Source organism: Plecotus auritus (genome assembly GCF_963455305.1).
Source record: "Plecotus auritus genome assembly, chromosome: 4".
In the NCBI taxonomy this organism is placed as follows: Eukaryota; Metazoa; Chordata; class Mammalia; order Chiroptera; family Vespertilionidae; genus Plecotus; species Plecotus auritus.
In genome coordinates, this window is record NC_137775.1 from 105,628,210 (window position 1) to 105,915,161 (window position 286,952).

Sequence of the window (286,952 nt, forward strand, 5' to 3'; positions counted from 1 at the left end):
CCTGGTTCAGGGCCCCACACAGGACTGGGCTGGGAAGGGCCTTTTGTTTAAAAGGAGCAAGGGCTCTGCTGTCCCTTGGTGCCGGCAGTTTAAGATCTGGAAGAGAGACCATCCCAGAGAAGGGCTCAGGACGGGGCGGGGGAGGAGGGGCGGCAGTTGAAAATAGGACAGGCTTGGTGGACGAGCCCTGACGTCATCGCTGACCCGCTGAGGCTGCGCAGGTGGTACTGGAGTCCATCCTGCGGGCAGCACAGAGTAGGGCACCCCAGGCTGCACTCCTCTCTGTAGATGCAGGAGAGTTCGCGAAGGCTTTCCGCGGGCACTCAACGCGTCTCCAGGAACACCTTGAGCAGCAGGTCACACTGCCAACAGGAGCTCCTGGGCCATGCAGTGGAGGCGACAAGCAGCGCTGACCATTGGCTCTGTGCACAGCGCACGCGAGAGTCGGGGGTGCCAAGGCGCCAGGGTGCTGAGCGCCAGAGGGAACAGGGAACACAGAAGACAAGCTCTAAGATTGCTTCCAGAACCCAGGAGGTACGAGGGGAAAAGGGAGGGGGGGGGCGGGTTCCAAGCATGTTCCCTTGACCACCTGCTGACACCCCCTCCCCCCGTCACAGCTGTGACTGGGCAAAGGACCCAAAGCTGACTTCCCCTCCGACACCCCAGGCTTTTCGTGGGGAGGAGGAAGCAGAGCTTGTCTTGAAGTCCTGCATCCAGCCTTTTACAAACCACCAGCAGGAGAGCGCAGGCAGGTGGCGAGTTCTTCACAGGCACAAGTTTTAAATGGCCTCCTGGGGTGTGGACACATCCCCTTTATCCAAGCAGATGTGGTCCCCAGACCTATTCATCCGGTCAGGCAGAGGGCCAGCAGGGCCTCAGAGAGTCCAGGGCCGCACAGGACAGCAGCTACTTCCCCCACCAGAGATGCGCTCCTCCTTGAGCTCAGCCAGGGGTGGCGTGCTAGGAGAGGGTACTGCGGGAAGCCCTCCCGCTGCCTCACACGGCACAGGGCTGAGTGCAGGTGTGGTCAGAGGAGTGAGGGGAGCTGGTGGGGCCCTGAGGGAGGACGGGGCCACACCAGCACCCAGCCCTGAGGACACAGATGCCCCTGCAGGGGAAGGGGGGGGGGCTCCTGAAGAATGGGCATGCACCCAAAAGAGACCGTCACCTTCAATGACAAATGTGAGCCCGCCCATCCCAGCAGCAGTGGGGCTTCTCAGCAAGGTGGGGACAGGCAGGCTCTGGAGAGCGTGTGCTGTGACTGACCCCAGGGTGCTGCCTGTGAACCGGCCGCAGTGCTGGGTGTGCCCTCCACGAGGCCAAGGTGACCTCCCATTCGTTCTCAGGCCCTGCCACACTCCCAATGTCCCGGCTCGCTCAGCACTACCCTGCCACTGTCCCTCCTGCCCAGGGTTCCCTCCAAGGATGCTTGCAGGCCAGCCCTGGTCTCCGTAAGTGGTCCCTCCAGGCACTCACTCCCCCAGCTCCTCCGCCCCCACCCTGTATCTCGTTATTTCACACGTTTCTCCCGGCGCTGCCCTGTCTGCTGGGCCACGAACTCCACAGGAAGGGTCCTGACCTCCTGAGGTCAGGGCAGGCTGTCAATAACCCTGACCTCTCAGCCCCCTGAGGCGGAGGATGGGGGTCACATGGACAGACGGACAACCAGCTCAGAGGCGCTGCTTGTCTAGGGAGGAACGGTGTGTAAAAGAAATGTTTGTCCAGTTGAGCCCCAAGCCTCATACCTGGAGTCCAGACCTTGGCCCTGAATGCTATTCCCACCAGACAGACAGGTAGATGACACTTAGATGGACAGACAGACAGACAGATGATAGACAGAGATGGATGGCATTCAGGGGGAAGTGCTAAGCAATGAGGGGAGTGCCAACAGCCCGACTGGATAAAGGCGAAGGGTCTCCTTGCGCTCATCTTGTTCTAGCTGATGTGTAAGTTTGAAATTGTTTCCAAATAACTTAAAACCACAACAAAATTATGGTGATTGTCATTTGCTGGATAACAAATGACCTAGTGACAAAGCTACACGGACCCTCTGGTGTGTGCCTGTGCCAGAGCCCGGAGGCAGGTCCCCCCACCCCACCCCCCGGCCCACCCCACCTCTGCGCCCAGGTCTGGGGGAGAGAGGCCTTCCCGGCTCCACAGGGACAGGACAGAAGACCTGCCATCATGTTCAATCCCCCTCCCCCCAAAAAAAACACACAACCAATTTTCTTAATTTTCAGTTGCCCCAACTGAAAACCCCACGGGCTCCGAAAGCAGCCCACCCATCCTAACTGGGTTTCTCGCGGCTTTCTGGGGCGTCTTTGGGCAATTTAATGAGCAGTGTGCAATAGGCACATACCCTTCGCGGTTCCGGCCCGGCTGGCTCCCCGTCCCAAGGTGGGGGTGGGGGGTTGTCACTCCCAGCCCCTCTCTCCCGACCTCTCCACTCAGACTTGGCGGCAATGCGCGCCCTTGGCCACCGTTGCGCATTCCTCACCTGCTCCCGGCTGCTGACCAGGGAGGGAGGGGGGAGCTTGGGAGAGGGAGCGCGGGGTGGAGGCGGGGGCCGTGGGGCGGGGCGCGGAGGGGCGGGGACCAGGCGCTCAGGCCGCGGGCGGCAGCAGCGGGGCGCTGCGCTCGCCTGGTGTGCGGTTCAGGGATCCCCGAGCTTCGTGCCCCATGTCGACGCCGCGGAACCGAGATGAGGGCGCCGGCGCTGCTGCCGCCCACGCTGCTGACCTGCTGCGGCTGGCTGCTCGCCCCGGTGAGTGCGCTGGCGCGCCCGGCCACCGACCGAGACCCACCCCACTCACCCCTTCGCCGCGCTCTCCCGAGTCCGGGCAGCAGGACCCCCGGCGCCGCGAGGAAAGGGCCAGGGGCCGGGCCGGAAGCGGCGTTCGCCTCCTCCCTGCCGCCCTCCTGGACTAGCGGGACCGGGACCCAGTGGGGCCACGCGGGGGACGGGGCTGCGCCACCCCGCGGGCTCGCGTTTCAGAGGGGACGGGGAGTTTGTCTCTAACGATGTCTCCTGCCCCGGTACCTGCTGCTGGTTTTGCTGTTTTAGTCTCAGCGAGACGCCATGGGCCCAGGAAACTTTCCTGTTGTAAATATTCTACTTTGGTTTTGTTTATTATTATATAAGAGCAGGAAATGGTACAGTGAACTGAAATTTGTTAAATCTGTGCATTACATTACTTCTCAAGAATTCTTCCTTTTCTTTGAAGACCTTTTTAAAAAGGCTGTGAGCTGCACTGCCCGGTGGTCTCCAGTGATTCGCGCACCTTCTTAGCGCTGCGAGGCCAAGGGCCGCAGGGGAAGCTGGAATTGCCAAACATTTCGGGTTTTAGGGGTGTGAACCTACACCCCGCTGTGCTATAAGGGCATCCACCCCACCCCCCACCCCCCCCCACCCCCCGCCAATACTCACAGTGTTGGCTGGAGCTGGGCCAACAGTAAAAGCAGAATTTTGTTCAGACATGGGCAGGGTGCCCAGCCCCAGCCAACACTGTGAGTTTGGGGAGGGGGGGGGACGAATAAAAGAGAGGCTGGGCCTCTGCACAGAGGACCCTTGACCAGGTCAGCGCTTTGGAAAAGGCCGTTGCTGGGTGGGGAGCACAGCCCAGGCACAGAGTGCTGTAGAACTGTGCGCCCGAAACCTGTATAATTTTGTTAACCAGTGGCACCCCAATAAATTTAATAAAAAGGGAGAGCTAGTTGGTTAAAAGTACCCAGAATTATGGCTAATGTTGCTTTAACTTCTAAGATGCCCCAGAATAAATTATCACTGTGCGTATTCCAAGAATGTCAAGCATTATGTCTTTTAATGCCTCACTGTTCGCATAGGAAAAGCGCGGCCTACAGGTGGCCAGGCCTTTGTCCGGCTGGTGGCTGCCCAGTGGTGATCCTGGGGAAACAAGCTCCGGGACCTTTTTAAAAGATGAGGATGGACGTGCTGAAAGCATCAGCATTCAGTTTCCTGTCCACTTCTCTTAGGAAACATCATTTCTGGCAAGAAGCTTAACTGACTCCTTTCGATGGTATTATCAGCAGTAGGGTAATGGAACAAGTGGCTAGAACGTGCCCAAGCGCATGACTTTCTTTAGTAAAAGCAGAAATTTGTTCAGTCGTGGGCGGGGTGCCCAGCCCCAGCCTATACTGTGAGTACTGGGGGGTTGGGGGGGAGAGATGATAAAAGGGAGCTGCTGGGTCTCTGCACAAACAGAGCGGGATGCGTCTCAGGACAGAGGCCTGTGGCTGTGTCTCTTTCGCCGTGAACAGCTCCCTGAAGGTCTTGTTTAGCGGCAGGGACGTGACTGTCCCACATTCCCTCTTCCCACCTCCCCGCTCATCTTTTTTGAAAAGCTCCTTCACCCCAAATCCTGAGGTGGGTTTCCTAACATGGCCTGCAGCCTCAGAGGATAAGGCTATCCCAATGGGCTCTTGCTTGGGTGGGAGGCGGCCCTTATTCAAGGCCACTGGCTTCTGGGCAGCACTCCTCCAGGTGGTCTCACCAGTGAACACGGATTCACTGTCATTAAATCAGGGCTATAACATGGAAGACTCGAATATTGAAAGGTTATTGGGTTAAAGAGCTCTATTGCCGCCAAATTGTACACTAACAACATTCCATGTACTCTGTAAGTTTGCTTTCCTGTTCAGAAGACATGCTGTTGGGTTTTATATCTCTTTTATGATTCCTTCACAAAGGAAACCGTGTAGCTTTTTAAGATAATCCTGCCAGAAACATGAAGGTGATCGCTTTCAAATGAGTGTTAGTTTGGAAGCAGTTTAAAACTCTTCAATTTGGGGGTTTTGTTGAACATTTGCTTGAGTGTCTGCTTAAGGTAAAATTTTTACTCATTTCTGTTTTTTCAAACCTTGACCAGGTGAACAGCGTTCACCCCGAATGCCAAGTTCACCTGGAAATGCAGGAGGAGGAAGCAAAATGTGCAGACCTTCTCATGGCTCAGCCAGGGACGCACAAAGGTAAGGCGGGCTTGGCGAGTGAGGTGCCGCAATGGGCATCCTGCAGGCAAACAGCTCACCCCCACTCTGCAAACAGGTATTTCAGGTCACCTGTATCTTAAAAAAGAAAAAAGGTCTGTTTTCACGCTTTTTAATAAACTTCTGGTAAAACTCTTATGGAGGGGAAGGTCCTTCACATAAACTTTTAAAAAGAAAACTTAAGTCTTTCACAGAAACTGTTTCCATGGTTTGAGACAATAGCAACTGTTACTAAAATAATTTCATGGATGTTGCCATGCTTTGCAAAAGCAACTCTGTTTTCCAGGAGTGTTTATCTGATTTCTTGTATTTTAAATTCTTAATGACATCACAGATAATTTTGGTCCAGTTAAGAACAATGGAAACTTATCAGAACTCAAGCAGGAAAATGAGATGTTTGTTCTCCTGAAGACAGGCCTAGTGTCAGTGCCTTCCGGTCAGAGCAAAGCTGCTGGGGCGCAGGCCCTGAGCCGGCTCATGCACACTGTGTAGCCTCAGGAGGTCTGGCGTGGCACACAGGTTATAAACAGTAGCAAGCCCTTCCTCCTTCAGCTTTCCTTCTCTCTGGTCTGTGTCATTAGCTTATCCTCTTCAAGGAAAAAATTAAAGTCAAAGTAAGGCGATGTGTTAAAACAGCCGGTGCGCTTGAGAGGAGCACAGGCCGTTGCAGCGAGGGCTCCATGCAGACCCAGCTCTGTGCAGACCCGGGCTCCGTGCAGACCCAGCTCCGTGCAGACCCGGGCTCCGTGCAGACCCGGGGTCCGCGCAGATGGCGCTGCCCAGTAGAAACAAAAGAGGAGCCGCTTGGGCAGCTTTGGACTTTCTAGGAGCCACATTAAAACAAGTAAAAAGAAACACGTGAGATTAGTTTAACAAACATTTTATGTGTCCAAATATATCTGAATTGTTATCATTTAAACTGCTAATGAATAGAAAATATTCAGGAGAATTTTTACATTTTCTTTTGTGTCACGTTTGGACCTGCCGCGTGCCTTGGCGCTGGCCTCGCTGCTGGGCTCCTCTGGCCTAAGGAGCAGTGTCCGCATCACGTGGTGCCGGTGGCCACACCTCCTCAGGGTCTTGTTAACTGTGTCCAGAGAAAGGCTGATGGAGTGGCTCAGCTCACAGCAGACAGGGACTTCTGTCCTGGGCAAGGCCACAGACTGACCGTCAGTCCTACAAGATCTAAGAGACCTGGGTCCTGCCAACTGGGGCCTCGTGACAAAGCAATCATCATGGCCACTGGGTGCGCTCCCTCAGGGGAATCCAGGAGATGTAGGAAGAGGAGAGATGGAGAGGAGACAGAGTAGGGCAGTTAGAATCATCTAGTTCGTGGCCAGGGACCCCACCTTCTCTCCACACACCCCAGTGCCGGTGGCAGTAGAGGGTCCCGCGGAACCCTCCTTCCAGTAGGTGAGCCAGGCCCTTTGTGAAGCCTCGGGGTTGGGGGCGCCCCCTGACAGCAGATGAGCTGTGGACAGAGGGCTGGGAACCGCCCACACGTGGCACGGATTGCCCAGTGCAGCCGTGAGAGAAAGCACTTCGCAGGCTCTGCCTTCTCCTTGGGCAGGTGCTTCACTCGGTGCAGCCGCTCCCGGCACACTTCCCAGGCCCGTTCAGCTGGACACAATACTCCGGGGCCAGGTGGGAGGGGGTGTCGCCTTCATCACAGCCCCGCGGGAGTCAGGTTCATGGTTGGTAAATTCTCTGCACACAGCCGAGCCCTCAGAGCCCTCAGAGGGCTCCTGGGAGAGCCTCAGTGTTCCTTCCCTGCTTCTCTTATCTCCGCCTTCAGCAGGCACATCTGGTCAGCAGCAGTGCGTGTCCCCGTGGGCGGCAGAGCGATGCCCGGACAGTCCCCGAGGACCCCTCTCAGAGGGTCAGGGTGACAGACTGCGGGTGAAAGTCTGTGCCAGTGACACCGGGCGGATGCTGCGAGGGAGACACGGGTGGTTCAGGGCGAGGAGTCCCTGCCGCCCGCGATGGGATATTCTGACCCACCATCACTATGTCATGCAAGAGACCCTTGAGTTCCGGCTGCCTTGGTTTCTGGTTGGCACGTGTGGATGGGTGTGGCATGCCGCTAGGCTGTTACTCTGTGGGGAGGCACAGCTGTGAGCCCGGGGCTGTGGCCAGCAGCTCAGGAGTATGGGCTGTGGGCACAGGGCCAGGCGAGGGCTGCTGGCCCAGGAGAGGAGGTGCAGTGGCGATGTGTGGGTGGGCAGGGGAGCCAACAGGGGGGATGTGGTACAGAAGGGACAGGTGCTCCTCAGCCCGCGCTCATTACTCTGAGGAAATACAGGCACCAAACTGCCCAGCTTCCACTTTCAGAAAACATTAGAAATGCAAACTTTACATAAAGTATTCCAGGCTCTTAAACGTGTGCAAGCAGCCCTTAACCAGCTCTGCGGGCGGGCGGCAGGCAGGCTGTGTGGCCACCTCCCTGGTGCAGTGGGCCAGCCTGCAGTGGGCTCCACGCCTTCCCTGTCTGCACTGCTCCTCCCGCCTTGGGCACGGGCCAGAGGCAAAACGGCCAGTCCTTGGACATTTTCCTAAGCGAAGGCTCTGGGCGTTAAGGCCGGTGCCAGGGACTGAGTAGTGCTGACCAGAATGGAGGCCCTGGAGACCAGAAAGGCAGCCGGAGCGGCTTGTGTCACGCCCGTCATAACACTGCTGGACAGATGTCCTGGACCGATCCCTGCAAGTCGCCAAGTCCTGACAAATCTACGGGAGATGATCCGGGAACACAGGGAGGGCACGCCCTGCCCCGCCCCGCCACCTCGGAGTCCCAGCCTCTGGGCCCACCAGGCCTCTGCAAAGGGTCCCCAGCGCCGCCCACCAGAGTTCCTGTGGCACAACTGAGCCCCAAGTCGCATGGCCATTGGAGGGATGGTTTTGGGACTCTTCACGGTGTTATCAGGAAGCGGTGACGTAGGAAAGTGACACAGTGAACGTCCTGGGTGAAAGGCACACGCGTTCGGGAAGCAGCTCGCACCTGCTCAGTTTCCTGAACAGGCGGTTGCACCCCACGCCCCCGAGGCGCATCCTGCGGCTGCCGTGGTGGGAGAGGCATGGGCGAGGGCCCTGCAGGGGTGGGCTGCTGTCCGCAGGCCTAGCCGGGTCCCCACCACAGGCGTTGCGTCTGCTCTGCACAGCTCCTCAGTACATTTTGACATTAGGGGTTCCTTGCATTCAGGGTGTTTTTCAAACAGACAGGTTCAAACTGGGTTCCTCCATTTCTATGAAACCCTTGGCTCAGGGAGCAGCTTCAACGTCAGTTTCAGTCCCGAACGTGCTCCCCACTTATGCAATCCGCCCGAGCATTACCCCACAATAAAGGCTTGCGCCTGCAGTCTCGAGTCCTGAGGTGGTCACGCCGGCTGCTCTTTGTAGCGCCCAGGGAAATGGGCCCTGACCTCTCCTGGGAATTGACTGCCTGGGGGTCCAGGAATGTTCATATGTTGAGGGGTCTAAGCAGAGAGTCAAGCAAGCTAGTGTGTGCACTGCCCTGCGCAGGCCCAGAGCGGAGCCGGGTCTGAGGCGGGAACCACAGGAGGACACGGGATGGATCTATAGCAAGCATGTCAAACTCGAAGGCTAACATGGGCCAAATAAACAAGGCTTAAGTTTATGTGGGCCGCATAAAAACAGAAGCTTCAATTTTCACAGAAACATAGGTTTATTTCGATAGAGACATGCTGAATACAAAGGGCTGAAATAAATGAGTAATGGTTAACATAAAATAATAGAATATTTTAATAAAAATTAATATTTTTTCTTGAACATTAACTTACCAGACACTAAATAACTGCACAAATTAATAAGCGTAATGCAAATAAACCTATTTTTCTTGTTCTCCAAAAGCAAACTATTTCCTGTTGTGCAAACTAAACAAGTCATTACAAGACTAATAATGTGGCAATCTATCAGCTGCTAAAGTATTCCCTGCCAGTATTAGTGGAGAGAAATGGTGCGCCTGTGTGTAAGGCGTGTAAGGGAAATGAATGCAACACAATTATAGTAATCAGTCATTAGCTAACATTGTAGGTTGTTTTTTTTTTTAATATAGTTTATTGATTTTTACAGAGGGGAAGGGAGAGGGATAGAGAGTTAGAAACATCAATGAGAGAGAAACATCCATCAGCCACCTCCTGCACACCCTCTACTGGGGATGTGCCCGCAGCCAAGGTATATGCCCTTGACCAGAATCGAACCTGGGACCCTTCAGTCTGCAGGCTGATGCTCTATCCACTGAGCCAAACGGGTTAGGGCTGTAGTTTGTTATTAATAACTAACAAATTTGTGCACAGTGAAAGGAAATTAATTAGAAGAAATATTTTAATATCGCTATTCGCCCTTTCTCTATAATAGAAGTGTCAATCAAATTCACTATCGGCAATGGCAGATGGAAACACACGCATGCGATTGATGCCAGCGAGAGCTTTATATGTATCGCGCATGCACGAGTCAACTTAGCCTTTTATAGATATAGAATAAGCTTGCTTAATTCCTGCTTTCTAATGTAGCTAAACTTTCTCCAGCCCAGTGAAGCACCCCAACTTCTCTTTCAGATAATTGTCAGCAACACAGCAGTAAATATTAACATGAAGCAGATTACTATTGTAGATCACGCAGGGAGAACAAAGGGTAAAATATTTAACTGCAGCAGTGTTTGACTCTATTCTGCGCAGTGAGAAAGCCTGAAGTCATTTTCAAGGTCCACCATTTCTTTCTTCTTTTCAGTTGGGTCAAGTTTCTAAGCTTTCTAAATTTCCATTTTCTGGCTAATGAAAAGAAAATAGGATTCTACTGAGTCTCCTGTCTATCTACTCCAAGACTTCTGTGAGGATCAAATGAGATGAGGCACAGGGAAAATGCTTCACAGACATTTGGTTAAAGTGTGAAATGTTTGCACCTGGATATAAAGCAAGTCATGTTCCTGGATTGAAGAAACTCCAAGGAGGCTAGTCACTAGGGAGAAGAAGCCGGGCGTTGCTATGTGACGTCACTACCCAGTGCCCACAGCCACCGTTTCCGGACTGTGGGCTGCATTTTGTGCCATGGGGTCTGGGCAGCATTGGCTGCGATTTGGTGGGCTCTTGCTCTGGGGTGGTGGTGGGGCCTGTGTCCCACTTGGGGGAAGCCGAGTATTGTTTTGTGGGCGCTAGATCCACGGTGCCACTTCTCTGTGTGTGTCACAGCAGCTCCTGCATGGAGCATCTGCCCCCTAGTGGTCATTGCATGTCATCGCAACCAGATGGTCAGACACTTAGCATATTGGCCTTTTATATATTATTACTAGAGGCCCGGTGCATGAAATTCGTGCACGGGGGAAGGGGGGTGTCCCTCAGCCCAGACTGCACCCTCTCCAATCTGGGATCCCTCTCACAATCCAGGACTGCTGGCTCCCAACTGCTCACCTGCCTGCCTTCCTGATTGCCCCTAACCGCTTCTGCCTGCCAGCCTGATCACCCCCTAACCACTCCCCTGCCAGCCTGATTAATGCCTAACTACTCCCTTGCCAGCCTGTTTGCTCCTAACTGCCCTCCCCTGCAGGCCTGGTCACCCCTAACTGCCCTCCCCTGCAGGCCTGGTCCCCCCCCCAACTGCTCTCCCCTGCAGGCCTGGGTCCCCCCAAACTGCCCTCCCCTGCAGGCCTGGGTCCCTCCCAACTGCCTTTCCCTGCAGGCCTGGTCACCCCCAACTTCCCTCCTCTGCTGGCTTGGTCACCCCTAACTGCCCTCCCCTGCAGGCTTGATCGCCCCCAACTGCCCTCCCTTACAAGCCTGGTCCCTCCCAACTGCCTTCCCTTGCTGGCCATCTTGTGGTGGCCATCTTGTGTCCACATGGGGGTAGGATCTTTGACCACATGGGGGCAGCCACCTTATGTGTTGGAGTGATGGTCAGTTTGCATATTACTCTTTTATTAGATAGGATAGAGGCCTGGTGCACGTTGGGGGCCAGCTGGTTTGCCCTGAAGGGTGTCCCGGATCAGGGTGGGGGTTCTCTTGGGGCGTGGGGTGGCCTGGGCGAGGGGCCTGTGGTGGTTTGCAGGCCGGCCACGCCCCCTGGCGACCCAAGCGGAGGCCCTGGTATCTGGGATTTATTTATCTTCTACAATTGAAACTTTGTAGCCTGGAGCGGAGCCAAGCCTTCTGCTTGCTCGGAGGCCGCAGCCATTTCTGTTGGGATATATGTATCTTCTATAATTGAAACTTTGTAGCCTTAAGCGGAGGCCTGGGCCGGCCAGGGTGTGTGGAAAGCTTGGCTTCCTTCATCACCGGGGGCAACCCTAGCCTCCTGCTCTTTCCAGCTCCGTGGCTGCCGCCATTTCTGTTTGGTTTTATCTACTATCATTGAAACTTTGTAGCCTTGAGTGGAGGCCTAGGCTGGCAAGGGTAGGCAGAAAGCTTGGCTTCCTCCATCGCCGGGGGAACCCAAGCCTCCCTCCTGCTCTCTGTGGCCGTAGCCATCTTGGTTGGGTTTATTTGCATATTCGCTCCTGATTGGCTGGTGGGCGTGGCTTGTGGGCGTGGCTTGTGGGTATAGCGGAGTGGTGGTTAATTTGCATATTACTCTTTTATTAGATAGGACTAGAGGCCTGGTGCATGAAATTCGTGCAAGAATAGGCCTTCCTTCCCCTGGCTGCCGGCACCGGCTTCCCTCCAGCACCCAGGACCTGGGCTGCTTCGCTCCGGCCGCTGCCGCCACCCACCAGGGGCGTGCTCCGAGCCACAGCACGTGGCTGCTTGTAGCACGCCCCCACCCCTGCTATGTGTCCACTGGGGCTGGAGGCGGCACGCAGTCCCCTCCCGCCCATCTGCGCACATAGCTCCTCCTGAGCACTCATGATGCAGCCTCCTCCTGAGCCGGTTGTGATGCCTGGCTAATTTACATATTACCTGTTTTTATATATTTAGACTAGAGGCCCAGTGCATGAAATTCATGCAAGAGGAGGCCTTCCTTCCCCTGACTGCCAGCACCAGCTTCCCTCTGGCACCTGGGGCCCGGGCTTCCCTCTCAGCCCTGGCTTCATTCGGAAGGTTGTCCGGTCTAATTAGCATGTTATGCTTTTATTATTATAGATAGATTATGTATAACGAGATATTGTAAAAATTAAGTTATGAAATTTTTATTAAAACATTTCTTCCTCACTGTTATATTGGCTTTGCCGCAAAAATATTCATTGTGGGCCACATGAGGCCTGTGGGCCACGAGTTTGACATGCTTGGACCATAGGGCCCAAGGCCCTGAGGGAGATGGCTGCGCAGGACACAGGGAGAGGTCAGAGGGCAGGGCACCCTGTCTGTGGTCTTTGGACGCCCGGTGCCCACTAACCTGGAGCATCTGCTGTGAGGGGTGCGTGCTGCCCCGCTTCCCAGCCCTGGGCCGGAGGACAGGCCTGTGTTTACTGCTCTGGGTGCCACCCTGAAGAGACAGGGCAGCAGACAGCACCTCCTCCGGGCCGCCTGCATCCGCCAGCGGCAGAGTCTGCTTAGCAGGGAGTCAGGTCCCAGCAAATGGCCAGGTTCATGGGGAAGGATGAAGCCGCTTTTAAAAAGGAATTTGTGCCCTAATCGGTTTGGCTCAGTGGATAGAGCATTGGCCTGCGGACTCAAGGGTCCCAGGTTCAATTCCGGTCAAGGGCATGTACCTTGGTTGTGGGCACATCCCCAGTAGAGAGTGTGCAGGAGGCAGCTGATAGATGTTTCTCTCTCATCGATGTTTCTAACTCTCTATCCCTCTCCCTTCCTCTCTGTAAAAAATCAATAATATATATATATATATATATATATATATATATATTTTTTTTTTTTTTTTTTTTAAAGGAACTTGCCTCCCATTGGCGAGTCACTCCACTTGGTTCTGAGGCCTTAGGTTGGTGATAGGCTGGGTTCTGGGACAGGAAGCAGGCCAGAGGTGCTGACCCAACCTGGAGGTCATTCATCTTTCTAAAGAATGTCAGGTTGGAGTTCCCACCATCGGAGGACCTTGGGCATCTCCTTGTTTGGCCCCTGGTGAGCAGAGAGGAGACCACTCTGATTCCATCCACGGAGGGACTCAGACCCCAGCCGTCCAGACCCGCCCGGTGGTGGAAAGCGTGTGGGAACATCTGCTCAGCTTTGCTGCCAGTTTTTATCTGGTTCAGGTTAAAAGGACTGAGGCGACTGAGACCAGGAGGCAGAGGAGCCAGCAGGAGGCCTTCCTGGACCGCTGCACGTGGTCCCGCAGCCCAGCCTCACTCGCCTCCCAGAGCCGCCTCCTTCTTTCTGGGCCCCTCGAGCGATGGGGACTCTTGGGCCACCGCTCTGCGATTTGGAAGTGACTCCTTAGGGAGGACGTCCTCACATCGCTCCCACCACACGCATCGCGATGGCCCCGGAAGCTGTTTCTCCCTCGGGTGGAAGTGGTCCCCGGAATGCTGACTGTAAAGCTCTCTTTTCCCTTTGCAGTCGGCAGGGCGCCTGGTGCTGCTGTCACTGTTCGATTCTAGTTCACGCTTTTCTGTTGGCAAGTCGTGCCTGGGTTTACTTCATGATCACCATCACACACCGTCAGCCAGCATTCATGGCGAGGGGGCTTCCCTCACCGCTGGACAAGGACAGGACGGAGCCCACGCTCTGGGGCTCCGGTTAAGTCCTGAGTAACTAGACTTCCAAGGAACTCCCAACACTGCCTGTTTGTGTCACGCACTATGGGTCTTGGTGGCTCAGAAACGGGGGTAATTGTGCTGAATCCACACCATGGAATATCAGGAAGCCTTTAAACATGAAGGTGCACAGCATGAAAAAATGTGTGACACATTGCGAAGCAGGAGCGAGGAAGAGGTTGGTACATACAATGCCCCGTTTTTGTAAAAACTTCGATGTGTACATGGCAAATAACATGTCATAGGACGTCATTACGATCCAAAGGCAGGTCCCCCCAGAACTGGGACCAGGCGCCCTGCACTGGGGCGAGCCACGCGTCACTTCCCCAGTGGCCTCCCCAATGGGGAGAGGGTTTCTGTGGGGAGAGGGTTTGCAATGCTGCCTGTGCTTTATCACAACTCAGCACTGGGCTCCTCTTGGGACTGTACCCCTGGCTTTGGTCAGGGGCCGGGCCGTGGTCACCTGGACAGAAGTATTGGGGTTGCGGGTGTTTACTAGTAAGTGCCCGCAGGTGACCGGCCCGGCACAAGGCCCTGCTCAGGAGGGAGCTCCTTGTCAGTCCTGCTGTTTCAGGCGGGGGTCCGGGAGGGGCGCTGTAGTGACGAGGCTCGTGGCACCTCTGCCCCCCCCCCCCCCCGCCCCCAAAACTCTGCTTATGGCTCAGCTTTGAGTGGAGGGGTACTGGGGACATTTGCTCTTAAAAGTGGCCTGACATCTTGGTGACAGAAACGGGCCCAGGGGACCCTGAGTCCCCAAACCTGAGACACAGAGGTGCCCATTTGATCACATCAGCAGGAAACACTTACTGATCCTATGACACTCAGAAGGCTGTGCAGCTGGCTCGCTCGGGATTTCCTACCACAGATCCAGGGGTTTGCACAGCTGAGGAGCACACAGCTACAGCTATTCTCAGTAATTCGTTGATACATGTTTATTTCACAGAAAAATAATTTGCAAGATAAGTATCTAATGAACAGGCTGTCTGTTTGCAAAGCATTTACACAGACCCACCCTGCTGACCTGCCGCCTCTCTGGGGCAACTGTGTCTCTGCCCCTCATCCCGCCCTGCAGCCTGCAGCGGAGCCTGGGACAACCTCACGTGCTGGCGCCCCGCAGACATCGGCGAGACAGTCACGGTGCCCTGCCCCACGATGTTCAAGGTGTTCAGCAGCCTTCACAGCAAACCAGGTACTTCGTCCGTATGTTTCTGAGGGGTGCCTGGGGGTTGGCTTCTCCTTCGAGGCAGCCAGAGCGGGCGTCCTCCCTTCACTGTGCGAGTCGGGGAGCCACTGCGCCTGCGGCCCCAGGGTTTAGGCGCAGAAGGATGAGAGCTTCCGGCTGGGTCCCCCTCAGAGCAGCCTTAGGGAGAGGCTGACAGGCAGGACCCCGTGTGCGCCAGATCCGCAGACCAGAGCACAAGAGCAGGCATGGGGCAGGCAGGGGCCCGCAGTACACATGGCCCTGACCTCCGGGAGGGAGGGAGGCGCCAGGTGTGAGGCTGGGACGGCTGCGGCCTCTGCCCTGAAAGGGCTCTGAGACTCCAGCACCTACTTCCAAGTTTCCAGAACCTGTGAAGGTGCCTCCCAGGCTCCCTCGCTGCAGGGCCTCTGGGCTGCTCCCCGAAGGGGGTTTGGTTTGGCCTCGTCTTAAATGGCCCAGATTTTAATCACATGAAGAAATCTGTCTGGAAACATAGACAAGAGGAGAGCCCTGGAGTGGGGAGGCTGTGGGACCCTGCTCTGGTCCTGGGCAGGTGTTCAGGGTAGACTCGGAGAACAGACCGGCTGACGCCTGTACGTGGGGGGAGGGGGGTTGCAGGAAAGAACGATGTTGCGTTCAGACGCCGGCACTCTACCTTCCAGGGAACATCAGCAAGAACTGCACGAGCGACGGGTGGTCGCAGACCTTCCCGGACTTCATGGACGCGTGCGGCTACCGTGACCCCGAAGACAGGAGCCAGGTGAGGCCTGAGGCCCCACGGTCTCTGAGGGACCCCTCCACACCCAGCAGCGCTGCCTCTCCTGGGCCACGGTGGGGGCAGGAAAGGCAGTTCTCTCCACTGGCAGCCGTGCTGGGAGGCTCCTGCCTGAAACAAGCCCCAAGAGCATCCTCTCTGCCTCTGGGGCTTCTCCATCCTGGCTGACCTTCCTGATGTGGGCGGTGGAGCCGCCGTTGGCTGAGCCCTGAGCAGCACGGAGACAGACCCACCCGCAGCATCTCTGTAGCCTGAGAGGCAGAGCCTGTCTGTCCGCTTGGCGGCTGTCCGCTTGGCGGCTGCATCCTGGCACGTCCCCTCTGCAGGCACCATGGGGCTGCACAGGTCCAGGGGCCAGGAGAGGGGAGCCCAGGTCACAGGTCAGGGAGGCCAGGAGGGGAAGCACAGTAGCCTTCCTGCGGTCACCTGTGGCCTCCGCTCTTCCTGCCCCTCTGCCGACCTCCTACCTCCAGCACCGGCGTGCACGGTGGCTTCCTTCGGCAATACCGGCCCCTCCAGAGTGAGCGGCCCTTACACATCTCGGTCTCCCCCAGATCCCATGGTGGGGGCGCCCCAGCAAGACTGTCTGTAAAACAACGGGGTTCCTGAGGCCCTGCCTGGTGAATCCAGAGCGTCCAGCTGACACATTCGCATCCAGTTTGAAGAGCTGTTTTCTTCTTAAACGTTTCGTAGATTCTGCACATTTCATAAGCGCACGTCCCTAACAGATTAGAAAATCACAATAGTTTCACGTCTGAAATTGGAGAAAACGACGGCACAAAACCAAAACGTTGGATTTTCCTTCCTGATGCAGCTTCTACGAATACTTTGAATATGTGGCTGTTTAGGGAATTATTTCAAATGTGAAATCTATGAGGTGCATTCGCCCCAGGGCCTGGCCGGTCCAGGGCAGGGCGGGCCTGCCCAGTGCCCCCCGGGTCTCAGTCCCCCTCTCCTCACCCCTCACTTCTTCCCAGACCCAGGATTTTAATTAGGGTTCCTGCTCACACAGCCAAGCTCTGCCCTGGGTGTTCCGTGTGCAGTCTTTGTTGGTTTCTAAATCAGTTAAGTTCAAGGTAAACAAAACAGCTTCCCCGAAAGCCCCCAGGGACAGCAGTTCACGCACGCGGGCACCCATGCGGGCATGCCAGGCGGTGCTCCCGGAGGCTCTCAGTATATATGAGCTGCCACAGCTCTTGACTGAAGAACACTTCTGCTAAATTTAGCCGAGAGCTGTCTGGCATTTCAGCCGACCCATGCATCAGGCGGACACATTTCTTCCATATTATGCCATAATCCTAAAAATACGTCTGCTCCCTCCCCTCGCTTCCAGGCACTGCAGTGACTCCCGCTCACCGCGATTGTCCCCTCCACAAGGTCCCCTCCCTGACTTGGAGCACCCCACCCCTCACCCTGTGCTCTGTGTCCCCACATGGCCCTTCGGGACGCACCCACCATGCCCAGCCGCCTGCCTGCGGAAGACAGGACAGGGCTGACTGGGGTGTCCTCGGACCTCACGTGGTTTCTCGGCTGCCGAGCTAACTCAGCCTTGGCTCACGGGCAGTGTCTCTGCTTCGCTTCACGTTGAAGGCAGAGGAATGGCCGGCCGCGGTGTGGAGGGCCACGTGAGCATTGTCCTCACGCATGGCTCAGCAGCGACAGTGGCCCGGAAGCAGGGACGTGGGGCCGACAGGACAAGGCTGGGCAGGCGACTCGGATGGATGGAGGCGGCATCCGCGGAGGACAGGCTGCACAGAGCCAATGTTCACACTGCCCGTGGCCCGCAGCCGCACAGCCTGGCCCCACAGGAAACAGCCACTCAGGTCCAGGCAGACCTGACCACCACGCGAGAGGCACGGGTCAGAAGGTTCACGAGACGCCATCGCTGGCCACTCTAATCTGCTTTCAACAGAGCCGGAACAAAGACGCCCTAGACTCACCACGGAGGAAGGGGTCTTCCAACAGCTGGAGAGACTCGCTGCCCCCAGGATGCGGAGTAGGTGTCCCGTGGAAGGTGCTGGCCCAGGAAGGAGATGGAGGCCCGAAGCAGAGCTCAGCCAAGCCAGGCAGGACTGCGCACGAAGCGCGTGCTGAGAGGGCGTGGGGACAGCCCAGGGGCTCAGCCGTTGTGAAGGGGAACCGCTCAGGAAGGAGCCGGGCTGGGGCACAGCCACGAGCACCCCGCTTGAACCCAGAGCCTGCCTGGAGGTGCCAGGCTCCCCTCCTTGGCTAGAGGAGATGGAGCCGAGGCTGAGCCCAGAGCCCAGCTCTGGGGGAGCCCCACACTTTTCGGGGCGGCGTCCAGGGGAGCTGAAGGCTGGGCTCAGGCCTCTGGCAGTTTGTGCTGCTGGGACAGTGGCCGCCCTGCTGGGCCTTCGAGGTGCGGACCAGACCGAGGCAATCCTGAAGCTTCAGGGGAGAAGGGCTGTGACAGTCCCTCCAGGGCCGCAGACGGCCGGTCGCTGGGCGAAGCACAGTGAGTCGCTCTTGCTGGAGAGTGCTGGCCGCTGCTGCATCTCGGGGGAGGGCGCTCCAGGCAGGACATAGGTTCATGGGGGGCCCCTGATGGGGACTGGGCAGGGCTCAGTGTGGGGTCAGGCAGAGCCTCCGTGGGGGCCGGCAGTGTGAGGGGACAGGGAGCCCATCGAAGGCGCCCCTGCGGCCTGGAGGGCTGAGGAAGGAAGCAGCCCTTTGCCCTCCCCCCTGGGTGTGGTCCTGGGGACATGCATCAAATCAAAGTCTCAATCGTGTGGCTCTGAGAGCGTCCGCCTGGCACTGCGCAGGCAGGGCAGTCAGGCCCACACCCTTTCTGCAAGAAGACGGACGCGTCACGTCCACAACCTCCCCTGAGCCACACGGGTGTCCGTGCAGCCTGAGCTTAAAGTGAGGCCTGGCTTTAGGAAACAGAACACATTAAAAATACAAAATTAAGCATCAAAGCAAATGTTTGCTCAGGATGGCAAATTAAGTCACAGGCTATGGGGCGTCGAACCCAAGACCCCCGGTCGAGAGTCCGCAGCCACTCGCACTCTCCCCAGCGCGTGTCGCTGGCAGAATCCCAGGCCTGGCGCCTCCTGCTCCTGGCTTTTTTCTGACCTGGCGGCTAATTTGGGCCAGAATTTGTGCTGCAGGTTTGAGAAGAGGAAGCGCCTCGATCTGTGGGTGGAGAAGAAAACAATGGGCTGAGCGTACGAGGGCCCGGCTGGGCGCTCAGGTGTCACCTGCTTGGGGACGACGGGGCCTCAGTAGTTCAGAGGCCGTGTCCTGGGAACAGTTCATGTCTGCAGAGAGCAGGCGGCAGCCACGCCACCCGACCACAGGTGCCGCGTGGAAGAGCCAGAACACGGAAGGGGTGGCGCTGTCCCCAGGCCGGCCCGCCTTGTCCGGGAAGGCGCCATGGAGCCCTGCGAGCAAGCGAGGCCCGGCTCATGGTCCTCGGCTTCCTGGGGTCCGAGGCTTTTCTCTTCGCCAAGGGAGCCCCGGACTCCGGGTCTCGGTCAGGCACCGGGAGAAGGCGCACCGCTACTGCCTGTTTCACCGCAAAGGCCTGAGACTCTGCCGGACTCGCTCTCTCTGAGGCCCTGGAGCTGGTTCCTTCCCGTGGGTCACGGCTCGCACCGGCCTCCCTGCTTCACCAGCGTTTGCAGAACTGGGGGCGCAGGTTTGAAAACGTGGGGCCGCAGGAGGGCAAAGCAAGCTCCACGAAGATGCAGCACACAGAGCGCCGCGTGCCTGAGCCCAGGCGGCCTGTGCCAATGGAGGGCGCCTCCCCGGGCCGCTGCCAGGGCAGTTGGGTTGTTGGCGGGAGCCTACGTCCGCATTTTGTTTTCTACGCTTTTGAAAGGATTGAAAGATTTTATTTCCCTGAACTCGTATCACAGGTGAAGTGCTGGAAAGCAACTGCTAGTCACAACCCCTCAGTCAGAAAATAAAAGGGAAAATGGACAAAAATCTAAATTAGAATTTAAGGACATTTTCCAAACCCTCACCTGTCATCTGCTTTTCTCCTGAGACAAAGCTGGGAAGCGCTGCAGCCAGGATGTCAGAGACTGACAACTCCCCCACCTGTCACCTGGGAGGGAAGGCACCTCGGAAGGCTCCCACAGCCCCTCTTCTCTGCGGGGACGAATCCCGGGAACAGAAAGGGAGAGGAGAGCATACATATGTTCACACTCACCCACACGCTCGCACACACGCTCACCCACACAGTCACACTCACATACACTCACCCACACAGTTACACACACCCACAGTCATACACACACTCACCCACACACCCACACTCACAAACTCACACACACAATCACATGCACATTCACCCACATACACTCACCCACACAGTCACACTCACAAACGCATACACACAATCACATGCACATTCACCCACATACACTCACACACAGTCACACACTCACCCACACTCACACACACACTCACCCACATACTCACCCAGTCACTCACACACACTCACACATACACTCACCCACAGTCACACTCACATACACACACAGTCACACACACACTCATCCACACAGTCACACTCACAAAATCACACACACACATACACACAATCACATGCACATTCACCCACATACACTCATACACACAGTCACACACTCACCACACACTCTCACACACACACACACACACTCACCCAGTCACTCACACACACTCACACATACACTCACCCACAGTCACACTCACACACACACGGTCACACACACACACACAGTCACACCCACACTCACCCACACAGTCACACACACAGTTACACACTCACACACACAGTCATACAAACACACACACACACAGTCACACACACACACACTCACACACAGTTACACACACACACACAGTCATACTCACAAACTCACACATACACACAATCACATGCACATTCACCCACATACACTCACACGCTCACACACACAATCGCACTCACATTCACCACCACACACACTCACCTTCACATGCTCACACACCACAGTCACACTCACATGCGCACACAGTCACATGCTCACACACACACCCACATGCTCACACTCACACACATGCTAACACAAACTCACACTCACACAAACACTCACATGCTCACACAATCACACGCTCACACACTCTCACACATACACTATGGAACACAGAAGTAGGGACATTTTCTTCCTCCCTGGTTTCTAATTGGAGATTTGAAATGGGTCACTGCTGTCAGGTAGGTGGGCTTGGGGAAGAATATGGGGTTCAGCCATGTCCCTCACCCCCGCTTTTTACTACTGGATTTTCCTCTTTCTTTGGTATGAATCATGGCATTTTCAGAACCCTGTGGTCATCCAAGCACTTACACATTCCTGAGATTAAAATGTCCACTTGGAGCTGAGCATGTTCTTGAAAGAAACATTGAAAGCACAGCAGGTGTTACTCTGGAGTCCAGACCCTGTGGGGACAGGGGTCGGCCGCTGGTCCCAGCCTGGGGTCTCCTGGATGCCCTGCACACCCCTACTGTTCCTTCCGACAGACCTGCTTTACAGAACCATCCAAAGTCACCCACAGTGAACGTAAGGGAAAGGTGGTGTTTGAAGAGGAAATGTAACCTTGAGGTTGGGATGGAGGTGGACCTGTGAAGGGCCTGCCTTGGGTTCCAGGCCGTCAGCAGCTGAGAGCAGTTCCTGAGCAAACAGCATCCTTGGCCTGGGAACTGACCTCGGCCCCGTGCTGGCCGCTGCTCACAGATGGCTTGTCTGTCTTTGTAGATCACATTCTATGTTCTGGTGAAGGCCACTTACACCCTGGGCTACAGTGTCTCTCTGGCTTCCCTTACAACAGGAAGCGTCATTCTTTGCCTCTTCAGGTAAGTAGCACAAATGAGCAATTCTGCAAGGAATATGAGATGGGGGGGTTGTCCGTTTATGACACCTGAGCCCGTCTGAGGAGGAGAGAAAATCACGACTTTGAGCAATCTCTGCGCTGAGTCTATGCAGTGCCCTCGAGGGTGCCGGTGTGAAATGTGATGCCAGCATTTACATTTTTGTTTAACTATTCTGCACTCCTTCTATAAGGACATAATCCTGACCATGGGTAAGAATTCAGTTCAAGCATTATTTACCAAATACAGCTATTATGCAAATGCTGTAAAAACACAGAAGCAACACTTGCCATTGGGCTATTAGTGCTCCACTGACAGACACTCTAATGTGTTTAAGAATAAAAAGGTGGGATCCAGATTGCCTGGGTTCAAATCCTGGGTTTATCTCTTAGCAGCTGTGTGACCTTGGACACATTACTCAACCTGTCTGTGCATCTGTAAAGTGTGGATTCCAGTGGAACCCACATGGCATGTGGCAGGCTCTCTACATTTGGCCTGTTTTCCATATAGTGAGGTGAGTCCCCGCTGCCCTCTAAACCTCTGCAGCCTCTTTAGCAGCGAATGGATATGTTGTTTGTCAAGGTGGAGGGTAGAGACTTTGGTCCTACAACAGATGCTTCTGTCTAGAAAATGCTACTAAGTGTATTTAGGATTAAACCCATGTCAGGCATCACTGGCACGAAGTAAAAGGAATGATATTGAGCTTATTTTAACAGGGTTTCGATCGCCACATATCTGATGACTTTTTGCTGAGATATAGTTCACATATTGAGATGAAATACATGATATAACAGGTGGAATGTCTGTAGAACCTAACACACTTTAGCAGATCTATGCTTGCCAGTTAAATAAACAAGTGACGAATAGAGCTGAGACCTCCAGCAAATGGAATTAAATGGTCCTTGCCATTTTTCAGGCCTCTCACCTATATCAGGGGGCTGGTAGTTCTCAGAAAAAACATGTACTTCGAAAAATGTGAACAACATCGATTATATTCTAGTTACATTTTTTTTTTTAAAAGAAAGGCTGGTACCACATGAACCTTTGTGTACTATCTTCCATGTTTTACTACATATATGTATACATTTTAAAAATCTTTATTGTTGAAAGTATTACTTCCTTCCCCCTTTTTCCCCCCATTGACCTCTTCCAGCCTGCTCCTCCCACGCCCTCAGCACCCCATTGTCTGTGTCCACGGGTTATGCATACATGCATACAAGCTCATTGGTTAATCTCTTCCCACCCACCCTGCCCCGCCTTCCCTCTGAGGTTCAGCAGTCTGTTCATGCTTCTATGTCTCTGCGTCCATTTTTGTTCATCAGGTTATTTTGTTCATTAGATTCCACATATGAGTGAGATCATGTGATACCTGTCTTTCTCTGACTTAGCATAATGCTCTCCAGGTCCCTCCATGCTGTCGCAAATGGTAAGAGTTCGTTCTTTTTTACAGCCGAGTATTACTCCATGGTGTAGATGTACCACAGCTTTTTATCCACTCATCTGCTGATGGGCACGTGGGCTGCTTCCAGACCTTAGGGATTGTAAATTGTGCTGCTATGAACATAGGGTGCATATTTTCAAATTTTTTAGCATAAAAACGAAAGGGAACATTTAGGAAGGGAAGCTGACTCAGGGTAACAAACTAGAAAGAAATATTTCCCCTTATTTCTTTTTTTTTTTTTTTAAATATTTTACTGATTTTTTTACAGAGAGGAAGGGAGAGGGATAGAGAGTTAGAAACATCGATGAGAGAGAAACATTGATCAGGTGCCTCCTGTAAACCCCCCAATGGGGATGTGCCCACAACCAAGGTACATGCCCTTGACCAGAATCAAACCTGGGACCCTTCAGTGCGCAGGCTGACGCTCTAGCCACTCAGCCAAACCGGTAGGGATCCCCTTATTTTCCAAGAGCTGAACAACCCCATGTTTTTGTCGTCTGTGGTTGCATTCAGATTGGCCCTGTGCGACGTGTTCACTAGCCAGACTCGCAGTGTTTGGGAATTATCGGAAACATGGACGTGATTCTTTAAGAGGCTGTAAGTGATTTTATGATACGAAACACAGCCCTCTGTACACGGACATCGTCAGTCCCCTGCTGGTGAGACCTCTTGGTTACATGGACATGGAGCCGCAGCGTCCTCCGCTGCTGACAGGGCCACGATGGCTAGAAACGGCTCCCAGGGCAGGCAGGCCTCGGCTCTCCTTGGTCTGGGCACAGAAACGCTGTTCCCTCTCTGTCTCCCTCTGTCGGATGGATCGGAGCCGCTTCCCTGGACAGCTGTGAGAGAGGGGATTCCAAAGTGCCAGAGAGAGAATTCTTTACTTTCTATCTTAGCCCCGCACATTAACCTACGATCTCCTTGTTTTATGCAGAGAGAAAGGGGGCCACTTCCCAGGTGCCTTGTGGGCGTGGGTGCAAGCACAGGCCGGCCCTCGCTGGGGTCATGGCAGCTGCCGCCCGAGCATGGCCTGTGGTCCAGGTATTTGACGTGACAGCTCTGATCCTCACAGGCATCATGAGTAACAGCAGTGATTGCCAATACGTCAGGCCGCGCCCTTTACAGGTGTTTGCAATTTAGCCCTCACAGCATCTCCACAGCCAAGTGCTCCCCGTGCCCAGTGGCACCAGTTAGAGGAGGAGGCCGTGTGCCAGTGCGGAGCCCTGAGCGCAGAGCCGTCCACCTGCTGTGGTGGGCGTGGTCTCCGAATCCACTACCAGCACGACGACGGAGGACCCGCGCAGCTGGCGTATCTGGAAGCCACACTTTGCTTTTGTGTGTGTGTTGTTTTTAATATGTTTTTATTGATGTCAGAGAGGAAGGGAGAGGGACAGAGAGAGAAGCATCAATGATGAGAGAGAATCCCTGATCGGCTGCCTCCTATACGCCCCCCACTGGGGACTGAGCCTGAAACCTGGCATGTGCCCTGCCTGGGAATCAAACTGTTACTTCCTGGTTCTTAGGTAGACGCTCAAACACTGCGCCACGCAGGCGTCCATCCATAGATCCATATTCAGAGGTGACATGCTTAGATGAGTGATGAGTGACAAAGGACAGAGCTCAGCAAATGGGATGTGTGTGCACGCTCGGTGGCCGCGATGAACCCACACCCACTCGGTGGGAAGAAACAGGTGAGAGCGTGGGAAGGCAAAGGAGGAAAGGAGAAGAGGAAGAAGAGGCAGTTTGGAGAGACAAGTGCTCCCCCCCTTCCCCCCACCCGCCGTCCCCAGAAGCCACGGAAACAGAGCAGCATCGCTGTGGGGACTTAGTTTGGGGAGCCGGGCCCCACAGCAGTCTTCCCCCCGTGGGGGGCAGCCTCCAGGTTGCTCTGGAGACACCCAGAAAACTCACTTTGTACTTAACATCTTCACTGACTAAGGCTCCACGGAGTTTTAAACATCCGGGGAGTGCGGGGCCTCCGGCAGGTCTGCTGTCTGCGAGTGCGCGCCCAGGATGAGCGGACACTGCTCGCCAGGAGCGTCCTGGGCCAGGCCAGCGCCCGGAGCAGCTCCGTCGGTGCCTGTGATGCTTTTGTCGCTCTGCGAACATGTCTTGGAGTCATGCAAAGGGCACTCCTCTGTCTACGTGTTCTCTCACTCGCATTTTACAGGAAACCCATCCATGTTGTTGCGTGTGGCTGCCCTGCTCTCTCAGTGCGAGTGAGATGACACCATTTGTCTCTTTAGCTGCGCGTGGCTATGTGGCGACTTTTGGGTGGAGCTGTAATAGGAGCTATGAGTGTTCTCATGTATTATCTCTTGCACATATGTGCACACTTCTTAAGATATGTGTTGTGTTTATCTGTGTACACACTTATAGCAATGCTTCACGTGTATGCTGCATGTACTGGTCATAGACTATGCATAGGTTCAGTCTTTCTAGATCCTGCCCACTCATTTCCCAAAGTGGTGGCCTCAGCCATGCCTACCAGCTGAGGGGAGACTTCTGTCCACTCTGCATCCTGTCGCCATCTCTCGCCATCAGTTTTAAAACTGTAGCCGTCCAGGTGGGTGTGTAATCATAACATAAAATCATGTTTTAATTTGCATTTCCCTGGTGGGTAATGAGAGCATATGTTTGGAAATCTTTTTTATGAGCACTGTTTGAGTGTTTGCTCATTTTCTATTCATTGTGTCTCTTTCTATAAATGTACTTTCAGGAGTCCTGTAGCAGGGTCTTGTCAGAGGCAGGTGTTAGAAATTTCATCTCCAGTTCTGTGGTTCGGCTTTACACTCTCTTACCGGGTCTTTTGAGGAAGAAAAGTTGTTGATTTTAATGACGTCATTCTTTGTTGGCTTTTAGGTCAGTGCCTCCTGAGTCCTGTTTAAGAAATCGTGGCATATTCTTTTGTTATCAAAGAGATATTTTGTTATTTTCACTTTTCATGGTTAGGTTACTGTCCATCTGCCATTTAGTTTAGTGTGTGGCACGAGGTGGGGTTGGTCCTGCTTGTCTTTCCAGAGGCCTGTCAGGGTGTCCAGGCATCCGGTGCACACGGCCTGACGCCGGGCTGTGACTGCATTGCAGGACCAGCAGGACCCGACGCTCTGCTGTTCCGTTTGTCTCTTTGCCTGTCACTGCCATTTTGACGTTGTTTTGTTTTCTGCACCTTTATCCTAAATCTTGATTTCTGCTGGTGTGAGCCTGTCAGCTTTCTTTTTCATTAGTAGGTGGCCATTTGCACTTATGTGTGAATTTTTAAAAATCAGCTTGTCAGTAGCCATTTTAAAAACCCTCTGCAGGGTTCATTTTGATGGTATTGAATTTATAGATCAGTTTGGACAAACTAGTTAGTATCTTTATAATTTTGAGTCATTCAATTCGTGATAATAATAGATCCTCCTATTTGTTTAGTTTTCTTTCATTTCTTTCAATAATGTTTTGTGATTTGGGGTAAAGTCTGCCTCTCTTCTGATAGTCATTTCTAGGTATTTGTTTATGCTGTTTTATATATTTTGTTAGATCCCATTCCATTCCATTTCTTTTTTTTTTTTTTAATCCTCACCCGAGGATATTTTCAGAGACAGGGAAAGACGGAGAGAAATACTGATTGGTTGCCTCATGCATGAGCCCTGACCAGGGCCCGGGCCGGGGAGGAGCCTGCAACTGAGTTACACGCCCTTGACCAGATCGCACCCAAGACCCTCTGTCAGCAGGCTGCTCTGTCCACTGAGCACACCGGCCAGGGCTGATCCCACTCCTGACTGTTTCAGGGGAGGAGTTGATTTCTGCATGCTAGTCCTGCTCAGCAGCCTTGCTGGACTCACTCAGGCGCAAATTCACAAAATCAGTGTTTGAGTGTCTGTCCCTCTGTCCCCACAGGCGGCTGCACTGCACCCGGAACTACATCCACCTCAACCTGTTCCTCTCATTCATCCTGAGGGCCATCTCGGTGCTGGTCAAGGACGGCGTGCTGTACTCCGGCTCCAGCACCCTACACTGCCCCGACCAGCTGGCCTCCTGGGTAAGGCCGTCCGGGGGCCTCAGAGGGAAGGTGGCCCTCACACCTCTTGGGACCATTCATTTGCTGGTTTCTCTTTACTTGTTTGTCTCTTGTGAAGAGAGGACAGTGGAAAAGAACAGAGAGAGAGACGGGAGGCCAAGAATGGAACGAGGTATAGGAGGCAAAAGTCAGGCCAGGAACTAGGGCCACACGTGCCCGCAGCTCAGGGTCCAGGCTGCTGTCGCTGGGACTGCATGACACCTGCCACATAGTTGTGTCACCTTCCAGCGAGCTCTGCGCACTGGGCCGGGATGCAAGGACCTCTCTGTGAAATGCACCTGCTGTCCGCGCCTCTGCTGGGTGTCCTGCTTCCTTACATGAACGGGGCGGGGGGGGGGGGGGTGGAGAGGGGAGGGGCGTGTTCTGGGGCAGCTGCACCCGCCTGAGGGTGTTTCTCTGAACAGGACATGCTCTCCTGCTCTGACATTCCAGGTGGGCTGCAAGCTGAGCCTGGTGTTCTTCCAATACTGCATCATGGCCAACTTCTACTGGCTGCTGGTGGAGGGGCTGTACCTGCACACCCTCCTGGTGGCCAGCTTCTCCCCCGGCCGCCACTTCCAGGCCTATCTCCTGATCGGGTGGGGTAAGGCCACCCCCGCCCACCAGCTGCTTGCCTGCGTGCCCAGCGCCCCCTCAGCTGCCCACGAGCCCACAGGTCCCTGCTCCTGTCCCCTCGGGAGACACTGTGCTGCCCCAGGAGGTGCCCTTCAGGCCACTTGAGGAAGAGCTTTGCCAGGACAGTGAGGTCCCTGCAGCCAACACTTCTCCAGGGAACCAGGGCCAGGTTAGGCTGGCCACACCCCATTGCTGAGCGAACCCGATATGGGAGCCAGACAGAGGGCCCCGAGGAGAGGCAGGAGTCCCGGCGGCACACCTATTAGCAAGCCTGCCCCAGCCGGGCTAAGGAAGGGGTCACGCCGGGGGACACCCACAGAGCGGGGCATGCCCCGCCAGCCGGTGGGCACGTCTCCATCCGCAGCTCCGTCACCACACTCGCCAGGCACAGTCACATGGGTCAGGCCGTGCAGGGTCAGCTTTCAGACATGTACTGCGTTACCGCCAGTGCGTAGCAAGGAACACGCATAAACCTGTACGGGCTCATAAGGAGTTTCTGCCTCGTTTCCTTCAGAAAGCCCTGGTCCTGGGCGGCCGGGCTAACGAGGGGCTGTAGGTAACAGGCGTGTCTCTGCAGGCATCCCCGCCGGATGCACAGCAGCGTGGGCCGTGGCCAGGCTCTGCTTGGAAGACACTGGGTGAGTGTGGGCCCCACTTTGCCACGCGCCACAGTCTGCTATTCCTCACTGACCCCGCCTTCGACCCTCACTCATGGGGTCTCGTGGGACTTGACCTGCCCCTCGGGCTCCTGCGTGACCCTTGGTGTCACCTCCCTGTAGGCAGACTGTCACGTGGAGAAGAATAAACAGACAAAATCCCTGAGGTCACGCCGAGTCTCTAACACACAGTTGTGCCTCCGCACGGGCCTGTGGGCAGCAGGAGGGACAGGCAGACCGGGTGGCGTCTGCAGGGAGGGCCGCTGTCCTGCAGGCTCCAGAAGGGCGTCCCCCGCAGCACGTGTCCTCGCTGCTCCCTGGACAGACTCAGTGGTGAGGTCATTTTCCTTCTCTCCTTCCTGCAGTTGCTGGGATACCAACGAGCACAGTGGCCCCTGGTGGGTGATCCGAACCCCGATTCTAATCTCAATTCTCGTAAGTCACCTCGCATGAGGCAGCAGCCGCCCTCAGTGGCCACACGAGCAGGGCCAGCCAGTCCTGCGCTGCATGGAAGCAGCCATCCCCTCGGCCTTCCAGAGCCGCTCACAGGAGGGGCGTCACCTGTCCTGGACTCAACGCCCCTCAGCATGAGGCCTCAGAGAGGGGGCGAGCAGAGAGCCTCTTGTGTCCTCCCATAGGAGGCCTCTGGGGGTCACAGCCTGACCAAAGACATGTCAGGGAGGAGCTGGATTCGTTTGTGCTGTTTGTGTCTCCACATTAATTTACGTGCTTGGCCACAGCTGGGGTCGGAATACATGATGCAGACAACAGATTGTGTCCAGCTGGACGTGGGGCAGCTCCGGGTGGGCAGGGCTCCGGCCGCAGCCCCGCCTCCGGGGCGGGAAATGGAGAACAAACGTTTGTCTCTTTTTGTGCAGGTCAATTTTATCCTTTTTGTGAGTATCTTACGGATTTTACTGCAGAAGTTGACATCCCCAGATGCCAGAGGCAGCGAGCAGCCACAATATAAGTGAGTTGTTTACATGGGCCCAGCTGCCCTCAGGGCCTCAGAGCCTGGACACAGAGAGGGAGGAGCCAAACCAGTGTGTGGGGGCAGAAGAATGGGCTCCAGGCACTGCAGTCCTGGGTCTGGCAGCCGGCGGTGGTTGGCTGGACGGGGTGTGTGTGCAGCGGCTTGCCAGGGCAGCGGCTCAGCATGGAGGCCTCAGAGCCACACTGAGGTGTTTTGCCCACTGGCCTGTTTGCCATCTGACTTTTCTCCGTGGTCACACTTCATGTGTGTTTTCTGTCCATCTGGAGGCCCAGTGCATGAATTCGTGCACGGGTGGGGTCTGGCCAGCCCACCCAGATTGGGTGGAACTGATCAGGGCCAGGCCGGCTGTGGGGAGGGGCCGCAGGTGATTGGCTGGTGGTCCCCGGCCCCAATGGGGCGGGGGGGGGGGGTGCCAATCGGGAGCCAGCAGCCGGGGGAGGGGCCATGGGTGGTTGGCTGGCCCTGCCCCTGACCAGAGTGGGGGGCCGATCAGGAGGCCAAGCTGGCTTCGGGGAGGGGCTGTGGGGGGGTTGGCCAGCCACCCCGCCCGCGATTGGGATAGGAGAGGCGAATCAGGAGCAGGCCGGCTGGTGGGAGGGACCTCGGGAGGTTGGCTGGGAGGTTCGCTGGCCACAGTGGGCATCATAGCAACCGGTCTGGTGGTTACAGCATTCTGGTCGCTGGCATATCTAGACTCTTCCTTCCCCCTCAGACCACAATCTGTGCAGGCCTCACACTTAACAAAGAAGATGATGCTGTTAATCCTGATGAGACGTGTGAGGGAGCCTGACGTGCTCACTGGTGTAGTGTGGGCCCAGCCGCCAGCCGAGCTCAGGCCGGGGTGGGAGTGCAGCTGAGAGCTGGGCCCTGCAGCACCGCTGCCCGAGACGGCCCTCGCTGGTCTCCTTCCAACCCCGGGGTCCGGAGCCTGAAGGGGGTGCACACCGCTGGAGGCTGGGAAGTGGGACAATGGTCACGAAGTGTTGGAGAGTCCTCCAGGGCCGGGCGCATTGTGACCATGTGAATAGACACGTGGGTGTGCCGGGTGGACAGATCGAGGCACTCCTTCTCTGTGGCCCACCTGGCGCTGGGCTTTCCCATTGGACAGTGAGGGGTCAAGCGGCGTCGCCAGGGTCACACCCGGCCCAACTCAGTTCGTCTGTCTGCAGGAGGCTGACCAAGTCCACCCTGCTGCTCATCCCGCTGTTCGGCATCCACTACATGGTGTTCGCTGTGCTGCCCACGGGCACCTCCTTCAGATTCCAGCTCCTGTTTGAGCTGTGCGCGGGATCCTTCCAGGTGCGTGCGGGCGGGACCGTCCCATCTGTCCTGCCCGCCGCCGGGGCGGAGGCACTGACCACCTTTCTCCCCGCAGGGTCTGGTGGTGGCAGTTCTCTACTGCTTCCTCAACAGCGACGTGAGTCCTGAGCTCCTCAGAGGCCAGTCCACACACGCGGGTTGTGAGGGGTTCCCTAAAGTCCCCCAAACCTGGGCACTGCCGGCGACAGTGCCAGGCGCGTGGCCCCCCAGCCCAAGCAGCCAAGGCCGAGTCCTCCCTCCGCACCACCTGCGCCCTTCCTGCTTGGCCGTGGCCTCTCCACACCGAGCCTCGAGCATCAACGGTGCCTTGAGCCCAGAGCGGCAGGGGGTGGACGCACCAAGGGCACCTGCTCCCTAAGCACCTGCCCTCTGCTCTGTCCCGGAATGTCAATCATTTCCGATGCTCCTTAGTGACACCTGAGCTGCGGGCACCTTCCCAGACTGTCCCATGGCCCCCCTCCTCCTGTCAGGACCCACGCTTCCCCATCTTTCTGCCAGGTCCCACGTCTTGAGTCCCCACCCAGCTGCAGCAAGTGGGGTGACAGTTTCAGCCAGGCCACCCCCAACTCCTGCTCTTGAACCCCCCCTCTCAGCTTACTGCTGCTGTGGCCCCTCTGGGCTCACCAGTTCTTCAGAGAGCAGAGCAGGCAGCCGCCGAGCCTTGGGTGCAGGCACCGCTCACACAGCCCCAGGCGCTGGCCCCTGGCCAGCCCAGCCCTGCCTCCAGCTTTCTCCTGCTGGTGTGGAGGGCCCAGCACAGCGCCTCCCGGAGCCCAGCCATGGTCACTGCTCTCTCCATCCTCACACCTGCACCCCTCCCCTCCGCACCAGCCTGTCCTCTTTCTCCCAACTCCCCTGACACAGGCTCGCTGGGGCTCCGCCCACACTCCCATGGGCTTTTGCTGAGGTCTAGATTGCGTGTCTGGGCTCCGGTGGGTCCACCACTGTAAATGGACTGATGGTGCCTGAAACCAGCTCCCAGCCGCAGCTCCCACAGTCAGGACTTCCCTCGGCCCCTGGTCGGCATCCCCTTCCGTGTCCGCCCTCTTCCTGAGCCTGTCCCGTGTGTCCATCTGAGGGACGCAGAGGGATGGCACCAGGAGGGGCAGAGGGAGAAGTGTGTTCTGCGGAGGGCACCTCCTGCCTGGGTGCACTCCGAGCACCTCCTGACCAGCTCCTCTTGCTTTGCCCTGAACCCCAGGTGCAGAACGAGCTAAGAAGGAAGTGGCAGAGCCTGTGCCCCCACCAGCCCTCGGTATGGGGCGACCGGCTCCACAGCCTGTCCATCTCCAGGAACGGCTCGGAGAGCACCCTGCCTTCCCACCGTGGCTCCCACTCCCCGTCCTTCCTGCAGACTGAGACCTCGGTCATCTAGTGCCGGCCAACCCACCTGTGAGCCGGAGCCACATGGGCCCGGGTGCCAGGGAAATCAGCACCGGCTCAGCGCCTGGCCCAGGTGGAACTGGCCACCTCCTAACTCGACGGGGACCTAGATCTAATCGTGGTTAAGCTTCCGCATTTACTAGTAGCTGCTTTGTTCATCACGCTTGGCTGTGTGGATGGACCCATTTCCAAAGAGAACAGGGGCACCAAGTGACCCCTGAGCAATAGGCGCTGGCCCCACCGCTGTGGAAGGCTCCCAGCCTGGATGTCTGTCCTCAGTGGGAGCCGGGCCCCCACAGGCCCATCCCTGCCCCGCCCGGTCCCCGGGGCTGCGCTGGGCTGCAGGCTCCGGTGGACCCCCTCTCCTGCTTCGAGGCCACAGCCGCAGGGAGCAGCATGCCCTCTCAGGGGGTCCTGCTTTGTGAGGGCCCTCAGCCACTTAAAGGGACACCATGGCGTTATTTCAGGCCCCTCACCCAGCGGCCCCTGGCCATCGGGCAACACCAGACACACGGAAGAAGCCTAGTCTCCTAATGAAAATAGCCTTAATGCCCTCTCTGTTTAAGCGGAGAATTGTTTTACTACAAGAACAGTGTTCTGAGCGCCTCTGTGCAATGCTGGCGGATGCGGCCATGGCTGCCGGCCCGCCCACCTGGTGAACTTGGAGGCGCGTCTGCGGAGCGGCGGCCACAGGGCGGAGGGCAGAGGACTGTGCGGCCATACCCAGCCCAAGCGCCTGGCCTGCTGCGCGTGTTTTCACCCCATTTACCACACGGCCCCCTTAGCGTGGAGGCCGTGGAGTCTCCTTCCCGTGCATCACAGACCTGGGAGCATGCGGCAACTGGGATGGTGGCAGGAGCGGCCGGGGAGGCCAGCGGGGATGCAGGCCAGCTCCTGGGCTGCACCCAGACATCCCTGAGCTGGGCCCCTCTCAGCCGTCCAGTGTCATAGATGGTATTTACCTGGAGCTGGGCTGCGCCCGGGTCACGGGTGGACACAGTGTTTCCCTCAGCGTCATCATGGCCCTAAGAGCCGCACTAGGCCTCTTGCCTGGGAGGTGGGGGGGCGCTTTACTGGTAGTTGACAGGACCACCTGACCAGCGGATGTATCATTTTAAAATGTAGATGTGTGTGTGATGCTCAATAAATGTGATGTCATATCTGTCCATGTGTCAGAAGCCACTCGGAGCTCTGGGGCCTCACACTGAGGAGGGACTACCCCCCACATCTGAGGCAGCACTTGGACGAGGAGGGAGAGGTCGGGTGGGCACGTGCCCCTGCGTGGCCGTTGGAAACAGCCACCGCTGCCCCGTGCTGGTGCACCTGACAGGGCATCCTGCTGAGCGGCTGCTCAGCACTGGCCCGCAGGCTCCCGGTCATCCTAGGGCGGGTCTGTATGTAGTCACCCCTCCACAGAAGCTGAGCCTGCTGAGTGGATGCAGTGAACATGTGTGTGTGCACGTCTGGGTGTGCACATCCGTGTGTGGGCATGTCTGTGTGTGCACATCCGTGTGTACACATCCATGTGTGTGCATGTCTGGGTGTGCACATCCATGTGTGTGCATGTCTGGGTGTGCACATCCATGTGTGGGCATGTCTGTGTGCACATCCGTGTGTGTGCATGTCTTGGATAACCCTAACCTCATTTCTGCCAGAAGCAGAAAAAAATCTATTTCTGATAAACTCCATGCCCAACCATGCGAGCGGACGGACCAGCCGCTGTGATTTTCCTAAGAGCAAAGGAGGTGGGAATAAGGAGAGAAGGCGGGGTCCAGCCTCGCTCTAGCCTCTCAGGATCATCACTGTGTGAGCAGGAAGCACCTGGTGGCGGGCAGAGGGGGGCAGCCTGGTGCCCCTGCTCATCGGGTGGCAGGTGGTTGTGGCTTTGTCTCCATGTTACAGAACATACCGCGGAGTCTCATGCCTCAGTTATTCTCAAGAAAGTGAGACGCTGTGTCCGCCCTGCCGCTGCCTCCCTCTGCAGGTAAGTGCTTGAGTGACCGCGATGTTCCCAGGGCGGCCCTCAATGTCCATGCAAACCTCTCCCTCCGTCCCACTCTTTATCCTTTTTCTTCATGAAAATTAGGTCGCATTGTATAGCAGTTTCGGCAACGAGCTTTCTCAGTTAAGACAAATGGTGTGGGCCTTGCGGGCACACCGGCTGCGCTACTTGTAACAGCTGTGCAATATTCCTCAGGGACTCACCTTGCCGCCCCGCCCGGAGGCACACATCTGAGTTGTTTTACCAGTGCTTTGTATTGGCCCACGTGTTCCCACAGAGCAAACCCCAGAAGTGGACCCAGCATTGGGCATAAGGTTGGGCTCTGGGCGGGTGCACCGCCCCAGGCTGAGTGGCTCCTCGCTCTGACACTGCGCCCTGTCCCTGCACGGCTGCCACCTGCAACCCTGAGGGACAGCTTCCCCACGAGACCTTCTCTCCAGCTCTGGTCTAAACTGAGCCCCACCTGGATGCGATTTCACAGATTGACTTCTCTTCCTGGGAAATGGGGAAACGGCTCAGAGAGGCTGTGACGTGCGTCCTCACCGGCCCCGGGAGGCACGCTTCACTGTGGACAGTACAAAGGATTGAGGGCGCCTTTTATATGGAAGTGTCCTTTGAAAGATGGAAAGAAAAGGACTCTCGCTTCCTTTATCTTCTCGACATGTTCAGCAAGGACAATGGAGGGGAAGGGCACCTTGTGCATGGAAACAGCCGCCGCTCACACAGCAGGCCCAGCAGGAACACCGAGCCATTGTTGGGATCTTTTCTGAGCTAAAGTCCAACACCTGGAACCAGAGAAACAACAAGAAAATAAACGATGGCGACGCGATCAGAATCGTGGAGACCGACCAGGCCAATCTCTCCTTTTGAGATTAGAGTTTCTCACATCTTGTGCTGATTGAATCTAAGAAATAGAACAAAAACTCAGGCTTTCGTGGTTTAAATCATTACAATTATGTATCTAAAATATGCAAGGTTGGTGATTTTCAAATAACATAATTACAATCCTCTCAGATATACTAGTAAAAAACACAACACACAGGAGTCCCCTTACAGTGGCTCACAATTCTGCAGGGGTTTTGTTGTTGTGGTTAATCCTCATCCAAGGATATTTTTTTCTATTGACTTTTTTTGAAGTATATTTTTATTGATTTCGGAGTGGAAGGGAGAGGGAGAGAGAGAGAAACATCAATGATGAGAGAGAATCACTGATCAGCTGCCTCCTGCACGCCCCCCACTGGAGATAGAGCCTGAAACCTCTACATGTGCCCTGACCAGGAATCAAACCGTCACTTCCTGGTTCATAGGTCAATGCTCAACCACTGAGCTACACTGGCTGGGCTTCCATTGATTTTTAGGAAGTGTAGAGGGAGGGAGAGAGGAAGAGAGAGAGAAAGTGAAACAGCGATGTGAGAGACACATTGCCACACACCACAACCCAGACCGGATCAGCCTGCAGCTGAGGTGCATGCCCTTGACCAGAAATGAAACCTGTGAGCCTTGAGTGTGCGGCCGACACGCTAACCACTGGGCCCAGCCAGGACAGCTGCGGGTTTTCCCCGGGAACCAACCTGCAGCGGAAACCCTGGATCCACCTGTTCCCAGCTCTGCAGAGGCCACGACGTGTCTGGCACCGTCTCTGCACGTGTGTCCAACGCACACAGGAGGCGTGGCTGGCGCTCGCTGTGTGTCTCCTCGCCTACCCGAGTGTCCGTCTAACCTGGGGCTGCACATGGCCTTGCAGGAGACAGGCCTGGTTCAGCCAGGAAAGAAGGGCTTCAAGGAGGAGGTCGGGACTGAGGGCCACAGGTCCTAGCGGCTGGGGTCCTGGGGTTGTATTCGCCGCAGCCGCCAGGCGGCCCCAGCACTGGGAGTCGAGGAGCCGGCAGGCCTGGCGCACACCCAGGGCCTGCAGCCAGCAGGGCGTTGGCACAGAGCCGTCCCTCCTGGGGAGCAGCCCGCAGCCGCAGGACAGGCGCGGCGGCCGGCATTGCTCACAGATGGAGACCGCGGGCTCGCTGGCCACAGGCCAGGCCACAGCTGTGGGCCTGAGAGGCTGCGCGCTGGAGCGAGGAGGGCCACACCCACTGGCCCACAGGCTTTGGGCTTATTTCTTGAAAATACATTTGAAAGCATTTAATTCCATGAGAGAAAAAAACTAATTTAAAATGAAGAGGCTCCTATTCGTCCAGCAGGTGGCCTGGGCTCCTCGCAGAGGTGTGGTTGCCATAGCAACCAGCCTGGCGCCGTGTTCTCCCTCAGGGAATCTCTGCTCTTGTTCTGACCGGGTCTGTTCATGGCTGATTCTGTTGTCGGCGCCACTGGCGTCAAAGGAAGCACCTTCCCAGCCTCAACGCCACCCCAGTGGTCCCTCACGACCAGCCATCGGAGGGTGAGGTGGGCTGCTCCACAGGGTCCAAGATGCTGGACTGGAGACCCTGGGCGGACCTGGCTGGGGTCAGCGGCCCAGGCCAGACATCTCTTCACTCAGGCCCATCACCATAGACCCCAACTCCAGGCCCCGCCAGCCATCTGGGGGCTGGACTGCGTGTGAGGAGGGACTGAGTGCTTCCTGAAGCCAGGCGTCTCCCCACTAGCCTACACGAGGCTCCACCCCTTCCAGGTGCTAATGGTGCCTGGCATCGCCAGCAGGGTCTTGAGGCTCCTTGGAGTGGGGAAGGAAAATGATAAAAATTCATCCTTAAAACCAAAAAAGAAAAAAGAATGAGCATCTGCTAGCACTTCACATTGTAGATAAATATAAATCTCAGAGGGTTTAAAAAGTTAAAATACACTAAAATCAAAACCAAAGATATTAGGAGGGTTGGCCTGAGGACAAAAGGTGAATCTTTCTATCCTGAATTGAGAAAGGTCTTCCCAACTCAGAGAAAACGCTCCACTGCACCACACAAACGCTCCAGCGCCCGCATCGCGACAAAGGCCACGGACGGAATCAAATGGCGGGAAAATACTTGCAGGAACTAAGAAGAGGAGTTCGTGTTCCTGAGGTCCCGTCAATGAGGAAACACTCGGCTCCTCGGAAAGGAGCAACTTAACAGAAAGCCACGCCGTCAACATGCAAACAGAAGGCCTGCGGCAGTGTGGGATTGGCGCCCTCACAGCCAGGGTGGGCACAGTTGATTCTGCTCCTGATGCCCACAGCACTTTGTGAAACCCAGTAAGTGACCCGGGTTCTGGTTCGTGTCCCAGGCAGAGAGTGGCATGACAGGATGAAGCTGGTCCAGAATTTCAAGAGAGCAGCTCAGCGAGCACAGCCACGACCAGAAGTGCTGGGCCTGGGGGAGCCGCGCTCGGAAACGGTCCTGCGCGGCCCTCGGGGGAGCAGCTGCTCTGTCCCAGGAGGCAGCGCGGCCTGAGCCCTGACTCTCAACTCCACCCAGCACGCCCACTTCCTGCGGTGCAGCTTGACCGAAGACTTAGTGAATTTTTTATGATAAAAGATAATATTTAGGAGATTAAGATTTTAAAAGCACTCACATTGTATCTAGAATCCTTTGTTCATACAAAATGCATTACCAATACCAAAAACAAATACACAAAAAGTTAAAGGGATTCTCCCTGGGGAGGGGATATTCCTTCCCATGATGCTTGCTCTCTTTCAACTAAGATGTCAGTGCCCCAACCCATGTGCTCAGCAGTTGAACCAGGAGGTCACAGTTTAATTGCGGTCAGGGCACATGCCCAGGTCCCCAGTAGGGGGCGTGTAGGAGGCAGCTGATCAGCAATTTTCTCATCATCGATGTTCCTATCTCTCTCCCTTTACCTTCCTCTCTGAAATCAATAAAGATATATTTTAAAGAGTAAAAATTAGAATGTAAGTGCCTTCCATGGAAGAGGCAAGGTCCTTGGGCTCTGGGAGCAGAAAAGTGGACAAAACCAAGGCCTGCCTCTGGGAGAGCATGGTGACGGAAACGCAGGGCCCGGCCGGTGCCCACACTCCCTGTGCTGTCAGAGGTGAGGAGGATGAAGGCCCCAGCCTGATCTTATAATCAGAGAGAACATTCCGGAAATGAAAATTCACGTGAGCTGCAGGGTGTTGCTGCAAATCTCAGCTCCTCAAGACCACAGCACCCTGCCTGGTGTGACTGTGCCTGGGGGGGCTGTACCCAGGGGGTGGGGGGGGACTGTGCCCAGGGTGGCTGTGACAGCGAGAGGAACAGCGAGCACTCAGCGCATATTCACCGAGACGTGCACAGGGGCCGTGGCCCTCCTTATAGTTTAAGTGAAAAGGATAGCATATCATTTTGATCAACAGGATTCGCCTCTCATGAAGTGATCCCACCCGAAGCTAATCCCAGGCACTGGCTTCATTCACGCTCCGCAGCTGAGCCTGTGGGATCTGCCCCTCCATGCACCCCATGCAGAATGGAGGCTGCGCTCTGGCCTGAAGGGAGCGGTGAGGGTCGAGGGAGGGGAAGAAAGGGCCAGCTCTTGGTAACTTTAGTAATAAGTAAAGTATGTGGTTGCCTTAGTTCTTTCCTCACATTCCATGCATGTGATGCTTCATGCCATGGCTTTAGGTAGAGAACTTCTGTTCCGAAGGAGCATGGATGAGCAGTAATTTTGGCAATAGTGACCTATGTATTTTCTCACAGTTGAATCTCCTTCATATCATTCAGGTTGCCAGCCACTGGATTTTGTGACAATTCCGATAAAAATTTTGTGGGAAGTATACCTGGCCGTAGTCATTAAACTTTAAGTCATTCCTCTAAATTATATCTTGACTTTTTTAAAATTAAAATACTTCTAAAAGCATTAAAACAAATTACATTTAAAGGCCAAGAATCAAGCTATCATCAAATTTCTCTGCTAAACTATATCCAGATTTATACCCAGCCAAATTCTTTTTCCTGTGTAAAGGCAGAGACTATATACATATTCAGAAAATATAAACTCAGATGCCCCTGAGACTCCAGTTTATTTTTTAAATGAAGATACATGCCAACAGCTTGACAAATGCAAGAAATGTAAATTTCAAGAAAGTAATGGCATTGGAAAACCCTGCCAGCACCAGCTCAGCTCAAATAGAGAAAACCTGAATAATTAAATTGTGCTGTTACATTAAATATAAATGTGAAAAAGGTCTCAATGTTGAATTACATTAGATTCTACAAAATAACAACCATGACCATTTAAACAGCAGCTATTACACAAGTGCTGGGCAGGGAGCAGGGACGGGAGTACGTGAGAAACGCGCCTCCAGCAGCGGGCATGGAGCACTTCACTGTCGACCCTGTCACGGGGGAAGCACAGACGTAAGGACGCCTTAAACACTAAAAAGTCACCCCTGCCAGGTGTTGATTGCAGTAAATGTCGCATGTAAACACAGGAAAACAACAGGCAGGAAAAGACAGTCCACACCCGCAGAGCCGCCTGCAGCCTGGGTTAAAGGGTGAAGGAACACTTAGAGCAGCAACTTTAAATCACTAACAGGTCAATTTCTCTGTTGAGGAATAAATTTCAGATTGCATCTAAAAACAAAATCCAACTATGTCCAATTTTTTAAAGTCACACCTAAAATAAATAGCATGAAAACACTTCTATGTTGATACATCGGCAGAGTGCAGGCACATGCAACTCCGAGAGGTACTTCAAGGGTGGACTCGGGAATGAGGAGGGTGGACACGGAGCAGAGTGGGGGGGTTCTCTCTTACAACAATGTACTAGCGCCCCTGCACACGCACTGTGTATTTCTGAGAGGACTCAGGGGGAGCTGCTGGCCCCACAGTTTCACCTGCTGACCTTCTGCAGCCCCTGCAGCCACTCAGCACCCGGTGGCAGCTGGGCCCGAGACCCTGTCGGGACCAGCACTCGGAGTGGCCACTGCTCTGCTGGGCAGGTCACAGGTCTCCATGGGCCTCCCACCACTGAGGACGGGGCCAGAGGACAGAGGACGAGCCGCTGGCTGGACCCACTCCTTGAGCACACCCACCCGGCAGCAGTGCTGCTGGCTTCTGAGCAGGGCCGCCTGAAGGAACGCCAGGAAGGGTGTCTCGGGAAGGAGGGCAACCTCGGCTGCTGTGGGGGGGTCTGGCTTCAGCGGGTATTTGGTGGGGGTCAGGCGGGTGACCACAGCTGGCGAGACCTCCCGAGGCCCTGGTCTCCCGAGCCCACTCTTATCTGAGAGGTGTGTTTACTTTAACGGTTAGCTGAGCAAACTATTGTTCAGATAAATGGATTTTCAGGTATTTGAAGCAAACAGTGCAGTTACTTGCAATTTCATCTTTCCAGGGAAGTGTTCCCTGGGAAAATGGAGTCCCGCTGCGGCCGCGCTCTGCCCAGGGTTCTGTCTCATATGGGCCTGAAGCCAGTCTCTGACCTCATTCGCCCTAAGCGCAGCCCCCGGTGACCTGGCGCAAGAAGCACAGCAGGAAGCATGTGGAGGAGGGGCCCAAGGAAACGCCCTCTGTGTCTGAGGTCACTGCCATCAGCTGGACAGACCCCTGCCCAGGCCTGTCGGGTGCGGGCCCAGGTGGCACCAGCAGGCGAGTGGCCCTCAGGACCACCGTAGCTGGGGTGCACTGCCACCCAGGCTCCCTTCCTGGTCTGTCTTCCTGCTCCGTCCAACCCATTGCTTCTGTGGCTGCGACTCACTGTCCACAGTGGTCTCTGCGTGTCTCCTGGTCAGAGAGAGGCCAGGTGGGTGTGTGGTCAGGAACCACGGCTGGGCTGGTTTACAACAGAGCAGAGCCCAGCTGACTCCTAAAGTGGGGCCCGTGTACTGTGGGGCCTGACTGCGCAGTCACACAGAGGATGCGTCTTGTGCTGGGTTCTCGTAGAGAGAGCACGGGGCTGTGGCCCTTTAAAGAAATGCCCAAACCCGAAGCAGAGAGGCATGGGACAGCCTCAGCCTCACACACCTCGATGTGGGGGTGGGGTGAGAAGAGATAAACGAAAGAACTATCTATACATATAAAAGCCTAAGTGGCCCTAACCAGTTTGGCTCAGTGGATAGAGCGTCGGCCTGCGGACTCAAGGGTCCCAGGTTCTATTCCGGTCAGGTGCATGTACCTTGGTTGCGGGCACATCCCCAGTGGGGGATGTGCAGGGGGCAGCTGATTGATGTTTCTCTCTCATTGATGTTTCTAATTCTCTGTCCCTCTCCTTTCCTCTCTGTAAAAAATCAATAAAATATATTTAAAAAAAAAAAAAAAGCCTAAGCGACCCAACGACTGGCTGACCGAATGACTGGTCGCTATGATGCACACTGACCACCAGAGGGCAGATGCTCAACACAGGAGCTGCCTGGCCTGGCCTGTGAGGATCAGGCTTAAACCTGCAGTCAGATATCCCCCAAGGGGTCCCGGATTGCGAGAGGGTACAGGCCAGGTTGAGGGATACTGGCCACCTGCCCCTCCCCCCGCATGAATCCGTGCACCAGGCCTCTAGTCTATATATATAAGCAGGGGTCCTCAAACTTTTTATTTTTTTTTAAATACATTTTATTGATATTTTACAGAGAGGAAGGGAGAGGGATAGAGAGCTAGAAACATCGATGAGAGAGAAACATCGATCAGCTGCCTCCTGCACATCTCCCACTGGGGATGTGCCTGCAACCAAGGTACGTGCCCTTGACCGGAATCGAACCCGGGACCCTTCAGTCTGCAGGCCGACGCTCTATCCACTGAGCCAAACTGGTTTCGGCCCCTCAAACTTTTTAAACGGGGCCAGTTCACTGTCCCTCAGACGGTTGGAGGGCCGGACTATAGTTTTAAAAAAAATATATGAACAAATTCCTATGTGCACTGCAGGCCCGGGACGAGTCGGCTGCTAAGCACGACAGGCAGCGGCACCCGGCGGGCCGGATAAATGTCCTCGGGGGGCCGCATGTGGCCCGCGGGCCGTAGTTTGAGGACCCCTGTATAAAAGCCTAAGTGACCAAATGGCCAGTCACTATGATGTGCACTGACCACCAGGGGGCAGACGCTCAATGCAGGAGCTGCCCCCTGGTGGTCAGTGCACTCCCACAGCAGGAGAGCCACTCAGCTGACCGACAGGTGCCAGACACAGGGCTCATTGCTGGCGAGCACCCCTGGGGCGGCTCGAGCATCTCCCGATTGGGACTGACTGGGTGCGAGCCTGCGGCAGGCGCAGAGGGGCCAGGATGAGCAGGAGCTGTGCAGCACCAAGCCCGGGCTCGGGCTCCTCCCCGGCCACCTGCAGGCCATGCCGAAGGACCCCACAGGTGCACGAATCTGTGCCTCAGGCCTCTAGTATACTTATAAGCATAGTCCATGGACATGGGCTGGGTGAAGACCTGGAGGTGGGTAGGGGCTGGGAGGAGGAGGGGCGGGGAGAAGCGGGAGTATCTGTAATACTAGCAACAATAAAACGTAACATTTAAAAAAATAGAAAAAATAAAGAAATGCCGAATCTTCCAGGGGAAACAGTGAGCTGTGCAGAGAAATAGGGCATGGCCCCAAACACATTTGCTTTCTCTGACTTCCAGAGCCCACAGGGACTCACAGAATGTGTAGACAAAGCAGCTGCCCGAGTGGCCGGTGCGCAAGTCCAGCTGGGCCCTCCCTCTTGGAAGCCTGGCAAACCACAGGCCCCGTCCGGGTGGCGAGCAGCCGATGGAGCACATGCAGCCGCCCTGCACAGCGATGCCCGAGGAGCCGCAGGCTGGCGCCAACGGAAGCTGGCACCCAGCGTCCCACAGGAATAAGCATCAGTGCAGCGGGTCACACTCGCTGAGGTGCCACACACAGGAAACACATGAATGCCGCCCTCCTCCAATCACCCCACAGCCTGGATGGAAGGTGCTGTCATTAACCCCATTTCACAGATGAAGAAACCAAGGCTCAGAGAGGGCAGGCAGCTTGCCTGGGAGCGCCCAGCATACGCTTCAGCGGGGAGCTGGACCACAGGGTCTCCCGAGGCAGAGAGGGTGCATCTCGCTGAGATGCAGGTACTGGGTCAAAGGCTTTGCTTTGAGGTCGGGACAACCGTTGCAGGGAACAAAGGCTTTGGTAAGACGGCCCATTTCACAACGGTGACATGTTAAATATGGATGTCGCTCTTCACCATATTTCTGGGCTGCCGGGGACACCCCATCCAGTCCCAGTGAGTGACTCAGCCCAGCACACACTCCTGGCGAGAGCGAGAGTGACCACCTGCCTGTCTCACCCCTGGAACCCACGCCTGTCTCGCCCCTAGCACCCGCGCCCCTGGCACCCGCACCCAGGGTTGCGACTTCTAACAAATGGCCCCCAGCTCCTCAGGCTTTGGGGCACTCAACCTGAAGGGGGCAGGAGTCTTCTCATCAGAGAAGCACATGAACTTTTTTTTTTTTTTTAAATAAATCTTTATTCAGATTACAATTATTTCTCCTTTTTCCCCCCATAGCTCCCCTCCACCCATTTCCCACCCCACCTTCTGCCCTTACCTCCCCCCCACTGTCCTCATCCATAGGTGTATGATTTTTGTCCATTCTCTTCATGAACCCCCCATACCCCTTTCCCCCTGAGAATTATCAGTCCACTCCCTTTCTATGCCCCTGATTCTATTATATTCACCAGATTATTCTGTTCCTCAGGTTTTTAATTCACTTGATTTTTAGGTTCGCTTGTTGATAGATATGTATTTGTTGTTCATAATTTTTCTCTTTACTTTTTTCTTCTTCCTCTTCTTTAAGAATACCTTTCAGCATTTCATATAATACTGGTTTGGTGGTGATGAACTCCTTCAGCTTTTTCTTATCTGTGAAGCTCTTTATCTGCCCTTCAATTCTGAATGATAGCTTTGCTGGGTAGAGTAATCTTGGTTGTAGGTTCTTGCTATTCATCACATTGAAAATTTCTTGCCACTCCCGTCTGGCCTGCATAGTTTCTGTTGAGAAGTCAGCTGACAGTCGTATGGGTGCTCCCTTGTAGGTAATTAACTGTTTTTCTCTTGCTGCTTTTAAGATTCTCTCTTTGTCTTTTGCTCTTGGCATTTTAATTATAATGTGTCTTGGTGTGGTCCTCTTTGGATTCCTTTTGTTTGGGGTTCTGTGCGCTTCCTGGACTTGTAAGTCTATTTCTTTCACCAGGTGGGGGAAGTTTTCTGTCATTATTTCTTCAAATAGGTTTTCAGTATCTTGCTCTCTGTCTTCTTCTGGCACCCCCATAATTCGGATGTTGGTACGCTTGAAGTTGTCCCAGAGTCTTCTTACATTATCTTCAACTTTTTGGATTTTTTTTTTTTCTTTTTGCTTTTTCGGTTGAGTGTTTTTTGCTTCTTTGTATTTCAATTCTTTGACTTGATTCTTGTGTTCCTCTATTCTGTTTCTGGGTCTCTGTATAATATTTTTTATTTCAGTCAGTGTATGTTTAATTTCTAGTTGGTCCTTTTTCATATCTTCGAGGGTCTCGTTATATTTATCAGCCTTTTCTAGGATATTCTTAAAAAGTCTTATAATCGTGGTTTTGAATTCTATATCCAGTCGTTTGTTTTCCTCCATTTCTTTCGTTTGTGATCTGATTCTTTGACCCCGCATTTTCATTGATTCCCTGAGTTGGTAAGGTAGATATTTGTGCTAGGTTTCCATTATGGCCCAGTGGGTCTGCTTCCCCAGTTAACCTGAGGTGGACACTCTTGGTGCACCCCTTTGTGGACTGTGTGTACAGCCTTGTTGTAATTAAGTCTTTATTGTTGTTGGTATCACTGGGAAGAATTGACCTCCGGGCCAGTTGGCTGTAAGGATCAGCTGTGACTATGCTGGGAGAAGTTCGGTGCTGGAGACAGCCTTATAGGATTAGACTTGCCAAATTGCAATAGCCTCTGTGCTCAGCTTGGATGGGGTGGAGTCTCAGTCTTGGCTTCCTGTCAGCCTTGCCCTTGCGCGCATGTGCGCTTTCAGTCCTCCACCTTCCCCAGCTCGAGTCTCCGCCTGAGAGTCCAGACTCCCCCCACAAGAGCGTGGGTCCCCAGGGGCTCGCCTGGAACTGGGGTTCACTGCAGTCAGAACTGGGGCTCAGTGCCGTCAGGAGCCTCTGACTCCCTTCCACTAGGGAAAGCCTGTGGCAACCTCCGCAGCCTTTGTGCGCACTGGCCCGTGTGCGCCTTCAGACTTCTGCCTTTCCCAGCTCGAGTCTCCGCCCGAGAGTCCAGACTTCCCCCGTAAAAGCGTGGGTCCCCAGGGGTTCGCCCGGAACTGGGGTTCAGTGCAGTCAGAACTGGGGTTCAGTGCGGTCGGAGGCTTCCTTCCCCCTTCCGCCAGAGAAAGTCAGCCAGGCTCTCAGCCGCCCTTCCTCTCTGCGCGCACAAAGCCCCTTTGCCGTACCTCCAATTCTCTGTGAGCTTTTCTCTTTCCTTCTAGTTGTAGAATTTTCACTCAGCCAGCTTTCCTGTGGTTCTGGATGGTGTCCGTTCTGTCTTTTAGTTGTAGTTTTGAAATTGTTGTGCGAGGCAGTAGTTCAGGTGTTTACCTATGCCGCCATCTTGGTTTCTCTCAGCACATGAACTTTTCTCCAGGATTTGTGGGGCCACCAGGAGGCTCTGATCTGGTGCCCTTCCTCAGCTCCTGCCAGAGAGCTGGTGTCGGGGGGACTGCCCGCTCGCTCAGGCAGCCCTCTGCAGGGGCCTCACCAGCATGACCGCGGGGGACCAATGATGTCCCTAATTTTCTAAGAAGCCATCTGTAATTAAATCAAAAGGCAATTCTCTACTCAGCAGAAGTGAATTCTGGGCCAGCAACTTGGAACTAAAGATGTGTCAGCGGCTGCGGGGGCCTGAGAGAGGAATGAGCAGCTTGGAGCGATAGCTGTACGTGCAGACATTTTGTCCGGGCTGCTTTTCTCTGCTCATCCTACAGGGTGCTGTGGCCCTTCCCGGCTTAAAAGTGGCTCCTCCGCCTGGCCAGTGTGGCTCAGCAGTTGAGAATCAACCTATGAACCAGGAGGTCATGGTTCAATTCCCGGTCAGGGCACATGCCTGGGTTATGGGCTCGATTCCCAGTAGGGGGCATGCAGGAGGCAGCCGATCGATGATTCTCTCTCAACACTGATGTTTCTATCTCTTGTCCCTCTCCCTTCCTCTCTGAAATCAATAAGAATATATTTTTAAAAAGGGGGGGGGGGGCTCTCTCAGAGATCACGGGAAGGCTCAGCTAAGCTATGACTCCTCCCCCTGCCTGGAGGTCACACATGACTTCTGGGGACTCACCCCCAAGAGCAGGGCTGAGTCAAGTCACGGAGGAGCAGGCTCAGAGAACCAACCCCCCTGTCAAAACGCCCAGGAAACGTGCAAACGTGCAAGTCGCTCTGCCGCCAGTTAGTGATGAAATCACGTCCTGTCTGTGCGACCACAGGCAGCAGAGAAGAAGGGAGGTTCAAACTCCTCTCTCGTCTCCACAAGCATGTTCAAGTTTGACACACTGCCTTCCTGGACACCGGGCTGGCCCACCCACAGGAAACTCTGACAAAAATCTCACACTTTGCAGACTCCCAAGTGGGACAGAAAAAAGCCGGACCGTTTTCATGAAGGTGGCTCATAAGTGCATAACAGTGAGGGTGAGTTTGTAAGCACAGCGAGCTTTGCAACAAGGAAACAACGGGAAAATACATTTCTTGGAGGCCATGGGCCCCTCGTTTGGGTGGGAAGCTTGGCCACCAGAGCTAGCTCTGTGGCCCTGCTGTGATGACCTCATGTGAGGCCTGGCTGGCTTATCAGTCCCTCCGAGGGGACACTCCAAACGGAAGGTCTGCATCTGACACCCAGCTTTGCAGGCTCCGCCCCTCCCGCCCGCAACAAGGTCATCTTCCTCGGAGCCACAGCCCCCAGGCAGAGGGAGGGTGTGACGTCACCACCCACATACCTTCTTTGGGTGAAGAAATTTGAAATGGAGAGTTTACAAGAAAGTTTCTTCATGAAGGAAACTGTGAGGTCTTGAGCCAGCTTTGCCTGTCCGTCAGAGACACTCCATGAGAGAACTTCGGGGGCTGGTTTCCGTGGCCATGAAGGGCTGTGGGCCCGGTGGTTCCTGCGCAGATGGGTCTGTCCCTCTTACTGGCTCTTCCTGCGCCTGCCTGACCCACTGACGTTTTAGTCGGAACGTGTGGGGGCAGCGGCTTCGGCAGCCCGTGACATCACTCACACGTTCCGGCTCCTATTCAGGTCTAGCACTCACCCCGGCTTTAAAGCAAGCAAAGTGGCGTTTCTGGTGGTGCAGTGATAGCTTCGGCAGGAGCTGCCCACACCTGGGCTGTTGCAGAGGCAGGAAGCATAAAGAGCTGAAATGATTTCTCCCCAACCCGTGGGGTGACAGGGGGTGGGGAGGGAGGGGTGTTCTTCAAAGCACTTCCCACACTCGGTGTCCTGCATCCTGCCCGTCAGGTGGATGAAAATGGCGCCTTGTTCTTTTGGCAAAATTCTAACAAATATTTCTTTTCCTGAGCTATCCTGCCAACGTGTCCCAATTATGCCCCCAGTTAATTGATTAAACTTAGTGGGGCAAACGCAGGTGACCAGGAGTCAGCAATAACGGCCTATCCCCTGGTACTTCAATGTCTATGAGCCGAACCGGAATACATGACATACAAGACAGAATTAGTATGCAATCACACGGGGTTTATTTACCTATTCCTAGTGGGTCCTAGGCTCCAGCAAAGGCCACCCGGTGATGCACACTGAAGGACAGACGACGAAAACAGAGACAGGCAGGCGGCCGCAGTTGGTTCAGGCTCACACAGCAGAGCAGTCAGGGGCTCGTCTCACAGAGCGACGTAGAGTCCTCCTCTATCAGGCAGGAGACGTGGACTGAAGGTCTGGTGCTTGTATAGCCGGTAGTTGTAGAGGTGTTCTCTCTTTTCTGCGTCCAGCACGGAAAAGGAACAGGTCTGGTTCCTGAGTGGAGGAGCTGGGGGTTAAGAAATAAAAGAAAGAGACCAGATAGAAAGATAGAAACAAAGCTGGGAGCCAGGTGGGACGCCATCCTCTCTGATGGAGAGGCAGGGACCCCGGAGCCCACGCAGCGCATTTATTTTATACCCCCAAATACCAGGAAGTATCACCAAAACTTAGGATCAAAGGAGCTTATTTGCATTCTTGAGTAGGCCCTAGTATTCCTGGTGCTTGCCTGGATTTACATATCAAAGCCCGCTCCCCAGCACCTGGACGAAGGTAAAAAGTCAGTACTGATAACGCCCCCCACCTTCTTGGGGAGGGCGTAACCAACGCGGCTCTGCCAGTCGCCTCGGGCTCAGCTGACAACAATTTAAAGAAATGCCCATGTGCCTTCCCAGGCAGCCCTCTACAGGTAGTAACAACTTGTGTTTTGTCAGTGTGGGCCTGATGGTGTGCCTTATGCTGGGAGCAGGGCGTTTACACTTTAAGGGCTCAGGGCATTCACATCAAGATAGTGGGGTGTTCACCAATTGGGAAGTTATGGAGTATTGGGGTCTCACACAGCAAACATTTCACACAATAATCATTTCACACATTAGAGGGGTTTCCTTATAATCATAACATTATTATAACACAACGTTTTTGCTGATTTTAGGGTAGCTTGTTCTTCTTCTCTTATAGTCCTGAGAATAGTCTCAATATAGAAGGAAAATATACTTTCCATCTTACATGTTGCAAATATTTTTCATCTTACCCTTTGTCTTTTGATTTTATTTGTGGCATTTTTGTTGCACTAAGCTGTCTATTTTCATCAGGGTTTCTGTCATTCTTGGATGTGATGTTACCACATACAGGAAAATGTGTTCTTCCACTAATTACTTCTCTCTTTATGTTGAGGCTGGTGGTCAATATTGAATGCGCTTTGATATGCGTAGGGATGTAGGTCCAACTTTAAACTCAGGCCCTGAAGCTCCTCAAAAGCGCCCAGGAGACGCCCGGCCCCTCGTAGCCACTCCGGCTGTGTTTTGGAATCAAAGGCTCAGAGGCAGCGAAATGTAGGCTTCCTCTTCTGGGTCCCAGAGTCAGGGATAATACATTCAAATGTGGAAGGGATGTGCACCGACTGTGTCCCCCAAAATTCATGTGCTGAAACTGATCCCCAAGGTGATGGTGTTTGGAGGTGGGGCCTTTGGGAGATAATGAGGTCATGAGGGTGGGCCCCCACAAATGAGATCAGTGCCCTATGAAAGGGGCCCTGGGGGCCAACTGGCTCTTCCCACCCTATGGCCCTGGATCTCAGACGCCCAGCCTCCAGCACTGAGAGTGACACATGTCTACTAGTATGTTTTCTAGTATGTTTTGAGTCGTCTGTATTGGTTACAGCCACCGAGCAGACAGAGACGGTGGCTAGATGTTTAGCTGTGGTGGTTTCCACCCCAGCTCAGGCGTGCCCCAACATGCCCACGAGCACCTGCCATGGCTCAGACATGCCCCGACATGCTGACAGGCACCTGCCATGGCACATGGCCCCCATGCAGAAATGAAGACAGGCTTTTACCTGGGAAGGATCACAAGCTCCTGGAAGGCAGACAGAACCACATGGTGACCCAGCAACGCTGCACACGCACCGGGACCCAGAGGTTTCCTGGAGACGGTCAGAGGGGAGGGTGCCTCTGGCCTGGCCAGCCACCCACCACCTGCCAGCTTGCTCAGAGGCGCCGGGTCACGGAGCCTTTTCTTTTCGCATCTACACTGTGAGCCGGGGTCAGCTAATGACAGCAGGCAGCTCCGCTGCTCCATGACGCACCTGGGGAGTCTTCTTCCTGGCATCAGCAGAGAGTGGCATTTCGGGGTTAAGTTTTCACTAGAACTAAAGTGAAAATGTGGGGCGACAAGTGCCTTGCTTTGGTCAAGCAGCACGGAAGGCTCTCAGTGTGAAGAGGCCCCACCAGTGTTACAGAAAACCAGAGAAGAACCAAGCAATGCTTAGAGAGATGGAGTTACATTTATTATTATTATTATTATTATTATTATTATTATTATTATTACACACGGGCCCAGAGGAAAATGTCTCTCAAATTCTGGGCCCCGTCACACAGGAAGTTTCCTGTATTTATACCTTTTTACCCTCTTTGTCTCCAAAATATGGGGTTTTCCGGTCCCCTTTGCAAGTTCTTAAAGAGCCCCCATGTGCTGGGGCTTTGAGACTTCAACCAAAGGCTTGGCCTGGTGCCAGCACTGATAACTTCCTCTGGGGAAGGTTTAATGTCCTCTCTGAAATGGGAGTAGTCTTATTTTCCTTATTATTTAAGCAAGCAAGCATTTACAGAAGCCAAATAGCAGGGTTAAAATTTCAAACAGCAGTTTTTATATAAGATGGATGCTTCATTCCCACTGGTTTTATGTACATGAGTCAAATCATTGACTCTTGGTCATTGTCAGGGAGGGAGTTATATTTACCCCTGAGGACTATAATCTTAATTTTCTTCCTAATAAAGTTAGTGGGCCTACTTATAAGGGCCCGGAATGAGGGCCAGGAGTGATCTTTAGAGAGTCCAAAGAATCCTGGACTCTCTATTTTTCCTGGGCTGTCTCAAGCTGGGTGTGATGAAGCCACATTAGGATTCCGTCGACCTTGACTGCCGTGGAGGTGGTCCTTTCCAGGTAGGAGTCAGTCCTTAGGTGGCAAATTTCTTTACCCAAACAGAGTCACCAGGGTGGAAGGGATGAACCGGATCAGAAGTTGGTACAGGCAGAGCGTCTCAGACGTGCTTCTGGATTGCTTCCTGGGTAGACTGTAAAGCCTGTAAGAACTTGACTAAAGACTGGTTATGGATTTCAGCTTTTCTAGATTGGGTGGGTCAAGGTCTGGAAGAGTCACTAGAATCTGTAGAGGCCCCACTGATTTTAGGGCAGCCTCCCGGGCCACTTCATCTGTGGCCCGGTTCCCTCTTGCTTCTGTGGAGTTCCCTTACCTTGTAAACAGCACTATGTATGTGAGCCGTTGTAAATGCGTACCTTCTATCAGTCAGTATAAATTGTTACTGATTTTTCTTTTGTCCACCGGAGAGCCTGAAACTGGGTGACTCGAGTGTTTGACATTCAGCGCTCCAGTGTGTTCTGGAGTAAAGCTTCGACCTCATGTGGGGCAGTTAGGATTAGTTACTGCCCTAGGGTTAACTTATTTGCTTTTTCAATAAGCATAGCTGTGGCTGCTTCCGCCTGGAGGCAAGTATGTCATCCAAATGCAAAGGGGTCAAGTCTTTTGGACAAATAGGCTACTGGCCTTTTCTAAGGGCTGAGACTTTGGGTGAGTACCTCTTTGGCTATGCCCCTTGTCTCACATACATAGAGGTAGAAATACCTAGTTACATCTGGTAGCGCTAGTTGGCCCATCGTCCTTGCTCTGCTCATGTCTGTCTAACTGCCTACTATATATTACCTCAAGGATCCTGGCTCTGAATTCTTTCAGGGAAAATGGACGTCAGTGGGGTCCTCTAACTACTTCCATGCTGAAGGGGAACGGAGTTTTCTTTCAGAGCCAAGAGATCCTTGCTGTCTGTCAGAGGGATGATGAGGCCTGGGTACAGAAGGAGGTGGGCTTGTGACCTGGCGGAGACAAACTGTAACAAATGGTCCAGTGGAAGAGAAAAAAAAACATTTCAGTTTTAATAACCTCTATTGAAATAGAATTTTTCTCCTCAAAATTACCTCTTTGTTTATCAAAAGAGCCAGGTCAAGACCAATTTATCTATTGTATTCAATTTGGCCTGATTGTTTGCATAAACACAACAAGAATGGTAACTGACTACCTTTGCTGGAATTTCATGATTGAATCTTAGTGTGCCCTGTAGGGCCAGGAAGCCAAGCCATCCAGCTGCTGTCAGGCCTGCCTGCAGTATCTGCTGAGTTAGGTGAATCCCTCACCTGCAGCAACTCTACCTGGGCCAACGCACTAGGCTTCAAGGCCCATCTCAGCAGCCCTCCTTACTTGTTGTGGCCTAGAGTGAATGGGGGTTCAGCAGGGATGCAGAGGCACCCTTATTGCTTCCCTTCTATTCTGACCAACTGCCAGCAATGGTAGGGCATGGGCCTGAAGCTTCAGCGCCAGCCATTTTCAGGGCTCCCAAGCAGGATACCAGGCTTTTTCTGTGGCACTCTTATTGGCTTCAAGTCTTCAGAGTCCAGACAGGGCTCTTTAAAACATGATACTCCAGTCAAAGTTTTCGGTTTATAAAACCACTATTAAAAACTGTCTTATTGAATTTATGCAAAAAAATGTATTGCCATGATTTATTAAGCAGTGCCAAATTTCAGAGGAATTATATAAGAAGAAAAATATACTGACCTGCTCTAAGATCTTCTGATTTTCCTTATAAGTCCTTTTCATGGATTCTTTAGAGTAATATAACTGTCTTCAAATGACAAGGAGAAATTCAAAATGTGTCTATATTCAAATAGACAGTCACAGCTGTTCCTGTAGTAGGTTCCCCCCACTTGTCCTTTAAATTACATATCGTCTCTGGGAGGGGTGACACGCCCTCTCAGAATGGACTAAGGGAGCTTTATCCCTTCACAGGGTCTCACATGTCACAGGATCTCACAGGGTAATTCCTGTAACAGAGGGCTAGTATTCACCACTTCAAAAGACATAGGGTAATGGATTGGATAAGAAAACATGACCCATATATCTGCTGTCTATAAGAAACCCACCTCAGAAAAAAAGACACACACAGACTGAGGGTGAAGGGATGGAAAAAGGTTTTTCAGGCGAATGGAACTGAAAAAAAAGCTGGGGTAGCAATATTTATATCCGACAAATTAGATCTCAAAGTGAAGGACATAAAAAGAGATAAGGAAGGCCACTTCATAATACTAAAGGGAGCAATCCAACAAGAAAAAATAACTCTGGTAAACATACACGCACCCAATACAGGAGCACCCAAATACATAAAAAAACTCCTGGAGGATATCAAGGGAGAGATTGACAGCAATACAATCATAGTAGGAGATTTTAATACCCCACTATCAGCATTGGACAAATCCTCTAAACAAAAAATCAGCAAAGAAACATCAATCCTAAATGACTGACTAGAACAGATGGAATTAATTGACATCTTTAGAACATTTCACCCCAAAGCCACAGAATATACATTCTTCTCAAGTGCACATGGGTCATTTTCTAAGATAGACCATATATTATGTCATAGGCAAAGTCTCTTCAAATTTAAGAAGATAGAAATCATATCAAGCATCTCCTCAGATCACAGTGGCATAAAACTGGAAAACAACTACAATAAAAACAATCCAAAAAAATCAAACACATGGAGACTAAATAGCATGCTATTAAACAATGACTGGGTTACCAGAGAGATCAAAGAAGAAATAAAAAACATCCTGGCAACAAATGACAATGAAACCCAACAATCCAAAATCTATGGGACACAGCAAAAGCAGCCTTGAGAGGGAAGTTCATAGCTCTACAAGCCTACTGCAAAAAACAAGAAACAATGGTAATAAATTACCTATCCCTACAACTCAAAGAGTTAGAAAGAGAGCAACAAGAAAAGCCCAGTGTTAGGTTAAGAAAGAAAATAATAAAGATCAGAGTGGAGATAAACAACATAGAGACCAAAAAAAAAAAAAAAAATACGAAAGATCAACAAAACCAAGAGCTGGTTCTTTGAAAGGATAAACAAGATTGATGAACCTCTAGCCAAGCTCACCAAGAAGCAAAGAGAGAGAACCCAAATAAACAAAATCAGAAATGAAAGAGGAGAAATAACAACAAACACCATCAAAATACAAAGGATTGTTAAAAAAATACTATGAACAACTCTATTCCAACAAACTGGACAACCTGGAGGAAATGGACATATTCCTAGAAAAATACAACCTCCCAAAACTCAATCAGGAAGAATCCAAACACCTAAATAGGCCAATAACTATGGAAGGAATTGAAGCAGTCATCAAAAAGCTTCCAGCAAACAAAAGCCCGGGGCCAGATGGCTTCACAGGGGAGTTTTACCAAACATTCAAAGAAAAACTAAAACCTATCCTCCTCAGACTATTCCAAAAAATTCAAGAGGAAAGAACACTTCCAAGCTCCTTCTATGAAGCCGGTATCACCCTAATACCAAAACCAGATAAAGACAACACAATGAAAGAGAATTACAGGCCAATATCCCTCATTAACATAGATGCCAAAATCCTCAACAAAATTCTAGCACATCGGATCCAGCAGTACATCAGAAAGATCATACACCATGACCAAGTAGGATTTATCCCAGAGATGCAAGGATGGTGCAATATCCGCAAATCAATAAACGTGATACATCACATAAACAAATTGAGAGATAAAAACCACATAGTTATATCAATTGACGCAGGAAAAGCACTTGACAAAATCCAACACCCTTTCTTGATAAAAACTCTCAGCAAGGTGGGAATAGAAGGATCATACCTCAACATAATAAAAGCCATATATGACAAACCCACAGCCAACATCATACTCAATGGGCAAAAACTAAAACCATTTCCCCTAAGAACAGGAACAAGACAGGGATGCCCACTCTCAGCACTCCAGTTCGACATAGTACTGGAAGTATTAGCCATTGTGATTAGACAAGAAGAAGAAATAAAAGGCATCCAAATTGGAAAAGAAGAAGTAAAGCTGTCCTTATTTGCAGATGACATGATATTGTACATAAAAAACCCTAAAGACTCCATCAAAAAACTATTAGACTTAATAAATGATTTGGCAATGTAGCAGGATACAAAATTAACGCCAAGAAATCTATGGTATTTCTATACACCAATAGTGAACTTACAGAAAGAGAGACTAAAAAAGCAATTCCATTTACCATCACACCAAAAAAAAATTAAGATACCTAGGAATAAACTTAACTAAGGAGGTAAAAGACCTATACTTGGAAAACTACAGGACACTGAAAAAAGAGATAGAGGAAGTCATAAACAGATGGAAGAACATACCATGTTCATGGATTGGTAGAATCAATCAACATCATCAAAATGTCCATACTACCCAAAGCAATCTATAGATTCAATGCACTCCCCATTAAAATACCAATGGCATATTTCACAGACCTAGAAAGAACTCTCCAAAAATTCATCTGGAATAAAAAAAGACCCCGAATAGCCACAGCAATCCTGAGAAAGAAGAACAAAGTAGGTGGAATCTCAATACCAGATTTCAAGCTGTATTACAAAGCCACTGTTCTCTAAAGAGCCTGGTACTGGCACAAGAGCAGACATATAGACCAATGGAATAGAATAGAGAACCCAGATATCGACCCAAACCACTATGCTCAATTAATATTTGACAAAGGAGGCATGAACATACAATGGAGTCAAGACAATCTCTTCAATAAATGGTGTTGGGAAAATTGGACAGATACATGCAAAAAAAATGAAACTAGACCACCAACTTATACCATACATAAAAATAAACTCAAAATGGATTAAGGACTTAAACATAAGAGGGGAAACCATAAAAATACTAGAGGAATCCATAGGCAGAGAAATCTCAGACATATGCCGAAGCAATTTCTTCACCGATACTGCTCCTAGGGCAATGGAAACTAAAGAGAAAATAAGCAAATGGGACTACATCAAAATAAAAAGCTTTTGTACAGCAAAAGAAACCATCAACAAAACAACAAGAAAGCCCACTGTATGGGAGAACATATTTGCAAATGTTATCACTGATAAAGGTTTAATCTCCAACATCTACAGGGAACTTATACAACTTAATAAAAGGAAGATAAATTATCCAATAAAAAAAAGGGCAACGGACCTAAATAGAATCTTTTAGAAAGAAGACAGAAGGAAGGCCAAGAGACATATGAAAACATGCTCAAAGTCACTAATTATCCGAGAGATGCAAATCAAAATGACAATGCGGTACCATCTCACACCTGTCAGAACAACAATCATCAACAAACGACAAATGCTGGCCAGGATGCGGAGAAAAAGGAACTCTCATGCACTGCTGGTGGGAATGCAGACTGGTGCAGCCACTGTGGAGAACAGTATGGAGTTTCCTCAAAAAAATTAATAATGGAACTCCCATTTGACCCAGTAATCCCACTTCTAGGAATATATCTCAGGAAACTAGAAACACCAATCAGAAAGGATATATGCACCCCTATGTTCATAGCAGCACAATTCACCATAGCTAAGATTTGGAGTCAGCGTAAATGCCCATCAGCAGATGAGTGGATTAGAAAACTATAGTACATCTACAGAATGGAATACTACGCTGCTATAAAAAAGAAGGAATTCTTACCATTTGCAGCAGCATGGATGGACCTGGAGAGCATTATGTTAAGTGAAATAAGCCAGGCAATGAAAGAAAAATACCACATGATCTCACTCATTTATGGAAAATAAAGAACATTATAACCTGATGAACAAAAAGATAGATACAGAGGCAGTAAAGCACTGAATAGACTGTCAAGTTATAGCAGGATGGCTGGGGAGTGTTGGGGAGTGGGGAAAAGAGATCAACCGATGGACTTGTACGCATGCATATAAGCACAACCAATGGACACAAGACACTGGGGGGGTGGGATGAGAGTATGTGACAGGGGGTAGGGGAGGCTGGGGAGAGGTCAATGGGGAAAAAAGAGATATATGTACTACTACATGTAATACTTTAAACAATAAAAAAGGAAAAAAATAAAGGAAAATAATAATAATAATAATAATAAAAATAAAAATTTGTCCAAAAAAAAAAATCTTGAAGCTGCTAGAGACTTTTGCATTTCGTCACAGTGGGTCCGCCCTATCTTTAAACAAATTAAACAATAGAAAGAGATAACAAATACTCTCATGTGTACAGCCAGAAGGCACAAAGTAGCTTTTGCTTCACACAGACGAGTTTATGAACAGATAATTATGCCAAGACAGACAAACATCTGTACTCACACTCTCTCAGTAGACTAGCCCAGACTGGAGCTGACCAGATAAGACTGGAGCTCCCCAAATGGGCATGGGGGCACTCCCGGCACCCATGCCCCAGAACAGAATTCTCAACCAACATCTTGCTGAGAACCTACCGGAGGAGTTAAGACTGTGTCCAGTTCCCCTTCTCGGTAGCAAATTGGCTAGCCCCACACAAACAAACAGCAGAGTGAACTCAGAATTCCTTAATCGAATCTGAATTCACTAATCTCCGGAGTCCCACATTTATATACCAGACAGTCTGAGTTTTTTACTTCTATCAGATATTTACCCAGAGTTTAAACACTCCACCTGATTCCTGATTAACTTGCCTAAGGAAGTCCTTGACTTCCGGGGAGGTGATCAAGCTCCCCCTTCCACTCACTTGGATGGGCCTGACTGAGGCCCCTACCTTACTGATTCTGTCGACAGGTCCAGAAGTGTCCGTCCACTCTCTCCAGATGCCGGCCGGGTCCTGGGCTGAGGTCCGGGAGTGCTCGGAGTCCCCCGGTTCAATTCTGCTAAATCAGCAGAGCGGCGCCTTCCGGAGGCCTATCCGGCTCCCCCAGGTCCCAAATCTGGCCCACTCGCCAGAGGCCAAAAGGCAAAGCCTGGTTATTTCTTGGTCAGGGAACCATTAATGTTACAGAAAACCGGAGAAGAACCAAGCAACGCTTAGAGAGATGGAGTTACATTTATTATTATTATTGTTGTTGTTATTATTACGCGTAGGCCCAGAAGAAAATGTCTCTCAAATTCTGGGCCCGGTCACACAGGAAGTTTCATGTATTTATACCTTTTTACCCTCTTTGTCTCCCAAATATGGGGTGTTTCCAGCCCCCTTTGCAAGTTCTTAAAGAGCCCCTATGTGCTGGGGCTTTGAGACATCAACCAAAGGCCTGGCCTGGTGCCAGCACTGATAACTTTGTCTGGGGAAGGTTTCATGGCCTCTCTGAAATGGGAGTAGTCTTATTTTCCTTATTATTTAAGCAAGCAAGCATTTACAGAAGCCAAATAGCAGGGTTAAAATTTCAAACAGCAATTTTTATATAAAATGGATGCTTCACCAGGAGCGTCACCACAGCCTCCAGGGGCCGGAGGGCAGACCAGGGAATGTCAGGCAGCCTCTGGCCAGCCGCTCCCCTGGGTGGCTTCCTGAGTCAGGGAGGGGCTGGGTGAGGGGAGAGCGGGAGGGTGAGGAGTGACCCCCAACTTGAGGTTCTGCTTGAACTTGGAGCCCAGTTCTCACCCTCCAGTTCTTGCCAGTCATGGAGAGACTGAGTCAGACTCACGCCAGCTCTGTGCTACTAAGGGGCCGTTGGCCCCAGAGGCGAGGTCTCCTCCAAGCACACGCAGACCCTCAGGACGCTCCCACCCGGTCTTGGCCTCGCCACCACTCCCCAAGGCCATGGCGGATGCAGGTGCAGTTCTTCTGGAGAAAGTCCAGCCAGCTTGTACGATGCACAGCCAGATGCCACGCTGACCTGACCGGGGAGCAGCGCGCCAGCAGACGGCGAGGTCGCACGCGGCTCTAAGCGGAGCGTCTTGGAGGGAAAGCAGAGCGCACAGTGGGCCCCCAAATGCTGCAAGAGCCTTCCAATGGCATGTTTACTGTGAATCCCTCACTAAACTTAACATTAGTTTTTAATTAGAGGAGTACATTGAGGTGTCGGCTGCCTGGGCAGGCATGGGGACATGTTTTCTGAGTAATTAAAATCCAGGCTTCGTTTCCAAGGGCTTGAATCTGAGTGCCGCCTAATGGACAGGATGGGCCAGGACTGTCCTGAGAAGGGGCCAGCTTCAGGGACCAGGAACTTCCTGTGTCCGGCCAGAGCTGAGTTCTGCCCTGGCCTCGGGCCCATGCGGGCTGGCCCTGCAGTTTCTGAACGAGCCCAGCACTGTCGGGCTGACTGCTCAAACCTCTGCTGCTACATTCGCATAGTGATGAAACTGAGTGAAAATGCCACAGAGGAGGGGATGTGTCAGGGGGAGGCCAGGCACGGGAGGTGTGGACTGGAAATGCTGTCGTGCTGAGCAGTGAGCCGGGCCTTCCTGGGGGGAGGGGCAGGTAGCTGATGGACAGTGTGTTTCAGCATCTGAACCCTGGGAAGACCCCCATAGGGGCCGGGGCCTCTGGGCTGAAGTGGGTGCGGGGCAGGTGTGTGGCCTGGGCTGGCCTGGGGGATACTGAGTGAGGACACTGAGTGATGTCCCTCTGGGGACATCGGCCTCTGAGGATGCCCTCCCTCCCTTCCATCCTCTTGGTCCTGCCTGGAGGGCAGTGGGATGGTTTGGCAGTGAGATCCTGCCACCCAGGTGCATGATGGGGGCATTCTGTCCATGCCGTATCCACTGTTTGTTTTTGCCACGTCAAACATTGGGTCCTTAAGGACATGCCCCGCTGAGTTTTCTCCCAGCATCCAGGCCCTGTGGGCACCAGGACGTGTTGACAGAGAGACAGACAGACAGACAGACAAAGGACCTCTGTCCCTGAAGAGCTCGTGTCCAGTCAGTGTCCGCCTCTTCCCTCTCGGAGGGATGCTCTCCTTCGTCTGGGCCCTGGGATTCTTCCTGGGTTTTCTTTAACATAAACAAAGAAGCCACCACTCTTTGCTGTGGGGCTTTGAGGCCAGTCAGCCTGCAGCCCACGAACAGCAGTTGTGGAGGGCCAGTGTTCTGCAGCCCCATGCTGAGGGGCCTGTCCAGCAGGGTCCCACAGCCCGCCCCATGTCTCCTGGGAAGACCAACAAGTTAACCCAACCTCTAACGTCCTTCCCCAGAGGAGTGTGCGCACAACGCTCTGCAGGGCCTCTGCCACCACCCATGAATGGGTGGGGGTGCCATATGGGTGTCAGCAAATGGGCTCCCCAGCCTCAGCTCTGCCCCGCTCCCAGAATCCTTCCTGGAAGGAAGTCTTGAGCCAGGTGGCCACCTGGAGCACCTAGTGAGGGTCACCCACAGCACCTAGTGTGTGTCACTCGGAGCATCTAGTGAGGGTCCCCCACAGCACTTAGTGTGCGTCACCCGGAGCGCCTAGTGTGCATCACCTGGAGCACCTAGAGAGGGTCACCCACAACACCTAGTGTGCGTCACCCGGAGCATCTAGTGTGCGTCACCCACAGCACCTAGTGTGCGTCACCCGGAGCATCTAGTGTGCGTCACCTGGAGCATCTAGTGTGCATCACCCGGAGCACCTAGTGAGGGTCACCCACAGTACCTAGTGTACGTCACCCGGAGCACCTAGTGAGGGTCACCCACAGTACCTAGTGTGCATCACCCGGAGCAACTAGTGTGCGTCACCCGGAGCATCTAGTCTGCGTCACCTGGAGCACCTAGTGTGCGTCACCTGGACAGATGGCTCTCCCTTCAGGTCTAGACTGGCTGGGGGAGCCAGAGGTGCTTAGACACACCAGGAAGGCACTGAGTTGTGCAAACACTGAGCAGCTCCTTCCCTCAAGGCCCGAAACACCCCCCACTCCTGCTCTGCACCCCAGGCCCACTGCTCAGCACTGATGGGGCCAGGCCTGACCCCTTTGCCAGGCCAAACCTGGGCTGCAAGCTCAGGGGTGCCGTTCGCAAGTGCTCCCTCTCGGGGCTCACCGAGTTCACTACGTCGCCCTTCCCCAGGCTCCTGCTTTCTCTTACAACTGGGATGATAGCTCCAGAAGGAAGCTCTTGGCAAAACACTCACCATGGTTTTCATGTGAATCTGCGTCAACCTCTGCAGTGTCTCCTGGGAAACTCAGTAAGAAGGTCAGATACTTAGACCAATTATCAGTGTTCTGTTGTTTGGTCGGAGACCACAGGGCTGGTCCCGGGGACTGAGGCGCCCACAGAGGAGGTGCCCACGGAGGAGGCCCCACAGAGGAGGCCTCCACAGAGGAGGTGCCCACGAGGGGGCCCCACAGAGGAGGCCCCCACAGAGGAGGTGCCCATGAGGAGGCCCCACAGAGGAGGCCCCCACAGAGGAGGCCCCACAGAGGAGGTGCCCACGGAGGAGGCCCCACAGAGAAGGTGCCCATGGAGGAGGCCCCACAGAGGAGGCCCCACAGAGGAGGTGCCCACGAAGAGGCCACACAGAGGAGGCCCCCACGGAGGAGGTGCCCACGGAGGAGGTCCCACAGAGGAGGTGCCCACGGAGGAGGCCCCACAGAGGAGGTGCCCACGGAGGAGGTCCCACAGAGAAGGTGCCCACGGAGGAGGCCCCACAGAGGAGGTGCCCACGGAGGAGGTCCCACAGAGAAGGTGCCCACAGAGGAGGTCCCACAGAGGAGGTGCCCACAGAGGAGGCCCCCAAAGAGGAGGTGCCCATGGAGGAGGCCCCACAGATGAGGTGCCCACGGAGGAGGCCCCCAAAGAGGAGGTGCCCACGGAGGAGGCCCCACAGAGGAGGTGCCCATGGAGGAGGCCCCACAGATGAGGTGCCCACGGAGGAGGCCCCCAAAGAGGAGGTGCCCACGGAGGAGGCCCCACAGATGAGGTGCCCACGGAGGAGGCCCCCAAAGAGGAGGTGCCCACAGAGGAGGTGCCCACAGAGGAGGCCCCACAGAGGAGGCCCCACAGAGGAGGTGCCCACGGAGGAGGCCCCCAAAGAGGAGGTGCCCACGGAGGAGGCCCCACAGAGGAGGTGCCCACGGAGGAGGCCCCACAGAGGAGGTGCCCACGAGGAGGCCCCACAAAGGAGATGCCCACGGAGGAGGCCACACAGAGGAGGTGCCCATGAGGAGGCCTCCATGGGGCAGGCCCCCCATGAGGAGGTGCCCACGAGGAGACACTGGGGCCCGAGTCCTCAGGGGAACCTAGCTGTGGAGGAAGGAGGGCGGCAGAGGCGGGTGTGAGGCTGGATCGCCGAGGGCGGCTGCAGGGAACCTGCCATCAGTCCCCGTCTACACATGAACTTTCAGTCTTCAAAAGCCCATGAGCCTCAATGGGGGCCCTGGAGATGGTGACCTGAGCAGGACACATGCAGCCCAGGAAGGAGCAGGGTGCAGGAGCCTCAGCTGCAGAGGGAGAGCGGGCTCCCGGTGCCCCTGTTCCCTCGGAGCCCATGGGAAACTGTCCCTGCGGACTCTGGCAGCAGGAGGAAAAGTCCTCAGGGTGTGGGCCACTCGGAGGCGGCCGGGACCGGGCGGATTTGGAGTCCCCGGCAGATTTGGGGCAGCGTGCTGGCTGGGCCTCCAGCTTTCCTTGCCAGCCACTGTCCTATGTAGTAGCTGCCATGTTGACGAATTGCCTCTGTCCCTTGCTGGGGTCCCTGGCTGCCAGGACTGCCATCCAGGGACACATGCTGCTGCTCACGCTGTCGTCCTGCCACACGGGCCCAACCTGCAGGCTGACTCGTCCACCCAGGCCCCTCCGAGCTCCCATGTTTGCGCCGGAACATGCCTGGCCTAGAAACCTAGCCAGAGACTTCACTCACGTTTTGTTACCTCTGTGATAAAAAGCAAATAAATGTTCTGTCATTTTAGAAGATGAATTCAAGTTGATGAGCCTAGCAACATGGGCAAGCCATGCAATGGGGAGTCCCCCTGACCCGTGATGGGCCGGCTTAGTGCCCGGTGCGCTAAAGAATTAGGGGCACACAAATAAGTTCGGTACTATATAGGGAACCCCACGGCCCTGCAACAAAACCCAGCAACACAGTTCGGATGGATTATCCATGCTCCGTGTTTTCTAGGGGCTCCTGAGAGGACGCTCCGCAGAATCGCAGACCAAATCGCTGTGTGACTGGAAGGGAACGCACAGCCACCAAGCAGACACAGATGTGCCTCTGCGCTGGGCCCATGCCCCCGGGCTGGTGTCCTCATCCATGTGGCATGTGGCATTTTGTTTCCTGTTTCCTGTTTCATTTACTTTCTGAAGGAAGACGGCCTGTCACCAACCCCACGGAGGAGCACATGTCTACCGGGGTGAGGAGACCAGGGCTCACACCTGAAGGGCCTGAGGGTGAGGCAGGGCAGGGGTAATGGGCTAAATACAGAACCCGCACTCACGACTTCAAGTCTACATCCCAGCACATGGCTGTATGCCCCAAACGCACTTGCAATTTTAGTACAAAGTCTCCTCCTCAGCAGGATTTGGGAGCCTTGCTGGCCCCTGGACCCCACATAGCTCCCTCACTGGCCACGCCTCTGGCTGCACCCCTACCTGGCACCTCCCAGAAGGATGACTGCAACCACCTGCACCCTCGAGGGCTCCAGCCTTTTCTCAGAACCGAGCACACACTGGAGTTGCCAGAGGTGCCGCTCAGAGCAATCCCCGATGGCTGCCACTGTGGTCGGGGCAGGGCTTGGTGGCGTGCTGCAGCTAGCACCTCTGAGCAAGGTTAGGGCCCGGAGCCCAAGCATTTACCTCCCAGGAAAAATGAACCAAACAAAAGAACAGGGTGTGGAGCCACGTGGACAATACCCAAGACTTCATGGGCACAAACACAGGAGGTGCAAAGAGAGAGGGACGAATGTAATTCTAATTTACAGCAGAATCAAAAGTGAAACACCTACAACTCATGTCCACCTTTAAACAGCCCAGACCAGTCTGCGCAGGTTACAGCGAGAAAGAGCAGGGCTGACCCGCGGGCTCAAGGCACCTGCATGCACCTCTCCTGTCTGGAAGCGACTGTCCGTGAGCGTTATGGAGATGCGGGGTGGGAGCCGAGTCCAGCGCTGCTTAACAGAGACTGACTGAGCGTCCCCTGTGGGCCAGGCTCTGCAGCAGGTGCTCGGGCTCAGGGACCCACAGGCAGGGAGAGGCCTGCACCCTGATTAAGTTGCGTCTGCATGTTAGTTCATGCATGACTAAGGTGAGGCAGGGCAGGGGTAATGGAAACACATTACCTCATGGTGGACTATTTAAAATCCGGCAGTAGCCCAGCCGGCATGGCTCAGCGGCTGAGCGTGGACCTATGAACCAAGAGGTCATTATTCGATTCCCGGTCAGGGCACATGCCTGGGTTGCAGGCTCAATCCCCAGTGTGGGGTGTGCAAGAGGCAGCCGACCAATGATACTCTCTCATCTTGATGTTTCTATCTCTCTATCCCTCTCCCTTCCTCTCTGAAATCAATAAATATAAATAAATAAATAAAATATGGTAGTGAATGGATAATATTTTAAGGCTGTTCTAAAAATAAGCAGAAATAGTCTCAGAAAAGAGTGTACTGTGCATGACTGTATTTCCTTTGAAGTTCAGGACACACTACAAATGTTTCCACTCAAAAATGGTAATTTATTTACTGGGAATATAGCTGTGACATCCTGTAAAATGAATTATGTACAGAATACATGTGTTCTACTACACTCTACACACACACATGGGTGACAGGCCCCTCTGGACTGGTCCTTCACAGCCAGGTTCCCATCTGCTGTCCCTCAACGATGCCAGCTGCTCAACCCCTAAAGTGCTTTCTGCAGAAGCAGCCGCAGTCTCCTCTGCTCGTCCGCCATGGGGGTCGCCCACTTTCTCTTCAAGAACTGGACGTCCATGTGGCCAGAGGCTCTGGCCAGCACCAGGGCCAGGAAGCCGCCGCTGGTCCTCTCTGGCTCGCCCACGACCGCCATGGCCACCAGCCTGGAAGAGAGGCTGCGTGACTGCGAGGTTCATGGTCTGACACCCAGGGGAGTGAACGAGAGTCTAACCCAGCTGTGGGCAAACTACAGCCCGCGGGCCGGATCCGGCCCGTTCGGCTGTTCTATCCGGCCCGCGGAGCCAAAAGAGCGGAGGGTTCTCTTGCTCTCCCCTCCGCTCCTTTACTTTGAATTTATATTAGTTCACACAAACACTCCATCCATGCTTTTGTTCCGGCCCTCCAGTCCAGTTTAAGAACCCATTGTGGCCCTCGAGTCAAAAAGTTTGCCCACCCCTGGTCTAACCCCTGCCGTGAGTCAGAATGAAAGATCAGAACAGAAGCCAACACTGGGAAGTCTCTAGAATCCATTTTGAAAACTCCTGAACGAGAGGCCTGCTGCACCGTCACTGCTAAGGACGAAGGAATTGCTCACGGACAGGCAAACCCACAGCCCTGGGCCTGCAGGCAGCCCTGCCTGAGAAGGACCTGCCCGGAGAGAAGCCTGAAGCCCCCAGTAGCCCCATGTGCCCACGTCCTTCGCCGTCCCCATCTGTCCAGGTCTCAGAGACAGTCTGGTACTACTGCTGGGACCCAGGTCGGTAGCCACCGCATCACTGAGGGGCGGCACAGGGAGAATTCAGCCCTCCTGAGCCCACAAAGGAACAAATCTTGAAAAATTACAAATCTTGAGAATTTCCACCCCACTGAGCATGTTAAGACTGCTGCTTAGTTATTGCCACAAACTGGAAACTCTAGGAACGAAGCAGAAAGGGGCGGCAAGGGGACCAGGAGGAACTCGAGGGCAGCACAGCAGCCCCGCTGAACTCTGCAGACAGCGTTAGAACTGGTGCAGAAGCACCTTGGCATTCCCAGGCCGCTCGTTACTGCTTGTTAATCCTCACCCAAGGTCATGTTTCCAGTGATTTTTTTCTAGGGAGAGTGGGAGGGAGGGGGAAAAGAGTGAAAGGGAAAGAGAGAAACATTGATGTGAGAAAGACATCGATGGGTTGCCTCCTGCATGTGCCCCTGGGGGTGAGCCTGAAACCCAAGTACCTGCTCTTGACCAGGAATCGAATCCGAGACCCTCTGGTGCTCAGGCCACTGCTCCAACCACTGAAAACACTGGCCAGGGTTGTCAGGGCCAATTTAATATGCTTTGAAAAAACATTAAGATAAAATGTACTTCGGATCTGTGCGCCGAACAGAATCCAGGCGAAGAGGGCAGAAAACAAAGCAGCGTTGGGGTTGAGACCGGCCGCCCAGGCTGCAGTGCGCAGAGTTTATAATCACTTTAACTGAACTCTAACAGGGGCAAGTTCTTCCTTCCATCTACACTCCTGCCTTTAAAACTCTAGAGAAAAATAATTGGGCACTTTCTGTGAATATTATAACTTCTTTAACTTAAACACTGCTTGCTGCTAACCACCAAGGCAGGCGGTATCTGGGAGAATGTTCTAGATCACGTCTGCCTTTTCTCCACTCTCTTGGTCTGAGCTGTTCCCTGCTGAGCAGCTTCAGCCCAGATGACGGACTGACCACCATCCATGCAGGAGGTGGGGGGTTAGGGTTCGGGTCAGGCACAGTTGGCCCCAGCAATGGTGGGCCCGCCCGTCCCAAGACCCCATCTCCCAAGTCTCTGCCAGACGCACCCTCCTCAGCCAGACCTTCCTTCCTGCCCATTCAAAGTCCTGATTCCCTCTGGCGCACACCCGTGCCTCCTCGTTCTTCCCCATCCCACTGTGGAACCTGATTTATTTCTCACCCATCTGGCCCCACAAGGACGTGAGCCCACTCACTGGTCCACTGCATACCTGGTGCCAGGAGTGCAGTAGGTGCTCAATAAGTATTTGTTTTATTAAATAACTGACAAGCCTTTTGGAATAAACTACATGCATATTATGTGCTTAGAAGTGAATCACAGTCTGTATTTTGATTATGTGTTTTTTAAATAATTAGAATAAAGTATACCTAGTATTTTCCAGTTCTTATCACTGTGTCCCTAACACCCAGCAAACGATTCTGTTTCAATCACTCTCCAACTGGGTGTCCCGCCCTCCCCATGCTACTCAAGCCATCACAGTCAGGCAATTACCAACAAAAAATACAAAATCTCAGGGAAAAGGACAGAGGAGCAGACAAAGTGGGTCAGGAGAGAAGCCTTCACAGAAAAGGCTTTAGAAATAGCTCTAGTTTCCATGAATAAAACAAGACAGGGATTGCTGGAGGTCGACCATGACCATCTCCATGTCACTGGGTCCACTCAGAGGCCACACTGTGCCCCGCTCTGGGGCAGAGGAATGCATCCACGTGACAGGGTGTCAATGACTGACTCCCAGGTCATGGACTGGAGACACTAGATGGAGGGCTGCAAATGGTACATACGGAACCATGCGACCAGCGAGCTCACCAGCTTCTTCTTTTCTTTACTGAAGGACAATGATGAGGAAATAGTGCCGTGTGAATTCTTTAATCCATAGACTACTCTGGATTAAATTGAAATCAACATACCTTAAAGCGGTTTGTAAAATATTGCTTAAATTGATACTATAGAACATTCCTTAAACAACACAACCACATTCTAACGTCACAACCAGGGGCGCTCTGCAGGGACGACTAGTGGTCAGCACGGTCCCTCAGACCTACCTGTCTGGAGAGATGGGCTGCTTGGCTACGGGACCCAGGTCGCTTTTCAGGAGGTCCCAGATGTAGATACAGGAAGTGTCGTCCTGGACGAAAAACACCGCCGGCCGGGTCGGGGACCACTGCAGGCTGGTGATGGCGCGGCCCTCGATGCCGAGGCCCCACTGCATCACCGGCCACTCTGACGCCAGCTGGTGGAGCCTGATGCTCCCGTCGCAGCAGCCGGCCTGCGGGCGGGAGACCAGATCAGGGCTCTGCTTTCCTTTTAACCACGCTCCCGGCGGGAACGTTTTCAGAGCATCAGCATTTTTCAGTTTGTACAGCAAAAATGTCTTTTTGTTTTTGAATCATAAAATTCTAACATTAAATCTGTCCTAACAAACTACAAAGATAAGAATTCACCTGGGAGGTTCTGGGACATTTTGTACTCCTTCCCCTTCCCTAAGTGGCTAATAGGCAATGAACTCAGTGAATGCACAAGCAGGTGTTTATTTTTAGCAAAGTTGGATCTCGGTAATTGAAACATAGAGCATTAAGATTGGCTCCATGAAAATCAATAAGGCATCTTTAAAAAGATATACATACATTTGCACCAATGATATAGTGATATATCCCCTTGGGTTGAAATTTCCATAAAATAAAACATAGCTAGTTTAGTAAAAGACCAAATTTTTAGCTAAAAAGAGAAGCTTTTACTCTATATATTGAGTCCGTCCAAACCAAGGCAGAGGTACAGCCAGCATCCCACGAGGCTCAGTGCACTCAAGGGCTGACTCGTGGACATGCATCAGGGCGCCAGGGGCCAGGCTTCCCTGCTGGGGCCTGCGCGGGCGTGGCCTGGGGTCGGAGTGTCCTGTACAGCGAGCACTTCTCACTGCCCGGATCTTGGTTTCCACGTGTTTTTTCCTAACAGGAGCCAGGACTCCCTGGAGAAAGGGCTGACTCCAGGGGTTTACTTCACCAGAAAGCAAAAAAGTGCTCACAGAATGATGTCAGAGAGCAAAGAATCAGTTCCAAGGACCCCCCAGGGATGCTCTGAGCAGAACAGAGGCAGCAAATGGCTGTAAGCCACTGAGGAGAGTAAGGAGCCATGTCCCCACACTTACATAACACATACATGCCAACAAACATGCCTACATACACGACTAACATACATATTTACATTTACTCCTACATAGTAGAAAAGACAGACAGCAAACTAGTAAACATGGAATTAACAACAGGATGCAAAGCCACCATCTGAAATCACCCTGACAACAGATGCCAGCAAGGATCATGAATGGATGCAGGTAAGAATGTGAGGACACAGATGCAGAAGTGAGGGTACAGGTGAAGATGGATGCAGGAGAGGACCTGAGGGTGCAGGTGAGGAGGGTGCAGGTGTGGAGGGGCGCAGGTGAGGAGAGATGAGGTGGGTATGGGTGCAGGTGAGGATGGGTGCAGGTAAGGATGGGTGCAGGTGAGGACCTGAGGCTGCAGGATAGAATGGGTGCAGATGAGAAGGGTTGCAGGTGAGGAGGGATGAGGTGAGGATGGAGGCAGGTGAGGGGGGATGAGGTGGGGATGGGGGCAAGTGAGGACCTGAGGGTGCAGGTGGGGAGGGTGCAGGTGAGGAGGGTGCAGGTGGGGAGGGTACAGGTGGGGAGAGTGCAGGTGGGGAGGGTGCAGGTGAAGACCTGAGGGCGCAGGTGGGAGGGCGCAGGTGGGGAGGGTGCAGGTGAGGAGGGTGCAGGTGAGGAGGGTGCAGGTGGGGAGGGTGCAGGTGAAGACCTGAGGGTGCAGGTGAGGAGGGTGCAGGTGGGGAGGGTGCAGGTGGGGAGGGTGCAGGTGAGGACCTGAGGGCGCAGGTGGGGAGGGCGCAGGTGGGGAGGGTGCAGGTGAGGAGGGTGCAGGTGAGGAGGGTGCAGGTGGGGAGGGTGCAGGTGGGGAGGGTGCAGGTGGAGAGGGCACAGGTGGGGAGGGTGCAGGTGAGGAGGTTGCAGGTGGGGAGGGTGCAGGTGAGGACCTGAGGGCGCAGGTGGGGAGGGCGCAGGTTGGGAGGGTGCAGTGGGGAGGGCGCAGGTGAGGACCTGAGGGTGCAGGTGGGGAGGTGCAGGTGAGGACCTGAGGGTGCAGGTGGGGAGGGCGCAGGTGAGGGGGGATGAGGTGGAGATGGGTGCAGGTAAGGACCTGAGGGTGCAGGTGGGGAAGATAAAGGTGGGGTGGGCGCAGGTGGGGAGGGTGCAGGTAGGGAGGGCGCAGGTGGGGAGGGTGCAGGTGGGGAGGGTGCAGGTAGGGAGGGCACAGGTGGGGAGGGTGCAGGTGAGGGGGTATGAGGTGGGGATGGGTGCAGGTGAGGACTTGAGAGTGCAGGTAGGGAGGGCACAGGTGGAGAGGGTGCAGGTGAGGGGGTATGAGGTGGGGATGGGTGCAGGTGAGGACTTGAGGGTGCAGGTAGGGAGGGCACAGGTGGGGAGGGCACAGGTGGGGAGGGCGCAGGTGGGGAGGGTATGGTGGGGAGGGTGCAGGTGGGGAAGGCGCAGGTGGGGAGGGTGCAGGTGGGGAGGGTGCAGGTGGGGAGGTGATGAATGGTAGGAGCCTGGCAGAGCATCCCTTGTCCCCCCGGGGAATGTTCATTATCAGAAAGGGAAGACAGCGCCTCCTCAGTGCTGTTTCCACCTCACCCAGGCACATCAATGGGCGAAGATGCAAAACCTGAATCTAACTGTGAGGAAACATCACACACTCCAACTAAGGGCACCGTGTGCCTTTCAAAGACGTGAAGGCTGTTAGAGACTGAGGAGACGCACTAGCTGGTGAGATGCATGCCCAGGAGGTTGCTGCAGCCACACCCACAGGGCAGGTGGGCGCACAACACTGGCTTCCTGAGGAGGCGGTTCTGTGGCCACAAGAGCAACCCTCACTCAGCCCCTGAGGGTGGGAGTCCTGTCTGTGCCTCTGGGATGATTGCAGGACTAAGTGCACCTGCAGGAGAGGGCGGAGTGGGGAGGCAAGGGTGTGCCTGTGGGGCACCCAAGTGACAGGCAGACAGGGACCCCCTGCTGCTCCTGGAAGTTCTCTGTAACACAGAGACTAGGTCAGAATACAAAGTTTCAAGAAGGTCTACAGCAGCCATGTGATGACCTGCACAGCTGGGAGGGACTTTCAGGAAACCTCGTGGGGACACGTGCGGACACCCTGCCAGCCTGCGGGGACTGAGGCACAGTAAATGGTCGACGCTAAAAGCCGATCCGTCCCTGCAAGGGCTTTGCTGCCCAAATGGAACTGGCGCCTTAAACACAGATTCTCACCAAGAACGCCGGCTCTCCGAAGGGCGAGAAGTCAACCACGGTCACCTTCACCGGCCGCAAGCCACGCTGCTGGGGTTTGAAGGATTTGGGAAATACCCTCAGATCCTGCCTGGAGCCATGGCCTACAAAACCCTGGTAATAAAAACACAACAGTGACCAAAGCGAAGGGGTAAAGTAAGTACAAGGCAGGGGAAAGCTAGTCTTCTCGAACAACTTAAGCAACATTGTAAAAGCAAACAGTGAATCCATCTTTAGTGACGATATTTATCAAGCAACTCCAGGAAAGAAGAAGAGTTCCAGAATGAAGTTTAGAATATTCCTCACCATGTTGGTGCCGACAATAAAGTGATTAGGATCTGAAGGCAAAAATTTAACATTCAGTGTTTGCGCGGCTCCCCAGCATCCGTCGCCTTTGTGGGAAAGGCTGGAAGAGACAGCAGAGGTGAGCGAACGGCTGGAAATGGAGGACGATGCCGGCGCAGCACACGCGTCCCTGTCACACATGTCCTGTGACTGCTCCCGTTTCTGTTTCTGTGCTCTGGAGCATTTCCTCAGATACATCTCACATGCCATGCTACTTAACATTCACGTCCTTTCAATCTCACAGGTAAACCTCACTTCTAGAACTCTCTCAGATGGCGCCATTATCTCTGCATGCACACCCGCGGGCTATGCACAGGGTCTGTACTCTCTCCTTCCGCTGCACTGATCAGGCCTGTGATGCTGACGGCTCAGCTGCAGACCCGAGCATGGGGTTTCCAGTCTTCTCCTCCTCCATCTCCTGGACTGGGGCGGGCTTTCTGGGTTTCTCTCTCATGAAGGGACCAGGACCCCAGTGCTGTGCGGGGTCCAGCCCCACCTTCAAGCCTCAGGCAAGCCGGCAGCACACAGCCCGGGCATGGGTGGAGCCACAGCAGCAGTGGGGCCCAGCCTCCTACACACACACACACACACGCACATACACACATGCACATGCACACGCACACGGGCTGTCCCTGGTTCCAACCTCCACCCTGGACCTGGCACTGGCAGCCGTTCCTCTCATTTAAAGACTTGTGTGCACAGTTGTAACAGCAGAAACCGCTCTGCCAGAGCCAGAAGCAGCAATCTGGCCACTGCCCCTCTCACCCACACTCAGGACTGCAACTGTCACCTGTCACTCCCAGAGCAGAGCTGAGCCCTCCTGGATGCCCAGATCCTGCCTCCACTACACTCCTCATCTGTGTGGGACCTGGACCCCGAGCCAGGCACTGGCGAGGGCAGGGCCTCCCTCTCACCTCCTAGAACAATGGTTCTCAACCTTTCTAATGCCGCGACCCTTTAATACAGTTCCTCATGTGTGGTGACCCCCAACCATAAAAGTATTTTCGTTGCTACTTCATAACTGTAATTTTGCTACTGTTATGAATTGTAATGTTTTCCGATGGTCTTAGGTGACCCTGCTAGCGGTTCTCAACCTGTCGCGACCCACAGGTTGAGAACCGCTGCTGTAGAGCCTAAGACCATCAGAAAACACAGATATTTACATTACGATTCATAACAGTAGCAAAATTACAGTTAAGAAGTAGCAACGAAAATAATTTTATGGTTGGGGGTCACCACAACATGAGGAACTGTATTAAAGGGTCGCGGCATTAAAAAGGCTGAGAACCACTGTCCTAGAACCTTCACTGAAGGCACCCTCATCCCCACGGCGGCCGGCCGGCCCCAACCCTGACCTTCACACCGACCCCTGCCACAGCCCCGGCGTCTCCGCTCCAGTCCCCGCCTCTGCTCCACTTTCCTTCTAAGTCCCGAACAGCTCCCATTGCCATCAGGAATGGAGGACCGTGGGAACCCTCACACAGCACACACTGGCTCATCCTTCTCTGGCAGCAAGCCTCCTGGCCCCGCCCTGACTTTCTCGTGGCTTCATACCCCAGCCTCCATGTCCTGCTCCTGCTGGCCAGACGCTCCTGGTCCACCTCCCATCTCAGGGTCACCTCTCCGAGAAGTCACCATTCACCCCCCCCACCCCCCTGTCGCTCTGAGCTCCCACACGCATGTGCATGTCCCCATAGAGCGAGTCATGCATGTGCCATACCCACAGTGGACAAGGAGACATGCCGCCACCCAGGGTCACTCCCTCCTCAGACTCATGAGTTCAGGGACGAACAGGAGAGAGGGCACAGGACCTGGTAAGGACACTCTGGAACTCCCGGCCGGGGGCTGTCTGCATCTGTGCGACAGCTACCTGCTCCTCGCGGCCAGGTCTGTGCCTCTCCCCTTTGCAGGCTCAGGTCCTGGGGGACCCCCATGAATACCCCTCCCACTGAGCGCTATTCCTGTGACACAGGGAGCCCACCTCAGTAACCATGGGAACTATGTGTCTGCGTCCTTACAGGAGCCCGGGGTCCCTCCAGCCCAGGGGCCACCCGTGGGCACAAAAGACTGGGGTCTGCAACCAGCCCAGGCATCGCCTGGGGTTGGCTCCGAACGAGTTAGATGACTTCCTTAAACATAACGGAGTCCCTGTGTGCGTGCACAGGCACTGCAGGCGAGCTAGTCGCGAAGCTGCCCCTTCTGAACGCCCAGGTGTTCTGTCTGATGGCGAGGATCGGGCTGGCATCAGCATCTTTCATGGGAAACCTCATGCTGATAGGTGGCCCCTGACTGCAGCCAAGGGCAAGAGAAGATTTCTTCCAGAAATATATTAACATGGAACATAAATACTGCAAACGATATCTGTATGCTTAATAAGAACTTCTGGGTCATAATAAGTCATATGAGTAAAAACAGAAATCTAAACTTCTCAGTTAAACTTCCATGTCAATGTTTCCAGTCCTACTTAACTTCATGGTTGTATTAACACTGAATGAAAAATAGTCAAATAGCACCAATTTATAAGATGGACAACATTTTAACCAAAGAAAAGCAGTTGGCTCTCCGTTTGTGATGTGCCTTTACACTAACTCATGAATGACCAGGCATTCAGCCATCATCTATGTTGCCTCCCCGTGTGGGACACGGGCCTGTGCTGCGGGGCTGCCTCCCGGGGGCACTTACCTGTCGCTCAGCCGAGTCACAGAGCTGTGCACCAGCTTTATCCTCCCTCCAGGGATTAGCCCTAAAAGCAGGGAGACGAGGAACAGATGTGCCTCTGAGGACAAGCAACCCGGTCTCTGGAATCATGCTTCACTGCTGCACACCTGCGTCAGGGGACAGACCAGAAGGCAGGAAGCCCCCGGGTGCAGGTGCGGCTCCTGCAAGGCCCTCGGCGCTCAGCCAAGAAATCAGGGTCTACAGTCAGAGCCTTGGGAAAGGACTGGTGAGCACGGTCTGGAAGCCCTTGCCTTTCAGACCTGATCAGACAGAATCAGGCAGCACACTGAGCAGAAGACAAATGAATAAAAACCAGCACTCAGCGTCCCCCCGCGCTCCTCACAGCAGCACAGTGAGTGATGGGCCCTGCAGGGTGCTGCAGAGGCCTGGCGCACCCCCTCTGCGCCTCTGCCTCCTCCCAACCACTCGCACACCACGCCTTCCCTCAGCGTCATCATGGCCACAACCTGCCCCTCAGCCACGCAGTGGCTTTGCTTCCTGTCTATTCCCAATACCATCCTCCCATTTGTAATTACTGCAGCTTGAAACCCAAATTCTGGGCAAGGCACTGTCCTCAATGCGTCCATAAATAAACTCTACCCGCAGATGCAGCAAAGAGACTGCCAACGCTGCCGTCACAGGTGGGAGGCAGCGTCCCACTTTCCCAGGTGTCGCCTTCCCTGGGAAGCCAGCCAGGCCTGAGCGTGCCCTCGGCAGCACCTTCTCCCCTGAGCTACGTGAGCCCTCAGCCCGCACTCCCTGTCCACTCACCTGTTTCCTGGCACCTGGGACGGGACCAGGCTGCTCAGAGAACGCTCATCAGTGAAGGACTGGTTGCCACCACAGTGGGCACTCTCTGACCGGCCCCTAATCTAATGCATGGGACAGAGCTTGGAACCACCCAGCACTGGTCCCTGACGCACAACACAGGGAGCGGAGGGACACCGACCAGACATAAAGGGAACTCACTAGGCCTCGCTGCGAGCACTCAGCCGCACGTCCTTTCCTCACTGCAGCTGAGGTGCCCATTCAATGGCCGATAAGGTTATAAGATACATGACCTTAATGTTCATTTTACAGGTAGCCAACTACTTATTTTCAAAGTAGTTAATGCTATCTTTAATCTATTCGTTTCAGCAAACATTGATGGAAACTCATTTTTCATTTAATAGTTACCTAAGTCACTTATCGAGCCTGCAAGATCTGCCTTTGGTAATTCAACAACCACCTAAAAACAGAATATTGAGATGAGCATGAGCACATTTTACCATGAGAGAGCCATCTAGCACAGCACAGGTCTAACGGAGACACCAGCTGTAGCGGGTGCTAAAAGTGTAGCTGCTCCAGACAGAGCAGCCTCGCTTCAGAATAATCCCTGTGAAGCTCCAGCCCCTCCCGCCCTCGGCCCCTCCCTGACGTTGGGCCAGCACCTCAGAGCATCTGCACATCCTTTACCCTCGTCCCTGACAACCACACACTCTGCTCCCAAAACCTGGGAATGCAGGGGCGCAGTGCCCATGTGCTCCACTCACCCACACGTTGAGAACCCCACTCTCGTCCAAGGAAGCGATGTGGAATGACAAACCCGACATTTCTAACAGAGAGAGAGAGAGAGAAATGGCTCAGCGAGGAGCGTAGGCATCACCTGAGTTCAGGGTTCTTGGGCGGTGAAGGATCACGTACCTTCCTGGGCAGAAAAGGGCGAGAGGACAAAACTCTGTTTCTTGTGGCCAGATGCCGAGACAGGCTCGATGGCCCGCAGAGGGCTGCAGTGGTTCACAGGGGTGAGGACACCATCTGGGGAAGTGCAGGCGCCCAGGGAGCAGTAAGTTAGACATAGTGCCATCGGGTGGGGGAACACAGGTGCTTCTGGGACACATGCTCCCCATGGGGACCACGGCTGAGGTTCCACTGCCTTCCGCATGACCACGGAGCAGAGACCACAGCCCCCAGCCACCTGTGAGAGGAACGGGACGTCCCGTCTGCGGGTGGAGGGCCCCGGGACGCCCTTCCGGGGGGAAGGGGTCTCAAGGATGGATGGAGACCAGAGAGACAGCTCAGCTCCCAGGGCAGCCACCCGATGGGAGGGCTGGAGAGACGCAGCGCAGGGCCGCCTGGAGCCACTGCTTCGGGAGGGAGGGGCCACAGAGGCGGCCATGGAAGGGAGTCCGGGCAGACTCGCCCCAACCCCGTCAGACCCTGACACCTGTGCTAAGCCCCGGCCTACACAATGTCAAGGGGAAACAACCAAAGTCCACAAGGGCTCCTGTAAAAATGTAGGCAAAGCATTTCCACTGATGAAAATTCTCCCCTGGAAACAGGCAGGAAACAGAACCCCACACTCTATCCTGCCTCTCAACCCTGAAAAACATGTAAAGCAAACACACACAGACACGCCTGGAATCAGAAACTCATAATTTTTTTTAAAAAACCAGCAAGAAATGAAGCGAGAGTTGGGGCTGAGCTCAGGAAAGATGACGCATAAACGACAGGTCTGGAGCCGATGGGCAGGACGCAGGTGGTGCCAGGACACGGCTCGGGCTTCTACTGAGGTCCATGGGCCCCTCACTCCCCGAGCCCACTGAAGCCTCGTAGGTTTAGGGACAGGATGTGGTGGTGAACTCAGAGGTTAGTCAGTAACATGGGCAGCACATTGGAAAGGTATCTATTCCAACAGCATCAAACCCACGAGGAGCCTACAGACCAGGGGTGGGGATCCTTTTTCAGCCAAGGGCCATTTGGGTTTTATAACGTCATCTGTGGGCCATACAAAATTGTCAACTTAAAAATTAGCTGCTATATTGGGTCAAACATTTAATGCCTTGGCAGGGCTGGCCCAATGATTTTGCGGGCCTTATACGGCCCACAAGCCAAAGGTTCCCCACCCCTGCTACAGACTCACACATTCTCAATTTTAGAGATATCACCCCCAAAGGAGCAAAAATTGGTTGTTGGGAGACCAAAAAACAATACTTGCTCTTTTTATGTATAAAACACAGACACACATACAGTAAGATAAGCAAGCCATGCATGTGTGGTGCTGAAATTCCCTAGAGGGCTGGTCAGGAAAAGGAGTGTGAGAGAATGAGAAGATAAGCCCTGGCAGGAGGAAATACTTGTAAAGACACATCTGATGAAGGGCTGGTGCCCAGAATGTACAAAGAACCCTTACAACTCCGCAGTGAGAAAGCAATGAATCCGTTGTAAAATGTGTAACAGACCTGAATAGACGCGGCTCAGACAGAAAGCAAGAGAGCACCTGAGGCGCTCCACACCCCGTTTTCATCCGAGAGCCACCGTGAGAATGACAGTGGGAGGCTGAAACACTGATGGCTGCGCCGCCCAGTGCCGACACCCAGGGTGCCTGTGGGGAGGCAACGTGGTGTGAGTGTGTGGACCCAAGTTAGCCGACCAAGCGCCTGGTGTTTCCAGCAGAGGGAGCGGAACTGGGAACTCACAAGAGCACAAGGGAGCCACTGATACCTGCACAAGGGGAGACGCCAGACGCGAGGGTGCGTGCTCCTATGGCCCTCGGGCCTTACATCTGGACAAGTCAGACACAGAGACAGAGAACTGACCAGCGATGGTGGGAAAGGGAAGACGCAACACCCAATGTGGATGGGGGTGCGTCAGGGTGGGGGCAAGTGAGAGTGAAGACAATGGGGTGAGGTCCTGTGAGTGGACAGTCCTCGTCTCTGAGCAGCCAGGTGGAGGGTGAGGCGGCAGTGAACACAACGCCTGGGGAGCACTGGAATGAGCCCAGACACGAGCCTCTGCCAAGTGGTGGGGGGGCTGCTGGGTGACTGGTTGGTTTTGATTGTAGTTGTGTTTGTTTTCCTGTGGCTATGGTTGGTTGTTCGTGGTTGTGGGTGTTTGGCTATGGTTGCTTGTGGCTGTGTTGTTTGGTTATAGTTGATTGTGGCTGTAGCTGGTTAGCTGTGGTTGCTTGGCTGTGGTTTTTTGGTTGTGGTTGCATGGTTGTGGCTGTTTGTTTGTGGCCGTGTTGGTGGCTGTGTTGGTTGGTTGTGGCTGGTTGGTTGTGGCTGTGTTGGCTGGTTGTGGTTGTGTGGTTGTGGCTGTGTTGGCTGGTTTTGGTTGTGTGGTTGTGGCTGTGTTGGTTGGTTGTGGCTGTGGTTGGTTGTGGTTGTTTGGTTGTGGCTGTGTTGGTTGGTGGTGGTTGTGTGATTGTGTTGGTTGGTTGTGGCTCTGTTGGTTGGTGTTGGTTGGTAGTGGTGGCTGTGCTGATTGGCTGTGGTTGCTTTTCAGGGGTGGGCAAAATTTTTGACTCGAGGGCCACAATGGGTTCTTAAAATGGACCGGAGGGCCGGAACAAAAGCATGGATGGAGTGTTTGTGTGAACTAATATAAATTCAAAGTAAAGGAGCGGAGGGGAGAGCAAGAGAACCCTCCGCTCTTTCGGCTCCGCGGGCCGAATAGAACAGCTGAACGGGCCAGATCCGGCCCACGGGCCGTAGTTTGCCCACGGCTGCTTTATGTGGTCATGGTTATTATTGCAGTTATAGCTGCCTGGCATGAAGATTCTTGGGGTCCAACCAAGGATGCTGCAGGTCCTGTTGTTCCAGTTCCTCTTGTCCCCCCTGGTGGAGGTAACTAAGCCAGGAGCAGACATACCAACACGCCTTAAGCTAATTTAAAACTAGAAACATCATCTCACTAAAGATTTGGAATCCACACATTAACAAGAAAGACGTTATAATCTGCTGGCCAAGGGCTAACCATGCCTGAAGGCATTTTTGTTTCCCTTTTTGTCAAAGGCCTCTTTTGCTCATAGGTCAGACCACATCCTCTGGGGTAACCTGAACAATAAATGCCAAGACATTCAGACATTCCTGGAGTCCGTCATGCTCGTCTAGAGACGCCTAAAGGCAGGTGGGCCTCACTGACCAGTGGAAAACGTTGCTGTCCTGAATGTCCAAAAGCAGTCACTCAGTTTCACATAACGATGCATCCGAGAGTCTTCTCTCAGGTCCCACACGATGACCGAGCCATGCACGGTTCCAGCAAACAGCAGGAAGGCCTTGAAGGGGCTCAGGCAGCAACAGGTGACCTGGGAGGACAGAGAGCTCTGCTGCCACAGCGCCTGGGGCCTCCCCGAGAAGCCGTGTGACACAAAGCAGGACTGGGGCATGTCTGTGTCGGCTTTCTCAGTGTGCGCCAGGCCCCACTCAGCCCCATCAGCAAAGCCAACTTCTGTCTCTCCATTTATAGCCTGCATCACCAAAAGTTATCTTTAAGCCACAACACTGACACCAGTAAAAGTTATTGTTCTCTACAGTTTTGGTGGAATCAATGATTCTGAGGTCAAGGAGCATGTAAACAGGGTGAACTGCGTGGCCACCAGACCACGGCCTGTGAACCAGGGGCCAGGAAATGCATGAGACTACAGACTGGAATCTCAAGCAATTAAGAAACCTCTACCATGTCCAGGACCCAGACAGCACAAGCAACAAGTCCACTTTGAACCAGAGCCATGCCCAGGGACCGTGTGTCCACTCAGCCTGGAGCCCTGATACCCAATTCCCATGGACTAACAGGTGTGCTAACCAGGCTTCACACTGTGGGTTTCCTCTGAACTTACAATTTTTAGAGTCAAAACAGACCCGCCCATGTCCTGTCACAGCTGCACAGACAGCTGAAGGAGGCCGGGAGGAAAGAGAAAGGGCCTTACAAGCCCCACTCTCCTGTTCCCTGTGCCCAGCACTGCGCCCACCTGCCTGCCCTGTTCCCCAGTTATACCTGCGACTCACACACCAGGACCTTCTGCGGCCCCGAGGGCTGCCAGATGTCCCACACGCAGAGCAGGTGCCTTCGGTCCAGCGGGGGCGCGCAGGCCTGGCCAGGAAGCCCATGAACGGACACCACCACCTGCCTCCGTGCTGGAGAGGCATGCAAGCTGGACACTTTCCGATCTGGGGACAGAATAAGGAAAGTGCTGCAGCATTTGAGTGGTCTGCCAGAACCAGGTTAAACTAACACACTTACAAATATGTGAATGCATTTCAGCTTAGTGAAGAAACAGACATGGTCCTTTCGAATCTCCACATGCCTAAAATGTGGGTTGGCCAATGGCCACAGCTCTACAAGAAAACTGTCTAAGTTGTCGTGTGGTTTTGCTAAAAAGTGATCCTTCAAACTTGGTACAACACAGCCTGGAGCCAGGCCACCTCAGTGGGCCCTGGAGTCCCCTGAGGTGTCACACCACCACGCTGCTCCACTGGAGGCCCTGCCCCCTTTGTTTTTCTCCCAAGAGCTTGCCCCATTCAATCTACTGCGCACGTCACTCATTTAGCAAGTTCCTAGTCTGACCCACAAGGGTTTCTGTCCACCGCTGACTCTCACCAGGACCCGGGACACTGGTCACACGATGCACATGGGCCAATGCAGGAATGGGGAGCAGCCTGCTGGCGCCACTCTGCTGTGCGGGCGAGCATTCCTGGACGGCGGAAGCATCACTCCGTCTGAGGCCTCGGCTCACAGGTGTGACCAGCAAGCCTCAGACACCTGTCATCCAACCTCACTTCCTCTGTCACCTCAGAATTCATTTTACCAAAATGCAAACCAACAAGGACACCCTCCGTCCTCAGGAAGGTCTCCTACGCCCTCCAGAGGCCAGTCCTGTGAGGACACGCACGCTTGTGTCCCCCACGAGGGACTCTGTGCCTGTGGCCCTTGGACAAGCACCTCCAGGCCTTGGGGTGCGTCACTGGGCCACTCCGGGAGAAGAGGTGGTGTGGTGCGTGCACACCTGTGTTTTGAATTCCACAGATACAGTGATTTACTATTTCCTGACAGGATAACTCTTATCTTTTAAAAATAAAAACACCCCCCAAAAACACAAGCTTTTTTAAGCTAAAATGCCATTTTTGTTCATGTGAAACGCCCACACAGCGAACGACAGAAGAACCCTCACTGCACGCCACTGCGCCCTCCTGCGCGGCCACCTGCAGCCACCGTTTCACAGCAGAGCAGCCTCAGGCACTGACTGGACTGCACAAATGCAGTTTTTAAAACTGATCTGAATGATTACAAACGGCGTTTCAGGCTTTGAGACCACGGGCTACCTGTGGGTCTATGGAGCGGCGCAGGCTGAGCTGCTGAGACCCGCGCCAGGTCGCTCGGCCTCTCAGCGCGCGCTGCTCTGCTGGCTCTGGACTGAGTAGGGGTGGGCCCTGGGCGCGGCGTGTTTCCTATGCAAACACGCACACAACACTCCGCGGCCCCATTGTCTCAGGAGCGTGCCTGTCCCACCCGCACGCACTCGGGGCGGCGGAGCTACAGGCTGAGCTCCACACAGCTGCACCTCACATCACACGGGCGGCGCGACATCAGTGTCACGCGTGCTTCCACTTAGGCACCAGCAGGAGGCTCTTACGCTGGAGGAAGGGCAGGCTGGTGTTCAGCTGCCAGGCGCTGTCGCTGAGGGGCAGGGTGCTGTCCTGGGCCCCGGGGTCCCGGCTGGGGGTAGCTGCCACGCGGTCCTCTTCCAGCAAAACTGCAACCACCTTCCAAAGACAGTGAGTGCCCTGATCAACACGCTGCCCACGCCTCTCACCCACGCCTTACAGGAGCTGCTCCCCACCAGGCACCACGGAAGCGACAAGGTGCAAGGACACGGTCATGTGGGCACAGCAGGGGAACGACCCCTCAGGAAGCTGGGATTTCAGGGCACATGCCATTGTTTATGGCAGAGATTCTGCTAAAGTAACAGGACGAGGACACGTTAAGTGCAGGCCCCCTAAGGCCTAGGCATTCTCCCTGCACTACGAGGACCCAGGAGGCGCAGTGAGCCAGTCACTGCGATCCCCAACGTCCTCACCGCCTGCCCCAGCCTCCTGCCACTCCGCCCTGCGCTGCCAGCTCCCCTCAGTCTCCCAAGACGCACACCAAGGAGAGCCATCCGCTCAGTGTGTGGAAGCAGGACTAGCTGGAGGGAGAACAGCGGGCAGACCAGACTGAGCCCCATGCAAGCTGCTTTACACAAATGGAGGTGCGGTGGGACCGTGAACACAGACTCCCTCCTTGAGGACACTCGAAAGAGTAGGAATGTGGGTCCTTTTCTTTAGAGACGCACAGAGGCTCATGGGGGCGTGTGAGCGGGGAGGGTCTGTGGGGGCTCAGAGGAGACAGTGGCCGCGACCTGCAACTGCGGAGGCGCCACGAGTTCTCCATGTGCTCCCTGTCTCTGCATGCCGCTTCAAGTTCCCATGCTCAGTTTAAAAGTCCCAAGTTTCTTGGTTTCAAATACTCGAGAGGTATGTCTGCCTTGCCAACTTCATCTGTGTTTTTCAGTCTGTGTTTATCTTAGCTGGTGGTGACCCGCGTGACGGCCACGTCTCAGGCACCTACCTGGCAGGCCGCCCGGAGGAAGCTGGACAGTCTCAGCGTGTCCACCTTGGGCACAGCCGCTGCATCCGAGGGCTCTCTGCTCTCACTCCCTAAAGAGTCACAGAAGACCACCGGGTGGGCTCTAAGCAGCCACGCAGCCATGTCAGAGGGCAGAGGTCACATGAACGTTAGGAAGCTGGAAGCGGAGCTCAGAAAGTTCACGTTCACTCTGGATCTACTGTAAACTGCACCTGATGGAGGGAGGCTCAGGCGATGAGCACACAGGTGCTAGGTCATAGCACCGCTCACCTGAAACTCATAACCTCATGGACTGCAGTCCCCAATACACGTAATTTAGAAAACCAATGGCATCTTGTTTTACATAAAGTCTGTGAACGGAACCCTACTTAAAGACAATAAGGAAAACACAGGTGGACAAAAGTAGATTGACAGTTGTAATACAAATAATCCAATCATCAATAAGCAATAATATAAGAAACTGTTTTGCGTACTCACAACTGTAAACCTGCCTTTGCCCACCCCTGTAGCTAACGGCATCAATTATAATGTGAGTGTCACACGTCCATGCCTGATTTCCTAGGGTGAGGCTTCCTCAGAATAAGCTGCAACAGGGAAGGTGACACTGAGTACATGGATCACGGAAGAAAGCATGAAGGTGGAACACTCCTCTGGGACCTGCCATCTATATTGATGCAACATATCTGGCAACCACACTATTGTATAAAATCTCTATTGCCCAGCCGATTGAGCATTGACCTGTGAATCAAGAGGTCACGGTTCAATTCCCATTTGCGTCACATGCCCGGGTTGCGGGTTCGATCCCCAATAGGGGTGTGCAGGAGGCAGCTGAGTGATAATCGATGATGTTTCCCTCTCATCAATGTTTCTCTCTCTCTACCCCTCTCCTTTTCTCTCTCTCTAAAAATCAATGAAAAAGAATTTGTTTTAAAAATTAAAAACAAATCTCTATTAAGGAGAACAGATTATCCCAAGTTAAAAGCAAAGCACGCTCAGAAGCCCATCACGAAGCTGCATGTTTGGAGGTGGACTCTGCCCTGCTGACCGGCCCCAGCTGGTGCTCAGGCTGCTGGTTTGCCCCACAAATAGGGCGTGGCACGCAGTCAGGTATGAACAACCACCCCCAAGAGAAAGACAGAAGGAGAAAGAACAAGAAATGCAATGAGCATAGCACAGAGGCAACTCGAAGAGCCCGGCTCTCAGGGGAGCCGCTGAGAGCTGCTTACCGCCCGACACGGCCGCGCCTTCCCCAGGGTGCTGGGTCCATGCCTCCCTGGTCTCCATCTCCTCTGTCTGGACATCTCGCTCCACATTCCCTTCATTGCACTGGACGTACGCCTTAAAAACAAAGGGCTGCCGTTAGCACTCCACCTCAGAGCAATGTCTCATTGCTGAAAAGAAAAATCTTGGTTATCAATGGCAGTCTTCTTGCTTTTGTCAAGAACAAGGATCATGGCATAAATAACCATCAAGCAAAGACAGTTTGGGTCTTAAATGTTTGCTGTGTTTAATAGGCTTGATTTTCTAAAGTGTTTTTTAAAAGTCACATCAAACAATTCAGCTTTGGTATAAAAAATTACTGAGGAGCCCACCAACATCTATTTTTTAAGAACATACTGACTTTGCAAACCAAAGGCAATCTTTTATTTCAAAAAGGAATGTGCAGCCCCAGCAGTTTGGCTCAGTGGATGGAGCGTCAGCCCACGGACTGAAGGGTCCCGGGTTTGAATCCAGTCAAGGGCACATACCTTGGTTGCAGGCTCAATCCCAGGCCCTGGTCGGGACACGTGCAGGAGGTAACCAATTGATGTGTCTCTCTCACATCAATGTTTCTCTCTCCCCCTCTCCTTCCACTCTCTGTAAATATCAGTGGGAAATATCCTGGATCAGGATTAGCAACAGCAAAACTGGTGTGCGCTTCAGTAAAGAGTTTCGTTGCTAGCAGCTCTGAGATGAGAAAAGGGGAGAGAAGTTGGACCATCGACTCAAGGTTGGAGCAGGACTCATCCAGCAGCTTCTGGAGGGCCATCCCATGACCTCCTCCTATTGAGAGACTGTCACCAACTGAATGGACCCAGCGCATGTACCCAATGGCACTAACGGGACATAAGAAAAATGCAAGAAGCAATCCCTGCCTTCAACTTTTGGAAGTTGCACTATCACAGAATTAGTGACTACAAGCACAACAGGGGAGTCCAAAGCAGTATGGCATGGAGGGTGGCAACTTTGAAATAAGAGAGTTCAGTGTAAGTCATGAGGGAAGGCTTCACATCAGGCCTCAAACCAGGCCATGAACATTGAGGAACACATGTGTGACAGGAGGGCTGGGCTAGGTGACAGAGAAAACACAGGCAGGTGAGGGGGCCTGGCACAGTGAGAGCGGCACACAGCCAAGTGACAGAGTCAGGGCGTACAGGGGGAGGTGCAATGGAACAGAAAGGATGGGACGAAGGTGAATCACTTCAGGGGGAGCTTGGGAATCACTGGGTGCACAGCACTTGGAGACCCTGCACTGTGACAGTCACACCCTCACTGGGACCCGAGCAAGGGATCCAGGGGACATTCTGCTCCCCACGCAGCTACACTGAGAGCGTGGGAGCCGCCATTGCGTGTGGGCCTCTGTGGACCCCTGCACACCATTCAGGTTCACAGGCACCAGGTGGTGAGGGAGGGGCCCTTCTCCCTCCCTCCTCCTCCTTCGCACATTCCCAGCCCTCAAGGTCCAGAGCATAGCACCAAGCTGCCTCGTGCTTTCCTGGCGTTTTGTCGCGCAGTCTAGTACCTGCTGTACTAACCTGCTTGGTGTTTTTTCTCCCAAAGTTTCTGATGTACATGTCATATTCATTTACTGGTGGCAGATCCAAGAAAGAGAATGTGAATGAAAAGTCCAGGTCAATGAGCCGAAGCAACTTTGTGCTGCGTGTCCTGGAAAATAAATTGAAAACAGACAAGTTAAACTGAGCAATGCACAGGGGTGTGCGGGGAGCCTTTGATGAGATGGAGCTGCTGTCCAGGACTCACATGTCAGTGTCTGTCTGAGGTATTTAGCAGTCACACGCGGACCAACGTGAGAGCATCATGAACATGCTTCCAATTGTTCTAAGTCAGCGCTCCCGAGTCAACACAGAACCAAGTCAGGCTACGTCCCTAGAACTGTCACGGAAAGCAATTCTCTGCACTTCACGACTTCATGGGCCTAGACCAGCATTGCCTTTCTGTGATGTCGCTGCGCTGTGGCCTGAAAGGGCGTGTCATGTTCGTGCCGCCCACTGTCCTTGAAGTGCAGACCTGTGTCCCATGGGACTGGACCGTGCAGCCGCCGCCGACAAGCCAGCCACCCTGCTGCCCACAAGGCGCCCAAACCCTGCCCTTGGTGTTCCTTGGCTCACAGACTCCTATCCGACTGCCGGGCTGGTCTCCTTTCCTTCCAGACACTAATGCCGGCAAAAGGCTCTCTGTCACCCCATCACAGGAGCTCTGTTCTCCTCCCAGCTGTTGCTCTACCCACAGGTATCCTTCCCACTCACTCGGGGTCATTACCCAAACCACCACCTTCCCATCACCTTACTCTAGCCACCATCCCATCCTCCCAACTTACAGCTCCAGTCTGCCATCCGCACACATCTCCCACCACATGGCACCCCCAACAGACGGACCCACAGCTCACTCGTGTAAGCCCTCGTGGACATGAGTGGTCCACAGCGCCATCTTTTACCCTCTCAGTGTGTGTGGTAACGGCCTTTTCATTCTTGCTGTTGAGTCTTCGTGTCCGGCTTTCTCTTTTCCCTCAAGTCAGACTTCTTAGGGCTTATAAATTCTATGAATGTTTTTAAATAATTCCTTTTGGCTTTGTTGAACTTGACAGCTTTCAATTTTATGGGTTTCTGACGTTATCTTCTATTATTTTGTTCCTTCTCATTTCTTACTGTTCTTTGCCCTATTGAGATAGGTATGCGGACATGGGTTGGCAGCCTTTTCCGTTTCCAATGTGTCTTCAGAATAGCTTTAACTGCATCCCACAGCTTTTCAGTGCTGGTTTCCATTATCGCTGAGGAAAATAGTTTCTAATTCCCATTTGACTTCTTCTTTGACCCACAGCTTTTTAGAAGTATACTACTTGATTTTCAAACCTTTGAGTATTTTCTAATTGCCTTTTTATTATTGATTTCTAGCTTAATTCCACTGTGGTCAGAACACATCTTCTGTATTTTTTCAATCCCATGTCCAGAACATACGATCTTTTTGAGAACTGTTCTCTGTATTCTTCAAAAACCATAGACACTGCACTTGCAGGTCTATTTTTAGATGTGTGTTAGATGTAGTTTAACCATGCGCTCAAACCTTAGTACCACCACTAAATTTCTATCAGCTGCCAAGAGACGTGCACTGCCAATGCCCACCTGTGTCTGAGGTACCTGTGTCCTCTAGTGCTGCCCAGTGTGCTCTGTCCACTCTGTTCGCCAGCACTGGGTACATTCAGGCTGCCTGGCGGGCTCATTTGCTGAGCTGACCCTTTCATTGTTACGAAGTGACTTTCTTGTGCTCTTTCCTGCTTTCAAGTTTCCCTTTAAGTCAGTGACATCAGCAGTGTTTAGTTAGTATTTGCTTGGTATATTTCCTCTATCCTTTCTCGACCTTTCTATGTCCTGATATGTAAGGTTTGTCTCTTGAAAGTCACATATTTGGCAGGTCCCATTCAACATCTTTGCATCACACCCTTGAGACGCCACAGGGACCTGACTCTTCTCAATCTTGACGAGGCTGTGGGGAACTGGTTTCCTTACACTTCATTTCACTCAAGTCGCAGAGCTATTGATGATGATGTGAAGTGAGGCCGTACTGTGCTGAGTTGTTTTTCCCCAGTTCATTACATGTAAGGCAGGAACTTGTGGTTCTGGTTTAATCTCCCATCTTTCTGTTGTTGTCTCTGTTCCATGACCTCTGTTCCTTTGTTGCTCCTTCCCTGACTACTTTTTAAAAAATATATGTGTGTGTGTATATATATATATATATATATTTTTTTTTTAAATAGTGTTTTATTAATTTCAGAGAGGAAGGGCGAGGGAGAGAGACAGAAACATGAATGATAAGAATCATTGATCAGCTGCCGCCTGCACACCCCCTACTGGGGATTGAGCCGGTAACCCAGGCATGTGCCCTGACTGGGAACTGAACCATGACCTCCTAGTTCATGGTCAACATTCAACCACTGAACCACACCAGCTGGGTTCCTGACTACTATTTGATTAGCCACATATATTTGTTTTTATAATTCCATTAACTCTTCTACTTGCTTGTTAGTTATATATTTTTTTCATTGTCTCTTAATGGTTACCCTAGACATTTCAACAAGCATTCCTGACCTATTAAAGTCTACCTTAAGACAGAGAAACCAAGATGGCGGCATAGGTAAGCACCTAAACTGCTGCTTTGCACAACAATTTCAAAACTACAACTAAAAGACAGAACGGACACCATCAAGAACCACAGGAAAGCTGGCTGAGTGGAAATTCTACAACTAGAAGGAAAGAGAAAAGCTCAGAGAATTGGAGATACTGTAAAGGGTCTTTGTGAGCGCAGAGAGGAAGGGCAGCTGAGAGCCTGGCTGAATTTCTCTGGCGGGAGGGGGAAGGAAGCCCCCGACCGCACTGAACCCCAGTTCTGACTGCACTGAACCCCAGTTCCGGGCGAAACCCCGTGGACCCAGGCTCATACAGGGGGAGTCTGAACTGTCAGGTAGAGAGAAAGGCACTCAGAGACTCGGAGACCCGGGGGAGCCCCGGCGGGCAGGGGTCTGGAGGCGCACGCACCAGTGTGCACAAAGGCTGCGGAGGTTACCATAGGCTTTCCCTAGCAGAAGGGAGTCGGAAGCTCCTGACTGCACTGAACCCCAGTTCTGACTGCACTGAACCCCAGTTCCAGGCGAGCCCCTGGGGACCCACGCTCTTACGGGGGAATCTGGACTCTCGGGCGGAGACTCGGGAGCGGGGAAGGCAGAGGTCTGCAGGCGCACACGCGCGCAAGGGCAAGGCTGACTGGAAGCCAAGACTGTCTGCTCCGCCCTGAGACTCCACCCCATCCAAGCTGAGCACAGAGGCTTTTGCAATTTGGCAAGTCTAATCCTATAAGGCTGTCTCCAACACCGAACTTCTCCCAGCGTAGACACAGCTGATCCTTACAGCCAACTGGCCTGGAGGTCAATTCCTCCCAGTGATACCAACAACAATAAAGACTTAACTACAACAAGGCTGTACACACAGTCCACAAAGGGGTGCATCAAGAGTGTCCACCTCAGGTTAACTGGGGAGGCCGACCCACTGGGCCATATAGGAAACCTAGCACACAAATCTACCCTACCAACTCAGGGAAGCAGTGAAAATGCGGCGTCAAAGAAACAGATCACAAACGAAAGAAATGGAGGAAAACAAATGACTGGATATAGAATTCAAAACCACGGTTATAAGGCTTTTCAAGGATATCCTAGAAAAGGCCGATAAATACAACGAGACCCTCGAAGATATGAAAAAAAACCAACTAGAAATTAAACATACACTGACTGAAATAAAAAATATTATACAGAGACCCAACAACAGACCAGAGGAACACAAGAATCAAGTCAAAGAACTGAAATACAAAGAAGCAAAAAACACTCAACCGAAAAAGCAAAAAGAAAAAAAATCCAAAAAGTTGAAGATAATGTAAGAAGCCTCTGGGACAACCTCAAGCATACCAACATCAGAATTAGGGGGTGCCAGAAGAAGAGAGAGAGCAAGATACTAAAAACCTATTTGAAGAAATAATGACTGAAAACTTCCCCCACCTGGTGAAAGAAATAGACTTACAAGTCCAGGAAGCGCACAGAACCCCAAACAAAAGGAATCCAAAGAGGACCACACCAAGACACATCGTAATTAAAATGCCAAGAGCAAAAGACAAAGAGAGAATCTTAAAAGCAGCAAGAGAAAAACAGTTAATTACCTACAAGGGAGCACCCATACGATTGTCAGCTGATTTCTCAACAGAAACTATGCAGGCCAGACGGGAGTGGCAAGAAATTTTCAAAGTGATGAATAGCAAGAACCTACAACCAAGATTACTCTACCCAGCAAAGCTATCATTCAGAATTGAAGGGCAGATAAAGAGCTTCACAGACAAGAAAAAGCTAAAGGAGTTCATCACCACCAAACCAGTATTACATGAAATGCTGAAAGGTATTCTTAAAGAAGAGGAAGAAGAAAGAAGTAAAGATAAAAATTATGAACAACAAATACATATCTATCAACAAGTGAACCTAAAAATCAAGTGAATTAAAAACCTGAGGAACAGAATAATCTGGTGAATATAATAGAATCAGGGGCATAGAAAGGGAGTGGACTGATAATTCTCAGGGGGAAAGGGGTATGGGGGCGTTCAGGAAGAGACTGGACAAAAATCATACAGCTATGGATGAGGACAGTGTGGGGGCGTTCAGGAAGAGACTGGACAAAAATCATACAGCTATGGATGAGGACAGTGTGGGGGCGTTCAGGAAGAGACTGGACAAAAATCATACAGCTATGGATGAGGACAGTGTGGGGGGGAGGTAAGGGCAGAAGGTTGGGTGGGAACTGGGTGGAGGGGAGCTATGGGGGGGGAGGAGAAACAATTGTAATAATCTGAATAAAGATTTATTTTAAAAAAATAAAATAAAAATAAAAATAAATAAAGTCTACCTTAAATTAAATACTTTTACCTCTTCCTGTCAGGACTTCATCACAATTTATTGTCACCCTTCCCCTGCTCCAGTTCTTGGACTATGTCAAGGTAATTTAGTCCCATACACCTTTCAACCCCACGTGCAGTGACATGAATTCCTACTTACACACACTGATCTTTCTTTTGCCACTGTTTCCTAGTTGAACCAATGTGTTACAAGCAAGCATTTCTCTGCACTCTAATCACAAAAGCAGTGTCAGTTTTTAAAACCTCACCTATTTCTAGAGAAGAAACTCACCTCATTATTGTTTGAATATCCATTCTCTGACTACTCAAAGATATAACTTATGGTGTGTGTGGGGGGGTGACTGAGGGACAGTTAGATCTCGCAGGAGTCTCACAGACTGGCAGATCGGACTCTCCGCCACAGGCACTCCCAGGCCAGGCACAGCTTTGGCATAAAGCCCACACCATCTAGTAGAGGGGAGCAGCAGAGGCCAGGAGCGCAGCCACACCAACACCAGGACTGGCCTCAGACACCATCCCGGATCAGTGCAGGGCACTGCTTACCAGGCATAACCCATGTGGGTGCACCACCACGCCCCAGCAGTGAGTGGCATGGTGCCGCAGACTCCCAAATGTCTGCAGTGAGTGCACAACAGGGAGACTTCCTGCACCATACCTCCTCGCCCGCGTGCCCAGACCCTGCAACCCAGGACCCTACACTGTGAGTACAAGCCAGGGGGACCCTGGACCCCACCCCCACCCCAGGACCATGCTCCCAGTCTGACCCAAAGCCACCCGACACACACCCCACTCCAGGCCCAAGGAGAGTGTTGCCATTGCAACCTGGAACCACATGGAGGGCTCAGCCCCAGGTCACAGGTCACTGCTCTCATTGCAATCTGGAGCCACTCAGCACATGCCCATCCTGGGCCACAGGACTGTGCTGCCAGTGCAACCCGGTGCACCCAGCCACTGGTCACAGAACCACATTGCAAGTGCACTGCCAGAAGGACCTAGCACGCCACACTGCCACAGGTGCCAGGGTGGCACAGTGAATTGCATGCCAGAGGGCTCTGGGCCCCCACAGGGAGTCACACAATAGAGGAACTGTGCACGTGCCCCACAACCCAGAGCATCTGCAGCAGACAACTGAGGGACCAGAACCATGGGAGAAGTGGGTACAGCTCAGAGCAGAGACAATAAAGGCGTGAGGCTCAGGCAGACCCAGCCTCTGGGCTAACTAGTCCCAGACCATTGGACCTCTAGGGACTTTAACCTCTTTGACCTCAATCAGGGTGCCCAGGGCCAGAAAGAGACAGCAAAAATGGGGAGACAAAGAAATAATCCCCAAAGGAAAGAAAAGGAGAACTCGTCAGAAAAGAACTAAACAAAATGAAGGCAAGCAATATGTCAGAGAAAGAATTCAGACCAAAGGTATAAAGATGCTCAACCATCTGGACGAGAAATTCACCAACATGTGTAAGTATCAAGAGGAAATGAAGAATAACATCGCTGCAATAAAGAACACAATGGAAGGTTTCAACAGCAGACTAGAAGCAGTGGAGGACTGAATCAGCGAGTTAGAAAATAGGATAGAAAAAACACCCAATCTGAAAAGCAATTGGAAAAAAAATTTTTTAAAGCAGGCGAGTTTAAGGGAGCTTTGGGACAACATGAAACAAAGCAACATCTACATAATAGGGGTGCCAGAAAGACAAGAAGAGGAGCAAGGAATAGAAAACCTATTTGAATAATGACCCTGACATGGGAAAGAAAAAAATCACACAAGCACACAGAGTCCCAAACAAGATACACCCAAAAAAGACCACACCAAGACACATCGTGATTACAATGGCAAACGTTAACGACAAAGAAAGAATCTTGAGAGCTGCAAGAGAAATACAGAGAGTTCCCTACAAGAGATCGCCCATTAGACTATCAACTGATATCTCAACAGAAGCACTTCAGGCCAGAAGGGCATGGAATGAAGTATACAAAATGATGCAAATCAAGGGACTGAATCCAAGAATACTCAATCCAGCAAGGCTATCATCCAAAATTGAAGGGAAAAAGGAACCCTCGTGCACTGCTGGTGGGAATGCAGACTGGTGCAGCCACTGTGGATAACAGTATGGAGTTTCCTCAAAAAACTAAAAATGGAACTCCCATTTGACCTAGTAATCCCACTTCTAGGAACATATCCCAAGAAACAAGAAACACCAGTCAGAAAGGATATATGCACCCCTATGTTCATAGCAGCACAATTTACAATACATGTACACAATGAAATACCACCTGGCTGTAATAAGAAAGAACTCTTACCATAAGTGTTACAGCATGGGTGGACATGGAGAGCATTATGCTAAGCGAAGTAAGCCAGTTGGAGAAAGATAAATATCACATGATCTCACTCATTTGTGGAATATAATGAACAACATAAACTGATGAACAAAAATAGAGCCACAGACATAGAATCATGGAACAGACGGTCAAACCTCAGAGGGATGGCAGGGGAGGGTGGGTGGGGGGAGGGGCTAGAGGGGGTAAGAAATCAACTAAAGAACTTGTATGCATATAAGCATAACCAATGGACAAAGACAATGGGGAGAGGGTAAAGGCTGGGGCTGGGAGGCCGGGGGAGGCTGTGAGAGGACAACAGGGGGAAAGAGGGCATATGTAATACCTTTAACAGTAAAGAATTTAAAAATATATTGAATGAGATAACATATGCAAGGAATGTAGCACAGAACCTGCCTCCAATAAACAATAAATAGAAAAATAAAGATGTAACTTATTTTCATACATTTACTGACCGCCCAGCGTTTTCTACTGTGTCCTCATCATCCTGGGTCCCTCTGGTGGAGGCAGGGAAGCAGGTAAGAGAACAGGCCGCTGTTTCTCTGCCCCTCTGGCTGGAGTGGCTGCCAACCCAGCTCCCGGTCCCACAGAGGGGCCCACAGTCCTGCTGTGAGGCCCGGTCTCCAGCACCGTGTGGCCACCTGCATCACACCCTCACTTCAGTGCTCCCAGGGTTTCTGTTTCCTGCCTAGGTCTCCAGTTGAACTGACTTCTGGTGGTATTTAGCTTTGCTTACTAAATTATTAAAACGGTTTGTGAATTAGGGATAGCAGATCCCTATCATTTTGCTAACATATTTTCCCAATTGGTCAATCACCTTTCAATTTATCAAGTTTATGGAGTATTGCATCTTACAGAAATTTAACATTTTGTCTGTTTTTAAAAAATATATATTTTTTTATTGATCTCAGAGAGGAAGGGAGAGGGAAAATAGGGAGAAACATCAATGATGAGAGAGAATCATTGATGAACTGCCTCCTGCACGCCCCACACTGGGGATCAAGACTACAACCCTGGCATGTGCCTTGACAGGGAATCAAACCGTGACCTCCTGCTTCATAGGTCGATGCTCAACCACTGAGCCTCACTGGCCGGACTTAATTCTCAGAAACTCCTTTCCTATCACTGAGAAAACTGCTTATGTTACCTATGCTCTCTTATTCGCTTTTCTCTTTACTCCATTTGGAACTGGTCTTGGGTATACTGTAAATATCTATTTGCCCCACATTGCTAGTTAATGTACCAAATTTACATGTAGTGGTATCGGTGCTCTGCAGTTTGTATTTTTCTCCTCTGTACCTTATTTCCTTACAACACAATGGCACATATCTATAAAGTATCCCTACATTTTTCTCAAAAACTTTTAAATTATTATACATCATTAATCTATTCAAGTTTCAACCTTTGATTTTTTTTAAGTTTTCTTTGTAAATCTTTAATATAATTTTTGACCCAGAATAATTCATGTGATATGCGTGAGCGGGATTCTGCCTCAGCCAAACTAGGGTGCATCCCGGGTAAGTCCAAATCTAGCGCATTAGATGCTGAGCATCTGGACCAGCACACACCTGCTCTAACATGACAGTGACATAGAGAAACACAGCACAGATTAAAGAATGTACAGCCAGTAGTGAAACAAAAGCTCTATTTGTAAAAGTATACTGAAGAAAAATACACTAAAACTCCATAATACCTTCTGCCAATTCCCAGGACACCTACTTTTGTTTAAGGGCCTGAGTCCGACTCTTTTGGCGTTGTGAGGCGGTTGCAAAATCCACAAAAATTCCACAAACAGGGGCTCTGGAAGGTGAATTGTTTGCATCTGTACAGAAAACAACAACAACAATTTTTTTGAAACAAATTATTTCAAGCAAAAAGTGTCAAGCGTAAAACTATTAGAAGCATATTTAAAAATTATAGCCCATGACTAACGAGACTGATAAACATCGTTCACGAGCACTTAAGAGGCCGCCTCTGCTACTTTCATGTAAAACTTTCAGGCAACAAAGCAAAACTTACTGTGTATGTGCCAATCACACCAGGGAGAGTTAGAAATATTTCAGAACCCCTATACCATGCAGTCTACATTCCTCCCCACTCTCCCTGGGCCCCTCCAAAATGTATACTCTAGTCAGGGGGCTGGGACACGAACATACAAACAGCTAAAACAGAGCGGGAGGGCCGTCGCCACGCAGCAGAGCCAGAGAGCCAGAGCCAGAGCCACAGCAGAGAGGAGGGAGAAAGAGGAGGAGGAGGAGGTGGAGGAGGCGCTGGACTGGGGAGATTGTCAGTGTTTAAACAGACAACACCATGCGTGAGTACAAGCTAGTGGTCCTTGATTCAGAAGGCGTGGGGAAGTCTGCTCTGACAGTTCAGTTTGTTCAGGGAATTTTTGTTGAAAAATATGACCCAACGATAGAAGATTCCTACAGAAAGCAAGTTGAAGTAGATTGCCAACAGTGTATGCTCGAAATCCTGGACACAGCAGGAACAGAGAGCAATTTACAGCGATGAGGGATTTGTATATGAAGAATGGCCAAGGGTTTGCACTAATATATTCTATTACAGCTCAGTCCACATTTAATGACTTACAGGACCTGAGGGAACAGATTTTACAGGTTAAGGACACAGATGTTCCAATGATTTTGGTTGGCAATAAATGTGACCTGGAAGATGAGCGAGTAGTTGGCAAAGAACAGGGTCAGAATTTAGCAAGACAGTGGTGTAACTGTGCCTTTTTAGAATCTTCTGCAAAGTCAAAGATCAACGTTAATGAGATATTTTATTACCTGGTCAGACAGATCAATAGAAAAATACCAGTGGAAAAGAAGAAGCCTAAAAAGAAATCCTGTCTGCTGCTTTAGGCCCACAGTGAGCAGCAGCTCTGAGCCAGATTACAGGAATGAAGAACTGTTGCCTAATTGGAAAGTGCCAGCACTCCAGACTTCAAAAAATAAATCTGAAGCGGCTTCTCCTGTTTTATATATTACATGAAGAATTTAGATCTTATATTGGTTTGCACAAGTTCCCTGGAGAGAAAAAAAAAATTGCTCTGTGTATATCTCTCAGAAAATAAGACAATAGTATTTCTCCTTTGCAATAGCAGTTATAACAGATGTGAAAATAAATATACTTGACTCTAATATGATTATACAAAAGAGCATGGATGCATTTCAGAAGTTAGATATTGCTACTATAATTAAATGATTTCATATTGACCTTTTTATCATGATTCCTCCCGTCAGGCACTAAACGTTGAACCATTATACTTTATATCTGTAATGATATAGATGATGAAATTTCCCCTCAAACTCATTACAGCAGATAACTTTTTTGAGTCATTGACTTCATTTTATATTTAAAAATTATGAAATATCATTCTGTCATTATATTCTAATTAAAATTGTTAGTGCATAATGCTTTGGAAAAATGGGTCTTTTATAGGAAAAAACTGGGATAACTGATTTCTATGGCTTTTAAAGCTAAAATATATAATATACTAAACCAACTCTAATATTGTTTCTTTTTTTTTAAATATATTTTATTGATATTTTACAGAGAGGAAGGGAGAGGGAGAGAGAGCTAGAAACATCTATGAGAGAGAAACATCGATGAGAGAGAAACATCGATGAGAGAGAAACATCGATCAGCTGCCTCCTGCACACCTCCCACTGGGGATGTGCCCGTAACCAAGGTACATGCCCTTGACTGGAATCGAACCCGGGACCCTTCAGTCTGCAGGCCGACACTCTATCCACTGAGCCAAACCGGTTTCGGCTAATATTGCTTCTTGTGTTTTACTGTCAGATTAAATTACAGCTTTTATGAATGATTAAATTTTAGTACATTTTCAAAATAAATAAATAAACAAACAAATAAACAAACAAACAAACAAAACAGAGCGGGAGGCAAGTTAACGTTGACCACAGGCTCAGGTCCAAGGCAGTGCCCAGAATGAAGGGCGGTCTTGGTGGAAGCTCTGCCCACTGCCCGCCTCCGCACAGGATGTCAACTCTCCTCTGCCCTCCAAGGATTTCTGTGGTTTCCTGTGCCAATTTACCACCACGTTTGTTTGTTCAAATGTTTATTTCAATTGTATCTCATGCCCTCATGCTGTTTTATCGAATCTCCGGGGCCGGCGGACGGGAATGCGCGGGATCCTGGCTGGGAGCTCTGCCATTCACCTGCTGTGACCCTGAGCAGGTTGTTCAGGGCCCCTTTCTCCTGTGCTGCGCGACATCCACACAGGACAGCACGGCACGAGGGTGAACCAGGCTGTGTGAACAAGCGAGTTCTGCCAGCTGTATGCACATGCAGATGCCAGGAGCCTGCTGAACAATGAGGAAACTGGACGATGTTTCTCGGCACAGGGTTAAGACTGGAATAACGACCGACACCCTGCCACGGCTCGCAAATGCCACGTGTCAGCACTCGGGAAATATACCCTCACCAACCACGTACACAGTTCACCTTTCAGAGGTTAGAAACGCTTTCAAATACCTCGGCATAAACTCGTGCCCTGGAAAATGGTTTCCTATTGCCCTGAAAAGGGAGCAGGTGTGCAGTTTATAAGCAACTAGGACAGTCAGCACAGATGCAGCAGGGCAGTGAAATAACACGAGGACAGCTGGGGCTAGGCAGCAGGACACAGTGCATGAGCCCTCTCTCAGGCCAAGTGGCGGTGGCTGTTCGCACTAGCAGTCACTATGCTGAAGACATGCTGACAGTGCTGGGAGCACCTTACATGTATTAGCTTATTGAATTAACCTGCACAACCTAAGGAAGGCCTTGCCCTTATTTTAAAGGAAGGAAACTGAAGCACGGAGAGGGTAAGGTCCTGCTCAGGATCACACAGCTAATGACAGAGCCAGTGACATAGAGGCCACTCCACGGCCCCTCCCACAAGTAGGACGATGCTCTGCTGGGCCAGGCTGGCTCAGGGTTAAATGGGTCCTGGAGGGCAGCGCCACCTGTATGGGTAGCAGTGTAATCAGAGTGAATAATTCTTTCAAATAAAAAATACAACAAAAATAATGTCTTAATGGGGGTTCTAAATTCTTGTAAATCGAGCTATTAAAGGCCATAGTTACTAGAACAATGAAGTACATGAATAATTTTTTAAAAAGGTAATTCAAATTTCTGCTGAGAAAACCAGAAATTTCAGAATAAAATCTTACAGAATTTCAGCAACACCACAGCAGGCCCCTAACCCCACACCTGCGGCTCCGCAGCGAGCGTCACCACCGCCACCAGGATGTATTTAGCTGCACATTGGGAGAATGTTCTATAATCCTCTGTTACAGACACAGATGTGAGGGCCCAACCTTCACTGGATTATTGCATCGCATCAACTACCAGTCATAATTAATTTACCTATTACTTATGATTTGTTTTACTAGATAATTTAAAGTAGTATATCATCCAATAATAATTTTAATATTGTCCTAGTTGACATTGTATTAATTTTAGTGTGAATTTATCAAGATGTCATAGTTTTGCCGAAACCGGTTTGGCTCAGTGGATAGAGCGTCGGCCTGCGGACTGAAAGGTCCCGGGTTTGATTCCAGTCAAGGGCACGTACCTTGGTTGCGGGCACATCCCCAGTAGGAAGTGTGCAGGAGGCAGCTGATCAATGTTTCTCTCTCATCGATGTTTCTGGCTCTCTATCCCTCTCCTCTCTCTTCCTCTCTGTAAAAAATTAATAAAATATATTTTAAAAAAAAAAAAAAAAGATGTCATAGTTTTTCTCCTTTGCTCTAACTGGTTTGGCTCAGTGGATAGAGTGTTGGCCTGCAGACTGAAGGGTCCCAGGTACGATTCCGGTCAAGGGCATGTACCTTGGTTGCAGGCACATCCCCAGTAGGGGGCGTGCAGGAGGCAGCCGACCGATGTTTCTCTCTCATCGATGTTTCTAACTCTCTATTCCTCTCCCTTCCGCTCTGTAAAAAATCAATAAAATACATATTTAAAAAATAATAATAATAAAATAAAAATATTTACTCCTGCTCTTACAAGTTTCATTATTATAAAAAGATGCCAAGAATTTCTGAGCAAAACACATTCTAATGTCATAAAGAAAACTCCCTGGAGGATCCAAGATGGCAGCGTAGGTAAACACCTAAACTGCTGCCTCGCACAACAATTTCAAAACTACAACTAAAAGACAAAACGTCTATCACCCAGAACGACGGGAAAGCTGGCTGAGTGGAAGTTCTACAACTAGAAGGAAAGAGAAAAGAGCATTGAGACGTGCACAAGCGCTGAAAAGCTGAGGTACAGAGGCACGCGATCCGGGCTGGCGACAGGCATTGCTTTTTTCAACCCGAAGGAAGACAAGCCCCCGATTACTCTGAAATCCAGTTTCTGGGGAGACGCGGGGGACCCAAACTCCTACGGAAAGAAGCTGGACTGTCTGCCATCGGGTCGGAAAGTGAGGGTGGCTTGCTTGCAGAGCTGAGCGCAGGAATAATGTTTACTACGCTGGGGCGCGGGACGCGGGGACGCGGGGACGTGGTCAGAGACGCAGAGACAGCTGACTGGCAGCCATCGCTTTTGCCACGCCCTAGCCTAGTGACTCCCTGAGACCTCACCCAACACAACCTACAAACCCCCCCAAGCTCCAAGCAGCGGCTTTAGCATATGAATGGCCTGCCCTATTGCAGCTTAACCTAGCAAACTTGCAGCCCGGGTCAGACAGCTCCAAAACCTCCAAACCACAAGCAAAGAGGAGAAAACTGTAGTTCTCGCTGTAGCTCCTGCTGGGTGGCCTCAGACAGTAGCTGACCTGCACCCCATTGGAGATCCAGAAGCCAGTGTACCTAGTGGTCAATGTGAGACACCAGATTTCAACTCCTCACATCCATAAATGACACATTCAAGAGGCAGACTCAGTGAGCACCAAAGCCCCACTGAAACAAGTCCTGCACCATAAGCGTGTCTCCAGCACAGCAGTTCTTCCATTACAGACACAGTGGGTCCTCACAGCCAATTGGCCTGGAGGTCAATTCTTCCCAGTGTACCAACAGCAATCAAGGCTTAACTACACCAAGACTTTGCACTCAGCCCACAAAGGGGTGTACCAAGAGCATCCACCTCAGGTGATTGGGGAGGCTGAGCTACTGGCCCCTATAGGTCACCTACCACACAAAGCCACTCCATCAACACAGGGAAGCAGCAAAATGCGGAGACAAAGAAACATGTCACGATTGAAAGAAATGGAGGAAAGCAAACTACTGGACGACATAGAGTTCAGAACCACATTTATAAGGTTACTCAAGAATCTTCTAAAAACCGCTGAGGAACTTAGTGAGACCTTTAAGAATCTTAATGAGAATGCCAAAAAAATGGAAAAGGACCAGTCAGAAATTAAGCATACACTGTCTGAAATAAAGAATATACAGAAACTCAACTGTAGATCAACGTACCCCAAGAATCAAATTAAAGATCTGAAATATGAGGAAACAAAAAACACCCAACCAGAAAAAAAAAAAAAAATCCAAAAATATGAAGATAGTGTAAGGAACCTCTGGGACAACTTTAAGTGTACCAACATCCGAATTTTGGGGGTGCCAGAAGAAGAGAGTAAAATATTGAAAACCTATTAGAAGAAATAATGACAGAAAACTTCCCCTACCTGGTGAAAGAAATAGACTTACAAGTTCAGGAAGCACACAGAACCCCATACAAGAGGAATCCAAAGAGGACCACACCAAGACACATCATAATTAAAATGCCAAGGGCAAAAGACAAAGAGAGAATCTTGAAAGCAGCAAGAGAAAAACGGTTAGTTACCTACAAGGGAGTACCCATACGACTGTCAGCTGATTTCTCTGCAGAAACTATGCAGGCCAGAAGGGAGTGGCAAGAAATATTCAAAGTGATGAACAGCAAGAACCTACAACCAAGATTACTCTACCCAGCAAAGCTATCATTCAGAATTGAAGGTCAGATAAAGAGCTTCACAGACAAGAAAAAGCTAAAGGAGTTCATCACCACCAAACCAGGATTCCATGAAATGCTGAAGGGTATTCTTTAAGAAGAGAAAAAGGTAGAGATAAAAATTATGAACAACAAAATGACAACAAATACATACCTACCAACAAGTGAATCTAAAAATCCAGTGAATAAAAAATCTGATGAACGGAATGGACTGATGAATATAACAGAATCAGGGACATAGAAAGTGAGTGGACTGACAATTCTCAGGGGGAAGAAGGTATGAGGGGTGCGGGAAGAGATTGGACAAAAATCTTACACCTATGGATGAAGACAGTGGCAGGGGGTAAGGGCATGGGGTGGGGAATCAGGTGGAGGGGAGCTATGGGGGAAAAAAAGAGGAACACCTGTAATAATCTGAACAATAAAGATTAAAAAAAAAAAATCAAAACTTAAAAAAAAAAAGAAAACTCCCTGAAACACAATCAGCGGGCCACATTCTGAACCTTTCCCACTGCGCCGACCCTGGGATGCTTCTGAGCCTCCTGGGTGGACACGCGAGATCAGTGGGCAGACTGACAGCACAGGGAGGACGAGCAGGATGTGACCCATGTGACCACCTCTGCACTGACCGTGCACAGCCACCTTCCGGCCCACCCGGCCCCAGGCCCAGAGCAGAAGGCTGTTTGAGCTCCCGTTGCAGACACTCCGCAGCACACTGGTCAGCACACTGGTCTCGATGAGTGCCGCCTGCCAGGAGTCACAGGGACTAGGCCCAGCTCCCGGGAGCACAGACAGCAGCCCCACCACATACCAGCCCCTGGCTCCCTCTCACGCTCCGATCGACCTTGCTTCTGAAACAGCTTCGATGACAGCTCGCCAATCCTTTCATTTTCTGCATTGATGGCCTTCTGAATTTCTTGTATCTCCTTTTTTCTGGCTGGAGGAAGTTCTTCTATTTTCTCACTTGGTTCTGGCTCATTCGTGCTATCATCATCACAAACCTCAAAGTCATCTTCATAGTCCTACAAACAATAACCATGTTTTTTGAAACTTTAAAACAAATTGACTTTAAAGAACACAAAGCAAAATGTGCAATTCATAATTTAAAATAGACAGTCGACGTCAGCCTCCTGGTGGATCAAGAAGACCCCTTTGTTTGTATCTCCCTTACATTTACCAGTCAGACATCTGTAATCCAACCCAGGCTCCTCTGCTAGCTCACAAACACACTGCGAGACCCATGCATCAGTACATCTGCAAGGGGTGTATTGGAGACGTAGGGCAGGAGGGACAAGGAAGGGCAGAGACTGTGTCTGCATATGCCGTTCAGTGGCCACAGATGACACAATAATAGGGGAGGGTCGAGGTGCGACCTCCACACTAGACCCAGCAAAGGGTGAGAGAGCAGAAGCAGCACTGCTGCCCAAGAATCCGGCTCCCTCCCTCTAACAGCAGCAGAGATGCACTTGTGGCCTCCTGGCTACAGTTCCTTGTGGCCACAAGCAACTGGGGGCAGTGCTGTGGGCCAGCAAACCCAGCTACCCCACCCACCACATTCCCCCACCACAGTGGTGGTGCCCCAAGACCTAGCGAGAACACCCCCCACTCTGGCCACCAGGTGCTACATGCACAGGTGAGAGAAACCACAGCCTGCACTACAGCACCACCTGCTGGAGAACAGAAGGGCGTCCTCTGGGCACCAGCGAGCTGTCAGGCTCAAACCTACCTGAACAAGAAAAGAACTCCGACTTCGACTGCACCTGCCAAGGAACAACCCATGGAGCACCATGAGCAGACAAGGTAACATGGTCACAGAAAGATCATGACAATTCCAGTACCCAAGTCAAAACCATGGAATGCCAGATTCAGATGACAGTGAATTCAAGATTGCGGTCATGAAGAAACTCAATGAGATACAAAAAAACCTCAGAAAGGAAGTTCAATAAGCTCAGGAATAAAAATTAATGAGTAAAAGGAGTACTTTACCAAAAAGACCAAAACTATAAAAAAAAACCCAAACCAATTCTGGATCTGAAGAACCCAATAAATGGGTTAAAGAATGCATTAGAGAGACTGGAAATAGAGCAGAACATAGAGAAAGGAGAATTTGCATAGGGAAAGGAGAATTTGTGAGCTCCAAGACAGAAACCTAGAAAAGATTCAGGTGGGAGAAGAGAGAGAACTAAGAGCGAGAAAAATAAAGAAACGATACAAGTACTATCTGACCCCATTAGCAGAGCAGCACAAGGATGATGAGTTTCCCAGGAGGACAGAGAGGGGGTCAATGAGGACTTTTGAAACCCAGGGGAGAAAATGCCATTCCAGTTCAAGAAGCTAACAGAACATCTAATTATTTCAATGCAAAAAGAATTCTCCAAAACACTTTGTATTAAAACTGTCAAAAGTTAATGATAAAGAATTCTCAAGGCAGCCGGGGAACAAAAAAACTCCATTCAATTATCTTCGTCTTTCTCAGTAGAAACCCTGCAGGCTAGAAGAGAGTGAAACTATATACTCAAAATATGGAAAGAGAGAAACCACCAGCCCAGGAAAATAAATCCACGAAGTCATCCTTTCGGCTGATGGAGAAACAAAGGCTTCCCCAGACCACCGAGCGCTGAGGGCATTCACCACCTCGGACCGCATCACAAGGAACGCTTACAGGGGCTCCTCCACCTGAAGCAAAAAGACAGCAGCAGCAACACTGTGAGGGGCCCTTCCGGTGTAGCTCAGTGGATGGAGTGTCTGCGGGCTGGGGGTGGTCACAGTTTGATTCCAGTTGAGGGCGCATGCCCGGGTTGCGGGCTTGGTCTCAAGTGGGGGGCGTGCAGGAGGTGGCCAATCAGTGATTCTCTCTCATTATTGATGTTTCTATCTCTCTCCCTCTCCCTTCCTCTCTGAAATCAATAAAAATATTTTTTTAAAAACTGTGAGTGGGATGACAGACAGACAGAGGCAGGAAACTGCACCTCTACTTCAGAATAGATTGCAAATTGGTGCAGCCACTGGGCACTAAACAATTATAACAAAGGTAAAGAAAAACAGCAAGACAAGTACCTAGAGCTGCTGCAATTTGTTAAGAATGCACCATAAAACATTAACATAGAAAGGAGGAGGAGCCAAAACCGGTTTGGCTCAGTGGATAGAGCGTCAGCCTGCGGACTGAAAGGTCCCAGGTTTGATTCCGGTCAAGGGCATGTACCTTGGTTGCGGGCACATCCCCAGTGGGAGGTGTGCAGGAGGCAGCTGATCGATGTTTCTCTCTCATCGATGTTTCTAACTCTCTATCCTTCTTCCTTCCTCTCTGTAAAAAATCAATAAAATATATTAAAAAAAAAAAAAAGAAAAAGAAAGGAGGAGGAAAAGGGCTGGATTGTGTATGGGGATGGAGATGCTAAGCAGAAGAAAAAGAACTACATCTCCATCTACAAGATATTTTATACAAACCTCATTGTAACCACAAAACAAAATCCAGAGCTGGGGCCAAAACATTCAGAAAGAGGAAATGAAGAAAAATATCATAGAAAACCACCTGACTGAAACAGCAGACAGAAAGGAAAGGGAAAGAAACGATGGAGAGGGGGAAACCAAGATGGCGGCATAGGTAAACACCTAAACTGCTGCCTCGCACAACAATTTCAAAACTACAACTAAAAGACAGAACGGACACCATCCAGAACCGCAGGAAAGCTGACTGAGTGAAAATTCTACAACTAGAAGGAAGGAGAAAAGCTCACAGAGAATTGGAGGTACGGCAAAGGGTCTTTGTGCGCGCAGAGAGGAAGGGCGGCGGAGTGCCTGGCTGGCTTTCTCTGGCGGAAGGGGGAAGGGAGCCCCCGACCGCATTGAACCCCAGTTCTGACTGCACTGAACACCTATTCCGGGCGAGCCCCTGGGGACCCACGCTCTTGTGGGGGGAGTCTGGACTCTCGGGCGGAGACTCGGGAGCCGGGGAAGGCGGAAGACTGAAAGTCCGCTCGCGCCAGTGCGCACAAAGGCTGCGGGAGGCTGCCACAGGCTTTCCCTAGCGGAAGGGAGTGAGAGGCTCCTGACGGCACAAAACCCCAGTTCTGACTGAAGTGAGCCCCAGTTCTGACTGCAGTGAACCCCAGTTCCAGGCGAGCCCCCGGGGACCCACGCTCTTGTGGGGGGAGTCTGGACTCTCGGGCGGAGACTCGGGAGCCGGGGAAGGCGGAAGACTGAAAGTCCGCTCGCGCCAGTGCGCACAAAGGCTGCGGGAGGCTGCCACAGGCTTTCCCTAGCGGAAGGGAGTGAGAGGCTCCTGACGGCACCAAACACCAGTTCTGACTGAAGTGAGCACCAATTCTGACTGCAGTGAACCCCAGTTCCAGGCGAGCCCCTGGAGACCCACGCTCTTGTGGGGGGAGTCTGGACTATCGGGCGGAGACTCGGGAGCCGGGGAAGGCGGAAGACTGAAAGTCTGCTCGCGCCAGTGTGCACAAAGGCTGCGGAGGCTGCCACAGGCTTTCCCTAGTGGAAGGGAGTCAGAGGCTCCTGACGGCACTGAACACCAGTTCTGACTGAAGTGAGCCCCAGTTCTGACTGCAGTGAACCCCAGTTCCAGGCGAGCCCCCGGAGACCCACGCTCTTGTGGGGGGAGTCTGGACTCTCGGGCGGAGAATCGGGAGCCGGGAAGGCAGAGGACTGAAGGCACACACGTGCTAGCAAGGGCAAGGCTGATGGGAAGCCAAGACTGAGACTCCACCCCATCCAAGCAGAGCACAGAGGCTATTGCAATTTGGCAAGTCTAATCCTATAAGGCTGTCTCCAGCACCGGACTTCTCCCAGCATAGACACAGCTGATCCTTACAGCCAACTGGCCTGGAGGTCAATTCTTCCCAGTGATACCAACAACAATAAAGACTTAATTACAACAAGGCTGTACACACAGTCCACAAAGGGGTGCACCAAGAGTGTCCACCTCAGGTTAACTGGGGAGGCAGACCCACTGGGCCAAATTGGAAACCTAGCACACAAATCTACCAACTCAGGGAAGCAGTGAAAATGCGGCGTCTAAGAATCAGATCACAAACGAAAGAAATGGAGGAAAACAAACGACTGGATATAGAATTCAAAACCACGGTTATAAGGCTTTTTAAGAATATCCTAGAAAAGGCCGATAAATATAACGAGACCCTCGAAGAGATGAAAAAGGACCAACTAGAAATTAAACATACACTGACTGAAATAAAAAATATTATACAGAGACCCAAAAACAGACAAGAGGAACACAAAAATCAAGTCAAAGAATTGAAATACAAAGAAGCAAAAAACACTCAACCGAAAAAGCAAAAAGCAAAAAAAAAAATCCAAAAAGTTGAAGATAATGTAAGAAGACTCTGGGACAACTTCAAGCGTACCAACATCAGAATTATGGGGGTGCCAGAAGAAGAGAGAGAGCAAAATACTGAAAACCTATTTGAAGAAATAATGACCGAAAACTTCCCCCACCTGGTGAAAGAAATAGACTTACAAGTCCAGGAAGCCCACAGAACCCCAAACAAAAGGAATCCAAAGAGGACTACACCAAGACACATCATAATTAAAATGCCAAGAGCAAAAGACAAAGAGATAATATTAAAAGCAGCAAGAGAAAAACAGTTAGTTACCTACAGGGGAGCACCCATACGACTGTCAGCTGACTTTTCAACGGAAACTATGCAGGCCAGACGGGAGTGGCAAGAAATTTTCAATGTGATGAATAGCAAGAACCTACAACCAAGATTACTCTACCCAGCAAAGCTATCATTCAGAATTGAAGGGCAGATAAAGAGTTTCACAGACAAGAAAAAGCTAAAGGAGTTCATCACCACCAAACCAGTATTATATGAAATGCTGAAAGGTATTCTTAAAGAAGAGGAAGAAGAAAAAAGGAAAGATAAAAATTATGAACAACAAATACATATCTATCAACAAGCGAACCTAAAAATCAAGTGAATTAAAAACCCGAGGAACAGAATAATCTGGTGAATATAATAGAATCAGGGGCATAGAAAGGGAGTGGACTGATAATTCTCAGGGGGAAAGGGGTATGGGGGGGTTCATAAAGAGACTGGACAAAAATCATACACCTATGGATGAGGACAGTGGGGGGTAGGTAAGGGCAGAAGGTGGGGTGGGAAATGGCTGGAGGGGAACTATGGGGGAAAAAAGGAGAAATAATTGTAATAATCTGAATAAAGATTTATTTAAAAAAAAAAAAAAAAAGAAACGATGGAGACACAGAGCGGCCAGAACATACATGGTGAAAGGGCTGCAGGAAGTCCTCACGTACCAGGCGTCACCCCAAGCATGAATGGCTGAACTCGTGGATTAAAAAACAAGACCCATGCCCTGACCGGTTTGGCTCAGTGGATAGAGCGTTGGCCTGCGGACTAAAGGATCCCAGGTTCGATTCCAGTCAAGGGCATGTACTTTGGTTGCGGGCACATCCCCAGTGGGGGGTGTGCAGGAGGCAGCTGATCCATGTTCTCTCTCATCGATGTTTCTAACTCTCTATCCCTCTCCCTTCCTCTCTGTAAAAAATCAATAAAATATATTAAAAAAAAAAAAAACAAGACCCACCAATACACTGCCTTGCAGAGACTGTCACAGCTGCAGCGGCAAACTGGCTTAAAGCGAGGGAGGTAACACTCCCAGCAAACAGTGTCCGGAGAAAAGCGGGCCAAGCCACACTCATATCAGACAAAATGGATTTCAAGACAGAAAGGATAACAAGATAAAAAGATGGACATTTTATACCAATAAAGGGGACAATCCATCAAGAAGACATAACATTTATTAATATATATGCATCAAAGATACTTTCAAATGATACTTCCAATAAGGATTACTATCCAAAATATATAAAGAACTTAACAACAACAAAAAATCTGCTTAAACAATGGGCAGAGATCTGAATAGACATTTTTCCAAGAAAAACACACAGATGGCCACAGCTATATGAAAAGATGCTCAATGTCACTAGTCATCAGAGAAATTCAAATAAAAACCACGAGAAACCACCTTATCTCTGTCTGAATGGTTCTATCAAAAAGACACAAATAGCCAAAACCGGTTTGGCTCAGTGGATAGAGCGTCGGCCTGTGGACTGAAGGGTCCCGGGTTCGATTCCGGTCAAGGGCATGTACCTTGGTTGCGGGCACATCCCCAGTGGGAGGTGTGCAGGAGGCAGCTGATCGATGTTTCTCTCTCATCGATGTTTCTGGCTCTCTATCCCTCTCCCTTCCTCTCTGTAAAATATCAATAAAATATATTAAAAAAAAAAAAAAGACACAAATAACAGGTGTTGGTGAGGATGTGGAGAAAGGGAACCCTGGGCACTGATAGTAGGAATGCAAATTGGTGCAGACACTGTGAAAACTGTGTGGAATAGAGAGACCATATGACCCAGCAATCCTACTTCTGGTTATTTATTTAAAAATATGAAAACACACTCATAGATATATGCACCCCTACGTTCATTGAAGCATTATTCACAACAGGCAGGACATGGAGACCACCTGTCCATCGATGGATGTTTGGGGAAAAAAGACGTGGTGCGTGTACACAATAGAATGCGACTCAAACATAAGCAAAGATGAAATACTGCCATTTGTGACAACATGTGTGGCTCTTGAATGTATCATGCTAAGTGAAATAAACCAGACAAAATGGACAAAAACCATGTGATTTCAGTCCTTTGTGGAATATAAAACAAAAAAGTAACAAATGAACTAACAAAACAAACTCCCAGGCTTAGACTATGAGGACGTATGTATTATATATGCTCTACATATACACACACATACACATGTGCATACATGTATACATACCTATATACATGCATATACATATATATGTTTGTATGCAGTGTACTTAACAATGAATTAAATTATAATGTCACTTAATTACATCATATTGGTAAGCATTAGTAGACACATAACAAACTTTTTATAGATAACAGACCTAAATCAAACAGATATGAAATCTTAAGAGTAGTAAAGAGAGAAAAAAAGCTATAAGTTACTATACTTATGCTGATTTTAAGGACAAATTATTTTAAGCCAAGAAAAATTTTAATGTTTATACATACTTCAAAATCATCTTCAAAATTGGCCATGTAGTCAACATTTTCTAAGTCAATGTCTTCCTTTTCAATTTCCTAGAGGTAAAAATCAAACACATAACAAAAAAATCAATCATAAATTTGAATCTTGTAAATAGGTTGGGAAACAACATGTTGTCTGAGATTCACTTGAAATCGCTAACTTAAAAATGTGAGTATTTATAAAACTAACAACCTACCTCAAAATCCTTTAAGAATTTGCTAACTAATTAATTAGTATGACCAAAAAGAGAAAACAGTTAATAAACATATCCTTTTTGAGAAACTTCTGTAATTCTGATGGCTAAAGAAAAAAAGTTTTATACAAATAAATTCCAAACTTTAGCACTGCCTCTCCCTAGTCTATGTCCCACCCATGAACACATCCCTATGTTTGCAGTCAGGAGGGCGCGCGTGCGCGCACACCCACCCACCCACACACACACACACACACACACACTCACACACACTCGGCAGCCCATGAATTGCCGTGTGCTCCAGTGACTGAAATACAAGAACGAGGTCTCTGGTGTGGAGCTTACTCAGCACGCCCCCCCCCTTTCCATCAGGGAAGACAGGCTGTCCTTCAGCACCAACTTCAGCACCTGCAACCTGGGGATAAAGAGAGGAATCCGCCGGTGGGAGGTGTGCTCAGTTGTGTCCTGGAGCCTGCACAGGTCACCAGAAGGCCTTCTGGTTTGGGTCTTACGGATGAGCAAGGGCTGCAGGAATACCTCAATACCTGGGGCTGCGGAGTTATCCAGAGCAAATAGTGTAGAGGAAAAACTGCCCACGCAAAGGTCCTCCTGGCACATGGTCATGTGCAGTCACTACGCTGTAGGCATAGCACACGACATTTACTGCACAAGGAAGTAGGATGCCTGCTGCCTGGTCAGACACACCGGAGGAAAAACAAGGCCCAGCACCTCCCTGCTGACCTGGGTGCAAGCTCTCTGTGACCCGCGTGACCATCAGACAGTCTGTGCCCAGCAAACACGCACAGTGCCTCACCGTGTGCCAGACCCTTTGCCAGGGAGGACAGGTGACATCTTACTTCTCTGCACAGCTAGAACCAGCTGGGGACAGTGACAAGATGTGCCATCACAGGAGTCTGCCACGTCTGCAGTGTTTCCCCGTGTTTTGCAAAGAACTTCTGTGATCACTGTCCTCACTGGTAAGAGGGCATGCTGCTGCTGTGGTCTCTAGAGCAGCATCCATTTCCCAAGTGACCTGTGACCTGGAGTCTCGCTCCCTGACATGGCCTGAACCTCATGTTGTGTGATGTCTCTATTCAGTTGCTTCAATTCTCCACAAACTTTTGAATTTAAATGCAGAGCAAGGATGAGAAGGCTGGCCACTCATGCATACTGAACCTGTTCCCTGCAAAGCACTGTGCAAAACCTCCCCTGGGCCCTGCGGAGGAAGCACTGCTCTCAGCAAGCCCCTCCCCCCCTCGAGCCCTGAGACCAAGGCTGCCTGCGACCCGCTGACGGATTCTCAGACAAGTGTGAGCACAAAGGTCATGTTCAGACCTCTTCCCCCTTCACTCATTCCCCTAATGAAATGATGCTGGAGGTGGGGTGGCAAGCAAACATGAGTGAGGTATGTCTGTATCACAAGACGCACCCCTTACCTCAGCGTCTTCACCTCCTGGTCTCGGAGCTAGCTTCCACACGGCGGGGCCCTCATCGTGGCTGTGCTGGGGGACAGAGCACAGCCAGGTCAGCAGCCAAGGGATGGTCTCCCGGGCACCCAAAGGCCCACCTGCTCCCCTCCTCCCTGGAGGGGCTGCTATCAGTGGTACTGATGGGGTGACTCTCTGTGCCTTGGTCTCTCCTCTCGGAAGTGAGGGGATGATGGTGCCTACTGCCTAGTGCCAGTGTGAGGGGCAGGTACAGTGAGACTGCCCAGCATGGGAACAGCTGTTGGGGTCACTGGTATGAAGAAGGCAGGACTCCAAGCACCACTGCCCCAAACTACTCAGTGTCACCAGGAAGGAAAGGGAGAGCTTCCCATGTGCCCAGACTGTAGGCTCTCTGCAGGCACAGGAATTCCTCAGGCCGCCAGGGCAATGCCACAGACAGAAGACCCCCACAGCCCAAGGAACTGCCCGGGTCTCCAATGTTGCTCCTGCATGCTTTAGGCCGCTCCTCCTTAAAGAAGAATGTAAATGTCTCTCTGATCATTTCTTATATTGATTATATGTCGAAAGAATAGTATTTAAGAAATAGTAGATCGCCCTTGCTGGTTTGGCTCAGTGGATAGAGCATCGGCCTGGGGACTGAAGGATCCTGGGTTTGATTCCACTCAAGGGCACATGCCCAGGTTGCAGCTTGATTTCCAGTAGGAGTCATGCGGGAGACAGCCAACCAATGATTCTCTCTCATCACTGATGTTTCTATCTCTCTCTCTCTCCCTTCCTCTCTGAAATCAATAAAAATGTATTTTAAAAAATAAGAAATAGTGGATCATATATTATTAAAATTAATTTTGTTTCCTCTTTAAGTTTTTTACTGGGAGTACTAGAAAATTTTAAATTACAAATGTGGCTCACATTATAATTCCAGTGACCCACACTAATCTAGAGCTTACCAAAACTTGGGAGACATAAAGAAAACATTAAATCTATATGTTTTCATCCAACAACTACACTTCAAGAACTTTATCCACAGAGAGTATGGGGGGCTGTGCCATTAGAAATGGAGGATTTCCACATGACTGGGAGGAACAGCCTGTTGCATGGGGCACAGGAGGGCGGGTGAAACAGAAAAAGGTGCTAAGGTCCCCAAATACACATCAACATGATTGAAAGGGATTTCATGAAAAAAAAAAAAAGATCCTATGGGAAGAAGTGTGGGTCAGGCTAATTTTTCCTCAGGTGTGGTCATAGCTGGAGAGTGAGTGACCCACCACCCCCAAAAGTGAACAAATAAAACAGGCCCACACGCTGCACAAACTAATTCATGTAAAATTGTGTGTTTCTGTGTACATGTATTAAATAAGAGAGGCCAAAATCTGCCATATTATCTATAACTAGAGGCCCAATGCACAAAATTCGTGCATGGGTAGGGTCCCTAGGCCTGGCCAGCCATCAGGGCCAATTGGGGCCTTCTGGCTGCTAGCCGAGGCCTCCCTTCCCTGGCTGCCAGCTGCCAACTGGGGCCTTCCTTCTAGCTGCTGGCCAGGGCCTCCTTCCCTCGCCACCTGCGCGCCACCACAGGGAACCTGATGGGCCCTGATTGTCAGCCAGGCCTAGGGACCCTACCCGTGCATGACTTTCGTGCACCGGGCCTCTAGCATATAGATAACAAGAAGCCTAGAAAAAAAATGGTTTCCTGGCATTATAACTGGTGCACCACTGCAGTTACAATAATCGTGATGAAGACTGTTCTGTGTCTACTCTTCTGACGGCACCAACATGGAAGACCGGGAAGGGTGTGGTCTCTGATTCTCGCAGTGCTGACACCACAGTGACGAGAGGAAGCACTTCACTCCCAGGAGGAGTGGGCCATGAGGTCACCTGAGCTTCTCTCTGGGAAGACTTTCAACATTAATGCAATTCCTTACTCAGCGTAGGGCTGCTCAGACTTTCTATTTCTTCTTGAGGCAGTTTCAATAACTTACACCTTCCAGGAATGTGTCCCTTTCACCTGGCTCTTGGGACTAGACTGGAAGGCTGTCGCTGCATCCACTAGTGAGAGTGGGTGCTGCAGTCTCAAAGACACAGAATTTTCTATTTCTCCCTTTAAGTCTGTCACTTTTGCTTCCTATATCTTTGTTAGGTGTGTGTTCACAGGTAATTGCTAACCTTCCTGCTGAGCTAATTATTTTATCCTCATGAGACGTCCCCCCGCCTCCTGACACTCCGTGTCCAGTCCCTTCTGTGGCACCAGCACAGCCATTCCAGCTCTGACAGCTGCTGCTTGATGGCTTCTTGTCCATCTTTTTGCTTCCGATCTCTTTCAGGCTTTTAACCTGGCGTGTTTCTTAGGTGCCTCCAGGAGCCACCACTCCAGTGACCCATCAGGCAAACCAAGTGCCTGGCTAGCCTTCCTGCACAGTAAGGTCAGTGTGACAGTCTTACCTTCCTTCTCGAGTCTTTATCTTTTCCACTGCTCCTCACTACATCCTCTGCATGCCTAGAAAGAAAATATGATGAAAACCAAAATTAATTTTTAAAAAATAGATCGTTTTAGATGTCAGCAAAGGCTCTTCTCAGTATTTGACAAGATGAAGTACTGCTATAAATGGCAAGTTTCCAAAGTGTGCTTTATCAGAACTGTGAACACTAAAGTGTTCCTAGCACTTTTACTATTTCAGTAGTAATCCAAAACACAAAACATCTTCAGTGGAGAGAAGAAAATGGGTTTTCACAAACTTGTGTATGAATCTACATCCTTATATGAGTTCTAGAAAATTCCTATAATTTTATTAGTCAATCCCAAATGTTATTTTATGCTTAATATAATATTTGGATTTCAAAAAGAAAGATTTACCTTACAATGTTCTATTTGTTAATCATATGCTATATGATAGTTGGGACCTAAAATTGAGGCTTTCAAATGTTCAAATTAATTCTCAATTTTTGGAACTTACATTCACCCCAGTTTACTGTAGCATGTGGTCGAGGAGGCCCACAGCTGAGCACAGCTTCCCTGTGAATTCCAGCAGACTGGCAGCACAAAGGCCAGGAATTTGCACCCCTGGGTTTAAGTGCTAACTTTGCTCAAACTTGTAAGAATTTGGGCAAGGTATTTAGCCTGCCTTTTCCTAATCTGTGAAAAAGAATTGCCAAATATGGCTGCCATAAGGAACAAACTAAAATCTACAGCTTATATACAAAATGAGGTTATTCATACACTCTAATCTTTAATCTTCACAAAACCCACTCAAAATGGGTATTATTTTTGTGAAGAAAAGGCTCTATAGGGCCCCCGACAACCTAGAAAGAGGCAGATAGGCCACTCGTGCAGACTGGTGCCCACTCTCTTGCTCAAAGTCCTGCAGGGCCTCACTGCAGCCACAGACCTGGGGCTGGGATGGTGGGTCTGTCCTGTCTTATCAGATGTGGACCAAGAGCCCTCCCACAGACGTTCTTCCCTCCAGGGCTGGGCGGCCCCCCATGGAGGGGCCATCTTCCAAGTGAGCTACTCCCCCAAAGGGAGTTCTGATTTTCTAATTTTGCATGAGCAAATACAAAAAGGCAGAATAAGATCAATAACTTGTAGCAAGTTTCCAGTTTCCTAGTGTACTTCAGATACGATTTGGAGGGTTGAGTAAGTAAAGTATATCTATCACTTATTGTCATTTCTGGCTATAATTAGGCCCAATAAGAAAAATTCAGCATTCTACGTGTTACGCATAATAATCAGCCAGAGGACATGCATTCCTTACTGGCCGCCAGTCCCATCTCTCTTTGAACTGCCACCCTGGTTTCTGTGTTCAACATTCTGTAAAAGAAAAAAATTCCATAACCATTAATTAGTAAATCAAAATGAATTAACTGTAATTAATAAACTCTGTAAAACAAGCATGGACTCAAAATTTAACAGCAGTAGCTATGCCATATGTATTTTTAGTCAGGTAATTATGTAAGCAGGATGAACAAAAGTAGATATATTAAAAGGTGATTGATTATGCAGTAGCTCAGTAAGAAAAAGTTATACTTATCAATTTCATATTCTTTTTAAAAAATAGGACTAGTTCCTTACAATGCTTAAAATTAAACTTTCAAACATATGGAATGTGGCTATTTCACAGATCTATGCACCTGTAGAAAAAAATTTTTAATAATCTTCTCTTACATTAATAAATGATTTAAAATAAAACGCATTAGATTGTAGAAATGGCCATGGATAGGCAGGCTGACAAGGCCCTGGCCGATGTTGTTCAGTAGTTAGGAGTGTTGGCCCATGGACCAAAGGGTCAGTCTCTGGTTGGATTCCTGGTCAAGGGAATGTATCTGATTGCAGGTTCGATCCCTGGACCCAGGGAGGCAACCAATCAACGTGTCTTTCTCGCATCGATGTTTCTCTCTTCTCCCTCTCCTCCTCCCCGTCCCTTGCATGCCTTCTAATAATCAATGGAAAAAATATCCTTGGGTGAGGATTAAATAAATAAATAGATAAAATATCAGCTTCCTCTGTTAAATTTCAAAATTTTATGACAGATTTCTGAATATGTGTCAAAAAAGCTTCCTATCTCCTAGGTCAGGAATCTCTATGTACTGACCATGGAACACAGACATGAACCATGTCTTACACGGTAATGACTCAGCACAGTCCCGCCTGGGCTACAGTCAGCCGTGCTCCTGCTACAGGGGCACCCAGCGTGGCCTAGGGTAAGCAGCACCAGGACACGCACCTTGAGCTCCCTTTTCCTATGCTCCTCTTTTGATGACCTCTCTTTTCTGTCCATGCTGCCTCGGTGCCTCTCGTCATCCAAGGGAAAGCCTTCCTTATGTACTTTCTCTTTGTGTCTTCTTTCCCCTTCATTTTTGGAGAGCGAGTTGCTTTTTTCTTTGGAGTACTTCTCTCTCTTTTCCCTGGTGCTGCTTTTCTCAGGATGCCTCTTTCCTCGATCAGCCTCTTTGTGCCTCCTGTGCCTTCTTTCACCCTCCTCTTTATAAAGCCAGTAACTAAGGGGGTTGTCCTTGCTGTCACCGTACTGCAACTATAAAAGGACACGGGGAAAGGTGCGTGAGCACAGGAGATGCACACGCTTTCATGCATGTTCCAACAAAGACGAGGAGGGCCAAACCACCACTTCCCTGCAGCCCTCTATCTGTTGTAGGGACCTTCCACACACTCCCTGATGACACGCTCCACAAAGAAAGACCCGCTGCTTCACTGGCCACCCACCTGCGGGGCAGCACAACCCTGAAGCCCACCGCCCTTCTCCTGATGTGGAAACAAGGCTCAAATCCCTGTCCAGTCCGGACTTCTCTATGGCCCCCTCGTCACATCTGTCATCCTCCCCCAACTCCAGCACATCTGACAATCTCTCCATAGGCTGCCCCACAGGCTATTTCTGAGGCTGTTCACACCCCTACGCCCCACACACAGGGATGTTTAAGACCAGGCGCCGTGGTTTTGCCATCACTGCACCCCAGACCACATGGATGCTCAGTAGTAACATGATGCCCATCTCAGGCTGCTAGTATGCAGGACATGTTGTCAGTGTGTAGTTATATGAGAAGTTAATATGTTTATAAGCAATTGGCTTTAACAAAGGCCAAGGTAAAAATCTGCATACCGCCAGTCCTCTGAAATAGTTCCTAAGACCTCCTATAACCCCTCTGTGTATGCAAATGAGCACTAGCCAAAAAAAAAATGCTGTTTAAAAGTAAATTTTAAGCTTAATAAAAAGGAGAAATTTTAAAATCTCTTCTGCTACTATTTACAGGGTAAACTGAAGGTTATTATTCAAGCATTAAATCTGATCATTAATAAAGTCACCATAAATAAAAAGAGAGTCACTTAAAATATAGGCATAGCAGCATTAGCCAGCATCTGAAAAGCAACCAAGTGTGTTGCTTGGTTTAAAAGAAAGAAAAATGATTTTTAAAAGAAACTTCCTAAATGTGACCTGGAAATTACTCTGGAAGGAAATAAAGGGAGGTTTCCTTCAAATGTCTGAAAAACTGAAATTAAAAGTCAATGCATTAGGCCTCAAAAAGAAAAGTAAATAATTTGCATTTAATCCTCCTTAAACAAAGTTTATGTGAATATACTCAAAAACTGATAGCAGAAATTCAATTAGTGTCATTTACTGTCCACACCCAAGGACAAATGAAGTTAGAAAATAAGCCTTATTTCAGACTGATTTAAATTGGCAGATTGAAATAAGTGAATATTCAGGGGAACTTAGTTATACTAGGCAGGAACCTATTCCTGGAGCATTAACTATTTTTTACTGATAGTTCATCTCATAGTAAAAACTGCTTCTCATGCAATGAATCCAGAGCAGTCATATTTCTGTGCAAAGAATTGAATTAAAAGCTATCAAGGCTGCATTACAGGATTTCCAAAAGCCTTTTGATATTATTTAAAACAAAAAAAGGGGATAGTGAAGTAATCTCCTGTAAGTAAACTACATCAAGCCTTAATTACTTTAAATTTTTTCCCTTTGAAATTTTTTCACTTGTAATGCTGATAGCAAGACACACATGGTGTCAGAATAAGCCAAAGGAAAATGGTTTGGCAAAATAAAAAGATCCCAAGCCTAGTTTATAAAAAGGATCCCTTTATTAACCTTTGATCAAGGATATGCTTATATATTTCCAGAAAACTACTCCAAGCCTGTGTGGATTCCTGCAACAATGGATCCAAGAGGGGAACTGACCAGACTACTCCAGCCACAGACAGCAGTAGCCCCAAGCAATACGCTGACGAGACAGAGGAAAAACAGTCCAGAGATGGGGGATAGTGAAGATGCATTGCCATGCTAGCAGTCATTAGCTGTGCATCAGCGCAGGTTGCCCAGGACCAAGCCAAAGAAGGTCAGACCTGCATTGCCATTGCTCACCGTTTGTCCACCATCCAGAACTAGAGTATCATTGCTGTCATGTCACAGGGGACAGTGATTGAAAAAGGAACTCATAAAAAACTGTTGGACAGTGATTGGGAAGGGGATTCAAAGAACTGTTGGCCCAGAAAGGAGCTTACTGCAGATTGATTCCTTTGATGCCTGGCAGCAATTTAAAAGGACATGAAAGAACTCAATCCTTTCCATTGAATTTAAAAATCTTAAAAGGACCCAAGCTCTGCAAATGGCATACATTCTTGTTAAATTTATTAAATCAAAAAAGGGGATATGCTCGAGGGTAATAACAGTAGTTAGCATAATAAATGCGAGAAGTTCATCAGAAGGCTGATGGACATCTTCAGCAGGGCTGAAAATCTGCATATTATTACCTGCTGCTGAACAACTGTAGGCATTTCCCCTAACCTGATAATCTTTTCCTATTTACCAAACTTTACCTTTGATATGCCTGTTTGCATTCCTAAAGGGCCAATGTGTTTTCCTGCAAATAAAAAGTCGTGGGTCCAGAGATTCAGGGAGCCCACTTCACTAGAGAGTGGAGCCTCCGTCTGGCTCCCCCAATGCCTTCCTTTATATTTCTTGTCTAGTCTCTATTCATTTATGCATAGCCCTTCTCCAGATTCCTGAACCCTACCTGCAGAAAGACTGTGGCAAAGAGAGAAAGAGATATAGAACATGTTTGAAGAAATAATGGAAGAAAATTTCCCTAACCTGGTAAAGGAAAAAGTCACACAAGTTCAGGGGGCACAGAGAACCCCAAGCAAGAAGAAGCCAAACAAGCCCATGCCCAAACACATCGTAATTAAAATACCAAAAATTAAAAACAAAGAGAGAATCTTAAAGGCAGCAAGAGAAAAGCAAACTGTTACCTACAAAGGAACTCACATAAGAGTGACACCTGATTTCTCATCAGAAACTCTACAGGCCAGAAGGGAATGGCATGAAGTACTCAAGGTAATGGAAAGCAAGGATCTGAGACCAAGATTACTATATCCAGCACGGCTATCATTCAAAATAGACAGTCAAATAAAGAGCTTCCCAGACAAAAAAAAAAGGCTAAAGGAGTTCATCACCACCAAGCCAACATTACAAGAAATGCCAAAGGGATTGCTGAGAAGAAGAAACAGAGAGAGAAACCTAGCCATACAGAATTAAAATGGCTATAAATAAGCACCTCTCAATAATAACCCTAAATGTAAATGGATTAAATGCTCCAATCAAAAGGTGTAGGGTAGATGAATGGACACAAAAACATGACTCAACTATATGCTGTCTACAAGAGACCCACCTCAAAACAAAAGACACACACAGATGAGAGTGAGGGCTGGAAAAAAGTTTTCCAGGCACATGGAAAAGAAAAAAAAGCTGAAGTAGCAATAATCATATCCAACAAAATAGACTTTAAAATGAAGGCCATCACAAGAGACAACAAAGGAATCAATCCAACAAAAGAACATAACCCTGGTAAACATATATGCACCCAATATAGGACCACCTAAATATAAAAAAACTTCTAGAAGATTTTAAGGGAAAGATCAACAACAATACAGTCATAGTAGGGAACTTTAACACCCCACTGACTTCACTGGAGAGATCTTCCAGACAAAAAAAATTATCAATGAAACAGTGACTCTAAAGGACATACTGGGTTAGATGTATTTAAATGACATTTATAGAACATTTCACCCCAAAGCTGCAGGATATACATTCTTCTCAAGTACACATGGATCATTAACAAAGACATGTTAGGATACAAAGCAAGTCTCTACAAGTTCAAGAAGATTGAAATCATATCAAGCATCTTCTCAGATCACAGTGGAATGAAATTAGAAATCAACTACAGTAAAAACACCCCAAAACATTCAAACACATGGAGGCTAAATAGCATGTTATTAAACAATAAATGATTTACTAACAAGATCAAGAAAGAAATCAAAAACTTCCTAGAAACCAATGAAAATGAGCACACAACAACCCAAAATCTCTGGGACACAGTGAAAGCAGTCCTGAGAGGGAAGTTCATAGCACTACAGGCCTACCTCAAAAAACATGAAAAATCAACAATGAACTATTTAGCCCTACATCTTAAAGAACTAGAAAAAGAACAATAAGAAAAGCCCAGAGTTAGTAGAAGGAAGGAAATAATAAAGATTAGAGTAGAAATAAATGGTATGCAGACTAAAAAAAAACACAAAAAAAAACACAATATAAAAAAAAAATCAGCCCTGGCCGGTTTGGCTCAGTGGCTAGAGCGTTGGCCTGGGGACTGAGGGGTCCCGGGTTCGATTCCGGTCAAGGGCATGTACCTCGGTTGCGGGCACATCCCCAGTGGGGGGTGTGCAGGAGGCAGCTGATCGATGTCTCTCTCTCATCGATGTTTCTAACTCTCTATCCCTCTCCCTTCCTCTCTGTGAAAAATCAATAAAATATATTTAAAAAAAAAAAATCAATGAAACCAAGAACTGGTTCTTTGAAAAGATAAACAAAATTGAAGAACTGTTAGCCAAACTCATTAAGAAACAAAGAGAGAGGACCCAAATAAATAAAATCAGAAACGAAAGTGGAGAAGTAACCACTGACACCACAGAAATACAAAGGATTGTAAGAAAATACTATGAACAACTATACTAGTATGCCAATAAGCTAGACAATATAGATAAAGTGGACAAATTCTTAGAAAAATACAATCTCCCAAAACTGAAACAGGAAGAATCAGAAAACCTGATTAGGCTAATAACAACTGATGAAATAGAAGCAGTGATCAAAAAACTCCCAGCAAATAAAAGCCCTGGTCCATAGTTTCACAGGGGAGTTTTACCAAACATTCAAAGAAGAACCAACACCTATACTCCTCAAACTATTCCAAAAAAATCTCAGAAAAAGGAACACTTTCAAACTCTTTTTATGATTCCAGCATTACCCTAATTCCAAAATCAGATAAAGATACTACAAAGAAAGAGAATTACAGGCCAATATCCTTGATGAACATAGATGATAAAATCATCAACAAAATATTAGCAAATCAGATCCAGCCATACTTTATTTTTTTTTAATATATTTTATTGATTTTTTACAGAGAGGAAGAGAGAGGGATATAAAGTTAGAAACATCGATGAGAGAGAGACATCGATCAGCTGCCTCCTGCACGCCCCCCACTGGGGATGTGCCCGCAACCCAGGTACATGCCCTTGACCGGAATCGAACCTGGGACCCTTCAGTCCACAGGCCGACGCTCTATCCACTGAGCCAAATCAGTTAGGGCTCCAGCCATACTTTAAAAAGACCATGACCAAGTGGGATTTAATCCAGGGATACAAGGCTGGTACAACAATCACAAATCAATAAACGGGACACCTCACATAAACAAATTGAAAGGCAAAAATTACATGATCACATTAATAGATGCAGAAAAAGCATTTGACAAAATCCAACACCCATTTTTGATAAAAACTCTCAGCAAAGTGGGAATAAAGGGAGCATATCTCAACATGATAAAGGCCATAGATGACAAACGTACAGCCAACATCATACTCAATGGGCAAAAACTAAAACCGTTTCCCCTAAGAACAGGAACAAGACAGCGATGTCCGTGGTCACCACTCTTATTCAACACTAGAGGCCCAGTGCATGAAAATTCATGCACTGGAGGGAGAGTCCCTCAGCCCAGCCTACCCCCTCTCACAGTCCGGGAGCCCTCAGGGGCAGGAGGTGACCCGGCAATCAGGGGAAGGCAATGCCCCCATCACACCTCTGCTGTTGCCACTGCCGGTAGCACAAGCCTCGTCCAGCCCTGGTTACCTTAGCCTCGGGCGGCCCTAGGCAGCTGGGCAGCCGTCATCCAAGGCTTACCTGCGCCTCAGGCCGGCCCTGGAGGGCTGGAGGGCTGAGGGCAGGTCCGGCTACTGTGCGCCTGCCATGCCCCTGCTGGGCTGAAAGGACTGTGGGACTCTGGCGAGACTGAGGGGACTGGGCACCCCCATTTTTGTGACGGCATGACGGTCAATTTGAATATTCCCTCTTTATTAGATAGAAAGATAGTACTGGAAGTCCTAGCCACAGCGATCAGATAAAAGGAAATAAAAGGCATCCAAATGGGAAGGAGAATATGAAACTGTCATTATTCACAGATGACATGATATTATACATAGAAAACCTAAAGACTCCACCAAAAAACTACTAGATTTAATGAATGAATTTGGCAATGTAGCAGAATACAAAATCAACACCCAAAAATCGATGGCATTTTTATACACCAACTAGAGACCCAGTGCACGAAATTTGTGCATGGGTAGGGTCCTTAGGCCTGGCTGGAGATCAGGGCCTATTGGAGCTTTCTGGCTGCTGGCCGGGGCCTTCCTTCATTCCACACCACCCCCCGGGGTCAACATACATCATAGCGAGCGATTGAACTCCTGGTCTCCCAGTCGAACTCCTGAGGGGATACTTTGCATATTAGCCTTTAATAGATAGAAGATATGAATTCTCAGAAATAGAAAGTAAACAAGCAACCCCATTTACCATTGCAACAAAAAAATTTAAATATGTAGGAATAAACTTAACCAAGGAGGCAAAATATCTGTATTCAGAAAACTGTAAGATGTTGAAAAAAGAGAAAGAAGAAGATACAAACAAGTGGAAGAATATACTGTGTTCATGGATTGGTAGAATCAACATCATTAAGATGTCCATACTACCCAAGGCAATCTACAGATTTAATGCAATCCCTATTAAAATACCAACAGCAGCCCTAGCCGGTTTGGCTCAGTGGATAGAGCGTTGACCTGCAGGTTAAAGGGTCCAAGGTTCGATTCCAGTCAAGGGCACATGCCCAGGTTGCAGGCTCAATCCCCAGTGGGGAGCGTGCAGGGGGCAGCCAATCAATGATTCTCTCTCATCATGGATGTTTCTATCTCTCTCCCTCTTCCTTCCTCTCTGAAATGAATAAAAACATATTAAAAAATAAAATAAAATAAAATACCAACCGCATATTTCACAGATTTAGAACAAATACTCCAAAACAGAGTATATGGAACCAAAACAGACCCTGAATAGCCGCAGCAATCTTGAGAAAGAACAACAAAGTTGGAGGAATCACAATACCAGATTTCAAGTTAAACTACAAAGCCACCTTAATCAAAACAGCCTGGTGCTAGCACAAGAACAGGTATAGACCAACTAGAGGCCCAGTGCATGAAATTTGTGCGCTGATGGGGTCCCTAGTGGCTGCTAGCTTCCATCCGGTACAATCTCCCTTCCCCCAGCTATCCCCGCCCCCGGTAGAACTCCCAGAGGAACTTCCAGTCAAGTGGACAATTTGCATACTACACTTTTATTATATAGGATTATTATATAGGATGAAATAGAAAAGAGACCCCAGAAATTGACCCAAGCCATTATGCTCAATTAATATTTGACTAAAGAGGCAAGAGCATACAATGGAGTCAAGGCAGTCTCTTCAATAAATGGTGTTGGGAAAACTGGGCAGATAAAGGCAAGAAAATGAAACTAGACACCCTCTTACACCATACACAAAAATAAACTCAAAATGGATACAGGACTTAAATATAAGTCATGAAACCCTAAAAATCCTAGAAGAAATCATAGACAACAAAATCTCAGACATCTCTCCTAGCAATATGTTTACAGTACAGCTCCTAGGGCAAAGGAAACTAAGGAGAAAATAAACAAATGGGACTACATCAAAATAAAAAGCTTCTGCACAGCAAAAGAAACCATCAACAAAATGAAAAGGAAGCCCATATGTATGGGAGAACATATTTGGCAATGATATACCTGATAAAGGGTTAAATATGTAAGAAAGTTATACAACTTAACAGAAGGAAGACAAACAACCCAATTAAAAAATGGGCAAGGGACCTAATAGACACTTCTCTAAAGAGAACACACAGATGGCCAAGAGACATGACAAAATGCTCAAAATCACTGATCATCAGAGAGATGCAAATTAAAACCACAATGAGGTATCACCTCACACCTGTCAGAATGGCTACCATGAACAAATCAACAAACAACAAGTACTGGCAAGGATGTGGTGAGAAGGGAACCCTAGTGCACTGCTGGTGGGAACACAGACTGGTGCAACCATTATGGAAAACAGTATGGAGTTTCCTCAAAAAATTAAAGATGGAACTTCCATTTGACCCAGTGATCCCACTTCTAGGAATATATCCTAAGAAACCCAAAACACCAATCAGAAAGAATATATGCACCCCTATGTTCATCTATACTAATAAAAGGGTAATATGCTAATTAGATTGGGTCAACCAGACATCTTCTGGGCATCTGGTCCTCCTTCCGAACAAAGCCACAGTGGCGGGGGCCGAGGCAGAGGTGGTTAGGGGCGATCAGGCCGGCAGGGGAGGGCGGTTAGGGGCAATCAGGCAGGCAGGCAGGCAGAGGGGTTAGGGGCGATTAGGCAGGCAGGCAGAGGGGTTAGGGGCGATCAGGCAGGCAGGTAGAGGGGTTAGGGGTTATCAGGCAGGCAGGCAGGTGAGTGGTTAGGAGCCAGTGGTCCCAGATTGCGAGAGGGATGTCCGACTGCCAGCAGTCAGACATCCCCCAAGGAGTCCCGGATTGGAGTGGGTGCAGGCCAGGCTGAGGGACCCCCCCCGACCCTGTGCACGAATTTCATACACCGAGCCTCTAGTACAGGGGTGGGCAAACTTTTTGACTCAAGGGCCACAATGGGTTCTTAAACTGGACCGGAGGGCCGGAACAAAAGCATGGATGGAGTGTTTGTGTGAACTAATATAAATTCAAAGTAAAGGAGCGGAGGGGAGAGCAAGAGAACCGGATAGAACAGCCGGATCCAGCCTGCGGGCCGTAGTTTGCCCACGGCTGCAGCATAATTTACAATAGCTAAGATCTGGAAACAGCCCAAGTGCCCATCAGTAGATGAGTGGATTAAAAAACTGTGGTACATTTATACTATGGAATACTATGCAGCAGTAAAATAGAAGAATCTCTTACCCTTTGAGACAGCATGGAGGGACCTGTAGAGTATCATGCTAAGTAAAGTAAATCAGTAAGAGAAAGACAAGTATCACATGATCTCACTCATCTGTGGAATCTAAGTAACAAAATAAACTGATGAACAGAGTGGATCCAGAGACATAGAAGCATGGAACAGAGTGTGGAATCTTTGAGGGAAGGCAGGGGAGGGTGCGTGGGAGGTAATCAACCAAGACCTTGTATGCATATATGCATGGCCCATGGACACAGACAATGGGGCAGTGAAGGCCTGGGGGGAAGGAGGGGTGGGCTGGAGGGGGTCTATGGGGGGGAAAAAGGACATATGTAATACTTTCAACAATAAAGAATTATTTTTTTTAAAGAAGGACTCCACCAGAAAGGGAACAAATGCAGCAGGTGGGTTTGCCACAGGTATCAGATATCAGCGTGCAGGACACACCTGCCACAGGCCTACAAATGCCATGCACCCATCCTCCTGAGTCAGGACACCACCTGGGACACATCTGCTGAGGACACAGGGACAGCACCCTGAGGACATAAGTAACTAAAGCCTTTATGTAAGCCGAATGGGGGACGTCTACATTTACCCTGATCCAGCAAGTTCTCTTCCAGAAATAATCATAAGGACATAATTATAATTTAATGCAGAGCTTACCCCCGGGTGTCTTTCCACAAGCCTCAAAGTCTATGTTACAAAATTTCCCCAATGCCTCTAACACCAACATGTCATCGATTTGCAGTGTTTGGGGCCTCGTATGCGTACCTTCCTTTCTCGGTATCTTCTTTCTCTCTCTTCATCTCCTCTTTCAGAGTTCTCATCTCTCCTCTCGTTCTCTTCAGCTCTTACTTTACTTACTATTAAAAGAAAACATGCTTTTATTGTTTGTTTTTTGTTGTCAATCTTTACCAGAGGACATTTTTTCATTGATTTTTTTTAGAGAGAGTGGGAGAGGGAGAGACAGAGAGAGAAACATTGATGTCGATTGGTTGCCTCCCGCATGCGCCGAACCAGGGCCACCGATTGAGCCTGCAACCGAGGTACATGCCTTTCACTGGAATCAAACCCGGAACCCTTCAATCCACAGGCCGATGCTCTATCCACTGAGCCAAACTGGCGAGGGCAAGAAAACATACTTTTAACATTCCCAAACTTCAGACATCCAAAAGGCCCCCTAACATCTTGCTGTAGTCTTTTTTGTAAATACTGCATTACAAAATTATGTATTAACACATGAAAACATATTCTTCTATTAGACCACATTCTATAATCTCAAGAATGAAAAGTCCTGGAATCTAAACTAAAAATGAATCTCAGAGGGACGGCAGGGGTGGGTGAGTGGCTGGGAAGAGATTAACCAAAGACCTTGGATGCATATGTGCATAACCCCTAGACACAGACAATAGTGTGGGGAAGGCCTGGAGTGAGAGGTGGGGGCGGGCTCCAAGGGGTCAATGGGGAAAAAAGGGGGACATCTGTAATTCTTTCAACAATAAAGATAAATTAAAAATTAAAAAATCACATACAAAAATGGAATAAAGGAGATGACAGTGGCAACTGCTAAGGAGGCAACCTGGCAGGTGCAACCTAGCTGCTGGAACTCAGCGGCACCAGCCCAATGCACACACCTTTGGGCCCTGCGTCGCTAACAGAGGTGCTGGGGTAGCACAGCCCATCCAGAAAAATGCCCCGCTGGGCGGACATTTCCGCCAAGTGCTCAGCTGCAAGAGAATCAATGCGACCTTGGGACGAGTGGAGGAGGGCACCACCTACAGCCGGTCGCTGCCCCCCCCCCCACCTATGAGAGAGGCCAAAGGGACCAGCAGAGCCACACACAACCAGTGACAATACACACAGCTCCCTCCAATAGGGAAAAATAGATTTTCACTTTTGAATCTGCCAAGACAAAAGTCATTATGCTTAAAATGAAAAGAATCAACATTTTCAAAGATAAGGACCAAACTGAATATTCAGACAAATTGTTAAATATCTATACTAATAAAAGGGCAATATGCAAATTGGTCACTACGCCCTCACAGTAACAACCGAACAGCAGGCTGCGTGGGGCGACCAGGCCAGCAGGGGGGTTAGTGAGGGACGACCAAACGACTGACCAGCAGGCTGCGTGGGGCGACCAGGCCAGCAGGGGAGTTAGCGAGGGACGACAAAACGACTGACCAGCAGGCTGCGTGGGGCGACCAGACCAGCAGGGGGACAGTTGGGGGCAACCAGGCCAGCAGGAGGGGGCAGTTAGGGGCAATCAGGCAGGTGAGCAGTTAGAAGCCAGCGGTCCTGGATTGTGAGAGGCATGTCCCTGGGATTGGGCCGAAAACAGCAGTTGGACATCCCCCAAAGTGTCCCAGATTGGAGAGGGTCCGGCTGGGCTGAGGGGACCCCCCGCCCCGTGCATGAATGTCGTGCACTGGGCCTCTAGTTGCTTAAAATAAAACGGATACTTCTGAGAAATTCTTTTACCAAAGAGCATAACTTTTGTTTATCTACAATGTGGATTGAGATTTAGTAAAACTCTAGCAAATGAGAAAATCGTTACTCCTTTCACTCACTGAAATGAGTTTTAAAATACCGAAAAGAAAACCATCTTGCAAAGCACACAGTTCAGCATGGGCACAACCAAACACAAAGCTGAGCCTCCGAAAACCAAGGGCAAGGACAACGTAGGGAGTGAGCACTTCAGAGGGGCTCGCCCACGTGCCTGGCCCTGGGAGGGCCACAGCCCAGACAAGTACCTGACCGCATCCTGTGCTCAGGCCAGTTGTGGTGTCTGGCCGCAGGCTTGGGCTCCTCCCTCTGCACCCGGTGCTCTCCCTCACGCTCCCGGTCCTTCTCCCGGTCTTTGCCTCGGCTCTGGTGCTTCTCTGTGTCATGCTCTCGGGCCTTGTCCCTCAGCTTCTCTCTGTCCAGGTCCCGGGCGTCCCTTCTCCGCTCTCGTGGCTTCTCCTTGTCTCTGTCCCCACGAGGATGCTCCCTGGAGCCATGGCGGTCTCTGTCTGCCACCCTCTCCCTGCGCTTGGCATCCCGGTCTGGGTCCCTGGGCTTCTGCTCCTTGGACTCTGGGGCATCCGTTTCCAAGTCCTTATGTAACTTCTTTTCCCTGTGTTTCTTATCTTCCCTAGGAAGTGCCAACTGTGCAGCCAAAGCAAGAAAAAGGAAAGGGTTTCTGAGCGTGACAGCCTTAAAACCACCAGCTGCCACTGTGTCCTGCTCCCCCGCCAGCAGGAAGGGCAGGAGAAGCCTCCACAGCCACAGAGGTATCACGGCATTTCTATGACTGCAGACCAGCGCCCACTTGGGAGACACATTCCCATTTGTTATCAAGTCAAATCTAAAACTCTACCCAGATTAGAAAGAAAATGAACAGGATACTGAAGAAGAAAAAAAAAGAAATAGCAGAAATATGCAAATCAATGACTAAATGACACACAAGGAATGCTTGTGGAGGCCCTGGGGTGAGCCTTGAGAACTCACAAGCTTCTTTCAGTTTAGATTTTCATAAAGAAAAAAATATAGAGAACAAGGTACTGAAGCTGTGTCACAATGTCTGAGGCCCATCCAGGTCCTACTCAAGTACAAGGACCTTCCTTATAAAACTCTCAGGGGATCTCTCTCAATCCCCAAGCCTCCCTCCACATACGTACACATACACACACACAGACAGACACACACAATGCACACCACACATGTACACACACAGCCTGGGCTCTGAACCATGAAAGAAGCCAGACAGAGTTGGTGACATTCAGGCTGGGCTAGGAAACCCCTTTCTCACCACAGACCCAGAGCTGCTACCCACATGAGTCGAGAACACCCCTGAAATGAGCCACATGGAAGCAAAGTTGTGTAGGGCTGAGAACCAGGAAAAACTGTCCAATCAGACCCCAGCTCAAATATTTTAAATACATTTACCCAAAGGTGTTTTCGGAGGTCATCTGCTGTCCATGTTTCATCTTTGTTTCTTCTCTAAAAAGAAAAGTATAAAGTTGGAATTTTCCAAGTTTAAAATAATTATTTTGCAAGCTCTACTAAGCTGCTTTTCATTAGACCATTTTAGTCAATGCCAATGAGTCCTGAACACGCAAGAATTTACTGTCTATCTACCAGAATAAATGGTAACAGATATACAGATTTTTAAAAATTATTCACTAGTTTAAAATTACCTATAAATTATTACAGAATGTTTTTCTTTGGCTGCTTCATAATGTAAATGTCCATACTGCCTCAAGGCTCAGGCTAAGCATAGGCAACACAGTCCTCCCTTTTCCAGGTCCCTCCGCAGCCTATCAGTGCCAGTCCCAAGCTGGTGCTTCATTCATAAATATGAAGGGTCAATCTGGCATTTAAGAAAAACCAACATAAGAAAGAGAAGAATCACCCTGGCTGGGTGGCTCAGTTGGTGACAGTATTGTCCTGTACACCAACAGGTTTCAGGTTCAGTTCCCCATCAGGGCACATACCTAGGCTGGGGGTTTCATCCCTGGCCCTGGCATGGCAACCAATCGATGTTTTTCATTGATGTTCTCTCTCTCCCTTCCTCTCTCTCTAAATTCAATAAAAGCATATCCTCAGTGAGGATTTTAAAAAGAGAGAGAGAAGAATCAAGACAAATAGAGAAAATGACACAAGAAAATGAACAGAAGTATTTATTCTCTTTTTTTAAAGGCATAAGAGTTATATCCTCTGGAAGATATCAAAAATCTTTTAAGCACAAATTAAAACATGCTACAAAAGGAGCACTATGAGAAGAAGAATTCTTAATATTAAATGTAACAAAGTAAAAAATTTAAGTAAATAAAGTTAACGATAAAGTTGGAGAAATCCCCCTAATATATCAATATGTCTCTATTTTCTAAAAGGCAAAGAGATGGGAAGTACAAGCCGCCAGTCCAACACTTACCAAGAGACTGAATCAGAGTTCTAGAAAGAGAGGATGGAGAAAGTAGAAAGGGAGAAACACACACACACACACACACAGAGAGAGAGAGAGAGAGAGAGAGAGAGAGAGAGAGAGAGAGATCCCCGAAGTGAAGGTAAACGAGAGCTTTCCTTTGAAAGTGATCACCAAATGTCAACAACATTATCGGCCCAATCACGCTTAGGTCTGCAGTGAATACTGCTCATGTCATCATATAACAGTGTTTGGTTTTCAGATTTAAAAATCAACCTACTAACAAATCACAGGAAACTTACGCTACAGGATAACTTAAAAAAACGAGAGGGAAACGGATAGAAGACAGAGGTCGGGGAGTCTGTGGGCGTTAAGCGGTGGGTAAAAGGAGGCTAAGCGGTCACGGGAGTCCGGCCCGGGCCCAGGGCCGCCGGGTGACTGGACACTGTGGAGACTGGACCAATTAAGCAAGTTCCGTGACCTTCCCAGAGCCCGTGCGCACCCACCTTCCCGGGCTCCATCGCCGCTCGCAGGCGCGGCCCCAGGAGGAAAGGCCACGGGGCCTTACTCTCCTCCGGAGGGGCGTCGCCTATTCATAGCAACCAGCAAGCTGAGGCGGGAGAGGCCCTGCTACCGTTGGCCCGGCATGCTCCGCGGCCTCCCTAGCGCGCATGCGCGACCCGACTCCTGGCCATCGGGAGGCGCGAGCAGCCGAGGGCAGAGCGATCGCTGGCTGGGATTTCCCTGAGCTTGATGCGCCCAGCCAGATGCCGGACGACGCTGGGCTGACCCCGCTGTGGGGCCGGCAGGAGCGAAGCTAAAAGAGAAAAATGAGGCTCGGCTGCCGCATCAGCTGCCGCTTAACCGGCTCCACTTAGCCTGGTGGCCCCTGGATCATCGGAGGCCCCGACCTGGCTCTTGGAAAGGCAGTGTGTCCAGGCTATGGAAGTACCAGACCTCACAGATTTACCGTCGGTGATAGAAGGGCTTTTCCTCTGTATAAGGCTTTGCACCTTACAGATCATTTCTCCGTTTGTTGTCATTTGATAAAACACTTGTAAGAATGGCAGGAATCGATGCATTTGAAAAAGCAGTCGTGAAAGGATGACTTCATGCGACACGAGAGATGAGAGTTGAATCATGAAGGCGAATATTCTGCATCTTAGGTTTATTTTATCACGTGCAGGATGCAGCGGTGCAGGTCCCAGTCCAGCGGTGCCATGTAACTCACACCCAGCTGTTTCCAAACACTATTTTGCATTTGTTTAGTATACAAATGATGCTGACAAAATATTACACTTAATGTTCTCACACGCGTGCGCGTGCGAGTAAATTCTTGCCCTGGCCGGGTAAGGTGAGATGGTTAGAGCATGGTTCAGATACACCAAAGTTTCGGGTTCAATCTCCGCTCAGGGCACATACAAGAAGCAACCAATGAATGTATAAATAAGAACAACAAAATGATGTTTCTCTCATCTCCCTCTGTCTCTAAAATCCATAAATAAAAATGTAAAAAAGTAAATTTGTAAATCATGTGTTAAGCAATACTTCAGCCTGTGCTTTTGATATGGTTTTTCTATAGATACAAATTTTATTTTTCAGACATTGTATTTTTTAGTTATATACTATTATGAACCGGTTACAGTTTTATGGGCCCATCTATGTATTCCAGATACAACGGCCGTTTACTCAGTTCCTTGCCTTAGAGAAATTAACAGATCCATTAAGCCTTTTGTATTTAATGATACTCTGGTTTTTAACATACCACTCCTACCTTTCTCATTTCTACTCACCCGAACTTAGAAAGAACATAGAAGTAAGTTAGGAAAGGTAATATTGGTGATAGCTATGTTTTATTCAGGGACTGTTCCAAATGAGGCATTTAGTAATTCATTTAATTCTCCTAGCATCCCACGTGAGCTAGGCATGTTACAGCTTTTCAGGTGAGGAGTCTGAGGACCAGAAAGGTTAATTTGCTTGCCTGAGGGCACACAGCTAGGCTGGTGGATGATCTGAGGCTAAATCATCCTCTTAACCAGTGTGTCCTTCCATCAACAAGAAAACAGTGGATACTGTTTCCACCCACACCCATACTGCAAGAATGACCCTTCTCCCTCACCTCCCAAATGCAATCGCCAACTCTTGTCAAGATAATATGTCTTTGTCTATATTTTTCATTCTAGCCCCTACCAATCCATCCTGCACTGCAGCCAGTCATCTAGCACATGAATCTCATGTCACTCCCGCTTCTATCTTTTTCATCACCAAACAGGACAACTTATACAGTCACCCAAATGCACCATGTTCACAGGCTTTGCAAATGCTCGTTCCTCTTTCTCACTATCTCCCCCGTGTTTGCAAAATAAATGGCTATAGATGAAGATAAAACAATCTTTCCTCGGACTTCTTAAAACAATTATTTTCTAAATAACTCACTTGCCAATCAAATATTATATTTTATCTTGTAATATTTACCTTACTGAGTTCATGTGATGACATGGGCACTATAGAGTGCTAGAGATAGCTAAAACACAGGCTGGGCCTCTAGGAGCTTGTAATTACTAGGAGAGAGAAATATGCACACAACGACCAAATAATCTGAGTGAGAGTCAGAGTGGCTTCCACCTCTACAATGAAACCTCTGCAGGGGTGTAGGGGGTGCAGCTGGGACAGGGAGAGGTAGTAGAGGTGGACAGAACAATTGATAAGGCCCCGATCTAGGCAGGAGAGGATCTACAACAAAGTGAAAAGAATTGAACTTAAACAGAAGGCAGCACTTTTATATATATAATAAAAGGCTAATATGCAAATAGACCAAATGGCAACAAAAGAACAACCAATCAGTGGCTATAATGTGCTCTGACCACCAGGGGGCATGTGCAGAACATGGCGGGCGTTGGCCATGGCGGGATGATGGAGCAGGTGAGCAGGGGCACCAGACCAAGGCGGTGCGCCAGTCACTGTCATTTGCTGTCATCGGGCGAGCCTCTGGTGGTTACTGAAAATTCTTTGCTCCCGCTCTCCACAGTCCCACCTGGCGCTTGCACCTGCTGCTGGTGCTGGCCCTGCTCACACCCTTTGCGGCCGCTGGAGCCGCCACTCGCACCCACTGCCAGTGCCAGCTCCACTCGCACCTGCAGCCACCACCAGAGCCACCGCTTGCACCCGCTGCCGGTGCCCAGAGCCGGTCCCGATCACTTGGCTTCATCAGCAGTTGTGAGCAGCAGCTGCCGCCCCGATCGTCCCTGAGGGCTTCTCCACCTCCCCTTGCTCCTGGGGGGGGGGGCGATCGGGGCAGCAGCCTCCACTCGCACCCATTGCTGGCGCCAGCCCCATTTGCTCTGCACCATCAGCGGATGGGGAGCAGGGTCAGCACTGTCAGTGTGTGGGAGGCAGCAGCGGGAGTGGGGCTGCCTGCAGACAGGGGACTGGGGGCCATGGTGGGAGGGCTGGGCGGAGTTGTGGAGGATGGGCAGAGACCTGCCCCTGTGCCTACTGCAGCCTTGCAGCCCAAGGTTCCTTTCAGTGCACTGGGCCCCTAGAGTGTGTGTGTGTGTGTATGTGTGTGTGTGTGTGTATACATATATTGATTTCAGAGAGGGAGGGAGAGGGAGAGAGATAGAAACACCAATGATGAGAGAGAAGCATTGATCGGCTGCCTCCTGCATGCCTCCTTCTGGGAATCGAGCCTGCAACCCGGGTATATGCCCTTGACCGGATTCGAACCTGGGACCCTTCAGTTCACAGGCCAACACTCTATCCACTGAGCCAAACCAGCTGGGGCCAGAAGGCAGCACTTTAATCTGAAACCAGAAAGGAATGAGAGCAGACACTGGACTTCACAGCTTGTTGTTGTTGTTGCTAATCCTCACCCAAGGATATTTTTTCCATTGATTTTTATTTTTATTTTTAGAGAGAGTGGAAAAGTGGGGAAGAGAGACACAGAGAGAAACATTGATGTGAGAGAAACACATTGATTGGTTGCCTCCCACATGGCCCAGGCCCGGGGATAGAGCCTGGAACTGAGGTACCTGCCCTTGACTGGAATTAAACCCACGACCCTTCATTCTGCAGGTGTACACTCTAACAACTGAGCCAACCCAGCGAGGGCCACAGTTTTTGTTCTAGAACATGCACAATGATGCTCTCCTTTCCTCTGAGAAACCAGAGACTTTCATTGGAGAACTGTTTGCACAGAAGAGAAAGAAACAGGTAACGTGAAGGTCACGGAGATTGAGGTGTATAAAGAATAAAATACTAGCGAGGACCTAAGAACTGACCTGGGCCCGTTATTGACTCGGTGCAGAGAGATGTATTCTGCCTTCTGGCATGACCAAATACAGGGAAGTGGGCTCACAAAGGCAGCCGAGGCCAGGAGGCTGATGGACACTTCTCTTCCATGTATTTTACATCCCTAGGCCCCCGGGTCAAAGACTTCATCAAAGATGTGCAGGATTCCTTATGTGGCTTGTGTTCACACGTCTTATCTATAGGATACGATTCTACAACTCTTCAGAGGAAAGGCTCATGCTCCTTTGTGTTAACAAGGCAATTGCTGGTGAGGTCGCAACTGAGTCATAAGTGGAGGGTGGCATCTGAGCATTAAACTGTTGCATAGGAAGAGTTGAGACCCACCATTTTACACACAGCAGTGAGCAAAAGTAGGTTGACAGTTTTTCGTATGGAAAATAGTACAATAATTAATAAATAATAATACAAGAACAAACTGTTTCTCGTACTCCCAACTGTAGCCCTACTATTGCCTATCCCTTGTATTTACAGCTTACATAATGTAATTTGGTGAAAAGCAAGGGAAAACTACTTCCTTTGTTTGAGATTTAGCACCTTCCACTGAAGTTGAGTGTTCTAGACCCTAGAGCAAGGTTTTTATGAGATATGTATTTATGTCTCCATAACAACACATACACATGCACACATAATTATATACAGACTCACAGATGAAGGGAGGAGATAGATTTATTCATTCAGTACTTGCTATGCCAGGCACTGTGCCAGCCTGAAGATATGCTGATAACCCTAATAAATGTGATTCTTGCTCTCAAGGAACTTAAAGCCTAGTGGAATTACTAATGAGACTTGGCAAAGTTAGGAATGCATGCCAATGCAATCCCCCAACCCCAAAGTCATGTTAGGAAGTCTGATTCCTCCAATCTAACAAGGCTGATTGCAGCTTAGTCTTTAGTTGGCAGTCCTCTTCATCTCACACAGCAAGTGGTCTGTGGGATAGCACTGTTTTGTCCTGAAGGCATCAGGCTTTGTCCTGCAGCCACTGTGTAGTAATCAGGTTATCATTTCAGAATCCCTGCAATATGGCAAGGAAGAACACATGTCAATCACGAATGTAAAAACAAGTAAGCATGCTCTATTTCTCTCCTATAGTCCCTGCTCTTCCTGAAGTTGGTAATTCAAGGCTGTCAGTAACAAGGTTTAAAGAGTTAGAGAGGGGTTAAAAAACAGCCCTGTCTATATAAATTTAATTAAAATTTCCTTGGAAGTCAGTGCATATGCTGAAGGACAGTTAACTAGGAAGTACTGGTTGAGTTTCCTGGAAAATAAAGTCATCAGAGGCTGCTGTGCTTCTCAGAAATCACAAGCCAGGTCTAAGCGAGTCCTTTCAGCATTGAGTAGCCAGGAAGTGACCATCTTCCAGGGAAGCTGAGCAGCATCCTGCCTGGAGCTGGAATCCCACTTTCCTGCCAGCATCGCCTCCGACACTTAGCTGGGGCCGAAATTCCTGTGTCTAACACTCAAGTAAAAGGGCCCCATCCTGTTGCGTTTTTCTCATGTCTAAGCTGGCTGCGATTTCCAAAACAACATATCTTGCCCTAGATGGTGTGGCTCAGTGGTAGAGCCTCGGCCTGCGGACTGAAGAGTCCCAGGTTCCGGCCAAGGGCACATGCCCTGGTTGAGAGCTCGATCCAAAGTAGGGGCCTGCAGGAAGCAGCCGATCAATGGTTCTCTCTCATCATTGATGATTCTCTTTCTCCCTCTCCCTTCCTCTCTAAAATAAGTAAAAAAATATATTAAAAAAACACACAAAAACAACACATCTTTATGCTGTGGCATCACCCGCACGACTAGAGCGGTAACTGCTTTGCTTTATGGCGCTGCACTATCAACCACTCAGGAGCACGGTTTTTAACATGTTAAAAGGATATGAAACAGCCACTTCCCCAAACCTGCAGGTGGAAGGAACCCGCAGGAGCGCGCACTTCTCCTTCCACACCAGCCCTCCAGGAGCCGCGCCCTGGCCGATCCACCCGTCCTCCGGTCCCCCGCCAGGCGACAGAGCCGTCCCCAAGCCCAGGGCGCTCCGCAACCGGTGCTGTAAAGGCCACTGCCATGCTGGCAGCCCAGCCCGCAATCCTGCTCCATAGGTAGGCAGCCAGAGACCCCGCACGCCGTCCCCCAGAGACCCCGCGAAGTGCGTCCCACGCTGGGCTCCGCCCACTCCCAGAGGCCGGCCCACCACCCGGTGAAGACCGAACAGCCAACCCCGCCAAGGGCCTCCCACCCCGCCCCGCCCACTCAAGCCCCGCCCACCCCAGGAGTGACGTGCCCCCAGCCCGGGCCCTGCCCGCCGCGGCCCCGCCCCGCCGTCCTGCGCGCTGACGTCACACGCCGCCTGCAGGCAGCAACGCGCGCTGGCGGCAGGGGAGGCGCCGTCCCCTCAGAGGGGCGCTGGCGCTCGGGTGGAGGCATCTCGGCGGGGACTGGACGCGCTGGCAGTGCGGCTGGGCGGCAGACGATGGGAGACGCCGGGGGCCCGGGCCCGGTGGCCGACGCTGCACGGGCCGAGCCGGCTGGCGCGGCGCTGAGCGTGGACGTGGTGGGGCTGTTGGCGCAGCTGGCCCGCAGCTTCGCGCTGCTGCTGCCGGTGTACGCGCTTGGCTACCTGGGCCTGAGCTTCAGCTGGGTGCTGCTGGCGCTGGCGCTACTCGCCTGGTGCCGGCGCAGCCGCGGCCTCAAGGCCACGCGCCTGTGCCGCGCGCTGGCGCTGCTGGAAGACGAGGAGCGCACTGTGCGCCTGGGGGTGCGCGCCTGCGACCTGCCGGCCTGGGTGAGTACGGGCGCCTGAACCCGCGTACCTGCACGACCCGCTTTCTTCCCTACCCTCATTCCTGCCCCGACCCTGCTCCTAACCCCATTCCTGCTTGGGTCTGGGGTGCGCGCCTGCGACCTGCCGGCCTGGGTGAGTGCCGGCGCGGGTCCAGCCCCGGACCCAAATCTAGACTCCGCTTACCTGTGGGCTCTAGTGCACGCACCGCCCTGCCCGCCCCATGCTTACCTGTCCAGTCAGGTGTGCGTCACGCTCGACCCGACCCGCCGGCCGTAGGTGCGCACCGCCCTGCTCCTGCTGCCTACCTGTACAGGTCGGGTGTCTGCACCGTTGCCACCCCCACCTGCCCACGCTTGTGTGTCCTGACCACCGCCTGCTTCCCGGTCTGGTAGGGGCCGGTGTCGGTCCGGATCGTTGTCCACGCGCCCGCCGGGTATAAGCCCGAGTCCGCGCCTGTGGCCCCGCTGTCCCCATCCGCGCGGGCGACCCGCAGCCCCTCCCAAAGGCGCCTTCCCTCGCTCCCTTCTCCCACCCGCGCAGTTGCAGGACCTGGGTGTGTGTGGGGGAGGGGGAGGGGAGGGAGGAGCCCTCAGGGGCAGCGGGAAGCGGGTGGCTTCCCCGGAGCCCGGCCCCACCTGCGCCGTAGGAGAAAAAGGAGTGGCCTCGGGTGCCTCCAGAGAAGTAGGTTTTTCTTCTTTCCCAGGAGACTAATTTCTTGGTCTTTTCTGACTAACTGAAGAGCAGTGAGGGTCTTCCCAAAGTTGCTGATGTTAAGATAATGGAAAGTTAAGTTCTTTTGGAAGTAGCATTGTAAGACAGCATTTTATGTAAGGTGAACTGGGTCCAGTGTGCTGGGGCGGGAAGTTTTGGGAGAGTTTCGCTACTGGGAAGCGGCAGGGTATTGATCGTTTTTGTTTTTGTTTTTGTTTTACCTCGGGCCATTCTCTGCATAAGCTATTTATGCAGAATGGAAACTAATGGGGTTGGTTGGCTTCCTCATCTTTTTCTCCTGTTTCCTAATGCTTTCCTAACCATGAGTTGGTGGCACCGTTTAAGACTTACCGGAAATAGCAGTGTTTTAAGATAAGTAATGCTCACATCAGGGTTGGTGTAAACTTCAAGTGAAAATGGCCAGCCATGTGTCCGAAGGGCCATTTCCACTTGGAGGAGAAAGGGCTTGGAGACCAGAGTGAGCCAGAGGCTCAGAGAGGTGGGAAGCAGCAGTGTCGAGGGCCACAGGTACTAAGGGCGTGGCGCTGCGCAGCCTGCAGATGACGGACCGGAACTGCTGGGGGAATCCCCACAGGATTGGGGGGGAGGAGGGGGAGGAGGAGGGGTCTGAAACTGTGAGGGCGCGGAGGGCATGTGGCACAGTATTTTGGAGAATCAAGTCACTAGAAGCAGGAAGGAGGGGGGGTGTCCTTTGGATATGCAGGAGGACTCGCAGATGGTGTCTAGTATCGGTGTCACACCTACTTAAATGATGCCAGAAAGAAGCTAAATACAGAGAGTAGATAAATCACCAAAACAGCAGGCCTCATCGGGCTGAAGTTCACAGAACCCATGTGCTGACTTTCATAAGTATTTGGTCATCGAGCTGTTGGCTAATATCAGTTGGCTTATAAAAATCCTTGTGAAATGCATACTGGGGGGCAAGACAAGTTCAGGGAGGGAGGAAGGAAGGAAGAAAGTAAGGGGGGAGGGAGGGAGGAAAGGAGGGAGGAATTTATATTTTCTCCAAAATTTTTCACTTGTTTATTCCAAATTTGCATTTGCACATATATATGTATGTACACACACACACACATATACATACACACTTAAACATACCTGCATTGCTTAGAAAACTTCTGGAAAGATTCACATGCAACTTGACAGTGATTACATCTAAGAAAAGCACTAGGGTTTTGGAATTTGAGGGGGATATTTTTTTTTTTAAGAAAAATATTTTTTATACATTTAAAGAATTTTTACTTTTAATTATAGTTCATGTACAATTTTATACCTTTTTTGTAATCATGTTATTTTTATAATAAAACCAGTGGATTACATTGTCTAAAAGGATGTCTGCTATTCTGCTTTAGCTAGGGAGCAAGGCAACAATAGAAGATTTCTGTATTAGTAGTATTGATTTTTAAGTGGGTTCTTGGGGTTCTGAGCTTTGGGCTGGTATTTTGCTTTGAATGAGATATATTTGTACACATTTTCTTTTTTTTAATATTTTAAAAATATTTTTTATTGATTTCAGACAGGAAGGGAGAGGGAGAGAGATAAATATCCATGGTGAGAGAATCATTGATCTGCTGCCTCCTGAATGACCCCCTACTGGGGATCCAGCCTGCAACCTGGGCATGTGCCCTGATGAGGAATCAAACTGTAACCTCCTGGTTCATAGGTTGATGATGCTCAACCACTGAGCCACACCTGGTGGGGGCTGCACTCATTTTCATAATAGTTTGATTCCTAGCAGGGTTGGAAGCAGAGGAAAATATGAATCGATGTGGTACCCACTTCCAACCCCGCTTTTGGATATGTTCACTTACAGTTTTTCATTTTATTTAGTGAAGTAAAAATTTACACTGGATATGAAAAATGAGATAATTGAAGAATATTACTTTGAGAAAAAGTATATAGTGTTTTGAATTAAGGCTACTAGGATGTGAAAAATACCTCTCATTTAACATGTGATAATTCTGTAAGACTTTGGTCCTGCACCTTCAGTGTAAACTGTATTATTCATTCATCGCTCCTTTTTATTTTTTATTCATAAATGGAAAAGGCCTGGCAAGTTTGGATTGATGGGTTGAGGACTGGCCTTTTTTGTTGGACATACCAGTGTCTAACCTGTGTTGTAAAGTTAAGACTATGGGTGAAGAATATTCTTGAGTTTTTGTGGAGATACATAAGAACAGTATGTATTTTCATTTAGTTGAAAAATTAGAACTTGGTAGGGTGCATTCTGCCCCTTTCCTGTTTTTTTCTGCTGCCAATAAATGCTAATTCTATGGCTGCAGATAAGTAGAGACCCAAACCTGTCCTATTAGTATTACTCAGTTGTTTGGACAGTTGGTTTCATTATCTGACACTTTGATGATTGAGATTTAATGCTCTTCTATATTGTGTACAAGCTCTTCTTTGGAGGGAGCTTTCTTATCCTCATTCTGTGATATTCAGGAGAATTTAACTCTAGCCAACAGTGAATATGTATAGTCTAAGAACCAAATGAACAAAACAAAAGAATATACTCTGGTCTCGTGTAATAGAAGGACAAATATTTGCTTTTATTCTCAGTGTTAAACATTGACTTACACTTTATGGAAATTTTGTGAAGACAAAAAGTTGGTGTAGCTAAATCAGGAACCAGTTTAGCTATTTTAAACTGTGGTTGCAACTTTACCACTTAGATCCTAGAGTGATAATGTGCTTTGAGAAAAGGTTAGAGTCCTCCTCAAGGCTGTGAAGGGGACACGGATGCTCTTTGGATTCTTGTTCACACCCACACTGCTGCTGCAGTTCAGAGAGGGAGTGATTGAGTATTTCGTTGCTTGTGTTGTGTGGTCTAAATGCTTGATTAAGGTAGAAAAGAATAAAGCAGTCAATATCTGCCTCACTTTACATTTCAAAATGGGAGAATATAGAGCTAGGACTGAACTATAAATAATTTAAATAAATATGAGTTGAACACATGTAACATTTATATTAAATTAACATATTGCATTAATTATCTATATATATGAAAAGCCAGCAACCAGAATCCTGTAATGACCAGAACGACCGACCAAAACGACCAGTAGCTATGACACCCACTGCAGCCAACGAAGGGCTTGATCAGGGTTGGGGCCAGCCTGCCAACCTCCTTCAGCCCCTCCCCCCTGCACCATCCCAGATAAGCCCCCCCACCCTGATTGGGGGGAGCCCTCCCATCAGCTTCCCCCCCTCCCGAGCGCCCCCTCCACCAGTTGGGGTTGGTGTCGGCTGGTCCACCACCCACATCCCCTCCCGACGGCCGGCCCTGCCCCCAATTGTCTCCCCAACCCCAATCAGGAGTGGGGCTTGCCGGCCAATTGCCCATGGCCCCTCCCCCCTGGCTGGTCTGGCGCTGATTAGGGGTGGGCTGGCCAGCCAACCTCTTGCCGTCTCCTCCTCCCAACAGGCCCGGCATCGATCCGCCCCAATTGTGCACTGGGCCTCTAGTATATTTATAAAATACTAGAGGCCTGGTGCATGAAGATCGTGCATGGGGGGGGGGTGTCCCTCAGCCCAGCCTACACCCTCCAATATGAGATCCATTGAGGGATGTCTGACCACCTAGTTATTACACAAATAATGTAAATGGGCGGTTGGACATCCCACTCAAAATCCAGGACTTTTGGCTCCCAACCGCTTGCTTGCCTCTGCCTGATTTCCCCTAACTGCTTCTGCCTGCCAGCCTGATCACCCCCTAAAAACTCCCCTGCCAGCCTGATCGATGCCTAACTGCTCCCCGGCTGGCCCGATTGCCCCTAACTGTCCTCCCTGCTGGCCTGATCACCCACAACTGCCCTCCCCTGCAGGCTGGTACCCCCCAACTACCCTCCCCTGCAGGCCTGGTTCCCCCCAAATGCCCTCCCTTGCTGGCCTAGTCTCCCCCAACTGCCCTCATCTGCCGACCTGTTCACCCCCAATTGCCCGCTTCTGCTGGCCTGGTCACCCCTAATTGCCCACAACTGCCCTCCCCTGCAGGCCATCTTGTGTCTTGGAGTGACGGTCAATTTGCATATTACTCTTTTATTAGATAGGATAAATATCAATCCTGTGAAGAACCGACTATGAAAATCCGACTAGTAATTTAGTGTTCTTGTTAGGCCTCATGAACCTTCACTTTTCTATACTTTCCATGATTTCTATGTTGGTCACAGCACTGAACCTTGAATAGACATTGTGACTATACTAAAAACTATTTTTAAAAAATGTATATATTTTGTTGATTTTTTACAGAGTGGAAGGGAGAGGGATAGAGAGTTAAAAACATTGATGAGAGAGAAACATCCATCAGCCGCCTCCTGCACACCCGCACTGGGGATGTGCCCGAAACCAAGGTACATGCCCTTGACCGAAATTGCACCCGGGACCCCTCAGTTCACAGGCCGACGCTCCATCTACAGAGCCAAACTGGTCAGGACTATACTAAAAACTATTGAATTGTATGCTTTAAATGAGTGAATTGTATGATATTTGAATTATATCTTAATAGCACTGTTAAAAATGTAGGCATTGGATTTCTTTTAAAAATAAAGAAGTGAAAAGGGTGATCAACTGTAGTTCAAATAAAGCCACACATACCTTCTTGCTTATAGAACTCCAGCTAAAACTATTAAAACTTTTATTTATTTATTTATTTATTTATTTATTTATTTATTTATTTATTTATTTTTAATAAATCTTTATTCAGATTATTACTATTGTTTCTCCTTTTTCCCCCCATAGCTCCCCTCCACCCGGTTCCCACCCCATCTTCTGCCCTTACCTCCCCCCCCACTGTCCTCATCCATAGGTGTATGATTTTTGTCCAGTCTCTTCCTGAACGCCCCCATACCCCTTTCCCCCTGAGAATTATCAGTCCACTCCCTTTCTATGCCCCTGATTCTATTATATTCACCAGATTATTCTGTTCCTCAGGTTTTTAATTCACTTGATTTTTAGGTTCACTTGTTGATAGATATGTATTTGTTGTTCATAATTTTTATCTTTACTTTTTTCTTCTTCCTCTTCTTTAAGAATACCTTTCAGCATTTCATATAATACTGGTTTGGTGGTGATGAACTCCTTTAGCTTTTTCTTATCTGTGAAGCTCTTTATCTGACCTTCAATTCTGAATGATAGCTTTGCTGGGTAGAGTAATCTTTTTTTTTTTTTTATATTTTATTGATATTTCACAGAGAGGAAGAGAGAGGGATAGAAAGCTAGAAACATCGATGAGAGAGAAGCATCGATCAGCTGCCTCCTGCACACCTCCCACTGGGGATGTGCCCGCAACCAAGGTACATGCCCTTGACCGGAATCGAACCCGGGACCTTTCAGTCCGCAGGCCGACGCTCTATCCACTGAGCCAAACCGGTTTCGGCTGGGTAGAGTAATCTTGGTTGTAGATTCTTGCTGTTCATCACTTTGAATATTTCTTGCCATTCCCTTCTGGCCTGCATAGTTTCAGTTGAGAAATCAGCTGACAGTCGTATGGGTGCTCCCTTGTAGGTAATTAACTGTTTTTCTCTTGCTGCTTTTAAGATTCTCTCTTTGTCTTTTGCTCTTGGCATTTTAATTACGATGTGTCTTGGTGTGGTCCTCTTTGGATTCCTTTTGTTTGGGGTTCTGTGCACTTCCTGGACTTGTAAGTCTATTTCTTTCACCAGGTGGGGGAAGTTTTCTGTCATTATTTCTTCAAATAGGTTTTCAGTATCTTGCTCTCTCTCTTCTTCTGGCACCCCAATTATTCTGATGTTGGTACACTTGAAGTTGTCCCAGAGTCTTCTTACACTATCTTCAACTTTTTGGATTTTTTTTTGCTTTTTGCTTTTTTGGTTGAGTGTTTTTTGCTTCTTTGTATTTCAATTCTTTGACTTGATTCTTGTGTTTCTCTAGTCTGTTGTTGGGTCTCTGTATAATATTTTTTATTTCAGTCAGTGTATGTTTAATTTCTAGTTGGTCCTTTTTCATATCTTCAAGGGTCTCGTTATATTTATCGGCCTTTTCTAGGATATTCTTGAAAAGCCTTATAACCGTGGTTTTGAATTCTATATCCAGTCGTTTGTTTTCCTCCATTTCTTTCGTTTGTGATCTGTTTCTTTGACGCCGCATTTTCACTGCTTCCCTGAGTTGGTAGGGTAGATTTGTGTGCTAGGTTTCCAATATGGCCCAGTGGGTCTGCCTCCCCAGTTAACCTGAGGTGGACACTCTTGGTGCACCCCTTTGTGGACTGTGTGTACAGCCTTGTTGTAATTAAGTCTTTATTGTTGTTGGTATCACTGGGAAGAATTGACCTCCAGGCCAGTTGGCTGTAAGGATCAGCTGTGTCTATGCTGGGAGAAGTTTGGTGTTGGAGACAGCCTTATAGGATTAGACTTGCCAAATTGCAAAAGCCTCTGTGCTCAGCTTGGATGGGGTGGAGTCTCAGAGCGGAGCAGACAGTGTTGGCTTCCAGTCAGTCTTGCCCTTGCGCGCATGCACGCGCGTCTTCAGACCTCTGCCTTCCCCGGCTCCCGAGTCTCCGCCCGAGAGTCCAGATTCCCCCCACAAGAGCGTGGGTCCCCAGGGGCTCGCCTGGAACTGGGGTTCAGTGCAGTCAGAACTGGGGCTCAGTGCAGTCAGGAGCTTCTGACTCCCTTCCACTAGGGAAAGCCTGTGGCAACCTCCGCAGCCTTTGTGCCCACTGGCACGCGCGCGCCTGCAGACCTCTGCCTTCCCCGGCTCCCGAGTCTCCGCCCGAGAGTCCAGATTCCCCCCACAAGAGCGTGGGTCCCCAGGGGCTCGCCTGGAACTGGGGCTCAGTGCAGTCAGAACTGGGGTTCAGTGCAGTCAGGAGCTTCCGACTCCCTTCTGCTAGGGAAAGCCTGTGGCAACCCCCGCAGCCTTTGTGCACCCTGGCCCGCCGGGGCTTCCCTGGGTCTCCCCCGGTTCTCCGAGTCTCCGGGTGCCTTTCTCTCTACCTGACAGTCCAGTCTCCCCCTCTATGAGCCTGGGTCCACGGGGTTTCACCCGGGACTGGGGTTCAGTGCAGTCAGAACTGGGGTTCAGTGCGGTCGGGGGCTTCCTTCCCCCTTCCGCCAGAGAAAGTCAGCCAGGCTCTCAGCCGCCCTTCCTCTCTGCGTGCACAAAGACCCTTTGCCGTACCTCCAATTCTCTATGAGCTTTTCTCTTTCCTTCTAGTTGTAGAATTTTCACTCAGCCAGTTTTCTTGTGGTTCTGGATGGTGTCCGTTCTGTCTTTTAGTTGTAGTTTTGAAATTGTTGTGCAAAGCAGCAGTTTAGGTGCTTACCTATGCCGCCATCTTGGTTTCTCTCTCTAAAATTATTAAAACTTTTAAAAATGATTATACCGCCCTCGCTTGGTAGTTCATTTGGTTAGAGCAGTGGTCGGCAAACTGCGGCTCACGAGCCACATGCGGCTCTTTGGCCCCTTGAATGTGGCTCTTCCACAAAATACCACGGCCTGGGCGAGTCTGTTTTGAAGAAGTGGCGTTAGAAGAAGTTTAAGTTTAAAAAATTTGGCTCTCAAAAGAAATTTCAATTGTTGTACTGTTGATATTTGACTCTGTTGACTAATGAGTTTGCCAACCACTGGGTTAGAGCATCGATCCGATACTTCAAGGCTGCAGGTTCAATACCCGGTCAGGGCATATGCAAGAATCAAGTAATGAGTGCATAAATAAGTGGAACAAATAGATGTGTCTGTGTTTTTCTCTCTCAAAAAAATTTATTGTTCCAACTTAAATTTGGAGACATTTATATTTTAGAGAATATTTAAGGGGTGGGCTTAGGAATTAAAAAGTAAATAAGTAAATATTTATACATTAGACCTAATGTTACTTTAAACATCATTATATTGGCTAAACAAACGAATTCTAATTGAATAACAAAAGAAATCATGCTTTGTAGATATAAACAACCTCAATGTGTTTTTTTCTGTAAGTTATTCTAAACTCTTACCTTTAATTCAAGGTTATCAGTACATATCATGTCTATTTGAGAAGTTGGTTTGTTTTATTTTAGATACATTCGAATATAGCATGATGTTAGAATGCACTGTTTGTTGTCTTTTGAATTTTATTATGTTTTGTTAAATGGTTTGTAGTTGCCACACTGTGCTGCCTCGATGAGTTTCCTTCCTGTGTTTAAAGATCTGTGCAAGTGCAGAGGTCCTCCCGCCTCAGTGTGCTCTCTTTCAGGTGGATAGACAAGCCCTCCCCACCACCACCCTAGTATGAGGGGTGCATAGAGACACATTTGCGGACATTTAAGAATAGAAGGGCATAACATTCTACTAGGATTGGGAAATCAGGGGCATGTGCCAGTATTGCATGAGGCTTGGGACTTACTCAGAACCCAGGGCTGAGGAGTGGATGTGCCCAGACTGGCAGCCCTCCCAGTTCACAGGGAATCCGCCCTAGGCATGAGTACAGAAACGACTCTTGAGTGGTGGAATAGAATGTCTGGTCGTTGGAGGAAGAGAGAGAGTGACGTCTTCAGAACTAAGCTTGTGAAATCAGAAAATGGAAACCCCTGTGCAATGCAGTAGAGTTCTCATCTTGCTTCAGTTGCCAAAAAATGTGCAGCCAAGGTTGTTGCTGGATGCTGTGTTTTGCATCATTGAGGTCTCGGGAGGCACAGCCACCTTCTTGCTAATACACTTTTTCCTCCTGTGCCTTAAACATGGAGTCACCTCCTGTTCTTTTGGAAGTGGATGGGGCCTAGTTCTTACACAGATAATGTTAATGGAAATATCTTTACACTTAACATGTTTTATTTACAAGTTTTCTCTTGGTCTTTCTCTCTGTCACTGGTTTTTCTTCCTCATTTGTTTTTCTTAAATAAATCAAACCAGCCTTTGATTCATCTATTCACTCAGCCAACATTTTTTAGGCGCTTGCTATGTTCCAGGTATTATAATAGGTGCTAGAGACACAAACATGAGTAAGACAAGGTCTTAAACTCAAGAATTTACCAGCTGGCAATTTACCTTAGGGCTTAGGCCTTTCAGTTGATGTAACGGTATGTTCATTTTAAAAATTATGACATTGAGAGCATTTTATACAGTTAAAAAGGTAATAGCCAACTCTTTAAATCAGCCTCTTATAAAAACAGATTCTGTTGCTGAGGATGAACTCTTTTCTTGGGCTTGTAGATCTGGCTATGCCTAAGAGTCCAGTTTCATGCTCTGTCTTTGCCTACTTTGTGGAAGGCACTTTACGACTGCTCTTCATGGGTACCTCAGAGCCCTGAGTCCCCTGTTTCATGCTCCCCCTTTTTTTAAAAAAATTGATTTCAGAGAGGAAGGGAGAGGGAGATTGTAAGTTTTATCTCTTTACCACGACCAGCACAGCTGGAGAGCAGATGAGTCCTGAGAAGGGCAACGGGGGATTGAGAGAGAGAGAGACAGATACAGAGACAGAAGGGAAAGCTGGGACCAGGTGGGACGCTGCCCTCTGATGGAGAGACAGTGACCCAGAGCTAGTGCAACGCGTTTATTTATTTTTAAATAAATCTTTATTGTTCAGATTATTACAGGTGTTCCTCTTTTTTTTTCTCCCCATAGCTCCCTTCCACCTGATTCCCCACTCCACCCCACGCCCTTACCCCCCCCCCCCGCCACTGTCTTCATCCATAGGTGTAAGATTTTTGTCCAATCTCTTCCCGCACCCCTCACACCCCCTTCCCCCTGAGAATTTTCAGTCCACTCACTTTCTATGCCCCTGATTCTATTATATTCACCAGTCCATTCTGTTCATCAGATTTTTTATTCACTTGATTTTTAGGTTCATTGTTGGTAGGTATGTATTTGTTGTCATTTTGTTGTTCATAATTTTTATCTTTACCTTTTTCTTCTTCTTCCTCTTCTTACAGAATACCCTTCAGCATTTCATATAATACTGGTTTGGCGGTGATGGACTCCTTTAGCTTTTTCTTATCTGTGAAGCTCTTTATCTGACCTTCAATTCTGAATGATAGCTTTGCTGGGTAGAGTAATCTTGGTTGTAGGTTCTTGCTGTTCATCACTTTGAATATTTCTTGCCATTCCCTTCTGGCCTGCATAGTTTCTGTTGAGAAATCAGCTGACAGTCGTATGGGTACTCCCTTGTAGGTAACTAACCGTTTTTCTCTTGCTGCTTTCAAGATTCTCTCTTTGTCTTTTGCCCTTGGCATTTTAATTATAATGTGTCTTGGTGTGGTCCTCTTTGGATTCCTCTTGCTTGGGGTTCTCTGCGTTTCCTGGGCTTGTAAGTCTATTTCTTTCACCAGGTAGGGAAAGTTTTCTGTCATTATTTCTTCTAATAGGTTTTCAATATTTTGCTCGCTCTCTTCTTCTGGCACCCCAATAATTCGGATGTTGGTACGCTTAAAGTAATCCCAGAGCCTCCTTACACTATCTTCATATTTTTGGATTCTTTTTTCTTTTTGTTTTTCTGGTTGAGTGTTTTTCGTTTCCTCATATTTCAGATCTTTGGTTTGATTCTTGGGGTCCTTTGATCTACAGTTGAATTTCTGTATATTCTTTATTTCCGACAGTGTATGCTTAATTTCTGACTGGTCCTTTTCCATTTTTTTGGCATTCTCATTAAGGTCCTTGAAGGTCTCACTAAGCTCCTTGGAGGTCTTATCAAGTTTCTTGGCAGTTTTTAGAAGATTCTTGAGTAACCTTATAAATGTGGTTTTGAACTCTATGTCCAGTAGTTTGCTTTCCTCTATTTCTTTCATTTGTGACATGTTTCTTTGTCTCTGCATTTTTCTGCTTCTCTGTGTTGATGAAGTGGTTTTCTGTGGTAGGTGACCAGTGGTTCAGCCTATCACCTGAGGTGGACACTCTTGGTGCACCCCTTTGTGGGCTGAGTGCAAAGTCTTGGTGTAGTTAAGCCTTGATTGCTGTTGGTACACTGGGAGGAATTGACCTCCAGGCCAATTGGCTGTGAGGACCTGCTTTGTCTATAATGGAAGAACTGCTGTGCTGGAGACACGCTTATGGTGCAGGATTTGCTTCAGTGGGGCTTTGGTGCTCACTGAGTCTGCCTCTTGAATGTGTCACTTATGGATGTGAGTAGTTGAAATCTGGTGTCTCACAGTGACCACTGGATACACTAACTTCTGGATCTCCAATGGGGTGCAGGTCAGCTACTGTCTGAGGCCACCCAGCAGGAGCTACAGCGAGAACTACAGTTTTCTCCTCTTTGCTTGTGGTTTGGAGGTTTTGGAGCTGTCTGACCAGAGCTGCAGTTTGTTAGGTTAAGCTGCGATAGGGCAGACCATTTATATGCAAAAGCTGCTGCGTGGAGCTTGGGGGGGTTTGTAGATTGTGTGGGGCGGGGTCTCAGGGAGTCACTAGGCTAGGGTGTGGCAAACAGCGATGGCTGCCAGTCAGCCATCTCTGCATCTCCATGTTTCCAAGTCCCCGTGCCCCGCGCCCCAGCGCAGTAAACAATGATTGCTGCGCGCACCTCTGCAAGACTTCCACCCTCACTTTCTTTTTTTTTTTTTTTTTTTAATATTTAATTGATTTTTTTACAGAGAGGAAGGGAGAGGAATAGAGAGTTAGAAACATTGATCAGCTGCCTCTTGCACACCCCCTACTGGGGATGTGCCCGCAACCAAGGTACATGCCCTTGACCGGAATCGAACCTGCGACCTTTCAGTCCGCAGGCTGACGCTCTATCCACTGAGCCAAACCGGTTTTGGCCACCCTCACTTTCTGACCTGATGGCAGATAGTCCAGCTTCTCCCCGTAGGAGTTTGGGTCCCCAGCATCTCCCCAGAGACTGGAGTTCAGAGTAATCGGGAGCTTGTCTCCCTTCAGGTTGAAAACAGCAGCGCTCCCAGTCGCCCGCCGCCAGCCCGATTCGTGCAACTCTGTACCTCAGCTTTTCAGCACTTGTGCACGTCTCAGTGCTCTTTTCTCTTTCCTTCTAGTTGTAGAACTTCCACTCAGCCAGCTTTCCCGTGGTCCTGGGTGATAGACGTTTTGTCTTTTAGTTGTAGTTTTGAAATTGTTGTGTGACGCAGCAGTTTAGGTGTTTACCTATGCCGCCATCTTGGTTCCCTCTCTTCACAATGCGTTTATTATATACAGTGTGATACCAGGAAGTTGTACTAGAGTTTAAGACAAAGGCAATTATGTGAAATCATGGTTAAAGATCAAGCGGCGATTCTCCATTCTTGTGGCTTCTTTGTAATTGTCACTCCTGGCTGAGCCTGCATAATTATGTCCCTTCCTGGCACCTGAGCTAAAGATCAGGCCGACAGTATACCTGCCTCTGGCAAGATATGTTTCCAGGATGTGGCTCTGCCAATGCCACTGGACTCAGCCGACAGTCAGCTCATGCACCTTCCCAGGTGCTTTCTACAGGAGATACTAGTAGAAACATCAATGATGAGAGAGAATCATTGATTGGCTGCCTCCTGCACGCTCCCTACCTGGGATCCAGCCCACAATGCAGACATATGCTTCAACCAGGAATCAGACTGTGACCTCCAGGTTCATAGGTTGACCCTTAACCACTGAGCCACGCTGGCTGGGCTCATGTGTTTTTTTTTTTAAATCATCACCCGAAGATATTTTTCCCATTGATTTCTAGAGAGAGCGAGAGGGAGAGAGCCTCATCAATGGTTGCCTCCCGCATGCACCCCAACCAGGGCTGGGGAGCCTGCAACTGAGGTATTTCCCCATGACTGGGTATCGAACCCTAGACCCTTTAGTCTGGGGCTGACACTCTAACCACTTAGCACACAAGCCAGGGCTCTCTGATGCGATTTCAGTGGCTCACAGAAGGCTGTCTGATGACAGTATCTATGCAAAGTAACAGCACATCTCAAGTGCACCCTGTGTGTCAGCAGTAGGAATTTCCTTTTTAAAATAACTCATTTCTGTGCCTGGGGACACTGAGAGTTAGTGATAACCCTGGAAATTGACCAACGGTGCTCTGGCGCTTTCTTTTGTATTTGTAAACCTGCCATAAAAGTTGGGCTTTTGAATTCTTTTGTTTGTTCAGTCACTTAGTGAAGTTCCCCTTATCTTTCTATTTTTAATAAACATGCAGTTGGATTTTTATTTCTTATGTTATAGCTAGACAGGTTTTAAAAACACTTTTTCCCAATATGAGAAGAATGTATGCTCATTGTAGAATGTTTCAAGCTTCGGAGAAGAATAAAGAGAAAATGTCACTAACTAGTAATAACCATTATTAACATGTTGGTGATTTTCTGAATCTTTATGTGGATGTACGCACGTTTGTGTTATGTCCACCTTCATTAAGCATTGCATTGTGGACATTGTCATTCTTTAGAAATATGACTTTGTTATTGCAATATTATCCACCTTACAGGAGGCCGTGCTTTATTTAAATGATGTTTGGTGGACAAATTCCCAGAACAAGATTGTTAGATATTCTGTGCTCAGAAAAGATATAACTATAGAGTTTGAGATATTTAATTTTCTGCTCTTTTCAAGTTATGAAAGATTATTTGCTTGAGCTAATATTCATAGTATTCAGATCCAGGATATAGGAACTATTTTTGAACTCACGAGTAGCATGATAATTTTGTAAGCAGAAGTCTAGCCTTGGAGGACACTGTTTGTTTTTTGTTAATCCTCACTTGAAGATATTTTTCCCATTGATTTTTAGACCATGGAAGGGAGGGGAGAGACTGAGAGAAACATCGATGTGAGAGAGACACATCCATTGGTTGCCTCTTGTAGGAGACCAAGCCTGCAATGGAGGCATGTGATCTTGATGGGAATTGAACCTGGGACTCTTCAATCCACAGGCTGATACTCTACCCACTGAGCCAAAGCAGCTAGGGCTGATTTGAATGGTATGGTTGTTAAAATGGGTAGATATATCTAAACCTCCTCTTATGTAAGTCACCTTTAGAAGAAAAGCATTTCTCCTGCGCGGACTCACAGCTTTAATAGCTTTTCTCCTTCTGGGCTGAGTTGGGACATTGAGGTTTATTAACAGGAGAAATACCTCACGCTGAAGTAGCGTTGTCCTTCTAACTACTTTGGAGATGGCTTACAAGATAGTAACTGGCCATGTGACTAGCGTCAGTGCCACAGGCACGGGCTGCGCCTGGTACCAGGCTCACGCATGAGGCGTCACTGTGCAGGTGCACACACAGGAAGCCAGCTCTGCATCTGGTAGGTGGAGGTTTCTGTCTGAGAGCCTCTTCTTGACGCCTGTGCTTGTGTTGGTCAGTCACACCTTTTAGAACCTTGGTTTGCTTCTCATTAGATAGGCATTGAAATGAGCCTGCCCTGGGGTGAGCTTCGGAGGCTGGACTGGCTGGCACTGGGCCGCAGGGAGTGGTGGCTCCAGGCGAGTGCTCCACGTGGCAAGTGCACCCTCTGAGTTTCTTGGTGTTGCTGCTAGCTTCCTGCTGCCCAGTGCTTCTCTTATCCGCCTCACAGCTCCTGCCCTGCATTGCTGTTATTATACACTAGAGGCCCAGTGCATGAAATTGGTGCACGGGGCAGGGGGTCCCCTCAGCCCAGCCTGGACCTTCTCCATTCCGGAACACCTCGGGGGATGTCCGACTGCCCTCTCATAACCCAGGACCACTGGCTCCTAACTGCTCACCTGCCTGCCTGCCTGCCTGCCTGGTTGCCCCTAATTGCCCCCCCTGCCAGCCTGATCACCCCTAAACGCCTTTTCCTGCCAATCTTATCGCTCCTAACTCCACCCCCCCCCCCACCAGCCTGGTCGCCCCTAACTGCCTCACCCGCTGGCCTGGTTGCCCCTTAGTGCCCCCCTCTGTCAGCCTGGTTGCCCCCAACTGCCCACCCCTGCCAACCTGGTTGCCCCCAACTGCCCCTTCTGCTGGCCTGGTCACCCCTAACTGCCCACCCCTACCAGCCTGGTCGCCCCCAACTGCCCCCCACCCACTGGCCTGGTCGCCCCCAACTGCCCCCCTCTGCCCCTTGCTAAGCCCCCTGCCGGCCTGGTCGCCCCATGCAGCCTGCTGGTCAGTCATTTGGTTGTCCCTCGCTAACCCCCCTGCCGGCTTTGTTGCCCCACGCAGCCTGCTGTTTGATTGTTACTGTGAGGGCGTTGTGACCAATTTGCATATTACCCTTTTATTAGTATAGATCAGCCGTGGGCAAACTACGGCCCGCGGGCTGGATCCAGCTGTTCTATCCGGTTCTCTTGCTCTCCCCTCCGCTCCTTTACTTTGAATTTATATTAGTTCACACAAACTCTCCATCCATACTTTTGTTTCGGCCCTCCGGTCCAGTTTAAGAACCCATTGTGGCCCTCGAGTCAAAAAGTTTGCCCACCCCTGGTATAGATTATTGCTGTGAACTGCCTACTGAAATCGTATTTGCGCTGTTAACATTTATTTATTTTTTAAAAAATATATTTTATTGATTTTTTACAGAGAGGAAGGGAGAGGGATAGAGAGTCAGAAACATCGATCAGCTGCCTCCTGCACACCCCCCACTGGGGATGTGCACGCAACCAAGGTACATGCCCTTGACTGGAATCGAACCTGGGACCTTTCAGTCTGCAGGCCGACGCTGTATCCACTGAGCCAAACCGGTTAGGGCTGTGCTGTTAACATTTAAATGCCTAGCAAGTGAATGCATAAGATCTGTTAATACTTTCTAAGTTACTGAGGACTGAGTTTTTTAAACCAAAAACCCAAATGTAATCCAAAACAAAAATTACAATACCACTTCTAGTTACTTTTCACATACATTAAGAGTTTGAAATCTATCCAGTAGCCAATAGAAAGGGTTGATTTTTACTTAATAGTTGAGTCAGATTTTGTGTTTTTAAAAATTTAATTAACTTTTTAAAAATCCTCACTCAAGGATATGTTTATTGATTTCAGAGAGAGGAAGGGGAGAGAGAGAAAGAAATATCAATGTGAGAGGGAAACATCAGTCAATTGCCTCATATGTGCCCCAACTGGGGATCGAATCCTCAACCTCGGTATGTGCCCTGCTGGGGAATCGAACCTGAAACCTTTTTGGTGTACAGGATGACACTCCAACCAGCTGAGTCACCGTCTAGGGCCTCAGATTTTAGTTTTATATTGGGGGAAATAAGGGAGTAAACTTTGCTGTGTATACAACGGATAGTTTTCAAAGACATTACCTGTAGATTGTAATTTCACAGTGAATGGAGCACGGGGGTAAAGATTACAACCTGTCTTTGCTTGCTGCCTGCACTAGGTCCACGGTAACAAAATACCACAAACTCGGTGGCTCAAAAAACCACCAATTTATCAATTTTATCAAAAACCAAAAATTACAGTTTGGGAGACCAAAAGTTTGAAATCCATCACTGTGAGCTAAACCAAGAAGTCTGGAGGGCTGTGCTTACTGTTTTCAGTATATTCACAAGACTGTAATTATTACCAGAATCTAATTTTAGAACATTTGTATCTTCTCAAAGACTCCCTCCATCCCTGCTACACTCCCTGCCCATTCCCTCCACATTTCTCACAGCAGCCCCGGGCAATTGCTGAGTCAATTTCTGTCTCATAGATGCTCCTGTTCCAGACATGCCATGACATGAGGCAGATAGTCTGGGGTCTTTGTGACTTTGCGTGTTTGATAAACAGATGACAGAGAGATGGTAGAGAGATAGATGACAGACTGTGAGAGATGTTAAATGCCAGGTAGGTGGGTGGTGGCCATCTCCCTGCTGCGATGCTGTGCTGTCATTGTGTAAGATGTGGCCATCGGTAGATGCCATGTCTGCCTCCTGGCTGTGACGTATTGTATGATCCCAGTTAATGACAAATCAACATCAAGGGGTATGTACCGAAATCTTGTTCCCAAAATCCAGTAAAGGTAAATGATTATATTCAGGAAAAAGTCCTAATGTTTTCAAATGCCTGATTACCTATTGTTCTTCATGTATACAAATAAAAGGAGAAACAAGTCGATTTTTAAAAAAATATGTTTTTATTGATTTTTAAAGAGAGAGGAAGAGAGAGGGATAGAGAGAGAGAAACATCGATGAGAGAGAAACAACAACATCGATGGGCTGCCTCCTGCATGCCCCCACAACCCTGGCATGTGCCCTGACCAGAATCGAACTGATGACCTCATGGTTCCTGGGTTGAGGCTCAACTACTGAGCCACGGGCTGGCACAAGTAGATTTTAAGTTGGCAAATTTCTCTGAGTTAATTCTTAAAAGTCTTGAGATATTTACTGTCTGTATGCGAGGATAAATATTAAGCTCTTATAAATATCATACAAACTGATTTTTTAAAAATATATTTTTATTGATTTCAGAGAGGAAAGGAGAGGGAGAGAAAGAGAATCATCAATGATGAGACAGAATCATTGATTGACTGCCTCCCGCTGGCCCCTGAGCTTGCAACCCGGGCATGTGCCCTTGACTGGAATCAAACCCGGGGCCCTTCAGTCCACAGGTCACTGCTCTATCTGCTGAGCCAAACCAGCCAGGGCTAAACTGATTTCTTAAAAATGAAAAATTTCACTGTAAAATTTAAAACGTGACCTCTGAATCCATGTAGGTGTTAGGTATTCCTGTTGGTTCTATAATTCTAGAGCAGTGGTCGGCAAACTCATTAATCAACAGAGCCAAATATCAACAGTACAATGATTGAAATTTCTTTTGAGAGCCAAATTTTTTAAACTTAAATTTCTTTTAACGCCACTTCTTCAAAATAGACTCACCCAGGCTGTGGTATTTTGTGGAAGAGCCACACTCAAAGGGCCAAAGAGCCGCATGTGGCTCGTGAGCTGCAGTTTGCCGACCACTGTTCTAGAGGATTTTAACCCCAACTTCAGTCTCATATAGTTTCTATTCTTTATAGTAGAACAAAGCTGGATTAATTTCACACAATATACAGAACATGTATAATTACTTCAATGTTGCAATTACACATCTGTCTTGTAGTTCCACAATTTTCAACCAATGTGCTCCAAGAATTTTAAGATGCATACCTGACCAAAAGGGCACTGACCTCTTTTCCCTGAGATTGTCAAATTTAAAAATGACAGCAGCCAGCACAACAATAACTGTCTGGTGTGAACGCCCTGTTTTGAACCATAAATATGTAAGTCATATAATAGGGTTGCATCTAATTGGTTAATTTTTGGTCCCAGAAATCCTTATGCAAGTGTAGGCACCTGATTTTTTTTTTTTTTTGGAGCCAAAAGGGTAGGTAATTACTATTATTATTTATTTTGTAAATCAATCAAAATAATGCCTATTTTTTTTGTCAGATTGGCAAAAAATATGTTTTCCAATGTGCTACAGAATTTTAGTGATTTGCTTATATGTATCATGAGATGGAAAAGATTGAAAATCGCTAATCTAGTTCGTTCCAGTTAAAACCTAAGTATGGAAATTTGAATAGTAGCATTTGATTTGGATTTAAAATGACAAATGACCAGATTGTCTTATGTGTTTTAGTAAAGGAGATGAGAAGACAGATTTCCTGTTCTTGGACTCATTTTTTTTTTAAATATATTTTATTGATTTTTTACACAGAGGAAGAGAGGAAGGGAGAGGGATAGAGAGTTAGAAACATCGATGAGAGAGAAACATCGATCAGCTGCCTCTTGCACTCCCCCTACTGGGGATGTGCCCGCAACCAAGGTACATGCCTTTAACCGGAATCGAACCTGGGACCCTTGAGTCTGCAGGCCGACGCTCTATCCACTGAGCCAAACCGGTTTTGGCATCTTGGACTCATTTTAACTTGTGAGATCGATGGAACTCATGCCAGAACCTCACCTTTAAATCAAGACTGTCTAATAATTATATGAGTTTTCTTTCTTTTAGCAGTTATGGAATGTCTAAATGACTTTAGAATTTAAAAAATATGCTTCAAGTCTTTGAAAAATATCTGTAGACATGCATCTTTAGTAAGGTAGTAAGTGAGTCTCTTGACCTTAATATTGTGATAAAGGGATGTTGATGGTTCTGTCGGGTAAAGTTAAGATGTGTCCCTGTGTTTACTGTGCCATTGAATGTTAGTCCTGGCTTAAGCTCCTCCCACACATGCACCGAAACTTGAACCACCCTTCAAAAACAAATGGATGGGTGACGAGTACATCTAGCATCGCAGATACATTATCTGAAATTACAGAATGCCTCCATAAAATTCCTTAGACGTGTCCATTCTTTTAGAGAACTAGAAATAATTGCTTTTCAGATAATTCAGACAGCTCTGTTACTTTTAGGAGATATGCTGGGATAAATACGCCCTAGTTTTTAATTTTTATTTTACTCCTTCCCAATTGACAAAAATAGGCGGGGTCATCACACCACAAAGATACAGCAGTGAATTATTGAAGTTGAACTCACTCCAAACAGCATTTGTCAGAGCAGCACCTACGTACTACCCCTTGCCACTCCTGCAGCCCTGAGCCAGGAGGAGTCTTGAGTCCGGCCTCTGTGGCTCTGCACTGCTCTCAGCCAGCTCTCCTTCGTCAGCAGCCAGTTCTGATTTTGAACTGTTAGTTTGAGACGACAAAAGAAAGCACCGAATTTACCCTAACTGGTAGCTGTGGTCAGCACCTAAAGAGGAGAGGTCGTTCGTGGTCACTACCTGTGGTCTCAGATAAAGACTGCAGGGATGTTAGTGCTTCTTCAGATTCCCTAGTGGAATTTCTTGTTTTTTTTTTCTCACATAAAAAGCACCTGGGAGTTTTTAAAGTGTTCCTAGTAGAAAAACCTTACACAGACGGATTTTCAGCATTGGCAATGTATTCTGGGTCTTTGCTTCCATTGTTGGTGCTGTGTCCTCACAGGTACACAGAGTAATCAGTTCCGGTGGGAGGCTGTCACAAACCATTGAGGAAATGATAACTGGATTTTGAAAAAGTTTAATTGCTTTATTTACTCGTGAATTGATTGTCTACTTTTATGTAGACTTGAAATAGAGAAACTTAGTTATTTTGTGCAATTTCTTTTTGCCATGCAAAGCAGTAATTTCACCATCTGTTAACATTTTATTCCAGGATTGACACGTTCTGAGAGAGACATTCTCTCCCACCCTTTAAACCTTGAATACTTTCTTCTTTATAGAAGTAACTGTTAGGAGAAAGCATCCCAGTGTCTTAGGAAAAAGCACGGTATTGAGATTTCTTGACCCTGTTTTTCTACTTTCCTTGTACCCTGAAGCTATGGAAAAGGTGAGGGAGCAGACTGGGATTGGGAGTTTTGAGGAAAGAGAGAGAGATGGCTTACATTACTCCTGTGGGAAATGGGTAAAGAAGTTTAAGTATAAAAAGGTCAGAGGGCACAAATTTATGTTGGTACCAATTTACATTTGAGTTTTTTTCTCCTGATACACTATAACAGCGAACCTGTAGGAATGCTCAGAGCTCTCCCCTGTGTGATACAGAGAGGTAGCATTCACAATGCCAATGGCTTAGAGTTAATATTTTTAAAAATCCTTTTATTTGAGGGTTTTGGCCAATGTCATTATTTAATACACATAATTACACAATATGAAGAAATCGTAATGACTTTCTCCAGGTCCCCTCCAGCTTATCTCAGCAGACCACACACATAATGCTACCTGTGTCTGTCTGCATGGAAAGCACCAGTGTAGAGAGCTGTAGGTGTCTCATTGATCTGAGGCAGGCCAGTGAGCCAGGACAAGAGGAATGGGGAAACTGAGACAGGCAACTGAACACACTGGCCCAGCAATTACAGCAGGTACAGAGGTCACCTCCTGAGAGATAACATCTAGGCCTCAGTTGTATTTCAGTTCCAGGCCCAGAAAGGCAGCAGAATCAGGTGGGCAACACCAGGACCAGCTGCAGTGACTAACGAGGTCCTGCCCTGGCACTGACCAGTCATTTAGAGACCATGACCCTGAAAGAGCACCCCTGGAAAACTGATGAATATTCTGCTGCAACCCTCCCCGAGACCTCCCCTAAGATCCCCGCCTGCAAAAGAGAAAGAGAAAAACCCTCCAGACAAAGGACCCAGCACGTGCTCTCCTTCTGGGGAACACGCCCATGCCATTCCCTTCCCCTGCTTCTTCCCTCACTGAATGTATGTCCTAAACTCTGAGGGACCCCATGAGACTTGCAACCAGGGGAGCAGTGATCAGTGGTAGCTCATCCTGCCACATAAGTCAGTTTGTCGACTTGTGTTTAACTCATTTTGTGGTGTAGGAAGGTTGGTGTTTGGGGATTGATGATGAGGGGACAGTCCTCCCTCAGGTGTTCTGGGTGGCTGGTGAGGCAGGGCCCTCAGGCCCAGCTGGCAGGTGGTACTGTACTAGTTGGGACCCCCAAGCCCATCTCCAGGCTCAGAGGACATAACATTGCTGTATCAGGTGAATTGAATTCCTCCTTCCTTCTCCCCAAGATAGTGAAAGAATTCTTCCCCAGGGAGCCGATCATTGTTCCACTAAGACAGTGGTTGGCAAACTCATTAGTCAACAGAGCCAAATATCAATAGTACAATGATTGAAATTTCTTTTGAGAGCCAAATTTTTTAAACTTAAACTATATAGGTAGGTACATAGTTATTAACTTAATTAGGGTACTCCTAAGCTGGCCTTTCCTAAAAACGTCCTCAATCTGATTGAGGTACACTCAAGGTGCCAAAGAGCCGCATGTGGTTCAAGAGCCACGGTTTGCCGACCACTGCAGTAAGAAGTTGGTGTTTGTTTGTTTTGGTTACTCCTCACCTGAGGATATTTCTTCGATTGACTTTTAGAGAGAGTGGAAGGGAAGGGGAGAGACACGAGAAACATTGATGTGAGAGAGACCCAACAATTGGCTACCTTCAGGCACTGGGATCAAGCTGGTAACAGAGGTTTGTGCCCTCAATGGGATGGAACCTGAGACCTTTCAGTCCTCGGGCCAACACTCTAACCTCTGAGCCAAACCAGCTCTTTGTTTATTTTTCTCGGATGAGCACCTAAAGAACTATGCAGACATGAGCAGAGCTCAAATCCTTCTTGGAACAAGGAAAAATACGAATAAATGAACTTGATAGACGAGTTTATTATTTGAGGTTTAATGACATTTGGTTTCTAAAGTGATCATTTTATCCATTTTTCTTTTGAAGGTATTAAATCATTAATGCTTCGGGTGTAAAAGATAATGTATCTTCATATTTTCCCAGACATGGATTGCCTTTTCCTAGATTTTGTTAATGAAGGAATGCATGGACAGCACTAATTTATGCTGCAGGTAGATTTTTAAAGGATGCCCACTCCCCATGACAGACCTGCTGTCCTGCCTGTAGCTGGAGGTGCTCAGTTAAGTCCACACAAGTGCTGTTGACATCGTTTTTAGGGGGGTGCTGTGTGAAAAATTTAATTTTAAATATTACCCCATATTTTTTAATGTTCAGAAATGGGAAACATGTTTAATTAGAAAATATTACTTATGTGTAAGTTTGTTTCATCCTTTATACCTCAGCAAGGTTTAACAGGGGGGCCTTAGAGCCCTCTGGGTCTGATCCACTTATTTCCCCTGTGACTTTGAACAGATTTATTTAATTATCTATTAGATGAGCTGCTAACTGTTCAGAGGGTTGTTGTGAGGATGAAACAAGATATTGCATGTAGAGTTCCTGGCATACAGTTAATGTTCTGTCTTTGCATATTTAATTTTTTTCTAAGCAAAACAACTTTGGTAATAACATATTAGAATCCCAAGTATGCCTTTGTTCTTTTTAAAGATAAGATTTAAAAGATTTCTTGGGTAGTGTCAACTCTTAAATATAATCAAAACTTGAACAATCAAACTAATTACTTCGACTTTGTGGAGCCAATATAAATAAATATGAAAACTTGTTTTATAAGTGGACTTACAAGGGATATTTAGTGGGGTTTTTTGTTTCTTTTTTTAGTTGAAAGGTTAAGATTTGAAACCAACTAAGTGTTCATGCATTTCTACATGATTTAGAAAATTTTGTTTCTCCTGTATATCCCAGTCTTTGTGATGTTTTTAGTACTTTAAATTCTGCTTTGTGGAACATAAGCTGATGTTTATGCATATATATTAGTGAGAAGCTGATTTTAAACATAGTGGAACAAAATTAAGATTTGGTAACAGGTTTACTTTCTTCAATTTCCATATACTCTTTCTTTGGCACTTTGAAATTAATGTGAGTTGAGGGTCGACTAGATTCCATTCCATGACTTACATACTTGTCTCTCCTACCATGTCCTCTCCCTCCCCAAGGTAAACAGTTTTTTTAAGTTTTTGTTAATTTTTTATTTTAAAAAATTACAAGCATATATTAATACACACACATACACACGCACATCCTCTTCCCCTCTTGAGAGATGAATGGTATGTACATGGTTTTTCTCCATTTTGTATTTTCACTTTAAAACAGGCCCTGGAAATTCTTCCATAGCATTATCCAAACAATCCTGGAAAATACTATGATGGAGGCCTTCCTTGTCCCTTTCACTGCTGGCAGCACTTCATCACGTGTGTCATAACAGCTTGTTCAGCCGGCCCACTGTGGGTGGCTGTTTGGTCATTTCTGGTCTTTGCTATTGCAAATGGTGCTGCACACACGTCATTTCATATTTTTGCCAGTTTATTTCTAGGATAAATTCTTAGAGATGGGATTGCTGGGTCCCAGGGTGAATACATAGGGAATTTTGATATTACTACTTATCATAGCTCTTTCATGTGAAGGAGTGTGGATATTAAGTAAAACCAGTCTTTAAATCCTTCTTGTAGTCTTGGGTGAAAGACTTGGTTTGATAACAGTGTTTTAGTGTGAATTCCTATTATGTGTGCTGGACTTTATCAGCTCTTTCAGGACTTGTACTATATTTAACCTCTAGAGTCTAGATAAATAGATCACTATTAAACACAGAATTTCCTACTTCTGGCTATCACCAGAACCTCGTACAATTTAAGGCATGTCATCTGAGTTTCAGGCTTCACTCTTTGATTGGCGTGTCCCTGTGAGAACGTGGTGGGCTCTGTGGACCGTCTGTCTCCACAGCCTTGCCTCATCCTCAGTAACAAAGTGGCCAAGAGCATGGGCACACAAGTCTGGCCTTCATCCCCATTCTGCCACTGAGTAGGTGTCCTGTGAATGTGGACACTGTTAGTTCCTATGTGTACATTGTCAGATAATGGATGCGACAGAACTTGCACATGCCTGCGGTACACTCAGAAAATGGTCGCTACTTTTATTCTTTCACACAGTGGAGTTGGGTGTGAAGACTCGTTGCCCTCGCTGGTCTCCAGGAATCTGGTCTCTGGCCATGCAAGGAACAGGTTTGGTGTCAGCCTTCCTGCGTCTTCTCCCCCCCTTTTAGGCGAGAGGCTTTGAAGAGCTCAGCCTTACTGACCACCTGATGCCATGACTTTAACCTTCATGGTTTCTGGACCCTGTTGAAAATCTAATGGTTTGGTCTCCAAGCTGGTTTGCATACACAGTTTCTGTATGTGGGCTCCCAGACAACACCCCAGTCTATGAGCCTTGCTTGGATTTGAAGTGGGTAGAAAATCTGGGTTAGTCAAAGCTTTCTCTGTGTGAGGCACAGCACTTAGGATACCGGTTATGGGCTTTCAGAAGTGAACAAGAATCCAGTTCTTCAGAGCAACCAAGGCTGCTCTTCCAGCTTGGGTATGACAGATACTGCCTAGAGAAGATGATTCCCCCCCCCCCCCAGCAGTGTCCAGGCTCCCCCGGCAATGTCCAGCCCCCTTCACCCCCAGCAGTGTCCAGGCTCCCCTGGCAGTGTCTGGGCTCCCCCAGCAGGTGTGATGCTTCAGCACATCTGTGGTCAGCCGTTTGCCAGACTTGTGAAACCACCTGTTCAGGCATGTGCTATCAAAGGGCACTAGGCCACTGCTCTTTATTCTACTGTATCCAACAGAATAAACTGGAGCAAGTAGGAAAGGAATTGTTGAAAGCAGCACAAATCTTGAAGGAACCCAGAATGGCTGTCCAGTACAAATGTAAAGCATTCAGTGAAAAGCCTGAAGGACATGACTGCACCCTCCCGTCCAACCTGATCAGGTTGCTGGCTCAAAACAGTACCCCTTTTGAATGTAACAAGTGACCTTGGGGAGCATGCCATGCAGTGACCACTGCATCTCTGGAGGAAGAGCCTTGTTCTGAATTAAAAATGGTCATGAAGAGCTTCCTAAGCAAAAGCCAAATACTGAAATTGGAAGTTAAGATTGATCCGTCAATCACGGGTGGAGTGATTGTTCTTACTGGAGAGAATATGTTGATGTGTCTGCAAAATCAAGCTTCAGCAGCTGAACAAGGTCATGCAGGTGGTTTTCAGAAAGTGTTGATTTTCTGTCAGTGAAAATTCTTAAACTTGGAGGAGCAATAAAATGCTTCCTGATCATAACATTAAAAAAAAAACCACACAGCCCTGACCGGTTTGGCTCGGTGGATAGAGCGTCGGCCTGCGGACTGAGGGGTCCCGGGTTCGATTCCGGCCGGGGGCATGTACCTTGGTTGCGGGCACATCCCCAGTAGGAGGTGTGCAGGAGGCAGCTGATTGATGTTTCTCTCTCATCAATGTTTCTAACTCTCTGTCCCTCTTCCTTCATCTCTGTAAAAAAAAAAACCAATAAAATATACTAAAAAAAAAAAAAAAAAAAAACCCACACACACACACATATGGGGCCTGCAGGAGGCAGCTGATCAATGGTTCTCTCATCATCGATGTTTTTATCTCTTCCTCTCCCTTCCTCTCTGAAGTCAGTAAAAATATATTTAAACACACACACACACACACACACACACACACACACGGAATCTTTTTTTAAAAAATGAAAGCCACTCTAAACACGTTTTGCCCTCTGGAGAAGGAGGAAGGAAATCCTTGTGCACAGAAAGTGCAGAGAAGTTGGGTCTCCCTGAGGCTTGTAGGATTCATAGCTGTTCCCACCAGTTAGCAGAGAGGAGCTGACCATTACCCCTGCTCACTGGGCAGAGGTGCACCCCAGCCTGTCTGCCAGGACTGGAGACCATCCTGACGCTTGGGCACTGGGCACAGGCCTGTCCATCGTAGAGATGCTGGTGCAGCCCGATAGGCCTCTGGTGTTTGCTCCTGCTGAGCTGCAGACTGAGGAACAGCCATTGTTTTCACATGGTTTTTCAGTTGTTTATTGGGGATAAGGTAGAAATGGACACATCCTGTTATTTTCGGAGAAGAAAGGATCTGAAAACAGGTAAAAGGAAGGCTTTCATGGCAGATTAAACTCATCTTGCTATAAGACATTTGGGATATTTCTTTATGAAGTAGAGTAGCAGTTTTGTTTTCCAGAACTGATGTCATGGACCGCCTTTCGGGCCCTCTCGTCTGGTGGCCCGTTCTCTGTACCTGTGGCAGAGGTAGTCAAACAGTGTCTGCCTGTGATATTTAGTGTGCAGTGACAGTGTGCAGAGGTTGTAGAGTTGGGTTGACTTTTACAGTAGCACCCAAACAGTAATTATAGTAACACTAGTGGCCCGGTGCACGAAATTCGTGCACATTAAAAGGGGATTAATTAGAGGAAATAATTTAATATTGCTATTCGCCCTTTATAATAGAAGTGTCAGAGATGAAAGAAAATTAGTAAAATGTATATGAAAACCTTCCTCCTGTCAGAGTCTGGGGCACACCACGGAACCCAGAGTCAAGTCCCCGCCCACCCACATGCGCCTCAAAATCGCGTGAGACCCAGACCCAGCTGCCCCCCCCCCCTCATTGGGATAGATCCAGACCTGGCTAGTCCCACCCTTGTCAAGCCCCGGCAGGCAGGGAATGTAGCCTCAGGTCCCCTGGCCTGGCGCCAGAATTGGGGGGCATGGCCTGAGGTCCCCCGTCAAGCCCCACCATGCGGGGGGCGTGCAGCCTCAGGTCCCCCATCCAGCACCGGGAGGGGGGAACAGCCTCAGGTTCCCTGTCAAGCCCCATCAGCAGGGGGGTGCAGCCTCAGGTCCCCCCTGGGTGGGGGGCGCAGCCTAAGTTCCCCCAACCCAGCACTGGGGGTGCACTTGAGGTCCCCTGTCAAGTCCTGCCAGGTGTGGAAGGCGGCTTGAGGTCCCCTGTCAATCCCCACGGGGGCGGGGGAGGGCATAGCCTCAGGTCCCTGCTGATTGCTTGTTAAGGCTCCTTATGAGAACTTGGCCTCAGCTGTGGGTGCAGCCATCTTTGTGACGGAGTGATGGTTAATTAGCATATTCCCTCTTTATTAGATAGGACTAGAGGCCCAATGCATGAATTTGTGCATGGGTGGGGTCCCTAGGCCTGGCTGGTGATCAGGGCCAATCAGGGCCGGGCTGATCTGGGCCTGCTGGCCGAGGGGAGGGACAAGGCATGGGAGGTTGGCCACTGGCCCTCGGCCCCCCTGGAAAAGGGGCTACATCTGCCACCACCCACCTCTGGTTCCCCATCCCAGCCCGGGGCCGAAGGGAGGGAGACGTGGGCGACAGCAGCATGCCAGTGGCTGGGTTGGAACAAAGGAAGGCAGAGGGAAGGTGGGGTTTTGAAGGCTTTGGTCTACGTCTCTGGAACACCGGACAGCGCTGAGCCCCATGGGAAAGCGATCCTGTAGAAAGAGCTCCATTTGAAATGCTTGTTAGGATGTTCCAGGTACCCATGCACATTCCTCTGGACAGCAAGGCTGTGGGGAGGGCCTGGGGCATTTGCTGACCTTCCATGCTTCTGCTGCAGCTGTTCTTAGAATGTAAAGCAGAGTGCCCCATGGCCAGTGTCCCCTCCTAGGCCATTTCCCAGGCTTCAGGGCAGGGTGTTTAAAGAGTCTGTATGTGAACAATAGGCCTACAATGAGAACAGCCGTGGCCTACGTGACAGAGTCAGTCACATCTGTGTGCTTTCTTCTTAGGTTCACTTTCCAGACACTGAAAGAGCAGAATGGCTAAATAAGGTAAGAGAGCAGTATCCCCAATACCATCTGGCAGTGGGAATTGCGATGGGATGCATCCTTCCATATTTGGGAGTTGGGATAGTGACACTGTGTGAACTCCTTTGGATTTGGCTTCTGCTCCCAAAAGAGCTCAGTCATAAATGAGACGTTACTTCCCTTTTCTAAACAGTGAGAAAATTAATGAGCTATTCATAGTTGAATCTTGGTCTTCTTTCTTATTTTCCCATCATCTGTCCACTGCTCAAGCCTATTTTATGAAAGTCATACACAAAAAATGTTGAAAACATTATGAAGAACAAATAACTCCCAAGAATCCTAGTAATAGATAATTATCTAAATTTTTTTATAAAGCTTCTGTTTTTAGATCAGTCTAATTTGAAGTGGATCTCTGTTCCCTCATATTTTATGTAATATCCTCAGAGCTTACAGACAGGGATCACCTTGCAGCACGGGAAGGTAGTCCATCATTGAGGAAAACTCAGTAATGTTTATTAAAAGCTCTATAGTTTTAGCATTTAGCAACTAGAGGCCCGGTGCACGAAATTTGTGCATGGGGGGATCCCCTCAGCACAGCCTGCACCCTCTCCAATCCGGGACCCCTCAGGGGATGTCTGACTGCCAGTCGAGACATCCCTCTCACAATCCTGGACCACTGGCTCCTAATCGCTTGCCTGCCTGGTTGCCCATAACTACCCCCCCCCCCCCCCCGCCAGCCTGATCGTCCCTCACTGCCTCTGCGTGCCGGCCTGATTGCCCCTAACTGCCTTCCCCCGTCAGCCTAGTCACCCCTCACTGCCCCCCATGCCAGCCGAATTGCCCCCAACTGCCCCCCCTTGCTGGCCTGATCGCCCCTAACTGCCCTCCCTGCTGGCCTGGTCACCCCTAACTGCCCCCCCCCATCAGCCTAGTCACCCCTCACTGCCCCCCATGCCAGCTGAATCGCCCCCAACTGCCCCCCCCCCCCGCTGGCATGGTTGCCCCCAAATGCCCCTCCTGCCAGGCTGGTCGCCCCCAACTGCCCCCCCCCCCCCCGCCAGCCTGATCGCCCCTCACGGCCCCCCCCGCTGTCCTGGTCGCCCCACGCAGCCTGCTGTTCAGTCATTTGGTCATCCCTCACTAACCCCCCTGCCGGCCTGGGTGCCGCCATCTTGTGGCTGTGGGCACCACCATCTTTGAGGGCGTGGCATCAATTAGCATATTCCCTTCTTATTGGCTGTGGGCACAACCATCTTTGTGATGGTGTGATAGTCAATTAGCATATCCCCTCTTTATTAGATAAGATGAGTTGAAACCACAGGATTTTCTGATTTTTTTTTTTTTTTTAGCAATCATTAAATGTGCTGAGAATAACTAATTCCTGCAATATATAGTTAGTTTATTGTTGCCATACATTTTAAAATTTAAAATTGTATTTATTTTTGCATAACAAAAATGCCCTCCCTTTAATCTTAAAAAATTCTGATAAGCTGAAGGGGCATAATTTTTACCATAACTTAAGTACACTGTGCATTAAAATGTTTTGTCTTACGTGAGTTATTTTTCCTTTCAGACTGTAAAACACATGTGGCCTTTCATTTGCCAATTTATAGAGAAGTTGTTTCGAGAAACCATAGAGCCAGCTGTGCGGGGAGCAAACACTCACCTTAGCACCTTTAGTTTCACGAGAGTTGACGTAGGTCAGCAGGTCAGTTTCTTCTTAAGTATCCTTACATGTATGCACAGTCAGATTGCTGTGGAAATTAAAAAGAGATGTTAAACTTCTCCCTATTATTTCCCTGGGAAGGTCTTGGGGTGGGTGGTGCAGCTATTCCAGGTTCTGCCTCTCATGTGGTGCCCTCGCCTGGCCTGTCAGGGGTCCTCACCTGCCCTCATCTGTCCAAGGTGGTCTTTTGGCCAGTTCAGGTTCACTGGGGCATTTCCCTTAGTTCCAGCATGTCTTTCTACCCACACTCTTCTGTCAGAATTACCTTTGCACAGTTTTCAACAATCCGTTCTGTTGGAAAGGAGTTTGACATGTGAACTCACACTAAAGGTTCAAAAGTTGACAACAGGCATGAGGTATTTACCTTCAAGTTGTTTAAAACAAGTAAAGACTCCAGTGCCAGTCTTGCAGGCATCACCTTAGTCACACAGGGGAGGGGATAGATAGGTGTTGTTACTGGAATAATATTACAGGCATACCTCATTATATTTCTCTTTGCTTTATTGCACTTTGCAGATAGTGTGAGTTTTTTTTACAAATTGAAGGTTTGTGTCAACCCTAAGTCAAGCAAGTCCATCGGCACCAATGACAGCATGTTTTTAAGCAAAAAAGTATTTTTTAATTAAGGTATATATATTGTTCTGTTAATCCTCATCTGAGGATATTTTTTCCATGGCTTTTTCAGAGACTGTGGAGGGGTGGGGTGAGAAACTTCTATATGAGAGAGACACATATAGAACTCCCGAACTCGCCCCGACGGGGGTGGGGAGTGAACCCACAACCCAGGTACGTGCTCTTGACAGGGATTCGAACCTGTGACCATGTTCCTCATGTCTGTGGTTTCACGATAACCTCGTCCGCACTTGAAGAACAGGTGAAGTAACTCGCTGATAGCGAGCCAGTTGGCACACCTGAGGACAGAGTTGTGATTCCCGCAGCCTGTGCCAAAGCGCGTCTCCTCAGCTCAATGCCACCTGGTGGTTTCACCATTTGGCTGTTTTGCCGTTGTTTGTGTTTTCACCATCCCTGCATTGAAAATAAACCACTTCTCGCTCTAGCCCCTCAGGATCAATGGTGTCAAGGTATACACTAAAAATGTGGACAAAAGGCAAATTATTTTGGACCTTCAGATTAGGTAAGTTTTTATTTGTGTTCTATTGTGTCATAGTTGATGACATAGTGTCACTTAGCTATTCCCATAAGGTGGATATACCTGATGTTGGGGGTTTGACTAAAATCTTGATGAAGACCCAATTATTGTGCTCAGGTGCTTAGACACTCAGCAAGCCTCCTGCAGACACTCTCAGGTCGGGCGTGACCTTCTGCACCTGGAGCCCAGGGTTGCGGGTCAATTCATACAGATTCCACCCAAAAGGCAACTGCCATTTCATGGTTGTGTTAAAAACAAATGCAAGCCCTGCACAGTGTGCTCAGTGGTTAGAGCATCGGCCTGTGCACAAAAGGGTCACGGTTTCGATTCCCAGTCAGGGCATGTACCTGGGTTGCAGATTTGATCCCCAGCCCTGGTCAGGGCATGTGTGGGAGGCAACCAATCAATTCATCTTTCTCACATCGATGTTTCTCTCTCTCTTTCTCTCTCTTCCTCCCTTCCATTCTCTTTAAAAGTCAGTGGGAAAAATATCCTCAGGTGAGGATTTAGGGAAAAAAAAAACAAAACACAGATGCAAGTCTTACATTCCACATCACACTCATTCATGTTTTTCATATTAATGATTGAAATGTCTTTTATTTATTTATTTTTTAATATATTTTATTGATATTTTACAGAGAGGAAGGGAGAGGGATAGAGAGCTAGAAACATTGATGAGAGAGAAACATCAATCAGCTGCCTCCTGCACACCTCCCACTGGGGATGTGCCCGCAACCAAGGTACATGCCCCTGACCAGAATTGAACCCGGGACCCTTCAGTCCACAAGCCGACACTCTATCCACTGAGCCAAACCGGTTTCGGCTGAAATGTCTTTTAAAAAAATTTTTTTTGTTTAATTTCAGAGAGGAAGGGAGAGATAGATACATCAATGATGAGAGAGAAACATTGATCAGCTGCCTCCTGTATGCCCCCCACTGGGGATCCAGCCTGCAACCTGGGCATGTGCTCTGATCGGGAATCGAACCCATGACCTGGAGGTTCATAGGTCGACATTCAACCACTGAGCCACACTGAAATGTCTTAATCAGTGAGAAAAATGATGCCTCAAACAGATACGTTTTTATACGTTTCTAATCTTTTTATCCTCACCCAAGGATATTTTCCATTGATTTTTTAGGGAGAGTGGAAGAGAGAGGGAAAGACAGAGAGAAACACTGATGTGTTTAGAGAAAAAAATCAATCAGTTGCCTCTTGCACGAACCCCAACTAGGGTCCAGGCTGGGGAGGAGCCTGCAACCAAGGTACGTGCCCTTGACCGGAATCGAACCCGGGACCCTTTGTTCTGCAGGCCAACGCTCTATCCACTGAGCCACACTGGCTAGTGCTACGTTTCTAATCTTCACATCAAAGTCCCTGAGCTCTGTTAGTTCTCTCAGGACTGGGGAGCAGATAATCTTCACTGTATTGTTTTAAACAAACATAGCTGTTTATAAAACAAATGAAAACTACATTCCATGGAGGTGCTGCTCTGGCCTGCATGTGGGAAGGGACATTTGTAGCAAACCCGTGATCTGCGGGAGGCCTCCCCAGAGCAGTGTGTCTGCCACCCAGCAGGGAAGAGGCCACACCAGGGTGCAGCTGTGCCTGCAGCATGTGCTGATCACTTTACTGTTTATTATTTTAGTCAGATTACTAGTATATGCCTTGCAAGTCTGTGGTGATGAGAATGTAATACAGAACTTTCTCTTTGCTAGTTTTGTAGGAAATTGTGAGATTGATTTGGAGATCAAGCGATATTTTTGTAGAGCTGGTGTGCAAAGTATACAGGTAAGGTTTTTTTTATTTCAGTCTTCTAAAATTTTCCATGCTCTATTTAAAAAGAAAGTGACAAAGATTTTATTAACCAAGAATTTCTTTGAAGTTAAGTATTTTTCTGAAGGTTCTACCTGATGCAGCACTGGGCCATCTGCGTGTCTGTCCTGCATCAGGGACTGGCTGTTACATGCTTTGGTTTCCATTTGCACTTAGATTCATGGCACAATGCGAGTGATCCTGGAACCACTGATTGGAGACATGCCCTTAGTGGGAGCCTTGTCTATCTTCTTCCTTAGGAAACCAGTAAGTTGATGTTTATTTCGTGTCTGTCTGCCCTCTCACTGAAAAGAACATGAACATATTGGAGATATACACAGTGAAGGAGCAGTCCTCTCCTTAGCTCACATCTTCCCTCCTGTAAGTTCCTACCACTTTATGCCCTAGTGGAGGTTTTGTCTCTTCCCATAGACAACTTATTTTCCTGACTATAATAAGAATATGTTTGTTACAAAAATTTGAAAATAATAGACTGCTTTTTTTAGTGTAGGTTTGTAATTAATATTGTCACTGAGTATGATTTTTAGGTGTTTGCTCAATGATGCCTCATTCTATATAGTGAATACCACAGTTTCCATTTACTGACCAGGAATTGAGTCTAATTGGTCCAAGTCCCCAAACCAGTAAGTCCAGGAGCCTGCACCCAACCCAGCCTGCCGACAGGCTGCCCTCACCGTCCTCACTGCTGCCCACAGGCAGAGCTGCCGTCACGCTTGGCACTGCCTGACCCAGAGCCTGCTTATGTACTGCAGTTAGTGGATGAAGGGTTAAAGTCATAAAGAGTCTATTTTTTTTTTTAAAGAATTGTCTCAGGTGTTTTATTTATTTATTTATTTATTTATTTATTTATTTTTAATTTTTTTTTATTAAGGTACTATATTTGTACATATCTTACCATTGCCCACCTCCACCCCACTCCCATACATGCCCTCACCCCCCAATGTTTGGCATCCATTGGTTACTCTTATATGCAGGCATATAAGTCCTTCAGTTGATCTCTTATTTCCCCCACCTCTCCCTAACCTTCCCGCTGTAATTTGACAGTCTGTTTGATGCTTTATTGCCTCTCTATCTATCTTTTTGTTCATCAGTTTATAATGTTTTTCATTATCCCCAAATGAGTGAGATCATGTGGTATTTTTCTTTCATTGACTGGCTTATTTCACTTAGCATAATGTTCTCTAATTCCATCCAGGTGCCTACAAATGGTAATAATTCCTTTTTTTTTATGGCAGCATAGTATTCCATTGTGTAGATGTACCATAGTTTTCTGATCCAGTCATCTGCTGACGGGCACCTAGGCTGTTTCCAAATCTTAGCTATTGTAAATTGTGCTGCTATGAACATAGGGGTGCATAATATCCTTTCTGATTGGTGTTTCTAGTTTCTTAGGATATATTCCTAGGAGTGGGATTACTGGGTCAAATGGGAGTTCCATTTTCAGTTTTTTGAGGAAACTCCATACTGTTCTCCACAGTGGCTGCACCAGTCTGCATTCCCACCAGCAGTGCACGAGGGTTCCTTTTTCTCCGCATCCTCGCCAACACTTGTCGTTTGTTGATTTGTTGATGATAGCCATTCTGACAGATGGGAGATGGTATCGCATTGTCGTTTTGATTTGCATCTCTCGGATAATTAGTGACTTTGAACATGTTTTCAAGTGTCTCTTGGCCTTCCTTCTGTCTTCTTTCGAAAATATTCTATTTAGGTCCGTTGCCCATTTTTTTATTGGATCATTTATCTCCCTTTTATTAAGTTGTATAAGCTGCCTGTAGATGTTGGAGATTAAACTTTTATCAGTGATAACATTTGCAAATATGTTCCCCCATACAGTGGGGTTTCTTGTTGTTTTGTTGATAGTTTCTTTTGCTGTGAAAAAGCTTTTTATTTTGATGTAGTCCCATTTGTTTATTTTCTCTTTGGCTTCTGTTGCCCTAGGGGCAGTATCAGTGAAGAAGTTCTTTCGGCATATGTCTGAGATATTGCTGCCTGTGGATTCCTCTAGTATTTTTATGGTTTCCCGTCTTATATTTAAGTCCTGTATCCATTTTGACTTTATTTTTGTGTATGGTGTAAGTTGGTGATCTAGTTTCATTTTTTTGCATGTATCTGTCCAATTTTCCCAACACCATTTATTGAAGAGACTGTCTTGACTCCATTGTATGCTCATGCCTCCTTTGTCAAATATTAATTGAGCATAGTGGTTTGGGTCGATATCTGGATTCTCTGTTCTATTCCATTGATCTATATGTCTGTTCTTGTGCCAGTACCAGGCTGTTTTGAGGACAGTGGCTTTGTAACACAGCTTGAAATCTGGTATTGAGATCCCACCTACGTTATTCTTCTTTCTCAGGATTGCTGTGACTATTTGGGGTCTTTTTTTATTCCAGATGAATTTTTGGAGAGTTCTTTCTAGGTCTGTGGAATATGCCATTGGTATTTTAATGGGGAGTGCATTGAATCTATAGATTGCTTTGGGTAGTATGGACATTTTGATGATGTTGATTCTACCAATCCATGAACATGGTATGTTCTTCCATCAGTTAACATCTTCCTCTATCTCTTTTTTCAGTGTCCTGTAGTTTTCCGCGTATAGGTCTTTTACCTCCTTGGTTAGGTTTATTCCTAAGTATCTTAATTTTTTTGGTGCGATGGTAAATGGGATTGCTTTTTTAGTCTCCCTTTCTGTAAGTTCACTATTGGTGTATAGAAATGCCATAGATTTCTTGGCGTTAATTTTGTTTCCTGCTACATTGCCGAATTCATTTATTAAGTCTGTTAGTTTTTTGATGGAGTCTTTCAGGTTTTTTATGTACAATATCATGTCATCTGCAAATAAGGACAGCTTTACTTCTTCTTTTCCAATTTGGATGCCTTTTATTTCTTCTTCTTGTCTAATTGCAATGGCTAATACTTCCAGTACTATGTCAAACAGGAGTGGTGAGAGTGGGCATCCCTGTCTTGTTCCTGTTTTTTTTTTTTTGTTTGTTTGTTTTTAAAAATATATTTTATTGATTTTTTACAGAGAGGAAGGGAGAGGGATAGAGAGTTAGAAACATCGATGTGAGAGAAACATCGATCAGCTGCCTCCTGCACACCCCCTACTGGGGATGTGCCCGCAACCAAGGTACATGCCCTTGACCGGAATCGAACCCGGGACCCTTCATTCCACAGGCCGACGCTCTATCCACTGAGCCAAACCGGTTTCGACTTGTTCCTATTCTTAAGGGAAATGGTTTTAATTTTTGCCCATTGAGTATGATGTTAGCTGTGGGTTTATCATATATAGCTTTTATTATGTTGAGGGATGATCCTACTATTCCCACCTTGTTGAGAGTTTTTATCAAGAAAGGGTGTTGGATTTGGTCACATGCTTTTTCTGCATCAATTGATATGACTATGTGATTTTTATCTCTAAATTTGTTTATGTGATGTATCACATTTATTGATTTGCGGATATTGTACCATCCTTGCATTCCTGGGATAAATCCTACTTGGTCATGGTGTATGATCTATCTGATGTACTGCTGGATTCGATTTGCTAGAATTTTGTTGAGGATTTTGGCATCTACGTTCATGAGGGATATTGGCCTGTAATTCTCCTTCATTGTGTTGTCTTTATCTGGTTTTGGTATTAGGGTGATGCTGGCTTCATAGAAGGAGCTTGGAAGTGTTCCTTCCTCTTGAATTTTTTGGAATAGTCTGAGGAGGATGGGTTTTAGTTCTTCCTTGAATGTTTGGTAAAACTCTCCTGTGAAGCTGTCTGGCCCCGGGCTTTTGTTTGCCGGAAGTTTTTTTATTTTTATTTTTTTATATATATTTTATTGATTTTTTACAGAGAGGAAGGGAGAGGGATAGAGAGTTAGAAACATCGATGAGAGAGAAACATCGATCAGCTGCCTCCTGCACACCCCCCACTGGGGATGTGCCTGCAACCAAGGTACATGCCCCGACCGGAATCGAACCTGGGACCCTTCAGTCCGCAGGCCGACGCTCTATCCACTGAGCCAAACCGGTTTCAGCAATGCCAGAAGCTTTTTGATGACTGCTTCAATTTCTTCTATAGTTACTGGCATATTGAGCTGTTTAGATTCTTCCTGATTGAGTTTTAGAAGGTTATATTTTTCTAGGAATATGTCCATTTCCTCCAGGTTGTCCAGTTTGTTGGAATAGAGTTGTTCGTAGTGTTTTTTTTAACAATCCTTTGTATTTTGGCGGGATCTGTTGTTATTTTACCTCTTTCATTTCTGATTTTGTTTATTTGGGTCCTCTCTCTTTGCTTCTTGGTGAGCCTGGCTAGAGGTTCATCAATCTTGTTTATCCTTTCAAAGAACCAGCTCTTGGTTTCATTGATCTTTTGTATTGTTTCTTTGGTCTCTATGTCATTTATCTCCACTCTGATCTTTATTATTTCCTTCCTTCTGCTTACACTGAGCTTTTCTTGTTGCTCTTTTTTAACTCTTTGATTTGTAGGGTTAGGTAATTTATTACCATTGTTTCTTGTTTTTTGCAGTATGCTTGTAGAGCTATGAACTTCCCTCTCAAGACTGCTTTCGCTGTGTCCCATAGATTTTGGATTGTTGTGTTTTCATTGTCATTTGTTGCCATGATGTTTTTTATTTCTTCCTTGATCTCTCTGGTAACCCAGTCATTGTTTAATAGCATGCTGTTTAGTCTCCATGTGTTTGATTTCTTTAGGTTGTTTTTACTGTAGTTGATTTCCAGTTTTATGCCACTGTGGTCTGAGAAGATTCTTGATATGATGTCTAGCTTCTTGAATTTGAAGAGACTTTGCCTATGTCCCAACATATGGTCTGTCTTTGAAAATGACCCATGTGCACTTGAGAAGAATGTATATTCTGTGGCTTTGGGGTGAAATGTTCTGAAGATGTCAATTAATTCCATCTGGTCTAGTGAGTCATTTAGGATTGATGTTTCTTTGCTGATTTTTTGTTTAGAGGATTTGTCCAATGGTGATAGTGGGGTATTAAAGTCTCCTACTATGATTGTATTGCTGTCAATCTCTGCCTTGATATCCTCCAGGAGTTTTTTTATGTATTTGGGTGCTCCTGTATTGGGTGCGTGTATGTTTACCAGAGTTATTTTTTCTTGCTCCCTTTAGTATTATGAAGTGGCCTTCCTTATCTCTGGTTATGTCCTTCACTTTGAGATCTAATTTGTCAGATATAAGTATTGCTACCCCAGCTTTTTTTTCAGTTCCATTCGCCTGGAAAACCTTTTTCCATCCCTTCACTTTCAGTTTGTGTGCGTCTTTTTTTCGGAGGTGGGTTTCTTATAGACAGCAGATATATGGGTCTTGTTTTCTTATCCAATCCGTTACCCTATGTCTATTGATTGGGGCATTTAATCCATTTACATTTAAAGTTATTATTGATACGAAACCGGTTTGGCTCAGTGGATAGAGCGTCAGCCTGCGGACTGAATGGTCCCGGGTTCGATTCCGGTCAAGGGCATGTACCTTGGTTGGGGGCACATCCCCAATGGGAGGTGTGCAGGAGGCAGCTGATCGATGTTTCTCTCTCATCCATGTTTCTAGCTCTCTATCCTCTCCCTTTCTCTCTGTAAAATATCAATAAAATATATTAAAAAAAATAAAAATTAAGTTATTATTGATAGGTACTTATTTGTCGCCATTTTTATTCTTTACCCCTGTGTTCCTTCTTCGCTTTCTATTTCTTTTTTTTTCTTTCTTTTTTTTTTTTTTTTTTACAGCAGACCCTTTAGCATTCCTTGCATTGCTGGTTTGGTGGTAATAAATTCCCTTAGTCCTTTTTTGTCTGTGAAGCTCCTGATTTCACCTTCAATTTTGATTGATAGCCTTGCTGGGTATAGTTTTCTTGGATTCAGACCCTTCCTTTGCATGACTTTGTATATTTCATTCCAGTCCCTTCCTGCCTGATGATTTTTTGTTGAGAAATCAGTTGCTAGTCTGATGGGGGTTTCTTTGTATGTAACTTTCTGTCTCTCTCTTGTCGCTTTTAAGATTCTTACTTTGTCGTTGGTGTTTGCCAATTTAATTATAATGTGCCTAGGTGTCGGTCTTTTGGGGTTCATTTTGCTTGGGACTCTGTGAGCTTCTTGTATTTGTGTGGGTTTTTTCTTCCCTATATCAGGGAAGTTTGCTGTCATTATTTCTTCAAACAGGTTTTTCTGCCGAAACCGGTTTGGCTCGGTGGATAGAGCGTCAGCCTGCGGACTGAAGGGTCCCAGGTTCGATTCCGGTCAGGGGCACGTACCTTGGTTGCGGGTACATCCCCAGTGGGAGGTGTGCAGGAGGCAGCTGATCGATGTTTCTCTCTCATCGATGTTTCTAACTCTCTATCCCTCTCCCTTCCTCTCTGTAAAAAATCAATAAAGTATATTTAAAAAAAAAAACAAACAAAAAAAACCCAAACAAACAGGTTTTTCTATTTCTTGCTCAGCTTCCTTTCCTTCTGGAACCCCTATTATGCGGATGTTGTTTTGTTTCATGTTGTCCCAAAGTTCCCTTAGGCTCTCCTCCTGCCTTTTAATTTTTTTTTTTCTAGAAGTTGCTCTACTTGGGTATTTTTTCCCATCTTGTCTTCTAGCTCACTGATGTGGTCCTCTGCTTCTTCTAGTCTACTCTTGTTGTTTTTTTTAAAAATATATTTTATTGATTTTTCACAGTGATGAAGGGAGAGGGATAGAAGGTTAGGAACATCAATGAGAGAGAAACATCAATCAGCTGCCTCCTGCACACCCCCTACTAGGGATGTGCCCGCAACCAAGGTACATGCCCTTGACCGGAATCGAACCTGGGACCCTTGAGTCTGCAGGCCGACGCTCTATCCACTGAGCCAAACCAGATAGGGCCTAGTCTACTCTTGATGCTTTCTATTAAGTTCTTTATAGCAGCGATGTCATTTTTTCATTTCTTCTTGGTTCTTCTTCATTTCCTCTTGGTTCTTGCTCATATTGTTGAATTTGTCTTCCATTCTTTTCAGCCACCTTATGACCATTTCTCTGAATTCTTCTCTGTAAGGTGTTGCTTGCCTGCATTTTGTTTACTTCCTTTTTTGGTGATGCCTGCTTTTCTTTCATATGCGGGCTGTTTCTTTGTCTCCCCATGGTCTCTCTTCTTTGGATGTCTGGTTATGTAGTTCTCTCTCTCCTACATTGATTTAAAGGCACAAAATACAGCACTACCAGGTACAACACACAAGGCACTGAACAGAAATGTATTCACGATATTAATAAGCTCCAATAAAGGTGACCACCAGAGAAAGGCAAATTAGGGGATCGGAGAGAACGAAGAAGAAAAGGAGTGTCAAAATGAAATAGGGAAAAGGAAAAAAAAAAAAAGTAAGAGAGACAAGAAAGAGACTAAGGGAGAAAGGGGAACAAACTATATATATGGGGATAAAACTCCAATAGAACAATCACTAATCCCAGCAAATGCCAGCAACAAGTACCTGGGGATTAATACAAACTACAACACCTACTAATATTGAGTGAGGCAAGGGAAAACAGAAGCACAAAATAAACTAAACAAAAGAAGAATAAGCAAAACAATCTCACAAAACATAAAAATTCGATATAATCAACATTCAAGCAGACAACAACAAAAGGACAGAGAGAAAAACAATTTTTTGGATAGTGAAGTCAGCGAAGAGAGAGGTGTGTATGGACTTGGAGCAGGGGATTGGAGATTAGATATGTAAGTAGGGTGAAATTTTAACAGGGGGTAAACAGAAAGAATAGGGAAAATCTAAAGGAGGAAAGGGGTAAGATAAACAGGACACCGAAAAGGGGAAGGTTAGGAAGAGTGTGATGGCATAAAGGTAGAGTTGAGATAGAGTAAAACGATGATAAAGGAAAGATGAAAATAGAATGTAGAACACTAATCCCAAAGTAAAATGAAGAGAAAATAAAATGACACTTTAAAAAAAAAAGATTAAATAGCAGTAGTAATAATACGGATTGAAAATAAAAATGTAATAATTAAAAAGGTAAAATCAAGTGAGGAAAAAAGAAAAAAAATTAGTTTCTTGAGTAAAAGATGCAAAAAATGAAAATAAAAAAATAAAAAATAAAAATAAAATGTGGAGTAGTGAAGGTCATTCACTTCCTCTGTTGTTCTGTTTGGCACGCCTGTTTCTCAGTCCGGATAGTATTGCAGTTCCCTGTGTAGTAAGCCAGTCTGTTTTATTTTTAATATGTTTTCATTGATTTCAGAGAGGAAGGGAGAGGGAAAGAGGGATGGAAACATCAATGATGAGAGAGAAGCATTGATCGGCTGCCTCCTGCACATCCCCCACTGGGGACTGAGCCTGCAACCCGGGCATGTGCCCTTGATCAGAATTGAACCTGGGACCCTTCAGTCTGCAGGCAGATGCTCTATCCACTGAGCCAAACCAGCGACGGCCATAAAGATTCTTTATACTCAATTGTATTCTAACACTTGGATAAACCATAATAAATGTTATCACTTCACATGGTTAGATTTGTGTCTTAATCCATTTTTTTGTTATAAGTAGTCAATACATATTATTAGCCACAAAAATAAGACAACAAAAGTATCATTCCTATCTAGGCTCCTCCTCACCAAGGCTCCTCCCCTTCAGGAGCCTCCTCCTTCTCCTGGTGGCTCCTCACCTACATGATGGCTCCTCCTCATGGGTCCACAGCCTCTGAATAGCATTTGACTCAGCTGTGTCCTCAGAAAGCTTTGCTCATACCACTAGGGCATCTTCCCAAGGTGCAGACTGACCACAGGGGTAGTCTCTCGTGCAGACAATTATCGTGGTCTAGATGGGGTCTCTGTCCTCCTTTCCTGGCACTGCCCCATGAGGATCCAAGTTCCAACCACAGAGCAGAACTGTAATCAGGGGATAGTACAGCCCCATCACCCCTCACCACCTTCCTCACCTGTCCTTCTCCAGAACGCTGCCCTCAACCCTGGCTGTCCTTTCCAGGACAGAGGTGGTCAGTTTCCTCCTCAGCCCACACAGTCCTGTGCAGGTAGCACACAGCTTGTGAATTGTTGGAAAGCACAGCAGGTCTGTATCCACACGGCTCAGTAAGTGTCTGATGGATGAACTGATCTGTTTCTCAAATAGCTCTTCACAAATGCCATTCTGTTCCCTTAGATGAGCCCTTCGGAGGCACCATTGCTATCATGTATAGTTTAAAATGGGAATCTTTATTGAATAAGTATCTATTTCCACTAACATTATTATTCTCACTTGCCTTCTATCGCTTAAATAATGGGCTTATTTTGAATGTATTGTAATGACTATAGTCCTTATACACGGATTTACTCTCTATGGTTTCAATTACCTATGGTCAACCTTGGTCTGAAAATAATTAAATGGAAAATTCCAGAAATAAACAAGTCATAAGTTTTAAATTGCATGCCATTCTGAGCAGCGTGATAAAATCTCATGCTGGCCTGCTTCGTCCCACCTGGGACATGAATCATTTTTTTTCCAGGTCTCCAGGCTGCATAGCTCCCACCCGTTAGTCACTAGTAACCGTCTCAGTGATCAGATCAGCTGTCATAATGCCCGTATTTGAGTAATTATTGTTGTTAACCTCTTACTGTGCCTGATTTATAAATTAAACTGTATCATAGGTTTGTATTTTTTTAGTCATCACCTAAAGACATTCTTAGAGGAAAGGAGAGAGAGAAAAACAATTGATGTGAGAGAGAAACATTGATTCGTTGCTTCCTCAACTGGGAATTGAGCCCACAATCCAGGTATGTGCCCTTACCGGAAATCGAACCTGTAACCTTTGGTTCAAGGGACAATGTACCAACCAGCTGAGCCACCCGGTGGACTCATAGGTATTTATATACAGGAAAAAACATAGTATGTACAGGGTTCAGAACTGGCAGCCTTTTGGTGCACGGTACGATGCACAACCAGCTGAGCCAACTGGCCAGTCATAGGTATTGACATGAGAAAACGTAGTGTATATACGGGGGTCAGTGGTAGCCATACTTTTAGGCATCCACTGGGGGTCTTGGAACATAGTCTCCTCAGATTGGGGGGGGGGACTACACACAGAACATGGTGAAATTCAAAAGCTACTAAAGAATTTTTGTGTTAAATTTTAACTTATTAAAATTTTGAGAAATGAGAACCATAAAAGATTTTATATCCATGTTGTTTTTCACATACAAATTGTATAAAAGCCAGTGTATTTAAGAAACTTTCATTAATAAGTATAAAAAAACCTAACGTTTAGCAAATTGCTGAGTATTTATAATTTATAAGGAATTTTTAACAACTTAATGAAGGGCTCCCTTTTTTTTTTTTTAAATTTCAGAATCAAAATCTTTAAATCTCCCTCAAAACTTAGTAATAGTCTTCCTTAGTGTGGATATTCTAGGTGTGTTTACCTTAAAAATAACAACATAGTATTAACTTACAAGGAAAGTTCTAGTGCTGAGAGAAGGGGGAGGCTGTGAAAAGTCAATTGCTCATCTATATATATATATATATATATATATACATATATATATATATATATATATATATATGTATATACGTATACACACACACACACACACACACACACACACACACACACATATAAAAAGAGCCAGGGGCCGTCATGACCGACAGGCAGGCTGCGTGGGGTGACCAGGCCGGCACGGAGGGCAGTGAGGGACGACCAAAATGACCAAACAACCGGTCACCATGAGGTGCATGGAGCACCTCTCGGGCCCTCCCCTGTGGCCCACAGGCTTTGATCGCAGCAAGGCTGGCTGTCAGAGGTCAGGTGGCGGCGGGCATGAGGCTGCGAAGGGCCGAGGCGTGGCTACGAAGGGCCCAGGCTCAGGCCAGCAGTGGCAGCAGCAGCAGCGGGGTAATGGGAGTGGCACCTTCCCCTGATCTGCCAGGTCTCCCACAGAGGGAGGCCAGACTGTGGCTTAGGCCAGGGGCCAAGGCAGAGGCGGTTAGGGGCGATCAGACCGACAGGGAAGCAAGTTAGGGTTTGTCAGGCCAGCGCGGGGGGGGGGGGGGGGCAAGTTAGGGGTGATCAGGCCGGCAGGGAGGCAAGTTAGGGGCAATTACACTGGAATGGGGGGCAAGTTTGGGTTGATCAGGCCGGCAGGGGAGCAAGTTAGGGTCAATCAGGCCATCAGGGGGGCAAGTAAGGGGCGATCAGGCCGGCAGGCTGAGGCAGTTAGGGGCAATCATACAGGCAGGCAGAGGGGTTAGAGGCAGGCAGGCAGGCGAACTGTTAGGAGCCAGCAGTCTAGGATTGCGAGAGGGATCTCTGACTGCCGGTTTAAACCGGCAGTTAGACATCCCCCAATGGGTCCCGGATTGCGAGAGGGTGTAGGCCGGGCTGAGGAAACAACACCTCCCCCCACGTGCACGAATTTCATGCACCGGGCCTCTAGTCTATAATAATCTATAATAATAAAAGCATAATATGCTAATTAGACTGTACAGCTGAACGACCTTCTGGACATCATTCCGGACGAAGCCACCATGGCGGGAGCCGAGGCAGAGACGGTTAGGGGCAAATAGGCAGGCAGGCAGAATGGTTAGGGGTGATCAGGCAGGGAGAGGGGTTAGGGGCGATCAGGCAGGCAGGCAGGCAGGCAAGCAGTTAGGAGCCAGTGGTCCCAGATTGCGAGAGGGATGGTCAGATATCCCCCAAGGGGTCCCGGATTGCGAGAGGGTGCAGGCCAGGCTGAGGGACACACTTGTGCATGAATTTTGTGCACCTGACCTCAAGTTTCCTTATATGGTGAGTAAAGTCACCACCCATGCTTCAAAGAGATGGAGTGTATTTTCAGTTACTTTCAGCTGAAAAATAAGGAACAGAATTCACTGCCTGCTGCCAAGTAATTCTCACTGGGGCAGTCCAGCTGGAGAGATTTCGGTTTCTTATTATCCAGATGATTTAGAAGCTCAGTGTCAGAGAACCTTACAAAGCCTTTGCACATCTTCCTGCTTGTTGATTTCTTTAGTCTAGTTTTGATAATGTGTTGCTTGTTCCAGAAAACTAAACAAAGCCTTGAGGTGCTGAGCTGTGGAGCACAGCTGTCTGATGGTGCAGCCAGGGTGGCTGTCATTCAACCTGGTTTTCCTCTCCTGCTTCTTTCTCCTCCCACTTTGTGCTTTGAACAACTTATTTCATTTCTCTAAGCCTCAGTTTTCCCATCTGTAACAAGGGGATTACAGTAATACCTGTGTCAGAAGATTAAATGTGAAGATTGAATAAATGTCAGTGGATGTAAAACATCTAATACAGTGCCTGGCCCATACAAGTCCTCAGATTTTTAAGAAATTACACATTTTCCTACATGTAGGTTTAGCATTCTGGTGGGGTCCTGACATCAGAGATCAAGTACTGGTAAACACACGTGCTTGGTGAAGGTTCTAGTAAGAGCCAGAATAAGCCAGTGTCTACCCCTGCGCGTCCGTGGACCTGGTGGCCACTCTCTCCTGCCATCAGGACCGTTGTTGGCATGGCCCCGGCATGCTTGTAGGCTGTTGGAATCCTCAGGTCTGTGGCCCCTGTCCCAGGAGGACTGATCAGACTAGAGTGAGTCCAGAACATGTCGGGGGACGATTCGTGTGCTCTGAGTGTGTTGACCCTCAGGGGCCTCCCAAGTTTGAACCAGAGGTTCGTTTCATCATCTCCAAGATGAAAGTGACATCTTCCTGTCAGAGTGAGCGGGAGAAGTTGAGTCCTATTAGCTGGGACTCAAGCAGTTGAGGTGCCTTAAGCAAAAGAGGGGCTTTGTTTAACAAGGTAGCCTGTATTGGTGTCTCAGGAAACCTCTGCAGGGGCTGCAGGTGAGGGAGCCATGTGACATCTCCCCACCCATATTCTACCTTCCTCTGTTCTCTTCCGCTGAGGCCAGCAGCCTCTGGTCTCCAGTCCACACGCCAGAGTCATGGCTGCCAGCGCTCCCAAGAGGCAGTGAGTCTTCCCACCTCTCTCCCTCCATCCCTCTCTACTGAGTGGGTCAGACTCGGGCCCTAGACCGGTGGGAGTGGGAAGGTTGCAGTGTTAGAAGCCAGTCCTACAACCCTGAGGAGGCAGCAGTGAAGTGGAGGGCAGGCCAGGCAGACAGGCCCACAGGAATCCCCAGGCCAGGAGGGCCCCACCCACCCCTCACACTAAGTCCCAGGAACTTTGGCAGTATTGGTCTGCCAGGTCTCTGAGCTTCTGGGTCTGTGGTTCTGACAGCTCTCATGGATGTGGACAGTCTGGCCCATCCAGTGGGGGGATGGGAGCTCCGCATTGTCCTGTCCCTGCTGGCTCTCGGGCTAGTGTCTCCTGGTGAGTGCCCTCCTCGTGCCGTGTCTGTGGTGGGTTGTGTGCAGGTGGGTTTGCACGTGTTGGTCCAGCAACACAGGACCTCTGGTGGGCAGGGCCTGTGATGGTGTCCTAGCCTCCCCAAGGCACACACGTGTCTTCTCTTTTCCTGTCCTCCAGCTGCAGTGGGCTTGACCTGTGTGTCCCTCCCCTGTGGCTTCTGCTTCTTACATTGGAAAGTGGGTGATGTCTTTCCAGCAGCGGCTGCTCCCGCCCTGCCTCACCCCTGCAGTGAGTGTCGCCCGAGCCCCAGGCTCTGCAGCCAGCACACTCTGTGGCCCGAGTGGTTGCACATGCCTTGTGTCTGGATCTCAGAGGGTTACACTGTCTTACCCACACTTTGCCTTTAGCAGTTAAGATCTAACTGGAATAGTCCACCGGCCGGGGGGCTGTGGGGCCCGGTCTTCACCTCGAGCTGCCTGTGAGGAAGGGTTTCAGGCTGGCTGGCGCCTGCCACCTCAGCTCCTGTACATTGAAGAGTGATGCTCTTTCTGGTTTTCTGTATCCCAGGTGGAAGCTGCAAATCCTGGGAGCTTTAAAACATAAGGAAAATAACTTGACCTTTATCACTAGCCAAAACCGACTAATGCAAAAACACTGTAGAAGGGCGGGAGCCACCAGACTGTATTTTTAAGGGACTTCCCGGTGATTCACAGAAATAATTCACGTAGGATGCCTGGTGCACAGTAAGTGCTGAAATAAACAGTTGCTGTTGTCTAACTGTGTCCATAGGTACAGGAGATGGGAAAGCAGAGGGACGGGCGTGTCTGTTCATGAAGCTTGCACATGGTCACCTTGTAGGTGAGATGTGGCCCGCTCACTGCTTGTTCTGTGTCTCGAGGAAGGGCCACAGCAGCCCTCGGCGGTTTTCTGCCTGGAAACACGACTCCCTGGCTCTTCAGTTTCCCGAAACAGCTCTGAGTCATCCAGGCGCAGGGAAACGGGCACTAATTTTAGTTGCTTGTCCCTCCTCGTGGGTTCCTCCCTGTGTCCCTGTGTGGACTCTCCAGCCTCAGCTTTCAGACCTCTCTCACACTGGGTCCCACACGCACTCACACTCATTCTCGTGTCCTCACTCACTGTTCCCTCCTTTATCCTCTCTGGGCCCTCCTGTCCCAGCTCCCTCTTCAGGGCCTTGGACAGGGGCCTTCTGTCTGCACGCAAATCTCTCCTCAAACCAGCTGAGTCCTGTTCCTCCACGAATGCTGCACTGCCTCTCTGGCGTGTTCTCTGAACTTGGGCAGCATTTGCACAAGTGGATCTCATCATTTTGACAAGGGTCATGGGATTTGGCCCTGTGTGGCCTAAATAGTTTATCTCTCGGTATCGTCCTGCCAGGTGACCTGCCCTTGACATGGCCTCTCATTAGCCGTTAGCTGAGGAGGGTTTCCTTAGCTTCCTAGTTCTACATCGTGGCCCGGGCCTGGAATGGCTGTTCCTCAAATCCCTGGTCCTCTTAGTGGGAAAGGTCTGTGGTGATGATGAGGGTGGGGGCGGGGTGCTTACTCCTGGGTTGTTTTGCTTCTGGACCTGAGGGTGGAGAGGAGGGGAGCATGATCCTTACTGCTATTAGCCTTGCAAGTTTACATCTTGTTTCTCTTTTGCTGAAAAATCTCAGTCTTTCAGGACTTTTAAAACTGGTTGCTTTTTAGTTTGGTCTTTTCAAGAGAACCTGAACTCCTCTAGTTCATGCTTATTTATAACCACTTCCCAAAGGGTTTGGAGCCAGAATGCGATACTCTAGTTACATGGGTAATGAGATCATGCAATTTCACTTAGCTTTCCCCCTCCCACAAATATAAAACACAAGTAAGTGCAGTATCCATTTCGATAGGAAAAGCTGTGTTTCTAATCAATAGTTTTTACCCATCCCCATCCACCTAATGGAATCATAGCCAACTGTGTAGGAATTATTGTCAGATAAATATCCACTAGAAAAATGAGCAAAAACCCCCAAATGTTGAATGAATGTAACATGCTCCACTGATATCAGAAAAATGCAATTTGAAACAGTGATAATGTACCATTTTAACTGCCAAATGGATTGATTCTTAATATCTCTCTTTGTTGAGATTATAAAGAAGAAACATTTTCATATACTTTTGGTGGGAATATAAGTAGGGATAGCCTTTCTTTATGGTAATTAGGTGGCACTATCAAATAACAAAGTGAACATGTATCTTTCACCAGGACGTCTACTTTTTAAATGCCAGTTTGCGTGCGCACATCAGAACATGATGGAAAAAAATATTCACTGAATATCCTAAGTGCTCATCCATAGGAGGGTAGATGTATAAATTGTTATATGATTTTACTGGAGAAAACTATGACATCGAAAAATAAAACAACCGGCAGCTCTTCTTGTACCCACAGGGCACAATGGCCTTGATGGTTTATAAAGTGAAAAGCAAGGTGCAGAACAGTGAAAAGAAACAAATCTCTGCCCTGGCTGGTTTGGCTCAGTGGATAGAGTGTTGGCCTGGGGACTGAAGGGTCCCGAGTTCGATTCCAGTCAAGGGCACATGCCTGGGTTGCGGGCTCGATCCCCATTGGGGGCGTGCAGGAGGCAGCCGATCAGTGATTCTCATCATTGATGTTTCAATCTCTCTGTCCCTTTCCCTTCTCTGAAATCAATAAAAATATATTAAAAAAAGAGAAAGAAATCTTGATGATTTGATTTGATAATTGGAAATAACTTGGATAACATTTTTGCCCTGTTTGTAAACAGCTTTTAGAAATTAACTGGACAGGACTGACTAACCTTCTGGATATCCCAGGACTGAAGTAAGTATGCTGCCATGTGCTGTGGTTAGCTTGCTGATGGTGCGATGTGCCTCTGGGTTCAAACGCGCTTATGCAGAGGGTCATAGGACGTCATACTCAGTCACTCACCCTTCCGTTCACCTTTTGTTCATCACAAAGCTGCCTTTCAGTATAAGTGTTTCAGAATAGTGGCAGCCTTCTAATATCCCACAAATCAATTTTTAAATTTGGTTTTTCTTTTCCCAGAAAGATACAGACAACTTAAAAAGTGAATGAATGTTTCAAAACTAGCCCTTTCTGAGTTCTTTTCATGCCTTCTTGGGGTTGGATGTCAGTCCCAGGCCTGGGAGCCAAGGGGGAGGGAAAACCCACGTTCCCGCATCATCCCGGGGAGTCCCTCCACTCGCCGGTAACCATGCAGGGTCTTAGCGGGAGACTTGCCACATGAGCACAGAGTCTGTAGGCCTCACATCACTCCTGGGGAGAGGTTCTGCTTGGGTCACAGTCCACCAGTCTTACCTGGTGGGAGGTGACGGCAGCAAACGTGTTCATCTCTACCAAGCTGGGTGGGCTGTGATTAGAGCCTCCAAACCTGCTTCTGCTGGCTTTACTAAGGGGGGCACCATCCAGAGGTTAAAGGTGCCTTACTGACATGTTAGCGTGGCCCCTGGTCCTCACGTGAGTGGTCTCACCACTGCCCTGGACACTCACCTGCTGTGAGTGCTGCGCTATTGCCCACTGAGTGGCGGTGGCCTTCCTGCTGCCCAGTGGGTGCTCTTATAGGTATAGTTACTTTACGTCTGAGAAGTGGAATCTCTTAGCACCTAGCAGGCCCAGAGGTGGCTTCTGTTGCAGGGACACTGACTTGTGTAGCTTGCAGAGGCGTGCACATGCATGATACCCGATTCTCACATTTACCCCAAAGAGTAAGCAAGAAACATACTAAAAGTGTGTTTGTTTCTTTAGCCTTCGCAATTTTATTCAAATCCCTGAGTTCTCTGTTCAGTGTATATAGTATTTCAAAATTATTACAGTATTGAATCTCCAAATGCAGTGTGAAAAACCTGTAAATTTCTTTTATTACCCTAGGACAGTGGTTGGCAAACCGTGGCTCGTGAGCCACATGTGTGGCTCTTCCATAAAATACCACGTGCGGGCGTGCACGTACAGTGTGATTGAAGGAGTACCCTAATTAAGTTAATAACAACGTACCTACCTATAGAGTTTAAGTTTAAAAAATTTGGCTCTCAAAAGAAATTTCAATCGTTGTACTGTTGATATTTGGCTCTGTTGACTATGAGTTTTCCGGCCACTGCCCTAGGAACTCTGCATATCCATATATATAAAGAGTCAGGGGCCATCACAACTGAAACAACTGAGCAGATGACCGAACAGGCTGAGTGGGCAACAAGGCCAGTAGGGGGGGTTAGTGAGGGACAACCGAACGACTGAGCAGCAGGCTCTGTGGGGCGACCAGGCCGGCAGGGGGGTTAGTGAGGGATGACCAAATGACTGAACAAGCAGGCTGTGTGGGCGACCAGGCCGGCAGGGGGGTTAGTGAGGGATGACCAAATGACTGAGTAAGCAGGCTGCGTGGGTAGTTGTCAACCAGGCCAGCATAGTGGGTATTTGGGGGTGACCAGGCTGGCAGGGGGAGCAGTTAGGGGCGAGCAGGCCGGCAGGGTTGGTAGTGAGGGGTGACCAGGCCACAAAGGCAGGCAGTAAGGGGCAACCAGGCAGACAGGCAAGTAAGCAGTTAGGAGCCATCAGTCCTGGATTGTGAGAGGGATCCCGGATTGCAGAGGGTGCAGGCTGGGCTGAGGGAATCCCCACCCGTGCACGAATTTCGTGCACCAGGCCAGTGGTCAGCAAACTCATTAGTCAACAGAGCCAAATATCAACAGTACAACGATTGAAATTTCTTTTCAGAGCCCAATTTGTTAAACTTAAACTTCTTCTAATGCCACTTCTTCAAAATAGACTCGCCCAGGCCGTGGTATTTTGTGGAAGAGCCACACTCAAGAGGCCAAAGAGTCGCATGTGGCTCGCGAGCCGCAGTTTGCCAACCACTGCACCAGGCCTCTAGTCCTATATAATAAAGAGGTAATATGCAAATTGACCATCACCCCAACACACCAGTTGGCTACACCCATGTGGTCAAAGATGGCTGCCCCCATGTGGACACAAGATGGCCACCACAAGATGGCCAGCAGGGGAGGGTAGTTGTGGGCGATCAGGCCAGCAGGGGAGGGCAGTTAGGGGTGACCAGGCCAGCAGGGGAGGGCAGTTGCGGGGGATCAGGCCTGCAGGGGAGGGCAGTTAGGGGCGACCAGGCCAGCAGGGAAGTGGTTAGGGGGTGATCAGGCTGGCAGGCAGAAGCAGTTAGGGGCAATCAGGCAGGCGAGCGGTTGGGAGCCAGTAGTCCTGGATTGTGAGAGGGATATCCCAGATTGGAGAGGGTGCAGGCTGGGCTGAGGGACACCCCGCCCTCCTCCCCTACCCTCCACACCCATGCACAAATTTCGTGCATCGGGCCTCTAGTATATTATAAGAGAGAAACTTAATGTAATAAACATAGACTATGTAAAAAGATGTTATAGTATTATCTGAACTTTTATGGATGTTTGAAATATTTTATGTTAAAGAAATTTAATTAAACATATTAGTTATTCAGTATTAAATCAATGATAGAGTTTTGTAGGAAATGTCATTTAAGACTTATGAAATGCAACCGATGCTGCCTGCTGTTCCCAGAACCGGCATGGTGGCAGGACCACATCTAATGGACTGACCTGCTGGTTTTAAACGTGTTTTAGGGAAGAGACCGCTCCTACCCTATAAATGGGTGGGTGGTTGTATCATGTTTGTGGTGTGGTTACTGCGCGATAACGAGCGTGAAAGTGTCTGATGACTGTTCTTTTCTTTTTTCCTCCCACCTAAAGTGGTTTATCAGATACCATCATTTTGGATATAATATCAAACTATCTGGTTCTTCCCAATCGAATCACTGTTCCTCTCGTCAGTGAAGTTCAAATAGCCCAGTTGCGGTTTCCGATACCAAAGGTAAGCGTGTCCTGGCCTCTGTTACCACTTATACATAGACGTACCCTCCCGCCACTTTGCGTGTTCCTCCTCACAGCCCTGCCACACGGATCGTTGTGCGATAGGTTGCTTGTCGCACACTCAGTGTGCAGCTCGACCTCAGCTGGGAATGATGGCACCTACTATCATCTCAGCCAGCATCCTGTCTATACTGACAAAACCTAACAGCTTCGTCTCAGCTATGGGGATGGTTTCCTCTCAGTCTGAGAGGTAACGAGGAGCACGGTAGAAGATAAAAATGCATACCTTCCTGTGCTGCCAGTCAGGAATATGGCCCAGTATGTTCTACAGAGGGCTCTCGGGGAAAGGCTGCCCTACCAAAAGGTGACCTTCCCATCTTGGTTTGCCTTGAAAGAAATGAGTGAATATGTCACTTTATCAATTAAACATTTTAAGAAAAGTGTCCGTGAATAGTGTATATTTCAGAGTTTTAGTTTCCCATCTACAAGTAGGGATAATGACAGTGTTTCATAGGGTTGTTCTAAAAACAGAACAAAGTAATCTACATATCACCGCCTGGGCATAGATCTGACCTGTAACGTTAGTGTCACTTATGTGGGGTCAAAGCTGGACTGTCCTGTGGCCCACGAGGCCTGTCTGATCTGACTGCTTTGACCCTGCTCGGCTCCGGAGCGCAGTGTCCCTCGGGGCCTCTGCAGAAGTTGCTCACCCACTCCCTGTGCCACTGCCTCTTGTCTGAGGAGTCCCATCCGGGCCCTCTGTCCTGCCCGCTGTGTTTCCCAACATGTCACATAGCTGTCACCTCTGCGCCGCGCTCCTGTGATGGCCGGTCAGCACCAGCCGTGTCCTGTCTGGGATGACCCAGTGAGCAGGTGGCGCTCTTGTCTTTTTCAGGGTGTTCTAAGGATACACTTCATTGAAGCTCAGGACCTTCAGGGGAAGGATACGTACCTTAAGGGACTTGTCAAGGGAAAGTCAGACCCCTATGGAGTTATTCGAGTTAGCAACCAGATCTTCCAAAGCAAGGTCATCAAAGAGAACCTGAGTCCAAAGTGGAACGAGGTGTATGAGGTAAGGCCCGCCTCGGCTGCCACGGCTTCATCCTAAACCGCACTTCCACTCCTGTCACCCAGGCTATAGTTCATTTAGGTGGCGATTTAAATTCTCTTCATTTCAAATTCTCATCTTTAAAAAGTATTGCACCTTGTGTCTCCCCCGCACAACATTCTTGTCATACCAACACTTAAGATTTTAGATCTTAATTACATAAAACGATCACAATGAATAATTGGCAAAATTTCTCATAATGTGAATGTTTTATGTTGTTATTAACACGTACATATGCAAAAATGAAATTAGGTACTATCTTGTAAATTATCATTTAACACACCTGAACATCAATATATGCCAGTAAATATAGACAGACCTGTCCCTAGCTGGTTTGGCTCAATGGATCGAGCATTGGTCTGTGCACCGAAGGGTCCCAGGTTCGATTCTGGTCAAGAGCACGTACCTCAGTTGCAGGCTACTCCCTGGTCCGGGCTCTGGTTGGGGCTCATGCGGGAGGCAAACAATTGATGTGTTTCTCTCACATTGATGTTTCTCTCTCGTGTCTTTCCCTCTCCCTTCCACTCTCTAAAATCAATGGAAAAATGTCCTCAATAGGTACACATACAGATATATATACTAGAGGCCCGGTGCATGAAATTCATGCACTGGTAGGATCCCTAGTGGCTGCCAGCTGTTGGCTGGGTACTCCCTTCCCCCAGTTGCCTGCTGCCACTGCCGCTGGCCAGGGCCTCCTTCCCGTCCCTTGGATGGCCCCATCCCCTGGTCAAACTCCCAGACAAATTGTCTCCTGGTCAAGGGGACAATTTGCATACTACGCTTTTATTATATAGGATAGAGACGGACCTGATTTACAATAGCCATTCATGAGTAGATGCCACCATTTCTTTTCCTGGAGAAAGCTCAGCTGCTAGTTCAGTAGGTACCTAACTGGTGCTGTGCAAGTGTCAGCCACCTTTCCCCAGGCAAAGCTCCTCAGCGTGGAACTGTTGCACCATAAGCTACATGTGCTGGGAGCAGAGGGTCCCCCAGGACTAGTGTGGGTCACACTCCACCAGCTTCTCAGCCCCAGTCCTGCCTGTCACTGAATTCCTTACCTTTGAGTGGTGCTTGTGGTGGTTGGTTACCCGAGGACAGTGTCTGGGTGGGACCTGCACCTCTGCAGGCCTGTCCTGTGCTGGAGCCATTGAACTCGGCCCCCTGGGACGCCCCCCACCTGAAACAAGCACAGCGGGCTGGTTCTGTGTGGGTGCATGTTTCCATGTGGGAGATGACGTGGTTCACATTGAGAAAAGGAAAGGGCTTCCTGAGGACTGGCACTGGAGGCAGCACGGGTGCTGTCGCTGTAACCACCGTGCTCAGTGGGTGACACTGTTGGTAAAATGTCAGTCACTGCCATCACTAACCTTCCAGGCCTTGGTCTATGAGCATCCTGGGCAGGAGCTGGAGATTGAGCTCTTTGATGAAGACCCAGACAAGGACGACTTTCTAGGAAGGTAAGTCCTTGGCAACTGAGCCAAGCGCAGGTCACGCTTTGTTTTTAAAAATCTCTTAAAACTAACTTCACTGACAGATTTGTGTACATGTTGAGTGGGTTTTTAAGTGGCTGTTAGATATAACATTTGCCTCACTTAGGCTTCCTAACACGCTTAGTGCCTTACAAGTTCTTGTGTGAGTAAGAGAAGGCAAGCTTCTAGCTCTGTGTCTGTCAGCAGCCACCAGCACAAGCAGCCAGTTCCATTAAACTGACTGAAGTTAAACACAATTCAAAAATCACTTTTGTTGTTGCGCTTGCCCCATTTTCAGTGCTCAGTAGCCCCGTGTGGCTTTGTCCTGCAGGCCAGGGCAGCTCTCTCCACCAAGGCAGGCAGCCTTGCTATGGCTTGTTAATGTAAAAACATTCAAACCTGTAAAGAATTTTTGTGTGTTTATTTGAGCCAAACTGTCGACAGTTGCTGGAAAGCAGTATCTCAACAGATTGAGATAATGCTCTGGAGAATGGCAGGTTTTCAACTATTTTTATACATTGCAATCAAAGAAGGAGACTTAGGTGGGTCACATGAAATCCATTGGTGGTAGACTAGAGAGGCGGGAGAAAGCAAAGTGGGGGAACTCTGGGATTGGATAAAAAGTAAAATGATAGACCCATACTTAGATGGGTGCAGGATAGCAACAGTCTGCTTCTTGATAAATTGTAGCATTTTGTTGCGTTTCTGGAGTCCTCTTTCATAGACAGATGCCTAAGGTTGGCTGTAAGAAGTGTGCTTCTGTGCTCTGAAGTTGTCGTGTTGTTTCTCTAGTCTCATGATCGATCTGGCCGAAGTGGAAAAGGAGCGCCTTCTAGATGAAGTAAGTTTTCTGCGAGTCTTGTTCTACTTATGAACACTGGCTCTTTCCTGCCTCTCCCCATCCTGAAAACCCAGCATTTGCCCCTCAGATATGAGAACTTAAGCTTGTTCGTAATAGCAAAATAAAAAGAAGTCTGAGAACCAAATCATAGCGTGTGTGCTGAGTACCTACCACATACGCTGGACATTTCCTGACGACACCTGCACAAGCCGGCTTTCCTTCAGGCAGGCGGTGCTTTTCCTTGGGGCAGAGCAGGCCCGTCAGCTGTCAGGTCACACTCATTTTAAAGATGCTGGCGCCACAGCAGGCAGTGCTGTGCTGTCCATGGGAGGTTGTCAAGTGAAGGCGTCTGTAAAGGCAGAGACTTGCAGCGAGCAGATGCCCCTTCAAGCAGGATACTGCTATTGGAATAAAAGTATGAAGAGGGAGAGTTTGTGGTGGCTTGTAAATGATGTGTGAGATTGGCCAAGGAAAGCGTTATTCACCAAGTCAACGCTACGTTCAGAGTGGCCAAGCGCTCATGGCCATCGCTCACTGGGGAGTGCGAGCCACCGGTGTGTGCAGGGCCTGGGTCGCAGCGGCTCTTCTAGCACAGGGTTCCAGCCGCCTTTGGTTCATTGCTTTGTGTTTTTCAAGTTTAAATAACCTTGTACTATTTTGTTATTAGTATGTAGTGTTGAATAAAAAGAAACATGTTAACTTGTTTGATATTGAAATTCAGCATTTGGGTTTGATGATATATTAGGCCCATAAGTTCTATTAAAGTTGATACATAGAAGCTGATGGAGCTGGTAGACATTTGAATACTTGCATGTAAATTAGGGTGAGCGTTACCTCACAGGGCTCTGATGAGCTCGAGGAGTTTGGGATGGTCTCAGGCAGCAGGCAGGGATGGGTGTGGTCCGTGGGCGTGGGCCATGTGCTTGTAGAGAGAGCTCGGGGCTGGGTGTGGAGGTTCCGTTCTGGACCTCAGTGAGCAGTGTTGGTGCCACAGGCAGTAAGCCTCTTGGGACATTGTGCAGACTGTTGACTTGAATGTCAATTCAGGAGGACTGCTAATCCTGCACCGTTTGTCTTCAGTGGTTCACCCTGGACGAGGTCCCCAGAGGAAAGCTGCACCTGAAACTCGAGTGGCTCACACTGACGCCACACGCTGCCCACCTGGACCAGGTGTGTGACGCTGCTCCTGCGGCTGAGACCCGCTCCTTCCCATCGTGTTACATGCCTTGCAGAGGACTACAGCAGGACCTTGGGTTGTTGTGCTAAAGTCACTACAGTGGCCTCAGGGATAAATTAAAGATGATGCCATTTTTAAAAAGAGATTTGAAGGTCGTTTACACCTGTTTTACAAGATCTTCAAATCTTGTGCTTGATGCAGAGCAGGGGTTTGGAGGGCCACAGATCACTGGTCCTTCCTTTGATTTGTAGAGAATCTTTCCTATTTCCACTCTGCTTGCACGTATTGGGGTTCTCTGCTCCCTCTCTCCTATTTGCCTGAGCATTACAGGCATAATGGGTAGCAAGAGTCTAAAGCAGGGGTGGGCAAACTTTTTGACTCGAGGGCCACAATGGGTTCTTAAACTGGACCAGAGGGCCGGAACAAAAGCATGGATGGAGTGTTTGTGTGAACTAATATAAATTCAAAGTAAAGGAGCGGAGGGGAGAGCAAGAGAACCGGATAGAACAGCCGGATCCGGCCCGCGGGCCGTAGTTTGCCCACGGCTGGTCTAAAGTGATGTGGAAATGTGCCTGTTGAGACTCTTCTCTTTCCTGGTAGGTGCTGACAGACATCAGGGCCGACAAAGACCAAGCCAACGATGGCCTTTCCTCTTCCTTGCTGATCTTGTATTTGGATTCAGCAAGGAACCTTCCGGTAGGTAGCGCTGTGGGAACTCATGTGCGTGCTTGTGTCCACACTGTCACCGTTCCTGTTGTGTTCTCTTCACCCCAGCCCAGAGCGGCATGGAGTGGGTGGTGCAACAGTGTGTTAAACTCCTTTTTACCATCAAGATGGCCCTTTACTCTGAAATGTTTTATGAAGAAATCTCTTAATTCAGAGGAGATTCATCCAACTCCCTAGTAGTTAGAGAAGAGGATGTTCTATAGGAAATCACTGAGTAGTAACATTTCATTCTCTCTTGGCGTGGGAATAAAATGAATCAGCTCTGATGACAAACCCAAATTCATCCTGCAGCCGCCTGGCCAGATGGAGGGCGGCCTAGTGGTGGAAGGACTGAGTACTGAGCGCTCTAGATGTGGGGACACGCTGCCTGGCAGGCAGACACGCGCTGCCCCTGGCCGTCTCCTGCCACACACGTGGCTTCTGCAGCCTAGAGCAGTGCACCTTGTTAGCATCAAAATTGTTTTGCTCTTAGAAAAAGCCATAAAGTACAGTTTTTATAGGTAGTTTTTGGTTTTTTTCTTCTTTGGAGAAGAAAAACCAAATACATTTTCAGTCGTGGGAGGCCTGCTCTGATCCCCCACCACCACAGTTTGACCCTACTGCTCATTATAATGTCCTATTGCTTTGACATATTTCTTAGAACATATTTTATTGATTTCAGAGAGGAAGGGAGAGGGAGAGAGAGATAGAAACATCAATGATGAGAGAGAAACCTTGATCAGCTGCCTCCTGCATGCTCCCTACTGGGGATGAGCCTGCAACCTGGGCATGTGTCCTGACCGGGAATCGAACCATCATCGCCTGTCTCAGGTCGATGCTCAGCCACTGAGCTGCGCCAGCCAGGCTGTTGTGATGATTCTTTGAGTGCTCGCTCGCTTGTTCAGGAGATGCCATTCTTGCTATATTTCCTGATGTCGAGGCCGATTTTGTTGACAGAAAGACGACTTCTCCCAGATGCAGTGCCCCTCCCACGATGATGATAAAGCTCACAGGTCATCAGTGCGTCCCCGTCCCTTCCTGTGGACAGCAGGGAGCAGCGTGCAGCTCGGCCCTTGGCTGCCACCTCAGCGTTTCACTTGGCCTCCATTCTGGTCTCAGCTCAGTGGCTGGACGGTGTGTCCTTTACTTCATGAAGTCACACACCTCGTTTCAGTTAGCACCTTTCAAGGTTCAAAACTGTGCATTACTTGGGCTTTGCTCAACAGCATAATCATGTACTTGGTGCCGAAACCGGTTTGGCTCAGTGGATAGAGCGTCGGCCTGCGGACTCAAGGGTCCCGGGTTCGATTCCGGTCAAGGGCATGTACCTTGGTTGCGGGCACATCCCCAGTGGGGGGTGTGCAGGAGGCAGCTGATCGATGTTTCTCTCTCATCGATGTTTCTGACTTTCTATCCCTCTCCCTTCCTTTCTGTGGAATATCAATAAAATATATTTAAAAAAAAATAATCATGTACTTGGTGTATCAGGACACTTCATTTAAAGTTTTAACAATTACAATCTGAGCAGTCATCTATTTTTTTTTTCTTATTGGGAACATGTAATTGAACTCTGTCTATGTAATTGTATAGATAGTTGGCCTTTGACCAACATGGGGATGAGAGCTACCAACCCCAAGCCGAAAAGCCACGTGTAAACTAATCCTCCGCTGACGAGGATTCCCTGCCCCGACTGGAATCAGCGGTTCCGCACAGCACGGGCGTGAGCTCCACGAGCCCCCTGCACACTGCTCAGGCGAGCTGCACTGTGCTCCTTGGACGGTTTCTTTACCATTGTAGCTCTGACTTTCTGTTAGTGTTCACCTTTTGGCCTGTCTTCCAGTCTGAAGTCTGTGGCTTTATCTGTTCTAGTTTCAATTTGGGGGAAGTTGTGTCATTATTTAACCTTTCTACAGAATTTCTTGTATGGTAGAATTTTTATTTTTAACCACAATAATGTTTGTTAACAAATCTTGATCATGCCTGATGGAAATGAATGTGATATATTTTAGGATATACAGAATAGTATATCAGAAGCAACTAGGCTGCTCTTCAGAACTGTGTTTTATTACATTAAATTAAAATTTGAATGATGTCACAGAAGCAAGAAAAAGCAAGTGAATCTATTAACCTCTGTTAAAGGGCACTTGGTGCGTGAAGCGTGCTCTGGCCAGCGGGCAAAGGGCCTTCGCGGCACTGCTGCTGCTGGGGTCACTTCCACGGAGCGTTGCGGGCGCTCCCCGTCCCGTGGCTCTGTGACTGCCCTTTGCACTCCTGTTACTGGTGCTTCTTGTGTGTGCGTTGATCACAACCCACCATTCTTTGCTTTCTCCTCCCATTTCCACTTCCTAAGAGTATCTACGAGGGAAGCTTTGGGTGTGGCCACTTAAAAGAGAGGTGAGCGTCGGGACTAGTGTTCTGTGAGAATACTGCCTCAGTCTATAGAGCACTATTTGTGAGTTCCCGTGTTTTCTTCCTTGTGTGCTAGTGGAGACTGCAGGAGTGTGGACTGGAGCTCCTGGTGCTGTCTCCTCGGTGGAATGGCGTGGCATGCGTTCTACTTTTCTTGCATGATTTCAGTTACTGTGTGTGCTTGTTTGGTGCTTGTTTTGCTATGACTAACATTGGTGACTACATCTGATGATGAGATGAACAAACCTGAGCCATGAGGAAGCCCAGGAAAAGATAAAATAAAAATTCTTCCATGGAAAGTGAAACCACAGCGATACATTGATTTTTTTTTTTTGTGGTTCATCTCACTGTGAATTATAAATATTTTTTGCAAGTTTTCAAAAACCTTCCTCAAGTCTGCTTTCTCCTCCTGACCAAGCAGAAGCCTTAGAACTTGGCTTTCCTTAAAGTCCCTCTGTGCCCTGGGGTGGTCAGTGAAGACAGACGTGCACTCGGTACCCAAAAGCATGCCTTCTCCCTCCTGCTAACCAGTCCCTCGGGGAGAGCAGGTACTGAGTGTGTGACGCAGTTCCTCCTAAAGGGCAGAAAGCACTTCCTGGAGCGGGCAGTGCTGGTCTGACCTTGCTTGGGAAGCTGGTCTCGTTCTATCTGTTTCCCAGGGTCTGGCTGGGCACCTTGACTCATGGCACTGCTCTTGGTGCCTTTAGCAAACAGTTATTTTGAGTTTCTTCAGGGCAAAAGGAAGCCACCCATGGCTTAGTTATTAGTCCAGAGGGTCACCCTTTCTTGGCTAATCACTGACTTACTAGTAGCTCAACAACTGGTGAGACTCTTCAAGTCATTGGTCCTGGAAGCTGATGGGGGCAGGCTTTGCAGTTGTGAGGAGTTCTCCTTTCTGTTTCTACCTGAAAAGGGGGGCAGGCAATACGTCAAGAACAGGTGTATTGTCCCAGGTCATAGAGGAGGAAGGTCAGGACCTCTAGGGGTGGGCGAGGTTCAGTCACCCCGTCAGTAAATGCCCCTCCAGCTGCACTGTGTGACCCACAGTGGTGTTCATGGGCATCTGTTTTGCACCACTCTTTAGTAAAATAGTTTTCTGTTGCAGTGTTCCAGGACAGCTGTGTGGCCAGCTGCGTGACGGTGTCGCCTCCGCCAGAGGCCTGTGCTTACGTCTTTTCATTCTGTAAACGCTCTGCCCTGCGTCAGGGCTCTAGTTGCTTTGTCATGTTCTGCTGTGACGCTGCTCAGTCATCAAGACTACTTTCCTCCTACATTGTCAAAACCACATGCTCTGCTTTGTGATTCCAATATTGACGCTTACAGGGTGCTCTGTGAACTAAATTTGAACAAAGTGATTGTATTTTTAAACCCATTAGTTTTCACTATGCAGTTGGATCTGTGTTTCTCAATTTCCCCCATTCCTGAGCCCTTTCCTGTTTCTAGGAAAGGCCTTAGCTGCCAGCCCTTCTCAGTCCTACCTTCTACCTGCTCAGAGCAACAGCACTATGTCCAGACTGGAGATGCCCCTCCCATTGCTGACTGGAACTCCGCTCTCCTCCTTTTGCTCAAGCCCTGGGCTGGAATTTCAGAGGGAAGCCATGGTGCCCTCTGACTCCTGGGGGCCCCCTCTAGACCTTTGGCTTCCTGATAACTCGTGTCTGCACAGTACTTTCCAGGGGTTCTACGTGCACCGGTCCCTTAGTCTCAGGTAGGAGACAGCAGGGAGCTGAGGGACTGAGGTAAGAGCCAGGGTCCCGGCTGGTGAGTGGCAGAGCTGGGGGCTGAGCTGGCATGTGCACTCCCTGCCCTCCGTCCTAGTGTGGGCAGGGTTTATCTGAGATGGGCGTTCACGCTCATGCCCACTGCCTGGGAAAATGCTGGCTGTAAGGTGGAGCCAGGGGGTGGGAGTTTGATGCTCGTGCTTCCTTACTAAGGGGCACAGGTGGCCAGTGCTGCCCCGTTTAAGATGAGGGGCCCAGGTGGAAGGTGCTGTAACGTTTGGAGGCCTCATGCTGGGCCGCTGCCTAGTGCACCTGGACGATCCGGCCTGTGTCACCCCCAGGCTTGTGCAGCTTCCATGACCTCACACAGCTCCACTGCCCTCCCCCCCCCCCCTCCCCGCCCCCCGACAGCCTCTGGCCCCGCTTTGCCCACATGGATGCAGGTTAGAGTAATGTGAACATTTCGTACACGGTCCACTGTCTAGAGAACTTCAGGGAGGTTTTTGTCATCCCTCACACCTCAGGGCAGCAGTTCCCAGCCTCACTTATCCAGACTCCCCCCAGAGATGCATCTGGGTCCAGCGCCCTAGAGCTGAGCAGCCTGCCGCAGCGGCAGCCCGGTCGAGGCTGGCTTTCACGTCCCATTCATTCCTCTTGGCCAGATGCTCGACCTCCTTGCCTGGTCCAGCCTGCCACAGTCCCATTTCTTCATTATAAAATCTACTTTTTATAAAAAATAATAAAATTCAATTTGTCATTTGAAGTTAATTACAACGAAAATGATAAAATTTTTAATGTTACATGTTAGTCTTTGAAGGAGCTTGCAAAATGGCTCAGTCTTGTCCTTTTGAGGGCCAGAAAGTAATGAATTTACAGACTCAGATTTAATAAAAGCAGGACTTTAAAGCCAGGAGAAACTTGATGAGCCAACCTGCATCCCAGTTATACTTGGAAAAGAATGGGGGACGAAGTAGAGAAGGCCCATCTGCTGTGGTCCTGCACAGAGACAGTAAGTTTTTGAAAGGAGAAACGTGGCTTCTGCTATGATAGGATAGAATTTGGCTTGAGAGTGATTTGGGCAACTGTGGCCCATTGGTTGGTATTTAGATAAAACCTAATTATAGATATTTTAGGGGGTTATTCAAGCAAAGGGTAGTAAATAGAACCCTTTCTTAAAGTAGCACTTGGATTTTTCAATCCCGAAGTTCAGAGGAAGAGTAACCACAGAGGAGAAGCACATATGTTTGATACTGACAGATTAAAGGTTCCTTCTAAGATAAAATCGTGAGCATTCAGAAAATTTTTATAAATGGTTTTTTACTGTTTCTGTGTAATTCTTGCTGGTGTTTTTTGTCTAAAGATTTTTTGTTCGTTTGCATAAGTTTTCATGTCGTTAACCTTACATAATCTCCTCATTGCATGTTTGATTAACCCTTGGTGTGTTCATCTTCTGCGGGAAAGAGTAACCCGTTAGGGTTTAACCCCGGTGTCTTGAAGAAGACTGCAGTTCAGAAAGCTTTAAAGGTAAACCAATGGCTTCCCTTTGCAAGTTCATGAAGACATATTGAAAGAGATGATGCTTCAACCCTCGAAATGTATTACTAATCAGTAATTAGTGGTCGTTGGAGAGAGCCTACTTTTGTTGACCAAGAATTAGTAGAGAATTTAAGTCAGCTCTGAAGATAAATTTTATAAAGTTCCAGTATGATAAATTAGACATCGTCTTGCCGGCCTTAGGTAGCAATATCTAAGGTGGTTTTACATGATCTGTTTCAGTTGGATTTCAATTTGTGAAAATGATGAACTAGAAGTTCTGTCTAAAATCTTAACCAGTCTTCAGACCTGGTTGGCAGGTGCACCTTGTCACCGTGCTGTCTGTTTACACATCACCTCTTCCAATATGCTGAGTCAGGCCGGCTCCGCTGGTGACCTGAGAGCTTCGGTGCTGCAGGCGCGGGGGGCCAGGTCTCTGGAGAAACTTTCCATTTCATTCAGTGAGGTATATTGAAAACTGAGCTCCACTCCCTAAAACACCAAGAACATGTATTTTCTAGCTAAATTGTTAAAGTTCTCCATGACTTACGATGTTTTATTATTTTTTTCTTTGATTTCTTTGAACATTCTAGACTTAAATATTTGAGGGGAAAGCTTAACTGTAATTATTTTAAGAAAATTCCATAGAAAGGAGTCAGGTATGTTTTTAAATCAGTTTCATCTAGGATGATAAGTTAAATTTCAAAAGTGGGGAAGACTAATAAAGCTTGTTTTGTTTTTGTTTTAATCCTCACCTGAGGATAATTTTCAAATGATTTTTAGAGAGAATGGAAGAGAGAGGGAAGGACAGAGAGAAATATTGATATGAGAGAAACACATTGATTGGTTGCCTCCTACACGCGCGCCCTGACCAGAGCCCAGGCTGGGGAGGAGCCTGCAACTGAGGTACGTCCCCTTGACTGGAATCAAACCTGGGACCCTTCGGTCACAGGTTGATGCTCTATCCACTGAGCCAAACTGGCCAGGGCAGATAAAGCCTGCTTTGATGTAGCTTTTATTAAGTCCTTGCTGCACCTTGTTCGCAGTAGTTGAAATACTGTCCCCCTAAAACACTGTAAGGAGTGTATCAACAGACTTTCCTTCCCATTTCTATGTTATGGTTAGCACAAAGCTGAGAACTGAAGACAGCTTGGGTTGGAGTCCAGCATGAATTAATAATTTATAGGACAGAAGTGACAGTGTCTTCTTTGCTGGAGTAGTGAGTACATTAAATGAGATCATGCATGGAAAGAGTTCCATGCAGCTAGTCCAATATGTTCATTTTAATTGTTATTACTTAACCTCATTTACGCCTGACAGCTGGGTTCTGAAAATGGTATCATGCCCATTTTATAGACTTGAGAACCAGAGTTCAACTAGATAAACTGTGGGACTCACTAATCAAGGGGTAAGGAGCTGAGCTGTAAGTTCAGGAAAGTCGTGACTTAGTTTCATGATATCTGTGTCTCTGAGTCGTGCTGAATGTGGAATCATAATAGAAAACTTTATGATTTGGGATCTAAAATGTCATTTATTTTAAGATACATCATTACTTTATGTACAACAAAGAAAGAAAACATGTCAGTAAAGGTTTGCTAGTGTTTATTTCATACTTATAAAGACTTTTTTAGGCATAGGATAAACAGATTTCCACCATGTCACACACATGCACGCACAGAAGGAAAAGAGGCAAGCTAAGTGGGCTAAGGAAGTAGCTATTCCCCCAATATCTCGATTTTCCAAAAAGCAGGTACATAAAGTCAGCAATTGTGAGTTTCATTGCTTTCAAAGTAGAAAGTTAAGAAAAAGGTCTTATAAATATTATAAGTTTTTAGGAATGAATGGCTACTTTTTCAGAGATGAAGTAAGTATATTAGTTAAGAAATACACTCAGCTTCTGAATCAGATTCAGAAGTTGTAGTTTCAGCAAGACAGAGGTAACTTCCCTCCAGCATCCCAGAATCTGGCTGGGGCTCTGCCTGCTCACTATCTCTATCCAAAAAGGGGTGCCTGGGAAGGGGCGGGAGAATGCCTCCCCTTTTCAGGCCAGACTGCACCTGCCACATCTGACTGCAAGGGAGGTTCAGAAATAGAATGTTGGTTTGCAGAGGCCTGGGCCCAGCTCACATACCAGGGTTCTAATGTCCAGGGAAGAAGGAAAAGTGGACTTAGGGGGGAAAGTGGTATCTCTGCCACAGTAGTCTTTTGAATTTTTTAACAGTATTTATTTCATTTTACAGAATTCATTCACATCAAAAAGATGAACCAGAAAATAGATTATCGCAGTAGGTGTGGGCTAGTAATACCTTATTCCAATAACCATGAATTTGATGCTTATTTTTATCTTTGCTGCAGTGTTGTGGATTGACTTTAAAATTGTTAAGCTAAAAAACATTTTCGTGATCTAATTAATTTCCACTACAGATATTTAATTGAATCTTCTGTGGGGCTAAGTTATAAATAAACCTCATATACCATATAGTTGTGTTTTACTATGTTTTCTTCTATCAGCTAAAAAATATGCTTTTTACCATTTTTAAAATTATATTCATATCTGCTTAATTGAACGCGATTCTAGATTGATGTTTATTCTTCCAGTCAAAATTACTTAGGCGCTGGCCAATGAGACTTGATATCTGATAGGTACATGTTTGAACAGAAGATACTAACTTAAAACTGTGAAAACATGTTTCTGACACTTTGTAGTATTTTTATTATTCCAACCAGAGAACTGTTCTGGATTATATACTCTTTTTTTTTTAAAATATATATTTTTGTTGATTTCAGAGAGGAAGGGAGAGGGAGAGAGAGATAGAAACGTCAATGATGAGAGAGAATCATTGATAGGCTGCCTCCTGCATGTCCCCCACTGGGGATCAAGCTTGCAACCTGGCATTGTGCCCTTGACCAGAATCAAACTCAGGACCCTTCAGTCCGCAGGCCCGATGCCCTATCCACTGAGTGAAACTGGCTAGGGCTATATACTCTTTTTAAAAATATATATATTTTTGTTGATTTCAGAGAGGAGGAGAGAGATAGAAACATCAATGATGAGAAAGAATCATTGATTAGCTGCCTCCTGCAATGAATCGAGCCCAAAACCCAGGCATGTGCCCTGACCGGGAATGGAACCGTGGCCTCTAGATTCATAGGTCAACATTCAACCACTGAGCAATACGGGCCGGGCTGAATTACATACTCTTTTACATTTGTCCTCGCTCATGTTTTTCTATTCATTCATTTCACTTTATTTATTTTGTTATCCCAGTCAAATAAGTTTTGAGAGCTGGAATTATCAATAAAGATATTCAGAAGATTTCATTTTTTCAAAGTAGTTTGCTCTAAAACTAAAAGACTTAACACTTAAAAAGTGTGTGTAAATAGAACTTCTAGTGTATTTTATGGTATATACAATTATGGTTTGGGTTGTACTTAGTGATTCTTTCCCAGTTATTCCCAGATAGTCCCTGTAAAGTGAAGTCTCAGAAGTAAATAGAAATGACTGTTAGTATAGCCAATGGTTTCATTTTCAACAAGCCTATTTTAGGGTGTTGGTTATTTACTATGCCATTTTTGTTTTTTGATAGTCCGGGAAGAAAATAAACAGCAACCCCAGCCCTCTTGTGCAGATGTCAGTTGGTCACAAGGCTCAGGAGAGCAAGGTAAGGCCTGTGTGCTGACCATTTCCTGTGACGTCACTGTCGCTCTTGCCTGTCAGGTGGTGACTGGCGTCAGGTGATGGTGCAGGTGTTGAGATCCCCAATTTTCATCTTTCTTTTCAAATCAGTCATTTCATAGATTACTAGCTACTTAATTCAGTAACAAATATATTGCTCACTTTATTTATTTTTTATTTTTTTTTAAATATATTTTATTGGTTTTTTACAGAGAGGAAGGGAGAGGGACAGAGAGTTAGAAACATTGATGAGAGAGAAACCCCAATCAGCTGCTTCCTGCACACTCCCTACTGGGGATGTGCCTGCAACCAAGGTACATGCCCTTGACCGGAATCGAACTTGGGAACTTTCAGTCCGCAGGCCGATGCTCCATCCACTGAGCCAAACCGGTTAGGGCTGTATTGCTCACTTTAAAAAGTAACATTAAAGCTCTGGCCGGTTTGGCTCAGTGGGTAGAGCGTCGGCCTGCGGACTGAAGGGTCCCGGGTTTGATTCCGGTCAGGGGCATGTACCTGGGTTGCGGGCACATCCCCAGTGGGGGGCGTGCAGGAGGCAGCTGATCGATGTCTCTCTCTCATCGATGTTTCTGACTTTCTGTCCCTCTCTCTTCCTCTCTGTAAAAAATCAATAAAATTTATTTAAAAAATAAATAAATAAAAAATAAAAAGTAACATTAAAAAATAACATGAATATGCTTTTGCTTGATTTCATGATAGGTGAAAGTTTTCTTTGAATGTCCTATAAATATTTTGTTTAAAAGATAACAGAGTGTGCTTACAATGTAACCAATGCAATTCTGTCAGGAGTTGTGAGAGGACGGCCCCCTTGCTGCAGTAGGTCCCGCTTTCCTGATGCGAGAGAAGCATTTCAGGAACTGTTTAAAGTTATAGGCCTTTGTTCACATTCACCTGTTCACAGTTAGTTTGAGAAGCTTCCTGAATGCAGAGCTGTGCAGCCCACGGGAGGCCCAAGGAGGACCAAGCCATACAGGGAGGCCTTTGCCACTGGGAGGGCACACGTCTTGGGGCTCCGGGATGCTGCCCGGCATACTCTAAAAGCTTGGGACTGTCTTTTGAGTACTTTCCACAACTGATACATAACAGTATGTGCTCAGTAAGTATGTGTCTTGGAATTAATTAAAGTCATCCCTAGCTTCTAAACACATAAACTAATAAACACAGAAAGGAGCCACAGAGCTGAGAGCTGATTGGGGGATATTTCTTTCAGATTCGGTACAAAACCAATGAACCTGTGTGGGAGGAAAATTTCACTTTCTTCATTCACAATCCGAAGTGCCAGGACCTTGAAGTTGAGGTATTTTATTTGCATTCTTAATAGATTTATTGAAATATAATCAACATGCAATGAACTGCACATATTTAAAGTGTATGATTTATGGCTCCATCACCATAATCAGTAATTGTTTTTAACTTTAAACTGTTGATTGGATGTTATTGGATCTAGAAATGCAGTTGAACTTGTGCATTGGCATCATATTGTCAACCTGCTGACCTTACTGGTTCCGTGGTGTTTCTGAGGGTCCTTCAGGATTGCCTTCTGCACAGCAGTCGTGTCGTCTGCTAAGAAGGACACTTCTGCTTCTGTGTTTCCACCTGCCGCCTCTGCCTCCCTTGCCTCGCCTTGCCCTTCCGGCCTCGGGCCTCTGTGTGAGCGGACCCCTGTGCCTCCTCGGGTCCAGGGGAGCCTTAGACCTTCGCCGTGAAGCCTGAAGTTTGAGGGCGTTGCCTTCTCCTGCCACGAGATGGCTGAGAGTTTTGTCAGAAGTGAACGTGGAATTTTATCAGAGGCTTCTCTGCAGCTGCGGAGGGAGTCATCTGGCTTTCCCGAGTTTGTAAATATGGTGCAGTACATTGACGGTTTCAGATGTTAGATATTGCACACCTTTATTTGGTTTTCAAGTTTTAACATTAGGGAACCTCACAAGCAAATCTTTATCAGGGGATGAGTTCACTTGGTCATCACGTTGTATCCTTCTTACGAATTTGATTAATTTGCTAAAATTTTTTTTAAGTTCTTTATTGGTTAAAGTATTACATGTTTCTCCTTTTCCCCCCCCATTGACCTCTCCCCAGCTGCCCCCAACCCCCAGCACATGCCCTCACCCCACTACTGTCTGTGTCCATTGGTTATGCTCATATGCATGCACACAAGTCCTTTAGTTGATCTCTTACTCCCTCACCTCCTGCCTTCCCTCATAGGTTGGACAGTCTGTTTGATGCTTCTATGACTCTGGTTCTATCTTTGTTCATCAGTTTATGTTGTTCATTATATTTCACAAATAAGTGAGGTCATGTGATGTTTATCTTTCTCTGACTGGCTTATTTGCTAAAATTTTGTTAAGAATTTTGCACCTGAGTCCAGAAGGACACTGGTCTGTAATTTTGTTTCTCTGGCTTGTGGGTCAAGATGGTGATTGTAGGAAGAGTTGGGAGGTTTTCTCCTTTATTTTTCCAAGAGTCTGTGTAGAATTCTAATGCTTGCCCACCTGATGAGATGATTCCTTTATCATTATAAAAATTTCCTTTACAATTCATTTAAATTATATTCTTTACTCTGTAATCGACTGTTTGATATTAATATAGCTATCACATCTTTCTTTTTATTGAAGTTAACATGCTTATTTTTTTCATCTTTTTAAAAATCTACTTGTAATTTATATTTAAAGGTGATGTCTTATAGACAGCATACAGTTATTGTTGATGTGGTTGGGTTTAAATCTGCTACCATGCTATTTGCCCATTTGTTATCTTTTGCTTTTTTAATCTGATTTCTTTTGGATTGAGCATTTTGTATTGGCACTTGATTTTCCTTTTTGGCTTACTAGCTATAGCTCCGTGCTTGGTATTGCATGTATTAGTGATTACTCTAGGGTTCCGGTCCCTCTGTTCTGCACACTGGCCTCCCCTTACTTGGTCTCCAGAGGTACAAGGACCTTCCAGGGCATGTGTCTGTTTCCACTCTCCCATAATATATTTTATTATTTTTGCCTTAAACAGTCAATTATATTTTTTTTTAAATATATTTTATTGATATTTCACAGAGAGGAAGGGAGAGGGATAGAGAGCTAGAAACATCGATGAGAGAGAAACATCAATCAGCTGCCTCCTGCACACCTCCCACTGGGGATGTGCCCGCAACCAAGGTACATGCCCTTGACCAGAATCGAACCCGGGACCTTTCAGTCCACAGGCCGACGCTCTATCCACTGAGCCAAACCGGTTTCGGCTCAATTATATTTTAAAGAGCTTTCTAAAAATCTAGAAAAGTAGTTTTTCCTATTATTCTTACTCTTCCAGCAGAAGCAATTTCCCTTCTACCCAAGGCCCCTTTAACAGTTCCTGCAGGGCCAGTCGATGAGTTCTTCCAGTTCTTGTGTGTCTGGAAAGTCTGTTTCACCTTCATGTTTTCACAAGATATAAAATTTTGGGCTACCTGTTTTTTTTCTTTCACTTTCTTCCCTCTTAACATTGTTTCTGATGAGAAGTCTGAACATTTCTTCTCCCATTTTTCCCCCACCGAAAATGTCTAATCTGTCAATCCCATCCTGTGTATTTTGGACTTTCCAATGTTCATCTTAGCAGTTGAGTTTGGATCTTTTGTTTTCCATGTCTTTCCTCTGCCTTCCTGTGTGCGTGTAGTCTGGGTGTGACAGCTTCTGTGCCGTGTCACCAATTCCATTGTCTGTGTGGTTGCTGGATCTGTGGGTCATATATTACTGCTTCTTCGGTTGCCTGGTAATTTTGCATGTTTGCGTGCTGGGTTTGTATGTCTTTAAATATTTTGGAGCTCTATTCTCATTTGGAGGGAAGGTACTTGGGAATACTTGGAGCCTTTTGAGCTTGATTTAAGCTTTATTAGGCAGCCCGACAGCCTCTAGCCTTGGGGTCTGGGGGCCCTAACCTGATGCCCCACACGTTACCAGGTTTTCTGCAGCCCCATGTGCTCTGGGGATTGTCCTCTGCTCCTCCTGGGCTTGGGTCCTCCTGTGGTTGCTCCCTCGCATGTGCCCATTGGCTGAGAGGCAGGGGTCCTCGGGGCCTCCGGCTCTCTGGGGCTTCCTCCTCTCTGGTACCTCCTGCTCTATGACTTCTTCTCCCTGTGTCCTCAACACAGGGGGACCACTGGCCTCTGTGGGATCCCCATCCTGGCACCATGGCCTGGACTCTCCAGGCAGTGACCAGGTCAGTTGTCAGGCTCACCTCACTTGTTTTTAAGCTGAGGCGGGATGTTAAATTCGTTTCCTGTTACTCCATCATGCCAAAGCAAAAATACCCTACAGGCAAATGACATCCTCAGAAGGAGTTGGCGGCTGCTTCTTGGATTCCGCCTGCAGTCCCAGTGGTTGTGTGTTCGTCCTCCTCTCACCTTACCTTAGATAAAGGACAGTGGATCACACAGCTTTCATGGTCATCCCAGGGCGGGCGCACAAACATCCAGTCTCAGCTATGCTAGTTCCCATGTTTCTTTTTTGCAAGGCCTCCTTTCCAACAGTCAGTCTTTGAGAAGTTTAAGGGCCTGTTTGCGCTTTCTCTTGTGCAGCTCTGATGGGTTCCTCAGCCCCTGAGACCTGAGGCCTGAGAAGCATGTCCTGCCTTGGGGCCCTCATGTCTTTCCCACAGAGTGGCTGGTCACTGCCGTGTTCATTGTTCTCTGCGTGTTTTATGTTTTCACATCCCCTTTTATTTTTTTTATATTCTTTTTTTTTATAGAGGAGAGGTTTTATTTATTTTTATTGATTTCAGAGAGAAAGGGAGAAGGGGAGAGAGAGAGAGAAACATCCGTAATGAGAGAGAATCATTGATGGGCTGCCTCCTGCATGCCCCCTATTGGGGATCGAGCCTGCAACCTAGGATGTGACCCAACAATCAAACCATGACCTCCTGATTCATAGCTCAACGCTCAACCACTGAGCCATGCTGGCCAGGCCACAGTTATTTCTTTTAAAAATGCTTTAGCCTTGACCGGTGTGGCTCAGTTGGTTGGACTTCATCCCATACACTGAAAGGTCATCAGTTTGATTCCTGGTCAGGGCACATGCTCAGGTTGTGGGATCAATCCCCAGTTGGGGTGCGTCTAGGAGGCAACCAGTCAATGTTTCTCTCTCTCTCTCTCCCCCTTTTCCTTTCTCTTTCTCTATAAAAATCAATAAAAACGCATTTAAAAAATAAAAAAGCTTTTGGATTACAGGTTATAAAGAAATTAGCAATCAGGCATCTAGGTTTTTATCTTCGATGACTTCTTTGACCGTCTCATGGAGCCTGTGGAAGCTCTTCCTCTGTTTGGTTATAAACTGTTCTGTGTTACAGCCATCTGACAGGAGCCATTCCTGTGGCAGAGGTCATGCCGCAGAGTATCACTCAGGAGGCAGGAGTTGCCCTGCATTTAGAGGAGATACTGTAAATTTTTTAAACAAATGTGTAGATTTTGAATAGAGAAGGCTTAAAAGACACCTAGAAATTTTTTCTCCATAAACAAGTGTCACCAGTCGAACTTGACACATCATACAAATGTGCATGGTCATCATTTTCACAGGGTTTAAGACGGTTTTTTCTATTCTTCAGGTTTGTTCAGATTGCTGCCTCTTAACTTGAGGTTCTCCTAATGGACTCCTAACCATGGTGTCCTTTTTCGCTCAGAAATGTGTGATGAGGAAGTGACAGACACATGTGATGTAGATGCAGTGTAACATCACTCATTACAAGGTTCCCTGTCTTCCCAAGGAGGTTTCTTGTGGGGTTAATCATTTAAGGAAACACTGCCTAGAAGGAGATGGTTGAAGTGTGTTTTTAAAGACTGGATTTGGACCTTTCTACGTTGTGTCTTTATCCGCGGAGCTCAGTGTGTTCTGTGGTGTGTTTCCAGGTCAAAGATGAACAGCATCAGTGTTGCCTGGGGAACCTGAAGATCCCACTCAGTCGTCTGCTCACCAGCGATGACATGACCATGAACCAGCGATTCCAGCTCAGTAATTCAGGTCCAAACAGCACTCTGAAGATGAAGGTCGCCCTCAGGGTACTGTCGTCTCCTAGGGGAACACGGGGTGCACGGGCACAGGCCACCATGGCAAAGCCCTCAGGTGCTGCTCCACGGTGGGCAGCACAGCCACGGGCTCGGGACAAGGTGGACAGTGGGCATGGCAGGGGAGCTGGATAACATGCCCATGTGGGAACTCAGGGAGATGATGGAGGCCTGGACTCGACTTCCAACAGAAGCAGAGTGTCTGTCCAGGGGGCTTGAGCAGCCCCGGATCCACTCGCCTTCAGGTGAATGCAGTTGACCACTTTTTATACTTTTGGCCCAGAAAGTCTGCTGTCGGGGTCAGCAGAGTTTTCTGCTAAGATTAAATCTTCAATTGTCATTCAGAAGAAAATTTAATAAAACTACAAGATGGTAGAAATTACCAAAAATTTTCTGTCCAAAAAGATAATAATTCATTTGTAAGCACCTAAGGGTATATAGAAAATAAAACCGGCAAACATGTGAGAGACTGCTGAAACCCACTAATTTTAAAAATGCAAATGAAAATGGAGAACCGCCTTTTTAAGGAATTAAGACAAACTTGGTGTATGGGGTGCCGTGGAATGTGCTCCGCGTCCCGATCAGGACCTGGTGGGCACAGCCTCTCCAGGCTGTATCTCCAGGCCATAGGTCACAGAGCCCTGCACCAGAGCCCCTGGAAACCCGACCTTCAGGTAAAATGCACCATGTGGGGAGACCATGAACATGAAGCTGTTTGCTGTAGCTTTACTTTGTAAAAGCAGGAAAACACTTCCAGCCATCACAGTGACCATGGAATGCAGGAGTGTATGGAGTCTAACTCTGCTCAGTGGACTATTGTGTATGTTAAAAGTAAATATTAAGCCCTACCCAGTTTGGCTCAGTGGATAGAACGTTGGCCTGTGGACCTAAAGGTCCCGGGTTCGATTCTGGTCAAGGGCACATACCTTGGTTGCAGGGTCCTCCCTGGCCTGGGCCGTCCGTGGTCAGGACTCAACCAACTGATGTGTTTCTCTCTGTCTTTCCCTCTCTCTTCCACTTTCTCTACAAATCAATGGGAAGATATCCTCAGGTGAGGATTAAAAAAAAAAAGTAAATATTAAAGACTAGCAAAGTGAATGAGGGCTGCTCCCCCATGGATGCTAGGAATATGGGGTAACTTTGTTGGGTGGAGGTGTCCTTGACTCTCATCCTTCCCCAGGGTTGCTGATGGAGGAGAGACTATTCCACCTGCGTAGGACGAGGGACCAGGCTGTGCAGGGCGGCAACTCAGGCTCTTCCATTAATAACATCACCCACAACTGTGCAGAAATTTGTGCAAATGGAAGAGGCTGAAGGGAATACACAGAAATGATGTGTGCATCATAGAAGTGATACTTAGATCACTTAAACTTTGTTTTTTAAAGGTTTTTGTAACATTGTATTACTTTAATAATAGAACAGGTGAACAGGTAGGCCAGACTGTCTATATTGTTTTATGCTAAGTTTTAAATGATTTGGCAAGTGAATAGATCTAAAACATTCATGTATCAGGCTATTACAGTGTCACTGGTTTTAACTTGTTTATTTCCACCTCTAGGTACTCCACCTTGAAAAGCAAGAAAGGTCTCCAGACCACCAACACTCAGCTCAAGTCAAGCGGCCCTCCGTTTCCAAAGGAGGGAGAAAAGTGTCTGTCAGGTCTCAGGTGTCCGTGCCACCAGGCGCTGGGGACAGCAGCCCAGCCCCGCCCACTCCAGTCCTTGGAGGCGGTGCGAAGCCCAGCGTGGAAGATAGAGCCCAGCCTGCAGAGGCCAGCCCTCAGGGGCCTCGAGACCTGGGCAGAAGTGCCTCTAGCCTCCATGGCAGCACCACCGGCTCCCCCAGCCACATGTTCATCAAGGAGCCCACCCCCAGCATAGCCTCGGACATATCGCTGCCCATCGCCACACAGGAGCTTCGGCAGAGGCTGCGGCAGCTTGAGAAGTAAGGAGATGCTCTCTTGCTCTCGCCCAGGCAGCGCACGCCCATGTGCTGTGAGGGTGTGTCTCACAGCAGCTGAGGGGCTCGGGCGGCACCCTTTCACAGGGAAGCTTGCCGTTTTCCAGGCCTCCTTTCGGCTCATTAAGGGTTAAATGGTAATGGGGTAGCGAGTCCCTGAGTCCCCTGAACTGCGAGGCTCTGGTGCTGCTGCCCTCAGGGCAGGAAGGTGGGTCCAGAGCTGAGCTGCCGACTGTGGGTGCAGGGCCTGTTCGACTGTGGGTGCAGGGCCTGTTCGTTTCAGTTTGCTCAGCACCCACTGCTGGTCCCCGTTACTTTTGATTTCTTACTTAAACCCCATGATTCCTAGATAAGGAGCAAAGCAGCCTGCAGGCTCCACAAGCTTCAGATGTTAGTCTTGTCCCCTCAGCGGAAGGAAGGAAGTTGCCTTTGAGGTGAAGCGTGTGTTCCTGCTGTCGGGATGCAGGCACCTGTGTGACTTCTGTGACACACTCAGTGCACTGGTCTCCTTCGCACCTTCTCACCTCCATTATTTTTGAAAAAAGAAATCAGCCCCTCCTCTTCTCTTGCTATAAAAGGAAATAAAATTTTAAATAAGAAACCACTTTTTCTCAGGAGCTGGTCTTGGGGGACCCTGAGCCAGGCAGTCGTTGGTTATCTTAAGGTCTGTGCTTTGACCTTGAGAAACAGAAATCGAGGGGGGTGTTGTAATGTCACTGATGTCCTGTCGGTGAACATCAGAGCCAGGATCGTGGGGTTCTGAGAACAGATGCGGAGATGTGGGCAGTGACAGGCCCAGAGACCACAGCAGCGGGTTTGTAATTAGGAGACCACTGTGTCTCCTTTTACTCTGGAGCTTACGTGAAAGGGCTCTGCTCTGAATAATTAAGTTGTGTTGGCCTCCGCTGAAGAGTGTTTGATGGGTGACTTGTCCTCAGGTTCGGTTGTGTCCTCTTAGTCTGCATGAGTGAGCTTGGCTTTCCTACCGGTTCGGGTTGGAGCGGTGACTTGGGGAGTGTCAGGTCCGGGCAGAGCTGTGACTTCCTGCTTTGTTTCCTCAGTGGGACGACGCTGGGACAGTCTCCCTTGGGGCAGATCCAGCTGACAATCCGGCACAGCTCGCAGAGGAACAAGCTGGTGGTGGTCGTGCACGCCTGCAGGTGAGTGGCCGCTCCCGCAGAGGCCTCCCTCCGGATGCTCGCCTCCCCAGGCGGCCTCCGTTTCCTTTTAAAGAGCAAAGCAGCTGGATCTCCTGTGCCCGGTGTTTATTCCTCTTCCTTCTCAGTGTTGCTTCCTAGACATTCATAACCACTGGGTTGCTTGGCAACACACCCTGGAACTGTGGGTACGTTGCCACTCCCTGCTGTGGGTGTTTAGATGGTCTAAATAATGAGTACACTCAGTAATGAATGTATTTTCTTTATGGAAGTGTTTTTTGAGGGTTACATTTCTAGGAGTAAACTTATAAATTCAGAGGACCTAGCAATTGATGGGTCATGGTCAGTTTTGCCATAGTCTTTCCAGGAGACCTGGACACCGAGGGGCCTGGCTTGCCTTTCCCCGCGTCAGGAAGGGGTGTGACGTGAGGTAACAGTGTGATTAATGATGACGGTCAGGAGCTATTTCTCTCTTATGTGACTTGCCTGTCTCTGTAGTCGTTGTGATATAAGTGTGTTTATGTAAATATTTGATTCTTAAAAAGCTGTTAGAAACAGAAAAATAAAATTAGTGACATTAGGAACATGACTATTGCTGTGGAGTTCAGCTCAGGGCATATGTGTTCAGCACCTGCTATGTTCTGCTGATCACCACTGGGAGACACAGTGCAGGAGCTGGGTTCGAGAATGCCAGCCCGGTCCCTACCTAGTTGCTCAGGTCCGTCAGTAAGTGAATAATGGGAAGTGGCTGCATACAGTCAGTACAAACAACAGTCAAGTTCCTGTGGCTTATTGCTGGTCTTCAAAACATGACCAAAGTTCAAAGACCCAAAACACTTCTAGTAAGCATTGAGGTAAATGTGAGCTCCACACACATTTAAGAAAGATGAATTAAAACAAGTGAGATCATTCATTTCCCAACCCGCTTATTCCACTTTCAGCTCATGAGTAAGCATACTGCCTTTCCTTGCAGCTCAGGGCACGAGGTGGGCACCAGCCCTGAATAGGATGCCCCTCTATCTGGGGCCACTCAAACCTGCACCTGTCTCAGACATGTTAGGCCACTCACACCTGCACCTGTCTCACTCGGACATGTTAGACAGGCCACTCACACCTGCACCTGTCTCAGACACGTTAGGCCACTCACACCTGCACCTGTCTCAGACACATTAGAGAGGTCACTCACACCTGCACCTGTCTTAGTCAGACACATTAGACAGGCCACTCACACCTGCACCTGTCTCAGTTAGACACATTAGACAGGCCACTCACACCTGCACCTGTCTCAGACACATTAGACAGGCCACTCACACCTGCACCTGTCTCAGACACATTAGAGAGGTCACTCACACCTGCACCTGTCTTAGTCAGACACATTAGACAGGCCACTCACACCTGCACCTGTCTCAGTTAGACACATTAGACAGGCCACTCACACCTGCACCTGTCTCAGACACATTAGAGAGGCCACTCACACCTGCACCTGTCTCAGACACATTAGAGAGGCCACTCACACCTGTACCTGTCTCACCCAGACACCTTAGAGAGGCCACTCAGGCCTGTGCTCACTCAGACACGATAGACAGGCCACTCACACCTGCATCTGTGCTCAAGACACGTTAGGCCACTCACCTTGTGTGCACATCTTTGGGATATTGGAGGAAACCAGAGTCCCCGTAGAAAATTCATGAGACACAGGCGAAGGTGCAAGCTCCACACAGCAGTACCAAGGGAATTTTTTTCTCGTGAACTTAACAGAACGACAGTCCTCGAGGTCCTGCTGTAGAAAGTATGATGTGTTGCTGATTGTCATCTTTCTAGATTATAATGCCTGCTGCTCTTTGGTTTCCTTTACAAGAAACCTCATTGCCTTCTCTGAAGACGGCTCGGACCCCTATGTTCGCATGTATTTGTTGCCAGACAAGAGGAGGTCAGGGAGGAGAAAAACACACGTGTCAAAGAAAACACTGAACCCTGTGTTTGATCAGAGGTATGGACTTCACTCACCTGGGGCAGGTGTTGGGGTAAGCTAGGAGGGCCTTCCAGTGACAAAGCATTGGTGCCCACCTAGCACTGAGAAGTAGAAACTCAGATTAGTAGGCGTGAGCTGGTAAAATACGAGGGTACTCTGAATTTCATGCAGAAGTGACGAGTTGTGAACGTGGATGGCGAGACGAGTGATTAGATAAAGAACTGAGTTATACATCAAAGCCGAGAATATTAAAATGCATATAGTTCTTAAAATAATAAACCTTTATAACATCGTAAAATATAACATTCTCATAAAAACAACCAGTTTCCAAAACAATTTTAAAAGTGAAAAGAATGACGTAATTGTTTCAGATTTGCAAATCTCTTTCATGGTGTGGCTTAACAGAGGCTCATATCTGCTTCTGTGGTCAGTCTGACGTAGCTGCTCCTGAGAGGTGCTCAGGCACTTTAAGAGTCTCCATCTGCAAGTTTGGTGTCTTACTCGACAGTCCTGTGGCTAAAACCACCAGCATTTGGGGAAATAAGATTGCATGGTATCGATATCTGCTAATTCAGTTTATACTTCCTCTTTAAAGGTATTAGACACATCATGTTTTTATTGACAGGAACACACCAAATCCTGGTGTGGGCACTTTGTATTCGTCAGTGTTCTTTCTCTGTAGCAGCAAAGAATTTGAAATCCACATCCAGGTTTGGGTCTCTAGCTGCAGTGGCTCTGTGGCAGCACTGGCCATGTCCTTCCCAGGTTGAAGGCCTTCAGCTCTCTGGATTGCCAGAGACCCTGCCACATGCGAACCACGCACATCGTTTCGAGGACCTGCCTCCCCGAAGGCATTTTAGTTTGCGGCCTCTGCCTCCAGCCCCTCACAAGGCTTTGAAGTTGCTCTCCTTTAGTCTTTAGGGAGAGGGAGCCTGGCCGTGGCTGTGGAGTCGAATATAACATCTGCGATCCCACATCCTAACTGCCCACCTTGCACGTGGGAGCCGCAGGCCAGAATCTTCTCTGACGTTCTAAACCAGGGGTGGGCAAACTTTTTGACTCGAGGGCCACAATGGGTTCTTAAACTGGACTGGAGGGCTGGAACAAAAGCATGGATGGAGTGTTTGTGTGAACTAATATAAATTCAAAGTAAAGGAGGGGGGGGGAGGGGGGGAGCAAGAGAACCCTCCGCTCTTTCAGCTCCGCGGGCCGGATAGAACAGCCGAACGGGCCGGATCCGTAGTTTGCCCATGGCTGTTCTAAACCCTGGAAAATACTTTGATTTTTTGTCTTTATGAAATGCAGGCCCCAAACATCTAGCACGAGAGCCCTGTTTTTTTGTTTTGTTTTTTTAAATATATTTTATTGATATTTTACAGAGAGGAAGGGAGAGGGATAGAGAGCTAGAAACATCGATCAGCTGCCTCCTGCACACCTCCCACTGGGGATGCGCCCGCAACCAAAGCACATGCCCCTGACCGGAATCGAACCCGGAACCCCTCAGTCCGAGTCCGCAGGTCGACGCTCTATCCACTGAGCCAAACCGGTTTCGGCGAGAGCCCTGTTTTATAATAAGAAATGTGTCATTTGGAGTGGTCTCATAGGCAGGAATGTCATGCTCAGTTACGATATACTGCAGCCAGATGATGGAGAAACTGAGGGAAGGGCCTCTTTCTCTGTCAGCTTTGAGTTCAGCGTCTCACTCCCGGAAGTGCAGCGGAGAACGCTGGATGTCGCCGTGAAGAACAGTGGTGGCTTCCTGTCCAAAGACAAAGGGCTTCTTGGCAAAGTAAGTCTGAGCAGACCCAGTGAGACTGCAGCCCCTCCCCCTGCGTCTTATAGACCGTAGTACATAGGTAGGCAGGGTGAGCGTACTCTGATTAATAGTAGACCAGGAAGCCTGTATCAGCTAAGATGTCAGTACGTTGTGAAGACATTTTAACTTATTTCGTTGTTTTTACTCATTCATGTTATTGGCATATTAGTCATACTAATACCATGAACTTATAGTTAAAGAAAAGGTTATTTAATATTTTTTCAAGTATCACAGTGAAAGAAAACCCAAAGGGAATACATTCTCTTCCAGTTCTACCTCTCAGTGGTCGGCAAACTCATTAGTCAATAGAGCCAAATATCAACAGTACAACGATCGAAATTTCTTTTGAGAGCCAAATTTTTTAAACTTAAACTTCTTCTAACGCCACTTCTTCAAAATAGACTCGCCCAGGCCGTGGTATTTTGTGGAAGAGCCACACTCAAGGGACCAAAGAGCCCCATGTGGCTCGCGAGCCACAGTTTGCTGACCACTGTCCTAACTAACAAATAATTGGCTTTATTCCTTTGAATGTTTTTTTTTAATATCCTCACCTGAGGATATTTTTCCATTGATTTTTAGAGAGAGTAGGAGAGAGAGGGAAAGACAGAAATATCGATGTGAGAGAAACACATCGATTGGTTGCCTCTTGCACATGCCCAAACCAGGGCCCGGGCTGAGGAGGACCCTGCAACTGAGGTACGTGCCCTTGATCAGATTCGAACCCAGGACCCTTCAGTCCACAGGCCGACGCTCTATCCACTGAGCCAAACCGGCTAGGGCCCTTTGAATTTCTTTTAGTTTTTGTCCATATCCACATGTAACTGTTGCATAAGAATGCACACCCTTTAATAATGTACACAGAAGTAAGTTAGGGAAGAGAGGTTTTGAATTGTAGGTGCCATTTGTGGCCAGTGCACATCAACTTCAGTGCCTTCACTGACCATGAGCCTCTGTCCCCACAAGCGATCTTCCCTGAGGTTTCGTAGTAACCCAACGTTAGACTGGTGGATAAGGCAGACTCTTGGGTAGGACCCACCATCCTGGGGTGAAGCACACTGAAAGGTGAGAGCCTCACACTAAAGGAGCGCAGTGCCGATGCGACAGGGAGGTTGGCAAAAGCAGAGGTGGGGGTCCGAGGGAGCGCCCCCACCTCTGACACACTCCCTTACCCACAGGTGCTGGTTGCTCTGGCATCTGAAGAGCTCGCCAAAGGCTGGACCCAGTGGTGAGTGTCCTTCCATAGGCCACAGCTGATGGACTGGCTGACTACGGCCTCCACCCCTGACCTGCCTGTCGCTTTCTGTGCCCTCAGGTACGACCTCACAGAAGATGGGACGAGACCCCATGTGGTGACGTAGGCCACGCTGAGCAGGAGAGCTCCCTGGCGTCTGCCACCTGCGTTCTCGGAAGGCGCCTTCCCCCACACACCAGTGCTATTTTTATACTTCCTGTTCTTCGCTTATCGTTTTATAAAGCGTGGACATTTTAATCTTGTTGGGCCAATGTTACTATTAGCTGTTAGCTTTGTATGTCTGGCTTCCTGTCGTATCTCAGCAGTTACCACTGTACAATGGGACGCAGTCACTGCTGGCTTGTGCTGGGCTGTGTCCAGGAGGCAGGTGTGTATGTGCTTCCTTGTCACCTTGTTCTGTGTCTCTGAGGCACACTGTGCTGTGTTCATAGACTCTATTTTTTACAATCTCTATAAATTGGTTTGAATTCAGAACAAAATGGTTTAAGGAAATATATATTTTTTTCTTCTAAGTCTTATTAAATTCTTATGACAAATAATCATTTTTGTCTTTGCAAGAAAAAGTTCTCAGTGACTTATTTTGCACTGTTTCTTTTTAAAAAGAAAAGCTGAAAGATTATTAAATATTAGTATATCTCTATCCATAATCAGTGAAAGTATTCAAAAATTAACTTTTATAACTGTAAAATGTATTATTGAGAAGTTGAAGTGTTTATAAGAAAAAATGTTATATATCTAAGTTGCATAGACTATTAAGAGAATTATCACGGTTCATTAATCATAGTGTCCTAATCTGAAACTTCTTACATACATGAAAATGTCAAGTTTTTGTTTAATTGCTTGTTGTAACTTATTCATGAAATAGTGCACATAAACACAATTATACTTTTTCTAAAATATAATACAAATTTTCAGTGTTAGCTGTTAGGTCATTGTGAAATAGTCTATCATGAGCTTTGTTGGTTTTCTGTGTTTTCCCAGCCTATAAGGAAAGACAAGCTTATGTTGTCACCATAAAGGTTGTGAGGTAAATCGGGGTAAGGAGATAGGAAATTGCATTAAAAGCTTATCACTGGTTCATTCGTTCGTCGGTGTGACATCACACGGGACAGTGGTCTGAGCTGGTCCTCGGCTCCATTCTGCTCTCACGTGCCGCGCCCTGGGTGTCAGCACAGCGGCGCTGGGATGAGAACACCATTTCCTGGTTTCCTGACTTCATGCCACGACTGACCTCCATATTGGAATATTGTGACACAATTATTTTGGAATAATTTTTCTTCTTAGATTATTAAAAGCATGTTTTATATCCTGAAGCGTGTCCTTGGCGGGTCACGAGCTGTGCGCAGAGGCTGTGCCATGCAGAGCAGGTGTGAGTGTTGAGCGCTGCAGGAGCAGGTGACTCCTTAGCCGGGTGAACATTCTAAAATTAGGCATAAGTATCTCGGGAAAGAGTTTGGTGGTTGTAGTGGGAGATCTCACCACGAATCCCATGGGCTCTGGATGGGTCAGGTGACCAACCATCCAAGGGCCTGTGGTGGACGGTGATGGTCCCTTCGTCCACACCTGCCTGTCAGTGGGCTTTGCTTGCTTTGCTTCACACACTGACCCATGGCTTTATTTATAACTAGAGGCCTGGTGTACCAAATTTGTGCAAGGGGCTCAGCCCTAGCAGCCGCAGCCCTTGCAGCCATGGAAAGATGTCCGGAAGGTCATTCGGCTGTCTGGTCTAATTAGCATATTACACTTTTATTATTATAGATGGAGTCCATTGCCTCACAACACATTTTTTTTTCTTTTTCTTTTTTCTTTTTCTTTTTCTTTCTTTTTTTTTAATTTTAATAAATCTTTATTCAGATAATTACAATTGTTTCTTCTTTTTCCCCCATAGCTCCCCTCCACCCAGTTCCCACCCCACCTTCTGCCCTTACCTCCCCCCACTGTCCTCATCCATAGGTGTATGATTTTTGTCCAGTCTCTTCATGAACCCCCCATACCCCTTTCCCCCTGAGAATTATCAGTCCACTCCCTTTCTATGCCCCTGATTCTATTATATTAACCAGATTATTCTGTTCCTCAGGTTTTTAATTCATTTGATTTTTAGGTTCACTTGTTGATAGATATGTATTTGTTGTTCATAATTTTTATCTTTACTTTTTTCTTCTTCCTCTTCTTTAAGAATACCTTTCAGCATTTCATATAATACTGGTTTGGTGGTGATGAACTCCTTTAGTTTTTTCTTATCTGTGAAGCTCTTTATCTGCCCTTCAATTCTGAATGATAGCTTTGCTGGGTAGAGTAATCTTGGTTGTAGGTTCTTGCTATTCATCACATTGAAAATTTCTTGCCACTCCCGTCTGGCCTGCATAGTTTCTGTTGAGAAATCAGCTGACAGTCATATGGGTGCGCCCTTGTAGGTAACTAACTGTTTTTCTCTTGCTGCTTTTAATATTCTCTCTTTGTCTTTTGCTCTTGGCATTTTAATTATAATGTGTCTTGGTGTGGTCCTCTTTGGATTCCTTTTGTTTGGGGTTCTGTGCGCTTCCTGGACTTTGTAAGTCTATTTCTTTCACCAGGTGGGGGAAGTTTTCTGTCATTATTTCTTCAAATAGGTTTTCAGTATCTTGCTCTCTGTCTTCTTCTGGCACCCCCATAATTCGGATGTTGGTACACTTGAAGTTGTCCCAGAGTCTTCTTACACTATCTTCAACTTTTTGGATTTTTTTTTTTTTTTTTTTTTTTGCTTTTTGCTTTTTCGGTTGAGTGTTTTTTGCTTCTTTGTATTTCAATTCTTTGACTTGATTTTTGTGTTCCTCTAGTCTGTTTTTGGGTCTCTGTATAATCTTTTTTATTTCAGTCAGTGTATGTTTAATTTCTAGTTGGTCCTTTTTCATCTCTTCGAGGGTCTCGTTATATTTATCGGCCTTTTCTAGGATATTCTTAAAAAGCCTTATAACCGTGGTTTTGAATTCTATATCCAGTCGTTTGTTTTCCTCCATTTCTTTCGTTTGTGATCTGATTCTTTGACGCCGCATTTTCACTGCTTCCCTGAGTTGGTAAGGTAGATTTGTGTGCTAGGTTTCCAATATGGCCCAGTGGGTCTGCCTCCCCAGTTAACCTGAGGTGGACACTCTTGGTGCACCCCTTTGTGGACTGTGTGTACAGCCTTGTTGTAGTTAAGTCTTGATTGTTGTTGGTATCACTGGGAAGAATTGACCTCCAGGCCAGTTGGCTATAAGGATCAGCTGTGTCTATGCTGGGAGAAGTTCGGTGTTGGAGACAGCCTTATAGGATTAGACTTGCCAAATTGCAATAGCCTCTGTGCTCAGCTTGGTTGGGGTGGAGTCTCCGTCTTGGCTTCCCGTCAGCCTTGCCCTTGCGTGCACGTGCGTGCCTTCAGACCTCCGCCTTCCCCGGCTCCTGAGTCTCCGCACAAGAGTCCAGACTCCCCCCACAAGAGCGTGGGTCCCCAGGGGTTCGCCTGGAACCGGGGTTCAGTGCAGTCAGAACTGGGGCCCAGTGCAGTCAGGAGCCTCCGACTCCCTTCCACTAGGGAAAGCCTGTGGCAACCTCCGCAGCCTTTGTGCACACTGGCACGCGCACTCCTTAAGACTTCTGCCTTCCCCAGCTCCCGAGTCTCCGCCCGAGAGTCCAGACTCCCCCCGTAAGAGCGTGGGTCCCCAGGGACTCGCCCGGAACTGGGGTTCAGTGCAGTCAGAACTGGGGTTCAGTGCGGTCGGGGGCTTCCTTCCCCCTTCCGCCAGAGAAAGTCAGCCAGGTTCTCAGCCGCCCTTCCTCTCTGCGCGCACAAAGACCCTTTGCCGTACCTCCAATTCTCTGTGAGCTTTTCTCTTTCCTTCTAGTTGTAGAATTTTCACTCAGCCAGCTTTCCTGTGGTTCTGGATGGTGTCCGTTCTGTCTTTTAGTTGTAGTTTTGAAATTGTTGTGCGAGGCAGCAGTTTAGGTGCTTACCTATGCCGCCATCTTGGTTTCTCCTCACAACACATTTCATGTCATCTCCTATTTCCCATGTGATGCACTGGAGGAAGCTTACGAATATATTGATAAACACATGAACATATATGCATACAGAGCACTTAACTGTGATGTTTTAGTAGCATGAGAAAGACAGGATACTGCATACTCAATCTAGTTGCTGCCCATGACATTTGATTCATTGAAGATATTTTAAAAATTTGGTGTGTTGAAGGGCTTCTTGCATAATCTATAACAGAATACTCACTGAAATTTAGCATGCCAGTAGTTTCTGCTGTCATCTTAAACTTTTAGCTTTTGCAACATGTGCTTCACCTATGCATATTTTACTTGATGGAACGCTTTATTCGACCATCAGGCCAGGTGAAGTGATGGAAAGCAAAAGCCTCTGCAAAGCTGTGCACCACATGATTCCCCGCCTCCTGATCCAGTGACCTGCCTGCAGGTGCCAGGCCACTCCTGGAGGGAAGGAAGCGGTGGGGGTGGTTCGAAGGGCACTGAGACCCCTCCCAGGTGTGACTCTACCCTGAGGACACCGAGACCCCTCCCAGGTGGGAGTCTGATTATTGTGGCAACATGAGTGTTCAAGAGGAAACTCTTCCTCTGTGGGTCGTGTAGGGCTCACCCTGGAGACCAGGCTCAGCATCCCAGGGCCCTGGCGATGGAGGACACTGGGAGTCTAGTTCTTCATGATCTATCATCTAGGAAAGGGGAACTTGAACTTTTATTCTACATGCAGCCAAACCAGGGGAGGGCAATTCACTTAACTGAAGTTGAATTTTGTTAGTTAGTACATGTGTTGTGCTTGTCCTCTGCCTTACAATACGGGTGTAATGGCGTTTGCAAGCTTCCGGTGAAGACAGAGGCCTTGTACAATTGACCTTCTGCCCTGAGAGTGCCTTCTCCAGGGTCTCTGCACCCAGAGCTCAGCCCTGCTTTTTCAGGAACCATAGCCAAGTGCGGGCTGCGTCTGCGTTTAACCGGTTGTCACTCCGACTTCCAGCGTATCCCCGATGCAAATGGAGACTGCAGAGAGCCTCAAAGAGAAGGTCCTGTGTGTTCACTAACCTTACGCGGCATGACATGTTAATTCAAGAGGCGTTTATGTTAGCTCGCTGGTGATTTGCTCCTCCTTGGCCTTTGAAAATTCTAATGTGGGACCAGGTGACCTGAAAAGTAAGTAGAGGGTACTGTTTATATTTGCTCTTTGTGAATTTTTTCTTTTTTTAAAAGCACTGCATCTGCCTGGCTGGCGTGGCTCAGTGGTTGAGCACTGAGCTATGAACCAAGAGGTCACAGTTCAATTCCTAGTAAGGGCACATGCCTGGGTTTCAGCTCAATCCCCAGTGTGGGGCATGCAGGAGGCAGCTGATCAATGATTCTCATCATTGATGTTTCTCTCTCTCCCTCTGAAACCAATAAAAATATGTATTTTTTTAAAAGCACTGTTTCTGATTGCTGGTATTACTTCTCTTTTTCCACCTTAATTGGACCCTCACCTGCCCACCCCAGACTCTGGGTTTTGAAAACCACTCTTCTGAGACATAATTTTGAGTAGAAAATACAGTCCTTAAATGTGCTTTATAACCAGAACACTGGCAAGTAATGAAACTGGCTATTTTGAAGAACGGAGAGGAAACACTAGAGCAGGGGTGGGCAAACTTTTTGACTCAAGGGCCACAATGGGTTCTTAAACTGGACCGGAGGGCCGGAACAAAAGCATGGATGGAGTGTTTGTGTGAACTAATATAAATTCAAAGTAAACATCATTACATAAAAGGGTACGGTCTTTTTTTTTTTATTTCAATAGTTTTATTCATTTCAAACATTTTAACAAGAAGAATGTAAATACTAATTATTATAATTTGAAACTTTAAAAAATGGAGGAATCATAGCACAATAACATACCTTATATTGAAGATGGCAAAGGCAAAATAAAATTGCCTAACAAAGGAAAGGTACAAAAGCCTTTCAAATTAAACTTAAATATAATAAAATAATTTAAAACTAAAACAAATAGAAAAGAACAAAATGTGTAAACAGTAAATTAAACATTTTCTTTAGTGCAACTTCTAAATTATGCCCGGGACGTAGATATAGATGGCAATGTAGACTAGGTTTTTGGTCTTTAAAACATCAACTTCAGTGGGAACAGTGTTGTTGGTCTCCTTTTTTAGCTAATGCATCAAAGTCTGGAGTTAGTTTTGTTGTGGCTATTCTCAGGATAGATCTGAGGTGTTCGTCAGTTAAGCTGGATCTGTGAGGGGCTTTGTTGATGTTCATGACGCTAAATGTCTGCTCACAAACATAGGTTGACCCAAACAGCACCAGTATCTTCTGTGCCATCCTCCGGATGTTTGGAAAAGTGGCTTCATTAAGTGAAGCATAAAAGTCTCTTAGTTCAAGAGAGCTGAATTTCTCCTTTAGGACAAAGTCAGACTGAAGATCGATGAGTTCCAGTTGCACCTCTTCTGGTGCTGTTTCAGGGTTTTGTGACAAAGGACAGGCCACCAGTTGAAGTGACTGGTCAATTTTTTCAACATCAGAAAACCGACGACAGAATTCTGCATGCAGGTCATCCAGTGATTTGCTGTATTTCTTCACGTTTTGGATGGTCTCCTTCTGTGTGGCTAGTGTGGCAAAATGAGTGAAGACTTTGTCTGAAATTTGTCTGGAAAAGAAAATCAGCTTCGATTTAAAGGCTTTCACATTAGTGTACATGTCATGTACATACTGATCTTTTCCCTATAGCTTCACATTTAGCTCATTCAAATGTGAAAATATATCTACAGCAAATGCAAAGTCACACAGCCAATTCTTGTCACTCAGCTCAGTAAATTCGTCAGACTTCCCCTTTAATTTTAAAAATGCACCAATCTCTTCTTTGAGCTCCCACACTCGTTGGAAAACTTTGCCCAAACTCAACCAGCGGACACAAGAGTGGTAAAGTAAGTCGTGGTGATTCGCATCAGTTTCCTCCAGAAACTTAATAAACTGACGGTGCTGAAGTCCCTTTGCTCGAATGAAATTAACAAGCTTTACAACTGGATTAACAACATGATTAAGTTGTAATATAGACTTGCACAATGATTCCTAGTGAATAATACAGTGAAGAAAAATAACATCTTGGTTAGGGTTCTCCTCTTTCACTTTATCCTGAATTCTTTTTAGCAGTCCAACATTTTTTCCAGTTAAATTTGGAGATCCATCTGTCGTGACATTAGCAAGTTTACTCCATGATAGCTTCATTTTCTCGATGACAGTAGACACCCGGTCATACAAGTCCTCTCCCCAGGTTTTTCGTTTCAGTGGCTCCATGGCTAAAAACTCCTCCGTAATTTCAAAATTGTCACTAATCCCTCGGATAAAAATTAAGAGCTGAGCAGTGTCCTTTACGTCATTACTTTCATCCAATGCTAGTGAATAAAACTTAACTCTGCCTTACTATTTAACTTGCTGGCCAAGTCTTCATCAATCAGTTCCACTTGACGAGTCACTGTCCTGCGCGATAAGCTGAGTTTTTCAAACTTGCCTTTGCTCTCTGGACACAAGAGACCTGCTGTCTCTATCATACATTCTTTCAAAAACTCGCCTTCAGAGAGAGGTTTGCTAGCTTTTGCTAATTTGAATGATAGCATAAAACTTGCTTTGGTAGTTGTCTCTTGAATTGCAGTTTGTCTGTGAAAGACATTTTGCTGAGCCTGTAATTTAGCCATCAACCTCTGTGCAGTAGCCTCCCGTTCTTGAGGTGACTGCTTGCTAGCATAATTGCCATGCTTTGTGGCAAAGTGACGGCTGAGATTGTACTCTTTGAAGATTGCAAGTGTTTCCTGGCATATCAGACATACTGGCATTGATCGGACTTCGGTGGAAAAATATTTTGTTGTCCACTACCTCTTAAACACTCGGCATTCACTGTCCACTTTCCTTTTCTTTGGTCCACTCATGTTTAATATTGGTCTAAAACCAACAGTACCGTTCTCTTATTAAATTCTTTACTAAAATAAGACAGTAAAGTATAAAAACAAGTGATTAAATTTGCTCTACTATAACATTTTTGGTCTTCTAAAAAATATATAACAAAATCATCTGAAAAAGTTCAGACATGGGACAGAGGCACACCCTGACCATAGAGAACAACCCCTTTCCTCCATAGGAAACCGGTGTATCTTTCACACAGGCCCTTTGTTTATGGTAACACACATAGCTGCACATTGCTGTGTCTTCCAGACACTTGTATGGGAGGTGCTAGGGCAGTGCAAAACATGGGTAACCAGTAGTTACCACTAGCACTTCCGTTACTGGCAAAAAACAGCCGCAGTGCACATAGTGTGAAAGAGCCCATTATCAGTGTCAGATTGCATCCATTGGACTCTATAAAAACAACCAAGTGCCACTTTTAAACGCCCATTGCAACCGTTTTTCTTATTAAAAGCTGGAAATGGCAGGATATTTATATATATACCCCTACTGTGACAGCCTGGCAGAGCATTACAAAGGAGAAAACCCAACATCTGGTGATGTCCACAAGTACAAGACTTCAGGCTGTCATTACCAGGAAAGGGTTTCATCCAAGTATTAGATATGAACATTTGATTTTCAGTTTTTCATTTGTCCAATTACTTCTGAAACCCTGAAATTAAGGGATTTTGTAATAAAATCTTTAGTTCATCACATTTCTATACAATCTTTTTTTAAAAATATATTTTATTGATATTTTACAGAGAGGAAGGGAGAGGAATAGAGAGCTAGAAACATCGATGAGAGAGAAACATCGATCAGCTGCCTCCTGCGCACCTCCCACTGGGGATGTGCCCGCAACCCAGGTACATGCCCTTAACCGGAATCGAACCCGGGACCCTTCAGTCCGCAGGCCGACGCTCTATCCACTGAGCCAAACCGGTTTTGGCTATACAATCTTTTTGTTCAACCCACTGAATTAGGGTTCGTTCACACTAGCCGTGCTGCTGTTGCAGTGTGGTGCAGTACTGCAATGCAGTGCAGCTAGGGTTAATGCAGGGTACACAGGTTTCCATCATGTTTGCGTTGATGCTAATGTGCAGTGGTGCATGTTAACACAAATGCCCTGTAGCACGCATTTTTACAGGCGCAAGGGGGAGAAGCAAACGCAGCGCAAAATGCATTTGTTTTGACGCTAACACATGCCGTTAGTGGCCATGGTAGCGTTACTGATACCGCATCCGTATCAGCAAAAAAAATGCAGCCGCAGCATGGCTAATGTGACATGTCCTCTGTGTGTCTTTTTCCCTGCTGCGCGCGTACGCAGTGGGAAAAAAAACGGCAGTGGATACAAGCCCTAAAAGCTGAAAGTCTTTGTTGTTTTATTAAGTCATTGTGATGTACAGTATGGGAACAGGAAAAAATTGTGTTTGAGTAGAGCTCTTAATTTTACCTCAGAAAGGCTCTGATACTGTGCTCTCCAGGGGCGTGTCTCCCTACATCACCACAATAACGTGTCTACGCATTCCCAGGGTGATGTCGGGAGACGCGTCCGCGGGCATTACAAGGAGCCTCTGGAAGATTGAGAAGTTGTTCCTTCTACTGAATGGGCGGATTATCCGCCCACTCAGAAGAAGGAGCTGCGGTCGTGTTTCCGACGTTGCCATGTTAACACTGCTGCTGGTAAAAGAGCGGAGGGGAGAGCAAGAGAACCCTCCGCTCTTTCGGCTCCGGGGGCCGGATAGAACAGCCAAACGGGCCGGATCCGGCCCGCGGGCCGTAGTTTGCCCATGGCTGCACTAGAGTGTCTGCTGCTGAGGTTGGGGTGACTGGCCTTTGTCCGCCCTGCGCCCAGCGGAGCCATTACTTAGTGCAGCCGTAGATTGCAGTGGAGGAATTTGAGTGCTTCATAGCAGGTGCTACGCAAGGAAAACAGAAGCCATCACCTGAAAACCTAAACTCCCAAATGGCTGATAATCGGGTTTCAAAGGCAAAGAGTCCTGAATAGTCATGAGTAAGGGCTCAGGATCGTGGCTCTGCTGATTGGTCGGTCCTTGGCAAGCTTCGGCAACGGTCTTCCCTCCAACTGGTCTGCTCTTGGCCTCACCTGTCCAGGCCTTGTGCTTGGCTGGCGGTCTCCTTCTGACAGAGTTCTGCAGACATCGTGGGATGTGAGTGCAGTTACCGTGATGAGATGAGATGCTGTGCGTCCCATGCTGAATAGGCTGCAGGCCTCACGCATTGTATCCTTACAGTTCCCTGAAGCTTGCTCTACAGGCCGGCCTCCAGGAGCCAGGATGTGGCGTCCCTCTCATGCAGCTAGAAAGGCCAATTTAATAATTTAAAAGTATGTCTTATTTATTTATTTATTTGTCTTTTTTTTTAAAATAAATCTTTATTCAGATTATTACAATTGTTTCTCCTTTTTCCCCCCATAGCTCCCCTCCACCTGGTTCCCACCCCACCTTCTGCCCTTACCTCCCCCACACTGTCCTCATCCATGGGTGTATGATTTTTGTCCAGTCTCTTCCTGAACCCCCCCATACCCCTTTCCCCCTGAGAATTATCAGTCCACTCCCTTTCTATGCCCCTGATTCTATTATATTCACCAGATTATTCTGTTCCTCAGGTTTTTAATTCACTTGATTTTTAGGTTCACTTGTTCATAGATATGTATTTGTTGTTCATAATGTTTATCTTTACTTTTTTCTTTTTCCTCTTCTTTAAGTATACCTTTCAGCATTTCATATACCGTGTTTTCCCGAAAATAAGACAGTGTCTTATATTAATTTTTGCCCCCAAAGACACGCTAGGTCTTATTTTCAGGGGATGTCTTATTTTTTCATGAAGAAGAATACGGTACACATTTATTGTTAAATGAAAATAAAGGAAATTTATTACCTGTATATGGTACGGTAGTACGGTAGTTGTCAACACAAACCAGACAAACTGTGAATCCTACAGTATCAAGAATTTACTCATTTATTCAATGACAATCATGTCATCATCTTCTGGAACATCATCATAACAATCCAATTCCTGAATTTCCTGGTGAATTTCTTGTGACTCCATTTCTTTCAGAATCAGTGGACCAAATCTCTCATGTTTAGCAATAGCACTGTCTTTAAATGAGTACTTCTTGTCAAGGTAGCCTGCTCACAGTGCATTTGCAATGCAACTGTCAGTGATTTTCTCCCATGAATTCTTCACCCAAGTCACAACTTCTTGCAGTTTAGGTTTCACAAAGTTTCCACACTGATTTCTCTCCATTCTATTTTCAATGTAGTCATTAATTTCCATGCGCAAATTGTCTTTGAATGGCTTGTTTATTGCAATATCAAGAGTCTGGAGATAGGCCGTCATTCCTGCGGGAATCATTATCTGATCTATTTTTCTTTCGTGAAGAAATGTCTTCATGTCTTTAGCGTGGTGAGTGCTGGCTGCATCCCAGACTAGCAGACCTCTTTGGCTCCCTCGTATAACAAGCGGCAGTATTAAATCGACCCACTTCCTTATAACTGCTTGTGTGGCCCAGGCTTTTTCAGTTTCAAGAATAAAAACGCCCAAAACACGTTCAATCTTCTCCTTCTTGCCCTTAGAAATAATTAAAGGTGGGATTTTAGTGCCATCCAGACGAATTGCCAAAATACAGGAAACATGTGCACTTTCGTAAGCAGTGGAGGGAATGTACGCTAAGGAGGCACCCCGCTGTTCAATTGTTGTTTGAGATGATTGGCCCATAAACACTGCAGTTTCATCCATAGCAATCATGTTGGAAAGATTGTATTTAGAGAAGTCAGAATCATCAATAAAGGACTTGAATGCAAGTGCTCGCTTAATAACTTGAGTATCTTCCAACCTAAACAATGTTGTAAATGTTCTTAAAGACAGTTCACTTCGCTGAAGGAAATTATCCAGCCAGTGTTGTGATGCTTTGAAGTCTTCGGGGGCTATGTCAAACTGTGGTGCCATTGCAAGGGCAAATTCTTGAATCTGAGCCCTATTCACAACCAAAGCCTTTGCTCTCCTGTCAACAACCCATTCACAGATCAGGTCTTCCAGCTCGGAAAATAACAGTTGCTGGCCTGATCCACACTTGTGCTTTTTAGCATTTCCCTTGTCCACTTGTTCAATGAGGTTACCATACTCTGCTCGCCATTTTTGGACCAATCGGATACTCAACATCTTCTCTTTGCAGAAAGCAGTAAGATTTTGGCCCCAAGAGTCTTCCACGATTCCTTTCTTGTACTCCACGGAGTAGCTTTTTCTTTTTGTGCTCATTTCTAGGGGAAAAAAAAGGAATTGGGGTACCAAGGTGGGGGGAGGGGGATCACTCAAAATGACAAAGGGGGGATTAGAGGAGGGAATCAAAATGGCACAGGAGAATCAGAGGGGGGATTACCATTTTAGTAACCCCTTTTGATCCTCCTGTGTCATTTTGATTGCCCCCTCTGATCCTCCTGTGTCATTTTAAGTGATCCCCCTCCCCCCACCCCTGTGCCACTGAACACCTTCACCAGACATCCCCCCTACCCCTTTATCAGACATTTACCCCCTGGGGCCTGCCTGGGGACTGTCACTGGGCTTGCTGGGGCCTGGATCTGGGCTGGAGCAGGATCTGCCACTGACTGAGAACCTTCAGTCATCATGAAGGCGGCTGTGAGCATCAGGTAGTGTCACCAGAGACAGACCAGCACTCACCACTTTCGCCACGTCCCGTCCACTCTAATCCTCCTGTTCTTCTACACGCATCTGCGAAAGTCTCCTCTCTCCCGGCCCGCGCTCACCGCTCACTCTGACCTCCGCTCCACCTCCACACAGCAATGACGTCAGGACTCCGCGTAACGTCACTGGTTGTTAGACGCCAGTCGGGGCGGCCCTAGTGACCAGTTTACGGTAAATTAATTTTCATTCTGAGACAGAGCCTGGGGCCTTATTTTTGGGGGATGCCTTATATTTCACTCAGAAGGAAATCTGTAAGTAGGTCTTATTTTTGGAGAATGTCTTATTTTCCAGAAAACATGGTAATACTGGTTTGGTGGTGATGAACTCATTTAGCTTTTTCTTATCTGTGAAGCTCTTTATCTGCCCTTCAATTCTGAATGATAGCTTTGCTGGGTAGAGTAATCTTGGTTGTAGGTTTTTGCTATTCATCACTTTGAAAATTTCTTGCCACTCCCATCTTGCCTGCATAGTTTCTGTTGAGAAATCAGCTGACAGTCATATGGGTGCGCCCTTGTAGGTAATTAACTGTTTTTCTCTTGCTGCTTTTAAGATTCTCTCTTTGTCTTTCGCTCTTGGCATTTTAATTACGATGTGTCTTGGTGTGGTCCTCTTTGGATTCCTTTTGTTTGGGGTTCTGTGCGCTTCCTGGACTTATAAGTCTATTTCTTTCACCAGGTGGGGGAAGTTTTCGGTCATTATTTCTTCAAATAGGTTTTTAGTATCTTGCTCTCTGTCTTCTTCTGGCACCCCCATAATTCTGATGTTGGTACGCTTGAAGTTGTCCCAAAGTCTTCTTACACTATCTTCAACTTTTTGGATTTTTTTTTCCTTTTGCTTTTTCGGTTGAGTGTTTTTTGCTTCTTTGTACTTCAATTTTTTGACTTGATTCTTGTGTTCCTCTAGTCTATTTTTGGGTCTCTGTATAATCTTTTTTATTTCATTCAGTGTATGTTTAATTTCTAGTTGGTCCTTTTTCATATCTTCGAGGGTCTCGTTATATTTATCGGCCTTTTCTAGGATATTCTTGAAAAGCCTATAACCGTGGTTTTGAATTCTATATCCAGTCGTTTGTTTTCCTCCATTTCTTTTATTTGTAATCTGTTTCTTTGACGCCGCATTTTCACTGCTTCCCTGAGTTGGAAAGGTAGATTTGTGTGCTAGGTTTCCTATATGGCCCAGTGGGTCAGCCTCCCCAGTTAACTTGATGTGGACACTCTTGGTGCACCCCTTTGTGGACTGTGTGTACAGCCTTGTTGTAGTTAAGTCTTGATTGTTGTTGGTATCACTGGGAGGAATTGACCTCCAGGCCAGTTGGCTGTAAGGATCAGCTGTGTCTATGCTGGGAGAAGTTCGGTGTTGGAGACAGCCTTATAGGATTAGACTTGCCAAATTGCAATAGCCTCTGTGCTCAGCTTGGATGGGGTGGAGTCTCAGGGCGGAGCAGACAGTCTTGGCTTCCAGTCAGCCTTGCCCTTGCGCGCGTGTGCGCCTGCAGACCTCTGCCTTCCCCGGCTCCCGAGTCTCCGCCCAAGATTCCAGATTCCCACCCCACCCCCCGTAAGAGTGCAGATCCCCAGTGGCTCGCCTGGAACTGGGGTTCAGTGCAGTCAGAATTGGGGTTCAGTGCAGTCAGGCGCTTCTGACTCCCTTCTGCTAGGGAAAGCCTGTGGCAACCTCCGCAGCCTTTGTGCACACTGGCGCGCGCACCTCCGGAACCCTGCCTGCTGGGGCTCCCCAGGGTCTCCCCCGGGTCTCCGAGTCTCCGGGTGCCTTTCTCTCTACCTGACAGTCCAGACTCCCCCTGTATGAGCCTGGGTCCATGGGGTTTCGCCCAGGACTGGGGTTCAGTGCAGTCAGAACTGGGGTTCAGTGCGGTCGGGGGCTTCCTTCCCCCTTCCGCCAGAGAAAGTCAGCCAGGCTCTCAGCCGCCCTTCCCTCTGCGCACACAAAGACCCTTTGCCCTACCTCCAATTCTCTGTGAGCTTTTCTCTTTCCTTCTAGTTGTAGAATTTTCACTCAGCCAGCTTTCCTGTGGTTCTGGATGTTGTCCGTTCTGTCTTTTAGTTGTAGTTTTGAAATTGTTGTGCGAGGCCGCAGTTTAGGTGCTTACCTATGCTGCCATCTTGGTTTCTCTCCTGTCTTATTTATTTTTGTTAATTCTCACCTGAGGATATTTTTCCTTTGATTTTCAGAGAGAGAGGGAAAGACAGAGAAACATTGATAGGAGAGAAACACATCCATTGGTTGCCTCTTGCAGGAGCCCCAACCAGGCCCAGGCCAGGGAGGAACTTGCAACCGATGTGGGTGCCCTTGACTGGAATGGAACCCCGAATCCTTTAGTCTGCAGGCTGGTGCTCTATCCACTGAGCAACACTGGCTAGGGCCAACTTAATAATTTTAAAAGCTACATCCCAGGATGCCTAGTCTTTTAGGACTTCCTGTCAGAAGTGCTTCAGTCCTGGGTCTCTTCCCCACCATCTGGGTAGCATGTGTCATGTCACGGCTGAGGGGATCCCATCGTGTTTGTCTGCTTGTCTGTTGGTGGGTATCGGTTTGTGTCCACCTCTGGGAGGACCATGACCATTCCTTTGCTGGGTGTCCTCAGAAGGATGCTGACACCGCACCTTGCCCCGCAGCCCAGTCCCCGGCTCGGGTTCACCGTGACCTGGCACACCCGCATTTTCTATTTTGCACATGTGCCACCAAGTCTCCTCCATCTTCTAAGATCAACTTCTAACCTTTATGTAGGACCACGTGGGGCCCTAATACCAATTAAAAATACTAATGCCCAGCTGTATCAATTCTCTGACCTCATTGGCCTGGAGAAAGTCTAGCCTTCATCTATCTTCTATATATATAAAAAGCCAGCAACCTTAACACTGCAATGACCAGAACAACTGGTTGCTATGACACCCACTGAGGCCGGCGAACCAGCCCAATTGGGCATGGCTGGCTGGCCAACCGCCTGCAGCCCCTCCCCCAGCCAGCCCCACTCCTGATAGGCCCCCCCACCCCAATCAGGGGTGGGGCACTGGTGAATCGGCCAATCAGGGACGGGCCCATGGGCCAACCTCCTGCTGTCCCCTCCTCCTGACAGGCCTGTCTCCGATCCGCTGATTGGGGCTGGGCTGGCCAGACCCCACCCATGCATGATTTCGTGCACTGGGCCTCTAGTATTTTTTTTTTTTTTTGAGGTTTTTACAGAGAGGAAGGGAGAAGGATAGAGAGTTAGAAACATTGGATGAGAAAAACAGGATGAGAGAGAAACATTGATCAGCTGCCTCCTGTACACCCCCTACTGGGGATGTGCCTGCAACCAAAGTACATGCCCTTGACCGGAATCAAACCTGGGACCCTCAGTCTCCTGGCCGACACTCTATCCACTGAGCCAAACCAGTTAGGGCAGCCTGTAGTATTCTTATAAGCAGCTCAAGAAATTCTCTTGGGCCCTGGGTGACATTTGCCTCTGATTATCCGTCTCCGAGTTACCTTATTCCTGCCAGGTGCTGCCCCTCCCCAAGGACCCAGGAGGAAGGGAAAGGCAGTAGTTCACCTTCCCCTTCAGTCTTCCCAAGGTCGTCATGTCAGGAAGTGCATGGAGATTCCTGTAGGGAAAACTGGGGGATGGTGTTAAGGAATTACACCCCCGGAGGGGAAAGAATCCTTGACACCTCAAAAGGTTCTTGGTGTACCAGCTCCCCTGTCTCACTTCACCCTCCTTGGGTCTCCATTCACCTGAGAAGTGAGAAAATAAGGCACCTACAGTGGATGCCCAGCCTTCCTTCCCTCTCCCCCTCTCCAGGGCTGCCCTGAAGGGGTCACTCAAGCTGGGGTGCAGCAGGTGTCCTGCAGAGCCTGGTGGCCCAGTTCCCAGGGTTAGGGGACAGGTGTGGGCCTCAAGCTTCCAATTACTTCCGCTTTTTCTTTAATTGTTCATATACATCCACATTTCCCAAGTTCAGTCTTTAGGGACAGTACAGTGTAAAACCAGAAAAAGGAAGTATCTGCAGCTGCCACTGATTGGCCAAGAGACCTCCCCTTTCTTAGAACCCGTGACTCATGCTGGGAGGTGGTGGGGGTGTAGAGTCTTGTTTAGCTCTGGTGGCCAGGGTCAGCCAGCCCTTTCACTCTGCTCCACCTTGTGCGTTTTGCCCAGATTGCCTGAGAAATCAGTCCTATATTAAGGTTTTTTAAAAATACATATGATTTCAGAGAGGGAGATAGAAACATCAATGATGAGAAAGAATAATTGATCACCTGCCTCCTGCACATCCCACACTGGGGATTGAGCCTACTACCAGGAATTGAACTGTAACCTCCTGGTGGATGCTCAACCACTGAGCCACAACAGCACTATGTTAAGTTTTAAAATTCCTAGCCAGTCATTTTAGTTTATTTTCCCAGTTACAATTATGATTAGATTACAAATTTTGTGGGTTTTTTTTCATTATGCAGAAAATATTTCTGGGAGGATATTCAGGATAACTAGTTTCCTTTGAATTTGAGCCACGTGACTGTGTTATTTGCCCAATACAAAATAAACTAAAACAAAACAAACAAACAAAACTAAACTTGACACTTGGTCCATTATGAAAGATTATTTCAGCAAGTTTTATACCATTGTGCCTGTATGTTACGAACAGCTTCAGCCTTAGTTTATGTTGCCATGGAGTCCAAATTTAATCCTATAAACCTTTTCTCATGACCACATTGTAAGGTTTCACGAGCGATGATCTCATATCTTGTTCATTCAGAAAACAGTTTCTTCCGGCATCTAAAATGTGCCAGACTTAGACGCAGGCCCCGGGGAGACCCAGGGGTTGGTAGTGGTCCTGGGGGGTGGAGTTGAGGGGCTTTGGAGGAGGCTGGGAAGGACAGTGCACTCAGGGACCCCAGGCACATGTCCCAGCCCCTCATTGTGGGGCTGAGCACAGTGAGGCGCAGTCATTGAGTGGCCTGTCCAAGGTCACAGGGCACGGGATCTTCCAGGCATGTGGCTTCAGAACCCACCTTGTTTAATCAATTTCTTACCCAGGAGCCGAAACTGGTTTGGCTCAGTGGATAGAGCGTCGGCCTGCGGACTGAGGGGTCCCGGGTTCGATTCCGGTCAAGGGCACGTACCTTGGTTGCGGGCACATCCCCAGTGGGGGGTGTGCAGGAGGCAGCTGATCGATGTTTCTCTCTCATCGATGTTTCTGGCTCTCTATCCCTCTCCCTTCCTCTCTGTAAAATATCAATAAAATATATTTAAAAAAAAAAATTTCTTACCCAGGAAACAGAGGCAGCAGGTAGAGGTAACTGAATTAAGTGGGATCAAAAGAGTGAAAGAGGTGGGCGTGGGATTCAGCAGAGGGAGAGGCAACTGCAAGAAGGGAGTGGACACCCAGGATGAGTGACAGCGCTGCGAGTGGGGAAGTGGGCGGGGCCTGGGGGTGTGAGCTCAGGGATGCAGGGGAGAGGCTGCTGCCCAGAGAGGGAGGCGGAGGCGGTGTGCAGTGGTAAGTGGCTGCACACCACCTGCGAGGTGGGGTGGGAACGCCCTATGCTCAGCGGCTCCCCCTGCTTGCCTCACTGCTAGAAACTTATAACAGCGGCCCCGCGCCCTCCCCCCACCCCCACCACCACTATAACTTTATATTGTCTAAAGGACAATACTTTTTTACTTGTTTGGTTTAATAGGGAACATGATTAACCATTTTTACTTTCTTTGTGTGGTTGCTAGAGGCCCACAGTGGCGCCTGGCTCAAATTGTATTTTCATCAGACAGCGCAATGTTAGGACATGCCACCCAGCCACCTCCTGGGACCTCCACTTAATTTGGGGTCAGTCAGGGACAGAGTCCACTCTGGGCATCTCAGAATGAAAGCTGTGGCTGCACGGACGCTGTTGAGGCATGGATGCGGGGGTGGACAGCAGGTGGAGCACACAGGACCTTGGCTGTCAATGAACTGAGGTTTTCAGGCTCTGGGGTGAGTGGAGAGGGGAAGAAGTGGGTGTGGCAGAGCATGTGGGGAGATGGCCTGGGAGTGTGGGCTTTGTGTGGTGACCAGCTTGAACAGGGCAGGGAGGACAGGGCATGTCAAGACAGACAGGGGACTTGGGTTTCTGGGGCTCCCCTCCCCCCTTACGAGGAAAGACAAAACCTCAGGAGATGGGGGAGGGGGTCTCAGACCAGACTGGTTGTGCTGGACCCTTGGTGACAGCCCTCTACCAAGGCCTGCCTCAGCGGCAGGAATGAGGACGGGCGGCTGGGCGCCCTGGGCCCCGGATGGTCAGCCGGACCCCGGAGACCACTCTTTCTCAGTAGTTGGCAATGCTCTCCCAGACTCTCCTGACAGCTAATTCTGCTTTGGTCGACTGGCTCAACAGTTTGGAAAATATTCTCTGTAAACTGAGTTAAATCTGTAGCTCCCCAAAGTGTGGGAAACACATACAAAGTAAATGATAAAGCTTTTATTTAAAAAATATTGTATTCACAAAGGTGTCTTGAAATGAAAGAGTAACCAATATAGTTAATAGTAATTCAGTGTATCTGGGTAAAGGTTTCTTGGTAAATGTCCTAGAATCTGACAAAGTGAATGATTTCAAGTGACTTGGATAAAAAATCCTTTTTGAAATTCAGATTTTTCCCAAGTTTTTGCCCAATCAAGTGATTAGCTGATACAAACTGAATTAACAGAAATTGATGATAACCAGTGTGTGGTTTTTGGTATTTAGCTAAAATATATTCAAGGAATTGTGTGACATTTCTATTAAATTTTCACTTTTGTGCTATTTATGTGAACAAGTTTTCTCGGGTATTTACATCTATAAACATGAAAAATTAGAATAGAATATTCATCCTTTGAAACATAAATTGATTTAAAATAGTCTAAAGCATAACATTGAAAGGTGTGCTTCAACAAAATTTTAGTTTCAAATTTAATCAATACTTAAATTTTATAATTAGTTTATATGGTTTTGATTTATTTTCATCCCTCATACATGTGGAAGCTGTCAAAGCTAGAGCATTATGGTGACAAAGTACTAATACATATATATGTTTTTGCTGCAGACGTGATTCACAGACTGCACAGCGAAGAGACCCTTCATTCGGAGCGGATTCAGTGGGAGACTGGATCCACTAAGTACCGGGTGCCCCTTTGCGAGAATATTGATTTCATTGAGTATATATAGACTGAGGTGACATCTTTATTTGAAGAATTTGTCTTTATAATTATATCAAAGACTGCATCCGTTTAAGCAAACGATAAAACTAAATTTTGACTTCAGACTGAAAATGCCTGGATCCAAGCTTATGGAAAAGGCGGGGCCAGAGCTGGCAGGTCGGCGGGCGTGTGGGCGGGGCCTGAGCGCGGGCGGGCGGGCGTGTGTGCTGGGACAGAGCGCTGGCGGGAGGGGCGGCGGGCATGTGGGCGGGGCCTGAGCGCGGGCGGGCGGTCGGGCGTGAGTGCTGGAATGGAGCGCGGGCGGGCGGGCAGGCGTGTGGGCGGGGTCCTGAGCGCGAGCGGGCGGGGCGTGTGTGGAGCGCGGGTGGGCGGGGCTCGCCCCCAGTGGCCCCGCCCAGTAGCGCCAGGCTCTCGCGAGAGCGGCGCGTGGTGACGCGCAGGGCGTGAGGATCGCGTCGCTGGCGAGGGCGGGCGGGCGGTTTTGAATCTGTTCCGAACGCGGGAAACGGTGGTTCCGAGGACGAGGTGAGCGCCGGGGATGCCGGGACGCCCAGGGCTCGGGGCCAGGGGCGGAGAGACGGCGGGGGTCGGGCGGGTCAAGCCCCAGCAACGCATCCTCTGCGTGGGCCGCGTCCGAACCCACGTCCCGGCTGGCGTCTCTGAGGAGGCGCGACCGGCGAGCACCTGGGCCTGGGCGCTCGACAGCCGTGCTCCCCGAGACTCCAGAGGGCAGGGACCCCTGGACCCCCAGAGCATCCCCTGCCCGGGCCCCCGGGACTGACCCGGAGAGCAGGACCCTCGCTCGGCCCCCTCAGGACTGACCCCACAGAGCTACCCCAGCCGGGGTCCCCCAGGACTGACCTCACAGAGCACCCCCAGCCCTGCCCTGCGTCTGACCCAGAGAGCAGTCCTGGTTTGTGTGCAGGGGAGCCTGCTGTCAAGCATCCCTTAGTTCTAAGATGAATGTCTTGCCCCATGGGGCCTCTGTTCTTGGGGGTGAGGAGCTGATAACTGCTGGTGAGAGGGCCCCGCACCCTGGAAGCGGTTGGGGAAGTGGGTGGCAGAAGTGACTGAGTCCCAGCAGAGGGCGCAGGGTTCCCAGACCCCCAGTGGAAGATGGGCTTCCTTGTACTTGGCTACACCTCTTGGGCATGTCGCTTATTTGTAAAGGCGTGAGTGGGGACCTGCCATTGCTGTTGTGCAGCTGTGGCTGTGCTTGGCCAGAGGAAGTTAGCGCACAACCCCCCACCCCCAGGTGAGGAAGGAGGGCCAGACTTCACTGGCACTTATGTGGGAAGTTATTTTTTACTTCCGTTGGTTTAGTTTAGAGTGACTAAAAAGGGGTGGGCAAACTTTTTGACTCGAGGGCCACAATGGGTTCTTAAACTGGACCGGAGGGCCGGAACAAAAGCATGGATGGAGTGTTTGTGTGAACTAATATAAATTCAAAGTAAAGGAGCGGAGGGGAGAGCAAGAGAACCCTCCGCTCTTTTGGCTCCGAGGGCCGGATAGAACAGCCCAACGGGCCGGATCCGGCCCACGGGCTGTGGTTTGCCCACGGCTGGAGACCCTCCGATGTGGGACCCTATGTTTACTTGGCTCTTCGTCCCGAGTTACTGCTGTTGGTCCCAGTGATCGTCTATATTGCTCTGTGTAGAGCCATGCAGGTTTTCATGTATTTTTAAAGGGAGGAGCCCCATGGCATGTACGGGTGGGCAAACGTAGGTTTAATGTGCGGTTCTTTTGAGTTAATAAAGCTATTGTAATAATCATAGCCTGGGTGTTTTTCCATACAAACAGTGTAAACGTACTTTTTGTCCGCCCCTGTCTGTTGGCTGTGACTTCATCTCTGGTTGGTGTCTTTCAGACAGGGCAGGGCTATTTTGATGGAAAACACAGTTTATTGGGGGACACAAGCTGGGAAGGAGGTGGCACAGTCCCAGTCCTTTGAGCTTTGGTCCCCATAGGGGCTGGGAGCAGCGTGCTGGGCTTGGGCACACCTGCTGCTCATGCTGACATGCTCCCAGGGGACCCTCTTCCGCACTGAAAAACAAGCAGCGGTGACTGGAAATTTCTTTGGAAAGGGAGCCTCTTCAGCATTTAGCAGCCGGATCAGCCTAATCTTCACTGAGCTGGCACACCTGGTGCCCACCTTGCAGAGGTACTGAGGGCACCTCCTGGGGCCATGTGGGTTTCTCTTTCCTTAGTTGGCAATTTCATTAACAATGATGAAAATGAAATTAATTTTTAGATATGACTTGTTTTTTGTCAGAATATTGTTAGACACTGTCTACCATAGGTATAGAGGGATTTCTTTGCAGTTTTGGGTGCTAGTACCAAATTACATTGTGTAGGAAAAGATATAATTGCAAATGCAAGTTTCCATGTGCTTGTGTTCTCCACCAGGGTTACAGAATAAATGCGCGGTTTCATCCGTCATGGAAAAACGTGAAATATTTGTTCAAGCTGTGTCTAAGGAGCTGATTGGAGAATTTTTGCAGTTCATTCAACTTGATGTAAGTTTTAGGTTTAGCTTTATTGTGATTTTGACTGTTAATGTAAAACATTTTTCTAAACTTATGTCCATAAATGAAATATAGTCATCTCTGTGAATCCGTAGGGACCAAGGTTTATTTAAAAAACCAAAGTCTACCAATACAGAACTGCTGATGGACAGCTACTCACAAATTGCATTTTCTGCTTTCTGTAGAGATGCTGAGGGACGCTCAGGGAGGTAACACACTGCTGTTTACGTACATGTTTATTGCTGTTTTCTCTGTGCCTTGTGGCATGGTGAGGGAGTCCTGAGCAAGACAAGATAGTTCTTTGTCCTCAGGTTAGTCACAGTGGATCCAGGTGTGAACACAGCAGAGGAAGGGGCAAGGATGGGGGAGGGGCAGATCCAGCAAAGGACTGCTTCTCATCCCCTGGGAAAGGCTCTGGAAGCTCAGCTCTGGACATACAGGGAAGTTAGCCATTGGAGGCGCATTGGGTTTGAGCATGAAGGTTCGGTAGGGGTAGAGCGCAGAAGTGCAGCGCGGGGAGGCAAGAGCTGAGCCCTGCCTTTCTTCACCATGTGAAGGAGTTGAGACCTCATCCTGAGGGCATGGGGGCTTTGAGCCGACCTGTGTGCAGGAGAACAAAGGGAGAGAGAGCTAGTGGGCAGAAGAGAGACAAGAGCCAGAGCTGCCCTTTGGAAATGCCCCTTTGGCTGCACGTGGAAAATAGATTGAAGGAGAGGTACACAGAGGCGGAAAGCAGTGAGGAGCTGTGCCCTTCACCGAGGTGGTTGAAGTAGGACATGGAAATGGGAAGTGTGGGTGACTTTTGAGGTGGCGGGGGGAGGGGGGTGCTGGTGTTGTGGATTGATTGGACATGGGCCGGAAGAGGGCCCGGAGGGTCCTTGCTTTCTGACTTGCAGAGTCATCCATGAGGTCGTGAATGTGGGCAGAGGGCAGGTTTGGGGGAGAAGAGAGCTCAGTTTTGGATGTGTGGGATGACTGCCGGGGGACTTGCACAGGACGTGTCCAGTGGGCAGATGTAGTGTGTGTGAAGCCCGGGAAAGGCCTGGGCTAGAAAGTTTGGGTGTCATCAGCTCCAGTGGAAGCTTAGTCATGGGCGGGTGTGAGGTCATCTGCAGTGGAATGAGAGAAAGGAGCCCACCACAGGCTCTGAGGAACCCCAGCGTTTAAGGCACTGGCTCTAAATACTGTGACCTTGGACAGAAGAGGCACGTGTGGCTCAAGACCATGCACTGTGATCAAACTAGTGATAACTCAGAATTAGAGAGGAATATAATAAATTTGTTGCTAGTAAACATGTATGAAGTTATTTTTCTTTATGAGAGAAATGAGCTTATAAAATGGTTTTGTATTATAAAATGATGTCCTGTAAACTTAAAAATAACCAGCAGAAACTAGGCCACACATCACCACGGAGGTGTCCATAATGGCAAACTGTGTAGATGTTACATGTCCGGCTTAGCAGGAGGTAGGTGATTTGTTTGAGACAAGCAGCCCATGAGTGTTTTGAAATGCAAAATTGTTGCAAACAGCGTACCATAGTGTTAAATAAAATCATAAACTACATTGATGATGATGAAGCTAAGTCAATATTGATTTAAAATCTAAAGGCAAAAATTAGCAACATCTGGGTAGCATGTTGGACACAGGATTACCCTGTACCATGATGACGAAGTGTCGTTCCAGCTCCCCCGTCATGCTGGGGAGCCTGGGGAAGAGGGGAGCTGCTTGGTGGCCTGTTCTTCTCTTTGCCTTTGTTTGATGATCTGGTTAAATTCACTGGGAGTTTTGGCAGCAACATGCCAGGGAGGCCCCATTATTGGTGCTGTAATTTTGACTGTGACTTAGGGTGGGTGTCCCAGATTTCTCCACTGAAGCTTTGCAGTTAATAAGTAACCTGCAGGAAGTACTAAGACTAGGCAACCACCCTGCTTCTCATTGTACTTGCACACACGGGGTTTAGCACCCAATGATGATTCTTACATGAATCAGTTATTACTATAATGGCACTAAAATTGTGATTTTTCCAACCCCATGTTCCTTCTGTATTTTTCCATTGGCATTCTGTAGTGTGCCAGTGCTGCTAGTTATTTGTGTGTGTGTTATCAGTGAGGCCCCATGGATTCTTACTCTATTCATGGATTATATATAATTCACTATTGTCAGATTGGCTACAGGGAGTCCCTCTAAGCCAGGCGTCCTCAAACTACGGCCCGCGGGCCACATGCGGCCCGCCAAGGACATTTATCTGGCCTGCCGAGTGCTGCTGCCTGTCCTGCTTAGCAGCCGACTCGTCCCGGGCCCGCAGTGTGCATAGGAATTTGTTCATAGTTTTTTTTTTAAACTATAGTCCGGCCCTCCAACCGTCTGAGGGACAGTGAACTGGCCCCCTGTTTAAAAAGTTTGAGGACCCCTGCGAGTCTCTGTCCTTTGATAATGGCCTCTGTTTGCTATGTCAAAGAGGAGGTGAGGTCATCTGCTCAGAGTCAGAGGAAGTGGTGGTTGGATCAGCATTTTTAAGGGTCATTGAGAGGCTCTGAAATAGTCTCATTGGCTAATGGGAGAGAATGATGTTTATAGAAGACTCGAAAGATGGGTGTTGAGGGCTGAAGCCTGGATGGAGACCGGAAAGTTAAAGCGCAGTCAGTTGGCCTGGTTGCGCTGTTGTTTTAGCTCCAGCACACTTCTGTAAGCCAATTTTAGGCCTGGAGACGAGGGCATCTGGATGCTTGATTTTAGGGAGGATTTTTGCTAAGTGGGTGAAATTTTAAACTCCAAAGATGAGGATACTGGAGCTGAATAGGTGGAGGAGGAATCTGCTGCTTTCTGCCTCAATACCCTGTACTTTGTCCTGGTAGGAATAGATTTTTAAAACTCTAACCAAGCGCTTGAACTTGTAACTTAGTTAGCAGTTAAGCTTTTTCTTTGATGCCATTATGAAAAGGCTAGAACTAATATTTTGTGTTTGAAATGTAACACTTGCTATTTATTTTACAGGAAGATGCTTCTGACCCTTTCAACCTAAATGAATTACTAGATGAATTATCAAGGAAACAGAAAGAAGAGCTCTGGCAGAGGCTCAAGAAGCTGTTAACAGATGTGCTGTTAGAAAGCCCCGTGGAGGGGTGGGAGGCCCTGGAAGCCCAGAGGGAAGGCAATATGGAAACAGACCACCGTTCAAAAATGGTAGTATTGGTCTTTCAAAAACCAATATTTTCCCTTTTCTTTGTTAAAAGATAGTTGTTTATTGTGTATAGTTGAATTTTAAGTTAAGAAAAATTTAAAGTTAGAAGACAAGAGTATTAGAAGATTGCTTATTATAGTTTTACTCTTTTATAATCCTCCATTATTAATCTAGTCAGTGTTGTGTTTTAATGGATAACTGACTTGTTTGTATTCAACTTTAATTCATTTTTTAGAATAAGCTAAAAGCGTGGCTTGAATTTTACATTAATTTTAATGCACTCATATTTTGATTTTTCTTTATTTATAGAAAAAAACTCTAGAAATAACCCATGCAATTACATCTGTGATTCTTGCTTCTGTGTCTGTAATAAATGAGAGTGAGAACTATGAGGCCTTACTGGAGTGTGCTGTTATATTGAATGGTAAGTTGCCTGCTGTCTTGAAGCATGTGTAGAAGTGTCTAAACCAGCGGTCGTCAACCGGTGGTCCTCGGACCACTGGTGGTCCGTGAGTTCTGGGAGGAAGCAGCGATGCTGAAGCGAAGTGGTGCTAAGGCACCATGTTGCAAGCAGGCTCTTTTACTTCATGCAGGAGCAGAGTATTCTTTCAGGGCTGTCCTAAGTAATTACTTTAATTTAAGCTGCATGTAAATGTTTCGGATGGTGCAACTAAGCGTAATTGAGCCGCTGACTGCTGTTGTGTGCAGGTTTTAAGGAAGGTCTCACGTGACCTACAGGACCAATGATACTAGCTTATTAAGGGGAAAAGGTCTGATTCTAAAGTCTCAGCTGGTGATTCCTGCCATAGTTTAAATTTAACCAAACAGTTGTGACATTGCACCTTTTTCTTTAAATATGTATGACCGTGTTCTTAAGAATACTGTTGACTCTTACGGGAGTTTTCCTATACTAAAATTTATGTCATGGTATTTCTCAAGTTTTAACTAACCTACAAAACTGTAGTTATTAATTTAGGAGGAATAGTAGGCTAAATCAGGGGTCCTCAAACTTTTTAAACAGGGGGCCAGTTCACTGTCCCTCAGACCGTTGGAGTGCCGGACTATAGTTTAAAAAAAAACTATGAACAAATTCCTATGCGCACTGCGGGCCCGGGACGAGTCGGCTGCTAAGCAGGACAGGCAGCGGCACTTGGTGGGCCGGATAAATGTCCTTGGCGGACTGCATGTGGCCCACGGGCCGTAGTTTGAGGACGCCTGGGCTAAATTAAGGAGAATATGTGATTATAAGATATTATATAAAATGATTTTATGGATATAAAAGTAATTTGAAGTCATGATTTTTAAGAAAAATCTCCTGTGTGCCCTCACCCCCACTATGTGACTATGAGTGGCTCCATGTGTTGCCTTCTCTCAACAAGCTCTTTTTTCTCAGCATCACCTAGATTCCTGTATCTGTTTAGTGCGCCATTGTATGCATAATTCTTGCATTGAAATTGTCTTATTAAGAAGGTGTCACTAATCAATACGAAAACAGCTCCCAGGTGCTTTGTGAATGTTACCATAGTTTACTTATTTATTTTTTAAATATATTTTTATTGATTTCAGAGAGGAAGGGAGAGGGAGAGAGAGTTAGAAACATCAATGATGAGAGAGAGTCATTGATTAGCTGCCTCCTGCACACCCCCTACTGGGGATCGAGTCCGCAACTCAAGCATGTGCCCTTGACCAGAATCTAACCAGGGACCCTCTGGTCTGCAGGTCGACGCTCTATCCACTGAACCAAACCAGTTAGGGCCATAGTTTACTTATTTGCACCCTCTCCTAATAACTGTTGTAAAATGGTTGGTGCTGATATCGTAGTTGTTTCCAACTTTGCATGAATTCAGGAATTTTACATTAGTATGATGGCATTCAGATATCTATGGATTATACTTATGGGTGCATTATTAGTATTTTAATTATTGAGCTTTTCTGTTGTTAAAAACACCGTAGTTTTTGTATTCATTATAATAGTTGCTTTACTATTTTCCACCAAAGAGCTAGAATTTGAGGCCAACACACCGAGGGGTAGTTGCAGTGGATTCTCTGTCACGGACGTGAGCTGGCTCTGCTGTGAATTGTTACGGGGTGTCGCTGCACATACATTGGGACGGCCTAGCGTCTGTCTCTTCAGTGGGGGTTTGGCAACATGCCCTCTCTGAGTCTTCCTGTTCTAGTGGGTCTGTTTTATAACCATAGTAAAAAATTTTTTTAATTAACATCATTTGTATCCTATAAATAATGTATGTAAGCCTTTGGCAAGTCAAACATAAACTAATATTTGCTTAGCAAACCTTTATAAGTTATCATACTCTATTCCAGCGATTTTCAACTGGTGTGCTGCAAGAATTTTTAAAACATGCAATACCTGCCTGTTTAATCAGGGGATCTGACTGCTTTTCTCTTAGATCTGGGGTGGGGAATATCTGGCCCATGGGCTGTATAAGGCCTGCAAAATCATTTGGCTGGCTCTGCCAAGGCAACCCCAGGCGGGAATCAAAATTCAATAAATCTAGGAGCTTTTTTCATAGCAACATAAATTTATATCAAGTGAATTATATTAAGCAGATGATGTTATAAGTGTACAAATGGCCCTTGGCAGGAAAAAAGGTTCCCCACTTCTGCCTTAGATTGTCAAAAAAAAAAAAAAAAAAAAAAAATGACAACAGCCAACACAATAGCCATCTAGTATGAATGAATCAAAATTATATCTATTTTTTTGTCAGATTGGCAAAATATAGTATTTTTTGGTGTGTCACAGAATTCAAGTAATTAGTTTATTGTATATGTGCCATGAGATGAAAAAGATTGAAAATCACTGCTCTATACTATTGAGTCTGAACCAATACTGATTTTCCTTACCAATGGAACAGTTACTGGGCTCTCTCTTTTAGGTATTTTGTATGCACTACCTGAATCGGAACGAAAGCTGCAGAGCTCCATCCAGGGCTTGTGTGTGACGTGGTGGGAGAAGGGCCTGCCTGCCAAAGAGGATATGGGGAAGACTGCTTTCACCTTGCTGCTCAGGAAGAGCCTCCAGACGAAAACTGTATGTTTGCTTGTTTAATGTGTACTTGACTGAAGTGGGGGGGGGGGGGGGGAGGGACTGTTTCAGCCTGCAGCCCAGGTCTGGGGACCTACGGACAGTGTGTTTGAAGGTTGGATATAACTTGGCTGTTTCTCATCCTGTAATCTTGGGTATACAGTTCAGAAATCCAGAAAAAGACACCTGAATCAGGGAAAAAAAAAATGAGGAAGATAAAAATCACTCATAATTCCACCACCCAAGGTGATCATTGTTATGTTAGGGATATTTAGGAATTTCTCTCTGACATTCCCCACCTCATGTCTCTCCTTCCTTCTGGCAGATTTCTAGAAATGAAATTGGTAGGTCATTGGATTTGAACTTGGAACTCTTCACGCACATTGCCAACAGCTTTCTAGAAAGCTCGGGCCTACTGATGTTGCTCCATCAGTGAGTGGCCTCCAAGGAACATTCAGTTTGATGATAGGACCCTCAGCTACCTACATAGCTTCTCCTGCTGCCCTAGGAGTGATCCTTAAGCCATCCTTGATTTGTTTTTTTAAATCTCTTTTCCGGCCATTTTTTTTAGCTTTTAAATCACATCTTCCTAGTATTCGACACCTGCTCTGTTCACTGTGGTAGCCAGTAGTCACATGGGGCTATTTAAATTTAAAGTGAAGAAAATGAAAAGTTTGGTTCCTCAGTTGCTCTAGTCACGTTTCAGTTGCTCCATAGCCTGATGGGCTAATGACCCTCGCACTGGACAGTGCAGAAACAGATGTTTTCACAGTCGCTGGAAACTGCTGGGCAGCACTGGCTGGAGCGTTGACCCACGCACCTAAAAGGTTTTGGGTTCGATTCCTGGTCAGGGCATATACCTGACCCAGGTTGGGGGTTCGATCCCCAGTTGGGGTGTGTAGGGGAGGCAATGGATTGATGTTTCTCACATCAGTGTTTCTCTGTCCCTCACTTCCTCTATCTCTAAAAAAAAATAAGATCAATAAAAACAGCCTCTGGTGAGGATTTTTTAAAAAAAAGTGTTCTATGGAGTTGCAAGTGACATTTGCAAATTTTGGGGGGGTTTGAGTGAGGGGGTTTGGTTTCCTTGGCGGGGGGTTTGAGTAAGGCATTTGCAGATTTTTAAGTCTGTTTTCTCTTGTCATTCTTCCTTTTTGACAAATAATCTAGAATTATAATTATGATATAAAATATTCTTATTGTTAACTTGAAATGTGACCTTACTGATTATTGAAAAACTCTTTAACGTTGTTTTTTTTTGTCATTCCTAGGGTGCAGATATAAGTCGGCTTTGGCATGTTCATCAAGCTTTATATTGCTTTGATTATGATTTGGAGGAAAGTAGAGAAATTAAAAATATGCTACTTGAGTGCTTCATAAGTGTTAATTATATCAAGAAAGAAGAGGTAAATAGGATTTTCTTTTCTGGTATATTTGTGACTGCTTTTTTTTTAATAGAAAGTTGTTTTTATTATTATTTTAAATATATTTTATTGATTTTTACAGAGAGGAAGGGAGAGGGATAGAGAGTTAGGAACATCTATTAGAGAGAAACATCAATCAGCTGCCTCCTGCACACCTCCCACTGGGGATGTGCCCGCAACCAAGGTACATGCCCTTGACTGGAATCGAACCTGGGACCCTTCAGTCGGCAGGCTGACGCTCTATCCACTGAGCCAAACCAGTTAGGGCTAATATATATATTTTGAATTGATTTCAGAGAGGAAGGGAGAGAGAGAGAGAGATAGAAACGTCAATGATAGAATCATTGATCAGCCTCTTCCTGCACACCCCCTAGTGGGGATTGAGCCTGTAATCCGGGCATGTGCCCTGACCAGAATCGAACCTGGGACCCTTCAGTCTACAGGCTGATGTTCTATCCACTGAGCCAAACAGGCTAGGGCTGTGGACTGCTTTTTTTTTTCTTTGTTTTCCTCTTTATTTATTTTTATTTTTTATTTTTTTTAGGTTAATTATCTTTATTTTTTTCCCATTTTTTTTATTAAGATATTACATGTGTACATATCTTCCCATCCCCCCCTCCCACCCCACTCCCATACATGCCCTCACCCCCCAATGTCTTGCGTCCATTGGTTATGCTTATATGCATGCATACAAGTCCTTCGGTTGATCTCTTATCTCCCCCACCTCTCCCTAACCTTCCTGCTGTAATTTGACAGTCTGTTTGATGCTTTACTGCCTCTATCTATCTTTTTGTTCATCAGTTTATAATGTTCTTTATTATCCAAAAATGAGTGAGATCATGTGGTATTTTTCATTGACTGGCTTATTTCACTTAGCATAATGCTCTCCAGTTCCATCCAGGTTGCTGCAATTAGTAATAATTCCTTCTTTTTTATGGCAGCATAGTATTCCATTGTGTAGATGTACCATAGTTTTCTGATCCAGTCATCTGCTGACGGGCACCTAGGCTGTTTCCAAATCTTAGCTATTGTAAATTGTGCTGCTATGAACATAGGGGTGCATATATCCTTTCTGATTGGTGTTTCTGGTTTCTTAGGATATATTCCTAGAAGTGGGATTACTGGGTCAAATGGGAGTTCCATTTTCAGTTTTTTGAGGAAACTCCATACTGTTCTCCACAGTGGCTGCACCAGTCTGCATTTCCACCAGCAGTGCACAAGGGTTCCTTTTTCTCCGCATCCTCGCCAGCACTTGTCGTTTGTTGATTTGTTGATGATAGCCATTCTGACAGGTGTGAGATGGTACCGCATTGTCATTTTGATTTGCATCTCTCGGATAATTAGTGACTTTGAGCATGTTTTCATGTGTCTCTTGGCCTTCCTTCTGTCTTCTTTCGAAAAGATTCTATTTAGGTCCATTGCCCATTTTTTTATTGGATCATTTATTTTCCTTTTATTAAGTTGTATAAGTTCCCTGTAGATGTTGGAGATTAAACCTTTATCAGTGATAACATTTGCAAATATGTTTTGCCATACAATGGGCTTTCTTGTTTTTGTTTTGGGTTTTTTTTTTTGAGGTTTTAGATTATCTTTTTTTTTAATTTCTTTATTGATTAAGGTGCTACATATGTGTCCTTCTTCCCCCAGACCCACCCATTCCCTCCACTCATGCCCTCACCCCCCTGTTGTCTGTGTCCATGGTTAGGCCCATATGCATGCATAACAAGTCCTTTGGTTGATCTCTCCCCCTTAGCCCCACCCTCCCCTATCTTCCCACCGAGGTTTGATGGTCTGATCGATGTTTCTCTGTCTCTGGAACTGTTTTTGTTCATCAGTTTATGTTGGTCATTATATTCCACAAATGAGTGAGATCATGTGATACTTATCTTTCTCTGACTGGCTTATTTCACTTAGCATAATGCTCTCCAGTTCCATCCATGTTGTTGCAAATAGTAGGAATTCCTTCTTTTTTAGCGCAGCGTAGTATTCCATTGGGTAGATGTACCACAGTTTTTTAATACACTCATCTACTGATGGGCACTTAGGCTGTTTCCAAATCATAGCTATAGTAAATTGTGCTGCTATGAACATAGGGGTGCATATATCCTTTCTGATTGATGTTTCTAGCTTCTTGGGATATATTCCTAGAAGTGGGTTCACAGGGTCAAATGGGAGTTCCATTTTTAGTTTTTTGAGGAAACTCCATACTGTTCTCCACAGTGGCTGCACCAATCTGCATTCCCACCGGCAGTGCACCAGGGTTCCTTTTTTTCCGCATCCTGGCCAACATTTTTCATTTATTGATTTGTTGATGATAGCCATTCTGACAGGTGTGAGATGGTACCGCATTGTCGTTTTGATTTGCACCTCTTGGATGATTAGTGACTTTGAGCATGTTTTCATATGTCTCTTGGCCTTCCTTCTGTCTTCTTTCGAAAAGTTCCTATTTTAGGTCCATTGCTCATTTCTTGATTGGATTGTTTATCTTCCTTTTGTTGACTTATATGAGTTCCCTGTAAATGTTGGAGATTAAACCCTTATCAGTGATAACATTGGCAAATATGTTCTCCCATGTAGTGGTCTTTCTTGTTGTTTTGTTGATGGTTTCTTTTGCTGTGCAAAAGCTTTTTATTTTGATGTAGTCCCATTTGTTTATTTTCTCTTTGGCTTCCATTGCCCTAGGAGCAGAATCAGTAAAGAAGTTTCCTCGGCATATGTCTGAGATGTTGCTGCCTGTGGATTCCTCTAGTATTTTTATGGTTTCCCGTCTTAAGTTTAAGGCCTTTATCCACTTTGAGTTTATTTTTGTGTATGGTGTAAGTTGGTGGTCTAGTTTCATTTTTTTGCATGCATCCGTCCAATTTTCCCAACACCATTTATTGAAGACACTGTCTTGACTCCATTTTATGTTCATGCCTCCTTTGTCGAATATTAATTGGGCATAGTGGTTTGGGTCGATTTCTGGGTTCTCTATTCTATTCCATTGATCTATATTTCTGTCCTTGTGCCAGTACCAGGCTGTTTTGAGAACAGTGGCTTTGTAATACAACTTGATATCTGGTATTGAGATCCCACCTACTTTGTTCTTCTTTCTCAGGATTGCTGCAGCTATTCGGGGTCTTTTTTTTTTTTTTTTTTTTTTAAATATATTTTATTGACATTTTACAGAGAGGAAGGGAGAGGGATAGAGAGCTAGAAACATCGATGAGAGAGGAACATCGATCGGCTGCCTCCTGCACACCTCCCACTGGGGATATGCCTGCAACCAAGGTACATGCCCTTGACCGGAATCGAACCTGGGACCCTTCAGTCCGCAGGCCGACGCTCTATCCACTGAGCCAAACCGGTTTCGGCTCTTTTTTAATTCCAGATGAATTTTTAGAGAGTTTGTTCTAGGTCTGTGAAATATGCCATTGGTATTTTAATGGGGATTGCATTGAATCTATAGATTGCTTTGGGTAGTATGGACATTTTGATGATGTTGATTCTACCAATCCATAAACATGGTATGTTCTCCCATCTGTTTATATCTTCCTCTATCTCTTTTTTCAGTGTCCTGTAGTTTTTTGCATATAGGTCTTTTACCTCTTTAGTTAAGTTTATTCCTAGGTATCTTAAATTTTTTTGATATGATGGTAATTGGGATTGCTTTTTTAGTCTCTCTTTCTGTAAGTTCACTATTGGTGTATAGAAATGCCATAGATTTCTTTGCGTTAATTTTGTATCCTGCTACCTTGCCGAATTCATTTATTAAGTCTAATAATTTTTTGATGGAGTCTTTAGGGTTTTCTATGTATGGTATCATGTCGTCTGCGAATAAGGACAGCTTTACTTCTTCTTTTCCAATTTGGATGCCTTTTATTCCTTCTTCTTGTCTGATCGCAATGGCTAGTACTTCCAGTACTATGTGGAACAGGAGTGGTGAGAGAGGGCATCCCTGTCTTGTTCCTGTTCTTAGGGGAAATGGTTTTAGTTTTTGTCCATTGAGTATGATGTTGGCTGTGGGTTTTTCATATATTGCTTTTATTATGTTGAGGTATGATCCCTCTATTCCCATTTTGCTGAGAGTATTTATTAAGAAAGGGTTTTGGATTTTGTCAAATGCTTTTTCTGCATCAACTGATATGACTGTGGTTTTTATCTCTCAATTTGTTAATGTGATGTGTCACGTTTATTGATCTGCGGATATTGTACCATCCTTGCATTCCTGGGATAAATCCTACTTGGTCATGGTGTATGATCTTTCTGATGTACTGCTGGATCTGATTTGCTAGAATTTTGTTGAGGATTTTGGCAACTATGTTCATGAGGGATATTGGCCTGTAATTCCCTTTCATTGTGTTGTCTTTATCTGGTTTTGGTATTAGGGTGATGCTGGCTTCATAGAAGGAGCTTGGAAGTGTTCCTTCCTCTTGAATTTTTTGGAATAGTCTGAGGAGGATGGGTTTTAGTTCTTCCTTGAATGTTTGGTAAAACTCCCCTATGAAGCCATCTGGCCCCGGGCTCTTGTTTGCTGGAAGCTTTTTAATGACTGCTTCAATTTCTTCCATAATTATTGGCCTATTGAGATTTTTAGATTATTCCTGATTGAGTTTTGGAAGGTTGTATTTTTCTAGGAATATGTCCATTTCCTCCAGGTTGTCTAGTTTGTTGGAATAGTGTTGTTCATAATATTTTTAACAATCCTTTGTATTGCTGTGGGGTCTGTTATTTTTTCTCCTCTTTCATTTCTGATTTTATTTGGATTCTCTCTCTTTGCTTCTTGGTGAGCCTGGCTAGAGGTTCATCAATCTTGTTTATCCTTTCAAAGAACCAACTCTTGGTTTTGTTGATCTTTTGTATTGTTTTTTTTGGTCTCAATGTCGTTTATCTCCGCTCTGATCTTTTTTTTTTATTAATATATTTTATTGATTTTTTACAGAGAGGAAGGAAGAGGGACAGAGAGCTAGAAACATCGATGAGAGAGACACATCGATCAGCTGCCTCTTGCACACCTCCTACTGGGGATGTGCCCGCAACCAAGCCACGTGCCCTTGACCGGAATCGAACCTGGGCCCCTTCAGTCCGCAGGCCGACGCTCTATCCACTGAGCCAAACCGGTTTTGGCAACCGCTCTGATCTTTATTGTTTCCTTCCTTCTGCTTACACTGGGCTTTTCTTGTTGCTCTCATTCTAACTCTTTGAGTTGTAGGGTTAGATAATTTATTACCATTGTTTCTTGTTTTTTTTTGCAGTAGGATTGTAGAGCTATGAACTTCCCTCTCAAGACTGCTTTCGCTGTGTCCCATAGATTTTTGCATTGTTGTGTTTTCATTGTCATTTGTTGCCATGATGTTTTTTATTTCTTTGATTTTTCTGGTAACCCAGTCATTGTTTAATAGCATGCTATTTAGTCTCCAAGTATTTGATTTTTTTGGATTGTTTTTATTGTTGTTGATTTCCAGTTTTATGCCATTGTGATTTGAGAAGATGCTTGATATGATTTCTATTTTCTTGAATTTGAAGAGACTTTGCCTGTGTCCTAATATGTGGTCTATCTTTGATAATGTTCCATGTGCGCTGGAGAAGAATGTATATTCTGTATCTTTGGGGTGGAATGTTCTAAAGATGTCAATTACGTCCATCTGATCTAGTGTGTCATTTAGGATTGCTGTTTCTTTGCTGATTTTTTGTTTGGTTGACTTATCCAATGGTGTCAGTGGGGTATTAAAGTCCCCTGCTATGACTGTATTGCTATCATTCTCTCCCTTGATATCTTCCAGAAGTTGTTTTATGTATTTGGGTGCTCCTGTATTGGGTGCATATATGTTTACCAGAGTTATATCTTCTTGTTGAATTGCTCCCTTTAATATTATGTAGTGGCCTTCCTTATCTCTTGTTATGGCCTTTACTTTGAGGTCTATTTTATCAGATATAAGTATCGCAACCCCAGCTTTTTTCTCATTTCCATTTGCCTGAAAAATGTTTTTCCATCCCTTCACTCTCAGTCTGTGTGAATCCTTTGTTCTCTTGCAGACAGCAAATATATGGGTCATGTTTTCTTATCCATTCAGCTACCCTATGTCTTTTGGTTTTTTTTTTAATATATTTTATTGATTTTCTACAGAGAGGAAGGGAGAGGGATAGAGTGCTAGAAACATTGATGAGAGAGAAACATCGATCAGCTGCCTCCTGCACACCTCCCACTGGAGATGTGCCCGCAACCAAGGTACATGCCCCCGACCGGAATCGAACCCAGGACCCTTCAGTCTGCAGGCCGACGCTCTATGCACTGAGCCAAACCGGTTTCGGCTACCCTATGTCTTTTGATTGGTGCATTTAATCCATTTATGTTTAATGTTATTATTGACAAGTACATGTTTGTTGTCATATTTTTCCTTAATGTTTGTGTTTCTTCTTGCCTTTCTCTTTCTTCTTTTTACAGCAGTCCCTTCAGCATTTCTTGCATTGCTGGCTTGGTAGTGATAAACTCTCTTATTCCTTTTTTGACTGTGAAGCTCCTGATTCCACCTTCAATTTTGAATGATAGCCTTGCTGGGAATAGTATTCTTGGGTTCAGTCCCTTGCTTTGCATCACTTTGTAAATTTCATTCCATTCCCTTCTGGCCTGGTGTGTTTCTGTTGAGAAATCCGTTGATATTTTAATAGGAGAACCCTTGTAGGTAACTTTCTGTCTCTCTCTGGCAGCCTTTAAGATTCTTACTTTGTCATTGGTGTTTACCAATTTAATTATGATGTGTCTTGGTGTCGGTCTTTTAGGGTTCATGTTGTTTGGGACTCTGTGCTTCTTGGACTTGCATGTTTTTTTTCTTGCCAATATCAGAGAAGTTTTCTGTCATTATTTCTTCAAACAGGTTTTCTATTCCTTGCTTCTCTTCCTCTCCTTCTGGTACCCCTATTATGTGAATATTGTTTCATTTTGTGTTGTTCCAAAGCTCCCTTAGGATCTCCTCTTGCTTTTTAAGTCTTCATTCCAGTTGCTCCTGTGTATGTGTTTTTTTCCTACTTTTTCTTCTAATTTGCTGATGTGGTCCTCAGCTGCTTCTAGTCTACTGTTTAAGCTTTCCATTGTGTTCTTTATTGCACCTATGTCGTTCTTCATCTCCTCTTGGTTCTTTTTCATGTTGGTGACATTCTCACTCAGCTCCTTGTAATTCTCATTTAGTTGTGTGTTTTTGTCAACCAACCATTTAAACATCCTTATAATCATTACTCTGAATTCTTTCTCTGTTAAGCTGCTAGCCTCAATTTTATTTAATTCCCTTTCTGGTGATTTCTCTTTTTCTTTCCTTTGGGGGTTGCTTTTTTGTCTTCCCATGTCTTCCTGTAATGTTTTAATTGTTGATCTAGTTGCTTTGCTACATAGGTTCTTTTGGGGATGGTGCTACTGGTGTAATCTCTCAGTTCTCCTGGGTTTGGTAATCTATTGTAGCTCCCTACTTGAGCTATTTGGGTTCTCTTTGTGTAGGTCTGTGAGCTTGAGAGGCACAACTGTGGTATCTAGAAGTCAGCAGCTATGGAGGGGAATGTCCCAATTTTTGCTGTCTTGCACCCTTAGTTGAAATCACGTGTGCCCAGCGGGGACTCACAGTGGCACCCAGGAACCGTCTGTTGGGGTGATGGGGCTCAGGGGGCCTGCACTCTGGAAAGGCGTGACTGTGGTGTCCAAAGTTCTGTAGTTGTGGGGTGGGCAGACTCAGCTTTTGCTGCTGTACCTGTGGTGGCTAGGTGCTCACTCCCAGTGGCGGCTCAAAGGGGCACCCACAGTATGTTTGCCTGCAAGGCACACTGAAGCTCTCTGAAGGGCCCTGGCAGTGTAGCCGCGTAATTGAGGCGTCTGTGGGTAGGTCTCTAGGATGAGTGAATTCAGAATTTCTACTGCTGGGGGGCAGTGTGTCTCTGTTTGTCCAAGATCACACCCAGCCAGGACTCACAGCACCTCCCACAAGCGCCCTGTGGGTAGATGGGCTCAGGGTGCCTACCCCTTGAAAGTGCGCACGCGGACTGGCGGTGCCTTTGCCTGTGCAGAGCTCTGACACACTTTGAGCAGCGGCCCTGGCACTTAAGTTAAACAGTTGGGATGTATGTGGGCAGTTATTCAGGAGGAAGGAGTTCAGAGTTTCTACAGCGGGGCAGGGCGTCCTTATCTGTATAGAATCACACCCTGCAGGGGCTCAAAGCAGCTCCCCAGAGGATCCTGTGGGTATATGGGCTCAGGGTGCCTTCCCTTGTCTGTGGCGGTGAGTTTGCCTGCGCAGAGCTCTGACGCACTCTGAGGGGCCCTGGCACTGAAGTTGAACAGCTGGGGTGTCCGTGGGCAGTTATTCAGGAAGAGGGAGTTCAGAATTTCTACTGCAGGGCCGCGCACCCTTATCTGTACAAAATCACACCCGCGGGGGCTCCCAGTGGCTCCCAGGCGCTGCCTACAGGAGTGGAGTGCCCTGGCTGCCTGCGCACGCTGGAACCCCGCAAATGTGTTCTCAGGAGTTCTGCCGCTGGGGAGGGGGAGGTTGCACTTATTGCTGCTGGGCGGTGCACCTTTGGAGGTGGAGGTCCCAGGGTCCGTGGTTCTGCAGGTGGGGCAGCAGGATTTTGGCTGGAGTGGCTCTGGGTTACAGGGCAGTTCCAAGGCCTGTCTGGTTGGTGGTGTTGATGAGTTCCTAAAAAAAGGCCGTTCTCCCCTTCAAGATGGCTCGGGCTCCATGCTAGAGTCCCGCAGTCCGGGGAGTGCCCGCAGCGGTGGTAGTCTCTTCTTGTCCAAGACAGCCTGTCTGCCAACCCCTGCTGCTCCTGCAAGATTTAACTGTCCCTTACACACATGCCACATACATCCACATACTCTCCTTTCATACCCTCACTCACTCACTTCCTCTCCCTCACCTCTGTCCTGCCAGCCACCATCTTTTTTCCTCTCTCTGGACTGCTTTTTAAATGGATGTTTTCTCTAAGTTCACCTGATTGTTGTTAATACTGTGCCCAATGGTTTAATGAGTCATCTTAGCTATCGAAAGCTATTTATTGCACAATGTTTTCACTGCATGGCAGTACTAAGCAAACATTTTACAAGTCATTGCTTATTTAATCATTATATCAGGTAATAGCAGAGGCTGTGTGAATCCTGAAGAAACCATGATTGCATTTTAAATTAAGAATGATTAAAAATAAGTTTGAGAAAGCACTTCCCCATGGATTAGGTCTGACTGTTCTCTCAATTCCTAATTGGCATATACTCAAAACTGTCATTACAGTATTTTTTTCTTTTTTTCTGCTCATCTAATAATTCCAAAGAGAGAGGCTCTGCTTTGGCCCTCTCATTGTCCATTTTGGTGGTCACACCCATGTGTGGCTACTGAGCATGTGAAATGTGGCTAAACTGTGGCCTTAAGTAAAATACACATAGATTCAGAATTTAGTATGAATTATACCAACACATGGCCAATCTTGTTTCCTCTGTATTCCTACTACTGTCCCCCCCAGTCTGGGATTGATCTGAAGCAAATCCCAGATGTCGTTTTAGAATAGTTTTTTTAAGGGGTGGGGTGGGAGTGACTCAGCTTCTGTGATTGGTTATCTCATGTGGAAAGCTTTGAAAACATTTGTGTGGCATGCTGGCTCTTCCTGCTCTGTGGGTTCCTAAACGAAGTGCCACAGCTGTGTGACCATGTGTGCCTGTGCTGCACACAGCGCTGGAACAGCTGGGTGGCCCATCTGCTTTCTCCCTGCCCACGTGTGGTCACAGCGGCTCTAGTGCTTCAGCCTGAACCTCTGGAGCAGGAGGAAGCAGAGAGGGGAAGGGCCTGTTGGCACTTCTCCTTAGTGTATTCCCTCTGGGCTGGTGAAGTCACTGGCCCAGACACCATTGTTAGATAGGGACACTAAAGGGACAGAGAAAAGGCTCTGAGATGACTGTCTCTTTAGGTTTGGGTTTCAATTAAGAGGAAAAAATAATTAAGGTGCTCAAAAACTTCAAGGTGAAGTTTTACAAAACACATACTTTCTCAATGTAAACTTAGGCCCTGGCCGGGGTGTCTCAGTGGTTAGAGTGTTGGCCTGTGCACCAAATGGTCTCAGGTTCGATTCCTAGTCAAGGGCACATTCCTGGGTTGCAGGTTCCTCCCACATGTGGGAAGCAACCAATCGCTGTCTCTTCCATATCCATGTTTTTCTCTCTCTCTCTACCCCCCTCCCATTCTCTCTAAAAATCAATGGAAGAAGGACACATACTGTATGTATCAGTAATACCTTAATCAATAAAGAAAAAAATAAAAATCAATGGAAAAAATATCAACAGGTGAATATTAACAAACAAAAAACTTAGTATGAAAAAAGAATGTAAAATGTCTCATTTTTATTAGTTATTATATATTTAAATGATAACTTTTGGATATATTGACTTACATAAATACATTAAAATTAATTGATTCTTTTTCACTTTTATCACAGTGGCTTACATAGCTCTGTGGGACAGTGCTGACTTGCTTTCTCAGGGCCTTTCCATCAGCTTTGACTGTGCCCTTGCTAGGGGTGCTGGGTGTAGCCTTTGTGTTTGAGGGCTCATAGCCCGGCGGCAGAAGGTGGTGGCCAAGGAGGAAGGGGTCACTCCTGCCGGAGAGGGTTGGGAACAAACCTGGAGGAGGAGGAAGGGCTCCAGGTCAGAAGCTCCTCAATGGAGAGTGCTGGGAGCCTCAGCAGTCAGTGGTAGAGACAGGGTTGGACGCTGTCTGCCCCTCGCTGCAGCGCACCATCCCAGCCAGCCAGATACCAGGGCCGTGCGTGATTACTGACCACACTGACCAAGATCTTTGGCTTCTGGGGTAAGAGGGGCTCTGTTCAGATCCCTGTTTGCACACTTCATGAGGGTGGGCATTGATCAGACCACTCTCAGCCTGAGTGTTTCTTTCTGTAAAGTAGCAATAATAGCTGTGAGGCACCGGCAGCGATGCATCTAGGGGTCCTCAAACTTTTTAAACGGGGCCAGTTCACTGTCCCTCAGACCATTTGAAGGCCGGACTATATTTAAAAAAAAACAACTATGAATAAATTCCTATGCGCACTGCGGGCCCGGGACGAGTTGGCTGCTAAGCAGGACAGGCAGTGGCACCCGGCGGGCCGGATAAATGTCCTCGGTGGGCCGCATGTGGCCTGCGGGCCGTAGTTTGAGGATGCCTGAAGAACCTTCGCCAGCATCGCAGGTGCTGAGCTCGCGGTCGCGGGAAGTGCTCTGATTGTGCTTACTGCTATTATGGTATCGCCATCCTATGCCTTAATCTCCAGGATTGTTAGGAAGTTGGGGAGAGTAAAGAAGTTGAGAGTGGATTCAGACACATCAACTTTGTTTTCATTAGCTTACACATAGCAGTTGATGCATTACCTTTGTCTAACTTACATATGTATGTGGCATAGACACAAACATACACCTGAGTGCTGCAACTCTTTTTTTTAATATATATTTTATTGATTTTTTTTTTTAGAGAGAGGAAGGGAGAGGGATAGAGAGTTAGAAACATAGATGAGAGAGAAACATTGATCAGCTGCCTCCTGCACACCCGCTCCTGGGGATGTGCCCGCAACCAAGGTACATGCCCTTTACTGGAATTGAACCTGGGACCCTTCAGTCGGCCCGCCGACGCTCTATCCACTGAGCCAAACCGATTAGGGCAGTGGTCGGCAAACCGTGGCTCGTGAGCCACATGCGGCTCTTTGACTCCTTGAGTGTGGCTCTTCCACAAAATACCATGGCCTGGGAGAGTCTATTTTGAAGAATTGGCATTAGAAGAAGTTTAAGTTTAAAAAATTTGGCTCTCAAAAGAAATTTTGATTGTTGTACTGTTGATTTTGGCTCTGTTGACTAATGAGTTTGCCGACCACTGGGTTAGGGCATCTGCTGCAACTCTTTAACTGATGTGCTCTTTTGAATTTAAGATATCTAAACTTAGTTTCCTGATAATCATTTGGTTAGGTCAGTTTTTAGTCATCCTGGGTAAACAAAACATATCTTGTATTCTACTGACAAGTAAATGATAAATGATAAGTATTTCAGTAAATACTTAAAAACAAAAACGAGCATGTTGCATGCATGGTTCCCCTGCCATGTGTGTGAAGGTGCTGCACTGCCGTAGTTTCCATAGACTGCGTGCTGGGAGCACTGAGGGGTGTTGCTCCCCAGGGAGGTTCTTGGTGGGTGTGTCCTATGCACTCTACAGAAGATGAATATTCTTGCTTTGTAGGTTCATATGTATAACCTAGTTAACATGAATATAGTTAACACTTGTGCCGGGCCAGCACAGCCAAGGGTTCAGTGAGCCTGAAAGGGGAGGCGGGGGGCCGGGAAGTATTAAAGAAAAGACAGATGAGGAGAATAAGCTGGGACTTGGTGGATCTCCTGTGCCTGGCTGAGGCCGCAGAGAGGGATCCAGATGGCAAGCTGAGCCTTTATTTTATAGCCAGAGGTAAACAAGTTAGTGGTCACCATAGTTACAATGTTCTCCTGAGTTTCACTTGTTTTGGCAGCACTTGCTGCACCTCTCACAGACCATTAGCTACCCAGGAAGGATCTAGGGAGGTCATAAGGTCAAGCTTAATTATGCTAAGAGGGCTGTGCCCTCCAAGCTGTGACTTGTTTGTGGCTTTGCCAACACGTCAGTCTGAGACTTAACTCTATAGCCGCTCCCTACAAACACTGACTGTATGCCCATGCTAGGGGTGCAAAGAAGACTTGCTTGTATTTAGAATGCAGCCTTTTGTGGGCCATCTAACTTGGGGACTGTGTGTATTTGAAAATTCTAGCTTGGAAGCTACTTAGCCTCTTAAATTTACAAGTCCTCCGTTTTCTCGTTTATTAAAGATGAAATGGCTTGGCTGGTGTAGCTCAGTGGTTGAGCGTCGACCTATGAACCAGGAGGTTGTGGTTCAATTCCCAGTCGGGGCACATGCCCGGGGTTACAGACTTGATCCCCAGTGTGGGGCGTGCAGTAGGTAGCCAATCAATGATCTCTGTCATCATTGGTTTTTCTCTCTCTCTCTCCCACTCTCTTCCTCTCTGAAATCAAAAATATATTTAAAAAAAGATGAAATGAACTAATATTCAATTACATTCCCACCCCAAAATGTGAGATTTTGAGCATTCTTTGCTTTAGGTTATGGACATCTGTGACAGCCAGGTGAAATGTGTGTGGACCATTGAGCTTGCCTCGGAGCCCTGAGTTACTGCCTGTCTATCATCCTGCAGTCGAGCGAGGACGGAGCTCAGTGGTACTGCTGCCACCACTGTACTTCAGGGCTCCTCTGCCATCACCACACTGGAGGGGCTGCTCTCCCAGCACAGCTCCCATCTGGGTTCCAAGTTCTAATTGCAGATACTTCCTGGTTGGGAACAGCAAACTTAAGTGTTATTAAATAATCAAAGAATTGTTTTTTACTTGCTGGGAACTTTTTATGTGGTTTCAATTTTATCATTATCTCCTATTTTCTTAACTTGTAGGGAAGAAGATTTCTTAGTTCTCTCTTCAGTTGGAATACAAATTTTATTAAAATGATCCATGGAACCATTAAAAACCAGTTACAGGGATTACAGAAGTAAGTATTAAAGGTAATATTTTGTGCTATCTTAATCTGGTTTTGAAAGTTGTGACCTGAGTTTTTAAAGTTATATTAATCTTTTGGAAGCTGTAGAAGTTACCTCTTATTTATTACTAGAGGCCCGATTCCTGAAATTTGTGCAAGGGTAGGCCTTCCTTCCCCCAGCTGCCGGCACCAGCTTCCCTCTGGCACCCGGGGCCTCGGGCTTCTCTTGCAGCCCCAGCTTCATCCAGAAGGATGTCTGGTCTAATTAGCATATTACACTTTTATTATTATAGACCCGTGGTTGGCAAACTGTGGCTCACGAGCCACATGTGGCTCCTTGGCCCCTTGAGTGTGGCTCTTCCACAAAATACCACGACCTGGGTGAGTCTATTTTGAAGAAGTGGTGTTAGAAGACGTTTAAGTTTAAAAAATTTGGCTCTCAAAAGAAATTTCAATCGTTGTCCTGTTGACATATTTCTCTGTTGACAAATGAGTTTGCCGACCACTGTTATAGACTGGTGGCCCAGTGCACGAAATTTGTGCACATTAAAAGGGAATTAATTAGAGGAAATGTTTTAATATTGCTATTTGCCCTTTCTCTATAATAGAAGTGTCAGAGATGAAAGAACATTAGTAAAATGTATATGAAAATCTTCCTCCTGTCAGAGTCTGGGGCGCGACATGGCAACCAGAGTCAAATTGTGCGAGACCCAGACCCAGACCTGCACCTGGCCGGCCCTACCCCCATTGGGCTAGATCCAGACCCGGCTGGCCCCACCCCCGTCAAGCCCCACCGGGTGGGGGGCACGGCCTGAGGTCCCCTGTCAAGCCCCACCAGGCAGGGGGATGTAGCCTCAGGTCCCCTGCCCTGGCCCAGCGTCACGCAGCCTCAAGTCCCTGCTGATTGCTTGGTACGGGAACTCAGCCTCCGCTGTGGGTGCAGCCATCTTGTGTTATGGGATCCCTGCCTCTGCTGTGGGCACAGCCATCTTTGCTATGGCATGACGGTCAATTTGCATATTCCCTCTTTATTAGATACCATGATCTGTTTTGTAACTGGGTCGTATTTTCCCCTGTACAGGAAATCATTCCTTTTCAGTAATGACTTAAAATTAAGGTGTTAACTTGTGGTAGTTCTTTAAATAGTCAAATTATTCCTCAGTTAAATCTCAGCCTCAGTCACAGTAAAGCCTGTCTCACTAGCACACCTGCTACCATTTTAACATCACGTCTGCTCCTCACTCACTGAGCACTGGGCCCTGTGACGTGGCGGCGGAGCCCTGCAGGGAAGAGTGCCAAGACACAATCAACCAGGCCCCTCCCCACCCCCCCAGTCGGTACTCACAGTGAGGGCTGTTGTTTGCGGCTGCAGGGCCATACTGGAGCTGCTCTGCACTGGTGCTTTGTCTGCGTTTTGGAACCAAATCTTCAGCCTCTAGAGGTGGCTTGCTGCTGCCTCCCCTCTGCCAGGCAGCAGTGTGAGTGCTGGGCTCCAATGGGCCTGACCCTCTCACTGCTGAGCTCCTGCTGCTTCTCAGGACGCATTGTTTCCTCATTTGTAGAATTTTGGGTTGAACCAGTGGAGTCCTAATTATTACTCTAAAGTCATTTCTGGTATTTTAGGGAATTAGTAGCCTACAAAGTTTTGAAAATTTTATTTCATTTTAAATTTTATTTAGACTTAGAAATTTAGTTTAAGGCTTATGTTCCCATAGTTTCACAGAAAACAGTCAAGTTCTGAGAAAGAAGAAAATAGTTTGATACTAAACTCTCAAAACTCTTCTTTCTCTACTTACTGCTGTGGGTAGCTAACAACTCTCCACAGTTACTTCACAAAGCACTCCCACACCGACGCTCTTCCCTGGGGTAGGAGAGTTCCTAAAGCGATGCACATCAAAAGTGTAATTCTTTGCATTAAATTTTTTTATTTTTAAAATAGATCCTTGATGGTACACATTGCAGAAGTTTATTTCAGAGCTTGGAGAAAGGCTTCCGGGAAAATATTGGAGGTATTTTTATTTTATTAAATGTTAACACTTAGCTACGTTCTCCTTGGAAAAGTGATTCAAAGCCTGTGCTGGAAGAAATGAAAATCCTGTTCTGAGGCTGTCAGTATTGATAGTTTGGGGATATATTGGGTTAAACAAAACATTGTTACAATAAATTTACCTGTTTCTTTTTTCTGTTTTTAATGTGGCCACTAGAAAATCTAAAACTGCACTTGTGTCTCACCTGTTTCTGTTGGATAGTGCTGCGTGGGAACCTCAGCCACTTGTTTTAGTTACATTATTTTCCAGAATTTAAAGATATTCCTTTTGAATATGACTGACCTTTAAAGACTGTATAATATCTATATGTAATATAATTCATAATCACAAGTATTCAAAAATACCAAAAAGTATCTGTCTTATATCCTTTATATTTTTCTCATACTAGGTTCTCAAATGTGTTTTCTTTTCCTCTGAGAGTAAAATTTTTGCTTTAAGTAAAAAAGGGGTCTTTCCTTTTGAGGAGTGGGCCCTGAGTTAGTGGGTGGGAGGCCGGTTTGCAGGCAGAGGGGAAGGGTGCCAGATGCTTGGAGTTGATTTCTGTCTATTCTGCTCTCTGCCCGCTTATGCTCGGTATATGTGACCAGGGTTTATCACCAACTTCTACTTCGAAAAAACAAAAGATTATTAACTTCTGGAATAGTTTTATAGTGTAATTTTTTGGGGAAAGGGCAAAAACAGGGCATTGTTACGCATTTTTTGCATTGTTTTATTACTGCATGAAACTTGTTCACAGAAAGGAATATTTATCCCCCTTTTCTCCAGTAATGCTTTAAAACATAGAAATTTATAATTAAGAACTTAATTGTTTGACTAGGTCTGTGCCAGATTAGTACCAGATAGTTCTGTTTCCGTCCTTCCCCTCTCCAAGTTTTAAAGCAGATTCCAGACATTCATTTCTTGTCTATGTTCTTCAGTATCCCTGTCTAGATAGGGTTATATGGTGCCATTGTCGCATGCAATAAAATTAACAATTTCTGAGGATTCTTAGAAATAATAAGCCATATTTAAATTTCTCAGCTTTGTTTTAAAAATGTCTTTAAAATTATTTTATAACATTTCCATTTTTTAATTGATTTTTTTTTATAGAGAGGTAGGGAGAGTGAGAGCAAAACATTGATGTGAGGGAGAAACATCGATCAGTTGCCTCCTGTATGCACCCTGATGGGGTATTAAACCCACCACCTGGTACGTGCCCTGACTGGGAATTGAACCCACCACCTTCTGGTGTATGGGGCAACAGTCTAACCAATGGAGCCACACTGGCCAGGGCCCAAAAATGTGTTTTTACAGTTTTTTCTTTTTTTTGCTACAGCAAGTCTCCCAATGGCACTTGCTGGTTGTGTCATTTCACTCTCTGAGAGCATTGGTCCTTCCCTCCTTTTCATCTGTTTACTCCTGTGCCATTGGTATGTTGAAGAAACCAGGTCATATTCTGGTTGTTGGCTCTAAAGGCACAGAGCCCAGGAGGTGGAGCCAGGGATCTTCTGTTTCATCACATGTTGGCAGTGAGTGGTTGGTTCCCACTTGTGACTGAGATTTGTTAGTGGCTTCAGGTGAGGAAATAGTTTCAAAGATGATGAAGAGGTTAATACTAGCAGGCGGCTTCCCTTATATCTTTCCTGAAGCCATGGCATCTGGAGGACTAGGGCTGCTCCTGGCATCTGGCCTTGCCTCAGTCTCCCCACTAGGGGTCCTTGGTGTTCTGGCCTCCCAGGAGCTTCCCACAGCCCACCTTGTCCCGCCCCTCCCTGAAAGACCTTGTTTCACTCCTTTTGGAATCCGTCAGCACCTTAGAGGTAGGTCAGTGTCGTTTTGGGAGGTCCTTGGAAGAAATCCAGCCCTCTGAGGTCATCAGGACGACTCAGATGAGGGCTCCCAGCCTCACTCAGTCTCTGAGCGAGCCCTGGTGGCTTGAACTGCCATTCATCACAAGTTAGTATCTCATCAAATACTATAGAGGAAAAATTAGAGAGAGAGGTGTCCACTTAAAACACAGAAGCTCTGATGGAAGGAGCCAGGTTCCTTCCTTATGAGATGGAAGTTTGTGCTCGCATTGCTGCTCTGCCGGTCCTGCTGCCTGTGGAAACGCACACTCCATGTTACTCCACCCTGCTTGTTATTCCAGACGATCGAAAGTGACTGCATCCAGGACTTTATGTACCACGGGATCCACCTCCCGCGGAGGTCTCCAGTGCATTCCAGAGTGCGCGAGGTGAGCAGGCCCTGACACTGTCCACTGTCTCGTCTCTTTCCTTTTTAGATAACTGTTTTTGTTAAGTTTAAAAATGAAGTTAAACCTTGGTGGCTATCAGTTCTAGGGGATTTTTCAGAACCTTGATATTGGTATCTAGCAGCTGTATCCTGCCGCCAAAGCTCTAATTAGTGAAGCAAAACAATACTGTTATTGCGAGTGTTCCCCCCACGTCCCACGTGGTTCAGGGTTCAGGTTCAGGGTTCGGGCTCTGGAGGAGGCCAAACACAAATGAAAGAGACTAGAAAATATTAATTTGGAAATATTGGGGGCCAGGCGGGAGCCCAGCTCAAGAGGAAGGACTCCACCCCGCTCTGGCCTTGCTATCCCTTTTATTCAAATTGTGGGATACACCTATAGCCCTTAGGCAGGCAATTCCAATAATAGCCAGTCAGCAAGGATTTACATAAAACTAAAAGGTGGAAGTTGCTTTAGTTACCATTGTCTCAACTAAACAGTGGGTGGTTGGCTCTGACCTTTCAGAGCTTCAAGTTTGACCAGCCTTCCGGGTTCCTTGTCCACACCTCTCTGCTAGTGAAGACAATAGGTGGCTTCCAACATCTCCCTCGTTTTTTTTTTCCTTAAAAATCTTGCATCTGCAGACTAGAAATAAACATATAAGAACAAAAATGAGACAAGCAATAGTGGTTATGCTTAGAGGCAAATGAATCAGTCTGTAATAAGTTTCTTTCTGGGCCAACAGTTCCTTGAGTCCCAATTTCAATGTCCAACAGTTCCTTATGTGTACATGTCAGCAATGATATGCTAGTTCTGGATGGTGGGCGAACGGTGGCAATGCAGGTCCAACCTTCTCTGGCTTGGTGCTGGGCAACCTGCAGCGATGCACAGCTGCTGACGGCTAGTATGGCAAGGTGTCTTCACCATCTTCCATCTCAGGAATGTTTCTCCTCTTGTCTTCATGGCTGGAGCAATCTGGTCAGCTCCTCTCTGGGATTCGTTGTTGCAGGAATTTATATGGTCTTGGAGTTGTTTTCTGGAAATATACAAACATATTCTTGACCAAAGGTTAATAAAGTAATCTTTTCTATAAATTAGACTTGGGATCCTTTTTCATTTTTGCCCAATTGTCCTTTGGCTTATTTTGACACCATGTGCTTTTTCATGGGTGTCTTGCTATTAGCATTACAAAGGAAAATTAATTTTCAAAGTAAAAAATTTCTTGATGTAATTACATGATATTTTTCTTTACAGGATATTTTTCCACTATCCCCCCTTTTTTGATTTAAATATTAGGAGGCTTTTAGAAATTTTACACTGCAGTCTTGATAACTTTTAATTTTAATTTTTGCACAGAAATATTACTGCTTTGGATTCATAGCATGTTAAGCAATTTTACTATGAGATGAACTATCAATCAAAATTTTAGTTAATACTTCAGGAACAGATTTTTTGTCCAGTACAACTAAGTTTTTATTAATATTCACTTATTTCAATTAGCCAATTTAAATAATTTGAAATAAAGTTCATTTTTTAACTTCATTTGTCCTAGGTTATGGACAATAAATGACATTAACCAAATTTTTGCAATTACTCATTGAATAACTTTACATAAACTTTGTCAGGGAAGCAAAAACATAAATTATCTACTTTAGTTTATGAGGCCAAATATATTAACTTTCAATTACAGTTCTTCAGATGTTTGAAGAAAACCTCTCTTTATTTTCTTCCAAAATAATTTTCAGGCTACAGAGAGTTTCACTTTAAAATCTTGGTCTTTCTTTTTTAAAACAAGCAACCTACAGGGCTGCTGCTTAATCCTGGCAGGTATTGCCAGGCCATGTCACATGAAACAACCTCTCTTAAGATTATGGTGACCACTAGTATGGATCAGATTTAATATTTTAACAACGATCTTTAGTTTATCCTGTAAATACCAGTGAAAGAGAATTCAAAATTTTCAAATTTCTCCTTTTTATTAAGCTAGAATTTTATTTTTAAAGAGTATCCCCTTTGGCTAATTAGCATATACAGAGGGATCATGGGAGGTCTCAGTAATTTATTCAAAGAAAGGGGTTGGCCATTGTTGTTTCAAGATGGCGGCCCCCAGGGGAGTGGCAAGCCATGAGGCCAACATGGCGGCTGCCAAGTCAGGCAATCCAAAAATGGTGACTGTCTAAACCAGCCGTGGGCAAACTACGGCCCGCGGGCGGAATCCGGCCCGTTCTGCTGTTCTATCCGGCCCGCGGAGCCGAAAGAGCGGAGGGTTCTCTTGCTCTCCCCTACACTCCTTTCCTTTGAATTTATATTAGTTCACACAAACACTCCATCCATGCTTTTTTTTTTTTTTTTTTAAATATATTTTATTGATTTTTTACAGAGAGGAAGAGAGGAAGGGAGAGGGATAGAGAGTTAGAAACATCGATGAGAGAGAAACATCGATCAGCTGCCTCTTGCACGCCCCCCACTGGGGATGTGCCCGCAACCAAGGCACATGCCCCTGACCGGAATCGAACCTGGGACCCTTGAGTTCACAGGCCGACACTCTATCCACTGAGCCAAACCGGTTTTGGCACCATCCATGCTTTTGTTCCGGCCCTCCGGTCCAGTTTAAGAACCCATTGTGGCCCTCAAGTAAAAAAGTTTGCCCACCCCTGGTCTAAACTGTTAAAGCCAAAACTACACTGCAGACAAGCAGAAATCTCACTAGCTGTTTCTGGTCGCTTTATTAGAATTTAATTGTTTATAATTTAAGTAGGTACCTTTAATTAAAAAAGCAAAGAAACTTAGTAAATGTTTACGTCTGATTCACAAGGCGCAAAAGCGGCCCCACCTTCAGCCTAATTAAAAATGCAGGCGGCTATGGGATTTTTGTCATTTTAACTTTCCGCTGTTGGATTTTCAGAAACATTTTGCCCTTCTGAGAGGCCAAAACTTTCATAACATTTATAAGTAAAATATAGTTATTAATTTTTATTTCATAAAGCTTTCCATGCAATTTCAAGTATATTAGATTGGTTAAATTCAAAATATTTCCTTTAAGAAGAGAGAATAACTTCTTTTTTTTTTTTTTTATATTTTATTGATTTTTTACAGAGAGGAAGGGAGAGGGATAGAGAGTTAGAAACATCGATGAGAGAGAAACATCGATCAGCTGCCTCCTGCACACCTCCCACTGGGGATGTGCCCGCAACCAAGGTACGTGCCCTTGACCGGAATCGAACCTGGGACCTTTCAGTCCGCAGGCTGACGCTCTATCCACTGAGCCAAACCGGTTTCGGCGAGAATAACTTCTTGAATTACTCCAGATCTTGGAGCTCTCCAAGAATCATCTCTTGGTTAAAGCATTGAAATTTTAATACGGATTATTTAAACAGTTAAGGGGGAAAAAATGGCAGCAGAATAGACAGATGTGTTCCGAGCCTTGTCCCAGAGCAGTAGGAAAGAACAGCTAAGGGTCGCACGAGGAGTATTTGTTGGCAAGTTAAGGGACAGCTAAACTCCAGGAGAAGGTGGGGGACTGCTAGACAGGGTTCCCCTGACCAGGCAGCCCCCACTGCAGCTGGGTCCCCTCCCGGAGTTGCGGGCTCAGTCGCGGAGTCTGCGCCATCTTGAAAGGGAAAGTGGAGCTTATCGAAAGCCTGAAAATCCACAACTGCGGCACCCACGGAACAGTGCGAGCCCCAGAACACCGGTCCCCAATTGGAGCAAACTCGCGGATTCAGAGGAGCTCTACACTCCACCACGGAAAGGAGAGAGAGAACTACATAACCAGACATCCGGAGAAGAGAGACCATGGGGAGACAAAGAAACAGCCCGCATATGAAAGGAAAGCAGGCATCACCAGAAAAGGAAGTAAACGAAATGGAGGCAAGTAACCTTCCAGAGAAAGAATTCAGAGAAATGGTCATAAGGTGGCTGAAAAGAATGGAAGACAAATTCGACAATATGAGTAAGAACCAATAGGAAATGAAGAAGAACCAAGAAGAAATGAAAAATGACATTGCTGCTGTAAAGAACTCAATAGAAAGCATCAAGAGTAGACTAGAAGAAGCAGAGGACCACATCAGTGAGCTAGAAGACAAGATGGGGAAAAATACCCAAGTAGAGTAGCTTCTGGAAAAAAAAAAGTAAAAAGCAGGAGGAGAGCCTAAGGGAACTTTGGGACAACACAAAACAAAACAACATCCTCATAATAGGGGTTCCAGAAGGAAAGGAAACTGAGCAAGGAATAGAAAACCTGTTTGAAGGAATCATGACAGCAAACTTCCCTGATATAGGGAAGAAAAAACCCACACAAATCCAAGAAGCTCACAGAGTCCCAAGAAAAATGAACCCCAAAAGACCGACGCCAAGGCACATTATAATTAAACTGGCAAACACCAATGACATTTAAATAAGAATCTTAAAAGCGGCAAGAGAGAGACAGAAAGTTACATACAAAGGAACCCCCATTAGACTAGCAACTGATTTCTCAACACAAACTCCTCAGGCCAGAAGGGAATGGAATGAAATATACAAAGTCATGCAAAGGAAGGGTCTTCATCCAAGAATACTGTACCCAGCAAGGCTATCAATCAAAATTGAAGGTGAAATCAGGAGCTTCACAGACAAAAAAGGACTAAGGGAATTTATTACCACCAAACCAGCAAAGCAAGAAGTGCTAAAGGGTCTGCTGTAAAAAAAAAAAAAAGAAATAGGAAGTGAAGAAGGAACACAGGGGTAAAGAATAAAAATGGCGATAAATAAGTACCTATCAATAATAACTTTAAATGTAAATGGATTAAATGCCCCAATCAAAAGACATAGGGTAACGGATTGGATAAGAAAACATGACCCATATATCTGCTGTCTACAAGAAACCCACCTCAGAAAAAAAGACGCACACAAACTGAAAGTGAAGGGATGGAAACAGATCTTCCAGGCGAATGGAACTGAAAATAAAGCTGGGGTAGCAATACTTATATATGGCAAATTAGATCTCAAAGTGAAGGACATAACAAGAGATAAGGAAGGCCACTTCATAATACTAAAGGGAGCAATCCAACAAGAAGAAATAACTCTGGTAAACATATATGCACCCAATACAGGAGCACCCAAATACATAAAAAATCTCTTGGAGGATATCAAGGGAGAGATTGATAGCAATACAATCATAGTAGGAGACTTTAGTACCCCACTATCACCATTGGACAAATCCTCTAAACAAAAAATCTGAAAAGAAACATCAATCCTAAATGACTCACTAGACCAGATGGAATTAATTGACATCTTTAGGACATTTCACCCTAAAGCCACAGAATATACTTTCTTCTCAAGTGCACATGAGTCATTTTTAACGATAGACCATATGTAGGGACATAGGCAAAGTCTCTTCAAATTCAAGAAGGTAGAAATCATATCAAGCATCTTCTCAGACCACAGTGGCATAAAACTGGAAATCAACTACAATCCAAAGAAATCAAACACATGGAGACTAAACAGCATACTATTAAACAATGACTGGGTTACCAGAGAGATCAAGGAAGAAATAAAAAACACCATGGCAACAAATGACAATGAAAACACAACAATACAAAATCTATGGGACACAGCGAAAGCAGTCTTGAGAGGGAAGTTCATAGCTCTACAAGCCTACTGCAAAAAACAAGAAACAATGGTAATAAATTACCTAACCCTACAACTCAAAGAGTTAGAAAAAGAGCAACAAGAAAGTCCCAGTGTAAGCAGAAGGAAGGAAATAATAAAGATCAGAGCAGAGATAAACGACATTGAGTCCAAAGAAACAATACAAAAGATCAACAAAACCAAGAGCTGGTTCTTTGAAAGGATAAACAAGATTGATGAACCTCGAGCCAGGCTCACCAAGAAGGAAAGAGAGAGGACCCAAATAAACAAAATCAGAAATGAAAGAGGTGAAATAACAACAGATCCCGCCGAAATACAAAGGATTGTTAAAAAATACTACGAACAACCCTACTCCAACAAACTGGACAACCTGGAGGAAATGTACATATTCCTAGAAAAATATAACCTTCCAAAACTCAATCAGGAAGAATCTAAACAGCTCAATGTGCCAGTAACTATAGAAGAAATTGAAGCAGTCATCAAAAAGCTTCCGGCAAACAAAAGTCCGGGGCCAGACGGCTTCACAGGAGAGTTTTACCAAACATTCAAGGAAGTACTAAAACCCATCCTCCTCAGACTAGTCCAAAAAATTCAAGAGGAAGGAATACTTCCAAACTCCTTTTATGAAGTCAGCATCACCGTAATACCAAAACCAGATAAAGACATCACAATGAAAGGGAATTACAGGCCAATATCCCTCATGAATGTAGATGCCAAAATCCTCAACAAAATTCTAGCAAATCAGATCCAGCAGTACATCAGAAAGATCATACACCATGACCAAGTAGGATTTATCCCAGGAATGCAAGGATGGTACAATATCCGCAAATCAATTAACTTGATACATCACATAAACAAATTGAGAGATAAAAATCACAGTCTTATCAATTGATGCAGAAAAAGCATTTGACAAAATCCAACACCCTTTCTAAAACTCTCAGCAAAGTGGGAATAGAAGGATCATACCTCAACATAATAAAAGCTATATATGATAAACCCACAGCTAACATCATACTCAATGGGCAAAAACTAAAACCATTTCCCCTAAGAACAGGAACAAGACAGGGATGCCCACTCTCGCCACTCCTGTTTGACATAGTACTGGAAGTATTAGCCATTGCAATTAGACAAGAAGAAGAAATAAAAAGACATCTAAATTGGAAAAGAAGAAGTAAAGCTGTCCTTATTTGCAGATGACATGATATTGTACATAGAAAACCCGAAAGACTCCATCAAAAAACTAACAGACTTAATAAATGAATTCGGCAATGTAGGAGGATACAAAATTAACGCCAAGAAACCTATGGCATTTCTATACACCAATAGTGAACTTACAGAAAGAGAGACTAAAAAAGCAATCCCATTTACCATCGCACCAAAAAAATTAAGATACTTAGGAATAAACCTAACCAAGGAGGTAAAAGACCTATATGTGGAAAACTACAGGACACTGAAAAAAGAGATAGAGGAAGACGTAAGCAGATGGAAGAACATAACATGTTCATGGATTGGTAGAATCAACATCATTAAAATGTCCATACTTCCCAAAGCAATCTATAGATTCAATGCACTCCCCATTAAAATACCAACGGCATATTTCACAGACCTAGAAAGAACTCTCCAAAAATTCATCTGGAATAAAAAACCCCGAATAGCCTCAGCAATCCTGAGAAAGAAGAATAAAGTAGGAGGGATCTCAATACCAGATTTCAAGCTGTATTACCAAGCCACTGTCTTCAAAACAGCCTGTTACTGGCACAAGAACAGACATATAGACCAATGGGATAGAATAGAGAATCCAGATATCGACCCAAACCACTATACATAATTAATATTTGACAAAGGAGGCATGAACATACAATGGAGTTAAGACAATCTGTTCAATAAATGGTGTTGGGAAAATTGGACTGATACATGCAAAAAAATGAAACTAGACTACCAACTTACACCATACAGAAAAATAAACTCAAAATGGATACAGGACTTAAACATAAGACGGGAAACCATAAAAATACTAGGGGAATCCACAGGCAGCAAAATCTCAGACATATGCCGAAAGAACTTTTTCACTGATACTGCCCCTAGGGCAATGGAAGCCAAAGAAGAAATAAACAAATGGGACTACATCAAAATAAAAAGCTTTTTCACAGCAAAAGAAACCATCAACAAAAGCACAAGAAACCCCACTGTATGGGAGAACATATTTGCAAATGTTATCACTGATAAAAGTTTAATCTCCAACATCTACAGGCAGCTTATACCACTTAATACAAGGATGATAAATGATCCAATAAAAAAATGGGCAATGGACCTAAATAGAATCTTTTCGAAAGAAGACAGAAGGAAGGCCAAGAGACACATGAAAACATGCTCAAAGTCACTAATTATCCGAGAGATGTAAATCAAAACAACAATGAGGTACCATCTCACACCTGTCATAATGGCTATCATCAACAAATCAATAAACGAGAAGTGTTGGAGAGGATGCTGAGAAAAAGGAACCCTCGTGCACTGCTGGTGGAAATGCAGACTGGTGCAGCCACTGTGGAGAACAGTATGGAGTTTCCTCAAAAAACTGAAAATGGAACTCCCATTTGACCCAGTAATCCCACTCCTAGGAATATATCCTAAGAAACCAGAAACACCAATCAGAAAGGATATATGCACCCCTATGTTCATAGCAGCACAATTTACAATAGCTAAGATTTGAAACAGCCTAGGTGCCCGTCAGCAGATGACTGGATCAGAAAACTATGGTACATCTAAACAATGGAATACTATGGTGCTATAAAAAAGAAGGAATTATTACCATTTGTAGGCACCTGGATGGAATTAGAGAACAATATGCTAAGTGAAATAAGCCAGTCAGTGAATGGAAAATACCACATGATCTCACTCATTTGTGGATAATAAAAAACATTATAAACTGATGAACAAAAAGATAGATACAGAGGCTGTAAAGCATCAAACAGACTGTCAAATTATAGCAGGAAGGTTAGGGAGAGGTGGGGGAAATAAGAGATCAACCAAAGGACTTTTATGCATGCATATAAGAATAACCAACAGATGCAAAACATTGGGGGGTGAGGGCATGTATGGGAGTTGGGTGGGGGGGGGCAATGGTAAGATATGTACACATATAATACTTTAATAAAAAATATGTTAAAAAAATAAACAGCTAAAAAAAAAAGAAATTTAATATGGAAAAAAACCATCAAACAAATATCTATATATGATTTAAAGATTATATTACGTTTTATAATTATCTTAAAATATCAAATTTTAACTGGTGTTTACATTAAAAATTTATGTTGGGATCACAGAATTAATCCTCTTATTAGACCAATAAACAACATATTTTGAATTCCTGATTATTTTCAGAGAAAACACAACATTTTATCTTTAAAAATAAATTTCTATAGGTTAGGCATTTAGTTATCACAATTACCTTTTCTCCCAATTCAATTTGAACTTTAAACTTTAAGATCTGGCAAGTCAAATATTTAGCATTACTTCATAATTTTAAGAATAAATTTCTAAAACACAATAATTAACTTTAAACCGACCAGGTTTTTTCTGCCCTGGGAAGTTGAGGAGCAAGCCTGCAGATATTCAAATGCAAAATTGTCCTTAAAGAATTGCTACTGGCAGGAAGCTGATTTACCTGTCTGCTGGGGAAAGGGTGACCACCTCTTCCTACATTAACAAAGGGCGTAGCCAGTCTTTATCTGGGCTACTTGACCTTTATAATATATTTTTCAACAATTTTTGAGTTTCAAATCCAATTCCAATTATTTTAAGGCATTTACTTTGGATAAATTCTTTTGTAACACAATTCACTGATTTTCTTGAAGGCCTTAAAAGTTAGCTTTTTAACACCCTTCATTAGCATTTTAAAAACTACTCTTTATTATGGAAATGCGAATCCTGTTGCTGGAACTACGGTAGCTTGAATTTCTTTCCTTTTGGTCAAATCCGTCATTTTTCTTAGGAAATTAATAGTCTTGGGTTTTTCATTTCTGTAGCCCTTGTAAAGAGTCAAGTCCAGTTTAAGACCTATCTAATATCCAAAATTGGACCATGCGCACATTTTGTCTTAAATTAGCTTTTCTCTTTACACGTGCATAGATATCTCAGATGCATTTCTAAATTTTTAAGGCAAAAAGACTTTTTCATGGCTAGATAGGAGACTAAATTAGCATACTGGGAGAGTTGCCTTCCATATTGGGTTTCCACGTGTCTCCCTTCCCCCACATCCTGCTTGTTTTGGGGGGAAGTTTTCAGTAACAGATCTGGCTGTGTATCTTTTCATGCTTAATAGAAAAAGACAGATTTTAAATTTTTTCTTTTTTTGCTTTCCAAAGTAATTACTAACACCCAGTTTGGCCAAATTTTGCATTTCCCTGCGAGTTCTTCTATAATTTTTAAATAAAACTTTAATCTCATTGCAGGAGAGCAGATAGCCCTGCCCTCTCCTGCCACCTTTGAATTTCTCCGCACCAGAGGCAGTTTCAGCAGCAGGGTTTCATTTCTTATTACAGATTTTAGATTCCAAATACAAATTAAAATTTTAATTTGAACAAGAAACCACATTCCTTAAGCATGCAAACCAAAAGTCTGTAATAAAGTTTACTTTATAACCTAATTCTGCCCCATTAGCCTTGCTGAAAAAGATGTTCCCACCCTACTTACAGATCTCGACTTCTTCAGCTGATCATGGGCTTTGCGTGCGGTGAATTTCCCTCACCTATATGGTGAATTCTTCCCCACCTTTTTGGTGAAATCTTCCTTTCTTCACTCTAGGCGAAATATCCCCTCCAGAGGTCCCACGTTGAAGGCGCCAGTTGCGAGTGTCCCCCCCACATCCCGCGTCGTTCAGGGTTCAGGTTCAGGGTTTGGGCTCTGGAGGAGGCCGCACACAAATGAAAGAGACTGGAAAATATTAATTTGGAAATATTGGGGGCCAGGCAGGAGCCCAGCTCAAAAGGAAGAACTCCACCCCGCTCTGGCCTTGCTATCCCTTTTATTCAGATTGTGTGATACACCCATAGCCCTCAGGCAATTCCAATCAGCAAGGATTTACATAAAACTAAAAGGTGGAAGTTGCTTTAGCTACCATTGTCTCAACTAAACAGTGGGTGGTTGGCTCTTACCTTTCAGAGGTTGACTAGCCTTCCAGGTTCCTTGTCCACACCTCTCTGCTAGTGAAGGCAATGGGCGGCTTCCAAAATGTTATAGTGTCAGAACTTAATTAAGCCAAGTTAATTAAATTCTTTGACATAAATATGTCCATAATCATCACTTTCTAACTTCCACTGCTTTTTGTTTTCAGAACAGATGATAGTTGAGACTAATTTTAATTTCATACATTTATTTATATTTCCATTTTGGTATTCTGCAGACCATATGGGATAGTGTTTTGTTAGTTTCTCTTGGTAAGATTTTCTTTTTAAAAAGTCATCTCATAATTTAGATCTGAATTTTATCCTTATACTAGAGGCCTGGTGCACAAATTCATGCACAGGTGGGGTCCCTTGGCCTGGCTAGCAATTGGGGCGGATTGGGCCTTCTCGCCCAATCTGAGGGGATGGAACGCAGGAGGTTTGCGGGCCTGCCCCAATCAGGGTCGATTGGGTGGCCGGCCAGGGGGAGGGACTGTGGGAGGTTGGCCGCTGTGGGAGGTTGGCTGTGGGAGCACACTGACCACCCAGCCGGCCAGGGTGAGGGACTGTAAGAGGTTGGCTGTGGGAGCGTACTGACCACAAGGGGGGCAGCTTCTGCATTGAACATCTGCCCCCTGGTGGTCAGTGCGCATCATAGCGACTGGTCAACTGGTTGTTTGGTTGCTTAGGCTTTTATATATATAGATTGTCAATGGTGTGACTGAGTAAGGCTCGCTTGTCAGTGCCCTTGCCACAGCAGTAGGTGTCTGGTGATGGTCAGACTCTGGCAGGAGGGCTGAGTCCTCTCTGTTATGTTGATCAGCTGTTGCGTTTGGCACCAATTGTGAAGAAGCTACGTGGACAAAGGCAGACTCTTTCCTTTGTGAATAGTGACACTGCAGTTGTTCGTAGAATGTCAACGTACTGATTATATAATGTTTGGGTAAGAAAACATTTCTTTACGTTATTGATGATTTAGTTTGAGTTACCCAAAGATAAAGAGCCCAGAGATAACCCCCTCTCCACCCCCATCCCAGTGTGGTTCATTCAGTTGTGATCACACGTGTAGTTTGGTGTCTCAGGTTCTGTTTAGTCATATGATTGGCATCATGTTAAACTATAGATTTGTGACGTGGGTGCTTCACTCTTGGAACCAAATGACTAAAGTGTGAAGACCCACGTCCTGCATGGTTCAGGGTTTGGGCTCTGGAGAAGGGCCGCGCACAAATGACAGATGAGACAAGAAATAATAATTTGGAAATAGGGGGGGCCAGGCAGGAGCCCAACGCAAGAAGAAGGACTCCGCTTGTGCTCAGGCCTTGCCATTGTTTTACTCAGTTTGGGATGCACCTATAGCTCTTAGGCAGGCAATTTGCAGTAACAGACAGACTATCTTATCAGTAAGGATTTACATGGACTGTCGGGTTGGCAAGTTGCTTCAGCTACCATTGTCTCAAGTAAACAGTGGGTGCATAGGTCTGACCTTTGCGAGGGCTCAAGGGTCACCAGCATTCCGGGCTCCTTGTCCACACCTCTCTGCTACTGAAGACAATGGGCAGCTTCCCACATCTCCCCCTTTTCTTTTCTTTAATAAATCTTGAAAAGTGAATGCTGCCTAAAAGGGTTTGAGTTTTTTTAAGACTCTTTATTCTGCATCTGCAGACTAGAAATAAACATATGAGAACAAAAATGAGACAAGCAATAGTGGTTATGCAAGGATATCCAGTGGAAGGGGTTAAATTCTTTCATGTCCTTTTTAAATTGCTGCCAGGCATCCAAGGAATCAGTCTGTAGTAAGTTTCTTTCTGGGCCAACAGTTTTTTGAGTCCTCTTTTCAATGTCCAACCATTCCTTATGTGTACATGCTAGCAATGATATTCTAGTTTTGGATGGTGGACAAACAATGTCAATGCAAGTTCGACCTTCTCTGGCTTGGTCCTGGGCAACCTGCAGCGACGCACAGTTGCTGACTGCCAGTATGGCAGGTCGTCTTCACCATCTCCATCTCTGGACTGTTTCTCCTCTTGTTTTCAGGGTGTTGTTTGGGGGCCAATGCTGTTCTGTGGCTGGAGCAATCTGGTCAGTTCCTCTCTCAGATTCATTGTTGCAGGAATCCACACGGGCTTGGAGGAGTTTTCTGGAAATACACAAGCATATTCTCGACCAAAGGTTAATAAAGGAACTTTTCTATAAACTAGACTTGGGATCCTTTTCTTTTCATTGTGCCCAAACCATTTTCCTTTGGCTTATTTTGACACCACGTGTGTTTTCATGGCTGTCTTCTCTTCAGCGTTACAAGTGAGAAACAGTGTTTAAAACAAAAAATTTTCTTGATGTAATTTACTCACGGGATTATTTCACTATCCCCCTTCTTCTTTTTTTAAAATAAATGTTTGTTGTTCAGATTATTACAGTTGTTTCTCTTTTTTCTCCCCATAGCTCCCCTCCACTGGGTTCCCACCCCACCCTCTGCCCTTACCCCCTCCCCACTGTCCTCATTCATAGATGTATGAATTAATAGGGCGGGGCAAACAGCTATGGCTGATCCTCAGCCCTGCCTTAAGAGACCCCTGGGTCTCAGTGTCCCTCGGTAATGGCTGCAAGCACCTCTGAGAGAGCCACCCTCGAGTTCGCCCGATGCCAGACAGTCCACTTTCTCCCGGTATGAGTCTGGGTCCCTAGAGTCACACCCGGAACTGGAGTTCAGAGCAGTCGGGAGCTTGTGTCTCCCTCCAGATTGAAAAAGACAACCGCATCCTCAGTTGCCAGCCCATTTCATACGTGCCTCCGTACTTCCGCACTTTACTTCCGCACCTCCTCTTGAGTCTCAGTGTGCTTTTCTCTTTCCCTCTAGTTGTAGAATTTCCACTCATCATCTGGATGATGTCTGTTTTGTCTTTTAGTTGTAGTTTTGAAGTGGTTGTGCGAGGCAGCAATTTCAGGTGTTTACCTATGCCGCCATCTTGGTTTCTCCTCCCCCCTTCTTTTTTTGATTTAAATAATATTAAGAGGCTTTTGGAAATTTTACAATGCAGTCTTGGTAACTTTTTAATTTTAATTTTCTGTACAGAAATATGACTGCTTTGGATTCATTGCATGTTAAGCAGTTTTTGAACTATGAGAAACCATTAGTAAAAAATTAGTTAATGCTTCAGGAGTAGTTTCCTGTCCAGTACAACAAAGTTTTTATGAATATTCTTTTATTTTAATTAGCCAATTTAAATCAGTACATGACATTAAATTTCTGCTATTAGTCTTTGAGTAACTTTACATAAACCTCGTCAGGGAGGCAAAAATACAAATTAATTACTTTTATTTTTGAGGCCTAATATATTGACTTTTAATTACAGTTCTTCAGATGTTTGAAGGAAACCTCTCTTTATTTCTTTCCACAGTAATTTCTAGACCACACTTAGAGACTTTTCTATTTTTTTTACACCAAGCAACAAATGTAACAAACATGGCTGTTTTTTGGATTTTGAGAAATACTGCTGCAAAGCCATATATTTCAAGTGATTTTTCAATTATGGTGACTGTAATTATTGTCAGATTTAGTATTTTAACAACAATCTTTAGTTTACCCTGTAAATATCAGCAGAAGAGATTTCAAAATTTTCAAATTTCTCCTTTTTATTAAACTTAGAAATATATTTTTAAAGTATCCCCTTTGGCTTATTTGCATATATAGAGGGATTATGGGAGGTTTCAGTAATTCTCTTAGAAGACTTTACTAGGATCCAATTTGCTTTTAAAAATATTGGCTTCTCGAAAGAAACCAAGATTGCGGCATAGGTAAGCACCTAAACTGCTGCCTCACACAACAATTTCAAAACTACAATTAAAAGACAGAACGGACACCATCCAGAACCATAGGAAAGCTGGCTGAGTGAAAATTCTACAACTAGAAGGAAAGAGAAAAGCTCACAGAGAATTGGAGGTACGGCAAAGGGTCTTTGTGCGCGCAGAGAGGAAGGGCGGCTGAGAGCCTGGCTGACTTTCTCTGGCGGAAGGGGGAAGGAAGCCCCCGACCGCACTGAACCCCAGTTCTGACTGCACTGAACCCCAGTCCCGGGTAAAACCCCGTGGACCCAGGCTCATACAGGGGGAGTCTGGACTGTCAGGTAGAGAGAAAGGCACCCGGAGACTCGGAGACCAGGGGGAGACCCAGGGAAGCCCCGGCGTGCCACGGTGCACAAAGGCTGCAGAGGTTGCCACAGGCTTTCCCTAGCAGAAGGGAGTCAGAAGCTCTTGACTACACTGAGCCCCAGTTCTGACTGCACTGAACCCCAGTTCCAGGCGAGCCCCTGGGGACCCACGCTCTTACGGGGGGAATCTGGACTCTCGGGCAGAGACTCGGGAGCTGGGGAAGGCAAAGGTCGGGAGGCGCGCGCATGCCAGTGCGCACAAAGGCTGCGCAGGTTGCCACAGGCTTTCCCTAGTGGAAGGGAGTCAGAAACTCCTGACTACACTGAGCCCCAGTTCTGACTGCACTGAACCCCAGTTCCAAGCGAGCCCCTGGGGACCCACGCTCTTGTGGGGGGAATCTGGACTCTCGGGCGGAGACTCGGGAGCCGGGGAAGGCAGAGGTCTGAAGGTGCACGCATGCGCGCAAGGGCAAGGCTGACTGGAAGCCAAGACTGTCTGTTCCGCTCTGAGACTCCACCCCATCCAAGCTGAGCACAGAGGCTATTGCAGTTTGGCAAGTCTAATCCTATAAGGCTGTCTCCAGCACCGAACTTCTCCCAGCATAGACACAGATGATCCTTACAGCCAACTGGCCTGGAAGTCAATTCCTCCCAGTGATACCAACAACAATCAAGACTTAACTACAACAAGGCTGTACACACAGTCCACAAAGGGGTGCACCAAGAGTGTCCACCTCAGGTTAACTGGGGAGGCCGACCCACTGGGCCATATAGGAAACCTAGCACACAAATCTACCCTACCAACTCAGGGAAGCAGTGAAAATGCGGCGTCAAAGAAACATCACAAACGAAAGAAATGGAGGAAAACAAACGACTGGATATAGAATTCAAAACCACGGTTATAAGGCTTTTCAAGAATATCCTAGAAAAGGCCAATAAATACAACGAGACCCTCAAAGATATGAAAAAGGACCAACTAGAAATTAAACATACACTGACTGAAATAAAAAAGATTATACAGAGACCCAACAATAGAATAGAGGAACACAAGAATCATGTCAAAGAATTGAAGAACAAAGAAGCAAAAAACACTCAACCGAGAAAGCAAAAAGAAAAAAAATCCAAAAAGTTGAAGATAGTATAAGAAGACTCTGGGACAACTTCAAGCGTACCAACATCAGAATTATGGGGGTGCCAGAAGAAGAGAGAGAGCAAGATACTGAAAACCTATTTGAAGAAATAATGACAGAAAACTTCCCCCACCTGGTGAAAGAAATAGACTTATAAGTCCAGGAAGCGCACAGAACCCCAAACAAAAGGAATCCAAAGAGGACCACACCAAGACACATTATAATTAAAATGCCAAGAGCAAAAGACAAAGAGAGAATCTTAAAAGCAGCAAGAGAAAAACAGTTAGTTACCTACAAGGGAGCACCCATACGATTGTCAGCTGATTTCTCAACAGAAACTATGCAGGCAAGATGGGAGTGGCAAGAAATTTTCAAAGTGATGAATAGCAAGAACCTACAACCAAGATTACTCTACCCAGCAAAGCTATCATTCAGAATTGAAGGGCAGATAAAGAGCTTCGCAGATAAGAAAAAGCTAAATGAGTTCATCACCACCAAACCAGGATTACATGAAATGCTGAAGGGTATTCTTTAAGAAGAGGAGGAAGAAGAAAAAAGTAAAGAAAAATTATGAACAACAAATACATATCTATCAACAAGTGAACCTAAAAATCAAGTGAATTAAAAACCTGAGGGACAGAATAATCTGGTGAATATAATAGAATCAGGGGCATAGAAAGGGAGTGGACTGATAATTCTCAGGGGGAAAGAGGAATGGGGGGTGTTCAGGAAGAGACTGGACAAAAATCATACACCTATGGATGAGGACAGTGGGGGGGAGGTAAGGGCAGAAGGTGGAGTGGAAACCGGGTGGAAGGGAGCTATGGGGGGAAAAAGGAGAAACAATTGTAATAATCTGAATAAAGATTTATTTAAAAAAATAAATAAAAATAAACAAATTAAAAAAACAGTGCCCTAAAAAAAAAAAAATATTGGCTTCTCATATAACTTAATTTATATGAGACCTTGATTATATTTTTAAAAAGCTAATTTATTAAGTAATTTAAGTAGGTATTTTTATTAAAAAAGCAAAACAAGCAAATTTAGTAAACTTATATGTCTGATTCACAAGGCACAAATGCTGACCCACCCCCAGCCTATTTAAAATGCAGAGGCTTTTTATCTTCTAAATTTATGTTGCTGAAAAATTTGGCTGTATTTAAGAAATATATTGTTACTTTATTTTTTACTTCTTTGAGGCCAAAACCTTCATAACATTTAAAATATATATATATATATAAGTAAAATATAGTTATCAATTTTTATTTGATAAAGCTTTCCATGCGATTTCAAGTGTATTAGATTGGCTAAATTTAAAATATTTCCTTTAAGAAGCGAGAACAAATTTTTTAAATAATTTCAGAAATAATTTCAAAGAAAAAACAGTCTGGTTTATTCTTTAGCATCTATGAAAAGATTGGGGCTCAAGAAGTCACCCAAAATTGGACGGAGTGCGCGCGTTTTCTTAAGCTTGCTTTTGTATTCACTGGTACAAAATTCCCAGATGCATCCCTAAATTCTGGGAAATGTTTCATTTGCCTGAATTTTAAATGACAAACTGCGAAATAAAAACATGACAAAAATGAGACTTAATAACACTCTTGAGAGTGGGTGCCTATTTTACAGGATCGCCAAAAGACCTAGTAATTTTTTAATTACTTTTGTCTAGGGAATTTTCCTAGGACCTGTATTATTGGCCACGAGTACTGCTCAAATTCTCTCTTTCCCCATTTCCGCATTCTGTTTGTTCTGGGGAAACTCAGCAGTGGCCTGGCCATCTAGCATTTCTTGTTAAATTGATTTAGAGTCATGCTTAATAAACTAACAATAAACAACAAAGAAAAACAGTAATCAATAGATAAGTGCCCAATAATTTTGTTTTTAATATCTAGGACATAAAAGAGGTTGAATCTGCATTGATTGCATCAGGAGGCCAGATGCTTGCACCTTTCCCTGGAACGCCACCTTGTGTCCTTGGTTGCCTACATTCTTTTTTGAAATGTCCTGTTCTTCCACAAAGTCTAATTTACTCATAATCTTTCTGCACGTTATTTAGCTGATTCTGCATGTCACTATATTGTCCCAGCCCTGCTAACATTTCATAAGTTATTTGATCAGTCCGTCCGCAGTTTGTGTGGGCTTGCTCCAGACATTTCTTTATCCGCAGTTTGTGTGGGCTTGCTCCTGACATTTCTTTAAAAATTCTCCCTACTGTAGTAAATAATCTCCTCCTTAGCCTCTCTGAAAGGCTCTAGCAAATGCAATACCATATTCCACAAGGAGAAACAGATTGGAGGCAAGTTTTTCCCCTGCTGCTGAGCTTTTTTCAAGTTCTGACCAACTCTTTCCCAACATTCAGGATCTAATGTACCTTCTTCAGGAAACCAAGGATTATGCTCTATAACATCAAGCAAAAACTGTAATACCTTCTGAAACTTTGATTCCTTAAGCATGCAAACCAAAAGTCTACAATAAAGTTTCTTACTTTTTAACTGAATCCTGCCCCATTTAATGCCTGGCTAAGAAAAGACGTTCCTACCCTACTGACAGATCGCGACTTCTGCAGCTTTGCATGCGGTGAATTTCCCCAGCTATATAGTGAATTCTTCCCCACCTATCCAGTGAAATCTTCCCCACCTTGCCGGTGAAACTTGGTTTTTTCGCTCTAGATGATATCTTCTCCTCCAGAGGTCCCTCGTCGAGGTGCCAGATGCGATGACCCACGTCCCGCGTGGTTCAGGGTTCAGGCTCTGTAGAAGGGGCTGCACACAAATGACAGATGAGACAAGAAATAATAATTTGGAAATTGGGGGGGCCAGACAGGAGCCCAACGCAAGAAGAAGGACCCGCTTGTGCTCAGGCCTTGCCATCCTTTTATTCAGTTTGGGATGCACCTATAGCCCTTAGGCAGGCAATTTGCAGTAACAGGCAGACTATGTTATCAGTAAGGATTTACATGGACTGTCAGGTCGGGAAGTTGCTTCAGCTACCATTGTCTCAACTAAACAGTGGGTGCATAGCTCTGACCTTTGCCAGGGCTCAAGGGTCACCAGCATTCTGGACTCCTTGTCCACACCTCTCTGCTAGTGAAGACAATGGGTGGCTTCCCACACTAAAGACTTCTTTTCATATCTGTTTTTCCTGCTGTGGTCTCTGAGTAATTAAAATATGAGTGTAGATAACAATATTTGGTAAATTTATGGGAAAATGCACAGAAAGAATTAAAAGGAAGAATATTAGATTTTCCTTTTCAAATGAAATACATTCCTAGACTCTTAAGTAATTGCTCTTGCTGCTTTATAACACATAGTTTCTTCTTAAAATTCTTTTTTGGATAAGCACTATATTTATATGATAAATATATTGATATGTTGGAAGAAGCTTTGGGAAATGCTTCAGAAGTCTTCAGAAAGTAAAAGTCCCCATATTAATGATGAAAATCTAAAACTGCATAATAGCAATGGTTGGTCAACTTTTAAGATACTAAAACCCAGTGAATTGAACACTTTAAAAGACTTTTTTGGTATGTGAATTATCTCAGTAAATCTGTTTAAAAATGTTTCTATGAACAAGTATACCTTGATACCAAAACTTGATAATATTGTATACAAAAAATAAACAAACTATAGACTCATATCACTTAAGACATCAATAAAAACTCCTAAGTAGAGATGAACAAACAGAAAAAATAATCTTTTTAAAAAAATGTTATATTGATTTTTTTATAGGAAGGGAGAGGGATAGAGACTCAGAAACATCGATGGGAGAGAAACATCGATCAGCTGCCTCCTGCATGCCTCCTGCATGCCTCCTACTGGGGATGTGCCTGCAACCAAGGTACATGCCCTTGACCAGAATTGGACCTGGGACCTTTCAGTCCGCAGGCCGATGCTCTATCCAGTGAGCCAAACCAGTTAGAGCAGAAAAAAATCATCTTTAGACTGAAGTTGTTTTAGGGTAAAGTTGACTCAAGTTCACTTAAAGCACAGGGTATTTTATAGCCTATTTATTTTGTTTTTCACCTTTTACCTGTATAATCTTAATCCCCTAGAGTTGTGAATTAAGGAAGTGAGGCAGACTTGATTGTTGTTGGGGACAAGAGTCTGTGAAGAGTGGCAGAAACGCCCTGGCCAGGTGGCTAAGTTGGTTGGAGTGTCATCCCTTACACTGCAGGTTTGATTCCCAGTTGGGGCACATACCTAGGTTTTGGGTTTGATCCCTGGTTGAAGCATGTACTGGGGCAGCTAATCCATATTTTTCTCTCTCCCTTCTCTCTAAAATCAGTAAACATATCCTCGGGTGAGGACTTAAAAAAAAAAAAAAAGTGGCAGGAAGATTCTGGCTGGGAAAGAAGGGAGCAGAAAAGAAAGGGAGAGACGCTCAGAGCAGTCATTGCTGGTTGTTCAGAAGCATTTGGTGTCTGAGCTAAGTTCATGCTGCGCAGGACCATTCAGCAGTCACACTTACTCGGAGGGACGGGTGAGCCTGTGCTGGACACTTTGAAATGGATGTCCAGCACAGGGTCTTAGACCCGAGCAGAGTTGTAGCCAGCTCATCTTTAACTGGAACACTGTGGAGACCACGTGGCCTGATACTTTGCTGTTTTATCCGGGAGGTGATGCGGTTTTGTGGCTGTTGGTGGGGCCTTGCTCTGTCTTGTGCCGTAGGTTTCCTTCACGTGGGGTGCAGTCAGTGTGTCCACACTTGTCGTTCTCAGGGAAGTCGTCAGACTTGAAGGCGCGGCTGCCTGTCCCGGTGGAGAGGGCCGCGCTCTGTGTTGGTTTTTCCAAACAGGATCTTAGCTTCTTGATACAAAATAACATGACCTTTGTGTTCTGCTTTCTTGGCTCCAGGTGCTGAGTTACTTTCACCATCAGAAGAGAGTTCGGCAAGGCGTGGAGGAGATGCTCTACCGACTGTACAAGCCCATCCTCTGGAGAGGCCTGAAGGTGCACATGCCAGCTGTCTGTCGTGCTTAGATGCACTCATTCCAAACTGCGGGAGGGCAGTAGAAGTAGACCTGGGCTGGGAGCCTCGTGACACTTGGATTGAATGGTTTATTCTTTTATTAAAAGCATTTCTCAGGCCCATCAGACTGAGTCTGAGTTGGTTTAGTGCTGACCACAAGTTGGGAGGGGAGGAGGAGCTGTGCTCAGTAAACCAGCAGAGGTGGGGGGGTCTGCAGAGCTGGGCAGGGTGTCCTAGTCCCTCAAGACCCCCTGCTGAGACTGGGCACCAGGATGACAACACTAGGAGCGTTCAAGTTGACACAGGCTTTCAGCACAGGTGACGTGCTGGGGGGATGTGAGGTCCATGTGTCTTAGTGACGCAGGATGGGCTTTGGACAAGGAAGCAGTCTTCTTCCAGGTGTCCGCACGGAGCTGAGCGTGGCTGAACCTGAGGAAGGTCTCACAGTGCGGTTTTTAAAATCGTCTTTAATTCGTGAGTCAGTCTGTGCTGAGATGTCAGGAGCTTTACTCTGGGAACTCTCCACTTACGCCTTCTGATGCCACCCTCTCTGTGGGCCCTGACACACTCTTCCTTCATTATTCCAGGCCAGAAACTCTGAGGTTCGCTCCAATGCTGCATTGCTGTTCGTTGAAGCATTTCCTATTAGGGATCCAAACTTCAATGCTATTGAAATGGACAGTGAAATTCAGAAGCAGTTTGAAGAGCTCTATGTACGTATTCATGTAGTCGAGCTCCTTATCACTTCAGCTCTGTCTGGCCTGGTGTGCGTCCCAGCCGTTCCTGCATCTGCCTGTGCCCCCTCCCCCGCATGGCAAGCTTTCCAGATGTTGACATTCTTCAAGGAAATCCATCCTTTCCCTGGTGATGTTGTGGGTGCATAGTGCCCTTTTCTCTTCCTCTTCATCTCCTTTGGAACATGTAATTATTGCTTCATATAATTTTAAACGTTGTATGTGTATTCTTGTCTCTCCAGCAGAGAAGTAGGATATCATAGGGTTAAAACACCCCCAGGTTTGACTCTACCTGTGTAACGTTGGGTGACACTTTTCTGTCTTTTCACCTGTGAACTGCGGGTGGGATACTGCCTACTGTAGAGCCTTGAGTCATGTGAAGGAGCAGACACTGGGTATGTCTAAGGCAAACTGACAGGTAATACCTGTTGGGGTGGTTTTTTCAGGTGACTGGGTTTTCAAATGAGGTGAGGTCTGATGTTGAGGTGTGATGTTGTTTCCTGGGTGCTGTGGCTCTTCCTCTCCTTGCTGGAAAGCGCTGCCCCTGCTCAGTTCCCACACTTCCGCACGCGCAGGCTCCTAACACAAGTAAAAACATTAGTTTCCTAGTTAGTAGAAGAAAATTATATGCAGAAATAGGAAAAAATGCCATGATAATGGTGGTTGCTCATGACACTCTTAAATACTTAATTTTGTTTGTTTTCTGACTGTGAAAAAAGACAGAAAGTTGAAATTATAACCCT

The 286,952-nt window shown here is 47.4% G+C and overlaps 4 protein-coding genes and 2 pseudogenes across 23 annotated transcripts in view; 4 read left to right on the forward strand and 2 right to left on the reverse strand.

Moving 5' to 3' along the window:
* Positions 1 to 215: 215 nt before the first annotated feature.
* VIPR2 (vasoactive intestinal peptide receptor 2) lies at positions 216 to 33,125 on the forward strand. Of its 7 annotated transcripts, none has more exons than XM_080667140.1 (13): positions 216 to 534; positions 4,887 to 4,986; positions 14,727 to 14,843; positions 15,518 to 15,615; positions 21,375 to 21,472; positions 26,811 to 26,952; positions 27,424 to 27,574; positions 28,184 to 28,244; positions 28,628 to 28,697; positions 29,141 to 29,232; positions 30,426 to 30,555; positions 30,632 to 30,673; positions 31,778 to 33,119. In XM_080667140.1, exons 1-13 carry the CDS (start codon positions 289 to 291, stop codon positions 31,949 to 31,951), a joined length of 1,521 nt encoding a protein of 506 aa, XP_080523266.1. In that variant the 5' UTR covers positions 216 to 288; the 3' UTR covers positions 31,952 to 33,119. The 7 variants fall into 7 exon arrangements, with proteins under 7 accessions (XP_080523266.1, XP_080523267.1, XP_080523268.1 ...); XM_080667142.1 differs by lacking the exon at positions 216 to 534 and adding an exon at positions 2,612 to 2,764 and having other exon boundaries at positions 31,778 to 33,125; XM_080667141.1 differs by lacking the exon at positions 30,632 to 30,673 and having other exon boundaries at positions 230 to 534.
* Positions 33,126 to 47,514: 14,389 nt separating this feature from the next.
* On the reverse strand, positions 47,515 to 128,936 carry DYNC2I1 (dynein 2 intermediate chain 1). Of its 9 annotated transcripts, XR_013960394.1 has the most exons (26): positions 128,780 to 128,936; positions 127,295 to 127,348; positions 126,118 to 126,514; positions 124,136 to 124,227; positions 114,199 to 114,507; positions 113,230 to 113,285; positions 111,920 to 111,974; positions 109,469 to 109,534; positions 107,824 to 107,892; positions 100,540 to 100,750; positions 93,510 to 93,612; positions 84,527 to 84,656; positions 82,958 to 83,069; positions 81,714 to 81,802; positions 80,740 to 80,869; positions 79,104 to 79,276; positions 78,252 to 78,414; positions 75,030 to 75,143; positions 74,879 to 74,940; positions 74,523 to 74,574; positions 73,311 to 73,371; positions 70,590 to 70,689; positions 70,266 to 70,397; positions 66,979 to 67,202; positions 49,368 to 49,632; positions 47,515 to 47,822 (listed from the first exon to the last, which is right to left on the reverse strand). XR_013960394.1 is itself a non-coding variant. In XM_080664434.1 (25 exons), the coding sequence occupies exons 1-25, from the start codon at positions 128,792 to 128,794 to the stop codon at positions 47,705 to 47,707; spliced, it is 3,087 nt and encodes a 1,028-aa protein (XP_080520560.1). In that variant the 5' UTR covers positions 128,795 to 128,936; the 3' UTR covers positions 47,515 to 47,704. The 9 variants fall into 9 exon arrangements, 4 of the variants coding, with proteins under 4 accessions (XP_080520560.1, XP_080520559.1, XP_080520558.1 ...); XM_080664434.1 differs by lacking the exon at positions 49,368 to 49,632; XM_080664433.1 differs by lacking the exons at positions 47,515 to 47,822; positions 49,368 to 49,632 and adding an exon at positions 63,928 to 64,337 and having other exon boundaries at positions 100,573 to 100,750.
* On the forward strand, positions 94,101 to 94,782 carry LOC308246307 (ras-related protein Rap-1A-like; annotated as a pseudogene). The gene has a single exon. The product of its transcript is annotated as a ras-related protein Rap-1A-like (transcript).
* Positions 128,834 to 129,355, reverse strand: LOC308246771 (annotated as a pseudogene). The gene has a single exon. The product of its transcript is annotated as an uncharacterized misc_RNA (transcript).
* Positions 129,356 to 134,898: 5,543 nt separating this feature from the next.
* Positions 134,899 to 217,912, forward strand: ESYT2 (extended synaptotagmin 2). Of its 2 annotated transcripts, XM_080664848.1 has the most exons (23): positions 134,924 to 135,354; positions 163,880 to 163,921; positions 165,471 to 165,605; positions 166,682 to 166,758; positions 168,490 to 168,562; positions 168,764 to 168,853; positions 184,668 to 184,723; positions 187,645 to 187,765; positions 188,660 to 188,836; positions 190,247 to 190,329; positions 191,134 to 191,182; positions 192,263 to 192,352; positions 192,960 to 193,055; positions 198,656 to 198,718; positions 202,315 to 202,389; positions 203,632 to 203,718; positions 208,288 to 208,437; positions 210,002 to 210,387; positions 211,464 to 211,562; positions 213,418 to 213,549; positions 215,215 to 215,320; positions 216,523 to 216,572; positions 216,660 to 217,912. In XM_080664848.1, exons 1-23 carry the CDS (start codon positions 135,043 to 135,045, stop codon positions 216,703 to 216,705), a joined length of 2,595 nt encoding a protein of 864 aa, XP_080520974.1. In that variant the 5' UTR covers positions 134,924 to 135,042; the 3' UTR covers positions 216,706 to 217,912. The 2 variants fall into 2 exon arrangements, with proteins under 2 accessions (XP_080520975.1, XP_080520974.1); XM_080664849.1 differs by lacking the exon at positions 198,656 to 198,718 and having other exon boundaries at positions 134,899 to 135,354.
* An 18,949-nt stretch (positions 217,913 to 236,861) lies between these two features.
* Positions 236,862 to 286,952, forward strand: part of NCAPG2 (non-SMC condensin II complex subunit G2) — an 89,191-nt gene continuing 39,100 nt past the window's right edge. For all 3 annotated transcript variants that reach the window (XR_013960372.1, XM_080664140.1, XM_080664141.1), the window contains exons 1-11: positions 236,862 to 236,971; positions 238,853 to 238,962; positions 241,966 to 242,154; positions 242,462 to 242,576; positions 245,047 to 245,201; positions 246,467 to 246,601; positions 260,100 to 260,194; positions 262,122 to 262,191; positions 264,359 to 264,445; positions 285,361 to 285,456; positions 286,063 to 286,188. Coding sequence is in view for 2 of the 3 variants with exons in the window: in XM_080664140.1 (XP_080520266.1) it covers positions 238,885 to 238,962; positions 241,966 to 242,154; positions 242,462 to 242,576; positions 245,047 to 245,201; positions 246,467 to 246,601; positions 260,100 to 260,194; positions 262,122 to 262,191; positions 264,359 to 264,445; positions 285,361 to 285,456; positions 286,063 to 286,188 (1,146 nt within the window). In the remaining variant the exon portion in view is untranslated. The remainder of the gene's footprint in view (positions 236,972 to 238,852; positions 238,963 to 241,965; positions 242,155 to 242,461; positions 242,577 to 245,046; positions 245,202 to 246,466; positions 246,602 to 260,099; positions 260,195 to 262,121; positions 262,192 to 264,358; positions 264,446 to 285,360; positions 285,457 to 286,062; positions 286,189 to 286,952) is intronic.

Bases quoted from the DNA above. Each gene is read 5' to 3' on its own strand.
- DYNC2I1 (XM_080664432.1), bottom strand. The intron at 126,515-127,294 runs GTAAATGTATTT...TTGGCTGCACAG, and splicing joins ACCTCCGAAAACACCTTTGG to TTGGCACTTCCTAGGGAAGA. The intron at 81,803-82,957 runs GTAAGCAGCTCT...GTGACTCTTTAG, and splicing joins AGGCGCGGCCGTGTCGGGCG to GGAGTGAGAGCAGAGAGCCC.
- VIPR2 (XM_080667140.1), top strand. From the start codon at position 289: ATGCAGGAGAGTTCGCGAAGGCTTTCCGCGGGCACTCAACGCGTCTCC. The intron at 28,245-28,627 runs GTGAGTGTGGGC...TCCTTCCTGCAG, and splicing joins CTCTGCTTGGAAGACACTGG to TTGCTGGGATACCAACGAGC. The intron at 30,674-31,777 runs GTGAGTCCTGAG...CCTGAACCCCAG, and splicing joins ACTGCTTCCTCAACAGCGAC to GTGCAGAACGAGCTAAGAAG.
- ESYT2 (XM_080664848.1), top strand. From the start codon at position 135,043: ATGGGAGACGCCGGGGGCCCGGGCCCGGTGGCCGACGCTGCACGGGCC. The intron at 135,355-163,879 runs GTGAGTACGGGC...CTTTCTTCTTAG, and splicing joins CCTGCGACCTGCCGGCCTGG to GTTCACTTTCCAGACACTGA. The intron at 211,563-213,417 runs GTGAGTGGCCGC...TTCCTTTACAAG, and splicing joins GTGGTCGTGCACGCCTGCAG to AAACCTCATTGCCTTCTCTG.